We start from the raw sequence: 232,098 nt of genomic DNA, 5'->3' as shown, positions 1-232,098 counted from the left end.
ATTATTATTATTATTATTATTATTATTATTATTATTATTATTATTATTATTATTATTATTATTATTATTATTATTATTATTATTATTATTATTATTATTATTATTATTATTATTATTATTATTATTATTATTATTATTATTATTATTATTATTATTATTATTATTATTATTATTATTATTATTATTATTATTATTATTATTATTATTATTATTATTATTATTATTATTATTATTATTATTATTATTATTATTATTATTATTATTATTATTATTATTATTATTATTATTATTATTATTATTATTATTATTATTATTATTATTATTATTATTATTATTATTATTATTATTATTATTATTATTATTATTATTATTATTATTATTATTATTATTATTATTATTATTATTATTATTATTATTATTATTATTATTATTATTATTATTATTATTATTATTATTATTATTATTATTATTATTATTATTATTATTATTATTATTATTATTATTATTATTATTATTATTATTATTATTATTATTATTATTATTATTATTATTATTATTATTATTATTATTATTATTATTATTATTATTATTATTATTATTATTATTATTATTATTATTATTATTATTATTATTATTATTATTATTATTATTATTATTATTATTATTATTATTATTATTATTATTATTATTATTATTATTATTATTATTATTATTATTATTATTATTATTATTATTATTATTATTATTATTATTATTATTATTATTATTATTATTATTATTATTATTATTATTATTATTATTATTATTATTATTATTATTATTATTATTATTATTATTATTATTATTATTATTATTATTATTATTATTATTATTATTATTATTATTATTATTATTATTATTATTATTATTATTATTATTATTATTATTATTATTATTATTATTATTATTATTATTATTATTATTATTATTATTATTATTATTATTATTATTATTATTATTATTATTATTATTATTATTATTATTATTATTATTATTATTATTATTATTATTATTATTATTATTATTATTATTATTATTATTATTATTATTATTATTATTATTATTATTATTATTATTATTATTATTATTATTATTATTATTATTATTATTATTATTATTATTATTATTATTATTATTATTATTATTATTATTATTATTATTATTATTATTATTATTATTATTATTATTATTATTATTATTATTATTATTATTATTATTATTATTATTATTATTATTATTATTATTATTATTATTATTATTATTATTATTATTATTATTATTATTATTATTATTATTATTATTATTATTATTATTATTATTATTATTATTATTATTATTATTATTATTATTATTATTATTATTATTATTATTATTATTATTATTATTATTATTATTATTATTATTATTATTATTATTATTATTATTATTATTATTATTATTATTATTATTATTATTATTATTATTATTATTATTATTATTATTATTATTATTATTATTATTATTATTATTATTATTATTATTATTATTATTATTATTATTATTATTATTATTATTATTATTATTATTATTATTATTATTATTATTAACTCTACGGATAGTGAAATGGTCAACATAGGTTTCCTTGGTCAAACTCAGCAAATGGGCAGTCAATTTCATTTTCATGCGTTCGAATTAAAGCTTATTTGTTTGTCTCTTCAGTGGTTACTGCGTTTCAAATTCAGAATTCGGACGTTCAATTTCGTTTTTGAGTCGAGTCAAATTCCTTAAGCACTTTGTTCAATTTAGCGTATCGTCATTTTTTTTCGTGATGCATACGCCTCAAGAAGCGTCTGCGAATTTGTATGCTGCTTTGATGAATTGTTAAATTGAATGATTACTTTGTTAAATCGAATGACGCAACATAACCTTTGACTAATCCTAAAACGAAATCGAATGACCTTTTTTAGTAGCATTCGATTTCGCGCGAAATAGAATAGCTTGGTGATTAAATTGCCCGCTAATTTTCCGAAATTGACCGAGAAACCTATAATAATAATGACAAATTCTATTTTTATTAGCGCATTTCACAATAAACCGTATCAATACGCTTTACATTAGTCCCATGGTAATTGGGCCAATAAACATTCCTTTAATCCTTCTCCGTGGCGCTCCGAAGGCTTTTTCATTCACAATATCAACCTTTTTCCTCGCAGCTACCCGTTTATACACTGGACGAAGAGAAGCATCGGGGATAAAAAATATTAATTTTGGTTTTTACCCGTACACCGATGTGTGTCAGCACCACAGACATAAAGAACCTTTATGTCTGTGGTTAGCACTGTATACTCAGTATATTCCCGAGTCCTGTGAAATAGTATGTATCTTGCTCAAGGACACAAGTGTCACAACCGGGATTCGAACCCACACTCTGGTGACATAGCATCAGAACTTGAACTCGGTGCTCTTAACCACTCGGCCACGACAGATGTGAGCTAGACTGGTCCCCTAGCATGTGTAGACTAGTAGTCATATCCAATGTGTTGGTCCTGAAGGTTGACATTAAGTGTTAGTGTTTTATTTCTCTGTTGGTCTTTTACCTTCACCTTTTTTATTTTTGTAGACCGAGCAAGTCGTCTACACCGTACCGTGTGTCATAGTCGCTTTCTATCACTTGATTAGTTCTTTGAGTAAGGAAAAACAACTTTCGCTAGTCACTTTCACTTCGATCCGGTCTCACAGGGAATTCTGTCCATCTGGCCTAAAGGACAGAGTCTCCTAGGGGATTATAAAACACATATTGACTGGCATAATACGGTAACTAGTGGACGTATATATTCCCCCTCGGGCATGTGAGTGACCAGAAGAGGGGCCTATTTCTCTCCGCCTTCGGCCTCGGGAAATAAGTCGCTCTTCAGGTCACTCAAAGTCCCTCGTGGGAATAGACGTATACTAGTTACCTCGTTGCCAGTCAATGTGTATACTAGTTCTTGGAATCAAGTCAGTATTGTTGGGACGGCCGACCGGAAGTCAGTTTTAGTTTTGTACCCTGGCGTCCGCAACTTTCCTGTGTCAAGAAAATATCGTGAAATAATGTTGAAATTAAATATTCTTAAGGTAAAGCTACAACGTTCAATTATTTTACTCATAATTATTAGCATAAAACCTATATTGGTACATGGGGAGAGGTTGATGGTATAAACCATTGTGAGAAACGACTCCCTCTGAAGTGCCATCGTTTTCGAGAAAGAAGTAATTTTCAACGAATTTGCTTTCAATACCTCAGATTTTTAAAATTTGAGGTCTCGAAATCAACCATCTAAACGCACACAACTTCGTGTGACTAGGTTGTTTTCTTCTTTCATTATTATCTCGCAATTTTGATGACCGATTGAGCTCAAATTTTCACAGGCTTGTTATTTTATGCATATACACCAACTGTGGAGGCTAGTCTTTGACAATTACCAACAGTGTCCACTGCCTTTAAAGTGTATTAATGGTAACAACATGTGTGTCAAACCTCGCGAAATGTTATACTGAAACTTTCGTCGTCGGTGGATGTTAACGTCTGGGGACACATTCTCCGTTGGGAGATAAAATCTCCGCTGAGCACACCCGCGGATAGCATAACCACAAGAGACAGTTACCCTGGTCTTGGGTGATGCTGCACCCTGGACAAGCCAGGTAAAGGGGTCCGGGGGACAGACTCACCGGGGGGACAGATCTCCGTCCACGTACACGTGCGTGGCAAGATTACAAATTAGTGTCGTCGTCCCCCCCCCCCCGCACAATTTTACGACGAACTCACGGTCATACAATAACACTCTATCACAACCTGGTATTCTCTGCCAACTTCCAAGGGGAGACTTGTTGATAATTAGGCGTTTAATAAGTTGGCCCTATTAACAAGTGCTTCACCAAAACAGTCAGTACTTTTTTTTTATTATAGTCGGTTTGGGAAAAAGGTCACTTTCGGTGGTGCGTTTTTTTTGGAGGGGGGGGACGAGGGACAACACTAGTCTGTTTGGACAAAAGGTCACTTTCAGGGGTGCGGTGGTTTGTTTGTTTGTTTATTTGGTTGGTGTTTTTTTGTTTTGTTTTTTTTTTTCGTTTTTTTTTTTTTTAGGGGGGGGGGGGCTGTGTGGGGAATCGCTGGCTAAAATTCCTAACGGCTGACCTGGAAAATTGAAAGGAATTCTGAAAATGAATAGTCTGATTCTGGTTTTCAAGCAAGAGGCTGAGATCAGAGACTAACACGATTTGTTGAGTAAATTTGAAATAATTGCGTTTCCTGTGGGACTCAGGGTTTAGTTATCTATACGATTAAAAGCGTAACCCGCGCCATCTTGGATTGAAAATTAGAAGGTCCAGTGGCATGGCATCCTTGTGGAATCCAACACGGTTATGTCGTTACAGACGTCGGGTTGCAAGTCTACAAAACCATGAACCGAACTCCCTCTTACGAGTTGTCTGATTGGCTGGAGTCACGAGCGATATCTCCTTACATGTGGCCGACGCTCTGTTACTCCAAAAAGCGGTGGTCAAAACAGTAGATTAGATGTTGCACAGCATGTTCCGAAAACTCGCTTTATTTGGTGCATGCTCAGACAACTTTGTTGTCCGCAATGGAATTTGACTGCGTATCTATGTGAAATGACCGAGGTCAGAGGTCAAACTACACCCGGTTTTGCAATTTTTTGAGGCCGGTCTCTGGCGTTATTCACGAGCCTCGAAGTATGACGTCAGACGTTCAGGCTAATCTTTCAACCGCTTCATCAGGTCCTAGGAGGGCAGTATAACGGCTGCCGATCGGTCAGTAGAGCGCCTCAGTCACAGCACACACAAAATGGACGACAATAAAATAACCACTTGAAAGACCAAAATGTAATTATTTACAAAACCTGGATTTTATTTGAAACTGGAGAATCTGATGTAGGCCTAATTTTCAAAAAGGAACAAATATTGAAAACCTGTAGGCAGATTTATTCACAGATTGAAACATTTTTAAATGACCATAAAGACAGAGTTCCTATTTATACAGTCCTAATACTAAGCATAGAAAATTCCTGCTTACCCAAAAAAAGTTACTTGTGAATGACATATGCAAGGGTTTCTTGTTGGTTTGGCGGCAAATTGATTTTCTAGAGCACTGCTTTTTGGGGGAAAAAATTGCTATATTTTATAGAGCTGCTTAAACAGGGGAATAAAAGGGTAGCGACGAGTTCGTTAAACGGCCGTTTAAAACCGGCAGGGTAGTTGCCGTGTGATAAAAACCTGAGCCAAAGGCGAGGGCCTTTGATCGCACAGCAACAACCCTGCAAGGTTTAAACGGCCATTTAAGAACAAGTCACTACTCTTTTGTTCCCATTCATAAATGCCTTTTTGGTTGAAAGGCGTTACTTAAGTAAGAAACTCTGTAAAACTTATCTGTTTCCGACGTGCTCAACCCAAATCAACAGTTTCCAAGGGCATGTTGCCACCTACTCCTGGGGCTCAAACGGTGTTGCCCCTTCACAGTCCATAAGGGTGTAGGCGTAGAGCAGAATGCACTACCTTTCCAAATTTTCACAAAGCAATTACTGTAAATTGCCTTGCTCAAGGGAACAAGTGTCATAACCGGGATTCGAAACCCACACTCTGCTGCTGACAACACCAAAGCTTGTGCTCAGCTACGATGCACTCTTTTGAGACGCTCCCTTACTTTCAAAATTATTCTTCGACCAAGACGACACTATGTAGTGGCATTTCGTCCTTTTGTAGGTTTTTCAAAAGTCTGTTTCATTCCTCCTGCAGCGTTGGTCTGGAATTTGCGAGTGATTGCCGTGTCTTGCATCCAGGGTGCGTCAACCTCCGTTGTGTCCTGATCAACGAGATGGGTGTATTTCGTCCGGCCTGATCGACCAAAGTTCTTGACCTATGAAGCAATAATGGATGAAGGAGAAAGGGTCAAATCAATTCATCATTAGGGAGCTGGAATTATCGCAGGCATAACATTTGAAAAAAACCACAACTTAAATTATTTATTCAGGCAAACTAAATTCTGATAAGTCGGTCAATGGCAACAACAGTGTGAAAGTAACCAGGCATGCAACTCTTCAGCGGAAACAAAACGCAGAGAAAAATTTTCCCCATTTTGTCCTCATATTTGGCCCTTAAACATCTGGTTGCAAATTTTAAGGCCAAACAAAACTTGAGTCACAGGTCTTCATTATAAGTTATACGGAAAAATATAGCGCTTCTGCGTCCCATATCCAATAGGTTTTTATCACCACTCCATTCTGCAAATCTGATTGGAGTAGCGCATACTTGAAGATAAGTAGAACTATAACATGATGGCCCCTTCGAAGGTTTCCACCTTTGCCATCTCAACAATGTGTACATTAAGCACACAAGAGCGCAAGCACACACTATGACCGTAGTAAACTGTGAAGACCTTTACCCGCTCGACCATGACACGCCACATAGAGCACACAGGAGCACCAGCACATACTGCGATTATAGTAAACGGTGAAGCTATTTACCTGCATAACTTTGGGCAAGACAGTTTTGTCAAAGTGATCTTCCAGAGTTGGTTTGGCAACATCTCGCTGGAAGACGTCGGCATCTTCGTCCTAGTGGAATGGGGGAGGAAATAAATAATTGTTAAAATAGCAAAGATTTTGATGAGATCCTGTACTGATGGCCAGTCTGGGCCAAATTTCATGGCTCTGCTTACCGTAGCAAAGGACCAAAGAATTCTGCACTTACGTCACCTATTTAACAGGTTAGCGGGGAATTTTGGCTTGTGCGCGTGCATACTCTACGTTACTAGGCATTCTACGCTTACACAGTTATCACAGAAATTTGGCGCTTGCTTGCACGGCGGCAGAGAATGGTGACTATGAGCGCAGAATTTGGCAGTAAGTACTGTACAAATTATGAAATTGGGCCCTGGTAAAAAGCTAGCAAAGGTCCACACTGTTCTTATATAACCTACTCAGTCTACTTGGCCGGACATTAAAGGCAGTAGACACTTTTGGTAATTACTCAGAGCATAAAACCTCACTTGGTAACAAGTAATAGGGAGCTGTTGATAGTATAAAACATTGTGAGAAACGGCTCTCTCTGAAGTAACGCAGCTTTCGAGAAAGAAGTAATTTGATTTCGAGACCTCAGCTTTAGAATTTGAGGTCTCGAAATCAAGCATCTGAAAGCACGCAACTTTGTGTGGCAAGGGTGTTTTTTCATTCATTATTATCTCGCAACTTCGACGACCAATTGAGCTCAAATTTTCACAGGTTTGTTATTTTCTGCGTACGTTGAGATACACCAAGTGAGAAGACTGGTCTTTGACAATTACCAAAGGTGTCCAGTGACTTTAACAATCCATACATTATTCAAATCTACATCACATTGTTCAAACATAGACCTTTTCGCAAATACCCATTTCGCAAGCACTAAGTGTTTTACTGTTGAATGAGGTTGAGTTGCATGCTGGTCTAGCTAGCGATCATATTGCTAGCAAGACCAGCATGCACCTCATTCCTAGCCCAACACGCATATACCGAGAGTGCGTTTTGGCAGCTGTAACCAATAATTGTTTCTGACGTTATAACCAAAACGGTAACCGAGCTCACAGCTCGGTTATCGTTCAGTCTGAACAGCAGAGCCAACGACCAACAACCGAAATAGTTTTTGGTTGGGGTCGCCAAAACGCACTCCGAGTATTTGTGATAAGGTCTATGTTGACACTTAACAGACGCCACCAACTGTCCACATTTGACTAGTTTCTTACCATAAAGAAGGCTCCGCGATGGTAGTATCGCTGTAGGAACTTGTATCGACCTTTGGTCGCTTTGTTGGTGACGATGCGTGGATTGACCCGCAGCTCGTTGCGTCTCTCTTCCTCTGTCATGTTACGTAGTCGTTCTGCTTCGGCTAAATCTTTCTGGATTCTGCACATAGCAAGAACAATAGAATATAGGATTTGAGGCATTGCATGGTGAGGTATCAATATATATTTTGTTTGCGGTAAAACCATGCGTGTATCTATTTGTGACTTGCCAGGTAGAGTTTGTTCTCAGAGAACTGTCTTTCTTTATTCTACTACCGCAGAGTAGATTGTTTGGGTGTTCAGGAGACTTCTAATAGTTCTAAAAAGAACTGTCCTGCTTTTTAACTACAACCCGGGCGGAAAGTACTACCTTTTCAGTGGCCAGTCCAGTGCTTAAGTTCGCTTTTCCGATTCCGAGAGTCCTTGGCTTCACAACCATAACAGATAAAATGAAATAAAACAAAAAACTGATACGTACTGTTCCCGTAGTTCTCTGTCTCGTTTTATCCTCTTGAGTTCTCTAACCTGCCAAGCCTCGTACTCCTCTTCGTCATTTTCATCGTCAGTGTTGACGACGTTGAGGTTGAGTTCCTTAACCGACGATTCTACCTGCAACTCTAACTCCTGCTTGTTTGTCCTCTCAACCAACTACGAGGCAAACAAAGGTCGAATTTAGAATAATTGGCGCAATCTTCGAAGCTGCCCTTTTTTCTAAAGATCACGCTGTGGTTATTGTTTGTGCCAGAGCTATTCTTCGCAAAATTCAAAATCATGCAACGAAACAAAAATTTTGCATCGTCACACAACTTTACACCGTGCAAATCTTAAAAAAGGGACAACTTCTAAGATTGCTGTCATTAACCACACAAAATGACATACAACTAAATATTGACATACAACATATATTTATAAAGCGCCTTTACATTAAGAACCAAGCGCTGAAAAGAGCTTCATCTTTGAGAGGGCGAAGCCATTTTCATTTAATTTCTTACTCTGAGTGTTTCTTTCCGTCTTTCTTCAATCTTGACTTTATTCATTTCCTCGATTTCTTTCTCCTTCTGTGCTGCTAGTTCCTTCTCCTGGACGGTCACTCTGTCTTTCCTGAAGATGAGAAAAAAAAAAAAAAATGATTTTGAGACCAATTAAGAACTCAATTTGTGGATGTGAAGTTATTAACGAAGAGTCACCTAGATCAAATAAAGGAAAAGTAGTAGTCTAGGCCGATTTTCTTCCTTCTGCCTAAAACAGTTCTTTTTCCAGAGGGTGTTCGTCCCCTCACTCATTTTTTAAAATTTTATATTTTTACTAAGGGAATCAATGTGTGGTGAAGTGGTTTTCAACTAGTGGTTTAATCCCAACGAGGTCTGGTTCTTGATAATTTTAGCGAGATATATATACCTTTTCGGTCAAAAACATCATCACTTTTTGGTCAAAAAGTAAAATAAATGCAAAAATTATAATTGTTAAATAATTTCTTTCAAAACAACACCCCTCCTGCTATGAAATGGTAAAGCCTTCCGCCGCCATCGAGTAAACAATCCAAACTATTATTGTTAATGTGCACGTTATATCTTTAGACTTACTTTTACTTTTTGATTTTACTGACTTGTCTCTGTAATTCGGATTACCTTTTGCTGTTTACTTTCCTTTTTGCTTCTGTTTTTAAGGGAAGATACACGTTTGGTAATAACTCAAAACAAATATTAACTTAAAAACTGACTTGGTAACGAGCATTGGAGAGCTGTTGATAGTATAAAACATTGTGGGAAACGACTCCCTCTGAAGTAATGTAGTTTTTGAGATAACTGTAATTTCCCACTAAAATAATAAAAGACTTCTAGCTAGAAGTCTTTTATTCCTCTCTGAAAGCACACAAATTCGTCCAGCAAGGGTGTTTTCTCTTTCATCATTTTCTCGCAACTTAGATGACCAATTGAGCCCAAAATTTCACAGGCTTGTTGTTTTATGGTTATGTTGGGATACACCAAGTGAGAACACTGGTCTTTGACAATTACCAAAGGTGTACCTTCCCTTTAATAACCAGAGTATAAATCTCTGGTTTTGTACAGTGCATTTAAAGCCATTGGACACTTTCGGTAAACATATGTCCAAGGCCCACACTTTGTGTATCACAACTTCTATATAAAATAACAAACCTGTGAAAATTTAGGCCCAATCGGTCATCGGAGTCGGGAGAAAACAACGGCAAAACCCACCCTTATTTCCGCGCGTTCGCCGTGTCATGACATGTGTTTAGAATAAATCCGTAATTCTCGTTAACGAGAATTTATGCTGTTTTGCTGTTTTCTCAAAAAGTAAAGCATTTCATGGAATAATATTTCAAGAGAAGTCTTTCACCATTGCCTTCTGTAAACCCTGTAAGTTATTTGTAAATCTGTGAACTTTTTATTTTTTGTCTGAACCGAAAGGGTCCAATGGCTTTAATCTGTGAAGCGCCTTCAGGCCCTTGAATAAGGTGCTCTATAAATATATTATTAATATTATTAGTATTATTAAAATGAGCTAGTGTTAAAGGTGACACCTGCGGGTCTTTGAGAAATCAGCCCCTGGACTCTGATCTTTCTTACACTGAAACCAACCTTGCAACAAAAACAGGCTTTAAGCTTACCAGAACAGGGTTACCAGCCAAAATACTACCTCACATGTAAAATTTGTGACTGGTATCCTGCCCATTTATGCTAAGCAGAAATATGTTTAGCACATTTTGTGCTTTTAAAAGCAGCTCTATAAAAATTCAAGCCCTGATCTTTCTAACCCTACCAACCTTGCAACAGAGACCGGTTATAACCACAGTCCCGACTCATTCTCTTCCTTATCGTCCTCCTTGACCCCTAGAAGCCCCTCGTCCTCTCCAAACAACCCTTTGAAATCTACTCCAATTTCATGGCTCTGCTGTATCAGGGAATTCCACGCTCACACCAAGCCTATTTCACCGCAGGTCAGCAGGGAATTTTGGGCATGTGCGCTTGTGTACTCCACAACACAACGCATTCTATGATTACAGCTAGCGTAGAAATTTAGCGCTTGCATGCAAGAGAAGAATTCGGTGGTAAGTAAAGCAATGAAATTGGATCTTTCTGAAACTTACCTTGCAACAAAAACCGGTTTTAACCGCGGTCCAGACTCCTCCTCCGAATCTGTATACTCCTCATACTCCGACGACGCTTCCTCGTCATCCTCATCCGCCGCCTCCTTATCAGACTTATCGTCCTCCTCGACCCCTAGCAGCTCCTCGTCCTCTCTAACGACCCTCATCTTCGCCCGGTCACGCATCATCGCTCTCCGTCTCTCGATCTCGTCTTCGTCGAGTTCCTCCTCCTCATCTGAGCTACTCTCCTCCGCCTCCATGCGATGGATGATGTGACGATGGCGACGGGATGGAAAGTCCTCCTCGCTGTCATCGTCCATCTCTTCCTCCGGTTCCATCTCGCCATCGTCGAGGACCTCAGGACCCTCGACGCGACGGTGTCTTGCGATTCTGTTGAGAAGATTTTGTTTCAAATTTCGGGGTATCTGTGCTCCCTTTAAAAAGTTTAATTTAAGACTTTTAAAGACCCTTTTTCAACAATTTTTGACGTGATTTTTACAGGCATAATATTTCTTTGAGGCACTGAACACATTTGATAATTGTCAAAGAACATTATTCTTAATTGGTGTATCCCACCATGTATAAAATAAAAAAAACATGTGAAAATTTTGACTCAATGCTCAATTGGTCATTGAAGTTGCAAGAAAATGATGAAAGAAAAAGCACCCTCGTTGTACAAAATAGTGTGCTTTCAGATAGGATTAAACTAAGGCATCTGGCCAGAATTCTTTTATTATTAATTATTACTTCAGAGGGAGTCGTTTCTGACAATTTTTGTATGCTATCAACAGCTCTCAGTTGCTCGTTACCAAGTAAGGTTTCATGGTAATATAAATTTTGAGTAATTACCAAACCTGTACAGTGCCTTTACATTGGTATGTTTATTGTGAAATGCACTATCAGATAACTAGTTATTTTTGAACCAAAACTATACATGTTAAAGCCATTGGACCCTTTTGGTAAACAGTGTTGTCCAAGGCCCACACTTTGTGTACCACAACTTCTATATCATATAACAAACCTGTGAAAATTTAGGCTCAATCGGTCGTCGGAGTCGGGAGAAAACAATGGAAAACCCCACCCTTGTTTCCGCGCGTTTCGCCGTGTCATGACATGTGTTTCAAATGAATCCGTAATTCTCATTAACGAGAATTTATATTGTTTTGCTTTTTCTCAAAAAATAAAGCATTTCATGGAATAATATTTCAAGAGAAGTCTTTCACCATTGCCTTCTGTAAACCCTGTAAGTTATTTGTAAATCTATGAATTTTTTTATTTTTGTCTGAACCGAAAGGGTCCAATGGCTTTAAGGGTATAGGTACACTTTCATTAGTCAAATTTAAGACTTTCTAAGACACTTTTAATACTACCCTAGCCTGAACATCCGACGCCACACTTCGGGGTTTTCTGAATTAAACCAGAGATTAGCTTGGGCCTACGCCAAGATACTGACAATCAGAAAAGCAAACTGTGATAAAAACTATTACCGATTTTCAGTTAATTCTTTTGACCTTCTACCCAAGAAACAAACCCAAAAAAATGTCAAACATTTGACCATTCAGACTGGGCCATAAATGAGACATGTTTGTGTACCTACCTTTCGACAACATCACCTTCAATTTCTTGCTCGCGCTCACGAAGCCGTCTTAGTCTGGAATCTGCCTCTTCATCTACTGATGCTGTGACTGTGGGAGGTTTGGACTTACGCACGAAGGCAACCTCAACCTCATTGTCTTCCTCATCGCTACTGTCCGGCGCATAGTCTGGCCTACGGAGCAACAATGACAAAAACAGAAAATATAATTAGATGTTGCAAGCTGCTTACCAACCAAAAGGACCTATGGTATGAATAAAAAATTTGTTAAAGTCACCTGGAAATAATTTTTTTTTCTTTCAAACATAAGAGTATATGCTTACGAAAATGAAAACCATTTTTTTAGTAATTGTTTGTCACGATTTTTATGTTAAAAAAATATATAAAGTTGTTTGGGGGCTGAATCCGCCTACCCATTTTGTGACGTCAACCAAGGCAGACTTAGCCTGCAATGCATATAGTAAACACACGTGCAAAGTACATGTACGTCCAAGTCGTGAGTTGGTACATTTCAAACAGTGTTTTTTTGCATTCAACAGCAATACACCTGGTCGGCATTGCCCGAAAAAAACAATTTTTTTTTTTAAACGTACAAACTCACGACTTGGTCCGTACATGTACTTTGCAATTGTGTTTACTCTACCCATTACAGGCAAAGTCTGCCCTGATTGACGTCACAAACAGCGCCCTCTCGGGTCGAGGTCTACTCTTAAATTTGTAAATAACATAGGAACTGATTTTTTAAAACCTTAGTTAACTGTTTATTCACACTCCACTCATCAAAACCCATGGTAGTGACACAAGCTTTATTTTGAAAAAATACCACTTCCAGATGACTTTAATGGTCGGGGCCCAATTTCATGGCTCTGCTTACTGTAAGCAAAGAAGTGGGGCTTGCAGGAGCAATCAAATTTCATGGGTTAACAGGGAAGTTTGGCTTAGTGCGAGTGCGAGTGCGTACTCCACGTTACTAGGCATTCTACCCCTGCACTGCTTGCGCAGAAATGTTGTGCTTTCACTAAAGTGGAGAATGGTGATCTTAGGCGTAGAAAGCTGCGGTAAGCAGAGCCATGAAATTGGGCCCAAATGTTTTGATCCATTGATAGCAAAGTCTTCATCTGGAAAACCTCAATCTTCTTAATCTGAACGTGAACTATATACATTGTAGTCAGCAAAGCATCCTCATGAGAAGACAATTAAGTAATTTAGTTATAAACGTGGGACGACAAACCCCTATTGACCCAACTCACCTGACGTCATCATCAGAATAATCTTGCAGGCACTATTTTGGTGGTCAATGTCAACTTATGTCAGTGAAGTGCGCATTTTATTAACCACCAACATGGTGAGCGTGGCATCAGTCGCCGCATATGACGCGCGTGCAAGGGGTCAGTAGGGAAAATCCATGCAACCAGGTTGGGACTGAAAAACCCAGTCCACATGCTAGGCTCCGGTCCAGGTATTAAACCGGGGTCCAAAGAGGTGAAAGGCATGGAGAGAAAATACTGAGAAACCACAACTCTGGAATGATTTACCTCTTCAAATCCGCAACATTTCTAGTCTTAATACTTTTAAGTTAAAACCACATTGTTTAATCTCCCCGATGTATTACTGGTCTATTTGTCTTATTTTCCTTGCTGTGTGTGGTTCCCCCTCCTGTGCGCCTTGAGCACCTCATTTTGGTGGATTTTGGCGCCCTATCAATATTATTAAGCCAACCTGGCTTACCTTTTTCCCGTGACATATCTTTTGACTTTGACTTTCTGCATGCTCATCTCACCTAGAACGAAAATAAAAGTTGCAGAAATAATAGTAATATAAAGCCAAGTTAACTTAATGCAACCATTTTGATTTTAACATGTAGGCTGGTGAATGAAACTTAGAATTTACTTGCCCCCACCCAAAGGTGGTAAAGAAGGGGTACAAAAAAGATTTGTGATGGTTGTAAGGGTCTGAGAAGTGTATATTGCAAAGAAATGTGAGAACGGGGGTCAATTTTACAATTTAGTCCAAACTTCTGATAAGACTAATCTTAACTCTTTATGAAATCTACCCCTGGGTCATCTGACTGAGCGCATACTCGCCTGTAGGCCTATACTTTGTTTTTGAAAGGGCAAGGGCACCAAGGCATTTTCTCCTCGGTAAGGGCACCCTAAATGTGATGAAATTGTAGGGTTTTTACTGGAGCATTTTAAGGGCACCTAGATAATGAGCAGGGGACATAGAGACATCACCTTCAATGTCTCCATGAAGTGTCAGGCCTGCTCGCAATTTTTGTTCTTCTGCACGTTAAAATTGCCATCCTCACAAATTGTCCTGATGTTTTTAAAAGGAATCATACGTACCCTTCTCATTCATGAAGGGGATGGCACCAGCCGTAGACTGGATGAGTGCATTCTTTGCAGCGGCTATCTCTGATGGAGTAGTCATTGTGTTTGCTCCTGGCTTAACCCTCCTCTAAGCTGTGAAGCAAAACAAAAAATAGTCGTTAAAGGGTTTGGGTACTGTTTTCCCCTTCTAATTCTACAACATGAAGACAAATCTGCATCGTTATTTCTAAAAATATCTGGAGCACTATTTTTAGACAAACCCCAAATACCGGTAATGATTTCTATTTTAGTTTAAGGAGTAGTGTACCCCTGTTATAGGATCTAGCGATTTAGATGTTTTTCTTTTATTAATAATAATTAACAATAATTTTGTGCCGTTGCCATAGACAAAACCAGGCATGCACCGGGCGCACAGGTATTGAGCACCGCGCGCCACTGCAACTCCGAGTATGAACTGGGCTTTACCATGTTTACACTACAGTGCCTCTTTTCCTTTCAAGTTCAATGCCTACATGTAGATTGTGCACAAAAAAGACACCGCAGTTCGCCGTCAACTCGTCGTCAACTCCTCCAATATATATTTAAAATCCACAAAAGAAGCATAGAACTGTAAAGTATCAGCTCAAAGAGAATTCACGTAAGTTTTAGGTCATATTTCAGAATTTTTTTTTTTTTTTTTCGTGAAAAAATTATCTCGAAAGTCCGGTTCATACTTCCTGCAAATTCAAAGCAAATTTTGACATCACACTCACAACATGGATGGACCGTGGACGGCTATTTGATTTATTTTCACAGCGAATGTTTCGCAGGAGTTGACCACAGCTCAACGAACAACTGTTTTAGTGTTTACGCTTTATACGTTGGGTGCCATCAAACCTAGTATAGTATCGCATTCGCAGTAAACCCAGTAACTGTTTGGGGCGCTGTTCAAAATTTTGACATCCGAGAATTGAAATTTTCTCAGAAAGTCAAAATTTCGAAAAAAGGAGTATAGATAGCGCCACAATTACTGGATCTACATTCGCAGGGAGTATCAAATGGGCTTTACCACGTTTACACTACGGTGCCCCTTTTCCCTACCAACAATGCCTTTCGGCCAAAATTAATTCCGGCCGGCGGATTGCTTGACCGTACGATCGATGCAGTTCAGTTTTACTTCAGTAGAAAGTAAAAAGTATAAAATAATCAGATAATATTATTAGGCCTATAATTATAAATTTCCAACCCAAAATTGATAAACAGCATACTCACATATATTTGCCCAACTTTGGGTTAAATTCTCTGTCTGGAAAGATACAGACAATAGGTTTTTGCACAGTGTTTTTACAGCATCTTCAACACCAAGCTGGCAAATTGTGTGCTAAACGATGGACAAGCGTAACTTCGTTTTTTTTGCGCTATTTAGAAAAATGCGCATACTGTTAACGAGATTTTGTGCATACCCTCTCCAGATTTAGCACGCAATATCGAGATCACGAAGAGCACGCGACGACTCTCAGAGCTTAAAAGGGCGCCACCAACGTCAATTGTTCAAGAATATTCAAAATGGCTGCGCCCATGGCATGCATGGCAAAAAGATCGTTTCTGTGGTGATGAACTGAAATCAGCCGTTGTTGTCAGCGATTGTGGTTGTATTTCTCCTTTTTAGTTGTTAACATAAATCCATCTAGAGACGAAGAATCATGGCTGGAAAACCTCTTAAAATGTAAGTAAATCCATAGAGCTATACGCGACGTAGGCCAAGCATTTTTGAAAGATATTAAAATGAAAATTACACATGCTTTGTTTTTGTAGAACACAAAACAGTCGTCAGATAGTTTGTTATACAGCCTCCAACCTAGCTAACAGCTGAAATGGACTTGTTCATGACTGTTTTATGTGTAACTTTAATACGAATGTGCAACTCATTTTGTGTTCCTCTTACTCATTTACTTTAGGAACTTTCCGCATGATATGCCACCACTTTTTCTCTAATTTTTACAAAAAAGGATATCGCATTATGACTGAGCATGGGGGAAGGATTAGAAGGAGCTCGAATGAAGGGACTTCAAAAGTCGAACCTGCGGTACCGCGGTCGTTTAACAACACCTCGTAATCACCGACATACCTTATACAGACAATGGGCGACCTGGCGTATGTGAGTTTGCGTGTGCGCACTTGGTTCTTCACTCAACCATGGTGTCGTATGTTGTATGGGTATAATACAGAAAAACAACTTTTTTGAGACCTGATAAAAATTGTGTACACTTGTGCTCACCAAATCGAAAAAAAAAACAATTGAATACCAACCACCCTCGTGTGCTAATACCCAAATTTTGAACCACCGCTAGTGACCGGAAAGTAAAAAAAAATGAAAAAATATGCCATGATGCTTCAGTGAAACACCATAAACGGTAAATGAAAACGTGTATATTCACAATTCTTGTCTACAATGATTCAACTTTACACGAAGGCAACGGTGCAGAGCGGTGGTACCGCACGTTCTGTACAAAGAAATCTAATCCTGCTCGTTAATCGGCCGTCCAGCTGGAGGTCTCCTATCTTTTTCCACTGGTCAGACAGGGGCATTGTCAGGGTATTCTTTTGTTACTCTGCGGTTTTGCGGGTCGTTCGAGCTCCTTCTATTCCTTCCTCCATGGACTGAGTGAGTGAGTGGGGTAAAGATACGTCTATATAACTTATGAAGTTTGTTTGGCTATCGTCTCCCGGGTTAGCGGAACGAACCTCATTCATAGTTCTAGGACTACGTCTATTATATTTCATTTTCAATCAAATGAAAAAGTGGTGGCGCCACATGGAAACTATTCCGCTCATTATTGTTAAATATTTTGTTCAAGTTTTATGAAATGGCTATTTATGTTGCTGGTGTTTGCAATGAGAGTGGTAATTAATTGTTTAAGTAGAGGTACTTCATTCCCACCCAACAACAAACAAGACAAGATGCAACAATTTGCAGACAGAGAACATCCAGTTTGGATCTGAGAAAAGAAAGACCTGTCCTAACACGAAAACAAGAGAAGAAGAGCAAGAGGGATTTTTTTCTATGAACTATTCTACGATGTTTAAAGACACTGGACACTATAGTATTGGTAATTGTCAAAGATCAGTCTGCTCACTTGGTGTATCTCAACATGGCCTACAATGTATGCATAAAATAAAAAACCTGTGAAAATTTTAGCTCAATTGAATTGGTCTTTTAAGTTGCGAGATATTATAATGAAAGAAAAAAACACACCTGTCACACGCAGTCCACCACACGTAGTTGTGTGCTTTCAGATGCTTGATTTCGAGACCCCAAAAATCTAATTCTTAGGTCTCGAAATCGAATTCAAATATTTTAGTGGAAACATACTTCTTTCTCGAACACTACCGGTACAATACTTCAGAGATAGCCAATTCTCAAAATGTTTTACTATCACCAGCTCTCTTGATACATGTAATTAACATTAAAAACAAGTAAGTTTGTATGCTAACAGTTATAACCAATAGTGTCCAGTGCCTTTAAAATAAAAGATATGTTTTATATTTGCTGATTGATTTGGTACTGCTACTACTCTAGTCACATTGGCAAGCGGGCAAAACAAAATCAGCAAGTGGCAATCAGATGTGAGACCACTCATTTTGGAAAATTTGTTTGTGTGTCACCGTCAGCTTACCTATTTGTAGTAAAACTACATGTATGCAGGAGCTTACAGTTGTTGGTTAAAAACTTTGATGCGGCGTGTTTCGATTTCCAAAATCTTTAAATGGTGTTTTTATGGCCCAGTTTATCATTTCATACAATACATGTAACTTCAAATTTTAAAAGTGGAGTTTCTTGATTGAATTTGTATTTGTTTCCGTGGTTACAGATTGGTCTGTGGCGATGTAGAGGGGAATTTGAGTCAGCTGTTCAAGAGAGTCAACAACGTTAACAAGAAAGCTGGACCATTTGAGGTAAAGATCCTGCAACCGATTTCACGAAACGATAGGATTTTTCCTATCTCGAGTTAGAATGAGAGACCCGTCCTAACTTAGGATGGGTTCCGATAGGATTTATCCTATCTCGAGTTAGAATGAGAGACCCGTCCTAACTTAGGATGGGTTCCGATAGGATTTATCCTATCTCGAGTTAGAATGAGAGACCCGTCCTAACTTAGGATGGGTTCCGATAGGATTTATCCTATCTCGAGTTAGAATGAGAGACCCGTCCTAACTTAGGATGGGTTCCGATAGGATTTATCCTATCTCGAGTTAGAATGAGAGACCCGTCCTAACTTAGGATGGGTTCAATGCGTCCTACGTCTGTGGATACGGAACTGAACTCGTCCTAAGTCCTAAGATTAATCCTAAGTTAGGAAGAGTTTGGTGAAATTGACGGTTGGTGACCAAGCCTCAATAATTAACTTTATTTTCAAGTTTTGTACGATTGGCTTCATGTACATGTAGGACTCTAGAAATAGTAGAATATCGTGCCTACAAATAAAGCCTATAGTTCTGAACACTGGTGCCTAGGGCTTACCCTACTAATGCCTACACTGGGCCTACAGAACACAGTGCAGGGCAATAAAGAAAATTATAACACACCTCTTGTTTGTTTTGTATTCTGGTTGGTTACAGCGTCCTCTCTTGACTTGAACTGTGATGGACAGCACTACAAAACGTCCTTTCTTTGCCAGATTTGTGTTCTTATTTCACATTTAAGACCGAGTGTTACAATTCGGTAACTAGTGTATACATGTATGTACGTCTATTCCCCCTCGGCCATGTGAGTGACCAGAAGAGGGGCCTATTTCCCTCGGCCTATGGCCTCGGGGAATAGGTCCCTCTTCTGGTCACTCAAAGTCCCTCGAGGGACATAGACACATACACTAGTTACCTCATTGCCAGCCAATATGTGTTACTGTTCGATGCCTACAACACTTGTGCATAGAGCTTCCAGAATGCTAGGGCCTACAGAACACTGGTTCCTGCAGTCAGTTTCACCAAATTCCTTCTAACTTGGGATTAATCTTAGGATTTAGGATGAGTTAAATTCCGTGTCCTAAGACGTTAGGAGGCATTGAACCCATCCTAAGTTAGGACGTGTTACTCGTCCTTACGAGTTACTCGTTAGGACGAGTTACTCGTCCTAACTCAAGATAAGATTAGTCCTAGCATTTCTTGAAATCAGCTGCAGAGCCTAGAGAACACCGGTTCATACTAAGCTTGGGCGATATCACGATATTATCGAGTATCGCGATATTAATTTGGACACGATTTCGATATCGGATGGATTTGGTTTTAATCGAAATATCGATATATCGCGATGTATCGCGATATATCGCGATAATCGCGATAATTGCTAGCTGATACCCCATAGATTTGGAGTAAAACCAGAAGAATATGTCATTAGAACACCTCTCTTATACTAGGACTGTCTCTTCTACAACTTTCACTTGGAGTTTTAAGACTGATGATGTCAAATTTCATTAATCGCGATTATATCGAATATCGCGATATATTGTCGGCGATATATCGTGAATAAAGTAAATCGATATCGCCCAAGCTTAGTTCATACTTCCTGTGAATGCGAATGCGAAGCGAATTTTGGTGATGCAACAATCGGTACGCGTTCCATTTGCCTTTGTGGCGCAATGTAATTCACATACCAAAAAGCATTCGCAGGAAGTGTGAACCGGACTTAAGGCCTACCCTAGTGCCTTAGAGGGCCTTTCAAGTGCTGGTTAGCATAGAAGGCCGAATGTTAGCAATGGGGAACTTTAGACTATCTGCCAATCACCAAGAGAGGGCGCTCTTCACCAGGTAATGTCAACAACTTAGGAATAGGAGAAGCATGAGTGACGATCACTGACAGCAAATACCTTGTGTTTTGCGTGTTTTTGATTTTGTATTTTAGATTTAGCCAAACTGTATTTTGTTTTTCATAACACATTGCCAGCATAAACCAAACTGTTCTGGATAAGGACGTACTGGACACGGGTTCCCCAAGGATAACAAGCGGTGTGCATGAGTTTCTTGGAGTGTTTCTTCTAGGGTAATTAGCAAAAATTCCATATTGCTGACCTACCAAAAATTGAGAAGAAATCCGAAGTTTAGTTGTATGACAATGTATCTAATTTAATTTTCAAGAGGCTGAGAGACTTCTAAATATTTTTTGAGTATTTTTGAATTTTTAGCACTTACCATTGTGTTCTATAGGAGTTGTGCACCCTTATCTGGTAGGTCTGCTGCCCTCTAGTGGTAGCGCTTTCAAAAAGTCTCCCATTCATTCAATCATTGTAACGGTCTAAGTAATTTGACCAAATGAAAAAAAAATTGAAAACTTTCCAAAACAATACATCCCATGAATGTAAATGAAATGAAATAAAAAGGAATGGGAGACTTTTGGGACGCTTGGTGGCAGCAGACTTACCAGGTAAAATCCATTGTTCTCTGTTATGTGCGCATGCTCAGAACTATGTCAACGATGGAAATTTACCTGGTAAGTCTGCTGCCACCTAGCGTCCCAAAGTCTCCCATTTAACTTCACTGATTTGCACTTACAGATGCTTTTGTGCGTTGGTGAATTCTTTGGTCCCAATGATGCAGAGTGGAATAAATACAAGACGGGACAAGAAACAGGTTGGTTATCTCTTGTACCTTAATGGTGGCATCGGAGTCCTTCACGGAGATGTGGGCCCAATTTTTAAGACCTGGGCCTACTTTTATAGCGCTGCTTAGCGGCCGATTTTGTGCTTACTGTGCGATTTCCATTTCATAGCGCTGCTAACCGTAAGCACACGAAAAGGCATGCAAACCTGGTGCTTACTGCACGAAAATAAATGACGACACACATCTCTTCCCTGTTTAAGCTTTTCTCTTTTTCTCATGCTTTTCAAACATTGTGTTTGTAGCTTTTTCGATAAGTTTTTGTTGTTTTATTGTGCATTTTCAGTTTTGTAAGCGCTGTGATATAGTTTTCTATGTGGAGCGTTTCTAAATACCTGTTATTATTATTATTATTATTATTAATGCAAATCCATGGCAAACGCGCAATAAGGGCGCCTGATTTTTCTGCTAACATGTGAAATATGCTTGGCATCTTAGCAAATTCTTCTGCTACAGTAAGCGTGAAAATTTGCTTACCGTTAAGCAGCGCTATGAAGTTGGGACCTGCTTTATAGAGCAATTTGTTTAAGAATTTTCTTCTAAGCAGAGAGTAGCGGCGTACAAGCCAAACAAGTTAGTACATGTGGCATTGTGATTTGGCTGTTAATTTGTTGTGCTTAGGTGATGTTTGTGCTCAAACAACTCTGGGAAATGAGATTTTTGAGATGTGGTTTGCAGTACAAAGAAGTTCAAGTTTTTGATGTTGGCATAATTATATAAGAGTTACAGGTACAGGGAAGTTAAAGTTACTGAAATTACTCACTCATTCATTCACTTTGGTTTTAATAGAAATACCCAAAGAGAAACAACAAGGGGATTTTGTTTTCAGTTCATACACGACTGCAGGGGTTTTCATGGATTAATTCTCTGGGGTTATCCTCCCACAGCTAAAACTGAAATTTCATTGTCTTCTCTCTCTTTAATTGGCTCCATTAAGAGCGTTGAGAATACCCAAATCCAGTGAAAACTAAAGAAAAACAAATTCTGCTTTTATTTATTTATTTTGTTCTCTCTCTCTTTCCCTGGACGATAGCACCCATGCCGGTGTTTATACTTGGACCGAATAAACAAGAAAACATGAAGTTCATCCAAGACGTAAGAGGCTGTGAACTTTGTGAAAATATCACATACTTGGGTAAGTATCGCATAGAGTGGTTGGTGGTAACTGAATGTGTGCCGATGGACAATAATTGAAAAAATTTGAGTCTTTAGCTGCCTAACCACTTCACGTTTGTATCCTGTTTTTCTGGACTGTCTTATGGCCTGATGCGTTTTTTCCTGTCTGGATGTCGGCCTGGTGAAGGAAATCAGACAATTTTTTTTCCCCCACAAATAAAGAAATCCTGCTCATTTGTCTACTTCTCTAGTGCTTTGGATACTGTTTCCAAAAGCTCCTTGGAATCTGTAACCCCAGGGGTTACCAAATGGTAGAAATGCCATTATTTCAACATACCTTTGAATTTGTACCAAAGTTTCAGAGGTTTTTGTTAGTAATGACTCTCACCCCTGGATTGTATAACTCAAGTAGTTCAGACTTTTATGGTGGAGCTTAAAGGAACACGTTGCCTTGGATCGGATGAGTTTGTCGTTGAAAAGTGTTTGAAGCCGTTTGTTATGAAATGCATATGATTAGAAAGATATTTTAAAAGTAGAATAAAATGATCCACACAAGTATCACCCGAAATTGTGTGGTTTTCCTTTTACATCATCGACTAACACGGTCGGCCATTTGTGGGAGTCAAATTTTGGACTCCCATAAATGGCCGACCGTTTTAGTTCGTAAAGTAAAAGGAAAACCATGCAATTTCGAGGCAAGTTCGTGTGAATCATTATATTCTACTTTTAAATCATCTTCCTAACCATGCATTTTATAACAAACGGTTACAAACGCTTTTCAAAGACCCACTCGACCGATCCAAGGCAACGTGTTCCTTTAATATTTATAATTGGTCTTTCTTCAAATACACAGCTCTGTAGGGGAAAGGATAACACACACACAAACAATATATGTTTTGATATTTTATTTTAGGCAAAAAGGGTATTTTCAGCGGAGCGTCCGGTTTGCAGATTGCGTATCTGAGCGGCACAGAACAGAAAGACCAGACGATTCAAGAACCCAGCGATTTCAATAAAGCGGATATCGACGCTCTGGCTGTACCTCTCATCTCGGACTCAAAGTTCAAAGGAGTTGACGTCCTCATGACATCACCATGGCCAAGGGGGGTGTTTAAGTATGCCAGCACAGCAGTGAGTTATTTTAGCTTCAGCCATTTTAATATTATTTGTATAGAGTGCCTTTGATGGTGTCAGGGTTGAGTGGTTAAGAGCGTCAAATTTAAGTTCTGGTGGTTAAGTCATCTGAGTATGGGTTCGAGTCCTGGTCGTGACACTTAAAACCTTGAGCTAGATACTTTACCAAAATTGCTTAATAATAACGTTCTTATGAATAAATAAAATAAATAATTTGGGAGGCTAATCATCCTTACTCGCAGCTAAGAGCTGAATTGCGAAAGACGCGGCTACAATGTGTTCGAGAAGCAGGCATGCAAGGGCGCATTCAGCTGCCAGCCACATATCAACCCTTTATGACCACATAGGAGCACAGCCAATATCGAAAGTGTTTGGTTTTTTCCTGAGGGAGGAAAACCGGACGGTGTGGAAAACCCTTGTGGCACAGCAGAGAACCAACGCACAACTCAACTCACAAATGGCCCTGGCCGGGAATCAAACCGGGGTCACCTTGGTGGAGGCGAGCGCTTTACGCACAAGCCAACCGTACCACCCGTAAGTTATATAGCGCATTTCACAACAACGTCTCAATGCGCTTTACATTAATGCCCTGGTCTTTAGGCCAATAACATTTCTTTAATCTTTCTCAGTTCCTTGGGGAGTTGACAACCTGGGCAACCATAGCACTCCAAAGATTTTTTCATACACAATATCAACCTCTTCCCTTCCCCCTCACAGGTACTAATTATACCCCTGGGTTAAGAGAAGCAATTATAGTAAAGTATCTTGCTCAAGGACACAAGTGTCACGACCGGGATTCGAACCAACACTACCTCGACACTACCTGGAATGAACAAATGTGTATGCCTTTTACGTAATAATAGCAAATATGTAAATGAAAACAGTATTTCAGCTTCAATTTTTCTTTTTTTCACACAGGAAGGACTTGACGCAGAAACAACAGGCTCCAGTCTAATTGCTGACTTAGCGCTAGCTCTTAGACCGCGCTATCATTTCTCAGCTCTAGAGGGGGCGTATTACGAGCGTCTCCCGTACAGAAACCACAAGGTCCTTGCCGAATCAGCCAAACACGCAACGCGCTTTCTAGGTCTCGCAAAAGTGGGCAACCCGGCGAAGCAAAAGGTTTGTTTACTTATTGGAGTAGACTATACTCCTAGTTTTTGTAACTACTCTGGGTATGTTGGAACCTTGGCATTGTCTTTGACAATCTTATGTCTATGTCTTCACAAATAACATCATTGTCTAGGTCTGTGTCATACCATCTGCGTAACATTACACGTATAAGAAGGTTTCTAGACGTTGACACATGTAGCAGTGTTACAAGGTCTCTTGTTCTTTCACGATTGGACTATGGCAACGCACTTTTACTTGGAGCGAACACAACTCAAATTAATAGACTTCAACATCTTCAGAATTGAGCTGCCAAACTAATATTTTGTGCGTCTAAACATGATCATGCAACTCCTTTTCTCAAAAAGCTACATTGGCTCCCGGTGAAAGAGCGCTTTCAATTCAAAATATTGGTGCATGTGTATAAATGCTTAAATGGACTTGCACCAGCATATCTTTCATCTTGTTTTTCTTTTCACATTCAAACTAGGGCTGGGCTTCGCTCAGCATCAGACAAAACCCCTCTTGCTGAAAATAAACCGAGCAGCAAATCTCTTCAATCCGCTGCATCTAAATCATTTTCCTTAGCCGCTCCAGGACTGTGGACCCATCTTCCCATCACAATACGCACCTCAATTTCACTGCCTATTTTCAAGAAAGCACTTAAAAAACATCTTTTTCCTTAGTGTCTGTTTATTGCTTTATTATTCATTTGTTGTATTATCTGCATTGCTATTGTTCGTTTAAAGCGCTGTGGTCTAAATGAAATGGCGCTATATAAAAAACCCATTGTATTGTATTGTATATGTTCAGACAGCGTACTAAGTAAGACCCGAACCGGTTTAACTTTCGAGGTGATTGTAAAGAGTTGTTCCCCTTTATCGGACAGCACTGAGTTAAATCCGATAGGGTTTATCTTTCGTTTATAAGAGGTCCTGTTTATTGGTCACAGTGTGCTTACGTATTAAATGATTACGGAGGTCAATGGGTCGTCTGTTGTGAGTTAAACCGGATGTGGTCTTTGTTTTCTCTAGTTTTCTCGCAACTTCGATGACCAATTTAGCTCAAATTTTCACAGGCTTGTTATTTTATGCTTTTACACCAAGTGAGACTGGTCTTAGACAATGCAATTGTGTACCTTCCCTTCAAAGTATAAAGTTACATTACTTCTTACTTGCAGTATTTATACGCCTTCAACATAGTCCCCATGAAGACCATGGAGAGGGAAGAATTGGTGAAACAGCCTCAAGATGTGACGGAATGTCCCTATAGTTGGTCTAGCACCAAACCAGAACAGAAGTCACAGGTAAGTGAAAAGAGAACCAGTTCTAGAACTCAACAACAGGGGACCGGTAAACATACTGTAGACTACTTACAACTCAAAATAACCTCTCTTAAACTTATAATAAATGGTTTATTATTAGCATACCGCTGAATTGCGACATAATTCACAATCGTTAAAAATATTATAATAATTAAAAGCTTAACAATAGAAAATACATAAATGAAAATATGATAAAAATCTCAAAACAAAGGCCAATGTACAAACAGATGAAGACCAGAAAATTTAGCAATACATTAAAATGGTTGTAGGAGTTCAGGAGCTTATTGAGGTAGGGCAAGGGGCTATTTTAGAACCATTTGGTTTTGCAGTTAAACAAACCAAACTTGGCTCTTTGACGCAGTTGCATGGGTGAGTTGTTTTCAGTCACAGGGAACCACAGAATCAAGCGCTTGTCTTCTCTGCAAATTGACGGCAGAGTTTGTTTCTTCGAGACTGGAGGGAGTCTAGTTGAAGAATAGACAAAGCATCATGATATGTTGTATAGTCCTTAGAGAGGAAGTAGTGACATACATGTATACGCTTCTGTATCTTCTCAAGGTGGTTCACCTGCCTCTGGGTAAGGCCAGCATTCCACACAGGAATATATACTTCATGAAGCTCAGGAGCAGACCAGAAACTCAGCAATTTACCATGGGGGCACAGAGACAATTGAGCAGAGTGTGGGTTTGAATCCCCAGCCTTGACACTTGTGTCCTTAAGAAAGACACCTAACAATTGCTTTGTCCTTCAGTTACCACGTAAAGCCGTTGGTCCCATGTGTTGTGTAAACGCATGCAAAACAACCCAGTGCACTTGTCGAAAAGAGAAGGGGTTTGCCCTGGTGTTCCTGGGGTGGATTTCACAAAGAGTTAGGACTAGTCCTATCTCGAGTTAGGACCAGTTACCCTAACCCTAACCCTAACCCTAACCCTAACCCTAACCCTAACCCTAACCCTAACCCTAACCCTAACCCTAACCCTAACCCTAACTTAGGACTAGCCATGCAGTTTGTATATCCCCTAGGACTAGTCCTAACTCTTTGTGAAATCGAGCCCTGGCAGGATTAACAGCATATTGCGCCACAGCACCTTGTAAATCTGTGCTAAGGATTACGTCTTATGTATATCTCAAATTCATCCCACTCCTTGCAGTAATTATACCTGGCGCTTAGCATCCTTTGACGAAAGGCGCGTTGTAAATTATACATACATGTAATTATTATTATTACAATTGCCTATGTTGCCTCCATGAAGTATCAGGCCTGTATCAATAGTGTTTTCACTAAGGTTTTTCAAGTCAAATTTGCATCGGAGATAAAGAATATTAATTTTGGTAAATTTTGATACTCAGTACTTTCCTTTTTTTTCATAGGACTCGGGAAAATACTGAGTATACAGTGCTAACACACATCGGTGTATGGGTAAAAACCAAAATTAATATGTTTTTCAAGTCATTAAGTATACACTTTTTTTTTTTTTTTTTTTACAGACAGACATGTCCAACCAGTACTTCTTCTCACAAAGGGGAGGTCAAAGGGGCAGAGGTCAAAAGAGGTCAAGAGGTCAACACAGCGGGCATGAAGGTCAAAGGAAACCACGTAAGAATAGACATTATTTTATAAAGGATCCAGCTATGGGCATCTTGCGCGGCTTCCCAGGTTGTATCATAAACTTAGGCATGATCCCTGGTATACAGCAGTTACTGGTTGAATGGCTTCTGACTGGCACTCAAACTAAGTTACTGATAAAATTTGGAGATCACCAACATTGGGCTAGATACCTTAGCTGGTAGGATGCCGGCACGTTAATGCAGAGTTCAAATACTTTTGTAGTCAATGTTTCTGTTTTCCACCCCAAATTGGTTTGTATTAATGTAGAAACACGGGGAGAGGCTGGTCCTCTATTAAAAAAGGCTGCGACCCCAAAGCTAAGTTTTAATTGTTAACTGGTTAATATGCTAATCACAAAGTTGGAGTAGAGACTTGAACAATGAGGGCGCAATTTGGTTTCCCAACATGAGTAAAATGCTTAATTTTTCTTGATTCCATTGCAGCTCAACCGAGAGGTCCGTGCTGGTTTTGCTTGGGGAGCCCAGAAGTTGAGAAACACCTTGTAGTCAGCGTTGGAACATCGGTAAGCAGATTTCTCAGTCACAGATTTCATTCTTTCTTTTCAAAAAATATTGTTTTATTTATCTATTTTTTAAATTTATTTATCCCAAAAGAGAGTTAAAGCCAGTTCTTAGTCATGTTAGTAAGGGGCTACTATAAGAAAATATTTCGGATAAAATTTACTCAGGGGAGCTATAGTTAGGAACTGTAGTCCAAAATCTAGGATTGAGGGAAACTTTTACAAGGCAAGGAGCTCCAAAGAGTATGCCCACAAAAACGCAAAAAAACTTTACATCCTTTTCACTGAGTGGTTGAATTTCTTGTGTCAATTTAAATTGGATTTGCAGTTAATCTGCCTGGGACATTCAGTAGCACCAATGTTTTTTTTATCCAATCAAAATATTAGGGTCTGCTGTTTGGAACAGGAATTACATTAAGATACCAGGTGTGAGTTGGTGAAAACAAAAAGGGTGTATTATTCTGAGAAAATTTTCTTGCCCTTCTCTAGAGTAGATATCTCACCACTATGTTAAATTATGCCATCAATTCTAACACAACCTTAATCTGTAATTGTTGTTCTTACACAGACATACATGGCTCTTGCTAAAGGAGGTATGGTACCAGACCACGTACTCATACTACCTATCGGTCACTACAGGTCAATGGTGGATCTCCCTGAGGTAAGAAATTGTCTGCAAAAATAAGTCATCGAGTATCAAATTACTCCAAATCAAATTTAAATATTTGAAAAATGTTAACTCATGAACCATGCACTTGATTTTCACAATCTGTAGCTCATCAGAAAGGTCTTCAAACCGTAACAAATACTACCCTGATTGTGACCACATTTTTGAGTTTGAAGTTGAAAATTTCAAATACATGTACCCATAGCTGAAGAACTACATGTACTTTTTTTATTTGTATTAATTTTTTATTTATTATGCAAGTCGCCTGACACACAAGGCCTGAAGGCCACTTCAAGGTGTGGGCTACAATTATTTTTTTCTAGAGGCCGTTGCCACCTACTCCTAGGGCTGAAACAGGGTTAACCCCTTTACAGTCCATACAGATGTAGGCTTGGGTATCATCAATTCGAAGCCTGGCCGGTAGAGCAGAAAGCACTACCTCCCCAATTTTATGTAGCAAGTGTCAATATTTTGACATAAAGTTGTAGGTCCTTGATCCTGCTCAAACTTTTGCACAAAGATGAAGTTTGACCTTCACCTCCTGTAAAACATGGAAGTCAACAGAATGAAAGTTTACTGTTCATGTTCATGTACAATATGGGTGTGGATGCATTGAACCATGCCCATTCAATGTATAAGCATTCAACCTAATATGGCATTTTCCTTATAAGTCTTTATTTCTGTTCCTTGTTTTAGGATGTCATTTCAGAGCTGGATCAGTACAAGGCAGCGTTAAGGAAATACTTCAAGTCAGTCGGGAAAACATGCGCCATCTTCGAGAGGAATTTCAAAACACAGCACCTCCAGTTACAGGTAAAAACAAAGAACCAAAAATAATCTGTGCCCAACTTCACAGAGCTGCTTAAGCAGAAAATATTCCTTTACAGATCTCTGCTAAGCAGAAAAAAGTGGGATACCAGCCACAAATTGTACATGTGACATGGTAGTTTGGCTGGTAAAATTGTTCTTGTAAGCATAATTTTGTTGTGCTTAGTGGTTTTCTGTGCTTAAGCAGCTCTATACAATTTGGGCCTGCGGACCAGTCCCTTTCTCAACATATCACTTGCATGGTCTAAAAGTAATAGTCTTCTAGGGGATTCCAAGACCGATTTGGAGGTAACTTTATGCCAATTCTTTCTCAAGTTACATGTATCACCCCGACAACATTTCTTCTTTTTTAGCCATAATGATCTTGACTTTGGTCCAAAAACTACACCCTGCTTGTAGAATTCAATGCCATTACACCCAAAAAAATTTGAGTTGATATCCTAAGTCCTTTTTGAGTTATGGTCAATAATTGCATATACAATGTAAACTGCTCACAAAAAGTAAGGAAACTTTTTTCAATCCAGTATATTTGTTAGTATTTTGCAATGATTACATGTTGCTGGACTTGACCACAATAATGAGAATGAGACAAAGTCACAAATCAAATGTGCCAAAAATTAGCAATTTTGTGTTACCGTGTGGACAATCAAATTGACACTGTAATTCAAACAAGCAAGACAACTTACTGATCTTAATCCACTTTATTGAGACAAGAAGTTTGGTATAGAGCAAGACAACTTACTGATCTTAATACACTTTATTGATACAAGAAGTTTAGTAATGAGTGGATGATCCGAAGGCGTTGATGACAGCCTGGCACCTTCTTCTCATGCTGCATAAAAGTCTTGTGATGCGCTGATGATGAGGGATGGCGTTCCATTCTTCATTAAGGAACCTGGTTAGGTCAGCCACAGTTATGTGTTGGTGGTTCTGGCGCGGACAGCGAGGCCAAGCTGGTCCCACAGATGTTCCATGGGATTCAGGTCTGGACTGTTGGCTGGCCAATCCACGGTGCACCCCAACATTGTTCAGTTAGTCAGTCACCAGTCGGGCTCGATGGTGGCGAGCGTTGTCATCTTGAAAGATGGCATTTTGGTCCAAGAGTCTGCAAGTATGGGACTGCAATCTGCTGTAGAATATCGTCTTGCAAATACCCATCAAACAAGGTGTTTTTCAAGAGATGAGGGTTAATTGTGTCGGATGAGCTCACGTGTGCAAATCTTTGTGTAAACCATTAACGGTTCTGAAAATCTTGATCGGTTTGATTATTGAGCATTACCTATTGACCATTTAGCACAGACAACGGTAATTTTGGCACATTTGATTTGTGACTTTGCTTCATTGTTATTCGTGTAGCCAAGTTCAGCAACATGTAATCATTGCAAATGTGGTATCATTTTAAAGAGGAACAGTTCAGCTTTGCATTGACATATACCATATACAAACAGAGTATTGAATAATAACAAATATACCGGATTGAAAAAAGTTTCCTTACTTTTTGTGAGCAGTTTATGTACACACACCCATGCGAACACACACAAAAGGACAGGTCCGAAACGGCCCCTTAAGTGTTCTCGCTTATACAGGAAAGCTTGCTTAAAGCCATTGGACACTTTCTGAACAGAACAAAAATTAGAAGTTCACAGATTTACAAATAACTTACAGGGTTTACAGAAGGTAATGGTGAAAGACTTCCCTTGAAATATTATTCCATGAAATGCTTTACTTTTTGAGAAAACATTAAAACAATTATCAATTCCCGATATCGAGAATAAGGGATTTATTTTAAACACATGTCATGACGCGGAAACAAGGTTGGGTTTTCCCGTTACTTTCTCCCGACTCCGATGACCGATTGAGCCTAAATTTTCACAGGTTTGTTATTTTATAAACAAGTTGTGACACGCGAATTGTGGGCCTTTGGCCAATACTGTTTAACGATGTTGTGCGATTGCTTTAAAGGATTTCCTAGTGTCCCCACAAAAACTTGGAAGGTATACTTGTACATCCTTTTCAGTGAGAAAGTGTGTTTACATCGAATTACTTGGGTTTTTACTGTATTATCAAAAGTAGTATTATTTAGCATTTGTGATAATGGACCGTTCAAGAAGTCTTGTGTTCATTCAAATATTTTTGGTCACTTTGGTCCTATGTTCATTGCTTTCACACATCAAGGAAAGAAACTCACACATAGCGTTCGAATACTTAGCAGACTTGCACAGTCTATTACAAAATAATGAAAGTGTTTTCAAAGACTCTTATTTTGATCTTTTGTTTTACTTATTTAACCGGGTCATAGGTCGTACCAATCGAGCGATCAGTATGTGAGGACATCAAGGAAGTATTCATGGAGAAAGCTGAAGCTCAGAAGCTGGAGTTGTTTGAGATACCGACACGTACAGACCTTAAGCAGGTAGGTAGATTTAGCTTGGGTCCAAATGTTAAAGGCAGTGGACACTATTGCTAATTACTCAAAATAATCATTAGCATAAGGCCTTAGTTGGTAACGAGTAATTGGGAGAGGTTGATAGTATAAAACATTGTGAGAAACGGCTCCCTCTGAAGTATCGTAGTTTTTGAGAAAGAAGTAATTTTCCACAAATTTGATTTCGAGACCTCAGATTTAGAACTTGAGGTCTCGAAATCAAGCATCAGAAAGCACACAACTTTGTATGACAAGGGTGTTTTTTCTTTCATTATTATCTCGCAACTTTGATGACCGATTGAGCTCAAATTTTCACAGGTTTGTTATTTTATGCATATGTTGGGATACAGTTAGTGAGAAGACTCACTTTGACAATCACCAATAGTGTCCAGTGTCTTTAAGGACACAAGTGTCACGGCTGGGGATTCGAACCCACACTCTGCTGATCAGGAACACCAGAGTTTGAATTCGGTGCTCTTAACCGCTCGGCCTTGCGGGTTTCCCTGGGAGACCACCAGCATAAGGCTAAATTGCTCATTTTTGGTACAGCACCGGCACAATAATCTCGAGGTTCAGTGGCTCTGTCAATTTGTCTTTGTTACACCCAAAATAAATGTTTCTTTTAATCTGATGTACATCATTTTGTTTTAATCCGATTTAGGTTATACCTGCGGACGCACCCTATTTTTACCTAGAGTTGGACAACGGAGACAAACTCTTACATCGGATGAAGAAGAGTGTGTTCTTCCCTCTACAGTTTGGAAGGTAAGATAGTAAAGGGTTTTTAGTACGACACAAAACCCCAAAGTCTACAGATTTACGTTCAACTTACAAAGTTAAAAGATAATGATGTTAGAAAGTTTCTGTTAAAGGAACACGTTGCCTTGGATAGGTCAAGTTGGTCTTTGAAAAGCGTTTGTAACCGTTTGTTGTAAAATGCATATGGTTAGAAAGATATTTTAAAAGTAGAATATAATGATCCCAGTATTACTCGAAATTGCATGGTTTTCCTTTTACCTCGTCGACTACGCGCTCCGCCATTTATGGGAGTCAAAATTTTGACTCCCATAATTGGCCGACTGTGTTAGTTCGCAAAGTGAAAGGAAAACCATGCAATTTCGAGCAAATTTGTGTGGATCATTGTATTCTACTTTTAAAACATCTTTCCAACCATATGCATTTTATAACAAACGGTTTCAAACGCTATTCAAAGACCAACTCGACTGATCCAAGACAACGTGTTCCTTTAAACGGTTTGGGTACTTTTTGTACAACACAAAACCCCCAAAGTCTACAGATTTACGTTCAACTTACAAAGTTAAAAGCTAATGATGATAGAAAGCTTCTGTTAAAACATCACTTGATGAGGTGAAGTAGTTTTTTAGAAATAAGTAATGCAATTTCACAAAAATAATTTTCTTCTCATTGAGACGACAATTATTTTATCATGTACAACAGATTTACGTGACTCTGTGATTTTCAAGTTAAAAAAACAAACTTGACGACTAATGAAGCTGAAACTTCACTATGATTAAGTCAATCAATCAATCAATATAACATTTATTTCCACATTCACATGGAGGCATCGTCCTAAAAGCTGAGGCTTGCGGTGGATGTGCCCGTTCCAACAATACAAAACAAAACAGGACCACTATAGACATGAAGATAAACACATAAAGGTTTAACTATGGTTAAACAAGGTATATATAACGCTGGAGCAGAACATGTATGCGAAGTAAACAAAGGGACTAATAATTAAACAAACAATACGAATTAAAAAACATAGATGAGTAAGAGTAATCAAGTAATGGCTAAGCCAAGTACCAGTAAAAAAAAGCAAATCAATCAATTATGTTGGGAATTTAGTAAAAATGTTTTTAGTCAGTATTTAAATGAGGTAATTGAGGGGCAATTAGTAATTGATGGTAGAAGGTAGTTCCAGTTTTTTGGTCCAGTCAAAGAAATAGTGTGTTGGGAAAGATTTGATCTAAATAGGGGAACATGTTATTTAGCTGACGACCTTTTATTATAATCATATCTGGTGCTCTTAAAAAGAAAAAGATTGAGTAATGATTTAGGAAGTTGGTTGTTTACAAACTTATACATAAAAACATCTTGCTGAAATACATTTATATTCATAAGAGACAAGAGCGTATGTTTCTTAAACAAGGGAGTGGTGTGCTCGAGAAAGGGGGCCTTGGGAAAATAGAACGCTCCGGGGATCACCTCGGGAGTCAAAGTTTTAACCATAGCGCTCGAAGCCGTCAATATTTGTATATAATAAAACAGTATTTATATTGCGCAATATGAATAAAACATTCCTCAAAGCGCTTAACAGCAAAATGAAAAGCAATAAGAAAACAAAAATATATAAAATTAGGCGAGACCAGCTGTTACCTGAATGAAACCAATAAAAATATAGCCTTGCTCAAGGCAGTCGAATTATTCACTCCGAAAAAAGACCGCCGCTGTATAAAAACCCACCCGTATTCACTGTGCGTAAAACCAACCCGTATTCACTGTGCGTAACATCACACGACACGATGCCCCCGTACACTATCCGCATCCCATGCGGAGGCCGTCAGGCCGACAGCCTTGTAGGATCTGTGTTTAAGCCACTGACCTCATTACTATAATAAGCGAGGAGTTCCCACGGTCAGCTCATTACCATAATGCCCGCGAAAGATGAGACATGTTTACCTCACACACCACCACCACGGACGCATGATAGGGTCCAAAGGTCGTGATAAGGGAAGTGCGTGATTGGACGTCAAAATGAATAATTCATTTGCCTCACATCCTGTGTTGTCTGATAGGTCTGACGAACGATATACATATTCATGAGCTGCATACTAGCATATCCTAGAGCCCCCCCCAATTTCGTCCACTATTGGAATTTTTTCAATACAACACATTAAAACGGGAAGACACAGATCCGACAAGGCTGTCGGCCTGACGGCCTCCGCATGCGGTTAGTGGTGTACGAGTGCGATGACTTGTGTGAACAGTATTCGTGCGATGTGACAGTGTGTATACGGGTGGGTCATTCGGTGTGATCGCACACACCATCCACAGGGTATACGGCGGGTGGGTTTACAGCTGCGTCTTTTCGGAGCGAATAATGCGACTGCCTTGAGCAAGGCTAATAAAAATACTACAAACAACAAAAAGGAAACTGTTAAATTACTGTAATTATATGTATTACCCTCCATAACCCTTGACCACAATTTTTTTTTTCTCTCGTACAGAGAGGTGATGGCATGCGAGGAGCTCCTCGACATGCCAGAGAGGGCCAACTGGAAAGCTTGTACCATCGAGAAAGATGAAGAAACGAGGCAAGCCGCTGCATTCCGCAAGAAGTTTGAGCCATTTGATTTTAACAAAGACGAATGAAAGACAAAAACACTATGGAAATGGCTCAGTAGCGAGGGTTTATTGAACCTGGGGGCAAAGTAAATAATAATTATAATACAGAATCTTAAAGGCAGTGGACACTATTGGTAATTACTCAAAACAATTATTAGCATAAAACCTTTCTTGGTGATGAGTAATGGGGAGAGGTTGATAGTATAAAACATTGTGAGAAACGGCTCCCTCTGAAGTACCATAGTTTTCGAGGAAGAAGTAATTTTCCATGAATTTGATTTCGAGACCTCCGATTTAGAACTTGAGGTCTCGAAATCAACCATCTGCACGCACACAACTTCGTGTGACAATGGTGTTTTTTTTTTCTTTCATTATTATCTCGCAACTTCGATGACCGATTGAGCTTAAATTTTCACAGGTTTGGTATTTTATGCATATGTTGAGATACACCAACTGTAAAGGCTAGTCTTTGACAAATACCAACAGTGTCTATTGTCTTTAAATACGGCATGTACTGTATCTACCAATAAGGTACTCAATGTGCTTAGTACACCATATACATTTTTTTCAGAAACACGTTATTGAATGTATGTTTGGTTTGCGGTAACACCATGTGTGTTTCTACTTGCCAGGTAGAGTTGTTCTTAGAGAACTGTCTTGCTTTATTCTACTGCCGCGGAGTAGATAATCGGAGGTTCGGGAGACTTCTCAGTTCTGAAAAGAACTGTCCATAGACTGGTCTACTACTTTAGCTTATAGGATCGTAATTAACTGTACTGCCGCGGAGTAAGTTCTCTAAGCAAGACAGTTGTCTAAGAACAACTCTACCTGGCAAGTAGACACACACATGGTGTTACCGCAAACCAAAAAATAACATTGATACCTCACCATGCAAGTTATGAATTTTGAGACCCAATTATGTTGCACCCTATAAGGGTTTACAAGATGCTACGGCGCATTCAGCAGCCACTGCAAGGAACACCGGGCGAATCCCTTCTCTGAGCGATAAGTGTTACTGGGATCTATGTGCATTACACAACACACAGGGTCAATGGATTGTTGATTAAAAAGATATGAAATTTTGTAGGATGAAATTTAAACTTCCGCTTTTAAATATAAAGAGAGTACAGATCTTACTTTGTGTGAAGTTTGACAATTGCTAAACTTCCAGTTTGGATCAGAGGGCGTAGGCTCACTCTTTTTTATTTTTGAAATTCTTTCTGAAGATGTATAGATTGTATAAAACAGTCGTGTGGTTCAGGATTTTTTAAATTTATTTTTTAATCGTTAAAAGTAATTTTGTCGAAGCTCAAACAGAGAAAAGTCAATTTGAAGAACATTGATTTGACTGTCTTTTAATAGAGGACTTTTGGGACGCTTGGTGGCAGCAGACTTACCAGGTGAAATCCATTGTTCTCGGTATTGTGCGCATGTTCATTGCTACGTGAACAATGGAAATTTACCTGGTAAGTCTGCTGCCACCTAGCGTCCCAAAGTCGCCCATTGCCAGTTACCACTTGTGTGTAGCGAAATGTTAATAATATTTTGTCGCTCAGAATTCTTCAGTAAAGACTAATTATTGTGTTTTTTTATGACAAATAAAACAAATATTCTTCAGGTACACTTTGTACAAAAACGTGGACATTTTGCTTGTCGTTTGCTGTTATATAGTCTAAGAATTTGTGAAGGTTTGTATCTCATGCATTATCCTCCATGACCTTTGACCTTTACTCTGTTTTGGCAAGAATCTTTCCATCCCAACATGGGATCACGCACAACTATGGCCTGTCAGTTGGGCAAAATCTTAAATGGTTGGTTGGTGCAAATAAAAAAAAAGTTGAAGTTCAGCTCAAATATTTTGTATAAGGTTACATGTTGTTGCTATTCAAACTTACTACAGGTTTGTTATTTTAGGCATATTTATGTTGAGATATGACTGGTTTTTGACATATACTAAAAGAAGGTGTCCAGTTGATTTAAGAGAGTAAAACAACGGTACACCAGAAAGGAAACTAACTAATTTGACTATTGGTTGAGAGCGCGTCACGTGGGGTTGCTTCGGCTCGGGCCTTTATCACACGGCAATTCGACCCTGTCGGCTTGATACGGCCGTGTAAGAACTCGTCGCTACCCTTTTATTCCCTTATTTAAAGAGAAGTTTGCACTCAAACGCTAGGCCTATTAAAGGCAGTGGACACTATTGGTAATAACTCAAAATAATTATTGGCATAAAACCTTACTTGATAACGAGTTATGGGGAGAGATTGATAGTATAAAACATTGTATGAAACAGCTCCCTCTGAAGTGACCTAGTTTTGGAGAAAGAAATAATTTTCCACGAATTTGATTTCGAGACCTCAAGTTTCATGTGACAAGGGTGTTTTTCTTTCATAGTTATCTCGCAACTCCGACGACCGATCGAGCTCAAATTTTCACAGGTTGGTTATTTTATGCATATGTTGAGATACACCAAGTGAGAAGGCTGCTCTTTGACAATTACCAATAGTGTACACTGTCTTTAAAGGAACACGTTGCCTTGGATCGGACGAGTTGGTCTTTGAAAAGCGTTTGTAACCGTTTGTTATAAAATGCATATGGTTAGAAAGATGTTGTAAAAGTAGAATACAATAATCCACACAAACATGCCTCGAAATTGCACGGTTTTCCTTTTACCTCGTCGACTAACACGGTCGGCCATTTATGGGTGTCAAATTTTTGATTTCCATTTATGGCCGACCGTGTTAGTTCGCAAAGTAAAAGGAAAACCACGCAATTTCGAGGCAAATGTGTGTGGATCATTGTATTGAGCACATAACGGTAAACATCAAAAGCAAATCAAAATCCTTGTGATTTGGATGATCATCTATTGTCATCCCATTATTTGGCATTGATACATTTTGTAAACTTATACAATCCAAAACCGTGCAAAAACAAGGTACAGAGGTTGACAAACTTTTAAAAACCCGGGAAAGACGTGTGGCTTAAACCCTCTAAAACCGAAAAAAAAAGAAAAAAAAAACTGATACCAAAACGTCTGTAGAGCGAGTGTATTTTCGAGTCGCAGGGGAGTTTAAGGGAATTTTCTACCATCATTATCTTATTATGTTTAATGTAAATCTGTGTGGACATTGTGTTTTGTGTGATCGTTATAGTTGGGAACCTTTTGGTCGATCTCTTCACACTAACTTAAACTTTGGAACACGTTGCCTTGGACCGGTCGAGTTGGTCTTTGAAAAGCGTTTGTAACCGTTTGTTATAAAATGCATATGGTTAGAAAGATGTTGTAAAAGTAGAATACAATAATCCACACAAACATGCCTCGAAATTGCACGGTTTTCCTTTTACCTCGTCGACTAACACGGTCGGCCATTTATGGGCGTCAAATTTTTGATTTCCATTAACGGCCGTGCGTGTTAGTTCGCAAAGTAAAAGGAAAACCACGCAATTTCAAGGCAAATGTGTGTGGATCATTGTATTGAGCACATAACGGTAAACATCAAAAGCAAATCAAAATCCTTGTGATTTGGATGATCATCTATTGTCATCCCATTATTTGGCATTGATACATTTTTTAAACTTACACAATCCAAAACCGTGCAAAAACAACACCCGTTAAAACTAGTTACAGAGGTTGACAAACTTTTAAAAACCCGGGAAAGACGTGTGGCTTAAACCCTCTAAAACCGAAAAAAAAAAAAAAAAAATTGATACCAAAACCGTCTGTAGAGCGAGTGTATTTTCGAGTCGCAGGGGAGTTTAAGGGAATTTTCTACCATCATTATCTTATTAAGTTTAATGTAAATCTGTGTGGACATTGTGTTTTGTGTGACCGTTACGATCACACTAACTTAAACTTTAGAACACGTTGCCTTGGACCGGTCGAGTTGGTCTTTGAAAAGCGTTTGTTATAAAATGCATATGTTTGGAATGATGTTTTAAAAAGTAGAAAACAATCATCCACACAAATATGCCTCGAAAATGCGTGGTTTTCCTTTTACCTCGTCGACTAACACGGTCGGCCATATATGGCCGACCGTGTTAGTTCGCAAAGCAAAAGGAAAACCAAGCAATATCGATGCAAAGTTGTGTGGATCATTGTATTCTACTTTTAAAACATCTTTCCAACCATATGCATTTTATAACAAACGGTTTCTAACGCTTTTTTTTTTTAAACCAACTCGTCCGATCCAACGCAACGTGTTTCTTTAAAAAAGAAAAAACTCCAGGGAATTTCCCGTAAATACCTTATTCCCAGTAAATAATAAACCCTGCTCAGGGGGTACGGTTAAAAGAGTTAACCCCGGGGTAAAACGCTTTGTTTCGTGAGACGACCGTGCATATTCCTGGGAAATAGTACTCTCCGCAGTTATAAATTGGGATAGTAAACAACAAAAATTTACAGTTTTTTTTTATGCAAGTCGCCAGACACACAAGGCCGTGTGGGTTACAATTATTTTTTGTCCAGAGGCCGTTGCCACCTACTCCTAGGGTTGAAACAGGGTTACCCCTTTTACAGTCCATACGGATGTAGGCTTGGGTATCATCAAACCGAAACCTGGCCAGTAGAGCAGACAGCACTATCTCCCCCACATGAATTTTACGTAGCAAGTGTCACAAACCGGGATTCGAACCCACACTCTGCTAATCAAACACCAGAGATTGAATCCGGTGCTGTTAACCTTTATGACAGTTTTTCAGTCCTGTAAACTCCTTTTGTTTGTATTTGTATATTGTGTTTATATGGAAATAAATGTTGATTGATTGATTTGATTTGAGATGACCTTCCAGCTTCCCATTATATCCAGGGAACTCGGCAAACTCCCACAGGGGGGATATAAACACCAAGCTGGCAAAAGCTATCTCTCTCAAACAAACGTGTTAACGTCTATGATATCATATTTACAAACCTGGAAGAATTGGCCTTCGCTCTGGTTCAGACAATACACTCTTGGCAGTTCCAAAGGTGTATTCCGCTGCTGGGGATCGTGCTTTTTACGCACATGCTCCGCGCCTTTGGAACCGTCTCCCTCATCAAATTCGGTCTGCGGAGTCACTCGCAGTTTTCAAGAAACATCTCAAAACTTTCCTGTTCAATGACTGATTGCTTTGACTGTTGTAAAGTTTCTTGTAAAAGCGCTGTGGTACCTCGTTGTAAGAGCGCTATATAAATTATTATTATTATTATATTATTAATTGCACAGAAATCAAGAAATTGTGATTCAGTAACTAGACGACAATTATAGTCATTGTAAAATCAGCGATTAGCTGGGGATTCGAACCTACAACCTTGTGACTGCAAGGGTTGCTGGGGTGGTGGAGGTGTGCTTAAACGCTTTTCATTTCACGGGAAATTGCTCTGTAGTGTGAAAATAAAAGGGCATAATGTTGATGAAATCGAGTGGTTGGCAAAAACAAACCACTCGCGGTTTAGGGTGAACAACGCAATGTCTGTGTGATATTGAGTTGGAATGTCAGTTGTTGACCTCCCTATACGATGGAGGTTTATTTTGATCAGTCGCCATGACAGCGGCTAGTATACAAACTTAGACAGCAACAACAACAGCCAGGGAGGTCGAATCTTCAACTTTATTTTCGTTAGACTTGGTTCCAAGCTGTGATTGTGGCTTTTAGTCTGCTCGATATTACTCATTGTGCTTGGCCGATGATGCAAAGAAATAACCGCAGTCTCGACTTGTATTTTCAAGTCTAATTTTAGGTCTGTTGTGGTTCTCTTAGTCCAATGCATCAATCAACTTCCTAAAAGTTCCGATTTTAAAAGAACATTAGATATTTCGTTTTTGCTAACAAAACAGTTGCTGGCAGTGTATTAAGCACTTTATGTCATCCACCTCACTATAATAAACAAACTGACAAACCTGAGTTTGAGACCGTCACACAAGTAGCGAAAAACACGATTACACATTTCGCGCGTGACATCGTTTTTTTTTTTTGTTTTTTTTTAAATAAAACTCCAAACGAAAAATTAGTTTGACATTTCAGACAGAAATATTTCAAGGAAATTTTCTACTATCATCGTCATTTGCGCTGTGTGTTTTCCTATGTAAATCTGTGATCTCAGACGATTTCTTTCATACCATTTCTGTAATGGTTCTTTAATCATACCAGGATCCTAGTCTGTTTCGCGGAATCACAGATTGGGGAAAAAAAAGGGAAATTTAGGGCAACTTGCGATTGTGCCCGATGATTTACTACGAACGTGTGGGCGCACCCACCCGGCCAGAGTGTGTCGTGAGACTAAAATGTTGTTGTAATCTATCGCAGTTTTTATTCCATTGAAAAACCTTCAGCAGAAACAAAACAAGTAGGCCTGGGGCCTGGTTTTATTACCAAAATACTCACTCAAACATTCGAAATGAGTCGCTTGCGTACAGCCCACTTTCAAGTTCAAGCACAGGGCTGCTATGCTGGGAAGGTGAACTCAAAGGAGGTTGTAATTGTCAACTTATTCCAAAATAATTGGACTTGTCTCCCTTTTTTCCTTCCATTATTGGTGCTATTTGTTATTAATATGATTTGTGTGTAATAAGAGAGAATCACTGCGGAAGACACAAACATAGATGCAACTGGCTTAGTATGATTTAGTTACGATTTTCACAGTTGAAATCTGGACAGGTCCTCTATACAGCAGTCCTCACTGACAAGACAATTTATTAAATAAATAAATAAATAAATAAACGAAATGAAAACGAGTTTAAAATTCGAAGAACACAAAACTGGATACAAGTACCTCTTTAAGGTCACCAAGGGTGTAGCAAACTGACACTGTATACCTAGCAACGGGTATTGTTTGGGTGGAAACATCATGAAATTTGATATCACCGCGTGCCCTCCATGTCTACTAAAAAAAGAAACCCATAACCAGTGTGTGCGTGAAAAGGTGCCGAGGTAGGTTGATGTTTTTTTGGGGATCGACAAGTGCTGAACTTAACAAAAGACTGTACTTTGCAGTATTTCATTCAATCTGGCATTTTCTTCAGCTGTTTTGCGACAACTGGACTGGTTTGTATCGCACTATAATTCGCAGTAGTTCGTGAAACGGTCCCAAGATAGGCTGGCATTTGGGCTCGAAAAGTGCTGAACTATACAAAGAACGATACTTAGCAGTATTTCGTTCGATTCCGGCATTTTCTTCGGCTATTTTGTATTCAACAATATAGTGGCTTTTTTGTCCGTGATCATTTATAGTTTTCAACGAGCCAGGGGAAGATTTTCTGCATCTGGTGCTTATAATAATACTACTTTGGACAGAAAAAGAGTGCTGATTGAAACTGTGTTACAGTGAACTTTATAAGTTCACAGTTGAGCTTGTCCGATCGGGCATTTTCATCAGCTGTTTTACGATAGTGACTTTATCGTTGGTAAATTGTTTTCAACGGACCGGGGATAGCTTTTCTGCATCCGGTTCTTTTTAACTTTGGACAGAAAAAGAGCGGTGCAACGTTTTACAGTGAACTTTCGATCGGGCATTTTTCTCTAGCCGTTTTGCTAGTGACTTTATCTTTGACTATTATTTGGTTTAATTCAACGAGCCAGCTAGGGAAATCTTGTCTGCATCCGCTGTTAACTGTACCTTTGAATAGGAAAAAAAAAAGAGTTTTGAATATACAGAGGGGGCCTACAGTGAACTTACTTCGCAGGAGTTCGTTCGTCGGGCATTTTCTTCAGCTATTTTGCAACGATAGTGCTATACTTGGTCTATTTTTTCAACAACCCATGCGTCAGGGCGAAAGCTTTGTCTACCCGGTGCTACATTTTAAGAAGAAAAATACTAGTGGAACTATTGAATGTATCTACGGTAGTGCAGTTGTGCAGACGTGTATAAACAATTGGACATCATTAACACTGAATTCAACATTTCAAATATACGACCACTATGACGAGTACAACAATTTCATATACGACAGGTATTGTGAGTAACACCTTTGATACCACAGCTACCACAGATATGGTAACAAACGGCACGGTAAGCTTAGTTTGGCATTTTATACCATGGTCCAATTTCATAAAGCCTGTATAAGCACACCAATTTTGCTATAGGCATTAAATTTCCTCCTTGGTAAAAACAAGTTAACCAACCAAATTGTCATTTGTTGCATTTATGGAAATATTGACTGCGATGAGGGGCACAGTTAAAATTATAGGCCCTTGGTGATGTCAAAACCAGAAGCGAAGCTGAGTCTTCCAACCGTTGGTTTACATTATTGTTAGTCAAGGGACACGACCATGACGGAGGCATCGTGACAACGGTCTATTCCTCACAATGGGCCGGTGTCATGACAAAAACTGTCCGCTGGCAATAAGTGTCCGCTCATTAGCATATTGCGTTCTGATTGGTCAAGCGTCTATGACGTCACATTGTTTACGGAAGCTTGCTAAATAGTGTCCGCGGTTAGCGTGCATCATCATTGCGTGCATTGCTTCATTTTTAACATTTTAGTTTTACATTTTTGTAATGCTTTCCTGCTTTTTGTTTTTGATTATAAATATTCGTATTATTGATCATTTAGCACTTTCATTCGTATTTTTTTAACTTGGACTTTTTAATTACTTAAAGTAAAATACGAATCTTGACAAAGTTCGTCTATTTTGCAACTTGACTTGTATGCTTGAAAGCATTCTTGGTTGTATTTTATTATAAATAATTCGTAACATTTAGCACAACCTGCACTGTTTTACCATAGTAAAATACTAATCTTTACATACTTTTGATTGCGAGTAAGTGTTCTGTTCGTCTATTTTTTTTACTTGGCTTGTATTTACTTGAACGTATTCTAGGTTGTATTTGATTATAAATAATCAGCACGGCGCCCGGACACTATTTGTTGGGCGGACACTATTTGTCACGTAATCCGTGCCAAATAGTGTCCGGGGTATACTGCGCATGCTCAGCGGACACTTATTGCCAGCGGACAGTTTTTGTCATGACACCGGGTGCATTCGGTAGTTTCCCAGGGTCGATCCCGCGGTGCTCATTCGGGTGATCAACGAGCCCCCGATAAATGCTAATCGAACGATCACTCACCCTCTTTCTGTGACGTCATGCACCTCGGTCATACAGCCCCATTTGACCCGTTCTACAAGCCCGGGTAATTAGCCCCTGGAATGACGTCAAATTCAAACGCACCAGGGTCAGACCGGGGTCGACCCAGGGCAGCTAATCGAACGCACACTATGCCATGCCTCATCACCAAAACCCACATCACAACACTAAACATTTCAAAATCATTGAAGTACTCACCAAATGTCACAGCCATTGCTTATAGGCGGAGAAGCCTTCCCTGTGCTCTTGTCAGTCAATTCCTCTCAAAGATAGACCATAGACTGTGCTGTGCTGGTCAACACAAATGGGAACGTGTACTTCTACCTCCATGGTATAAATGTCTAAAAGCGAAATACCTCCATGAAGCGACCATCCGAAACCCTTGCAGTCCGAGCACGATGACCACTGCATGCAGTGAACTGGAGCGCGAGGAATGTGTTCCTTGCTTCGCACAATGGCCACGAGTGAAAAGAATATGCTGTGCTTTCTCCAAACAAAGCGCCATAGAACTTGCGTTCGATTAGCTTCCCCGGGTCGACCCCGATCTGCCCCCGGTACGTTCGAATAGCTTTGACGTTATTCCAGGGGTTCGCTTGTGGTACGGGTCTTGGGGGTTGGCGCGGAGTGCGTGACGTCACCATGAGGGGGTGAGACGTGTAGCGCTGGTCACGGGCTCACCGGAATGAGCACCCTGGGGTCGACACGGCCGGGGAGCGATTTTTTTCCCCAAACGACATTGCAATATTTTTTCCCCTTTCCGTCAAAACTGGCTCTTTCCGTCAAAATTACGTCATAATGAAATTGGACTGCTCTTTTACCAAAACATTGCAATGTCGTTTGGGGAAACAAAATTAGCGGCCGGGGAAGCTAATCGAATGCACTCATAGAGCTATAGCTCTATGAATGCACCCATACCCAACGTGTAATAATATGAGCTAGTGTTTTCCATCTCAAAATGGCTTTTAAAAATGTAATTTTTTTTTGTTTTTTTACACCATTCAGGAAAGTAATGCGTTCGTTATGCCCTTAGCAGGGTTCATAGGAATAGGTGCGGGTGCAGCGGTCCTTATCATACTGCTCATCATAGTTACAGTGTTCGTTCTGCAAACACGACTGGCTAAACGACGAAGAGTGGCCCAGGCGGGCACCCCAGCACCCCCAGGTGATCAGACTACCAACAGCAACACCAATGACGGCCAACGACTGGTCACTAATGCTTGACGACCTACAGCAAGATGGCATGGTTCCCTGTCTCTCTTACTGCATGCTGGTGCGATAATGTGAGGGTAAAATCATCAACCATGCACTATGTCCCCCCTCCCCCTCCCCCGTACGGCAAACTGTGGGTGCGTTCGTTTAATAGCTTCCCTGGGTCGACCCCGATGTGTGGCATTTTTTTCCCAGGACGAATGTGGGTAATTATTTGCACACGTTCGTCCTGTAAAAAAAAAACCCGCCACACACCGGGGTCGACTCGGGGGAGCTAAACGAACGCACCCATGCTTCTTTTGATAGCGCCCTCTTTTGAATCATTCCCTCGTCAACCTTAGTATGTTAATTTCCCATAATTGTAGGAGACAGAAAATCCGGACAAAATTAACTTCCCTGGTAACCCCCCAACATTAATAGTTCAATAAGGGGGGGGGGGGGGTCATGTAAAAAATATTGCCCAACAATTTTGTGAGCTGGTTGCTGACTACAAACTTACGCTACTTTGAATGGCATAGGACCTAATAAAATAATGGTCTTATTCGCCGAGAGATGTGGGGACAATTATTTTCAAGATTAACTAGGCAGTGGACACTATTGGTAATTACTCAAAATAATTATTAATATTAAACCTTTTATGGTAACGAGTAATTGGGAGAGGTTGATAGTAATATAAAACATTGTGAGAAACGGCTCCCTCGAAAGTAACGAGTTTCCGAGAAAGAAGTAATTTTCCACGAACTTGATTTCGAGACCTCAGATTTAGAATTTGAGGTCTCAAAATCAAGCATCTGAAAGCACACAACTTCGCGTGAATGGTGTTTTTTCTTCCATTATTATCTCGCAACTTCGATGACCGATTGAGCTCAAATTTTCACAGGTTTGTTATTTTGTGCAGTGAGATACACCAACTGTGAAGGCTAGTCTATGACAATTACCAATAGTTTCCCGTGTCTTTAGGCGCGGACGTTACACCGGTGATGTAGAAGTGTTTTGATTTTGGAGAGAGCTAAACTCGACGGGCCCTCTGGGACTCCCTATTTTAACTTGAGCAGAAAGATGGAAGTTCAATTCAAGAGTCAATGAATACTCTGTAAAAAGCTGTGAGACCTTCGCGTTTGTCGTGTTTTTGAATTATTAACATTTTACACAGTAGGCCTATGCTATGGGCGGGTGCATGCAACCATTGTGTACAAATTTCGTCTGATAGCGCCCTCTTGTGAATGTGCTTGTGAAGTTTTATCTTGTTTGCAGTTCTCAATGTTTTCCAGATTTACTGATCATTATGCCTACAATATGCTTTTCAAAAATGGGGTGGTTTTCAAATCAAACTAGGTTTAAAACCGCAGACATCAATTGCCTGGGTCGCCCACGTCTTGGCCTTGATGCCCCTTCAAAATTTCTCTATACACTTTAAAGGCAGTGGACACTATTGGTAATATTGTAAAAGACTAGCCTTCACAGTCGGTGTATCTCAACAAATGCATAAAATAACAAACCTGTGAAAATTTGAGCTCAATCGGTCATCGAACTTGCGAGATAATAATGAAAGAAAAAATACCCTTGTCACACGAAGTTGTGTGCGTTTAGATAGTTGATTTCGAGACTTCAAGTTCTAAACTTGAGGTCTCGAATTCAAATTCGTGGGGAATTACTTCTTTCTCGAAAACTATGTCACTTCAGAGGGAGCCGTTTCTCACAATGTTTTATACCATCAACCTCTCCCCATTACTCGCCACCAAGAAAGGTTTTACGCTAATAATTATTTTTAGTAATTACCAATAGTGTCCACTGCCTTTAAAGATTTCCAATGGAAGTGCCCTTGAGCAAAATGAGCATGGCCCTGCCCTCTCAAAGATTTAATTCCAGGCTTCTGAGACGCCACACAATACATGAAAGAACACTCATTTATCCAGTTGTTTTTGTTTTTTCCACAAATTTATTTTAAAAGTGCGGTAACCTTTTTAGTACTACATACCGTCGGGTGCATATTCGACCCTCGTTTCTCTCAAACAGAGGACAAATCCAAACTGGTAGACGATATGACCTATGTTTACATTCAAACCGCCCTCTGTTGACAAAACACTGCATGTTTCGCATAGACCTTATCGCAAATACCAATGCGCAAGCGCAGACTGTTGAATGAGGTGCATTGTGGGATAGATATGAATCAAATTTTGCTACCAGCTAGACCACAATGCATCTAATTCCAAGCTATACGCGCGCGCCCCAGTATTTGCGAAAAGGTCTATGGCAAAAAGACGCGGTCATTTGTTTTGCCCGGCGGTATGCGCGCGAATCAGGTTATGGTTTTCGAGTGACGTCAGAGGTCACATCGTCTATACAAAATATTTATTTTGAAATTTGGTGTTAAAGCAGTTGTTTATGCTGTGCTTTTTGTTGCCTGAAACACGAATATGTACCCTTTTGGCCATTACTCACACAAACTGCATATTTTCATAGCATGATCTTGAGCTAATGGTAATTGTTAAACATTATGATAAATATGTATTGTTCATTAAAATAATGTAACGTTCAGTTTATGATTGTAATGACCATAGCAAACCCTTTGTCATCAGTCCAACCATATTGCTATAACATAAAAATAGGATGCCAATTTAAATTGCTCAGTAGAGGTGGGAAAGTCATTAAAAAAATTACGAAAAAATATTAATATTAATAATAACGAGAATAAATGTTCTCAAAATATTTTAATAAAGAAATAAAAAAAAATATTAAAAAAGGGAAAGAAAATTGATTTGTAAAAAAGGAAACAAATTAAATGAAAAAAAGTAAAAAATTGTTTGCATTTTAGTTGTCATGGCAATACGGTTGAATCTGATTTATGTCTTCTCCATTAAGTGTACGAGGTTTATCCTGTCAATAAGTGTGACGTAGTTCCAACTGTGAGCCACGCGCATTTTATTCTGCACTACGAACTTGCCACTGTCGTTGTGCTTTTCAATGGGGAATTTGTTCTTCTTATTCGATTAAAAAAGGGAATCTTAGGGAAAAGGGAAAATAAAACCAGGACAATATTTTTGAGGATGGCAACTCATTTTTTTTTTTTAGCCACGCTTACCAGCTAACTCTACTGATGAACAGAAGCCCAACAGGTTTTGTATTGAGTCTGTTTTTATTTGATGATATTTTGTGCAAGAAAACGGTTAAACAATGCGTCTTTGCTTTTACAAAAGACTTCGGTTTTTTGTCGAAGGAAATGGTTTTGGGAGCAGAGTTTTTTGGTCAAAATAACTCACAAATTTATGCAAGCTTTGGCACCAGAAGTAGTGGAAACATGCATGCAGCTAGTTTCTCTTGGAGGATTTTATGCAAGACAAGTAAAATCACTGCTTTTATCCTTTTTTTATACGTTCTTCAAAATACTAAGTTGTTGCCATAAGAAATGGTTTTACCAATGAAATGTGTGATTTTCGGTAAACAAAATATGCAAGCTTTGGAACCGGAAGTTGTGGCATACAGCTGATATGCATGCGTGTGACGTTATGACCTACGGACAGGATAAACCTCCCACTCACATATCACTGTTTGTGTAAAACACATTAATATAACATTACTATATAAATTATATCACATATACTTTGATAAATATATATTAGAAAATCAAAACGTGATCAGTTATTTTAAATAACTTAAATAATATGATGATATTAATAATAGGTTATCCCGGTCAAGACATCAAAACTTTCAGAAACACATTCAAATTCATGCATGTTTCCTATGGGTTTCGTTTTAGCATTCAGTTTCGTTTTTGTGCATACATGATTTCTTTTTGCTTTATATCCGGGTACGTTTTTAGTAATTTTCGTTAATATAAACTCGGTACTACTTTTGTCACAATTTTTCAGTGAACTTTCTAAAACCTAGCGACAATCGGTGAAACAGAATGGTCGACCGGCCTCTGGCTGTTGGCTTTTGGTGAATTTTAATAATTGTGGTCGAATGAATTAGAGTTATCTTATGTGACCAGTGGATGTTAAACTGTTGAATTACTGGACTCTGATGCAACCAAGTTTTAATTTTCAAACAGAAATTAAATAAACCGAATATTATTGAATGAGTTTATGTTGGAATTGGCCGGGAAAACATAATAAAATAGTATATAAACACGAATGATCACTTAAAGGTATTGCTTAAATACACAATTTAAACTATCTATGCATCGTCCCATCTGCAATTACACACATTCGCCCAAGTCAGTGAAAAAATATTAAATATTTTGACATAGTTCCTTTAAGTTTGTTTAAAGGTATGGAATAACATACCTGGTATCTTTAAAAAAAAATTTTTTTGTGTGTTTCACTAAACAAGCTTAATGTTCTTTTTATAACTTTTCTTTAACTTGAAAAAAAGTATTTGTAGTTTGATTTAGAACAGCCATTACATCAAACAGTGATTGCTGATTAGACTGGAGACAAACCTCTTTATCACCGCAGACTAACCTTCCACTAAGGATACAAGACTCAATTGGTTGCAGTTTAAAAAACACTTGACATGGTCGACTGGCAAGATTGCAGTTGGCTCGATACACACTATTTATTTACATCTAAATTAGAAACCCGCTCTAACCGAACATTCATCACATCCTCCAATGTTGTTTACTAAAGAATTGCTTCACGAATACCATCACAGTGCTGTGCCAAAAAGTGCCCGCTCATTTGCATACTGTGATTTGATTGGGTCTTGCGGCTAAGGGTCATGTCACAACATGAGGAAACTTACAGGCAATCAGTTCCAGGCAATCTCTGAGAAAAGATTGTCTTCACATTTCGATGTTCTTAGTTTTCTGGGGGATCGTCAGACACTGTTTGAAGAATGACTCATGTATGCAAAAGTAGTACTTTGTCATGCACTGCAGTTGATTGCAGCCAAGTTGCCTCGTGTGATAAGCCCCTACGATGTCACAGGGTTTCGTAGACTTGCCAAAATAGTTTCGGTGTTAAGCATGCATCCTGTTTCGTGCCATTATTTGGCAGCAGACACTTTTTGGCACAATGGACATTGCATGACAGTATTCGACTGCGGACACTTTTAAGCACACTGGATATTGCATGACAGTATTTGACCGTGGACACTTTTTGGCACACTGTACATTGCATGACAGTATTTGACTGCCGACACTTTTTGGCACAACAAACAATTTGTTTTAAGGTTGGCGGTGAGGTTTAAGGCACAGTTATGCATTACATAAATGAAATAAAAACCTGGGCCCGCTTAGTGGCACAAGAAGGATTTCAGTTGGCGAAATGATTAATCTAAATACAATGTTTTCTGTTTTATGTGTACAGTACATATAGTTTGTGTGATTTTGTGCTTATTTAAATGAAACTACTTTGAGATTTGTGTGTTCATCATTAATGGGTGTATTGTACTAAACACTGTTAATTTATTCTCTACATTTGTTAAATGTCTTGCTTTTAATCGTAATTTAGATATGAATTTCAAAACGTGATAAATTTAGCTGCAGCTTTATTAAGTTTTGGGCAGTAAAAACAAACATTTCAATAAACAAGTTAAAAAAAAAAAGTAAAAAAAAAAAGAAAACAAAAAAGATTTTTTTGGTCAGATTCGTTGGACATTTTTGTTTTGCAAAACACGAAACCTTCTTGCCCAAGATTCCTTTTCATTTCTCTCTTGTTGTACAATGAGTTATTAATTACAACACTTTAAATTGAGACTCTCTGGGTTAAATACAATTATTGACTAAAATACAACATTTTAAAATGAGATACCTAAAGCTAAACGCCTTGTGCATAGCAGTAAAAGTATCTATTTGATAGTAATTATATCGTTCGTCGTCTCCCACAAAAACATCCCTCTTTCAAAACCTTTCAAAACTTAGACTTGTTGTATCATTAAGTATGCGTAAAGTTGGAGACCGGTCCATAAATGATGACAAATTAAAGAATATGAATAAGATTGTGAATCAAACAAAAATATGTATAGATATAAATATTTTGGCAACAAAAAATAAAACAAATTATGTCATAAATATTTCTTAGAAAAATAAATAAATATTTCATAGATCTTTGAATATGATATTGCTATAACGAGAATTTTGTTAAATAATTTGTTTTTATTTGCATAACCGGCTTGAGATAATTTGGTAATGTTTTCACTTTTGTTTGAATAAAACTGTTTGCCTTGTAAAGGCCTGTACAAGTGTGTTGAGCAAACCTGATTGTACTCCCATCATTCAAAGTTTCAAATCCTGCTTTATGAGTGTCTTAAGTCGAAATTAAAATCCACCATTTTTCTTTATGCCCGTTACTAGTCTATTCACGTGCAACTAACTCAGTATAGACCCGTGCATATTAAGTCACAAGCCCAAAACAGTCTCCTAACTGAGGTTAATGAAGAGCTACCATTGGCTGAGAGTCGTGCGCGCACGGTGTTGGTCATCAAAGATGGCGGCCAGTGTAAGGGTGTACTTTACAACCATTGAACCAAGCCCATTGAAGAGCTATTATTAGAAATGTCATTAGCACGTTTCCGTTGCTTGACATTAAAGATGGCCGCCAAAGCAAGGGGTTCTATAGACCTTTCCAATGTTGATAAACAAACCGCATTGGTTGGCATGGATGGTCGAATGTTAGTAAAAACCCAATCGTGTTGGCAGACGTTTTTAACAAAAATTTACATTTCCTGCGACCTTTCAAGTAAATATGAATTATTGCTTGTTTTTTTACCAATTCAAATTTATGTTTGAATACTTGCAATAGAACCGTTGAACCCCCATGGAACCAAAACCACGTAAATAGTCAGGTCCCTTTTAGCATTTAAAGAGCATTAGATATAATGTTGTTCAACACTGGGATCTATACAAAGATGGCTGCATCATGATAGGTTTTCTTACCAACCCTTCCATACCATTGTGTAAAATGTCTACTCTTTATCACACAACTATTTACAATAATTTTAAATTACTTTATTTTTATTTTAACAAAATGTACAAAGTGTGCAAACATATCAAGTGCAGTGCCTTGTGCTTTACAATAACTTTACAATTTGTGACTAAACAAGTCAATTTTGTGAAAAGTTTCTATCAATGTTTTTCTTTAGGCATGTTTTTCTTTTTTGTTTTACTTCAATGTTACTTTCAATATCTAATTCATTGGATTTTGAGAGAGTACACACTTAAAAAATACAATTTTAACAAATTTAAAGGTATGACAAATATTTCAGTACTCTGATAAGCATAAATGGTGGACAAAATTTGACCCCAAACCCTCCAAAACCACAAAACTTGTTTAGGATTGTGTCTTTAAGAAAGGGGAAAAAAGGGGTGACTGGTCGCCACACTCATGTTTCCAAGATGGCAGCTGGCTCAATTCATCTTCAAGAAGAAGGGAAACATTGCCAATGTTGCTTGTCTATAGATTCAGTTGCTTGAGAGGCTTAGGGTAGCAAGGGGGGGGGGGGTGTTTGATGAAGGTCTCCTGTATCATCATGTAAATTGTGACAAAAGATATGGTGTCTTTTTTTTCAGGAGTATATCAGGACTATAGTATTTCATTTATCCATTTCATTTTTTACAAGGAGAACAAAGTTGTTGTATGCGAACTCGCCAGACACACAACAAGGCTGGTGTGGGCTACCATTTTTTTCCACACCTACTCCTGGGGCTGGAACAGGTTAACCCCCTTTACAGGCCAAAACATAGGTTCCAAACTGTCTCCTAGCTATTGAGCAACCTCGGTAGTCTAGTTGGTAAGACACTGCTCTAGAATTGCAAGGGTCGTGGGTTCGAAATCCCACCCGAGCAATATTCCTGTGATTTTTGTTGTACATGACTCAGGAAAGTACTGCGTATACACACATCGGTGTATGGGTAAAAACCGAAATTATACGGATGTGTTGGGTTGGTAGTGGACAGTGGCGATCAAATTTGTTTTTAAAGATTATTCTTCAGAAATGAATTTATGTAGAGTTCGAAAGTTCAATCCCAATGATCCTGTTTCACTTTTTATAGGATTGATAATTTATACAATTACTCGATTGTGAGTTACACTGGAGTAACTCGAGGGAAACTGACTTAGTCATTTGGTAAATTAATTTTCAATGGGGTTAAGTGGTTAAAATTTAGCGGTAACTTGTGATCAAGCAAGTCATGGTACCAGACAAACTAGCTTTGAGGGTTTTCGTAAGTTCTTGTTGCCTTAGACCAAACTCTTGATTTTGGCACTCCATAAATTTCTTTCGATTGATTGATTGATTGATTGGGGAACATTTAGCTTTTTCCATTTGGTAATCATACTATTGTTGAATCCAACAAAAGTGCGAGTGCAGTGCTGTAACATGATAAAAGTGCTCAAAGTTTATAAAGTGCTGTCTGTATTACTAGTGGTGAATTCGGTGAACACAAAAGTCCAAAAACATTTCCTTGTAAACACTTGGTGCAAATTGTGAGGAGAATAAGGCACTTATTCTAGAATTTTTTTAAAATGTATGAAAGTTTTAAATAAAGTCTTCCTTGAAAGGCAGTAAATAATGTGTGGCACGACTGTGAACATGTTTTAAGGTATTAAACAGAATTGGTAGGGATGAACAACTTTATTGTGTAATTTTATTCTGAAAGCTTGCAGATTATGAAATTTATGCTAGAACCTGTGAGGATAGAGTTTGATATTGTGTTTGAAAGATCCTTCTGAGTGACACCTCAGCTTGGGCTGTATACTCCGCAAGGAGCTTAGAAAGCTTGAAGGAATGTTATTGGCTCAATGACTAGGGCAATAATAAGCCCATTGATACGGTTATTGTAAAATGCGAAAGATAAGAACTAGTTAATATTATCATTTTGTGTGTGAAATGTTTCCCTCTAAAAGAAGTAATGTATGAAAAAAACTTAATCCGAAAGCTTAAAAAACAAACATATGATTTAATAATAATAATAATAATAATAATAATAATAATAATAATAATAATAATAATAATAATAATAATAATAATAACAAGACTTGTATTGCGCACATATCCACCCTTCTGGATGTTCAAGGCGCAGATTTGGGTTGTTATGACCAAAATTAAGGACAATTTGTTAACAAGCTGAAAACGGGACATGATTATGTAATTTCATGTGTCTCGTTGACCACACGAAGCATGACCACTGTCTGTGACTTGTTTGTCAGCTCTACCTTCAATATTTTCAAAAATGGGGAGGGGAAAGGGTGAAATGAGTTAATTTTTTTTTCTTTTTTTCTTAATACTTTAGAACTTAGAAATTTAAACAGAGGGGCAGCTTTAATGGTAAATTAAGAAGTTATTGTAAGAACAAAATAAAGTAACTCTTTTAGTCATATTTGTACAAAATTTCAGATGGACGATTGCAAATTTCAGTCGAACTGGTTTTCGTTTTTTTTCCCCCTCGATAAACTGACATTAATTTACAACAAGGCGCAGTACTGCTTGAGATGATTTTTCTAAGTGACTGAAAAAACAAGTTTTTTAAAGAATATAAAAGATAGGCCTTTAAGTTTGTACTGCCTCTTTAAAAAAAAAATTAAAAAAAAATAAATCAGACTTCAAGTGTCTTAGTATAATGTAAAACCCTTGTATTAATTACAGTATTTGATCCTTTTGGCTACATTTAAATGACTTTTCATTTTTTGTAAATTTAAATCATGTATTTTGTTGTTTTATAATTTAGTTTCCCTATTTCCAGAAAGGCAATTTACAACATTCAGAATGATGTACATACAAAAGTTTAACCACTATTTGGTTTTATTGCGTTCTTTGTTCATTGTCTCTTTACATATTGCTTAAACACCAACTCAAAATTCACAGTTTAGTGTGTTTACTTCTGTGAGTTGTGATACTTGTTAAACCAGTTTAGCTAATTGTTTTAGTTCAGTTATAGGATTAGTTAAGCAAGTTAAACTCCAAACAAAATTTACATTTCAATGGGTAAACTCCTATAGATTTTAAAACCCAAATATTATGAATTAACCCATTTAAACTCCTAAGGTTTATTTTACAGAAACAGTTGCAGTTATCAAAGTTAACCAAGTTACACTTTCAAGGTTTAGTTATATTCATAGTTATCATGTGGATTATTAACTCAGTTAAACACTGAATTAATATTCACATTCAGGTGGGTCTGCTTCTGCGGATTGTGATACTCAGTTTATTCTTAACCAGGACTAACTGGTTTCACAGAGGTTAATATGGGTTAACTTACCACAAATCAGTTTTACTTGTGTGGATTGTGATACCATTATTACCCCAGTTCACTAGTTTGAACCAGGTTAACATGGTTTAACTCAACATAACTCGGTCTTACTCTTACGGATTGTGATACCAATATTAACCCAGTTTAGCTAATCATGACTAACTGGTTCAAATTAGGTTAACATGGCTTTAAACTTACCACAAATGGGTCTAACTTGTGTGGATTGTGATACCACTATTAACCCAGTTTACTGGTTTCAAACCAGGTTAACATGGTTTAACTTACCACAACTTGGTTTTACTCTTGTGGATTGACCTTCTTGTTCTTGGACATCTTCATGACCATGAAGACGATGATGATGACGATAACCAGGAGAGCCAAGACACCAATGATGATTCCAATAACTGCTCCTACCGTCAGACCTGAAGAAAAAAACAAACATACCATTTTTTGTTTTAGAGGCGTACATTTATAAATGCCAATCATGTTGGGTCGTTCTGTATCAAATTTGTGTAAGGACCAACGGTCATCTATAGGGTGACATAGCTATGAAGATAAGAGCACCGGATACAAGCTCTGGTGTTTCTGTTCAGCAGAGTGTGGGTTTGAATCCCCGTCGTGACACTAGTGTCCTTGAGCAGGACACTCAACTACATGTATAACTGCTTCTCTCCACCCAGGGGTAAATGGGTACCTGTGAGGGCAGAGATGGTTCTTGTGATTGATTCAACCGAGTAGCGCATATTAATGTTGCACAGGCTGCAGACTCCTGACTCCCCACCAGGGAGCTGAGATGGTTTAAGGAGTGAATTAAGGCCCAGTGACCAGGGGTAATAATGTTGGAAGCGTTTTGAGACGCCCTTCGGGTGTGAAAAGCGCTACATAAAAACTGGTTATTATTATGGTTATTAACTAGTGGTTGTTGATTGACTTACGTAGTGCATGCACACACAAGTTGAAGGGTCATAAAAACTTAAGGTATGTGAATGTCAACCTGACGGGCGACTTTTGTACAATAAAGTCATTGGACACTTTCGGTAAACAGTATTGTCCAAGGCCCACACTTCGTGTACATGTTCCACAACTTATATATAAAATAACAAACCTGTGAAAATTTAGGCTCAATCGGTCATCGGAGTCGGGAGAAAATAACGGGAAAACTCTTGTTTCCCCACGTTTCGCCGTGTCATGACATGTGTTTAAAATAAATCTGTAATTCTCGCTATGGAGTTGTATTAATGTTTTCTCAAAAAGTAAAGCATTTCATGGACTAATATTTCAAGAGAGGTCTTTCACCATTACCTTCTGTAAACCCTGTAAGTTATTTGTAAATCTGTGAACTTTTATTTTTTTTTCTGTTCCGAAAGTGTCTGATGGCTTTTACCTTTTTTAATAAAAAGAAACAGTTTTAAAATGGCTTTTGATCAGCAGTCCATGCATGTAGGCTGGCATAGTCCAATACAACACATTGCAAGGCTCCATTAAAGAAAGAGGCCAGATTAATACATCCTTTTTGTCTTCACCAACTCCCACCTGTTATTGGCATGAAATTCCTTATCTGAATAGTGAACCCTGATCTTTTAATTGGATCATGAACAAGCCAGTACTACTGGGGACTGCCCAGGCAGATTAACTGCTCAACCGTTCAATATAACAATGTGTAAAGCAATCAACAAACAACAAACAAAATATCTTAAAGGAACGTTACAGAATTGGTAAGAAACAAAAATCGTGAAGATCAAAGATTTACATAAAACTTACACGGTCTAATGATGATGATAGTAGAAAACATCCCTTGAAATATTTCTGTCTGAAATGTCATATTTGATGAGAAATAAATAATCTAATTTCGCGTTTGGCGTTTATCGCTCAGTGAGCGTTTTATTCATTTTTGTTTTGGCATCGATGCAATGCAAAAATTTGTAATCGGTTTTTCACTTTTCTCTCGCGACCCAGATGGCCGATCGATCTCAAACTTCTACAGGTTTGTCAGTTAATGTATATGGTGGATTACATAAAGTGCTTACAGTTCCAGCAGCTGTTTTGTTAGCAAAAACCAATTCTGTAATGTTCCTTTAAATTCAACTAGAAAAGACAAATAAACTCACCTGCTATTGGTACTATTCCACCACCTTCAACACAAAAATCGATATAAAAAAAGGGTTAGATAGGATTCGAGGCATTGCATGGTGAGGTATCAATATATATTTGGTTTGCAGTAACACCATGTGTAAATCTTCTTGCCAGGTAGAGTTTGTTCTTAGAGAACTGTCTTGCTTAATTCTACTACCGCGGAGTAGATTGTTCGGGTGTTCAGAAGACTTCTCAGTACTGAAAAGAACTGTCCTGCTGATTAACTTTTACCCGGGCGGATGGTAAAGAAATAGGCTGGGACTACTACTTTCACTTATAGGATCGTAATTAACGGTACTACCGCGGAGTCAGCTCTTGAGTTGGTCTCAACGTTTCGACTAGCTTGCTCTAGTAATCGCCAGGAGACTGGTTAAATAATAATTACGATATACATATATGCTACTGAGTTGTCGATAGAGCCTTCTCGGTATATGGACCGAAACTCTGGAATAAACTTCCCAATCACATCAGGGACACAACATTATTCAAGTCACTTCTGAAAGCCCACTTGTTTCAGGAGGCCTACCTACATGTACACTATACCATCAATGACTTTTTATTTTTTCCATGACTCCGCCCCCAGGAGCAAACCTTTGATTTAGGCACTGTACAAAATATTTTTTTGAAACAATTTTTTTTTTTAGACATTGGACCCTTTCGGTAGACAGTATTATCCAAGGCCCACACTTCGTGCATCACAAGTTATGATAAAATAACAAACCTGTGAAAATTTAGGCTCAATCGGTCATCAGAGTCGGGAATTCTCGCTATTGTTGTCAGGAAAACTACCCAGGCTTTTCGCACTGGACTTAAAGCGGGTAAGTTACCAATTGGCTCAGTTAGTTCACCCAAATTAAGTCCAGTGCGAACACGGCTTTAGAAAATACAAAATTTCACTTACCCAAATCAAACGGGTCAACTGTAATGAAAGAAAAAACAAAACGGATACAAGGTTAAAAATTAAAAACTAATTATTTATAAACAAAAAAAGAAAAATATGTAAAACTAAAGTCACTGGACACGTTTGGTAATAAACGCTCCCTCTGAAGTCACAAAGATTTTTAGAAAGAGGATATCTCGCTCACTAAAATATTTGAATCTGTCAAGCATCTGAAAGCACAGATATTTGTGCAACAATGGTGCTTTCTTAGATATTCTTGCAACTTCGACAACCAATTGAGCACATTTTTTCACAGATTTGTTATTTTATGCATATATGTTGCACCATTGCACTCATTAAAGTCACCTGGAAGTGCTATTTCGTCAAAGTAATACTTGTGCCACTAAAATATGTGTTTTGATGAGTGGAATATGAATAAACAACTAACTAAGGTTAAAAAAAATTAGTTTCCATGTTATTTACAAATTTGAAAAATAAGCCCGACCCGAGAGGGCGCTGTTCGTCAATCGATGAATCGCATGCAGTGCCAACACAAGACAGTGACGCCTGGCGCAAGCTAAAAACATGCCCTCAAAGTTGAAACAACACCTGATTTTTTTCACGTTAGGAAAATGCTCCTTAAGGTTTGTTACGTCTTTCAGTTACATGTACATGTACCTTCTTCGACTTCCCCACTAGTTGGAAAAATTGTTGGGATTACGTCATGTTTTAGAAACAAACTTTTCTCTTCATGTCAAAATGTGCATTGTATTCCGGATTCTTGAAGCACGACGGCTCATAGTATTTGCTGCACAGCGCTGTAATAGACTACTTGCACACTAACCCATCTTTAGTTGTATTGCTGCATCCATCAGCAATACAGCAGCAATACAGCAGCAATACATCTAGTCGACATTGCCGGGAAAATGCAAGAAAAAAACTTTTTTGAATTGGCAACTTGGACTTGAATGAACTTGCATGTACGTGTGTTCGATGTTCGGTCGAGACAAAGTCTTCCTCGATTGACGTCACAAAAGGGGTAGGCGGAGTCACCCAACACAACTTTATTAATTTTTTTAAACCTATAAATCGTTTAAAACAATTACTCAAAAAATTATTTTATTGTTCAGAAACATAAAGTTTGAAGAATCTTTTTTTCTATTTCCAGGTGACTTTAACTTTGTTATTTGTATATATTATAAGTGAACATTACATACCTGAGACTTCCAGGGCAAACTCAGTCAGGTGGTTGGTCTGACATATCACAGGTTCATTCTGTGCTTCATGAATAGTCAGGACACCAGACATGGACCAACTGTCTGTGTTCTCATCCAAGTATTTGCAGATACTTTTCATTTGTGTGGCCGGGAATGTTACGTTTATACGTTCGAGCAAGTTCGCCAAAGGAATTGGTACCCCTGTTTCGAGACAAAGGAAAAGAATGGCATAATAATAAAAACAACGATTATCTTCAAGCAGGCTTGAATCATTGATTCTGATTGGTGGATCCATAACAACAAGGAGTGTTATATTATACAAATATTGACTGCTTCGAGTGCTATGGTTAAAACTACGACTCCCGAGGTGATTCCCGGAGTGTTCTATTTTCCCCGAGGTGCAGCCAAGGGAAAGTGGAATGGTCCAGGGATCACCGAGGGAGTCAGAGTTTTAACCATAGCACAAGTAAATGCAGTCAATATTTGTTTTATAACACCCCAACAGACTATTTATCATGTACGTGTTTTTAGATACACAGATGCACAACTGATTGAGTTTGAGGTGGGTAAAAAGACGTCTGGGCACTGCATGCCGTGTGATAGTCGTCGGACTATCACACAGCAAACGATGCACTATCACACGGCTGCCGTTTCTAGTAAAACTAATACATATCATGTGACGCGCTCTAAACCAATGAAAAGGCAGAACATTTGTAAGGGGTGTTATAAAATCTTTATATCGCACAGCCAATATCACACCATGTGTTTTCTAACTCTGTGTATTGCGCTTTTATAAGCTACATGTACATGTATGCACAAAATGCAATTATTTTTATCCTTGTGTACAAATAAGGCATTGCAACATCAATTTTTACTCTGGTCAAGTTTGCTGGAAAATAAATCTGTTATCACACTCAGGAAAAACCAACAAATTTAGTGTGTCTGCATTTCATATCTAACGCAGAAGCGCCTAGTACAGTCTGTTTCGATTGTTAAGGCTAAGCTTAAGAATTTTCTTTTTAGACAAGCTTTTGGATTTGGTTACTCTTAGCTGTGTTTCTCGATTATGCTGGTTTTTCTTTGTTGTTGTAGATTATTTTGTTGCGCTTTTTAACATTTTTTATGGTGAAATGACACAATAAAACTAGTTTTATTATTATTATTACTCCACTCACGCTTGTGTGATAACTTTTATTTATAAATACCCAAGACAGTTTATCAATTCTAATTGGTCGAGAGGGCATCACGTTGGGGTGTTTATACGGATGATATGCCACCAGTAAAAAGTGTTTAATCATGGGCGTGACCTGCGAGCTTGCACCTGTGCTTATACGACAGTTTATTCATTCCTATTGGTGGAGAGCAACGGCTGGAACACCTGTGCCACATCACGCGATACGCGCAACGCGCACTCCAATCTCCTCATAAGAAGTTTTCACCAGAGGGCCTTACCATTTCATAGCTAGAGGGGTGTTGTGTTGAAAGAAATCATTGAACAATTATAATTTTTGCATTTTAAAAAAAGCTTTTTGATCGAAAAGGTATTTATGAATGGGAATCAAAGTGTGTGAAATCGGTTTTAAACTAGTGGTTTAAACCCGCCGAGGCCTAGTTCTTGTATAATTTTTACCGAGATGAAGTCAAGGTAAATTAAAACCTCTTCACCACCATGACCACACATTGATTCTCATATTATTATATTGGTGTTTTCCTTACCAGAGACGTCGAGGACGGTTATTGACTGGATGTAATCAAAGTCAGCCACTTCTTCGCTCTGGTAATCCTCAATATGAAGTAGAACTTCCCGACCGCCCAATCTGATAATGTTAAAAGGGATGAGAGTCATTGCTCACAAAAAAGGTCTGAAACTACACAATGCGCTACCACTTCACATACATGTACGTAGCGAACAGAAACTCATCTCTTTTAAAGGCAGTGGACACTATTGGTAATTAATCAAAATAATTATTAGCACAAAACCTTACTTGGTGACGAGTAATGGGGAGAGGTTGATGGTATAAAACATTGTAATAAACGGCTCCCTCTGAAGTGCCCATAGTTTTCGAGAAAGAAGTAATTTTCCACAAATTTGATTTCGAGACCTCAAATTTAATACTTGAGGTCTCGAAATCAACCATCTTAACGAACACAAATTCGTGTAACAAGGGTGTTTTTTCTTTCATTATTATCTTGCAAGTTCGATGACCCATTGAGCTCAAATTTTCACAGGTTTGTTATTTTATGCATATGTTGAGAAACACCAACTGTGAAGGCTAGTCTTTGACAATTACCAATAGTGTCCACTGCCTTTAAAAACCTATCTTTTTAAAACCGCTTTTTAGCTTTTTAATGTTTTCTTCAATGGTCACCTTGCCAGTAAGTTAAAAATTTTAGCATAGATAGGGTTAGAGGCGTCTGTCTCCTGCCCCTTCTCTTTTCGATAAGTGCACTGGGTTCTTTTACGTCCCATCCGAAGGACGAAGCAATGGTTATGTGTCTTTCTTAAGGACACAAGTGTCACGGCTGGGGATTTGAACCCACACTCTGCTGATCAGAAACACCAGAGTTTGAATTCAGTGCTCTTAACCGCTCGGCCACGACACTCCCACACTCCCATTCAAGAGTAAATTAAAATTGCATCTGTTCTCTTCTCGCTCATCAACTTACTTTTGCGTAGCTTTCTTTATACCAGCGCATTGTATCTTTGTAAAATGCGCCTTATAAGTTTTATTTATTGTTATTATTATTAGGATACAAATTCTGCTGATGTATGTTGAAATTATGGTAATGTAGATCGCAGAGGGTAGATGGCAATTACACCTGTAAGGTACATGTAACCCCTAGAGTTATAGATTCCACTGAGTTTTTAAGAACAGTTTTCTCAGCACTAGAGAAGTAGATCAAAGAGCAGGATTTTGTTTTCTTATTGAAAAAAAAAAGGAACGGCTGTTTTTCTTCACCAGGCTGACTTAAAAAGTCTGAATTCAGATAAAAGTCTGACAAATCTCGTCCCTGACATTAAAGCAATTGGACACTTTCGATACATAAAAAAAAAAAAAAAAAAATCACAGATTTACAAATAACTTACAGGGTTTACAGAAGGTAATGTTGAAAGACTTCTCTTGAAATATTATTCCATGAAACGCTTTACTTTTTGAGAAAACATTAAAACAATATCAATTCTCGATATCGAGAATTACTGATTTGTTTTAAACACATGTCATGACACGGCAACACGCGTGGATACAAGGGTGGGTTTTCCCGTTAATTTTCTCCCAACTCCGATGACCGATTGAGCAAAAATTTTTCACAGGTTTGTTATTTTATATAGAAGTTGTGATACACAAAGTTTGGACAATACTGTTTACCGAAAGTGTCCAACCGCTTTAAAAGGGGAAGGAAAATGAGAAATGCAATGCAGGGTTCAATTCGGGAAAATAGTTAACAGGACTGCAGGGCATAACTAATACTTACAACTTCTTTTGGCCGGCGTATGAGCCATACACTGGCATACGTCCGAACAAATATTATAGATGTTAAATTTGCATCGGTGATAAAGAATATTTTTTTTTTTTTTTTCAACGAATACACCAATCGATGTGTGTTAGCACTGTATACTCAGTACAGATACTTTCCAGAGTCCTTTGAAAAAATATCACTGGCTTATTACTCGGGTGGGATTTGAACCTACGACCCTTGCAATTCAAGAGCAGTGTCTTACCAACTAGACTATTGAGATTGCCCGGTAGCTAGAGGCAGTCCGTTTGTTTCGGCAGCGGATACCGCAATGATGTAAAAGATTTGCATCGGGGATAAAGAATATTAATTTTGTTTTTTAAACAAATATACAGCCAATATGCAGCAGTTCAGTTATGGAACAGTCTTCCAGAGGTTGTCAAACACGCTGAGACATCAGAACAATTCAAAACCCGATTAAAAACATACTGTACAATTGTTGATATCCTTTTACATGTACAGTGCATAGGGACCTCACGGTGGTATTCGTTATATAAGAATGGTTTATTATTATTATTATTTATATAACATTGATACCTCACCATACAATGTCTCAAATCATATATTTATAAAATTAAAATGAAACTAAATACCTTTCAAAGATCACCGATAAAGGAAAGCTGATGTTGACTCTGTCAAACTGGATGGCCCTCTCGAGTCTACCTCTTCTAATCCTAGAATGTACGAGCTCTGTACGACTGATGCTCTCCTGAAGATTTTGCAGTACGGTTCCAAGATGCCGTGTAAGATTTTGCGCATGGCGTCTACACAAACAAAATAAAAAAATATTTCTTATGAAAATTATTTCTTATTATCATATGACTGAAGCTCGCCTCACGATTTTGCAGTACGGTTCCAAGATGCCGTGTAAGATTTTGCGCATGGCGTCTACACAAACAAAATAAAAAAATATTTCTTATGAAAATTATTTCTTATTATCGTATGACTGAAGCTCGCCTCACGATTTTGCAGAACGGTTCCAAGATGCCGTGTAAGATTTTGCGCATGGCGTCTACACAAACAAAATAAAAAAATATTTCTGATACAAATTATTTCTTATAATCGTGCGACTGTTGCTTGCCTCACGATTTTGCAGTACGGTTCCTTGGTGTTGTGTAAGATTTTGCGCATCGCTATACAAACAAAACCGGAAAGTTTGTTCTTATTAAAGGCAGTGGACACTATTGGTATTTAGTCAAAATAATTATTAGCATAAAACCTTACTTGGTAATGAGTAATGGGGAGAGATTGGTAGTATAAAACATTGTGAGAAACGGCTCCCTCTGAAGTGGAGTAGTTTTCGAGAAAGAAGTAATTTTACACGAATTTGATTTCGAGACTTCAAGTTTTTTAGAATTTGAGGTCCTGAAATCAAGCATCTGAAAGCACACAATTTGGTGTGACAAGGGTGTTTTTTTCTTTCATAGTTATCTCGCAACTCTGACGACCAATCAAGCTCAAATTTTCACAGGTTTGTTATTTTATGCATATGTTGAGATACACCAAGTGAGAAGACTGGTCTTTGACAATTACCAATAATGTCCACTGGCTTTAATGCTTGCACCCTCAACCGCCTCATAATAGAATGTCGACTGCTCAGAACTAAAAGGTCAATTTTTTCCACTGTGGTCAGTTTAACCCCTTTTTACCATTGTAACTTTTAATTGGTGACCGTGTTTTTTTCGTGAGAAAAAAAGGCCAAAGGAATATCCAGATGCAGGGACAATAAAGTTTTAGTGTATTGTATTGTAAAAACAAATTTTCTTTATTGCAGTCTCATATTTGTATTGATCAACAGGTCCTTATTTGAAAAATGCATAAATAAAATTACAACAAATTCACCAAAATAAAAACTTTAATGTTTTACTTCAAAATGCACAAATATGGGCAGGAAAGAGCATGGGGAGCCCATCAAAGCTATAAAAAAAACCTAAAATCCTTCAACTTCAAAGCATGCTGCCCCTTGACCCAACCAGGGGCCTTTAAGCGGACCCGGGTTGTGAGGCGCTACGCTGACCCCGATACACCCACTCTCGACAAAATTAGCCAGCACCCAATTTGCCCTAGCTCCAACCTTGCTTGCCTTCCACCTTTTTTTCCAAAAGGGAGGCACACAACAAGTTATTTGGCCTAAAGGTGAAGAGGATTTTTACCTCTCGCCTGTCCTGAGGAGGCCCCAAGCCAAAATGTGTCAAGCGGCCATTTTGAAAAGAAAAAAAGTCCTCCTTTTTTTTCAAAAAGAGAGGATGCCAAACATGTTTTTATTTATTTGGCCTAAAGGTGAAGAGGATTTTTACCAGAGCTCTCGCCTGTCCTGAGGACGCCCCAAGCCAAAAATGTGTCAAGCGGCCATTTTGAAAAAAAAAATAAAAATAAAAAATCCTCCTTTTTTTCTCAAAAAGAGAGGATGCCAAACATGTTTTTATTTATTTGGCTTAAGGGTGAAGAGGATTTTTACCTCTCGCCTGTCCTGAGGACGCCCCAAGCCAAAAATGTGTCAAGCGGCAATTTTGAAAAAAAAAAGAAAAAAAAAGTCCTCTTTTTTTTTCAAAAAGAGAGGATGCCAAACATGTTTTGTTTTATTTTGCCTACATGTAAGTAATAATAATAAAGGAAACTTGTAATGCGCCATGTCTGTCACAGGTGACACTCCTGGCGCAGGAACTCTAACAAAGCTAACAACTGAAGGAACTAATTAAACAAATAAACAGAAGGAGAAGCAGCTTGTGTGAAGAGGTGGGTCTTGAGTTGGCTCTTGAAAGTGTAAAAAAACCTCCTTCATTTTTTTGAAAAGGGAGGACAATACACACGTTTTTATTTATTTGGCCTAACAAGTAGTATAAAGAGGGTTTTTACCTGAGTTCCCGTCTGTCCGCAGGTAGCGCCAAGCCAGCGTGTGTCTCAGCTATCTGCTCACTCAGTTCCTCAAAAGTTTCTCTTAGATGCTCTGGATCGTCACCAATGTAGGATCTGATCAAATCCTTCAGGTTAGTTAACATCGTCACTGAGGATAGAGAGGAAATTAAAGGAACATTACAGAATTGGTTTGGCTAACAAAGAAGTTGCTGGCAATGTAGGCACTTTATGTAATCCACGAGTGTGATCGTTCCATTAGCTCTTGTTGAGACTAACTAAGAACTGACTATGTGGTAGCACAGTTAATCACGATTCTATAAGCTAAAGTAGTAGTCCCAGCCTATTTTCTTTACCATCCGCCTATGTAATATTTAAAAAGCAGGACAGTTCTTTTCAGAACTGAGAAGCCTGCTGAACACCCGATAAATCTACTCCGCTGTAGTACATGTAGAATAAAGACAGTTCTCTAAAGAACAAACTCTACCTGGAAAGTAGATAAACACATGGTGTTATCGCAAACCCAATATATAATGGGTGCGTTCGATAAGCTTCCCTGGGTCGACCCCGGGGTGAGCCCCTGACAAGAGCTAATCGAACGATCACACTCGGCCTGTCGTGGTGACGGCATGCACCTCAGGTCACCCACAAGTGACCCACTCCACAAGCAGCCCCGTCAAACCTGTTCAAACGTACCGGGGCAGACCGGGGTCGACCCAGGGAAGCTAAACAAACGCCCCCATTGATACATGTACCTCACCATGCAATGCCTCAAATCATATATAACAATAAAATCTGACTCCCACAAGATGTACTCTCCACTAATTGGAATAGCAAAACTTTCTCAAGTGTTTATGAATACTAATACTTAATAGACCTTTATCAAGGTCATCTTGATTTTACTCCATTCCAACTCATTGAAACCAAACTGGGGCTGAACCAAAGAGTTACATGTATATATAAGAACTAGAGGGCGCACTGGTGACCGCTACGGGACCGCAAGATGACAAGCGCCATTATGTACGCGTTTGAGTTTTTTTTTATTGAACGCTCACGCGATGCTGTTTGTTCAACTTACAAAATGGCCACACAAACACACGCTGTGAGATGGCTGTTTTGTTAACTTAGAAAATGGCCGCCTGCGCGCATGCCGGGGCGCATATATAGGCCAGTGCGCCCTCTAGTTCTTATATATAACTCTATAGGCTGGACAAATAGTCTGGTGCCATGTTTGCGCAATGAATGTTAGCATTCATGACTGTTATCGAAACAGGGCACATGACCAAAATGGTGACAGCGTGATAAAGGTCAATAGGGCTTACTGCTCTGATCTTCCGTCTGCACATCTGGAAACGTTTCCAAGTCTAATGATATGGTTGAGCGCTCAGCTGCGCCGATAGAACCGAGTAGACTGGTAGCATCTGTCAAAAGGCTGTAGTGTTCTGCAATCCCATCTGCAGTTGCTCTTCGCCGACGGTTTCCTGATGTTGCGGCCCGTGACTTCATGATTCTGCTATTCTTGTGAAAAGCTTGCACGTAATCACCTAGGAATGAAAAATATATTTGAAGAATCATTTTAATGATGGCTCCCTTTTTGGTATACTGTTGGTACACCATACATGTGGTCGTCTGTCCTTGTTGCCCCTTGTCTTTGCTTGTCCTACAGTTAGACAGTAGGTTTATGTTACCATACCTTACCTGGTTGTCGCCGTACGTACTAGATGTTTATTTTATTTTAATATTGCCTCCAATGGCAATATATTTGTTATTATGCTAACTGTATACTTTATAACATGTAAAAAAAAATTGTAAACTATTTTTTGAGTAAATTGTAATTTTTACTGTAGTTTTGCCATTTTTTTTGTTTAACCCATACACCGATGTGTGTTAGCACTGTACGTGTACATGTATACTGAGTACTTTCCTCAGTCCTGTGAAAATATCACATGCATATAACTCGGGTGGGATTCGAACCCACGACCTTTGCAATTCTAGAGCAGTGTCTTACCAAGATCACCGAGATTGCCCGGTAGCTAGAGGCAGTTCGAATCCTATGTTTATGCAGCGGATACCACACTGATGTACATGTAGATGTTAAATTTGCATCGAGGATAAAGAATGTTAGTTTTGGTTTTTACCCATACACCGATGTGTGTTACAGTAGCACTGTATACTCAGTACTTTCCTGAGTCCTGTGAAAATATCAAAGGCATATTACTTGGGTGGGATTCGAACCCACGAATTTTGCAATTCTAGAGCAGTGTCTTACCAACTAGACTACCGAGGTTGCCCGGTAGCTAGAGGCAGTTCGAATCCTGTGTTTTGGCAGCGGGTACTGCAGCGATGTCAAATTTTCATCAGGGATAAAGAATATTAATTTTGGTTTTTACCCATACACCGATGTGTGTTAGCACTGTATACTCAGTACTTTCCCGAGTCCTGTGAAAAAAATATCACAGGGATAGCAAAAAAAAAAGAAGATTATATTCCTTATCCACGATGCAAATTTAACATCTTTGAAGAGTTTGAGGTTGAGACACACAATGATCAAGAATGACTGTAGCTCAGTTCACACTTCCTGCGAATGCGAATGTTGACGTCACAATATTCATAATGAATAATTCTACACCACATGTTCTAGATCTCAGCTTAGGTCTCTCAGCTTTAAGGCATACGTTTTAATTTTGGTTATTTTACATAATATGTGACCCGCTCTGTGAAAATGAGTCACATGTAGGTAATTTCAAGAATTGAGTTATATGCATGGCTGGAAAGAACACATCAGCAGCAGTAATTTGGTATACATTGTGTCTTAGCTTTGGGGTGTATCGCGTTGCTGAGTTACTCCTGCTTGAAATTAGCCATTACACCAATTTTTTGTGAAAAACGAATTACAAGTAAAATGATATTTTACATGTAAACTACCATTTCGTGCAAAAGGATACAAATTAGACATAAGTATGACCACAAAACTGTTCTATTCATAGCTTTATTGCCTAAAAGTAAGTGTTCTGAAGGTTAACTGTCCCATAACTTAATAGTGCATTGGACGACATGCGACTCATTTTCACAGAGTGGGTCACATATGTATGTTGTTGTTTGTATTTAGCGCCATGAGCACTTTGTTGGATGTGTGCGCTTTATAAGTTTTCCCAGCTTTTTGTCCTCCTCTCTGTCAAAGACATTGTGTCTACATGTAGGTGCCTTTAAAGGTACAGTTACTTGACCAGTTTGGGATCATTGACCGGTTCGGGATCACTTCAACTTTGCAATAACCAAATAGTTATATAACCTCTCATTATTACCACTTTCTGTTGATAAATGTGAAGATTAACACCCATTAAACCAACAAACCAAAAATAAGGTGCCAAACATCACCAGCAAGTAAGTTTTGGCTGTTTTCCTGAAGGTTGTCTGCGAAATTTATCATTTTTTTGTTTAAAAATTTTGGTTGAAAAACACTGTTAAAACTTCTTACCTTCAGAATTCGAGTGCCGGGGCAAAAAATATTTATGTAAAATGATAAGAATGTGTTAAAACAAATGCCTGTAAATACTATGCAGTCATCTTGTTGTTTTGAGGAGACGAAGTTACCAAAATCTTCTTTGGGGGGGCAACTTACCCTTGACCAGTTCGGGATCACTCAACATCTCATTGCGTCAAATGGTGACGCACTAACTTACTAAGCAAGGTAAAATCATACTACTGCAGTAGAAAGTTTATTTAGTTGATTTTGAGAAACATTACTTCAACAAATTCTTGTAGATTTTTTGTTTTGTGAGAAAATTAAACCTGGAGGGGCCAATAATGATTTTTAGGTTCGCTTCACTTTTTCATTTGCCTTTGCTGTTGTTTTGGGGTTTTGTTGTTGGGTTTTAGCGCTGCTATTGAAGACACTTGCATGACATTCACTAAAGAAAGGAAGTCCAAGTCCATGCCAACACACCTCTGAAGTTTCGTGTCCTTGAGAGACAGTTTTATGGATGGGAGTATGGGTTTGCAATAAAGGGCACTCTACTGATACAGAATAGATTCAACTGATCCTGAACTGGTCAAACCGGTGACGATACTTTTCTTAAAGCCTCTTCAAAAGAACTAATCTTTTTTTGTCAGTGAACACTTGGTGAGTTTTATGTCATGTTTAGGTTAACTGATAAACTTTTTTGTTTAAGATATCAAAGAGATTGCAACAAAAAACAATGTGAATTCAAAAAGTGATCCAGAACTGGTCAAACGACTGTACTGGACACTATTGGTAATTACTCAAAATAATTATTAGCATAAAACCTTACTTGGTAGCAAGTAATGGGGAGAGTTCATAGTATAAAACATTGTGATAAACGGCTCCCTCTGAGGTGATGTAGTTTTCGAGAAAGAAGTAATTTTCCGCGAATTTGATTTTGAGACCTCAAGTTTAGAATTTGAGGTCTCGAAATCAAGCGGCTAAAAGCACACAACTTCGTGTGACAAGGGTGTTTTTTCTTTCATTATTATCTCGCAACTTCGATGACCGATTGAGCTCAAATTTCCACATGTTTGATATTTTATGCATATGTTGAGATACACCAAGTGAGAAGACTTGTCTTGGTCAATTACCAATAGTGTCCAGTGTATTTTTTAAGTATTCTTGATTGATAGTACAAGATTTATTTATTTACCAGATTCTTTGTCTTTCTGGATATCGTCAGTGATGGCTTGAATGGCAGCCTCGGTTATCCGCTGCACCTGTCGGATAGATTCTTCAGTGAACTCCTTACATCTTCCTTCCTTGCCACAAACCTGAAAGTCAACAAGAACAAAAATAAGAGATGTTAAATTTGCATCGGGGATAAAGAATATTAATTTTGGTTTTTTTAACCATACACTGATGTGTGTTAGCACTGGATATACTTAGTATGTTCCCGAGTCCTGTGAACAAATATCACAGGCATGTTACTCGGGTGAGATTCGAACTGCCTCTAGCTACCGGGCAACCTCGGCAGTCTAGTTGGTAAGACACTGCTCTAGAATTGCTAGGGTCGTGGGTTCGAATCCCACCCGAGTAACATGCCTGTGATATTTCTTCACAAGACTCGGGAAAGTACTGAGTATACAGTACTAACACACATCGGTGTATGGGTAAAAAACCAAAATTAATAAATAATAATAACAGTGGCCATTTATGATGCGCATGTCCGTCTAAAAGACACTCCTGGCGCAGGAGAGATGCAGAAGCAAGTTGTCAATGAGTTACATAGTTAAAACCATTTGACACTTTCGGTAAACAGTATTGTCGAAAGGCCCACACTTCGTGTATCACAACTTATATACATGTATATAAAATAACTAACCTGTGAAAATTTAGGCTCAATCGGTCATCGGAGTCGGGAGAAAATAACGGGAAAACCTACCCTTTGGTTCCACACGTTTCGCCGTGTCATGACATGTGTTCAAGATAAATCCGTAATCCTCGACAACGAGAATTGATAATTGTTGTAATGTTTTCTCAAAAAGTAAAGCATTTCATGAAATAATATTTCAAGAGAAGTCTTTCACCATTACCTTCTGTAAACCCTGTAAGTTATTTGTAAATCTGTCAACATGTTATTTATTTATTATGTTATTTATTTATTATTTTTATTTGTTTAAATTAATCTTTGCACCACAGGGTTAATAAAGGCACTGGACACGTTTAGTATTTACTAAAAATATATATTAGCATAAAAACTTACTTGGTAACAAGCATGGGAGAGCTGTTGATAGTATAACACATTGTGAGAAACTACTCCCTCTGAAGTGACATAGTTTTTGAGAAAAGAGATAATTTCTCACTAAAATAATAAAATACTTTTGGCCAGAAGCCTTTTATGTCTAGCTGAAAGCACACTATTTTTAACAACAAGGGTGGTTTTTCCCCATATTTTATAAGAACTTCAATGACCAATTGAGTCCAAATTTTATGCACTTGTTTGGGATACATGTACACTAAGTGAGAATACTGGCCTTTGACAATAACCAAACCTATTCAGTGCCTTTAAAGACACTGGACACTATAGGTAATTGAGTTGTGAATTGTTAAAATACATTTAATAAGTATAAATCTGAAGTCTCGAAATAAAATTTGTGGAAAATTACTTCTCTCTCGAAAACTATGTTACTTCAGAGGGAACCGCAACCTCTCCTTATTACTCGTTACCAAGAAAGGTTTTATGCTAATTATTATTTTTAGTAATTACCACTAGTGTCCACTGCCTTTAAAGGGAAGGTACACGTTTGGTAATTACTCAAAACAAATATTAACTTAAAAACTGACTTGGTAAAGAGCATTGGAGAGCTGTTATATACAAGTATTGACTGCTTCTTGCAACTCCAATGACCAATTGAGTCAAAATTTTCACAAGTTTGTTATTTTATGCATGTTCAGATGTTAGCCTTTGACAGTTACCAATAGTGTCCACTGCCTTTAACACTTACCCGTACTATGATGTTAACATACTCGGCACCTTCCACTTCCCAAAAGAACTCAATATTCAGCAAGCTGGAATCCACTGGGACTGTCATCAGGGGGATCTTCTTAGCTGGGGTGTTTGTCGATGCTACGAAGGCCTGGTAGGTCAGTCCGTCGCTGCCAACACAACGGTCTACTTTGATTTGACCCTAAGGAAGAAAAAAAAACAATCAATCAATCTTTAATTTCTTTATTTGTTTGTTGGGGTGTTACTTTGTTTCTTGGGGGTGTTTGGATGTTTGTCTGTTTGTTTGTTGGAGTGTTGGGGTGTTTGTTTGTTTGTTTGTCTGTCTGTTTGTTGGGGTGTTACTTTGTTTTTTGGGGTGTTTGTTTGTTTGTTTGTTTGTTAGGGTAATACATTGTTTGTTGGGGTGTTGGGGTGTTTGTTTATCTGTCTGTCTGTTGTTTGTTGGGGTGTTACTTTGTTTGTCGGGGTGTTTGTTTGTTTGTCTGTCTGTCTGTTTGTTTGTTTGTTTGTTGGGGTGTTTGTTTGTCTGTCTGTTTGTCTGTTAGTTGTGGTGTTGGCATGTATGTTGTTAATTGTTGGTGTTGAGTGTTTGTTTATTTGTTTGCTTTTAGTTGGAGTTTGAAACTAGGGTTTCGGATGTTGTTCTGTTTGTGTATTTCTTACTTACATGTACATGTACATGTTTTTGCTTCAATGTTCGTTATTTGTGTTCGTGTACATGTACTTGTACATTTTATATACTCACAACATGCAACAGCAGTTGACTTTTTTTTTATGGGGAACGCCATCTTGTTTTTGAAGTTCACTGCTCCTACCTTCGACTTGATAACTTTATTTAAGCTTTATTAGGGTCATCAGGAAAACCCTTATTGACTGTCATTATAACTGTGTTCCACCAGGCTTCGCTTCAAGCACTTTGGGATGATTTTAAGCATCATTCAATGCAGTGCTTTCTGTTCTAACGGCCAGGTTTCGGACTGATGAAACCCAAGCCTACATCTGTATGGACTGTAAAAGGGGTAACCGTTTCAGCCCTAGGAGTAGGTGGCAACGGCCTCTGGAAAAAAACAGTTATAGCCCACACCTTGAAGTGGCCTTCAGGCCTTGTGTGTCTGGCGACTTGCATAACAAAAAAGAAAACCAAAAATCATTTATATAATAATAGTGTGCGCTTTATAAATTGTATGTTACAATTATTATTACCGGTGAAAGTGTCAAGTATTCGCTCTGCAGACTGACTCGGCAACCAGAGATCTCTCTGTAGATGGTGATCTTGGTCGCCGCAGACGACAACTCCGTATCCCCGTCGTCAATCATCATGGCCCTAATCTCGTAGTCAGATCCAGCGGTCAAAGTTCCTGAGTTTAAAAAAATAATAATAATCGAAGCGAGTTGAATATTTGTTTCTTTCAATTAATAATTTTTGTATTTTTTTTCAATTTCTTTCTTCTTTTATATTATGTTTTAGTGTGTGTCCCGTATCGCTCAGCTTGGCTTGCACCTTCTCGTCAGAGAGACACTGACTTTGGCGGGACTTTTTTTTAGCTCAATGCTCCGGGCCTGGTCGTGGTTTCCCTCCTAGTTCTGATTTCTTTCCCTATGTTCTGGTTTTAAAATGGTTATTGTTTACTTAGCATTCACTGGATATAGTCACGTATTGTTTTGTTTTCATTGTCTTTGCTGCGCCTTGAACATCTGTGGGAAGCTTTCCACTATCATCTTCTAACCGCGTAAGTTGAATGGAAAATGTGGACATTGTGTTTTGTCATGTTTGTGTCCTACAAAAAGTACCCAAATCCTTTACAATATCAATTCAGAAACTAACCCGCTTTGATGTTTTTAATAAGAGAATAAATATGTGCTTGGCCGGTTTTAAACACTCTGTTTAATACCGGTTGCAGTCTGGATGTGATAATTACCCCAGGTGGAGGCGAGGGTAATTATCAGCATCCACACTGCAACCGGTTTTAATAAATACCTTTTCGGTCAAAAAAATGTTAGTCCTAAAGTTGAAGAAAGCGTAACAAATTATAATTGTCCGATGATTTCTTTCAACAAAACACCCCTCCAGCTATGAAATGGTAAGGCCTTCGGGTAAACAACTCCTTATAAGGGAATGCTGTGCGCGTCGCGCGTATCACGTGATGTGGCACAACTGTCCCGGCCGTTGCTCTCGACCAATAGGAATGAATAAACTGTCTTAAAAGCACAGGTGCAAGCTCGCGTATCAAGCCCATGTTTAAACACTTTTTACTGGTGTTAAATCATCCGTTTAAACACCCCCACGTGATGGCCTCTGGACCAATCAGAATGGATTAACTGTCTTAGGTATTTATGAATGGAAAGTCATTATTTTTTTGGCATGTTTAAATATCAATTCAGAAACTAACTAGCCTGAACACCTTTGACCTACATTCATTTAACATACATGTAGAGATACGCAGTCAAACTCTATTGCGGAAGTGGCAGCAGTGAACTGTTTGGGCATCTATGGAAAGCATATCGCACGTCCAACTCTCGCACCGTATGCATAACACCCTGACACAACAACCCTGGTGAGAAGTCGAAGGGTGGAAGCCTCCGGGTGGAAGCCTCCATCTACATTATGTAGACGACCTCAACGCCATCGGCCTACACAGTACGATCAAGCTGTTCAAGCTGCCCTGGATCGGCCTGGATGGCAGAGACAAATTTCTAACATTGGACAAACCCGTTGTCACAACTTCTCAAGACCAGTTCGGCCGAGTGGTAGCGTCAACTACATATGTAGACGACCTCAACGCCATCAGCCTACAACACGATCAAGCTGTTCAAGCTGCCCTGGATCGGCCTGGATGGCAGAGAAGAATTTCTAACATTGGACAAACCCGTTGTCACAATGTCTCAAGACCAGTTCTGCCCGAGTAGCGCCAACTATATAATACATTCAAATGATATCATTGTATCCAATGGAATCACTGGATCTGAGAAGCAGGTACCTGTCTTTGTCCTAGAGGATAAAGACTTGCGCCCAGTCTAGAAACCAACCTTTAGATGGTCACGATGCCAGTATCGTCAGCATAATTCTTCTCGAACAAGGTCTCGGCTTGACTGTGTACATTTTGCGTCTCACCGCCTTAAGTAATTACCCACTCAACTCTGTCTGTGCTACGTCTCAACTTTTCAAGGTTTTTTGATGTATTTAATTGAATGGTATTTTGTTTGCACGTTAAAATATCAATTAAGAAATTAACCAGCAGGCAGCGTGATGGTCGCAATGCCAGTTTCGTCAGCATTATTCTTCTCGAACAAGGTCTCGGCTTGACTGTGTACATTTTGTGTCTCACCGCCTTTAGTAATTGTCCACTGCACTCTCTCTATGCTACATCTCAACTTTTAAAGGTTTATTGATGTATTTAATGAAAAGGTATAATTTTGTGCATGTTCAGATATCAATTAAGAAACTAACCAGCAGGCAGCGTGATGGTCGCGATGGCAGTATCATCAGCATCATTCTTCTCGAATGAGGTCTCGGCTTGACTGTGTACATCTTGCGTCTCAGCCCCTTTAGTAATCGCCCACAGTACTCTCTTTGTGTCTCCCTTCTTTGCGATCTCAGCCGTCACCACGATCAGCTGCTGCGGTTTGAACATGCCGTTGAACTCCCTCGTTAGGACAGCCTGTATTAAAGTGGGATAGAATAAAGTGCAGTCAGTACATCAGAATTTGGCCAAGTGGTCGACTGGCTAACAGAATCAAATTCCAGTTCTGGTGGTTAAGTCATCAGCAAGATACTTTGCTATAATCGCTTCCAGGCATGCAACTGTAACTTCACCAAAAAAAAGAGGAAGTTCCAAAATGTCAATGTTTTTTAAAGTATTTTTCAATTTCAAATTCTAAATCGAGGTCTAAAAATCAAAAAATTATTTTGAGTAATTACCAATAGTGTCCACTGCCTTAAAGTGATAAATTACTTCTTTCTAAAAAACTATGTTTAGTTCAGAGGGAGCCGGTTCTATACTACCAAGTAAGTTTGTATGCTAACAATATTTTAGGGAGTAATTACCAATAGTGTCCCGAACCTTTTAAAGGCAGTGGACACTATTGGTAATCACTTAAAATAAATATTATCATAAAACCACACAACTTTGCGTGACCATGGTGCGACAAGGGTGTGTTTTCTTTCATTAATATCTCATAGCTTCGACGACCGATTGAGCTCAATTTCAAATTTTCACAGGTTTGTTATTTTTTGCATATGTTGAGATGTAAAAACTGTGGCGACAAGTCTTTGACAATTACCAATAGTGTCCAGCCATCGATTTCACAAAGAGTTGACTCGTCTTATCTCGAGTTAGGAAGAGTAACTCATCCTAACTTAGAATAAATCTGCATGCTACAGTAGTGCAGGGTTGGGACTCGTCCTAAGTCCTAAGATTAATCCTAAGTTAGGAAGAGTTTTGTGAAAATCGAAGGCAGTGTCTTTACACTGAATACACTGCAGCTCGGCTGGTCACTTTGTCCTCCAGGAGAACCCAGTATATTCCAGTTTTGTTAATGCTCTTCACTGGCTCCCTGTTCAATATCGCATTCAATACAAATTACTTCTGCTTGTTTTTCATTCTTTACATGGTTCTGCTCCTCAGTATAATTGTCAATTAATTACCCGTTACAATCCTTCCAGATGTCTTAGATCATCCACTTCGTCATTACTGGTTGTCCCCACACCCACAGCAATTGGGGTGACAGGGCTTTCTCTCATGCTGGTCCTTTACTTTGGAATAATCTGCCTCCTAATATCCGTAACATGTCCTCGATTCATAAGTTCAAAGAGGCCCTCAAATTTTGTGTTTCTTCCTTGCGCCATGAGCACCACTTGCGGTGGATACCGGCGCACTATACGTAAGTGTTCATATTATTATTATTATTATTTTATACAAATAATACCTCAGGTGGGGATCCACTCTGAATGTCCACTTTAACACTGGCCGTTGCCTCGCGATGGTCATTCGTATTGGCTGCATTGAGTTTGGAAACGGTTACGGTAAAGGTGTGCATCCCGTTGGACAAAACTCCAGGACCAACGCTCAATGTCTTACTGGTAACTGAGGCTCCAGCCAGGTAACAAGCCGCATCCTCCTGCTGATCAAATAAATAAGAAGAAAACAATTTAAGTATTATTTGAAACTGCGGCATATGGTGTGGAGCAAATATATATATATTTGGTTTGCGGTAACACCATGTGTGTATCTACTTGCCAGGTACCGTTTGTTCTTAGAGAACTGTCTTGCTTTATTCTACCTGCAGAGTAGATGTTTGGGTGTTAGGGAGACTTCTCAGTTCTGAAAAGAGTTGCCTGCTTTTTTTAACTATTACCCAGGTGGATGGTATAGAAAATAGGCTGGGACTACTTCTTAAACTTCATAGGATTGTAATTAACTGTACTAGCGCGAAGTCAGTTCTTAATTTGGTAACAACATTTTGACAAGCTTGCTTCTTAAATTGGTCACAACGTTTCGACTACAGCTTGCTCTAGTCATTGTCAGGAGGCTGGAACTATAAATGATTATAACACCCCTTGCAAGTATTCTGCCTGCTCATTGGTTTAGAGCGCGTCACATGACATGTCTTAGTTTTGCTAGACGACGGCCGTGTGAAAGTGCGTCGGTTTGCCATGTGCTAGTCCGAAGACTAGCACACGGCATGCAGTGCCCAGACGTCCGTTGCGTGTACGAGGATGATAAATTAATAGTCTGTAACCATTTCCGATTGCACGACACTACATGCAGCACAGTAAAAGTGTTTGCAATCTGTATTCGCGTCGTCCGTGGAGTGTAGCATTCAAGTCTGTAACTTAATAATAATAGTACAGTATTTAGAAATGTTTGGGGTGTTATAAAACAAATATTGACTGCTTTTACTTGTGCAATGGTTAAAAACTATGACTCCCTCGGTGATCCCCGTAGCGTTCTATTTTCCCTCGGCTTCGCCCCGGGGATCACCTCGGGAGTCATAGTTTTAACCATAGCACTCAAAGCAGTCAATATTTGTATAATAGTAAACTTGCGGGTACAACCATGTGTAAATCTCCTATAAGTGAGTGCTGGCTCTGAACAGAGCCGGTGTCGTCTCTTTTTAGAGCCAAAACTCACTCATTTAGAGAATTCCATATGGTTTTACCTGCAAGTTTACTAAGGAAACTAAAGGGTAATGACGAGTTTTTAAACGGCCAGTTAAAACTGGCAGGGTTGTTACCGTATGATAAAGGCCCGAGCTTTTAGCACTGCATTGACCCTTCGCACAAATGTCACATGCGGCGACTGAGCCGTGGTCACCATTTTGGTGGTCAATAGGTTTACATGTAAATGCCACGTCGCCTTAAATGCGCACTTCACTGAATATCATGAATAATCCACAGTGACATTGACCACCAAAATTGGAGCGTCCAAGATTATTCTAATAATGACCTCAGGTGAATTTGGTCAATACTTGAATAGTTCTTTTCCAAGTTCTGTCATGTCTGTGAAAAAAAAATCACACGCATGTTACTCGGGTGGGATTCGAACCCACGACCCTTGCAATTCTAGAGCAGTGTCTTACCAACTAGACTACCGAGGTTGCCCGGTAGCTAGAGGCAGTTCGACTCCTATATTTAGGCAGCGGGTTACATCTCTTATATTTTTGCGGTACATAGGATTTGAACTGCCTCTAGCTACCGGGCAACCTCAGTAGTCTAGTTGGTAAGACACTGCTCTAGAATTGCAAGGTTCATGGGTTCGAATCCCACCCGAGTAACATGCTTGTGATATTTGTTCACAGGACTCGGGAAAGTACTGACTATACAGTGCTAACACACATCGGTGTATGGGTAAAAATCAAAATTAATATTCTTTATCTCCGATCCAAATTTAACAGATCTCTTATTATTATCATTATTAATAAAAACCTGTCTTACTGGTCTACTGCATTCCCATTGGTATTGGAGTTCCCCAGAGGAATATGTCATAGCATCCAGGTCTTTGGAACCCGAGGCATCCAAAGTCAGCCTTGACTCTCGCCCCAACGTGCGCTGACTTCCGCCGGCGATGATCGCAACAAGGGGTGATCTCAACACGGTGAGTTTGATTTCTGAAGTTGCCTTGTTGGCGTCACCCTCGCGCCAAGCCTTCACGATGAACGTCACCTCTTGATTGACTGAGGGGTAAAGAAACAAAAAATTGAAACGATATTAACTTCTCAGATTCTTTTTTTTTCTTAAAGACACTGCCGTCGATTTCACAAAACTCTTCCTACGTAACTTTAGACTAATCTTAGGGCTTAGGACAAGTCCCAACCCTGCACTGTAGCTAAAGACCTTAAGATTAATCCTAACTCGAGATAAGACGAGTCCTAACTCTTTGTGAAATCGACCCCTGAACACTTTTGGTAATCGTCAAAAACCAATCTTCTCACTTGGTGTATCTCAACATTAGCATAAAATAACAAACCTGTGAAAATTAAGCTCAATCGGCCACCAAAGTTGTGAGATAATAATGAAAGAAAAAACACCCTTGTCACACGAAGTTGTGTGCGTTTAGATGCTTGATATCGAGACCTCAAATTCTAAATCTGAGGCATCGAAATCAAAATCGTGGAAAATTACTTCTTTCTCGAAAACTACGTCACTTCAGAGGGAGCTTCAATGTTTTATACTATCAACCTCTCCCCATTACTCGTTACAAAGTAAGGTTTTATGCTGATAATTATTTTGAGTAATTATCAATATTGCCACAGCCATTAAAGGAGCGTTAAAGAGTTGGTAAGAAACAAACATCAGGAAGATCACAGAGCAACAAAAAACTTACACAGTCTTATAATGATGATCCTTGAAATATTTCTGGCTGAAATGTCATATTTGATGAGAAATAAATAATCAAATTTCCAGCTGGGAGTTTATAGATCAGTGAGCGTTTTATTCATTTTTGATTTTGCATCAATGTGAAAGCAAAATGTGTTATTGGTTTTTCAGTATTTTCTTGTGACCCAGATGGCCGATTGCTCTCAAACTTCTACAGGTTTGCCAGTTTATATATGGTGGATTACGAAAAATGCTTACACTGCCAGCAAATGTTTTGTTTGACAAACCAATTTTGTAATGTTACTTTAAAGGATTTAAGTATTTTTTCAAAATGTCCATAGATTTACATTAAACTTGATATTGGAAAGCTTCCCTTCAAATCTTACTTACTGAGGTGCTGTAGTTTTTGAGAAATGAGTAAAAAATTTCATGAAAATACGTTTAAAAATGATTAAAATAATTTTCGTCTCATGAGACGAAAATTATTTTCATGACATTGTTTTACTCATTTCCCCAAAACTACAGCACCTCAGCACGTAATATTTTCAGGGAAGCTTTCTACTATCATTATCTTCACACTGTGTAAGTTTAGTGTAAATCTGTGGACATTGTGTTTTTTGTCCAACAAAAGTTACATAGACCCTTTAAAGAGAAAGTATACGTTTGTCATACTCTCCAAAAGTCTGTCTGTTTGTCTGTCTGTTTGTTTGTTTGGTATTTCATACATGTCCTAATATAAGCTTGTTATGGGCCTTGTCTCCATGCCCTTTCTCGCTATTTCACCACTGCCCATCTACCACTGACACTCACCTGGTACGCGATTGGCCTCTATCTTCTGTTTGGGAGATTGTTCTTGAAACCCGGCCCAGAATGTCTGTCCGTTGCCGTCCGCGACACTCCATTCGTACACTGTTGTCTTAGATGGGATGCAGGAATAGAAGGTGACTTTCGCTTCAAGGTAAAACCTGGATAAAGTTAAGATCAAAGGTCACGATTAGTCCCGTCTCCTGACGATGACTAGAGCAAGTTTGTCGATACGTTGAGACCAATATTTCAAGAACTGGCTCCACGGTAGTGCAGTTAATTAGAAATTACAATACTTTAAGCAAAAGTACATATCCGAGCCAATTTTCTATACCTTCAGCCAGGGAAGTAGTTAAAACGCAGGATAGTTCTTTTCAGAACTGAGAAGTCTCATCCGAACATCCAATAAATCTACTCTGCGGTAGTAGAATAAAGAAAGACAGGTCTCTTAAAGATGCTACGTCACATTTATGGCCCCAAACATTAAAACTAATAGATTTTTTTAAGTGAATGGTATTTCAATGAGTATCACCTGCTCTAACGGAAAAAAGTTTAACTTTTACTTTTAATGGTCAGGAACCATGACAAAAATTTAATAAAACGTTTCTTATAAAATGTAAAACACATAAGAATTGGTCACGTGATATATATTGTCGGGAATCAGACAAAAACTAATTTTGAGCACTTCACATGCTTCATTTCATTACTACTAATAATTGGCGGACCTTTTCGAGCAATGGCTCAAATGAAAGCTTGTAGCTTTCTCGACCCCCATCAAAATACCTATTGAATTTTAAATCAAAATTTTTGGGTCAAATCGCCCAAAAATCTGACATAGCATCTTTAATTTAAGAACAAACTCAACCTGGCAAGTAGATACACACATGGTGTTACTGCAAACCAAAAATATATTAGTCCTGTCTCATTGTTACCGCTGAAGTGATTGACGTAGTGACTATTACGGTGATATCGGGTGCATTCGATTAGCCTCCCAGTGTGGACCCCGCTGTGCTCACCTGGGTGAGCCCCTGACAAGGGCTAATCGAACGATCACACTCGCCCTCTCGTGGTGACGTCATGCACCTCGGGCCGGCCCTAAGTGACCATTCCACAAGCAGGGTACTGGGGGTTGAGCCGGGTGGGCCCCTGGAATGATGTCAAAGCTATTTTAATATACCAGGGGCAGACCGGGTCGACCCGGGGAAGATTGAAAGCACCCATTGTTATGCAATAAACCAGTCGAGCATCAACTATTCGGTTAATCGCCGCCTCGCCTACTACAAAAATAGTTGCTGCTTCATTCTCGGTGAACCAATTAAGGCGCCTTGTCAAAACCTCCAAGCCGTTCCATTCCGCGTGCATTCTGCAGGAGTCCGCGGATTTCTACATGTATAACAAAAGAACCCGTAGCAACCGGGCAGGTCCCTGGCCACTACAGCTCATTTACATCAAAACATGAATATTCCGGCGGCTACGAGAAGCGACCAGTTGGCTATTGTTAGGTCCAGCTTATTCGCTGACCGGCAAAACCGCGGAGGAACATACATAGCCTAGGTGGTTAACAATGGCTTTATCTTTCCCTATAAGAAAGCATTGTGAGGGTGGATTTGTAACTAAAAGCCATTTCCTCAAAGGTGTGATTTTTAAGACTGGGTCTTAGGCCTACATTACCAAAACATGTGAATTCTAGAAATGGTTTTCTTTTATTCCCGACTTCGACTGACAAAAGTTTCATTCAGCCATTAAATCGCACGCTACGTGCAAGCTCCGGTTTAAATAGTTTTAGTGTTGATCCCACCAAGTTGCAAAAGTGGGCGTCAGAGTATAGCAGTGACAGGAGGTTTTGACAAGGCGCCTAAGTCGCCGAGAGACAATTGGTTGTCCACAATTGCAGGCGTATACAAGCTTGTGTGCAAACCTTCAATCCTTTCAGCTTGAATTTTACTATTGCGCCTTTGGCAATAGTTAGCTGCAACTAGTTTTGAAATCGCGACTATTTTAGGCGTGACTAGTTGAGTAGTAAAGCCCGGCTCAAACTTCCTGCGAATGCGAGTGCGAAGAGAATGTGGGCGTCACTAATTCGTAAATAATCATTTTCAGCAGTTGACCTTGTGCACGACTCTCTTGCAAATTCAACGCGAAAACAGAGCTGTGACGTCAAATTCACATTCGCAGGAAGTATGAACCGGGCTTTAATCTCAACACTCCCCACACTGGAAGTGTAGGTCTTTCCGTTTGTGACTCACGTCTGTGAAGCAAGGACCGTGTTTCCAGCACTCAAACCCCTCGCCTCGATAGTCAAGCCTGGCACGAGGGAATCCATCTTACTGATTCCGATGGTTGCATCACGGTTACCCATGTCAGTTTGCAGGGTCAGTGTAACGATGTAATCCACGCCTGAATTCAGCAAGTTACCAGAAAACGATAGCACGTCCATTATGCCATTTTCTGTGGAAGAACAAAGAATCAGGCATACCCCAGGTCAAAATTCTAGTTGAACCTGTAGTTAAACTGTGTTTAACTGGAACTAGTTGAAAACCAGTTGATAAACTAGTTAAACACAGTTATAACCAGTTGGTTAATATGGAAAATGGACGAGTTTGGTCACTTTCCAGTTGAACCAGTTGACCCCAGTTAACTAGGTTCAACTGGAATTTTGACCTGGGACAAAGCCATGACACTTTTGGTAAACACTAATTTGTCCAAGGCTCACACTTCGTGTACCACAACTTATATATAAAAAAACAAACCTGTGAAAATTTAGGCTCAATCTTGTTTCCCCAAGTTTCGCCGTGTCATGACATATGTTTAATGTAAATCCGTAATTCTCACTACATGCACTATCGAGAATTTATATTGTTTTAATGTTTTCTCAAAAAGTAAAGCATTTCATGGAATCATATTTCCTGATACATGTATAAGTCTTTCACCATTACCTTCTGTAAACCCTGTAAATTACTTGTAAATCTGTTAACTTATTTTTGTTTCTGTATAATGGCTTTAAAGGCAGTGGATACTTTTGGTAATTACCCAAAAAATGATTAGCATAAAACCGTACTTGGTAACGAGTAATGGGGAGCTGTTAATGGTATAAAACTTTGTAAAAGCGGCTCCCACAGAAGTAAGGCAGTTTTTTAGAGAGAAGAAATTTTCCACATATTATTTGATTTTGAGACCTCAAAATTAGATTACCGTGTGACAAGGTAGTTTTTTCTTCCATTTTATTTTGCAACTTCTACGACCAATTGAGCTCAATTTTTCACATGTTTGTTATTTTATGCAATAGATACACCCAGTGAGAAGACTGGACGTTGACAATTTACCAACAGTGTCCAGTGTCTTTAAAAGTTTTAAATTGAGGAAGCATCCGAATTGGCGCCAACAGCTCTCGCTACGACTGTTGCTGGGGGTGCCAATTTAGATACGGCCTGACTCGCGTGTTGTTGCCAGTTGTTCTATTTCATCGGACCCATCTGGGCCCAATATCATGAGCTGCTTAAGCCATTGGACCCTTTCGGTACAGACAAAATAAGAGTCACAAATAACTTACAGGGTTTACAGAAGGTAGTGGCGAAGAAGTTTAAATATTATTCAATGAAATGCTTGACCTACTTTTTGAGAAAACAGTAAAATAATATCAATTCTCGTTAGCGAAAGCGAGAATTACGGATTTATTTTAAACACATGTCATGACACGGCGAAACGCGCAGATACAAGGGTGGGTTTTCTCGTTATTTTTTCCCGACTCAGATGACCGAGTGAGCCTAAATTGTCACAGGTTTGTTAATTTATATAGAAGTTGTGATACACGGAGTGTGAGCCTTGAACAATACTGTTTACCGAAAGGGTCCATTGGCTTTAAAGGGTTTAATGTACTTTTTTTCTAACAAAAAACACAATGTCCACAGATTTACATTTTTGCGGGCTTCCTTTTATAAGACGGTTAGACAAAGGCCTTATCACAGCGTTTTTGTGGTGCCAGGTGGTGGAGATAAAATACCCAGGGACACCCAGGTAACAAAGACTGAGTTCCTGACGGTATTGTGGCCCTCTTTGGTGTCATGTCTTCCATCGCTGTAGCAGGAATCATCATGGCCTATGGATTCCTCTTCTTTAATATGAGATACAGAAACCAAAGGTAAAGCAATAACTGGTGTGTCATGGCTGAGCGGTCAAACCTAAGCCCAATATCATGTATCTGCTTCCTGTAAGCAAAGAATGCAGAAGCAGGGATGTCTGTGCAGAAGCAGAGTGTCATGGCCGAGTGGTTAAGAGCATCGAATTCAAGTTCTGGTGCTAATTCACCGGGGTGTGGGTTCAAATCCCGATCGTGACACTTGTGTCCTTGAGCAAGATACTTTACTATAATTGCTTCTCTTCACCCAGGGGTATAAATGGGTACCTGCGAGGGTAGAGGTTGATATTGTGAATGAAAGCTTTCGGAGCGCCACCGCAGCTCGGGGCTGTATACTCCCTAAATGGGAGCTGAGAAAGATTAAAGGGATGTTTATTGGCCCAATGACCAGGGGACTAATGTAAAGCGCATTGATACGGTTTATTGTGAAATGCGCTATATATAAGAACATGTTATTATTATTATTATTATTATAAATCTTCGTCAACAGGTAATGATGTTTGATATTGTTTAATGTCTACCTTTTGCATTGGTACTGTTAAACCAAACCATTTCCATTTAACATCTATTATATCAAACAATTTTCATTATATTCCGTTCATCGTCATTGTCTATATAATAGAAACAAGCCATAACCTGGGTCGACTAACGATTCATCTTTCTCGATCGTAACAAACAACTGATACTAACCATTGATTGAAGCAAACGTCTGATCGAGTGCGTCAGTCGATGGCTCTATAGACCACTGGAATCGCATGCTCGGTAGATTGGTCCCAAGGGCTCGTCCTTCCAGTTTCACGTCACCGCATTCAGGGATACTCGAAGGTCCAGAAATAGCAGCCATGAGATTGAACTCTGTGAAAAGGGCAAAGTGAGATATCAAAATTGGTTTTCAGAAATATTAAAGGCACCCTATAATGAGGAAATTGTAAATTTCTACTGGAGAATTTCAAGAGCACCAAGGCAGTGACCAGGGGTGGATTTCACAAAGGACTAACTTAGGACTAGTCCTAGGCAATGCTAAGAGGTAGGACCGGTCCTAACTAGTCCTAGGCAATGCTAAGAGGTAGGACCGGTCCTAACTAGTCCTAGGCAATGCTAAGAGATAGGACCGGTCCTAACTAGTCCTAGGCAATGCTAAGAGATAGGACCGGTCCTAACTAAGCATTGCCTAGGACTAGTTAGGACCGGTCCTATCTCTTAGCATTGCCTAGGACTAGTTCTAAGTTAGGACTACCTTTGTGAAATCCACCCCAGTGGACAAGGAGGGGACCGCCCTCATTACCTCTATGGAGTATGCCTGGTCATGAAAGGGCAATTGCGAAGAGAAATTTTTACCTTGTGAAAGGGCACCCAATGGGTAAATCGTAAATTTCTACTGGAGAATTTCAAGGGCACCAAGGCAGTGACCAGGGGGCGTGGAGGCGATCGCATTTAATGTCTCTGTGAAATATGCCTCGAATCATGAAAGGGCAATTGCAAAGAGAAATTTTTACCTTGTGAAAGGGCACCCAATGGGTAAATCGTAAATTTCTACTGGAGAATTTCAAGGGCACCGAGGCAGTCACCAGGGGGCATGGAGGCAATCACCTATGTTGCCTTCTTGAAGTATGAGGCCTGCAGTGCTATAAACACACTTATCCCCGATGCAAAAAAGGGACACGTTGCCTTGGATCAGGCGAGCTGGTCTTTGAAAAGCACATTAAACCGTTTGTAACGAAATGCTAGATATAGATAATTTAAAAGTAGAATGTGATGACCCACACAAACATGCCCCGAAGTTGCACGGTTTTCCTTTTATGTTGCGAAGAATCACGGTTGGCCATTTTGTGGAGTCAAAATTTTGACTCCATAGAATGGCCGACCGTGTTAGTTCGCAAAAGGAAAACCGTGCAATTTCGAGTGATACTTGTGTAGATTATTCTACTTTCAAAATATCTCTCTAACCATGCATTTCATAATAGACTGAACGGTTTCAATAGCTTTTTAAAGACCAACTCCTCTACTATCATTATCTTCAAACTGTGTAAGTTGAGTGTAAATCTGTGGACATTGTGTTTTTTTGTTAGGAAAAAGTATAATATAAAAATACAACTATGTACACATACATTGTAGTATTTAGGATTTGAAACTTAGCATGGTGAAAGTATAATATTAATAATAATAATGTACACTTAAAGGAACACGTTGCCTTGGATCGGACGAGTTGGTCTACCAAAAGTGTTTGTAACCGTTTGTTATAAAATGCAGATGGTTGGAAAGATGTTTTAAAAGTAGAATACAATGATCCACACAAACATGCCTCAAAATTGCAAGGTTTTCCTTTTACCTCGTCGACTAACACGGTCGGCCATTTTTATGGGAGTCAAATTTTTGACTCCCATAAATGGCCGACCGTGTTAGCACAGTAAAAGGAAAACCATGCAATTTCGAGGCATGTTTGTGTGGATCATTGTATTCTACTTTTAAAATATCTTTCTAATCGAATGCATTTTACAACAAACAGTTCCAAACGCTTGTCAAAGACCAACTCGACCGATCCAAGGCAACGTGTTCCTTTAATAAAGTGCCGGTATCTATAGGTGAGGTTTATGGTGGTAGTTCCATGTGTGCATCTCTTTTGAATAGTGTTGGTTCTAAATTTGGTTGGGCCACTACAGCAGGAAGTTTCTACGCCAGGTACAACTTCCTTTTCCTGAAAGTTTTGTTGAGAGCTGGATGGCTGAAGTTTGTACCTATCTGGACTCCTCATCATCTGAGTGTGCACTCACACAAAGCGAGACGTGACTAGGGCCCAATTTCATAGAGCTGCTTTGCACGAAAATTTGCTTAGCATGAAATTCCTTCCTAGATAAAAATAGGACTACCAACCAAATTTCCATGTGATACTCGTGATTTAAGCAAACAATAGCTGATTACCAGTAACAAGCAATATGCAACCAATAGAAATTTGGTTGGTAATCTTGGTTTTTTTCGAAGAAGAAATTTCATGCTTTTAAGCAAATTTTTGTGCTTAGCAGCTCTATGAAATTGGGCCCTGGTTCTGGCAAACATGCCTTGTAAAATCCCTTTCCGAGGTACGGATACCCTGGAAAGGGATATGCCAAGGCATGTTTTCCATAACTTGTTGTCCTTCTAATAAATCCATGAGGAAAAGGAAACGTAAGATTGGGATAAAGGCCCGGTTACAAGGTCCCGATAACGAGAACAATAAAAATGAACGCCCACGATTGGTTGAAATGCTCCACGCAGAATTCGCCGAAGCTCATGCAACCAGTGGAGGGCGTGCATTTTTTTGGTTTTCGTTTTTGTTCTTGTAATCAGGCCTTTAATCTTCTATCTCGCACATTAAGACTGGGAACACATGTAAATAACGTTACCTTCAACAACAGGTGTTTCCGTGACCTTGACATTGGTCCCCTTCTCCGTAACGCCCGCAGGACTCTTCGTGATTCTGTCACTGTTATCATTCTCCGTAACGCCCGCAGGACTCACCGTGACTCTGACACTGTCACTATTCTCCGTAACGCCGGCAGGCTCCGTGACCATGGAATTGTCACCCTCCTCTGTTACAATGGCAGGTTTCTCCGTGACACTAACAATGTCACTCTTCTCCGTACTGTCGGCAGAGCTCTCTGTGGCCTTGTCACTCATCTCCGTAACAACGGCAGGCGTCTCCGTGACCCTGGAATTGCCTACCTTCTCCGTTACTTCGGCAGGTTTCTCCGTGACCTTGTTACCCCTCTCCGTACTGCCGGCAGAGCTCTCCGTAACCTTGTCACTTATCTCCGTAAAGTCGGCAGGCGTCTCCGTGACCATGGAATTGCCACCCTTATCGGTTACGTCGGCAGGTGTCTCCGTGACCTTGACATTGCCATCCCTCTCTGTTATGTCTGCAGGGCTCTCCGTGACACTGTCATCTTCACCTTTTTCTGTTGCGCCGACAACATCACCTCCCTCAGTTCCACCGTTATCTGGATCTTTGACGTCCCCATCTGTTGGTTCTACCGCATCTGTTTGAAATTATACACAGTAGAAGTTATTATTATCTACTATACCTCACACATTATTCATGACCAAGAGCCAAGTTCTCACTGACCAGTCCATTCATCATCATGTGCTATTCTTCGATCAAGTTCTATGCTTCCTCCTCATTGAACCCAAGTTATGGGGTGACAGGTCTTTTTCTTCAGCCGCGCCACGCATCTGGAACTCTCTACCACTTAATCTTCGATCTTCTCTTTGTACCGCAAAGTTCAAGTCTCTTCTCAAAACTTATCTTATGTCACAGGTTTTCAATGACTAATTTTGTTGTGTCTGTTTTTCTTTGTGTTTTGTTTTGTTTTTGTTTTTGGTTTTACTGGGCCTTGAACACCCAGCAGGGTGGATATGTTCGCATTACAAGTCTTATTATTATTATTGTTATTATTATTATTATTATTAGGTGCTAATTTTGCTACCAAGCGCACACACGAGTAATCGCGCACATGGTTAATGCGCATGCCCGGGCACTGGAGGTAGTCTTGGTGTTAGACGTTCCCATTCTGTTGGTTGAGTTTTAAGCTAAGTTTTAAAACCATGGATTGCAGAGGTGCTGGTAAAACCCTAATCACTTTACTTAAAACCATAGGGAGCCTCCTATGGGGGGGGGGGGGTTACAATGTCACAGGGAAATGAAAATTATTGTACACAGCTAGAAGTTATTATGGTTACTTCGACCCAGTAACTGGGGCGCTGTACTCCTTTTTTCTTTTTTTTTTGACATTTTCTGTCGTAGAAAATGTCAAAAAAATTGGAAAAAAAGGAGCACAGTGCAGTTACTGGGTCGATCGAAGTAGGCCCAAACCATAATAACTTCTAGCTGTGTACAATAATTTTCATTTCCCATCGTATATGGGACGTTAGTTGCGATGTAACATAACCCTCCTCCCGATAACGAGTCCCTGCACTATCTTTTCATAAATTATTTATTTCCACACTCGACAGCATGTCCTATGTACTTATTTTTTTGGGTTGCATGCGCAAACACAAACAAACAAGCAGTGCAATATATCTCTAAGCTGGGAGATTGATTGCAGTATTGAACCAGATCCAGAGATCCTCGCACATTGCTGTGAGGCTGCATTTCACACTAAGCTTGGGCGATATCGATTTATTTTATTCACGATATATCGCCGACAATATATCGCGATATTCGATATAATCGCGATTAATTAAATTTGACACCATCAGTATTCAAACTCCAAGTGAAAGTTGTAGAAGAGACAGTCATAGCATAGGAGAGGTGTTCTAATGACCTTATATTCTTCTGGTTTTACTCCAAACCTATGGGGTGCGAGATGTCTCAGCTAGCATATATCGCGATATATCGCGATATATCGATATTTCGATTAAAACCAAATCCATCCGATATCGAAATCGTTCCAAATTAATATCGCGATATTCGATAATATCGTGATATCGCCCAAGCTTATTTCACACTATGAAACACAGGAAGGAAGGAACTGTTAAACTATGGAACTCACTCTCGTCGGCTGCTGTGAACAGCACTAGTGCTGGGCGAATAGTGAAATTTTGTTATTCGGATACCGCTGGCCAACTATCCGAAATTATTCGAATAGTTTTTTCGCCACTAAAGGGCGCTATTTAAAAAAAAAAAAAAAAAAATATGTATATATATTTAAAAAAAAATATTTGCCGCTAGAGGGCGCTGTTCGTTTGTGAATGAGATCTTATGGGCGGATTGATATTAGTTTTAGACAGTGTCACTCGGTTCATTCATAAAAATGACCGGATCTAATTTAAAGATGGCGATTTGCTTTTTCTTTTGATCGTGATTGACTCTACGTGAAGGAAAACTTTTGTAATCTTTGAACAAACTACGTCAGAAATGTCATTGTTTTAACTCTTCACGGAGGTGAGCATAGTTAAATACTTAATTTATGCTGTTTTATGCTGTCTTAATAGAAGTTTCATAAGGATTCAGACAAAACATTCATATCAGTTGTCGCCCGACGTCCGCGGATATTCGGATATTAAAGAATATCCGGTTACTCGGTTGTAATTACAGAATTATCCGGTTTGTAAATAGCTATTCGCGCCCTATGCGGATATCCGGTTAAGAAAAACAAGGCATTCACGGTTACGGATAGGAAAACCTATTCGCCATTAACCGGATAATCGAATAATTCGCCCAGGCCTAAACAGCACAACCCTACATGTAGCTAAATTCAAGGGACATAAAATTATATCCTCCCCTTACCAGTTTTCACGCTATTAAACCTTTTTCTTTGAATTGGGAAAAAAATAATGATGCTTTATATCAACCGATGCCCTAATTACCTTCTTTTGTTAATATGAAGTATGCAAACATATATTAAAACTTGATGGACATTGAAATGTTCACACTACACACCGATCTTCGATGACTTCAACTGGCCCCATTTGTTTTGAGTTTTTCCTGTTTTCATGGCAAACAAGAAAGCATGGTTTCCCGGGAAGCCATACATGGAAGAAACATCTACAGTGACTACAAGTGTTCTTTGAGACTCTGTGTATGACTCTATAGCCAGCAGCTGTCTTCATTTTTATTCAAAATATTTTTTAATGAAATTTCAAAATTACCATGGTAATTTGCAAAAAATAACAAAAATAAATAATTTAATAAAAATTGTGAACATAATCATTGGCTTTCAAATCTGATTTTTATTTTGTTGTTTCCCCTTTTTTTTCTCTTAAAATTTATAATAAAGCGTATAAATAAACAGTGATAATTGAATCAACAAGCTGATCGTTTAAATTTTAATATTAATAATAATATTGTTCGGAGGGTTAAAAAAAAAACCTCAAAAAATATTAGAAAATGATATAAGGCACATGGCTTCTTTAAGCCTCTGTATTTTTTTTTCCAGAACGCTCAGCAAAATATTCAGTCACATGATTTGATCATCATGAATTGTGAATTGAAATAGTGTTTTATGAAACTTTTTCGGTGGGCAAATATTTTTATATGGCCTCAACATTATGACATATTTTTGTACCTTGTCCCCTAGTAGAAATGCCTAAAATACCAAACTTTTGGCAATTACAAGTGCAAATATCCAGTGGAGTATTACGTGTTTCTAAGTTTTGGTCAAGGGAGAGGAGACTCTTTGCTTGGCAAATAAAACCACACATTTTTTATCTACTACTAGGGACTGTTTTCATCGCGCACAGACTACAGAGAGGTAAAAGATTTGCCACGATTTTAGGGACACCTCGAAAACAGGACCTCCTACGACTATTAAGCAACAACAAATACATGTAGTAGTCTATTTCCACACACAGTGCGTAAGTTAGCGTAGATGTATCCGGCAGGATATTAATTTGCTGACTGAACCAATGGAAATGGAGATGGAGGTCTAGCATCATAGTCTAGTTCCACTTCAATCAATTAATTCTACATTTAGCTGCACGATCTCGATATTGCGCAGCGCAATGTCGAGATTGAGCAAATTCCGCAACGTGTGTTTGTGCACTTGTTGTGCCAATCAGCGCGTAAACTTTGATGAAATGATCTACTCCCACTACATTAACAGTCGTATTTCGTTACTCAAAATAATGATGTTAAGAATAAAAACACAAACCTTTCAAAGATAATCAAACCGAAATTGTACTCCCCTTTTTGACAGCAGCTACTCAAGTCTAGTTGTCACAACAATGAACATTTAAAGGACTCGCTAGTCGCTACTTAAATTAAAAACACAAGAGAAGAACTGGCGACTTCACACACGCGTTCAAACTTTTGTCACGTAAACATTGTGTACATCGATTATACAACGACTGTTGTCTTAAATTCACAAAGATTTTCGTCAAACTGCCGTCGGATCTCGCTACACGATGTGTAGTCTTTGTGCAAGACGTTCTTGGAGTTAGTATATTAATGTTTTTAAATCGTGTAGATAATAGGGCCAACGAAAATATGTCACAGGGAAATTCAACTTGCACACAGAAAATTAATACGGTATATTTCTGGCTAAGAAAGCAATGAAATCTATACATGGGTTTGTAAAGTTCGGTTTGTTTTAAGTTGGAACTAAAAATAACTAACAGTGCGAGAGGGCGCTATACACGAGTGTTGTCTGTTTTCAGGGATAGCCTGAACGTCTTCTGACGTGCTTATTGATTTAGCATGGTGCTTGCTGGCCGATGGATACTTTTTGTAACACAGCACACAATGTAGTCCACAGATTGACATACACGGGTTGAAGATAATGATGGTAGAAAGCTTCTCCTAAAATATTACTTGCTGAGCAGATGCTTATATTGAGAAAAACACAAGTAGCCTAGAACACAATTATTAATGTATTTCATAAAAGATGTTGCGTTCTGCCTTTTTGAATGCCCCTGTTCCCCTTTCTTTGCCAATGGTTGACCGACACCTGTTTGAAAACAACCTGCTTGGAAATTTGGTTTCGTCTGGGATGGTTAAAGGCAGTGGACACTATTGGTAATTACTCAAAATAATTATTGGCAAAAAACCTTTCTTTGTGACGAGTAATGGGGAGAGGCTGATGGTATAAAACATTGTGAGAAACGGCTCCCTCTAAAGTACCATAGTTTTCGAGAAATAAGTAAATTTCCACGAATTTGATTTCGAGACCTCAGATTTAGAATTTGAGGTCTCGAAATCAACCATCTAAACGCACACAACTTCGTGTGATAAGGGTGTTTTTTTCTTTCATTCTTATCTCGCAATTTCGATGATCGATTGAGCTCAAACCTTCACAGGTTTATCATTGTCTGCACATGTTGAGATTCACTAACTGTAAAGGCTTAGGCTAGTCTTTGACAATTACCAGTAGTGTCCACTGCCTTTAAAATCAAAGTGGGCAGGGACGCTAATTGAAAAATCATTTTGCCTATTTCAAGAAGACCGTCCTATCTAGCGGGTGATTATAATGAAAAGATTTACCGAACTCCAGAGAAAACGCCTTGTGGCCAATATTATTGCCGAGTTTCAGAATATTGCAGTTTTATTGTTCTCGTTCTACTGAGCCACATAACAATAAAAACCAAATTCGGCTCAAAAATACTATAAATTTTCATATACGAACAATTAAGGCACACTTCTATAACCAGTTGTGTGGCATTATGTTGCTAGGCAACCATCGATTGCGCCACAGTGACGTGTTTGCCGGTAAAGCGCCACTAAACGACGGAGAGATTAATGGCAGCCATAAAATGTGTTCCCTTTTTATGAACGAAAACATAAAAAAATTCTCAATATTAAAAAGCACTTCGAGTACATACATCATCATTATAAGGCGCCCTTTCCTAAGGTTACAAAGCGGCTACAAAAGATGCAACAAAGAAGTTCAAACTCAAGATGTCCCAATTTAAAGACAGTGGACACTATTGGTAATTGTCAAAGACTAGCCTTCACAGTTGGTGTATCTCAACATAAATGCATGAAATAACAAACCTCTGAAAACTTGAGCTCAATCGGTAATCAAAGTTGCGAGATAATAATGAAATAAAAATAACCCTTATATCACACGAAGTTGTGTGCGTTTAGATGGTTGATTTCGAGACCTCAAGTTCTAAACTTGAGGTCATGCCAATAATTACCAATAGTGTTGACTGCCTTTAAAGTGAAGTTAAAGAGTCAAGTATTTCTGTATAAATAAGTCTTAAGTATTTATTTTAGTTTCTTGATGAAGTTGCATGCCGAAGATGTGATGGTAATAAGTTCCATAGATTTGGAGCGCTAGCAGAAAATGCACGTGAACCGCTCTCTCGATAGAGACTGCAAAGTAATTACATACGGCCATGAGATTCTCTGAGGAAGAGCGTGGGGGACGCAGCGTGGGGGTTGTCACAATGTGCGTTCGTTTAGCTTCCCTTGGTCGACCCGGGGTGTAGCGGTTTATTTTCCCAGGACGAACGTGGGTAATTATCTGCACACGTTCGTCCTGGTAAAAGAAAACACCACACACCGGGGTCGACCCGGGGAAGCTAATCGAACGCACCCATTGGTGCTCCAAACCAGTTACTTATTCAGTGTTCACAATAACCCAAGTGTCACCAATTAGATCGTGCAAATTAATAGTGAACCACCGTGACGCAATTAATACGAACCAGATACAAATAGTTCAGTATTCACAAGAACCCAAGTGTCACCAATTGGATCGTGCAAATTAGTGAACCACGACGCAATTAAGAACCAGTTACTTGTTCAGTATTCCCAATTAAACACATTAACCCAGGCGTCACTAATTAATTGAGCGTGCGTACTATTAAGCCTTGAAACAATTAAGAGCCAGCAGTTACCTGTTCAGTATTCCCAATTAATCACGGTTATTCCCAAGCGTCAATATTTTGTGCGCGGCAATTTAGTCAACACACAAAAACCGAACCAAATTCAGGCTAAAAAAAAAGGATAAGTTTCCGAACAAAGCACACTTCGATTACCTGTTTTGTAACTATAATATGTTACTATAGGCAACCATCGATTGGACCAAGTGACGTGTTTGCGGGTAAAACGTATCTGTGGGGGTGGGGGCTCCAAAACCGGCTATTTATTTTTCAGATTCCCCGGATCATTAATTTTCGGCAGAGAAACGAACCGCCCATCAACAACTTGATATGTGTTTATATAACCACGTTACATCGAGATGTTTCTGAAAAAAATGATTTATGTCAAACGTAGCTGCATGCTTAGACCGCGTTCCCCACTGGATCCACATTTGCGAGATCGGGATCCCGTTAGATTTTTGATCGCCCATAAATCCACAAGGGCGATCAGATCCCGCTTTAATCCTACTCCTGAGGAGGATCAAAATTGCACGGTCAGATCTTGATCGCCCTCGCGTTCCCACTGGAGCTTATTTCTCTTTGATCGCCCTTTGATCGCCATTTCGGGGTCTTGATCGCCCTTTTCTTGAATTGGGAGATCAATGCGGGGTCAGTATTGTCATTAAATTTCTAAGTGTGAACCAAACGAATGCTTTACCTGTAAATAAAATACAAATAAAGAGCTCGAAGAACCATTTCAGGTCATTAATTTCTTTTGTAATGCCTTCCAAAATGTGTTATTAAAGGCAGTGGATAGTATTGGTAATTACTCAAAATAATTATTAGCATAAAACCTTACTTGGTAGCGAGTAATAGGGAGAGGTTGATAATATAAAACAATGTGAAGTGATGTAGTTTTCGAGAAAGAAGTTATTTTTCACAAATTTGATTTCGAGAACTTAGATTTAGAATTTGAGGTCTCGAAATCAAGCATCTGAAAGCACACAACTTCGTGTGACAGGGGTGATTTTCTTTCATTATTATCACACAACTTCGACGACCAATCGAGCTCAAAATGTCCAAAGGTTTGTTATTTTATGAACATGTTGAGATACACCATTGAGAAGACTGGTCTTTGACAAAAATACCAATAGTGTCCAGTGTCTTTAAATTGACTCTATCTAAACGGAGGTTAGATCGCTGCCGTTGGTCTGCGAAGGGGTTGTGTAAATCAGAGCAAAACTTCACGGCTCTGCTTACCGTTAATATAATAATCGGTGCTTACGGAAGCAAGGAATTCCGCACTTAAGTAAAGCGTGTATTTTTACGGGCCATATATTATTTGAAGTTACGAAAGCCCCAAATTAGCGCCTGCAGCAAAAACTTCATTTACAATATTATTTGGTTACGGATCAAAAAGTCGTTAGGACAGATTCACGAGTCAGTTGGAGTCGCAATCCGTTTATTACTGTGATACACGTCACAATTATCAGGAAATTACTTATTTTCAATTATTTTATAACTACGAATTCACAGTAATGATTCCGTTTTACCGATTCACAATAACGAATCCGTAACAACGGGTTTTAAATATAATATTATTATAATAATATCGCGTTGACAATCTGCAATTCCGCAATATTGGAATATGAACAAGTAATAACGAATTTACAGTTATAAGTTTGCTTATTAAGGCCGTTAAAGGCAGTGGACACTATTGGTAATTACTCAAAATAATTATTAGCATAAAACCTTTCTTGATGACGAGTAATGGGGAGAGTTTGATGGTATAAAGCATTGTGAGAAACGGCTCCCTCTGAAGTGCCATAGTTTTCGAGAAAGAAGTAATTTTCCACGAATTTGATTTCGAGACCTCAGATTTAGAACTTGAGGTCTCGAAATCAACCATCTAAACGCACACAACTTCGTGTGACAAGGGTGTTTTTTTATTTCATTATTATCTCGCAAGTTCAATTGAGCTCAAATTTTCACAGGGGTTTATTTTATGCATATGTTGAGATACACCAACTGTGAAGGCTAGTCTTTGACAATTACCAATAGTGTCCACTGCCAATAAGCAAAGAATCAGTGCTAACGGAAGCAGGCTATTCTGCGCTTACTTCTAGCACGGTCATATTTTGAAGATACGAAATGTTAGCCCTATAACGCCCAGATTCGCATATGACACGGAATGACAACCAGCTATAACGCATGAATGAGTATGGTAGACGGCCTTAGCTTTCGATCCAAAACAAGACCTTCTTCAGAGGCATAAACCAGACAGTACAAACACCCGGAAGTATAAATGATGTTGAATCCATAATAACGAGTATGAATCCGTCAAACGTACATTGAATCCACAATAGTGGTTTACACAGCGGATATTGAATAAAGGCCGAGTTATAGTCGGTCGCGCGACGGTCGGGCGATGGAAATCTTGACGCGCGATCATAAAAAGACACGGTCTTTAGGCCCCAGTCTTAGGATTGCGCGCAAGATTTCCATCGCGCGACCGACTATACACCGGCCTTAACACATTGTGTACTATTCATAGTAACATTATTATCTTGTATTCATTCGTCGTATGGTAGACAAAGTCACGGGGAAAACCTTGCAGTGATTACAAAAACAATAACGATACCGATACGGCCGCTATGTAAAAACATGATTTTAAGTGACCAATATTGTGGGTGACAGGATCAGACCATGAACGGCTCTAATACTGATACCAATTTTCGATTTGAATTTTCAGCTCACCTGTGCTGTTGAACTTCGAATAAGATGTGACACTTTGATTGACCATTAACCCTTGCGTTGTGACCTTTGACTCTGGTGTTGTGACGTTTTCCATACGAATGTCGTCTGTATTATTCGGGTGTGCGGTTGTTGACGGATCAAGCGTGGTTGGTGCTGCGGTTGTGCCACCTTTTGGTGGGCGGTCCGGCCGCTGTTGCCCGCCACCCTTTGTCGCCTGCTTGGTGGTAGTTTCGCTCATGTTGCCGGACTCTTGCCCATTGCCTCCGGAAGGAACTGCCGTCGTTTTGAGTGTCTCGACGGTAGCCTTATCCGGTGTCGCACGGGTAGCTTCATCGGTTTGCACCGATTGGTTTTGGTCGGGTGTTTGGGTCGTGCTGTCGCGTTGGTTAGGAGGTATTTTAGAATCACGTTCTGTTTGTGGAGAAACGGTTCCCGGAGTAGTGGGCTTTTCACGGGTAGCTGTATCTACTAATGGAGACATCGTGCTTTTGCGTTCGTAGTACGGAGAATCGGTCGGCTCGCCATCTTTATTTGAAGAAACAGTTCCCGGCGTACTGGGTTTTTCGCTAGGAGCTTCATCCGTTTGGGCCGGTTTCCCGTTGCCTCCAGAAGGAGCCGCCGTGGATTTGAGGTTATCGACGGTAGATTCATCCGTTGTCGCACGCTGTTCGTCGTCTGGTGATTGGGTCGTGCTATCTTGTTGGTTAGGATTTCGACCGCCGTTTTTGTTTGAGGAAACAGTTGACTGGTCATTTAGCATTGTTGTCGACTCGCCTTTACTACCATCCACCCAACTGCTGTCTTTGACTGCTGTGGTGCCAGATCGCTTGGTGGTTATATCACTCTCTTTTCCAACTATCGAGTCGCGAAATCCTACCGTGGTTGGGTCAGCTTTCTCTGCCGTCACATCGCTGTTTTTCTCGGTGGGTGCCTCTTGGTTGCTACTCGGTGTCGCCCCGAGTGCGGAGTTGTTGTACGTAGACTGTGTTACATCTTTCCCTCCACCAGTGGTTGTAGATTGCCCATCACTCTCTATTGCATCCGTAGAATCGGGAACTTCACCCGCCGAACCGGGAACTAGTGCTGAAGTCGTTGCCTCATTCACATTCGGGTTTTCATCGCGTTGACTCCCTGCGGTTGTCATCAACGCAGCATCTCCGTTTGGTTTTTCCGTGTTAAAAGTTCCATCATTTGTCTGTTGAAAAATCTCTTCTCCCGCTGATGTGGTCGCAACACTGTCACCTTGCGCAATACTCGGTTCAGTTTCATTCCCCGAATTCAAAAACGACCCAACTCCAAGAACTGAACTCACCGTGCAGGTCAAAATCACTACCCCGTAGAAAACGGCCAGCAACCCGCGGAGCGGACTGGCGCTGTGCATGACTACTCCTCGGAGATTCGACTGGTTTTATGATTGTCTCAGCTAATCGATGCCTCGTTTTATGCTGTTGCACGGCTCAAAAATCAATAAAAAGGAGGCCTCGCTGTAAATTGCACTCGTTTTTAATGACATCGACCAAAAAATCTTGAAGGGTAGTGGATATCCCTTGACTTATCAAGGTTCAGGGATTAAGGTAACAGAAAGATTAGAAAATCAAAACCGATCTTGGATTTCGCTCAACCGAAAATGAGGACATAACATAAAAAGGCGCAGAATCATGAGTATGTCAGTCTCTGATTGACAGGGTAACGTGGCCAGAGTGGCTATTGAGCGCGTCGAAACAGCTCCTTTTCATGATTGGCGCAAGACCGGTCACGTGTCATCCTTTATTGTGTCACGTGAACCATGTTATATGCTCCTCCAATAATTTAAAGAACACGGGGGCGGGAGAAGTATTGCGCACTGTACACGCAATCACAGTTGGGTACATTCCATTTTTAAAAGAGGTGACAACCAGTGTTGTAACCAAGTATATTTGCCCAAGGCGAGTCAAGTCACAAGTCAGTGAAATTGGCGAGTCGAGTCTAGACTTGGTTCCAAGTCTGTGATCGTGGATTTTAGTCTACCGGATAGCCAACATATTATTGCCTGAAAAAGCGCCCTCTTTCAGATAAACCTCCGTCACTGGCGAGTTGTGATATCACTGCAAACAAATTCTGCGTGGCTGATGCAGAGAAATAACCGCAGTCTCAGACTTGAATTAAAGTCTAACTTTTCACTATTGTACTAGTAGACGTGCACTAGTGACTGCCATTCCAACTGTGTAATTTATTATATACAAATATTGAGTGGCTCAGAGAGGAATGGGAGGAATATCGCAGGGTAAAGTTTGGACTGTTCCATTTCACGGGGCGAAGCCGAGTGAAATGGAACAGTCACAGTCTTACCGAGCAATAATATTCCTTCCATTCGAAGAATTAAAGCCACTCAATATTTGTTTTAAATATAACTGACATATAGATCCTTGTCATTTGATGTATTTTAAAAGTATAACATTATGAAAATCACACAAATTACTGACAACCAAAAATCATATAGCGCCGCGTAGCGGCAACAATGCACCACTCGGATCACAACCTTTAGCACAGGTGCTCCTTTGTTTTGAGCAGCAGCGCGGCGGCGCTTAGGAACAAGGATGATCCTAACTGTTGAACGGGAAATGCTATCCCCATGGGCGAATAGGTATTTTTGATCGCAGGTGCGGATGGGAGTAATAGTGAATGTCACGTGAAGTAAGTTCCACCAATCAAATGACAGTTATATAATAGGGCCTATACACATTCGGTTATCACTCTTGGAATTAATGGAAAAAACCTGTGTGTAAGACAGTAGTCTATCAAGAGCAGGCAGCTCTCGTCACGTCAGTAAACACTTTTGAGACAAATTTCACTTTGATTATTATTATTATTAACAGATCTGTCAAAAGTTTGAATGTTTTTTGTTAGATGTGTTTTTCTATAAGTTTTCTCGGCCAATATTTCGGAAAAAGAGCAGCCAATTTAACCATCAAGCTGTTCTATTTCGCGCGAAATCGAATGCTACTGAAAATGGTCATTCGATTTCGTTTTGTGATTAGTCAAATGTAATGTTGCGTCATTCGATTTAACAAAATAATCATTCAATTTAACAATTCATCTAAGCAGCAATCAAATTCGCAGACGCTTTTGGAGGCGCGTGTATCTCGAAAAAGAATGACGATACGCTAAATTGAACATAGTGCTAAAGGAATTTGACTCGACTCAAAACGAAATTGAATGGCTAAATTTTGAATTTGAAACGCCACAACTGGAGAGGTAAAACAGCTTTAATTCGAACACATGAAGGTGTAATCGGCTGCTCACTTGCCGAATTTGACCGAGAAAGCCTATATAAGATATTTTTCTTCTTGTGTTGACATTATTCGCTCCGGTGTTTCGGCGATTATATTAAAAAACAAACGCGAACAACTTTTGGAAGTAAAAACGTTCAGATGTTAGTTTTACTTTGCACATGTAGGCCTACATTTATCTTAAATTTAAAGCCATTGGATACTTTCGGTAAACAGTATTGTACAAGGCCCACACTTCGTGTATCACAATTTCTATATAAAATAACAAACCTGTGAAAATTTAGGCTCAATCGGTCATCGGAGTCGGGAGAAAATAACGGGAAAACACACCCTTGTTTCCGCATGTTTGGCCGTGTAATGACACGTGTTTAAATAAATCCGTAATTCTCGACATCGAGAATTGATATTGTTTTAATGTTTTCTCAAAAAGTAAAACATTTCATGGAATAATACTTCAAGATAAGTCTTTCACCATTACCTTCTGTAAATTATTTGTAAATCTGTGAACTTTTAATTTTTTTTTCTGTACCGAAAGTGTATAATGGCTTTAACGTCTATGATTATGAATTACACAAATAAATAAATTGTGATTCAGTAACTAGACGCAATATTTATTCTAGTGATTGTGAGATCAGCGGTTAGCTGGGGGATTCGAACCCACAACCTTATGATGGCAAGTCCTGCAGTCTAGGCACTTAACCACGGTGACTTTGTTTCTATTGCATATATCGCAATGTGTAGAGACCTGTACAAATCACCCGACATATTATTAAAAACATTGTGTCGTATAAATTCTGGTCACATTTGATGCTCGGACAATTTGGAAAATTACACATGTATATTTTTTTTTTATTTGGAGGGAAACGGACTCGAACGGCCTAAAAACTACCCACATCAAAGAGTAACACATCAAGAATCAATGTATAGTTTCTTCTTTACTGTAAAAAGTTGTCATAGAAGTATTTGTGGTTTATTTTTGAAAGCATTTTTTTGCGCTGTATTATGCTATGCGAGTTTATTTGTGTGTTGTACTCCCATGAATGAACAAACATGCGCCCTCTTGCATTTGCCGTTGGCAGCAGAGTTGTAAAAAACAATGCCCATCATTAGACGTAAATGCACTGGACTCTGTCTTCTCACTTGGTGTATCTAAACATATCAGTAAAGGCAGTGGACACTATTGGTAATTACTCAAAATAGTTATCATCATAAAACCTTACTTGGTGACGAGTAATGGGGAGAGGTAGATGGTATAAAACATTGTTAGAAACGGCTCCCTCTGAAGTAACATAGTTGTCGAGAAAGAAGTAATTTTCTACGAATTTGATTTCGAGACCTCAAGTTTAGAATTTGAGGTCTCGAAATCAACCATCTAAATGCACACAACTTCGTGAGACAAGTTTTTTTCTTCCATTCTTATCTTGCAAGTTCGATGACCGATTGAGCTCAAATTTTCACAGGTTTAAAATGTATGTGTTTGATGAGATTCACCAACTGTGAAGGCTAGTCTTTGACAATTACCAAAAGTGTCCACTGCCTTTAAGGATGTTGCCCGACCGACGTTCATTGTGATGGACGCATTTGGGCACGATTTGCTAAATGTGGTTTCGTCAAATTCATCCCAACTCTAAATTTTGATTCGCTGTTAATTGTAACAACAACAACAACTTGTATTATAAATATAATACAAACTGTAATTCTATTTGTAAAAAAAATAATGTTTTTTTATATTTTGTTTTACGAATTTTGTTTGGCTTTAGTAACAGTATCTGATGGGAAAGATTTTATATTTAATGCAGTGGACACAATTGGTAATTACTCAAAAGTCATTGTAAGCATAAAAACATACTTGGTAACGAGCAATGAAGAGCTGTTGAATAGGCCACATAAGAAATTGTGAGAAACGACTCCCTATGAATAAACGTATTATTTCTACAGAAGTAACTTTTCACTCAAATAATAAATTATTTCATCTGATTTTATTATGCATCTGAAATCACACAAAGTTGTGCAACAAGGATTTTTTTCATGCATTAATCTCTTGCAAATTCGATGACCAATCGAGCCCAAACTTTCACAAACTTGTTGTTTAAAGACAGTAGACACTATTGGTAATTGTCAAAGACCAGTCTTCTCACTTGGTGTATATCAACATAATTTATGCATAAAATAACAAACCTGTGAAAATTTGAGCTCAATCGGTCGTCGAGTTTGCGAGATAATAATGAAAGAAAAAACACCCTTGTCACGCGAAGTTGTGTGCTTTCAGATGCTTGATCTCGAGACCTCAAATTCTAAACTTGAGGTCTCGAAATCAAATTCGTGACAAATTACTTCTTTCTCGAAAACTACGTCACTTCAGAGGGAGTTGTTTATCACAATGTTTAATACCATCAACCCCTCCCCATTACTCGTAATCAAGAAAAGTATTTTGAGTGATTTCCAATAGTGTCCAGTGCGTTTAAGACTTTATTCTAAATACCAGAAATTTTTCAGTAAAACTTTCTACAATTAATTGTGTACTTTTCCTGTTTTAAAGCAAATTTCTGTCTTCATTTGTGCCTCGCATTTTGTTTACTTTATTATTATGGTTCCTTTTCTGCATTTTGGACTAGTTTTCCTTTTTTACTTGATGTACAAAACATTGGCAATTCAGCCTTGGAATTAAACATAAAAATAAACCATAAATGAATGAATAAATGAATGAGGCCTATTATGTCGGTGGCTACAGAAAATGGAAAAACATGCACGCCGCGCAAACATCCTCAGTAAATTATTGGCTTAAGTTGCCCCCCAGTGAGGGCACTGCTTGGGCTTTGGCTTGTGACGTCATATGAAAGGTGTCTATAATTGGCAACCTTTGAGACGCTAGGTGGCAGCAGACAAACCATTGCTCTTGGTATTGTACACTTGCTCAGACTGGACTTTTACCTGGTAAGTCTGCTGCCACCTTGCGTTCGAAAGTCTCAAACTGTATCGTGAAAACAAAAATGGCGACTCACCCACTGGGTTCAGAAACATCCGTACTTTGTCGACGCGTTCTTTGAGCATCTCTCGAAGTGACTCCATGATGGAGTTTGTGGTTTCTTCAATGGCCATGACTTTCATTTCTCCATAGTCGTTAACACACACCTCACAATGAGTGTTTTTACGTTTGTCGGTTTGGCATTCGATATTTAAACAACTTGGACTTAGCCCAACGTCTGATGACTGCATGGGATAATAGTTCCCCACAGGGTCCATGCTCTCCTCCTCGCCGAACACGCCGCGCACAGCCGCGAAAACACGGGCAAGGGTGTTACTAAGGTCGACCTCAGCAAACGCCACGGACAATAATTCTTTGACTGTGTCATCGGCCTCGCGGTGTTCCATTTTGGATTTCTCAATCAACTCTGAGATCTCGGTTTCAATGATCGTGTAAATGTATTTATCTGTCATTGTTGGTTGGAAATAGTCGGATTGGAAAGGAGAGAGGAGTCGCAAAAGGGCGGTATTTGAAGGTGGCAGAGTGAAGGAGTAGGTGGTGTTCAGGTACCGTTGAGTTTTAGCTGACGGGAAAAACAGGACCCCGGGCATGCTCAGATTCGCCAGGAGACCATGCTGTCTCGCTTGTTGGTAGTGGAGGGTTTCTGTCTCGGCTACTTCTTCGTAGTACATGCCTCCAGAGTACGGGTTCGTCTCCATGCCAGCTGTCTTGTTCCCTGCCTCCTGAGCAATCTTAAGCATAGCCCCCATCGTTTTTAGCGCACGCATGGTCTCTTCACCGACTCTCCCGGCAAGCATAAGATTAAACACATCTGCAGACTGGAAATACAAGGATGTGTCGAGCAATTTTTTGAACGCACCCTCTCTTCCCAACAGCCGTTGAAGCTCCAAAGACCTCTCGGAATAGGACGCCGTAAAGTTCTCTACCATCTGAAACACCTGGTTGCTCAGCATGTCTTCTCCAGGAACCTCAATGTACCAGCGCGGTGAACCTGTTAACCCTATGCATTGGTTATGGTTAATGGCCTCGTATGGATGCTCATCTCGAGGGGAAGGCGAACCAGTTGCCCCCTCAATGTGGTCACCATACGCTTCTATCGTCTCTTCCAGACCGACAGCAAGTTGCTTCAACTTGTGGTGGTACTCCAAGACCAACACGTCAATAGCATTAAAAGCATTCTCCATTCCACTCCAAATGTCAGGGTTGACACACATGCTGCACAAGTAAGAAGTTTGTGCATCAGCAGAGTCAGCAGACATAGTCGTAATTTCGCACTCAAGAACATTGAAGGGGCCCTTGAAGGAGTATACCTGCTCAAGCTTCAACCTTGACATGACGTCAGTTAGTGCAACATGCACCCCATCTTGGTAGTCTTTGAAAACTTGAGAAATCATAGAATCTTCAAGTGAATGTGTGAAACCCAGTGTCATTTTGTAGACACTTTCAAGCCGGCTGAGTGCACGCTCGGTAAACAGATCGAACGGTTTCGGTTCTTCGGTGTTTGTGCTCCAACGCGAGGTGAGACCCCCGCCTCCTTCTTGGTGGTAGAGAAGGACGGCAGACAAAACAGCTTGCCTGAAACTTGCAAGCAGCATGGTCTCCATGCTGCGTTTGTTGTTCGTCGAAGAGGGCGACATCACACCAAGCATTGGGTCATCGACCCCGGCGATCTCTAACTTCTGCTCCGCGGCGAATTTGAGGGATTGGAAAGTTTGGTCGAGGATGGTACTGTAGGCTTCTAGGAAGACCAACTCACGTGTAGACTGCTGGGCGATACCGCTTAGGAGTCCCTGTGGTGATTGGGTCTCCTTGATGGCTTGCAGAACCTTATCCGCCCAGTTGAGATGGGTTGTCAGGTTCTCTAACTCCAGCTTCAGCTCCCCGGGAATGACCGCCATTAAATCTAGCTCCCAGGTTGGTGAGGTGAGATTGATGTCACGGCATCCTGAAGAGGCATCGGTGAAGGTGTCGAGGAGCTTAACCGGATCTCGGATGTGAATTTCTTCCGGTTCCATTGTTCCATCTTCATCAGTTGGAGTGCCGTCGGTATCGATTCCCGTTCCGTCGTCGACGGTGTGAGTCGGATCGTCAGTATCGACTCCCTCTCCGTCGGTGGTGTGAGTGTCTTCATACGTCATGGTTTCAATGAACATGGAAACCCTTTCTTGAAAGGCTGTTAGTTTCTCGTTAAGTGAGTTGTGGTAATTCATTACAATGACATCGATGGGGTCAGTCGCATCAATCTCCAGATATTCGGGATTGTTGCAAATTCCACATGAGAGCAAACCGCTGGCATCGCTAGTGCAACCATCCGGCACATAAAATGGGTTTATCTGGATGGGAATTTGTAATTCCGAAATTAACCCCAAAACAGCGTTCATACTTTCATCGACCATTTTAAAGAACTCATTAAAGAACCCAGAAACGTCTGAATCACGGGTTGTTGTTGTTGATGTCTGTACGTTCGTCGATGTTAGGAAGTGGTCTTTCACTGTACGAAATGCTTCTTTTGTGAAGGTATCAAGATGGTTGTCAATGACACCGAAGACAGAGGTGGATTCGCCACTGTAAAGAACCAGTGCAATAAGAGCAGCATTTTTGAAGTTTGCCATGACCTGTTCATCCATGTTATAGGCATGTATGCTATACATGTAAACCTCCATATCCAATGCTTTATATACTTTGGCCCTAAGGTCAACAGCAATGCGTAGGGTCCTGATGGTTTGATTCATACAAAGATCAAATGCTTCTAGTTTCAGCAATGGTTTGGCGGATCCCTCTGTAGCCATGGCGAGTACCTCTTTGGGTTGCCCTTGGTGTTCCTGGATTCTGCCGGACCAACCCTGTGTCTCAATTAGACTCGCCAAGTCATGTTTCAACTCTTCTGGGGTAACCGGAGATAAATCTGGGTTGTTTCTTTCGTTGAACTTCAAGGAGCTGCACATCATGTGTTGAAGCAGGTTTGACAATGACTTCGGAAGGGGAAGGATGTCCATGTAGACAGCCGTTCCGGGTGAGGTGCCATCAGGATCGCCACCTATCCCGGTTGTTGTATCGTCACCTGTTCCGGTTGCTGTACCGTCACCTGTTACGGTTGCTGTACCGTCACCTGTTCCGGTTGCTGTACCGTCACCTGTTCCGGTTGCTGTACCGTCACCTGTTCCGGGTGACAAGCCACCGTCGTCGGGTTTTATGCTCGCATCACCACTTGGTGCTGCTGTAGTTTCCTGCATGGTGTTGGTCACGTCTATTAAAGCTAAATACTGAAGTTGTCTACTCATGGCCACCATTGCGTCGTGAAATCCATCAACCCAAGACTTGATCGACTGCTCGTAGATCTCGTAAAACATTGGCCCCTGGCAGATCATACATTCCAGGGTGCTAATACAAAATGGTATGTTGAAGCCAGCTCGAGTCGGTACCGCTTCAAACTGCGAGAGAATTTCTCTCCTGAATAAACCAATCGGGCTGTTGATGGGAAACTGCGGTAATATAGCATTACCCGCAGCGTCGAGAAGGGTTACGTCCTCGCCCTCGAAAATAACCGACACGTGACTGCTAGAGACAATCTTGTTGGCAAAAAGAGTGAAGATTTTCTCGAGATACCCGTCGAAGTTTACGTCTCTGTCCTGTGAGACTCCCCTTATGTTGTTTAACTGTAGCAGGGCTTGGTTTGGATAGAAAAGCATGCCGTACAGACCCAACTTCTCGAATTCTCCAGCGACGTCCAAGTCGATGTTATCTTGGCTGCTGCTGATGGGTGTTAGGAATTGGTCTTGTGTTTGGGCATGGTACTGTACAACGTGCCGGAGAATTGGCGCCAATTGCAGGAGCAGACGTTTCAAAACCCCTACTTTCATCAGATCGGCCCCGGACACATTCACTGCTTTTGAGATGCTGTCTTGCCAACTCGGAACCTCACCTTGACCCCTGAAAATGAAACGCTGTTCCCAAGTTTGATACAACCCAGACAACTCCTTGGTGTTTTCTGTTGGGAGCATAGCGCTCTCTATGTCATGAAGGACGCCCCCATTCGACACAGTCGTATCGCAAAGGTTATTCGTGACTGCCAACACACCGGGTACACTAGGTATCTCCTCAGCCAGTATTGAATGGCAGACAACCAGGTAACAAACGGCTACCAGCCAACCCTGTAGGCCAGCCATGACCACCGATTCACGCCCAAAACTTGCCCCCAAGTAATAGCCAAACAACACTATTCAACCCAACCAAATGAGTAATAATAGGCAACTGGTTCAGAACAACTTTAAAGGGTATAACGGTACAGACCTATCATACGAAATAATATACCAAAACTCCACAACAGTTTACATATCTGCAACAGTAAGAGTGTGATAAGCCTACCTGAGTTACTGCAGTTGTCGGCTCCTCCTCGCCCCACCAACTTCCCTCAATGCTCCCTCACAACTCCCCTCAATTCTCCCTCTTCCGACAACAGATAAACACTATATTTTAGAACAGCGAGTAACACAATTCGAGCAGAAATACACAACTCTTGTTAATAGGAATTCCCTGCATACAACACAGCGGTTTCGTTCCCGGTCGCAAGCGCCTCGTGTAATTGTCCGTGCGTTAAAGATCGACTGAAATTTACACGACTGAGCCACACAGCCTTATGGTATGCCGGTAGCGGTTGAAGACACGCCCACAATTAGAGCCGTCCAATTAGAGGCCGGTATTCCCAGAAGATCGGCCAGTGTGCCGCTACCAATCACAGCTTAGAATCTACTCGCTAAAAAAATTGTTTGGCGCTGCCGTGTGGTGTACGCGTATATATGAACTAATGTATGCAACAGATTCTTAATCAACTGCATTTTTATTTTGGGTTGAAAATTTGTACCAAAAGAGGATAGTAAAGCATCAATATCACGTTCTGCTCCCAACTGTAAAAAAACATGCAAATAAATGAATTAATTTGTTTCCAGTACAAAGTTGTGTAAATGTGGACTCAGTTGGTAATTAAATTTGCAAGAAAATGATGCAAGAAAAAAACCCTTGTTGTACAAAATAATGTGCTCTCGGATATAGGAATAAAAGGCTTCTGGCCAGAAGTCTTTTGTTATTTTATTGAGAAATTACCTCTTTCTCAAAAACTACATTCCTTTAGAGAGAGTTATTTCTCAAAATGTTCTATACTATCAACACCTCTCCGTTGCTCGTTACCAAGTAAGGTTTTATGTTAAAACATTTCGATTAATTATTAGGTTTTTTTTCTCTTCTTCAATTTTATAGCATTAAACTTATATTATATAGTTTGTACCGAAAAAAGGATGATAATAAATTAATTTTATTTACCCAGACTAACATTAAAGCCATTGGACACTTTCGGTAAACAGTATTGTTCAAGGCTCCCACTTCGTGTATCACAACTTATATATAAAATAACAAATCTGTGAAAATTTAGGCTCAATCGGTCATCGGAGTTGGGAGAAAATAATGGGAAAACCCACCCTTGTTTCCGACATGTGATTCTCAAAATCGAGAATTTATACTGTTATAATGTTTTCTCAAACAGTACAGCATTTCACGGAATAATATTTTGAGAGAAGTATTTCACCATTACCGTCTGTAAACCCTATAAGTTATTAGTAAATCTGTGAACTTTTATTTTTTTTTCTGTACCGAAAGGATCCAATGGCTTTAAAAAAGGAGCTCTAACCAAATTGCTACTACAGCAGGGTTCACGCGTATAACTGATGCATTCAATAGGTTCTTAATTAATAACTATTCATTTCATTTCAAGGAACGCGTTGCCTTGGATTGGACAAGTTGGTCTATTAAAAGCGTTTGAAACCGTTTGTTATGAAATGCATATGGTTAGAAAGATGTTTTAAAAGTAGAATATAATGATCCACACAAGTATCACTCGAAATTGCACGGTTTTCCTTTTACGTCGCGAACTATCACGGTCGGCCATTTATGGGAGTCAAAATTTTGACTCCTATTAAATGGCCGACTGTGTTAGTCGACAGGGTAAAAAGAAAACCGTGCAATTTCGAGGCATATTTGTGTATATCATTGTATTCTACTTTTACAATATCTTTCTAACCATATACATTTTACAACAAACGGTTACAGAACGATTTTCAAAGACCAACTCGACAGATCCAAGGCAACGTGTTCCTTTAATGGTTATGTGTTCAAATTGACAGCATAAAATTGTCATTAAAGTCCTAAAGACCAGTATTCTCACTTGGTGTATCCTATCATAGTTTATGCATAAAATAACAACGCTGTGAACATTTTTACTCATTTGGTCGTCGAAATTGCAAAGAATAATTGAAGGGGAAAAAATACTCTTGTTGTATTGATGTGCTTTCAGATGCATACTAAAAGACCTGAGCTGAACGTTTTTAGTCTTTGAGTGAGAAATTACCTCTTTATTAAAAACTACATTACTTCAGATGGAGTCGTTTTTCACAATATTTTATACTGTCAGCAGCTCTCCATTACTCGTTACCAAGTGATCTTTTATGCTTAAATAACATATTTTGAGTAATAACCAATGGTGTCACGTGCCCTACTTTGTCGACTAACACGGTCGGCCAATTATGGGAGTCAATTTTTTGACTCCCATAAAGTTAATGGCCGACATAAAGGAACATTGCAAAATTGGTTTCTGCTAACAAAACAGTTGCTGGCAGTGTAAGCACCTTATGTAATCCACCATAATACATAAACTGATAAACCTGTACAAGTTTGAGATCGATCGGCCATCTGGGTCACGAGAAAATAGTGAAAACCGATTGCATATTTTGCATGACATCGATGCAAAAACAAAAAATAAATAAAACGCTCACTGAGCGATGAACTCCAAAATGCGTAATTAGATTATTTACTTCTCATCATCTGACAATATATATGACAATTCAATATATATGACAATTCAATATGACAATTCAGACAGAAATATGTCAAGGGATGTTTTCTACTATCATCATCATCATTAGACAATGTAAGTTTTATGTAAATCTGTGATCTTCACGATTTTTGTTTCTTACCAATTCTGTAACGTTCCTTTAAAAACACTATATTGTGAGTAATAACCAATGGTGTCACGTGCCTCACCTTGTCGACTGACACGGTCGGATAGGAGTCAATTTTGTGACTCCCATACAACTAATGGTCGACCGTGTTAGTTCGCAAGCAAAAGGAAAACCACGGAATTTCGAGGCAAATTTGTGTGGATGATTGTATTCTACTTTTAAAACATCTTTCCAACCTAATGCATTTTATAACAAACGGTTACAAACGCTAGTCATAGACCAACTCGTCCGATCCAAAAATTGTCATAAAGTTGTAAATTTTGAAGCGCCCACTTGTTTCTTAGAATATTCTGATAGAGGATGACATGCTCTATCGGGTGATTTTCATTTCGTTGATTTTTGGATTATTTCAAAAACTGGGTCAAAGGTCACGGTAACACATTAAAGATAACAGTGACCTACTATTTAGAAAATTTATTTTTGACAAAGGAACTGATTTTAGCATGCAATTCTCATCATTTTAATACCAAAATTTGCATAGATTTGATGAAAATTTACATGGTTTTGACATATTTTTTACCTTAAAGGTGGTATTTTACCCTAAAAATGTCAGATTTTAGTGGTTTCTGCCTTCATCTCACGGTAAGTCCGATCGGGCTAAAAATGGGTGTGCATTCATTGCTCATTAGGACCTACAAGCACAGCAATTTTTATCAAACTCGGAAGACATGATGTAAAAAAGTGTGTTGGTCTGACATGGAATGACCAAGGTTTGTTATTGTATGCATATGTTGAGATACACCAAGTGAGGAGACTGGTCTTTAACAATTACCACTAGTGTATAGTGTCTTTAAGTTGAAGACACACATCAAGCTCCCGATGGACACCACTATAAGCACTTAGATATGTATAACAAAACAGCGCAATGAAAACAGTCGAGTAATCGGACAGAAATTTCCATCAAATTCACATTCTCCATTCCATTTTGTGTGCACACTTTCATTTCGTTGGATTTGATTCTTACTGTGAACCAAGGAATCCCTGAAAATCGAACCAAAAAGAACCAAGAACCAAAACACGAACATCATTTTCAACAGATTTAACTCAGAAAGGCGTCTCTTTAAGACTGAAATCCAAGGTGGCGCTATGAAAATCCCATATGGTGCTATGAAAATCAAAATGGCGCTGTTAAAATCCAAAATGGGCTTACTAAACACACTGGACACCATTGGTAATTGTCAAAGACCAGTCTTCTCCTTAAAATAGGTGTATCTCAACATAATATGCATAACAAAACTGTGAAAATTTGAGCTCAATTGGTTCGAAGTTCGAAATAATAATGAAAGAAAAAACACCATTGTCACACGAAGTTGTGTGCTTTACAGTTGCTTGATTTCGAGACCTCAAAATCTAATTCTGAGTTTTCGAATTCAAATTCGTGGGAAAATTACTTCTTTCTCGAATACTACCTTTAATTTTTTTGATGGAGCCGTTTCTCACAATGTTTTATACTATCAACCTCTCGCCATTACTCGTTACCGAGTAGTTTTTTATGGTAATATTTTTGGGGGAGCAATATTACAAATAGTGTCCATTGACTGTAAAGCACACAAAGTTTCGCAATATTATGGTGTTTAAGCGTTCATTAGGCATTTTCTCCTGCCACATCAAAGACCAATTGAGTCAAAATGTTCATGGCCGAAAACTTGATTTTAAAAAGGGTATAACTAACCAGAACCCTTTGAACTGTTCTGCGAATGGTATAGTTTTTCATAGGTACTCATCAAAAAATGTTTTTTTTTTTTTATGTGGTATTCTAAAATAAATAAAAAGTATGCGTGGTTTACACAAAGACAGCTAAAGCAAAAACACAAACAAACAATTAAAACACACAAACACAAAAAAAAAAATCAACAAAATCATACAATCCTTGTCATTTAAAAAAAAGTTCTATAATTTTTGTTGTTAGATGCAAATCGAGGTAATTATTTCCATGCTGGCATGATGAATAAGTATGTGAATTGAATTGAATTGAATTGAATAAATAGCTTATCCATACATATGTGTGACTTGTCTGATACAGTATATAATACATAATTCATGTTATCGGACAATGCATTTACCACTTTCATGGTCCAGTAATCCATCCTTTCATACTAAACATCCTTTGTCCTCACCACTCTTATTGTTTCTGAAATAGAAACTTTGATTGGCTGTTATTTCCCCGCTTCTTTCTGGATCCTTCCCTTAATCCCTTTCCCCCTCTCTTTTTCTATAAATGGATATGTATTTGTTTGTACTTGTTTTATGCCTCTGAAGAAGGTCCGGATTGGATCGAAAGCTAAGGCCATCTACCCTATCCAATATATACTTTTACTTTTATAAAAAAAGTTAAAGGCATGATATACACATTTTCATAAGCAGTAATATCAAGGATTGTTGTTTTACCTCAGCCAGAAAAAGAAAACAAGACTTGTCACCAGGATCATGTCTGTATTACATTTACCCCAAGGTGACATGTCTTTTACTTTTTTCTACATTTGTTTCTTTATTTCTTGATCCAGTCTCATGAGGCTTTATCAAACCCCACGAGGCCAACACCATCTAGTAGGAAGAAATAGTCGGTACGAGGTTTATTTATTATAATATTAATATCTCTGTTGTTGTATCCCTTAGGGGTGATCCCATTGATTTGTTTGTATTTTGTTTTTAATTGTCATAACCATATCCATTTTATCTCTTCCCACTTCCTACCTGTTCTTTTCAGAACAATTTTGTCCTCGCTACTTCACTCCTATTGGTTCATAGCCACCAATATTGTTTCTGAAATAGAAACTTTGATTGGCTGATATTTTCCCGCTTCTTTCTGGATCCTTCCCTTAATCCCTTTCCCCTCTCTTGTTCTATAAATGGGTATGTATTTGTTTGTACTTGTTTTATGCCTCTGAAGAAGGTCCGGTTCGGATCGAAAGCTAACGCCACCTACCCTATTCATTATATTATTTTAATATTAATAACAGTATATATACATATGTTTTTACATATCGCCTTTTTTACCCCCGAAGGGTGTCACAAAGCGCTTAAAATTATTACCCCTGATCACTGGGTCTTAAAGGCAGTGGACACTATTGGTATAGTACTCAAAATGATTATTAGCATACAAACTTACTAGGTAGCAAGTAATGGGGAGAGGTTGATGGTATAAAACATTGTGAGAAATGGCTCCCTCCGAAGGAACATAGCTTTCGAGAAAAAAAGTAATTTTCCACGAATTTGATTTCGAGACCTAATAATTAGATTTTGATTTCTCGAAATCAAGCATCTGAAAGCACCTTCGTGTTACAAGGGTGTTTTTCTTTCATTATATTTTCTCGCAACTTCGACGACCAATCGAGCTCAAATTTTCACAGGTTTGTTGTTTAATGCATATGTTGAGATACACCAAGTGAGAAATATGGTCTTTGACAATACCAAAAGTGTCCGGTGTCTTTAAATCATTCGTTTGATATTTGTTCGTTTGTTTAAACAAACAAACACACAGCAATAAAATAAACAAAACAAAACAAACCCCAAAACACCAAGACTTTCATAAAAGAGGTTTGCGCATGGTATACACATTTTCACAAAGAGTACTATATCAAAGATTGTTGGTTTTCCTCAACGGATTTTTTTTTTCTCAACAGGATCATGTCTTTGTTGCTTTTACCCCAAAGTGACGTGGCATTTCCCTTCTCTTTTTTTTCCTATTTTGATCAATTAAGTCCCCAAAGGCTTCATCAAGCACGTCTTGCTCTTCAGCGTCTGTCAAAAATAATTCAAAAGCAGCTCGTCACAAGATCGATATTTGAAGGTTTTTCTGACGCGAGTGGTAGAATTATTGCAGGGGGCCCTAATTTTAGAAGGCATTGTTCGGGAACGAAATTGACCTTCATCGAGATTAAACGCCGTGGAGGTAGAGCTTGATACCTGTTGAGTTTTCGTTGAGCGTTTATGAAAGACATGTTTTGTGTGTCGCAAGTGTGCGAAGGGGTACAAAAATATAGGTTTTCCTTGCAAATTTTAGCAAAAAATATTCAATTGTATAAATAGGAAATATTAATAATATTGAACAGTTTCTACATTTGTTTCTATGCCTCATGAAATAGCTTTGTTTATTGGTTATTCCTTTCCAAAGTTTGTTTTTGTACTGTTTTCATAAGATATGGAAATAAATGAATATAGCGCGACATTACATGAAAAAAAAAACAGGACTTTTGAACACGACGATGACAGAAAATATTGAACGAAACAATATAAAGTGCGTACAATAAAATATACAGGTTATTTAACAAAAAAGATGCGTCTTTAAAGGGAAAGTACACGTTTGGTAATTACTCAAAACAAATATTAACTTAAAAACTGACTTGGTAACGAGCATTGGAGAGCTGTTGATAGTATAAAACATTGTGAGAAACGACTCCCTTTGAAGTAATATAGTATTTGAAAACGAGGTAATTTCTCCCTAAAATAATTAAAGTCAAGAGAATAGACTCTAAAGCGTAGATTCGTGAATACAATGTATTCTTCGGCATTCACGAATCTACACTTTATCGTCCATTCTCCTTATAGGCAGTGGACACTATTGGTAATTGTCAAAGACTAGCCTTCACAATTGGTGTATCTCAACCTATGCACAAAATAACAAACCTGTGGAAATTTGAGCTCAATCGGTCATCGAAGTTGCAAGATAATAATGAAAGAAAAAAAAACACCCTTGTCACACGAAGTTGTGTGCGTTTAGATGGGTGATTTCGAGACCTCAAGTTCTAAATCTAAGGTCTCGAAATCAAATTCATGGAAAATTACTTCTTTCTCGAAAACTATGGCACTTCAGAGGGAGCCTTTTCTCACATTGTTTTATACCATCAACCTCTCCCCATTACTGGTCACCAAGAAAGGTTTTATGCTAATATTGATTTTGAGTAATTACCAATAGTGTCCACTGCCTTTAAGGATGACATAGCAAGTTGCTTTGTAATTGAAAAGCCAATATTACACGCAATATTTTGTAAGATTACAAAGACGGATTAACGACTACCAACCGAGCTATCCAGCCCACCTTAGACGTCTCCCTATAGTCAATTATTATTTTTTAAATCACAATAATTACAGTTTCTAAAATACTTGTGAAATTTTTATGGACGCATGTTGTTGGTCTAACAACTAATGTTTGTGCAGTATGATCTTCTCAAAGGGTCTGGGTACTTTTTTTAGGACACAAAACACAATGTCCACAGATTTACATAGATAATTATGGTATTAATTACTGACGTGTTGTACTTTTTGAGAAATGAGCGAAAAGAGTCACGGAAATTATTTTAGCATGTAAAACGTGTTCTCGTGACATTGTTTAATCATTTCTCAAAAACTACAGCACCTCAGCAAGTAATTATTTTCAGGGAAGCCGTCTAACATCATTATCTTCAAACTGTTTAAGTTTAATGTAAATCTGCGGACATTGTGTTTTGTGTTACAAAAAGTAGCCTACCCAAAGCCTATCCCAATTGTATGACGGTTTCTTAAATCCTTGTGCTATATTTTTCTTGGCATGAACACCTATTGTTAGAAATCTCACACAATAATTGTCACGCTTAAGCCTTGCTTCATTGAACACTTTAACACTCAAGGTCTGTTTACAGTTTGTTTGGTCAATTACCATGGCAACCATATCGATGCTGATTATTTTATTTTTAGCTTGGGTTTCATATAACACACGTGAAGAGGGCATGGTAAAACGTGCCTTTAGAAGTTTTTTTCTTCTAAAATTTGCCAGAATTGTTTCAAAACTTTGAACAGCAACTCGGGTTTGTAAGCCAACCTGTTGTGACCAATTTACGCTGCACCCCTTTCCTTTTCGATAAGCGCACTGGGTTATTTTATACGTGCGTTATACAACACACGCGACCAACGAATTTCTTCCCATCCGAACGGATAAACATCATGGTTAAAAAATGTCTTGCTCAATATGACACAAGTGTCACAACTGGGACTCGAACCTACTAATCAGATACACAAGAGTTTGAGTTCCTATAGCTCATAACATCGACACATCGTTATTTATAAATTTCTGTTCTTAAAGAATTTACTTTGAAATTAGTGATTTTTGGTAAAATTAATTACACACACAACTTTACAGCTGAAAGTACTATACCATTAGTGCAGTTCGCTTGGCCCCAAAAGTCCAAGAAGACAATGGTTAAAAAAACCTCGCAACTTTATTGTTTAATTTCAGTCTGAATACTTACTGATTACAAAATGTCTAGGAAAAATATCCCTCTGAAATGACTCGATAAAACTATGTATGACATCCCTGAAAAGGATCTAATAGGTTCACAATTAACTATGATTTTTTATTTTTTGCCTTTTTCGGTAATATAGGTTTTCTCGGTCAATTTCGGAAAAAGAGCAGCCAATTTAACCACCAAGCTATTCTGTTTCGCGCAAAATCGAATGCCAATTAAAAAGGGTCATTCGATTTCGTTTTGGGATGAGTCAAGTGTAATGTTGCGTCATTCGAATTAACACAATAATCATTCAATTTAGCAATTCATCAAAGCAGCATTCAAATTCGCAGACGCTTCTTGAGGCGTGTGTGTCACGAAAAAGAATGACGCTACGAAAAACGAAATTGAACGGCCGAATTCTGAATTTGAAACGCAGTAATAACTGGAAAAGCAAAACAGCTTTAATTCGAACGCATGAAAATTAAATTGACTGCTCATTTGTCGAATTTGACCGAGAAAACCTATATATAGCAAGTTTTCTTGAAGATGTTTTCAAAGTGTTAAAATTATGCTGTTTTTCTCCATACAATTTTTTTTGAGAACAAATTCAGTATCGGGTGCACAAACTTAGCAAGAAAAAGGAGGGATAGATTTGTTTATCCTTTGCTGCTCAAAACCAACCCAAAAAGATGAAGGGGTAGATTGTTGTATCCCTTGAAACTAAAACACGACAACGAGTGTGATATAATGCAACAAATACGTGTGATTTATCCATTTTGAAAAAGTTAGCATAGCAAAATTAGATTGAGTCGTAAAATCTACAGCATATTTTTCACGATTTGGAGGAAATAATGGTAAAACAAAAAAGTGTTGCTTTAAAATCCTGTTTCGAGAGCAATTTACAGACCATAATGACAATTTTAAGCTGTAAATTTGAAAAATAACCAAATCTAAAAAAGTACGGTTAAATATGAACCTGTTATCTATACTTTTTCATGAAAAATATCTACTTTTCTTCAAGCCCTTATTTGTTTCTGTATGAATAAAATGAAGAAAAAAACAACAACTAGAAAATGCAAGTAACAAGGTAGCGCCAGAGCTACCTTGGACACGACAAATAAAGACATGTTTGAAGAAAAGACAATGCTTCAATGAGAGAAATCACTGAATTTTTACAGATTAAAAGACTCCAATTAATGCACAGTGTTTCACGACAGAAACAAAATTTACAAGCTTACAAGACTTCTACACACATTTTGTTTATAATTATGTGGAAGATAAAATAAACCCGTCTGGGTGTTGTTTTAATAAAGCAAGCTATAGAATATATAAGTTGTTAAAGGCAGTGGACACTATTGGTAATTACTCGAAATAATTATTTTCATAAAACCTTACTTGGTAACAAGTAATTGGAGAGATTGATAGCATAAAACATTGTGAGAAACAGCTCCCTCTGAAGTAACGTAGTTTTCGAGAAAGAAGTAATTTTCCACGAATTTGATTTCGAGACCTCAGATTTAGAATTTGAGGTCTCGAAATCAAGCATCTGAAAGCACACAACTTTCATGCATAATATGTTGAGACAGCAAGTGAGAAGACTGGTCTTTGACAATTACCATTAGTGTCCAGTATCTTTAAAGATTTCAGTTTTGTTACAGCAAGATCCACTTCTATTTTGACTATGCAGTTTGGCTGGTAAACTTATTTGGTCTAGCATGATTCTGTATAGCTTAGCATACCTTTGTGACTAGGAACAAGAAGTAAACATATGTTGTCGTCTTGAAAGCCACCATCTCGTTTTCACAGGTTTGTTATTTTATGCATATGTTGAGATACACCAACTGTGAAGATTGGTCTTTGACAATGTTACCAATAATGTCCATGGTCTTTAAGCATTGGTTTCTTCTTCAGCTTCAGCATGACTATGGTATATATAATAACTGCTTAATGGGATTTTACATGCTAAAATAGTTTTCGTCTTACTGAGAAACAAATTATTTTGTGGCTCGTTTTACTCGTTTCTCAAAAACTACACCACCTCAGGTAACTATTGATAATTACTCAAAAATAATTATTAGCATAAAACCTTGCTTGGTGACGAGTAATGGGGAGAGGTTGATGGTATAAAACATTGTGAGGAACGGCTCCCTCTGAAGTGCCATAGTTTTAGAGAAAGAAGTAATTATCAACGAATTTGATTTCGAGACCTCAGATTTAGAACTTGAGGTCTCGAAATCAACCATCTAAAGCACACAACTTCGCGTGACAAGGGTGTTTTTTTCTTTCATAGTTATCTCGCAACTCCGACGACCGATCGAGCTCAAATTTTCACAGGTTTGTTATTTTATGCATATGTTGAGATACACCAAGTGGGAAGACTGGTCTTTGACAATTACCAGTAGTGTACACTGTCTTTAATGGGATTTTACATGCTAAAATAGTTTTCGTCTTACCGAGAAAAACAATTGTTTGTGGCTAGTTTTACTCGTTTCAACCTCAGTTATTAATATTATTTGAGGGAAGCTTCCCACTATCATTATCTTCAAACCCTGTATAAATTTAATGTAAATCTCTGGAGATTTTGAAAAAGGACCCGGCGAATCCTTTAACAGAAACGATTTGCTTGACTTTGGGGAGCCAGATAAATCTACCTAATCAAACTGATGATTTTCATAATAAAACCATTCATGGCTGACCGAGTGACCACGTTTCTGTATTTCTGTGTTTTCAAATTGCAAGGAAGCGTGGGTGAGTGTGCGTAAGTTGACATGAAAAGCATTCGTAGCACAAAGAGAATCTTTTGTTAAGAGCAGTTCAGCCATGACAGATAGCTTGATAGCAGGAAGTATCAATTTATTAGTAATTACTTAAAACAATTGTTATAGCATGAACAATTACTTGGTAACAAGCAATGCAGAGCTGTTGATAGCATTACACATTATTGTGAGAAACATGAACATTGTCTGCGACCATGGTAAATATTACTAAACCCTTTTGTAGATCAAGTATTTGGCCATGACTTGATACCTACCATACTGTAAAGATGTATATCACCTGTACAATTTGCATCTTCTATAGTCGTCAAAATTGTGAAAGAAAAAAAAAATGAACTGCACAGAGCCAGGTTTTCAGGAGAGTCGTGTAAATCCGTTTTACATGCTTTAAAAATATAGGTTTTCTCGGTCAAATTCGGCAAATGAGCAGTCAATTTCATGTTCATGCGTTCGAATTAAAGTTGTTTTGCCTGTCCAGTTGTTACTGCGTTTCAAATTCAGAATTCGGCCATTCAATTTCGTTTTGGGTCGAGTCAAATTCCTTTAGCACTCTGTTCAGTTCAGCGTATCGTCATTCTTTTTCGTGACACACACGCCTAAAGAAGCGTCTGCGAATTTGAATGCTGTTTTGATGAATTGTTAAATCGAATGATTATTTTGTTAATTCGAATGACGCAACATTACATTTGACTAATCCCAAATTGAAATCGAATGACCTTTTTGAGTTGCATTCGATTTTGCGCGAAATAGAATAGCTTGGTGGTTAAATTGGCTGCTCATTTTCCGAAATTGACCGAGAAAATCTATAATTCATCTCACTGAGACGACAATTATTTTGGTGAAATTGTTTTTACTCATTGCTCAAAATGTACAGCACCTCAGCAAACAATATTTTAAGGTAGGCTTTCTATTATCATTATCGTTCAACGTGTAAGTTTAATGTAGATCTGTAGATGTTTATGTTTTATGTCATACAAAAGTACCCGAAACCCTAGACACTAAAACGAAACCGACAAAAAGTTATTTTTTGTTCAATTAATAAGCTTTAGGGTTGAGTTCACACGGAATTCAACTTTATTTTTTAGTTGTGTAAAAACAATCCTTTTTAACATCTTTCTTCAGTACTTTGCAGAAAGATTCGGAAAAGGCCATGTTACATCAGCACTCATATTACTTCATATGGCGGACACAATACTATACAACACTATAAGGTTTTGGGTAATGTCTCTGATGCACCCAACCCAAACAGTGCACTCCTATCACGTCCGCCATACCTCTAAAAGGCTAATGCACAAACTTCCATAGTAGATAGGGCAAAAAGTACTTTTACAGTAAAGGGGAAATTATTCAACTTTAATCTTCTGCTCAGTTTAATTAAGGAAGTCCCAGTGCCCATCGAGTGGTTCAACCTACAAATAAAAATGCCCCTTAACCACTGAAAGTTTCCAAACATCAAAAAAGTCCCTACACCTCCCGCCAAATTTGACCATTTATTTCAGGACCGAGGTCGTCCAAGTAACCTCTAGTTGCAAGTAACTATTGTGCACAGTTTGTACACCGTATCCCGGCTTTAAAAGCTGTCTTAAATGATTATTATACAATATTTTGAGGGCAAACATCAACATAATGAGTTGTAGCACAAGAGCGTCGAGCTTTGTTGCAGCATTGATGTAAAACAAAGCATCATCCCACACATGACAACAACGTATTTTGATTTGGACGCACGCCATCAACGGCAGAACACCACACCCGTCGGGCTCTTTAGCTTATATGATCGTAGTAGTCCAGTCTAATTTCTATACCATCCGCCCTGGTTATAGTTAAAAAGCAGGACAGTTTTTTTCAGAACTGAGAAGTCTCCCGAACCTCCGATTATCTACTCCGCGGCAGTAGAATAAAGCAAGACAGTTCTCTAAGAACAACTCTACCTGGCAAGTAGATACACACATGGTGTTACCGCAAACCAAATTATACAATGTCCAGTATCAAACTATACAAAATGATCGTTTGTTAGAATTCGTTTGATGCGTGGTGACTTGCTATTATTTGGTAGGGTTGATTCAAGCCTCTAACTGGCAGCGTCATCTATCAGGTTGGTTCTAGCTTTGATATATTACAAACCTGTGTGAATGTTCAATGTCCAATATTGAAAAAGCAACATTGATAGTGACCTTTTTTCTATACAGTCCTATTCGAAAGTCCATCGTCCAATATCAAACTAAAAGTCTCGCTATATTTTCGTGGTGACCCACTATTCCCCTCCCCCCAGATTTTGTTGTTGTTATAATTCGTGTGATGCATGGTAGCGAGCTTGATATTGTCATTGTACAACCTTTCTGAATGTCAAATATCCAGCATTAATCAAACAACTTTGATAATCGCTGTACAAAACCGATAGTAATTTAGTTTACTTTTTTTAAATCCTTCAGGGGTGCTGCTTTTTTTTTGTTATTGTATTGTATGTTCTTGTTTTTGTTTTCTTACTGTTCTTATTGTCTGTGCTTGAATTTTTGCCTGTGAAATTAATAAATGAAATGAAAATGAAATGAAATGCCAAAGCGTCCAATATCTAACTCTATACAAAAAGGTTGTTTTATATTTGTGGCTGGTTCATGGTGACCTACTATTTTACTATAGGGTTGATTCAAGCCTTCTACCGGCAGCGAGCTTTATCGATCGCCTCTCCTTAAAACAGTCTCCTTCAAATCGCTTTCAATGGCCGCGAAGGCCATCCTTGTTGAAAACTGGAAGCCGTTACCAACGCAACCGGAGTAAACAGTCAATAACATTGCCCAACCGCCATGCAATATCTTCATGGCGCTTAATTAAGCAATTATTATATTGCGATCGCCGAGGAGATATTATTTTTCAATGATTGGAGGGTTATTGCACGTATTGGGGAAAGAAGTGGGCGGATCAAAGAAACACAATGGGAAGGGGGGGGGGCTCAGAACAAGATAATGGCTTCGAAACAACTAACACAAAACAGTATAATATATGTTAAATTTGCATCGGTACCCGCTGCCAAAACATAGGATTCGAACTGCCTCTATAGCTACCAGGCATTCTCGGTAGTCTAGTTGGTAAGACACTGCTCTAGAATTGCAAGGGTCGTGGGTTCGAATCCCACCCGAGTAACATGCCTGTGATATTCTGTTTTCACATGACTCGGGAAAGTACTTAGTATACAGCGTGACACATCGGTGTATGAGTAAAAAAATAATAATAATTAATATTAAAAACATAGTGTTTAGTTTTTCAACAAATTTTTGTATCTACTTTTATATTCTCATGACAAAAATGTTATAAGCTGTACAGAGTTATGCTTACTCAAATAGGTTACCTGTAAATATACCATCTCAGACGAGATGGTGACTTTCAAATCGACCATATTTTTTAATTTATGTTCTTAAAAAAAAAAACACACATAAAAATATGCTAAGCTAAACAAAATCATTGTATTTATCAAAATAGTATTGATGAGCAGGGATTTTTTTTATAAGCAGAAGAAGAGATGGTGGTTTCAAACAACAATAGGTTTTTTCTTCATGTTCTCAGACAAAAATGTGCTAAGCTATACATAATTGTGCCAACCAAAATAAGGATATGAGTCAACAATACCGTCTAAAACAAGATGGTGGCTTTCAAAACGACAACAGATGTTCCTTTTTTTTTGTTTCCTAGTCACAAAGGTAAGCTAAGCTTTACAGAATCTTGCTAGACATGCAAGTGTAACAGCCAAAAGGCAATGTCACAATTCAATTGAAATCGAAACTCAAAGCTAAAAGCTTTAAAGAACCTGGACACTATTGGTAATTGTCAAAGACAAGTCTTCTAACTTGGTGTATCTGATAATCTGCATAAAATAACAAACCTGTCAAAATTTGAGCTCAATCGGTCGTCGAAGTTGCGAGATAATAATGGAAAAACAAAACACCCTTGTCACACGAAGTTGTGTGCTTTCAAATGCTTGATTTTGAGACCTCAAATTCTATATCCGAGGTCTCAAAATCAAATTACTTCTTTCTCAAAAACGACGTTACTTCAGAGGGAGCCGTTTCTCACAATGTTCTATACTATCAACCTCTCCCCATTACTCGTTACCAAGTAAGTTTTTTTATGCTAATAATTACTTTTGAGTAACTACCAATAGTGTCTACTGCCTTATTAAATAACATGCTGTTTAAGAAACTGTATGTTTTTAAGAAACTGGGAGGATTCCCATGCCGCTGTTACAAAACTTTAAGTTTTAATAATTAGGGCCCTAGAGTAAAGTAAGTGACACTGGGAGAATCTGAGATCTATAACAACGACGCCATCACAAAACTGAGATTTTTCTAAAATCCGCAACAACGGCTGCTAGGCAATGGAATTATGGTTGATACAATTATTATGTTTCTATGGCAACACAACGACGTGCCGGCCTAGAAAATCACATGACACGCTGCCTTGCCGCAAGCGCCGTAAAAGGGACACGTCGCAATAGATTGGGCAACATGGCTAAACAAAAATAAACGTTTGAAATTGTTCGTTATAGGAAATACATTAAAGCCACTGTACACGTTTGGTAATTGTCAAAGACCAGTCTTCTCACTTAGTGTATCCCGACATAAGCATAAAATAACAAGCCTCTGAAAATTTGAGCTCAGTTGGTCATCCAAATTGCGAGAAAATGATGAAAGAAAACACCCTTTTTGGACAAATAAGTGTGCTTTGAGACAGGAATAAAAAAAAGACTTCTGGCTAGAAGTATTCCATTATTTTAGTGAGAAATGACCTCTTTCTCAATATCTACATTACTTTAGAGGGAGCCGTTTCTCACAATGTTTTATATTATCAACCTCTCTCCATTACTCGTTATCAAGTCAGTTTTTAAGTTAATATTTGTTTTGAGTAATTACCAATAGTTTACCTTCCCATTAACTTAAATGCTGCCATGAATAAATACCTTAATAATAGTAGTGAAATATTGAGGTATAACATGAACACAATTATGTCTCAGAAAAGTGTAGTATCAATACACACAATTTACACATTACTGGAGAAGTATGGTCCCTGTCACAAACATAATATTCATCAAACACATCAACGATCCAAAACATGTAGAACCATGGCTAACAATAGATGTTTGAAAGTGGAAATTTAAAGTCACCTAGAAGTGGTATTTTTTCAAAATAAAGCTTTTGTCACTAATATTATGTGTTTTGATGAGTGGAATGTGAATAAACAGTTAACTAAGGTTTTAAAAAATCAGTTCTTATGTTATTTACAAATTTAAGAGTAGACCCCGACCCGAGAGGCCGCTGTTCGTGACGTCAATCGAGGCAGACTTTGCCTGTAATGCGTAGAGTGACCACAATTGCAAAGTACATGTACGGACCAAGTCGTGAGTTTGTACATTCAAAAAAAATATGTTTTTACTATACGCATTGCAGGCAAAGTCTGCCTCGATTGACGTCACAAAAGGGATAGGCGGAGTCAGCCCCCAAACAACTTTATATATTTTTTAAACATATAAATCGTGACAAACAATTACTAAAAAAATTGTTAAATTGTTCGTAAGCATATACTCTTATGTTTGAAAAAAAAAATCTATTTCCAGGTGACTTTAATGATCCGCACAAACATGCCTCGAAAACTGTGTGGTTTTCCTTTTACTTTGTCAACTAACTCGATCGGTCCACCATTTTGCGGAGTCAAAGATGTGGTTGTGCAAAATGGCGGGTCATGGCAGACGCTGCGGCTCATTAATCAATAGGCCCTACTCATCAAACTACAATAAACGGTGGGTATAATTAATAAAACACAATTAAAGGCAGTGGACACTACTGGTAATTACTCAGAAGAATCATTAGCACAACAACTTACTTGGTAACGAGTAATGAGGAGAGGTTGATAGTATAAAACATTGTGAGAAACGGCTCCCTCTGATGTGAAGTAGTTTTCGAGAAAGAAGTAATTTATCCACGAATTTGATTTCGAGCCTCAGATTTAGAATTTGAGGTCTCGAAATCAAGCATCTGAAAACACACAAATTCGTGTATCAAGGGTGTTTTTGAGGTCTCGAAATCAAGCATCTGAAAGCGCACAAATTCGTGTGACAAGGGTGTTTTTACTTTCATTATTGTCTCGCAACTTCGATGACCGATTGAGCTCAAATTTTCTAAGGTTTGTTATTAATTTTATATCATAACGTAGTAAAAGAAGACACATGATTCGAACCCAATTGTTTCGTGAGCCTTTTCACTGGGCCACTGTTCCTAGTACTTATAAATTGCGTTAGTATGAACAACTTTAATGCCATTATACACTTTCGGAACAGAAAAAAAAAAAGATCACAGATTTACAAATAACTTACAGGGTTTACAGAAGGTAATGGTAAAAGACTTCTCTTGAAATAATATTCCATGAAATGCTTTACTTTTTGAGAAAACATTAAAACAATTATCAATTCTCGACAACGAGAATTACGGATTTATAGTAAACACATGTCATGACACGGCGAAACGTGTGGAAACAAGGGTGGGTTTTCCCGTTATTTTCTCCCGACTCCGATGACCGATTCAGCCTAAATGTTCACAGGTTTGTTATTTTATATATAAGTTGTGATACACGAAGACAACACTGTTTACCAAAAGTGTCCACTGGCTTTAAATAAAAGAAGACAACAAAAATGAAATTAACGGAGAATTGAGTACAACTGCGCGGTGAGTCGAGACTTCGCGGCCGGCCACTCAGTGCGCTGCCACCACCGTGGCTCGAACCGGGGACCTTTCGCTTCGGAGTCCGACATCCACCCACTACACCATGGTGGGTGGGTCCCCCAGCATAATTCGCATTTTAGACTTCATGAACCTCCGGTTCATACTTCACAGATGATACTATGGCATGGATATACAGTGCTTTATACTTAAATATTTGCCAGTGGAATACTTCAAACATGATGCTATGGTATGGGAAAGTCAGTGCTTATTGGAGTGACTAAACTACCCTGTAGATTCATAATGTAGGTTATGTATACACCGAAGTGATAGTTCTATAATTGATCTGCAGTTTTTAAGATCAATCTCAGCTCTTTGTAAAATCGGTAACCTGATTTGAATTCACAAGAAGACTGTTTAAAGGGCCGCTATTTCTGACAGCAACTGGCGGCACTGACTGCATTTTTACGAACAAGAGAAAAATGCAACCCCTGCCTTATAATGCCAACAGTAAAATCACAGCCAACGCCCCAAAATAAAGTGAACTGTGGGGGCGCTGTTGAAAGAACTCACGGTAGGTGTGTCAGCAGTAACAACCAGGAGTGCGTTTTGGCGACCCCAACAAAAAAAATGTTTCTGACGTCACAACCAAAACGGTAACCGAGCTCACAACTCGGTTGTCGTTCAGTCTGAACAGCAGAACCAACGACCAACAACCGAAACATTTTTTGGTTGGGGTCGCCAAAACGCACTCCTGTACTGGAGTCTATTCCATGAATATGTAATGAGGGACAGTTTCCTATTGGGGGTGGGAGTTGCGACAGAACATTTGTAGGTGTAAAACTGTCGCATTTTCAGACAAAATTCATTTAACGACTAAAATCCTTGTAACGACTCATATAACGACTCAGTCTTAACGACTTTCCGAGAAAATTTGCCCGCAAAACGCTGTGTACAAACCAATTTCACATTAAAAACCTTTTCAGATATTGTCATTATATTTATGGTTATCACTTTGATGTCACAATAGTGCCCAGATTGCGTGCGATGAAGCGTATAGTTCATACAACGACCCAATCAATAGCAACAGCAATGACAAGATACAACCCCCAAAACATGTTTAATTTCCGCACACGATCACCAAAGCGTTAGATATTTTTTTTATTACAGGTGGGGCAGTGGGGCTAGAGGCTGGGGAGGGGCAAAATATGTAATCGGAGAGGGGGCAAAGATGCAAAGAGATAAAGAAGGGATGCAAAGCTGTAACATGGGGGGGGGGGTGCTGCAAACGCACAATGGGCGCGAGGTGGGATATTGAATGTATCAAAACATTCATGTTGCAATATATTTTAATGTATTTGTCGGGGGGGGGGGTTGGGGTTGGAGGGGCTGCTACACACTATGGTATACGTCAATTATGATGACATAATGATGAACAACATGTCATACGGGTTTGGGTACTTTTTGTAGGAGTACACATAACACAACGTCTACAGATGTACAGCAAACTCACACAGTTTTAAAGATAATGATAATAGAAAGCTTTTCTAAAAATATTATTTACTTTGGTGCTGTAGTTTTTGAGAAATTAGTTAAAACAATTTACAAAAATGATTTTCGTCTCAACTGGGACGATCTTTTTTAGCTTGTCAAACTTATTTGTGTGACATTGTTTCACTCATTTCACAAAACTACAGTACCTCAGCAAGTAATATTTTAAAGGAACACGTTGCCCTGTATCGGTCGAGTTGGTCTTTGAAAAGCGTTTGTTATATTATGCATATGGATAGAAAGATGATGTAAAAGTAGAACACAATGATCCAAACAAACATGCCTCGATATTGCACGGTTTTCCTTTTACCTCGTCGACTAACACGGTCGGCCATTTATGGGAGTCAAATTTTTGACTCCCATAAATGGCCGACCGTGTTAGTTCGCACAGTAAAAGGAAAACCACGCAATTTCGAGGCAAACCTGTGTGGATCATTGTATTCTACTTTTAAATTATCGTTCCAACCATATGCGTTTTATAACAAACGGTTACAAACGCTTTTTTATAGACCAACTCGTCCAATCCAAGGCAACGTGTTCCTTTAAGGGAAGCTTTGTACTATTATTATCTACAAATTGTGTAAGTTAAGGTAAATATGTGGACAGTGTGTTTTGTGTCCTGTAAAAAGTACCTAAATCCTACACCATCCTTCGAAACGCCCATTGTTAAAATACTCCCCTCTCAACGACACACATGGTAACCTGCACATCATTGGAACAAAACCAACGCCAAATCCAAGATAACCGTTATCTGCCTAACTACATGCCCAGTCAACCCACAAACGCTGTTTGTGCCTAACTACGGAAAAACTGTGGATGGACAAGAAGTTCTTGTCTTTCTAATAGATGTAAAATTTGCATCAGGTATAAACAAATATTAATTTTTGTTTTTTACCCATACACCGATATTTGTATTAGCACTGTATACTCAGTATTTTACCGAGTCCTGTGAATAAATAATTATCACAGATCTTTGCGGCACCCGCTGCCAAAACATAGAAGCGAACTGCCTCTAGCCACCGGGCAATCACTGCAGTCTAGTTGGTATGACACTGCTCTAGAATTGCAAAGGTTGTGGGTTCGAATCCAATCGGAATAATATGCCTGTGATATTTGTTAACAGGACTCGGGAAAGTACTGAAGATACAGTGCTAACAGACATCGGTGTTTATGGATACAAAACAAAATAAATATTCTTGTTTTTCGTTTTAATATAATTGCAAGTTCTATTAGAATGTGGAAACAGAACATCAAATAATATCATTTTAAAGTGAAACAGCATGATATTTTGTTCCTGGGAAAAAAAAGTTGAAAATTTTTGTATGAGTACAAGGCGGCAGATCTATGGCAAAACAGATTTAATTTTAAATTTGGGTTTGTAAACAATTATATAAGATCATTTTTGAGGTTTTTTGTAAACATTGATTGTTCTTGCTGAGGCAAGAACATTGCAACCGACCAGTCAGTTAATGTAACAATTAAGGTATTTATAAACGCCTTTAACAAGGAACAAAGCGCTGTACAACAACAGAAAATTACAAAGAAACAAGAACGTAAATATAAATACACTTGATTAATAATGTTTTTCTTGACGAAATGCAGTATAATGCGAATTCCTGAAAATTGTTGGTATTTTGTTCAAATCCTTTTGTCCAGCAACAGAAAAAATAGACTTTGAGCGGCAGACTGAGTAGGTCTTGGTTTGTATACAAACATCTTGTACGCACACGCTTGTGTGGCTATCGATTTGGTGTCAGCGGTGGGATAGGCCTGGAGTTCAACCTTAATTCTCCGCCTGGTGTTCCTTAACAGAGAAGGGATTTACCAGAACAGGGACGCGGACCATGGGGATATAGATAAAAATGCACTTACCCTGTCTCCGCTTTTCGGCCATGAATATTCGGTACCTCTCGCCGATGTCACGCGACACACTCTGCAGCTCCTGGTCAAGAATCGAAAGCGGCATTTGGAGATCAGACTTCAGCATCTCGAGGCTCGCGTTAGCTTCTTGGCTCACGCCTGGGCATGTCTTACAGGTGATGCGGTCCATGATCTGGTTGCAAGTATATGTAAAGAAAGCGGGACTAGCGTTTTTTTCGAAACTGGCCATCAAGGCCTGCACTTTCTCTGTTACTGTCATCAGTCTACCGACGAAGTCTAGACCGTGCGTTAGGTTTGCCTTGAGTTCGTCGAACTTTCTAGTGTCAGCGGTGGGATAGACTGGGAATTGATGGCCTGTGTAATTTTCCGCGTCGTGTCCGAAAGCTGTGGAGAAAAAAAGATACAAATTGGTTTAATACAAAAGGTTGTTTGGCCATCGATTTGGTGTCAGCGGTGGGGATAGACTTGGAGTTCACCCTTTGTTTCATTGTCCACCTGGTGTCCTAATTATGTCGAAGAAAATTTCCAGAAAGGTTTATAAACACAAGCTGGTCTCCCATTGAATTAAATATAAGCAGCTTTTGGTATAACTATATGGAATCTGGGCCCAATTTTATAAAGCTGTTAAGCATACACTTCTGCTCGATGAACTTCATTGCTAAGCAATTTAATAGTGGAAGCACCCCCAGTCTTCGCTACATTCTCCACCTCGTGTCCAAAAGCTGTCGTGAATTAATTAACAATCATTTGTTTATATACAAAAGCTGGTGTGGCCATCGAGTGAAACAACAACTGTACAGCAGCTGCTGGTATAAATGCAGTGAATATTGGTGTCAGTGGTGGGATACACTTGGAATACTTTGTCTTTTTTCCTATTTCCCGCCTGGTGTCCTAATCATGTCGAGGTAAAAAATGAGAGCCATTATGAACACGAGCAGCAGTCATAAAATAAAATACAAGCAGCTTAACGTAGGAAAGTTGGCGATGGAAAAACATTCAAACAGCTTGTGTAAACGCAAGGAATGTGTCAGTAGGCTTGGAATTCAGCCCCTTTCAGTTCCCGCCCGTGTCAAATTGATATAAATGGAAAATATAAGCAAGTTTTAAGTTCATGAGCTGTTAAAGCCTTCGAAGAAAGTTCCAATTGGTATAGTGTCAGCGGTGGGATAGTCTTCACCATTTGACTCTTTTCCCATGTCGTATCCAAATGCTGTTGAGAAAAAAAAAGTTTTTGAACACGATCGCGTCAAGCCTTTGAGGGATGTGTCAACAGGTTGTGAAAGGAACTCATGATATGTTGTCAGCGGTGGGATATGTTAGGTGCTATCTTTTTTTCTCCAGAGGCCGCCCTAAGCAACGCTGGGTAGACAAAACGTGGACTAATAACAGCGTAAGAGAGCTGAGAAGATTAGTGATTGTATTGGACTTAGGTGATGGTGAAGCAAAGCTCTCTGAAGCACATATTCATTATATGAAATGTACGGGCAAAGTTCTTTGGTGAGCAGCGATGAACTTGGACACTTACAGAAATCGAGTTAAATGATAATTTTTTTAAGCTAATCATTCTTAATCGCAGCTAAGAGCTGAATTGCAAAGGACGCGGCTCCTACTACGTGTTCGAGAAGCAGGCATGCTATGGCGCCTTTTGGCAGCCAGCCACATCAACCCACTATGAACACAGAGCAAAGCCAGAGATCGAACATGATTGATATTTCCCGAGGCAGGAAAACCGGATGGTCTGGAAAACTTTCGTGGCACAGCAGAGAACCAACGCACAACTCAACTTGCAGAATGGCTTTGGCCGGGTATCAAATCAGGGTCACCTTGGCGAGAGACCAGCGAGAGGCGAGCGCTATACACACAAACCTACCATGCCCCCCGCAATTGGGGTAAGGGTAAATGCCAAAGTAAACCCTCATACTAGTGTTATTGTTAACATGCAAGACTTACCAAGCGCTCCCTTTAAGGCTTCTGATATTTGCTCTTGCAGCAGGCCGTCAAGAAACTTTTCAAACGGTGGTGGCGCGCCATCCATGGGGCGCGGTTCTTTATAAAAGAACACCACGCCGTACGAAGCGAGTCTCCGGAGATGTTTCACCCGTCTTGGAACGCTTATCTCCCCGGGTGGTGGTAGTGATGGTGGAGGAGGGTAGTTTCGACCTTTTGGTTTCGGCGCCACAGTGGTCGGGTCGAGTTGGTGCATTTCCGTGTCGTTGTCGTGGTTTGTTGTTACGTTCATAATGACTCGTCCCCAGTGTAAGGATGCTTCGGTGACCCGTTCAGCCATCTTAGAAAACACGTCAAGCAGGATCAGGTTCTCCGTGGAGTAGGCGAGAATGTTTTGGAACTTGTCGAGTGTAAAAGAGCTGTTGTCTTTCGTCAACCATTCTTCAACGGACTTGTTGAAGACGGCTTGCAGAGGGACGGGCACATCGGCGTCTGGTGGTTCGGGGCGGCGTGACTCGTGAAGAGTGAGGTTGATGCATTCGCGGAGTAGGATCTCCGAGGATGGGGAATAGGTTGGCGGGTCCTGGAGTGGCTGCCCCTGGGTGGTTTGGCCGTTACAGACGGCAGTAACCAGCCAGGTCGTCACTAGGAATTGAAACATCCCCGTGAGGGTGGCCATCTTGGCGTAAACACACTGAAACAAAAAAGCAAATGTATAACAGGTTAAGAAAGAGTTAAAACAGACTTCAATTCAAGATGAGGTCTCCTACTAAAATTCAAATATTTTAGTGAGAAATTACTTCTTTGTCAACAACTACGTTTCTTCAAAGGAAGCTGTTTCTCACAATGTTTTATACTATCAACAGCGCCCCATTTCTTGTTACCGAGTAAGTTTTTGTGCTAACACTTGTTTCGAGTATTTACCAATAGTGTCCACTGCCTTTAAACGAGCATTGTGTATGCTGGCCATTGGATATTCACATAGGTTTGTATCAATGTTGCTTTTCAATATTGGACATTGGACATCCACCACGAAACAGACCGCGATCACAAGAGCATTTTGTATGACACTAAAGTTATGAGCTCCAAATCTCTGTTTTCTCGACGCTCTGGTTTGGGCCCACCCTGTATTGACCCATTTCACCTGACGTCATCAGCAGAAAAATCTTGAATGCGCCATACTGGTGGGCAATTTCACAGTGCGTTTTTATATATAACTCTTTGCTGCGCGTTATGCAGTAAAGTGAGCATTTTAGGCGATGCGGCGTTAATACACGTAAACCTAACTGCCCACCAACATGGTGAGCGTGGCATTGGTCGCCGCGTGTGACACGCGTGCAAGGGGTCAATAGCCACTTTGTTGCAGCATGGAGGTAAAACAAAGCAAACTCCCACACATCAGTTGAAAAGTAGATAATTAAAATCAAAAAACACCCACACGCCCCTCCTTAAAAACCTTCCTGGAAAAGGGATTGTTTTGCTGTCTGATGATTGACAATGGGAGAATTTAATTCCTTTATTATTAGTATAGGTTTTCTCGGTCAAATTCGGCAAATGAGCAGCCAATTTCATTTTCATGCGTTCGAATTAAAGCTATTTTGCCTCTCCGGTTTTTACTGCGTTTCAAATTCAGAATTCGGCCATTCAATTTCGTTTTGAGTCGAGTCAAATTCCTTAAGCACTCTGTTCAATTTAGCGTAGCGTCATTCTTTTTCGTGACACACACGCCTCAAGAAGCGTCTGCGAATTTGAATGCTGCTTTGATGAATTGTTAAATTGAATGATTATTTTGTTAAATCGAATGACGCAACATTACATTTGACTAATCCCAAAACGAAATCGAATGACCCTTTTCGATTCGAGTAGCATTCGATTTCGCGCGAAATAGAGTAGCTTGGTGGCTAAATTGGCTGCTCATTTTCCGAATTTGACCGAGAAAAGCTATATTAGTACTCTGTATTTTACCGCGGGTTTCTAGACTGACCCGACAACATGTTTCTGAATAAGTTCATACGGACAGACACTGCAACAGGCTGACAACGTCGACAGACAATCATTATGCATCATCTAGTTCTATTATTTGTCTTTCATTAAAGTAAGAGTTTTTGAACCGAGCTTTTAATTTGTTAAAAAAGCAAGTGTCAAAAGGCAAATTTAACAGTGCTGCTGAGACTATAATCCGTTTTAAGCCCTTTTCACATCAGAGCAATTTCCCGGGAAACAGACTCCTGGGAAAATCCCTGGAGTTTTTAACCCCACCGCCACCCCAGCAACCGTTCTCACTGTCCCAATTAGGTAAACCCCGGGAGTATTATTTCCCAGGAATATGTACGGTCGTTTCGTAAGTTAAACCCGTTATTGTTCTCACTAGCCGCTTCCCCCGGAAAAAAACCTCTTAAGGCCCGGTCACACAGGCCCCGATAACGAGACGAAAACGAGAACGATAAAAATGCACGCCCTCGATTGGTTGAATGAGCGTGGGCGTACTCTGCGTGGAGCATTTCAACCAATCGAAGGCGTGCATTTGTATTGTTCTCGTTTTCGTTCTCGTTATCGGGGCCTGTGTGACAGGGCCTTTACCCCTAGTGTAAAAAGGCCTTATAATATCACGCTGGGCAAGATCTTTTCTCAACAATGATGTCATGTTGAAATGGAAATGGACAACAAGATTTTGTGTACGGGAATTGCGAGTTTATAGGGGAACTATCTTAGAGACTCTGGACACCATTGGTAATTGTCAAAGACTAGCCTTCACAGTTGCTGTATCTCAACAAATGCATAAAATAACAAACCTGTAAATAACAAAACACATCGATTGCTATGGCAACCGAGTTGTCATGTGAAGCTAATGCTCAAATAAATAATTTAACAAGTTAATTATCGAAGCAATCACCATGCTGTTACTGCAACATTACTTTTGCTCTTCTGAAACATAGCATTTCCGTATTAATTTGGTTGCTCCTTTTTGCTCAATGCATTAAATGCATTCGGTTCCCTGTTAAGTACACTGGACACCATTGGTAATTATTGTCAAAGACCAGTCTTTTCACTTGGTGTATCTCAACATTATGCATAAAATAACAAACCTGTGAAAATTTGAGCTCAATCAGTCATCGTAGTTGCTATTAGCGAGATAATAATGAAAGAAAAATAACCCACGAAGCTGTGTGCTTTCAGATGCTTGACTTCGAGACCTCAAATTCTAAATCTGAGATCTCGAAATCAAAATCGTGGAAAATTACTTCTTTCTCGTAAACTACGTCAGTTCAGAGGGAGCCATTTCTCACAATGTTTTATACTATCTACCTCTCCCCATTATTCGTTACCAAGTGAGGTTTTATGCTTATAATTATTTTGAATTACCAATAGTGTCCACTGCCTTTAAAAATGGATACTTGAAGTAAACGCCACTTGACTCCTTTGGTATTGTCAAAAATCAATCTTCTTAACATATGCATACAGTAAGAAAACCTGTGAAATTTTGAACTCAATTGGTCGTCGAAGTTGCGCGATGGAAGAAAAACACCATTGTCGCACAAGCTCTGTGCTTTCAGATGCCTTGAATTTAAAACCTCGCAGCTAATGTATCGAATTCAACTGAACTATTTTAGTGAGAACTTACCTCTTTCTCAAAAACTACGTTACTTCAGAGGGAGCCATTTCTCACAATGTTTTATAAATACTACAGCTCTCAATTGCTCGTTACCAAGTAAGTTTTTATGCAAACAATATTATTATTTTGAGTAATTACCAATAGTGTCCAATGCTTTGAAGGGTTTGGTTATCATCTTAAAATACATGACAATAAAAGTATTGGTCCATAGAGTTAGCCTACAGCAGCTTTTGAAGGAAAGCATTTTTCTTTTTGATTGTTTTTGAGCAGGTTTTCTGAGTAATTGCTAATAGTTTCAAATGCCTTTATTCAGTTAAATTCAATTCAACCCAATTCACTTTTAATGTATAGGATATATATTTTTTGTTTAAAGACAGTGAACACTATTGGTAATTACTCAAAATAATTATTAGCATAAAACTGTTATCGGTGACGAGTAATGGGGAAATGTTGATGGTATAAAACATTGTGAGAAACGGCTCCCGCTGAAGGGCCATAGTTTTCGAGAAAGAAGTAATTATCCACGAATTTGATTTCAAGACCTCAGATTTAGAAATTGAGGTCTGGAAATCGAGCATCTGAAAGCACACAACTTCGTGTAACAAGGGTGTCTTTTTCATTATTAGTTATCTTGCAACTTCAACGACCAATTGAGCTCAAATTTTCACAGGTTTGTTATTTTATGCATAGTTGAAATACACCAAGTGAGAAGGCCGGTCTTCGACAATTACCAATAGTGTCTACTGCCTTTAAAATAATATATATATATATATATGTATATATTGTTTTACAAATAAACATGTCTTACCTCTGATATCCGAATAATTCCAGTTGTCCCTTTTTTCAAAAATCACTCAATAATATCCACTGTTCCAGAAAACATCAAAATGCACGAGCCAGAGAATTTTGTCCTAGACTTCCATCCACTACGCAGTTGCAAATTGTTGTGTGGTTGTACAGCCGAGGCAAGGTCAATATGAATAGTTGAAACAGTCCTAATGATATTCATTAAGACCTTTATCTACATAATTATAATAAGTATTGGCTTTGACACAATGTAGGTCGTCATAGGCCCTTATAACGCTAAGCACAGCTCAAATATCGCTTAGCAGACTTAGCCCACCAGTTATAACTCCACGTATGATACCAACCAACACTGGTGCCCCGCGGTTAACACACTAAGCAAATAATCTGCATAATTATAATCAGTATTATACTGTGGTACAAACCTGTAATGAAGATCGCCATAGGTACCTATGCTAAGCACAGTTAAGGTTTCGCTTAGCAGAATTAGGCCACCAGCCTTAGCTGCACGGTACGATTTACGAATCATGGCTGGTATCCCGCGGTTAACGCACTTAGCAATTAAATATCATGTATGCCTAATATTTTTGATGTCGACAATAAGCCCCCTTCGGACAATGGTGTGTGATCACGGATAATCCATAATTGAGGTTTGTTTTTTATCAACAAGCGTCCGTTGCCATGGAGATAAATTGGCGCGCTGTAAGGAGGACACACTTAATGATCGTCCTTTCCGATTCATCGAAGCGCAATGAACAATCACCCATTATGCTGTTACTGTTTTTGTGTGCATGGCTCAGTAATTATGTTAATGACAGGTTTCCAAGCAATTTCAGCAACAGTTGTTTCAAATTTCACATCATGCACTAGACACTATTGGTATCTATAATAGATGTTAAATTTGCATAGGGGATTAAGAATATTAATTTTGGTTTTTACCACATCTATTATATCGTTGCGGTACCCGCTGCCAAAACATAGGATTCGAACTGCCTCTAGCTGCCGGGCAACCTCAGTAGTCTAGTTGGTAAGACACTGCTCTTGAATTGCAAGGGTCGTGGGTTCAAATCCCACCCGAGTAACATGCCTGTGATATTTTTTTCACAGGACTCGGGGAAGTACTGAGTATACAGTGCTAATACACATTGGTGTATGGGTTTAAACCAAAATTAATATACTGATATCTACTCAAAATAATTGTTAGCGTAAAAACTTACTTGGTAGCGAGCAACGGAGAGCTGTTGATAGTAGAAAAACATTGTGAGAAACGGTTCCCTTTGAAGTACCGTAGTTTTTGAGAAAGAAGTAATTTCCCACTAAAATATTTGATTTGAATTCGAGACCTAAAGCTGAGGTCTCGACTTCAAGGCATCTGTAAGCACAAAACCAAGTGCGACATTGATTTGTTCTTCTTCCAGTATTCCCTCGCAACTTCGACGATCAATTGAGTTCAAATTTTCACAGGTTTTGTTATTCTATTTGTATTTTGAGATACACCAAGAGAGAAGACTGGGCCTAATTTCATAGATCTGCTAAGCACACAAATTTGCTTAGCATGACAATTTGGCCTCGATAAAAACAGGAGACCAACCAATTTTTCACATGATTTTCAAGATGAGCAAACAACAGTTAAATACCAGTAACAAGCAGTATGCAACAAATGGAAAATTGGCTGGTAATCCTGTTTTTATCAAGGAAGAAATTTCATGCTAAGCAAATTTGTGTGCTTAGCAGCTCTATGAAATTGGGCCCAGTTCTTTGGCAATTACCATGGGTGTCCTGCAGCCGCTAGGATTAATGCTAACTCAAGTTAGGACGAGTAACCCGTCCTAACTTAGGATGGGTTCAATGCGTCCTACGTCTTCAGATAGGGAACTTAACTCGTCTTTAAGTCCTAAGATTAATCCTATGTTAGGAAGAGTTTGGATAAATCGGCGGCTGTACCCTTTTAAAGACCCTTAATGAAAGGGCTGCAATAAGTTTGAATTTGACTAAGGTATTCTCCAAATGAATCATAAAGGAGTGGTTAGAATCAAATCCAAAACTGTTTTATAGGTTTTTTCGGTCAATTTCGGCAAATGAGCCAATTTAATCACCAAGCTATTCTATTTCGCGTGAAATCGAATGCTGCTGAAAAGGGTCACTCGATTTCGTTTTATGATTAGTCAAATGTAATGCTGCGTCATTCGATTTAACAAATTAATAATCATTCAATTTAACAATTCATCAAAGCAGCATTCAAATTCGCAGACGCTTCTTGAGGCGTGTGTGTCACGAAAAAGAATGACGATACGCTAAATTGAACAGAGTGCTAACGGAATTTGACTAGACTCAAAACTAAATCGAATGGCCGAATTCTGAATTTGAAACGCAGCAACAACTGGAGGGGCAAAACAGCTTTAATTGGAACGCATGAAAATGAAATTGACTGCTCATTTGCCGAATTTGACAGAGAAAACCTATAATTTTAGACAGAAAGCTATACATACACTCCTCGTCGTCTGCCATCGAAACGGGAACTGAGACCGACTGGACAAACATACATTAAACTGTTTTACAATACTTGAACGCAGCCGTCGTTATGTAACAGAACTGTGAACAGATTTTGGGTTGAACAAAGACACATTGAAAAGAGTGAGGATTGAACCAACGACCTCCGGATTAACATGCCAGCGCTCTACCAACTAAGCTATATTGGGTGCGTTCATTTAGCTCCCCTGGGTCTACCCCGGTGTGTGACGTGTTTTTTTTACCAGGACAAACGTGTGCAGATAATTACCCACGTTCGTCCTGGAAAAAAAAACCGCCACACACCGGGGTCGACCCAGGGAAGCTAAACGAACGCACCCATAATAGTCCTATGTTTGCGGTCTCCCTATTTTTGTCAATCGTGTGGGGTGCCAACGGAAGTTATAAAACCGTCATACCTGTCGTGTAGCCAGAGATCACACCGAAATTACGGTACAACCCGGGAAGCGGCAGCAAGGGGGTCACCTTAAAGACAGTGGGCACTATTGGTAATTGTCAAAGACTAGCCTTCACAGTTGGTGTATCTCAACATATGCATAAAATAACAAACCTGTGAAAATTTGAGCTAAATCGGTCGTCGAAGTTGCGAGATAATAATGAAAGAAAAAACACCCTTGTCATACGAAGTTGTGTGCTTTCTGATGCTTGATTTCGAGACCTCAAATTCTAAACTTGAGGTCTCGAAATCAAATTCGTGGAAAATCACTTCTTTCTCGAAAACTACGTCAGTTCAGAGGGAGCCGTTTCTCACAATGTGTTATACATCAACCTCTCCCCGACACTCTCTACCAAGTAAGGTTTTGTGCTAATAATTATTTTGAGTTATTACCAATAGTGTCCAATGCCTTTAATAAGGAGATGCGTTTTATTTCTCACAAATTCCCTTTGGTTTATCATTTAAGAACTAACAAAATGAACACATGATTGCAGGGCTTTCCTTCCCCATTTGCCTCCATTCTAATATTAATATAAAAATGGAGCATTAAAGGAACATTAAAGGAACACGTTGCCTTGGGTCGGACGAGTTGGTCTTTGAAAAGCGTTTGTAACCGTTTTTTATAATATGCATATGGTATAAATATGTTGTAAAAGTAGAATTCAATGATCCACACAAACATGTCTCGAAATTGCATGGTTTTCCTTTGACCTCGTCGACTAACACGGTCGGCCATTTTATGGGAGTCAAATTGTTGACTCCCATAAATGGCCGACCGTGTTAGTTCGCACAGTAAAAGGAAAACCACGCAGTTTCGAGGCAAACTTGTGTGGATCATTGTATTCTACTTTTAAAATATCTTTCCAACAATATGCATTTTATTAAAAACGGTTACAAACGCTATGCATAGACCAACTCGTCCGATCCAAGGCAACGTGTTCCTTTAATTACCTTGACATTGACCCGGTGGTTCCCCTGGCCGAGAGGCAAAGACGGGTCTGGAGACGAGAGCGACCGAGATGTCAAGTGCCGCGGTCGTCGGGAAGGAAGCAGCCCCAGACACGTAGGACGCATTGAACCCATCCTAAGTTAGGACGGGTTACTCGTCCTAACTCGAGTTAGGATTAATCCTAGCGATTCGTGAAATCGGCTGTACTGCTTTGTATAATAACATTAATTATTTGGTACCTTTTGAATTCATATGGCTCTGCAGCATAGCTATAGAAATCAGGAGAGATTTGTTTTTATCTATTCCTAAAAACGTGATTATGTCACATAACTTTTTTCTGTGATTTTTGTTTTCTTCACAGGACTCGGGAAAATACAGTTCTAACATTTATCAGTGTAAGGATAAAAACAGCATAATGTTCTTTATCCCCGATGCAAATTTAAAGACAGTGGACACTATTGGTAATTCAAAATATTTATTAGCACAAAACCTTACTTGGTGACAAGTAATGGGGAGAGGTTGATGGTGTACAACATTGTGAGAAGGGACATAGTTTTCAAGAAAGAAGTAATTTTCCACGAATTTGATTTCGAGACCTCGGACTTAGAATTTTTGGAGGTCTCGAAATCAAACATCTAAACGCACACAAAATACTTTGTGTGACAAGGATGTTTTTTCTTTTATTATTATCTCGCAACTTGGACGACCAATTAAGCTCAAATGTTCACTAGTTTGTTATTTTATGCATAGTTTTATGTTGAGATACACCAAGTGAGAAGCCTAGTCTTTGACAATTACCAATAGTGTCCAGTATCTTTAACAACTTAAATATCGTTGCGGTACCCTCTAGCTACCGGGCAATCTCGGCGTTGTAGTTGGTATGACACTGCTCTAGAATTGAAAAGATCATGGATTTGAATCCAACCAGAGTAATAAACATGACTGCCCCCCCCCACAAAACTCGGTGAAAGTACAGAGTTATTATACAGTGCTAACACACATCGGGTGTACATTGGTTAAACCCAGTAATATTCATTATACCCCTGGTGGAAATGTAACATAATATTCAAATACAAACATCGGTTGTCAATGGTGAACCAATAATTGTTTTCTATATTTGTTTTATCCTCGATGCAAATTTAATGTGTAAAAAACATATCCATATTTTGTATTAATACATACATGAATAATCACAAATGCCTACACTAATAATGCGAATGGCAGCGCATGCATGCATCAATTTTTCAACGTATCCAACCAAAACACGTCGATGCTATGGCAACCAAGTTGTCATGTGAAAATAATGCATTAATGAATAATTTAACAAGTTGATCACCATAAAGCAATCACCACGTTGTTACTGCTAAATTACTTTTGTTTTTCTGAAAGCCTTTCCATTGTTGCTCCTTTTGCTTATGCATAAAATGCGTTCGGTTCACAGTTAAAGGCAGTGGACACTATAGGTAATATTCAAAAACCAGTCTTCTCACTTTGTGTATCTCAACATATGCATAGAATAACAAACCTGTGAAAATTTGAGCTCAATTGGTCGTCAGAGTTGCGAGATAACTATGAAAGAAAAAACACCCTTGTCACACGAAGTTGTGTGCTTTCAGATGCTTGATTTCGAGACCTCAAATTCTAAATCTGAGGTATCGAAATCAAGTTCGTGGAAAATTACTTCTCTCTCGAAAACTACGTCAGTTCAGAGGAGCCGTTTCTCACAATGTTTTATACTATCAACCTCTTCCCATTACTCGTTACCAGGTTAGGTTTTATGCTATTAATAATTTTGAGTAATTACCAATAGTTTCCACTGCCTTTAAGTTTGTATCTCAAGAGCTCACTCTCCTAGTCCCTATTTCATCCAGCACAAATATTTGCTTAAAAGAAGATCCCCGCTTTTGTAAATCAGATTACCGACCAAGACTTCACTCAATATGCTAAAGTAAAGTACAGCTCAATACAAAACACAAGCAATGTCATGGCATGACATTTTTTCCAGCAACATGTGTAAAAATATAAGCAAGCTATTTTCGTGCTTAAAGGAGGACACTATTGGTCATTGTCAAAAACTAGCCTTCACAGTTGGTGTATCTCAACATAATTATGCATAAAATAACAAACCTGTGAAAATTTGAGCTCAATTGGTCGTCGAAGCTGCGAGATACTAACGAAAGAAAATCACCCTTGTCACACGAAGTTGTGTACGTTCAGACGCTTGATTTCGAGACCTCAAATTCTAAATCTGAGGTCTCGAAATCAGATTCTCAGAAAATTACTTATTTCTCGAAAACTACTCCACTTCAGCGGGAGCCGTTTCTCACAATGTTTTATACTACCAACCTCTCCCCATTACTCGTTACCAAGTTAGGTTTTATGCTCATAAATATTTTGAGTAAATACCAATAGTGTCCACTGCCTTTAAGCATTTTTTTTTTTGCTAAAGCAGCTCTATGAAATCAGCCCCTGCTTATTTATCTGAACTTGTTCACCACTATTCCTACTCGAACTTTACTTTCAACTACAAGAGCTTCTTCCACTATGTTGATAATGGTAAAGAAAATTATACGCTGCTCCTCATCTTTCGAATAGTCTTACGGACCTGTGCATAATATTCGCTAGGCTAGTTCTTTAAGGCCCGGTCACACAGGCCCCGATAACGAGAACGAAAACGATAACGATAAAAATGCACGCCCTCGATTGGTTGAATGAGCGTGGGCGTACTCTGCGTGGAGCATTTCAACCAATCGGGAGCGTGCATTTTTATCGTTATCGTTTTCGTTATCGTTATCGGGGCCTGTGTGACCGGGCCTTTGTACACTGTTTTTGACTCGGTTAAAACCATCATTTGAAGCTGATTATTTGTAACCTGCTTATTGTACCGATCTTTCATGCATTGTTCATTGTTCTGTTTATGCGCTTAGTGGCTTTTGCTTTAGGCTTTTTACAAAAGCATTTAAAATTAACCCTGGTAAGTAATATTTTCAAATTGATACTTTTTCTTTTGTGCTTGTTTATGCCTCTGGCGAAAGTCTGGTTTGTATAGGCTGTCATGGCCAAGTGGTCTAGAACATCGAATCCGAGTTCTGGGCACAATTTCACAGAGCAAAAAAACATTGCTTAATAATTGCTTGCTTAGCAGAAACGAGCAGGATACCAGTCACAAATTGTACACGGGACATGGTATTGTGGCTGGTATCCTTATGCTAGTAAGCATAATTTTCTTGTGCTGAGCTTTTTTTGTTGTTGTTGCTAAAGCAGCCCTATGAATTGGACCCTGGTTGATAACTCATTGGAGTGTGGCTTCGAATCCCGGACACGACATTTGTGTCATTGAGCAAGATGCTTTACTATAATTGCTTCTCTTCATCCAGGGGTATAACGTGGGTACCTGCGAGGGTCGAGGTTGATATGATGTATGAAAAAGCCACTGGAGCGCCACGGCAGCTCAAGGCTTTATATTTCCCTAGGGAGCTGAGAAGGATTGAAGGAATCTTATTGGCCCCATGACCAATGGCCAATTTCATAGAGCTGCTTAAGCAAAAATGTCGCTTAAGCACGAGTCTGTCAATTTTAACATCACCCCCACAGTGGTTTCCTTGCATTTCATTTTCTTGCCATAGACCCCGGTTCGAATAATAATAATAATGAACCATTTTTGTAGAGCGCATGTCACAATCACAGAGAAGTCCCTATGCGCTTTGAGAAGAAAACAAAAGAGAAGAAAAAGTTAATAGAGATGTGAAGTAAATACAAAAGCAAAATTAAGTTAATATAGAAAGACGTACTGAAGGTTATTGCAAAAACAAATCCCACCTCAGACCGGAACCTTGCGTGTGATGAAAGGTTTACCTTTGGTAATTACTTAAAAAATAATAATAACAGGTCATAAAAATATGCTTGTTAAGTAGCACTGCTGATGTGCATATTTGAAAGGGTTGTCAGAAACAGTGTTCTCGAACATGACTACACCAACAGCTTTCTAATTCTCATACCTAGTAAGTTTTTATGTTAAGTATTTTGAGTAATTACCAATAGTGTCCAGTACCTTTAAAGACACTGTACACTATTGGTAATTGCCAAGACCAGCTCAACAAAAGCATACAATAACAAACCTGTGGAAATTGAGCTTAATTTATTGGTCATCGAAGTTGCAGTCTCGAAATCAAATTCGTGGGAAATTACTTTTTTTCTCGCAAACTAAGTCACTTCAGAGGGAGCCGTTTCTATTTATTCTATCTATTCTTTTTATTCTATCAACCTCTCCCCATTACTCTTTATCAAGTAAGGTTTTATGCTGATAATTATTTTGAGTTATTACCAATAGTGTCCAGTGCCTTTAAAGCCATTATACACTTTCGGCACAGAAAAACAAGAAAAAGTTCACAGATTTACAAATAACTTACAGGGTTTACAGAAGGTAATGGTGAAAGACTTCTCTTGAAATATTATTCCATGAAATGCTTTACTTTTCGAAAGACATTAAAACAATTATAAATTCTCGTTGTCGATAATTACGGATTTATAGTAAACACATGTCATGACACGGCGAACCGCGCGGAAACAAGGGTGGGTTTTCCCGTTATTTTCTCCCGTCTTCGGTGACCGATTGAGCCTAAATTGTCACAGGTTTGTTATTTTATATTTAATAAGTTGTGATACACGAAGTGTGGGACCTTGGACAATACTGTTGACAGAAAGTGTCCAATGGCTTTATATGACTTTGTAGTTCTGAGCAGACGACATCATACACAGACTACGCGGCATCCCGCGAGGCACCGGTAACTTGCCGTGACCTTGTTTTTGCATTGTGTTTCAGCAATGTATTAATAATGAATTGCTTATGGAGACCGACAACAATAAAAGCAACACTATATCAAGGCCAAGTGGATGTTAAAGGCAGTGGACACTATTGGTAATTACTCGAAATAGTTATTAGCACCAAACCTACTTGGTAATGAGTAACGGGGAGAGATTGGTAGTATAAAACATTGTGAGAAACGGCTCCCTCTGAAGTTGAGTTGTTTTCAAGAAGTAATTTTTCATGAATTTGATTTCGAGACCTCGAGTTTAGAATTTGAGGTCTCGAAATCAAGCATCTGGAAGCACACAACTTCGTGTGACAAGGGTGTTTTTTCTTTCATTATTATCTCGCAGCTTCGATGACCGATTGAGCTCAAATTTTCACAGGTTTGTTATTTTATGTATATTATGTCGAGGTATACCAAGTGAGAAGACTGGTCTTTGACAATTACCAATAGTGTCCACTGTCTTTAAAGGCGTCAAGGACCAGTATTCTCACTTGTTGTTATCCCAACATTATGTTAATTTTGGTTTTTAACCTATACCCCGATGTGTGCTAGCACTCTATACTAATGCAGTGCTTCCCCGAGTCCTGTAAAATATTGTCACAGGCATATTACTCGGGTGGGATTCGAACCCACGACGCAATTCTAACTTACCAACTAGACTATCGAGATTGCCCGATAGCTATGAGGCAGTTCGAATCCTATGTTTTGGCAGCGGGTACCGCAACGATATATAATAAGATGTTAAACTTGCATCGGGGATAAAGAATATTCATTTTGTTTTTTACCCATACACCAACATTATGCGCAATAACAAATCCGTGAAAACGGTTGGCTCAATTCGTTTTCGAAAGCAATGAAGAAGAAAAAACACAATTGTTGAATTGTTTGCTTTCAGATTCCTAAAAAGGCCTAAGGTCTGAAGTCTTTTATTATTTTGAGTGAGAAATTACCTCTTTGTCAAAACTTATGTTACTTCAGAGGGAGCCGTTCTCCCAATATTGGATTGTATCAACAGCTCTCCATTGCTTGTTACCAAGTAGATGTTAATGCTAACAATTATCTTGAGTATATAATTACCAGAAGAGTCCAGTGGACACTATTGGTAATTACTCAAGATAATTTTTAGCATAAAAGCTTACTTGGTAACAAGCAATGGAGAGCTGTTGATACTATCCAATATTGTAAGAAACGGCTCCCTCTGAAGTGACGTAGTTTTCGAGAAAGAAGCAATTTTCCCCGAATTTGATTTCGAGACCTCACATTAGAATTTGAGGTCTCGAAATCAACCATCTAAACGCACACAACTTTGTGTGAGAAGGGTGTTTTTTCTGTCATACCATCTCACAATTTCGACGACCAAATTTTCACAGGTTTGTTATTTTATGCTTATAATATGTTGAGACACACCAAGTGAGAAGACTGGTCTTTGACGATTACCAATAGTGTCTAGTGTCTTTAAACGACCTCAGCAGACGACCGTAAACGGCAACCATCGACCCACCAAGAATAATTAGTCGTGACCTTGTTCCTTCATTGTGTTTCAGCAATGTAATAATAATGACTTGCTTTGAGACCGACAACAATAAAGGAGCAACATCGTATCAAAGGGGAAGGTTACCGTATCAAAGGGGAAGGCTCCATCCCACATCATGTCCATAACCTTCCCATGGGGGATGCTAGAGAGAATGTATAATCTACGATGGAAATCTTTGGGAATAATTGTCAAAGACCAGTCTTCTCAATTGGTGTATCTCAACATATGCACCCACACACACCAAGACTGTGAACATTTGAACTCAATTGGTAGTTTGTTCTTTTACTCATGGAGCCCGACAACAATAAAGGAACACTGTGTTGATGTGGGGAATGCTAGGGATAGAAGCTCCACAAGGCACTGTGTAAAAACACCCATGGGGGATGTTAGAGAGAATGTATACGATGGAAACCTTTGAAATAAATGTCGAAGACCAGTCTTCTCAATTGGTGTATCTCAACATAATGCACAAAAACAAAACCCGTGAAAATTTGAACTCAATTGCCAGTCGAAGTTGTGAGATAATAATGGAAGAAAAAACACCCCACACGATTTTGTGTGCTTTCATATATTGGGACCTCAAATTCTAATATTCGGGTCTCGAGAAAAATGCAAATATTTTAGTGGAAAATTGAATCTGTCTCAAAAACTACGTTACTTCAGAGGGAGCGGTTTCTCACAATGTTTTATACTATCAACCTCTCCTCATTACTCGTCACCAAGTAAGGTTTTATGCTTCTAATAAATATTTAAGTAATTACTAATAAATTTCACTGCCTTTGATAACTGCATTATAACTGCATATAAATGGACATAAAAAACTATTGTTTTAAAACTTATACGCAGCTTTCAATAGTATAAATCATTTTGAGAAATTGTTCACTTCATGAAAAAAAAAAAAAAAAAAATATGGAGCTAAACTCTATCACTTAAGAAAATGACAAAGAACAACATCATAAACAAAGATGATATTATTTGAATTTTCTTATTGAATTCTTTATTTCCTGATGATATCCAAAAATAAAATATCATACATAATTTTCTTGCATAACACAAACTGTTCACAAAATCTGACGAAAATTATTATAACCAAATTCCGGAAAAAAAAAAAAAAATACTTTTGATTATTGAAAATCAAAAGAGACACTTCAAACTGAAAAAAAAAAATCCTCCAGATTGTTTAGATTGTTCCAAGACGGTTGCGCGTATTCCGGTTGTCAGACAACTCGACCGGTGGACAACTCGACTGACAGGTAAGACAACTCGACCGCTTCACTGCAACGTCAGTGAGACAACTCTACATGGTGCCAAGACGTGAGACGGATGAATGACCGACCTACATACAGCATGCCCAGTCTGATCGAAAAGTCGACTTGTCTTACGGTTGGAAACCGTACCAGCCGTCGAGTTGTCTGACAGGTCGAGTTGTCTCTGAATCGTCGAATTGTCAGACTGTCGTGATGTCTGAAGGACGAGTTGTCTTAACTCCCTTATAGGGGAAAATGATTGCATCACAAAACTGCATTTGACCTTGGATTCACTCTTTAAAACTAACACACCAACAAAATTATATATGTTTACTATACCATATTATTTGTTCACCCTTTTTAGCCTAAAACAACACATTGACAATATTTCCCATAATACTGTTTTAACTTGTAGAACAACATTCAAAATATAAATTGTATTTTGTTTTGTTGTCATTATAATTAAACTTATTATACATTTTGTATGGACAATTAAAAGTTTCCCTTTGGTTTTTTGAACAGTTAGATTGTTTTGATCCTAAATGTACAATATTAATTATCTGTGAAAATTTCATTTAAAAACAACGGTATTTTTTTTGAGATATCAACGAAAAATCCAGAGTCCACGCAAGAAGAATAATCCCTAAAAGGAATACACATTCTGAAAAACATATTTGACAAAAGCATTTCAATGATTGAAATTTTGGGTATGGAAACTGATATCTTTTTCAATTTAAAGGAACATTACAGAATTGGTTTTTGCTAACAAAACAGTTGCTGGCAGTGTAAGCACTTTGTGTAATCCTAGATATACATGTAAGATATACATAAACTGACACACCTGTACAAGTTTGAGATTGATTGGCCATCTGGGTCATGAGAGAATAGTAAACAAACGATTACAAATTTTGCATTGTATCGATGCCAAAATAAACATGAATAAAACGCTCACTAAGCGATAAACTCCAAACCCGAAGTTAGATTATTTATTTCTCATCAAATATGACATTTCAGACAGAAATATTTCAAAGGATCTTTTCAACTATCATCATACCGTGTAAGTTTTATGTAAATCTGTGGTCTTCACGATTTTTGTTTCTTACCAATTCTGTAATGTTCCTTTAAACCACATTGCTTCAAAGTAAAATGACTTTCAAAATGATTTATACTATCAAAAGGTTTTTGTTGCCTTTAATTTTAAGAGTTAATTCTCACGCAAATGCAAACCTTCCCTTTAATGGCATTTGACCCGATTGGAAGTTACTCAAAATAATTGCTAGCAGAAAAACTTTCTTGGTAACGAGCAACAGAGAGCTGTTGATAGTACAACACATTAGAAACGACTCCCTCTGAAGTAACACATTTTTTGAGAAAGAGGTAATTTCTCACGCAAACCTTTGAATTAAAAAGCCTGAAGCCCCTTTAAGGCATTCAAAAGCACACAAAATAATTGTACAAGTGTTGTTTTTTCTTCCATTATTCTCTTGCAACTTCGACGACCAATTGAGCTCAAATTTTCACAGGTGTGTTACTGGTGAGAAAACTGGGCCCAACTTCATGGCTCTGCTTACCGCCGAATTCTGCGCTTACAAACACGATTCCCCGCTTACGTGCTAGCCTGGTAAGCGCAGAATGCCTAGTAACGTGGAGTACGTACGCGCAGAAGCCAAAATACGCCGCTAACCCGTGAAATAAGCTTGCCAAAAGCACAGAATTCCCTGCTTCAGTAAGCACCGATTCTGTGCTTACGGTAAGCAGAGCCATGAAATTGGGCCCAGGTCTTTCAAAAGATTCCCCTATGTGTATGCCAGTGTTGTTGATGCGAGTCAGTGACTCAAACACGGGTCAGACTCAAGTCGCCAATTTAACTGACTTGAATTGAGGAAAGAAATGACTACGTTACAACACTGGTGTTTGCCTACCCACACACTGAATGGACAAACCAGACACTACCTATATGCAGTAAAAAAAGAGGTGATTTTACCTCGGAATCTGTATCGTTCTGGGTCATTTTGACCGAGATTTCAGGTCAAGCTGACACAGAAAAGGATCAGACACCATGCGACCCACATCAAACCTGACCCGAATTGAGTATACAAAAATTAATATGGTACAAATTTTAAGCCCTGCTATCAAAACCCTACTAGCATGGCAGCATTCACTGTAATTCCTGAGATAAAAACACTGTACAAAAAGTTAAAAAGTTTTACATTTACATGTTCACCAAAAAATTTACAAAATAGTGACCTTTTTTTTACAAAAAGGTCCGTAAAATACAAACTTTGGTATAATTATAATACATGTACATAATATACAAAATATGAATTATTGTTTTTCACCATTATTGGCCAAAGTTTTCCTGAAAAGTGGAATAAAATTTTGGCCTGAATGAACAAGTTTATCCGACATGAAGATAGAGGTCATGTATAATATGGCGGCTACAGCTACGGCTACGGCTACTACATTGTAAGCCTGAGTGACTAGTGAAGTCTATTACTCGACCAATCGTGCCTCAAAGTAGTCGCGACTTCGTTTTAAAGACACTGGACACTATTGGTAATTGTCAAAGACCAATCTTCTCAGTTGGTGTATCTCAACATATGCATAAAATAACAAATCTCTGAAAATTTGAGCTCAATTGGACGTCAGAGTTGCGAGACAACTATGAAGAAAAAAAAACACCATTGTCACACAAAGTTGTGTGCTTTCAGATGCTTGATTTCGAGACCTCAAATTCTAAACTTGAGGTCACGAAATCAAATTCGTGGAAAATGACTTCTTTCTCGAAAACTGCGTCACTTCAGAGGGAGCCGTTTCTCACAATGTTGTTTACTGTCAACCTCTCCCCATTACTCGTTAGCAAGTAAGGTTTTAAGCTGATAATTATTTTGAGTAATTACCATTAGTGTCCACTGCCTTTAGAGGATTGGAGTACTTTTCATGATAAAAAACACATGTCCACAGATTAACATTCAACTTACACTGTTTTAAGATAATGATAGTAGAAAGTTTACCTTACAATATTACTTGCTGAGGTGCTAAAGTTTATGAGAAATGAGTAAAACAATGTCACGAAAATAGGTTTATACATGCTTAAATAATTTTCGTCATTTGAGAATTTTTTTTTCTCCGTGACTTGTTTTACTCATTTCTAAAAAACTACAGCACCTCGACAAGTAATATTTTAAGACGGTGAAATACTTAAAGGGAAACTTTCTACCATCTTTATTTTCAAACTGTAAGCGTTTAATGTAAATCTGTGGACATTGTGTTTTGTGTCCTGCAAAAAGTACCAAAACCTATTGCGACATATTAGCGCAGTCAATTCAGGTATTATATGAACTTAGACTGAGGAATGGAAGACTTAAGGCGCATTTAAAAACAAAACTGAAACCATCGTCAGGTTAGGCTTGGCTAAAAATTGAGTCATTCATGGGTCCGTTGTTCGATTAGCTTCCTTGGTTCAAAACCCAGTCATTCAACTCGCATGCCCCTGAGCAAGGCATTTAACAATAATTGCTTCATATTAAGTTGGTAAGGCAGTGCATTCTGCTCTACCAGCCAGGCTCCTAGTGGATGACACCCATGCCTACATCCTTATGGACTGTGAATCGGGTAACCCCGTTTCAGCCCCAGGAGTAGGCGGCTCCTAGTGGATGACACCCATGCATGCCTACATCCTTATGGACTGTGAAGGGGGTAACCCCGTTTCAGCCCCAGGAGTAGGTGGCTCCTAGTGGATGACACCCATGCATGCCTACATCCTTATGGACTGTGAAGCGGGTAACCCTGTTTCAGCCCCATGAGTAGGTGGCTCCTAGTGTATGACACCCATGCATGCCTACATCCTTATGGACTGTGAAGGGGGTAACCCTGTTTCAGCCCCAGGAGTAGGTGGCTCCTAGTGTATGACACCCATGCCTACATCCTTATGGACTGTGAAGGGGGTAACCCCGTTTCAGCCCCAGGAGTAGGTGGCTCCTAGTGGATGACACCCATGCATGCCTACATCCTTATGGACTGTGAAGCGGGTAACCCTGTTTCAGCCCCAGGAGTAGGTGGCTCCTAGTGGATGACACCCATGCATGCCTACATCCTTATGGACTGTGAAGCGGGTAACCCTGTTTCAGCCCCATGAGTAGGTGGCTCCTAGTGGATGACACCCATGCATGCCTACATCCTTATGGACTGTGAAGCGGGTAACCCTGTTTCAGCCCCATGAGTAGGTGGCTCCTAGTGTATGACACCCATGCCTACATGTACATCCTTATGGACTGTGAAGCGGGTAACCCTGTTTCAGCCCTATAGACCATGTGACTTTTGTTGGAGTGAAGGAGCCAACCCTGTTTCAGTCCCAGGAGTAGGAAGGGACAGTTGACTTGGGTTGTGAAGCCCAGATCAGTTGAAGATGCTATGTCAGATTTTAGGCCGATTTGTCCACAGTTTTTTTATTTAAAATTCAATAGGTATTTTGATGGGGGTCGAGAAAGTTACATGCTTTCATTTGAGCCATTGCTCGTAAAAGTCTGCCAATTATTAGTAGCAGTGAAATAAAGTGCTCAAAATTAGTTTTTGTCAAGATCCCAACAACATATCACGTGACCAATTCTTATGTGTTTTATAAGAAACGTTTTAAATTTCTGTCATGGTTCCTGACCATTAAAAGTAAAAGTTACCACATTTAATCGTTAGAGTGGCTGATACTCTTTGAAATACCATTCACTCAAAAAAATCTTTCTTTTAATGTTTGGGGCCAAAAATCTGACATAGCATCTTTAAGTATAGCTCTCACCTTGAAGTGGCCGTCCAGCCCTGTGATGTTAGGGTACCCAACCCAATCCAACGAGGCTAATCTTCCGTTCGACAGAGTCCTTTGTTTTCACTCTCAAATTCCTTACAGACTGAAGGGGAAGACCTGATACTTCAGGAGGCAACGAAGGCGATCACCTCCATGCCCCCGGTCATTGCCTTGATGCCCTTGAAATGCTCCAGTAGAAATCTACAATTTCCTCATAGGGTGCCCTTTACCAAAGAAACAAAATGCCTTGGTGCCCTTGCCCTTTCAAAAACGGAAGTACAGTATAGAGGCCTGAGGAGGTAACCCTGTTTCAGCCCAAGGAGCAGGTGGCAACGTTCCCTGGCGACAGTTGATTTGGGTTGATAGTTCAAATCAGTTTAGTGTAGCCCAGACCTTGAAGATGCCGTTCAGCCTTGTGATGTTAGGGGGTCTTGAAATGGAATGCTTTTCTACTGAACCTTAGACCAGTACACACTCTCTCCAACTAACCAAACTGAAAACTCAGTTGTTCAGTCATTTATATAGCCTTAAAGGCAGTGGACACTATTGCTAATTACTCAAAATAATTATCAGCATAAAACCTCACTTGCTAACGAGTAATCGGGAGAGGTTGGTAATATAAAAAGTTGTGAGAAACGGCTCCCTCTGAAGTGACGTGGTTTTTCGAGAACAAAGTAATTTTCCACGAATTTCGAGACCTCAGATTTAGAATTTGAGGTCTCGAAATCAAGCATCTGAAAGCACACAACAACGACTGACAAGGGTGTTTTTTTCGTTCATAGTTATCTCGCAACTCCGACGACCAATCGAGCTCAAATTTTCACAGGTTTGTCATTTTATGCATATGTTGAGATGCATCAAGTGAGAAGACTGGTCTTTGACAATTACCAATAGTGTCCAGTGTCTTTAAGTAGCGTCATTAGCAGAGTTCTGGGTTTTTTCTAAGTTGATTTGGGTTGGTTTGGGTTGATAGTTCAAATCAGTTAAGTGTAGTCCTCCTGTCGAAGTTGCCGTCCGGCCTTGTGAGGCGACTATCAACACCAACTTCTTTCTTCGTTCTTTGTTTACACTCTCAGAGTGTGATTCGTCTTTTTCTGATTACCCTTGACGGAGAGTCAACTTCGTCCGTGGAACTTCGGACCGGCTGGCCAACGTGGGCCACAGTCCTTGTCCGTTTGCTGTAGAATAAAATATACGCCTGGCACTTTGTGACATCATCGACTGCGCACAGCTCAAGGCGAGAGTCGTTGCAATGAACCCAGAAACCTGCAATTGAAAGTAAGGGAATGTCAATGTGTTTTTTTAAATGTATTATGTGCATTGGACATACAGGTAGGTTTGTACAGTGAACATGGTGAATGAATGTCTACATTGTTCACCTACATTGGATATTGGACATTCCAGTAGGTTTGTACAGTGAATGAATGTCTACCTTGTTCCTCTATATTGGATATTGGACATTCCAGTAGGTTTGTACAGTGAATGAATGTCTACCTTGTTCCTCTATATTGGATATTGGACATTCCAGTAGGTTTGTACAGTGAATGAATGTCTACCTTGTTCATCTATATTGGATATTGGACATTCCTGTAGGTTTGTACAGTGAATGAATGTCTACCTTGTTCCTCTATATTGGATATTGGACATTCCAGTAGGTTTGTACAGTGAATGAATGTCTACCTTGTTCCTCTATATTGGATATTGGACATTCCAGTAGGTTTGTACAGTGAATGAATGTCTACCTTGTTCATTTATATTGGATATTGGACATTCCTGTAGGTTTGTACAGTGAATGAATGTCTACCTTGTTCACCTATATTGGATAATGGACATTCCAGTAGGTTTGTACAGTGAATGAATGTCTACCTTGTTCATTTATATTGGATATTGGACATTCCTGTAGGTTTGTACAGTGAATGAATGTCTACCTTGTTCATTTATATTGGATATTGGACATTCCTGTAGGTTTGTACAGTGAATGAATGTCTACCTTGTTCACCTATATTGGATATTGGACATTCCAGTAGGTTTGTACAGTGAATGAATATCTACCTTGTTCACCTATATTGGATATTGGACATTCCTGTAGGTTTGTACAGTAAATGTTACCTTGTACATATTAGATATTGCACATTCAAATAGATTTGTACAATGACTATCAATGTTACTTTGAACTTGGATATTCGACATTCCCGTTTGGGTTTGTACAGTGAATGTTACCTTATACTGTACATCGATATTGGATATTGGACATTCACATAGGTTTGTACAGTGTAATGTACGTCTAGTTTGTAAATCAAAATTGAACGTTGGACATTCACTTAGGTTTGTACAGTGTGTCTACATGTACGATGTGTACCATGTACGTTGATATTGGATAGAGGACATTCCTGTAGGTTTGTACAGTGAATGTTACCTATATTGGATATTTTGACATTCACATAGCTTTGTACAGTGAATGTTACCTTGTACATCGATATTGGATATTAGGGACTTTTCGTTTTTGACGACGGATGGTTCTGCGACGGTTGTTCAGCTAAACGTTGTCGTTTTCAGCACAACGAAGATTCATCCTAAGTACTGTCGTAGAAATTAACGGACGACCGTCCTCAAAGCCGACACATGCGCAGATGACGCCAAATGTCATCTTTACCGTCGCAGAACCATCCGTCGTCGAAAACGAAAAGTCCCTGTTGGACATTCCAGTAGTACATCGATATTGGATATTAGACATTCACGTAGGTTTGCACAGTGAATGTTACCTTATACTTGATACTGGATATTGGACATTCACATAGGTTTGTACAGTGAATGTTTACCTTGTACATCGATATTGGATATTGGACATTCCAGTAGTACATCGATATTGGATATTAGACATTCACATAGGTTTGTACAGTGTGTTTACATGTACATGTACCATGTTTACAATGTACACCGATATTGAATAGTGGGCATTCCTGTAGGTTTGTACAGTGAATGTTACATATATTGGATATTTTGACATTCACATACGTTTGTACAGTGAACGTTACCTTGTACATCGATATTGGATATTAGACATTCACATACGTACATGCACAGTGTATGTCGACCTTGCACAGTGTACATCGATATAGAATATTGGACATTCCAGTAGTACGTCGATATTGGATATTAGACATTCAAATAGGTTTGTACAGTGTATGTTACCTTGTAAATCGATATTGGACATTCCAGTAGTACATCGATATTGGATATTAGACATTCACATAGGTTTGTACAGTGTATGTTACCTTGTAAATCGATATTGGATATTAGACATTCAAATAGGTTTGTACAGTGTGTTTACATGTACATGTACCATGTTTACAATGTACTTCGATATTGGATAGCGGACATTCCTGTAGGTTTGTACAGTGAATGTTATATTGGATATTTTGACATTCACATAGGTTTGTACAGTGAACGTTACCTTGTACATCGATATTGGATATTAGACATTCACATACGTACATGCACAGTGTATGTCGACCTTGCACAGTGTACATCGATATAGAATATTGGACATTCCAGTAGTATGTCGATATTGGATATTAGACATTCAAATAGGTTTGTACAGTGTTTGTCTAGCTTGTACATCGATATTGGATTTGGACAGTCCCGTAGGAACGTACAGTGAATACAGTACCTACACTGTAACATGTACATTGATATTGGATATTTGACATTCCAGTAGTACGTCGATATTGGATGTTAGACATTCAAATAGGTTTGTACAGTGTTTGTCTAGCTTGTACATCGATATTGGATTTGGACAGTCCCGTAGGAACGTACAGTGAATACAGTTCCTACACTGTAACATGTACATTGATATTGGATATTTGACATTCACAAGGGTTTGTAAAGTGAATGCATAGAGCTATACACGTATATATATTGACTAGTGCGCTAACACCCCGCTATACACGCACTAAGGTTTTGAAGCCGAGTGGGCGCATCCATGTTTATGTACAAAACAATACGAAAGCTTGAAACTTTGTACGGCAATTGTACGGATATTTGCATGATAGTGCGTTTGTTCGTCATCAAACCCCAAAATGCAGCAAACGTGAACGCACAATCTGCTGATCAGCATACAAACTGCGAGCGTCATGTGCGTCATGTTTAAAAGGTGCGTATACTTTTTTTAGAACATCAATCGAGTCGAACTTACGCCTTTCGTAGCGCGGACGCACACAAATGTGTATGTGAGCGCACACGGCGAAGTAAAAAATAAATTCGCGGCAATGTGTGTTCTCTTACTGTATAATAAAAATTGTTCCGTAGTCACGCACCACATCAAACATGTCTGCGCCCAGGGTGGCTTCAAAATGCAAAGTTAGCACTCTAGTCAATATTTAATAGGCAACTGAAACAAAAATATAGTATTTCCGTCCACAAAACGGCCTTTTACCAACATTCTGAAAATCTTGCCAAGCAACTATGAGAAAGTTGTTGCTACTGTAGGTACCTTTAGGTGGGTACTTCACATGGATGCTTTAGTTGACATGATGTTTAATTTATGTGCTACAAGCTTAAAGGGCATCTAGCTTATTAGTGCAGTTTAGTGAATTTTCACCCATATACATGTACAGTGTAGCTCTATGAGTGAATGTCTATCTGGGGTCTTTCTCAAACCACGGCTTGGGCTCCGGCTCAGGCTTAGGCTCCGCGCGCTGTGTGCGCAGCTCGGCCTTTAGCCTGCATTTAAAGCGCGTATTGCTGCTTGTACCCGCACGCGGAGCCTGAGCCGGAGCCTAAGCCGAGGTTTGAGAAAGGCCCCTGGTACCTTGATACATGTACCTTGTACTACATTGATATTTGATATTGGACGTTCCCAAGTTCCTAAATTTCTCTAGTTGCCCAGGCTTACTCTGGACAACTCTACACACCTACCTCCTTCAGTATTCCAGCAATACGCCGTGTAATGTCCAGATCCAAATCTAGCAATGGAAGAGAAAAACAAAGAAAAGTAAATGGGTCTGGGTACTTCTTGCACGACACAAAACACAAGGCATGAAACAAACGTTTTACATGCCAAAACAAACTTTTGTGACATTTAACGTTTCAACTACCTCGCTCTAGTCATCGTCAGGTGAACTTTGGGAGTGTCGAATTCAAACTCTGGTGTTTCTGATCAGCAGAGTGTGGGTTCGATTCCCCAGCTGTGACACTTGTGTCCTTAAGCAAGACACATAACCATTGCTTCATCCTTCGGATGGGACGTAAAGCCGTTGGTCCCATGTGTTGTGTAAAACGCATGTAAAAGAACCCAGTGCACTTATCGAAAAGAGAAGGGGTTCGCCCCAGTGTTCCTGGCTGGATTGGCAGCATATTGCGCCACAGCACCTTGTAAACCATTACATGGCGTTTAAGGATTAGGTCTTATATCTCAAAAATTCACCCCACCCCTTGCAGTAATAATACCTGGCGCTTTGTATCCTTTGGTAAAAGGCGCGTTATAAATACGGTTATTATTATTATTAACTTTAACAGCTGATTTGTAGAATATGAAGGAGATTCTTCCTAAGCATTTTGGTACATACATGTAGAGGGTTAAAAAGCACTGTATATTCAGTACCGAGTTCTGTATGTGTAGAAAAAAAACTACGTGCAAATCATTCAGAAAGAAACCAAAAAAAAAAAACGCATTTCCGGTTAAAAACATTGAAATCACATCCCTGCTTACAATGGTTTATGAAGTTGGGCCTTACATTATTTGGTTTGTGGTAACACCATGTGTGTATCTACTTGCCAGGTAGAGTTAGAGAACTGTCTTTCTTTATTCTACTACCGCGGAGTAGATTTATCGGATTGTTTGACAGACTTCTCGGTTCTGAAAAGACAGTCCTGCTTTTTAACTACTACCCGGGCGAGAGGTATAGAAAATTGGCTGGGACTACTACTTTAGCTTATAGGATCGATATTAACTGTACTACCGTTGAGTCTTGAATTGGTGTCAACGTTTTGTTGGTATAAAACATGGAACGAGATTGGATGATAAATGCTTTGTGGTTTGCAAAGATCGTGTTCTTGTGCAAAATAGTTATTATAACAGTGACGAATTGATCCATAGTACACATTCAGAGAAACTTACCCTCTCCCATGGTGTATGACGACAGTCGTCAAGTCATAGATGAAATCTTCATTAGTCAGTCTTCGTTCATCTTCCTTAGCAACGAAGCAATACGGCCGCATGTTCAGCTCTTCATCAAAGTCAACATGAACGTTGATCTTCTCTCTGTGATTCCGTCCGCACCATCTGCGGAAGAAAAACAAAATTGTTGTTTAAAGCCATTGGACCCTTTCGGTTCCGAAAAAAAAATAAAAGTTCACAGATTTACACATAATTTACAGGGTTTACAGAAGGTAATGGTGAAAGACTTCTCTTGAAATATTATTCCATGAAATGCTTTACTTTTTGAGAAAACAGCAAAGCAATATAAATTCTCGTTAACGAGAATTACGGGTTTATTTTAAACACATGTCATGACACGGCGAAACGCGCGGAAACAAGGGTGGGTTTTTCTGTTATTTTCTCCCGACTCCGATGTCCGATTGAGCCTAAATTTCCACAGGATTGTTATTTTATATAAGTTGTGATACACGAAGTGTGGGACTTGGACAATACTGTTTACCGAAAAGGTCCAATGGCTTTAATTCAAATGAACATTACAGAATTGGTAAGAAAGAAATAGTGAAGATCACAGATTTACATGAAACCTACACGTTCTAATGATGATGAACAAGTAGAAAACATCCCTTGAAATATTTCTGTCTGAAATGTCATTATTTGGTGAGCAAAATGAGATGTTTGACAACCCAGGTAATATATATTTTTTTCATTTTAGAAGAGCATCTGTCTATGCTTTAATGCTGTTCAAACCCATGTTGATATACCTTCTTTAGTTAAAAAATGGTTAGAGTACGAGATACGAGAGAAAGAAACTCAGAAAAAAAGAGTTTGTTGCTAGTTTTAAACCCTTTTAATTTTATTTATAAGGAAGGAAGTTAGCAATATAAAACAAGATTCAATTTGGCATTTAAACTAACAATATTTTGTTTGAAAATATCACCCCTTTTTGCCTGTTTTGGCTAGTTTCTCTGACAAACGATTCATATACTACAATCACGCAGTCACAATTAATATGAGGGTTAAAGGCAGTGGACACTATTGGTAATTGTCAAAGACTAGTCTTCATAGTTGGTGTATCTCAACATATATGCATAAAATAAACCTGTGAAAATTTGAGCTCAATCGGTCATCAAAGTTGCAAGATAATAATGAAAGAAGAAAACAACCTAGTCACCCGAAGTTGTGTGCGTTTAGATGGTTGATTTCGAGACCTCAAGTTTTAAATCTGAGGTCTCGAAATCAAATTCATGGAAAATTACTTCTTTCTCGAAAACTATGATACTTCAGAGGGAGTCGTTTCTCACAATGTTTTATACCATCAACCTCTCCCCATTACTCGTCACCAAGAAAGGTTTTATGCCAATATTTATTTTGAGTAATTACCAATAGTGTTCACTGCCTTTAAAGCCATTGGACCCTTTCGGTTCAGAAAAAAAAAAGTTCACAGATTTACAAATAACTTACAGGGTTTACAGAAGGCAATGGTGAAAGACTTCTCTTGAAATATTATTCCATGAAATGCTTTACTTTTTGAGAAAACAGCAAAACAATATAAATTCTCGTTAACGAGAATTACGGATTTATTTTAAACACATGTCATGACACGGCGAATCGCGCGGAAACAAGGGTGGGTTTTTTCGTTGTTTTCTCCCGACTCCGATGACCGATTGAGCCTAAATTTTCACAGGTTTGTTATTTGATATAGAAGTTGTGGTACACAAAGTGTGGGACTTGGACAACACTGTTTACCGAAAGGGTCCAATGGCTTTAAGAGTCATTGCTGACTGCAAAAACTGCAACTAGGATCCAAACTCATGGGATTACATGTAGACTTTGTAGACTTCACAGACACTGCCAGAAAAACAAACCCCTTCTCTAGCGACAAGTGTAACTAGGTTATTGTACGTGCCCTTCACAACACACAGGACCAACGGCTTTACTCCCCATCCAAAGGACGAAGCATCAAGGTTAAAGGAACACGTTGCCTTGGATCGGACGAGTTGGTCTATAACTGAGCGTTTGTAACCGTTTTTTATAAAATGCATATGGTTGGAAAGATGTTTTAAAAGTAGAATACAATTATCCACACAAGTTTGCCTCGAAATTGCGTGGTTTTCCTTTTACTGCGCGAACTAACACGGTCGGCCATTTATGTGAGTCAAAAATGTGACTCCCTTAAATGGCCGACCGTGTTAGTCGACGAGGTAAAAGGAAAACCGTGCAATTTCGACGCATGTTTGTGTATTCTACTTTTACAACATCTTTCTACTCATATGTATTTTATAAAAAACAGTTACAAACGCTTTTCAACGTGTTCCTTTAAGTGTTTTACTTAAGGACACAGGTGTCACGACTGAGACTCAAACCCACACTCTGCAGATCAGAAACACCAAAACATCCCACAAATGATGTCATAGTATTGTAATTTTAATGCGCGCCGTTAGCGTCAGAAGTGTAGCTGGTTTTTCAAAACCCTGAGGCTACTTCTTTACCCTTCATTAATTGCAACAAGGAAAAAACATTTTTTTGCTCACCCGGCGGACAGATATGACTCGCCCGCTGTTTCAAAAGTCAACTTGCCAAAGTTGGAGATCTTAAAATGTCGGAACTGAAAACCAAGGCGTTTTTTCATAGTCGGAATTCCGCCAAACTGTGGAGAAGTCTGTTCCCTGATGGAACCCACCTGATGAACCTCTTTAAGTGAAGACGCAACACCTGGGGCAGCTTAGTGAGGAGCAGTCTCTTTGCTTTGTGGCATTGGTACGAAACTCTGGTTTGACCGAAGCGTTCCATCTCCTACTAATACATCGCTCACACGCGCACACCTTAGCGTACACTTTCCAACGATCGCAGCCACAATAAACCTAGCGGAAATCTTGAATTGTCAAAAAAAACTCTTTACAAACTTTAAAACAATCTCTCTTTCGGATTTTACTACAAATACCCCTCATTTCTTGTGACTAAAAAAAAATTGTTTTGATTCGCCTAGTATGACACACCCACGCTTCAAAAGTCAACTTGCAAAAGTTGGAGATCTCAAAAAGTCCGAACTGAAAACAAAAGAAAGTCGAATTCCACCAAACGGTAGAGAATTCTTTTCGCTGTTGAACCTACCTGAATCTCTTGAGGTGAAGACGCAACACCTGGGGTAGCTTTGTGAGGAGCAGTCTTTTTGTTGCCTCAGTCCGAATCTCTGGTTTGACCGAAGCGTTCCGTCTCCTACTGTTACATCGCTCACACGCATACACTTTGCCGAGATTCTCTCGCTCCGTAAACTTTGCCAGCATTTCCGTCAGAGGGCAGCTGGCTTCAGAGAGGCTGGTTCTCCACTCGCTAAACTGATATCTAAGATTAAGAAGAGATTAAGATTAGATTAGATTAGGTTGAAGCAAGACCAAAGGCGAGCGGATCCACTGTGGGGCTGGGTTACTCAAACTAATTGTGTTAAAAGTTGAATGGCCTCTTGACTGTGTTCTTTCTCTCTGACATTTGATACTTCTTATCATTTAGCTGTGTCTTGGATCAATGCAGACTAGACCATTATTTTGATAAATCCAGGGGAAATCTGTGGGCGGCACAATGGATTTTGCTGGTCAAATGGAGTGCTGGTCATTAATTTGTGAGCCCTGGGCAGGCCCACCCAGCACTGCCCACCGTGGCTACAACACATATTTCAGCCAACTTTTCACCATAATCTTCCAGCATGTTGAAGCGTACACAGTCAATTACTTTATAATTGTATTGAGAAAGTTTAATCCCTCTTTAAAGGTGGTTCCGTGCTTCGCAGTTTGTATCGTAAACTCTGATGTGATCCAAGTAGACCGCCAACATTAGACTAAATTGCTCAGTCGGTAGAGCGCCGGCAAGCAAAGTGTACATGTACATATGTATTCTAAGTGACAGATGCAATGTAAAAATGCTGTGCAGATTAAATCATCAAGACTCTGTGAGAGTCACTGTTATTCAGGACTCAAGTCAGAGTGTGTTTTATTAAGACTCCTGACATGTCTCAAACTATAATGTTTAAAGGCAGTGGACACTATTGGTGATTACTCAAAATAATTATTGAGCATAAAACCTTACTTGGTACTGAGTAATGGGAAGAGGTTGATAGTATAAAACATTGTGAGAAACAGCTCCCTCTGAAGTAATGTAGTTTTCGAGAAAGAAGCAATTTTTTACGAATTGGATTTCGAGACCTCAAGATTTAGAATTTGAGGTCTCGGAATCGAGCATCTGAAAGCGCACAACTTTGTGTGAAAAGGGTGTTTTTTCTTTCATTATTAATATTATCTAGCAACTTCGATGACTGATTGAGCTCAAAGTTTCACAGGTTGTTATTTTATGCTGAGATACACCAAGTGAGAAGACTAGTCTTTGACAATTACCAATAATGTCCAGTCTCTTTAAGCAAAGGGCGCACCTCTTGGCGGTCGTTATACACGGTACATAAGAAGTACTGGGTATGTTACACACCATTTTTATATTTCCACGAAATGACCACCCTTTTATCAAATCCTGGATGAAACCTTGCATATCCTTAATCTGGCAGTTAAATAAGTTTAACATTTCCCCTGGGGGTTTCCCTAGAGTTTAATTAACTCACCTTTCAGGAAACTCTAACGACAAATCTCCGAGCGGCTCAAAGGTATTCGATTTGTTGAGGCAGTTCAGACACGTCACCTGACTGACAATAGCGCCCTCGAAGCTCTCCGTTACGATATCTTTAGTTGGTACTAATGCCCCGCTGGTCATCCGAACGAGGGGCGCCGAGGCGACACACTGGAGCTCAGAGTGGACCTTGTCTAAAAATTCACTGTAACACAAGAACAGAAAATAAAAGTAAAAACAAATAGTAAATGGCATAAAGTTTGGACCCTGGCAGAGTCTTTCTCGACGTCTAAATGACAACACAAAAAACATGTAACATGTAACAGCTACAGTGAGTGTAACATGTTCATGTATTTCCACTTCACTAATTTCCAAAATCTACCCTTAATGAACATAAAATTATGTCATCTTTTCATACTCGTTCTGCAGATTATTAGATTTATTAAATTAAGTATAAACTTCCTAGGTTTTAAGTTGATAATTTATTTCTTTATTAATTTACTTAACCCTGAGATCATTTCCCCTATACCTGAGATTAAAGAGCTTATGTATGCTCTGATCGTCTTCAGCTTTTTTCAGAAGACGATCAGAGCACACAGATTGAAACGTCAAGTTGTAACAACTGGAATGAACCACCCCAATTGAGAGAGTTATTACATGGTGTTATCGCAAACCTTTCAATATTGAATTATTATTTTATGATTATTTTCTTTCTTGTACTTTTAAAGACAGTGATACTATTGGTAATTGTCAAAGACTAGTCTTCACAGTTGGTGTATCTCAACATACGCATAAAATAACAAACCTGTGAAAATTTGAGCTCAATCGTTCGTCGAAGTTGCGAGATAATAATGAAAGAAAAAACACCCTTGTCATACGAAGTTGTGTGCTTTCTGATGCTTGATTTCGAGACCTCAAATTCTAAACTTGAGGTCTCGAAATCAATTACTTCTTTCTCACAAACTATGTCACTTCAGAGGGAGCTGTTTCTCACAATGTTTTATACTATCAACCTTTCCCCATTACTCGTAATCAAGAAAGGTTTTATGATGATAATTATTTTGAGTAATTAACAATAGTGTCCACTGCCTTTACCTCTTTGTAGTTTGACGGTTATTCAGCAAGTCAGGCTGTGATTGTCTTTGTTTTTTAAATAAACCATTTACCAGAGGAATTCTTGGGCGTCTTGCTGTGAGTAGCCTCTAAAGGATGGAATGAGTCGCCAGACACTGCTCAAGATGGCATGGGGAGAAACGATGGCCCACTTTCCTGACCACATCACACGGTATAAGACATGCAACTCATGACACAGCGGACTGCCACAGAACAAAGAAATGTTATTAACAATAATAATAATAGATGTTAAATTTGCATTGGAGATAAAGAATATTAATTTTGGTTTTGACCTATACAGCGATGTGTGTTAGCAATGTATCTCAAAACGACCCTTGTGATTCTAGAGCAGTGTCATACCAACTAGACCACCGAGATTGCCCCGTAGCTACATGTAGAGGCAGTTAGAATCCTATGTTTATGCAGCGGGTACCGCAACGTCATAAAAGATGTTAAATTTTTGCATCGGGGATAAAGAATATTAATTTTGGTTTTTACCCATGCATCGATGTGTGTGAGTCCTGTGAAAAAATATCACAGGCATATTACTCGGGTGGGATTCAACACGACCCTATGCGATTCTAGAGCAGTGTCTTACCAACTAGACTATAGAGAATGCCCGGTAGCTAGAGGCAGTTTGAATCCTATATTTTGGCAGCGGGTACCGCAACGATATATAATAAATGTTAAATAATAATAATAAGAAAGACTTCTAATGCGCACATATCCACCCTGCTGGGTGTTCAAGGCGCAGTTAAAACCAATAAACAAAATGAAAGACAACAGACACACCAAAATTAGTGCCTGAAAATCTGTGGTCCAAGGCAAGTTTTGAGAAGAGATTTGAATTGTGTGGTACAGAAACAAGATCTAAGATGAAGTGGTACATACAGAGTTCAAGATGCGAGATGCAGCTGACGAAAAAGACCTGTCACCCCATGAGTGTCAAGACTTGGGCTCAATGAGGAGAAGCATGGAACTTGATCGACTTGATCCTTGACAGAGTGTAAACTTCAAGTAGTTCTGAGATATCATGGGGAGCATCTGTGCCTTTAAGTGCTTTGTTATAAATCTTTTTAGAAATTACTTATCTATGACCCTTAACCCATTCACCCCCAAGTTCTTTGTGGCATGTTGGCCGAGCGGTTAAGAGCACCGGATTCAAGTTCTGGTGTTTGATCAGCAGAGGGTGGGTTCGAATCCCGGTCGTGACACTTGCTATGTAAAATTGGGGAGGTAGTTCTTTCTGCACTACCGGCCAGGCTTCGGATTGATAATACCCAAGCTTATATCCCTATGGACTGTAAAAGGGGTAACCCTGTTTCAGTCCTAGGAGTAGGGGGCAACGACCTCTGAAAAAAAAAAAAAATTGTAGCCCACACCTTGAAGTGTCCTTCAGGCCTTGTTTGTCTGGCGACTTGCATGACAAAAAAATAAAAAAAAATAAAAAAAACCTCCTAGTGCCCACATTGTTTGTCGACTCAAGCATGGTAAAGTGCACAGTCCACTTTCCTGAAAGGGTTAACCAATTCAAACAAAACTCAACTCACAAATTATTCCTAACGGTTCGAGGATCTTTGTACTTTGATGGGTCGACAGCTTCATCTGAGCCACCACTAAGACCCCCTGAGGAGGGGCCAGGCTGCCGCAGAATACGACCCTTGCTCTTAACGCCACCTTTGGGTTTCTGGACCTCCTGTTGAAAAAAATTTGAAGAGAGGAATTACATCTTACGTGTAAAAATACAATATTGAAAATAGATTAAACTTAATCCAGGACAGGAACTCGATAACAATTCTCTAAGATGTCAAATATTTTGGGGGATTTTTGTAGGAAAGTATGAGAGACATGGTTTTACTCACTGAAAGGCATACAGTTCTTTGATGCACTAAAGACAAGCCCCATGTCAATGCACTGGGTGAGGATTATGTGGTTTTTAAGGTGCTGTGGCACAATACGCTGCCGATCGGACCAGGAACACCGGGCTGGGGCGCACCCCTTCTCTTCGCAATAAGTACATTGGGTTCTTTTACATGTGTTACACAACACACGTGACCTACAGCTTTACTTCCCATCCAAAGGACAAAGCAATGGTTAAGTGTCTTGCTTAAAGGCAGAGGACACTATTGGTAATTGTCAAAGACCAGTCTTTTAACTTGCCTTATCTCAACGTATGCATAAAATAACAAACCTGTGAAAATTTGAGCTCAATCGGTCATCGAAGTTGCGAGATAATAACGAAAGAAAAAAACACCCTTGTCACACGAAGTTGTCATGGTTGTGTGCTATCAGATGCTTGATTTCGAGACCTCAAATTCTAAACTTGAGGTCTTGAAATCAAATTCGTGGAAAATTACTTCTTTCTCGAAAACTACGTCACTTCAGAGGGAGCCGTTTCTCACAATATTTTATACTACCAACCTCTCCCCATTACTCGTCACCAAGTAAGGTTTTATGCTAACAATTATACTGAGTAATAAGGACACGTGTGTCTAGACCGGGACTCGAACCATTGGCTCACTGATCAGAAACACCAGAGTTTGAGTTTGGTGCTCTTAACTGCTCAGCCACGACACTTCCACAAGTACAAGTAGTCTCCTTGAATTCCATAATCTATTCTGCGTCAGTAGAACTCATAACCCATGGATGCATCACAATATACAATTGTTGCACGCTGTGATGGGGTCCATGGCGTTTTGTACACCCGATGGGGTAAATGGACCCCAAATCACAGCGTGCACCAATTGTTTTGTTACAACTTGGTAACATGATTTTTTCCTCTTCTCAAAAGTTCTGTTGCCATTTTCAAACATTATTTACGACGAGCCCGATATAAGAAACAACTATTCAGTGTCCCCTCTAACCCGTGGCCATTTCGTACTTAGCGCTGGAAATCGACCAGCGCTGGAACGATCAAAGTAATGTTCACCGGTAGTAACAAAACTCGTTTACCTGCTGCGCCATTGTACATGCGTTTTTGTTGCCTGCACGTGATTGGTTCTCGACAAATCAAACTTCACACAGTTTGTTTAAAGACAGTGGACACTGTTGGTAATTGTCAAAGACCAGTCTTCTCACTTGCTGTATCTCAACATATGCACAAACTAACAAACCTGTGAAAATTTTAGCTCAACCGGTCTGCGAGATAATAATGAAAGAAAAAAACACCCTTGTGACACGAAGTTGTGTGCTTTCAGATGCTTGATTTCGAGATTTCAAATTCTAAATCTGAGGTCTCGAAATCAAATCCGTGGAAAATTACTTTTTTCTCAAAAACTACATTACTTCAGAGAGAGCCATTTCTCACAATGTTTTATACTATCAACCTCTCCCCATTACTCATTACCAAGAAAGATTTTATGCTAATAATTATTTTGAGTAACTACCAATAGTTTCCACTGCCTTTAAAGGGAAGGTACACGTTTGGTAATTACTCAAACCAAATACTAACTTAAAAACTGACTTGGTAACAAGCATTGGAGAGCTGTTGATAGTATAAAACATTGTGAGAAACGGCTACCTCTGAAGTAGCATAGATTTTGAGAAAGAGGTAATTTCTCACTAAAATAATAAAAGACTTCTAGTTAGAAGTTCCTATCTGAAAGCACACAAATTCGTCCAACAAGGGTGTTTTTTTCCCTTATCAATTTCTCGCAACTTCGATGACCAATTGAGCTCAAATTTTAACAGGTTTGTTATTTTATGCTTATGTTGGGATACACCAAGTGAGAAGACTGGTCTTTGACAATTACCAAACGTGTACCTTCCCTTTAACTGAGGTATAATAATAGGGTTTGATACTTGCCTCAAGACATTCTATCGTGGTCTGCCTCATGTACTCAGTTTGTCTTCTCGTTCCAACTACGTGTGAGTGACTGCTCTCTCTCGGCGGGAGGTTCAGCTCCAAATGTAGAAAGCACTCCCGGAACTGATGTAAATGCCTGTTGAAAAAGCAGGTATAAAAAAAACATCAGGGTTTCAGGGTTTCATGGCTGATCGGTCTCTTATCTCTTAATATTTTACGTGCTGAGGTGCTGTTGCTTTTGAGAATTGGGTTTTCACTTTTTTTTCCCTCAAAAACTTGAAGACTACAGGCATGTGAGTAACTATCCATGAAAAAAAAAGAGGAAAAGAGAAAACTGTGCAAGAAAAAAAGAGGAAAAGATAATTTTCCTGTACTTTAGTACACAGAAAGTGAAGGAACAAAAAAAGAGGAAAATCATAACCAAAAGAGAGGTAATCAGCTGAAAAGAGGAAGTCTGACATAACACTAATGAGGCTAAATTATTACACACATCTTCGTTCATAGTGAGTAGAGATTCATGTCATGTAATGGCTAAAAACTTGATAAACAAAAGGTGTCAATTTTTATTTTTGATTGTTAACTTATTTTTGTGGCAGGGAGGGGGAATGCCAAAAAACAGATTTCCGGTTAAAAACTAAGAAATTACATCCCTGAATACAATACACAAAAAAACAAAAACAAAAACTGACTCACCCCAGCACCTGCAGAATGGAGTTCATATAGCAGGTGTTGCCGAGGTTCCTAAGCCCCGTTACTCCGGGCGTCAGCACCGTCCACTTCCTCTTAATCTCACCTATCCGCAACTCATCCGGCCTCGTGCGTTTCTTGCTGCTCTCACCGCACTCCACGGTAATGTGTTTTGCGGTCTTAGGGAGAGTTCGCTTTTGAGGTAGCTTTGTCGGTTTGGTTTTTTTGCCAGTGATTTTGTCGCCGTGGACGAGGGTCTTCCAGGGAAGGAAGATTTTACTGAGGAGGACGAGACGACGGTGAACGAGGGCGGTGTGACCTTTATCCTCCCATGTTAAACTTTCCTGACGTCTGAAATCATAATAATATTAATACAAGATTTATTTAACGAGACGACAATGAACGAGGGCTGTGTGGCCTTTACCATGTTAACTTTTCCTGACGCCTGGAATCATAACAATAATAATGGTTAGAGATTTATAAAACGAGACGTCAGTGAACGAGGGCTGCATGAGGGGCCTTTATCCTCCCATGTTAAACTTTCCTGACGCCTGAAATCATAAACGTAATAATAGTTAGCGATTTATACAACCAGATGTTGGTGAACAAGGGCTTCATGTATGACTTTTTATGTTAAACTTTCTTGACGCCTGGAACCAGATAATAGTAACAACAAAGATTTGCATAGCACTTGTATCTAGAAATACCTCCACTTTCTTGAGACCGTGGCAGAGTTATTTTTAAAGGAACAAGTTGCCTTGATTGGTCGAGTTGGTCTTTCAAAAGCGTTTGTAACCATTTGTTATAAAATGCATATGATTAGAAAGATATTTTAAAAGTAGAATATAGTGATCCACACAAGTATCACTCGAAATTGCGTGGTTTTCCTTTTTTTCATCGACAAACACCGTCGGCCATTTATGGGAGTCAAAATTTTGACTCCCATAAATGGCCGACCGTGTTAGTTCGCAAAGTAAAAGGAAAGCCACGCAATTTCGAGGCAAATGCGTGTGGATCATTATATTCTAATTTTACAACATCTTTCCAACCATTATACACATTTTATAACAAACGGGTTACAAATGCTTTTTATAGACCAACTCGTCCGATCCAAGGCAACGTGTTCCTTTAAGCCTGGGCTACTAGTGTCATAATTGCGTCTAAGGTGACACATGTGCTGGAAGGGATGTGATAGGCTGAAAACCTGAACTCTGAGCACAAAGCGTGAAACAAGCAAGCTCGAAAAACTTGTGAGCATTAAGCCCAATATTACCACAATGATTGGTTTATCTGGGGCATTATATGGGGCGCTACATAGTTTTACTTACATCATCATTTTTTATGACACATAGGGTGCGTTCGTTTAGCTTTCCTGGGTCAACCCGGTTCGCCACGGTACGTTCGAATAGCTTTGACGTGGCTCACCCGAGTCAGCCCACAGTGCCCTGCTTGTGGAGTGGGTCACTTTGGGGTGACCTGAGGTGCATGCCGTCACCACAAGAGGGCGAGTGTGATCGTTCGATTAGCTCGTCAGGAGTTCGATTAGCTCGTCAGGAGCTCACCCGAGTGAGCACTGCCGGGTAGACCCAGGGAAGCTAAACGAACGCACCGTGTATAAACTTCAAAATAAAACCCGGTATCTTTTTTCTAAGGGCAGAAAAAAAACGAAAATTCAGTTAAAAATCAGAAAAAATCACGTACATGTTAACATGTTTAAATGGGACAGTTGTTCAAAGATTTGAAGTACTTCCCGCTTTTAAATATAAACAGTTAAACACCACTCTGAGGCAACCTATGATAACGTATTTGTTTACCTGTGTTTAATCTGTTCGCCAGTGTCCACAGAGAGCGCCCTCAAGAGTCGACGTCCGCTCCTTGTTTGACTCTCATACAGAGTCTGCTTAGTGATCGCATCGAGGGTTGTACGCAATAACTTGAGATCACCGGGAGCGTTGTCATTCAGAATGTAATCATCGCAATCATAACTGGGAAAAGAAAATAAGGCAATGGTAATAATTCAATTTAGATTTTTTGTTCTATAAGTTTGTCCCTAACAACTTAACAAGACAAGGCTTACACGTATACCCCGTTCACACAGCTCTACGACCTTAAAGGCCGGTTATTAGTCGGTCGCGCGATGGTCTTGCAACACAGTTTATAGTCATCGCTGAGGCCTAAAAACGATGTCTTTTTTTGATCGCGTGTCAAGATTTCCACCGCCAGACCATCGTACGACCGGCCTTAAGAAGACCATGCCGATCCCCTCGATCTCAACAATGTATCAAGTCGGGACACAATCACCATCAAAATCAAGCAATTTGGCATATTAAACACTTCACCCTACTCTTACGCTTCTACGTCAAAAGTGTTACTGTCTCGCTGCTACTACGAATACACCTAGACCAACGTGACCAAGTTATTGTTTCTACTTTGAAATAGATGCCGATTGCTGTGTTTATATTTCGACCACCGAGATCTCTTCGCGATGCTACCACGCTGCTTGTACGATAATGGCGTTCCTGCTAACGACTTTGTCCCGCTTATTGTTGGCTACCACCCGCCTACCCCAGGGGTCGAAATTGCCACTAGCCCGCTAGCCCGGGACTACCAGATTTACAGCCAGGCTACTCATTTATCCAGTTTGATACAAGTAATGTGTTTTACCAAAATCTCATCAGGGCTACTAAAAATACTATACACTTAATTTCGACCCCTGCTACCCTCACGTTAAAGATAAGCATTAGGAGAGAATGCCGCTTCCTAGGAGATCCCACCCCTACTAAACCAAGCTCACGGAGATTCCCCACGCTTGGCCACGCTATTGGTCACTTTTCCATGGTAGTAGAAGCGGCATCTATGTGGAACGAGGCATAAGAGCCAGTCTTTGTAAGGGGCTACAAGAAGAAAGATTTTCAGATTCATTACCAAAAGTATACCCTGCCTTAAAAGACACTGGACACTATTGGTAATCGTCAAATACCAGTCTTCTCACTTGGTGTATCTCAACATATGCATAAAATAACAAACCTGTGAAAATTTGAGCTCGATTGGTCGTCAGAGTTGCGAGATAACTATGAAAGAAAAAACACCCTTGTCACACGAAGTTGTGTGCTTTCTGCTTGATTTTGAGACCTCAAATTCTAAACTTGAGGTCTCGAAATCAAATTCGTGGAAAATAACTTCTTTCTCGAAAACTACGTCACTTCAGAGGGAGCCGTTTCTCACAAAGTTTTATACTACCAACTTCTCCCCAATACTCGTAACCAAGTAAGGTTTTCTGCTAATAATTATTTTGAGTAATTACCAATAATGTCCACTGCCTTTAAGCCTCATTAGTTTCTCTCAACATTTTATACTATCAACCTCTCCCCATTACTCGTTACCAGGTGAGGTTTTATGCTGATAATTATTTTGAGTAATCACCAATAGTGTCCACTGCCTTTAAGGGTTGTCTTACCAGAATACGTATCTATCATTGACTTCGATGGCGAGTGGGTGTTTGGATTCTTTGAAGTGTTTGAGGGCGTGCTCTTCATTGTAACGTCCACACGCCACGTTGGTGCAACTCAGACAAGCCTGTAAGAAACAAAAACCACAACACTGTGTTATAATTAATAACAATAACTAGACAATATGGTTTGAGGGAACAATGTCAACTCACCCAGTATCGTGGCCCAGTGGTGTTTCTGATCAGCCAGAGATGCAACCAGGTGTTGAAAAAAAAATCTGAAAATTTTTGTGGTGACGTTTTGGACACTTAACGCAGTAAACCACCCCACCCTCGCAGCCAGAAATAGGGACAAACCTGGACTGATTTGTTGCGGTCGCCGGAGGTGAACTTACCGAATCTTGTACAAACAAACTTTGGGTCGCAAAATTTTTTGGACGATCTTACCAGCTAATTTCTGCCCTTAATAACACTTTTTCGTCAACAGCAATTTTCATGGGTTTATGATTTAAGGATCGGTTGGTTAAAAAACTTATTTGGCAATAAAAATGTTTGGTCAGAAATGCACACTTGGAAAAAGCGCGGAGGTAGAAAGACATGTACAGATACATGTATTATGTAGATCGGTCGATCCTACCAAAATACTTCCTTGCCGTTAACTCGTCAACTCGCTTGGTGCCGTCAACTCGCCGTAAACTCCTCCAATTTTCTGCTGACATTTATGAGTTATTACCAATAGTGTCCACTGGACTCTTCTCGTAATTACTCAAGATAATTGTTAGGGTAAAAATTACTCATATATGTCAGCAATGGTGAGCTGTTGGGGGTTGGGGGCGATTTACACTCAGTACATGTACTTACCCAGACACTTTCAGTCGTACCGCAAACTTTACACAGCCATTTTTGTGGATTAAAGACGCAATGGTTGTGAGCCAGTCTTAATTTCTTGATGTGGATGCACTTGTCCATAGCTCTTGGTGAATACTTTGTTGCTGTTCTTCATAAAAAATCTTTCATTCAATCTGGAAACACAAATCAAATAACATTATAAATTCATTTATTTATTTCTTACTTACCCGGGGGAAATCTTTCAGTGAAACACTGTTTTTCAGAGGTGCCCAGCAACTACAAACACATTACAATTTTAAAATAATATAAATATTATCTTCGAGCAGGCTTGAAAATGGTGGCGCATTACTGAAAGTTATCCGACTTCGACCGTAGAATTTAGTGGTAAAAAAGGTTGTTTGAGTCAGTAGGAATTTAATAGGCCAGCAGAACGCAGAAGGGGGATGTGAAAAAATGTTTGAGGGGATTTTTTTTTTTTGAAATAAAAGTAGTTTAACAGACATCACATGCAATCTCAACCAAGTCAATGTAATGTTGTATTGTTTGTACTTTTTTGTGTTTATAAACAAAAATGTGAAGTGAAGTTAATTTTGGCAAGGTCAGGGCCCAATTTCATAGAGCTGCTAAGCACAAAAAATTTGCTAAGCATGAAATTGTTGTCTTGATAAAAACAGGATTACCAAACAAATTTCCACATGATCCTCAGAATAAGCAAACAATAGCTGAACACCAGTAATAAGCAATATGCAAGAAATGGAAATTTGGTTGGTAGTCCTGTTTTTTAAAATCAATGAAGAAATTTCATGCTAAGCAAATTTTCATGCTTACATTACAATACAAATGAAATTACAATGTATAGGTTAGTTAAGTTTAGATGAAATTGGGCCCAGGTTTCAAAACTATGCAAAAGAGAATTCTTTCAACTCTTCTTCTGGATATCGTCAGCAATTTCACGAAGGACCAAAATCCTTAAAAATTGATAAAAAAATGATTTTGTTTTTTTGGGTGGATTTGACTTTAGGTGATCGGGATCTAACTATTTACAAAGTTTATGATGAATGACAAAAACCTCAAGAACCTGGAATTATGTTTTCACAAAGAGCCAAAAATCTTTTTGTAAATTTGTTGTATACCTTACCACGTTGATTGCACAGTGCCAATCATGAGAGCGCCAGCTTTTGCGTTTTCACGAAGATCCAAAAACTTTAAAGCCATTGGACACTTTCGGTAAACAGTATTGTCCAAGGCCCACACTTAGTGTATCACAACTTATATATAAAATAACAAACCTGTGAAAATTTAGGCTCAATTGGTCATCAGAGTCGGGAGAAAATAACGGGAAAACCCACCCTTGTTCGGAGTCGGGAGAAAATAACGGGAAAACCCACCCTTGTTTCCGCACATTTTGCAGTGTCATGACATGTGTTTAAAATAAATCTGTAACTCTCGATATTGACAATTGATATTGTTTTAATGTTTTCTCAAAAAATAAAGCATTTCATGGAATAATATTTCAAGAGAAGTCTTTCACCATTACCTTCTGTAAACCCTGTAAGTTATTTGTAAATCTGTGAACTTTTAATTATTTTTCTGTTCCGAAGTGTATTTGTGGCTTTAAAAGGACAAAAAATAAGCACCACCCGGAAATGCGTTTTCACGAAGTGCAGAAAAGTATATTGCTCTACCACGTGGAATTATCCCAAAAAGTGGGTGCTCCGGCTTTTGCGTTTTCACAAACAGCCAAAAAGTTTACACACGACGCGCTGCACGCTGACCATGTTTGATAACGTTTTCACGATGAGAACATTTTGTTAATTGAATAATTACTCATTAATTAAACACATTAGGAAAACAAATTAAACAGATTTGTATGATTTAGGATCTTTTCTTCCCTGACAGACATGTAAAAGATTCCAAAATTACATTTCGAATAGTCTACGAACTAGTACTTAGTAGTTTCAAAATTAGCTAAACTTAAAACGCAGTTTTCTCAAAACAGACATACATAGGCCCCCCCCCCCCCCTATTTGGCTGCAGAGTGCAGACTGCAGCCGCAGGGGACTTTTTGTCCCTTCGTGAAATTGCTGACGATATAATTATTCCTAAATTGGTGGTCGGATGCAGAATCTTCACCCACATGGCCTGTCATGACAGTTCGCCGTTGTTTTGGGGTGTTTTTTTTGGGGGGGGGGGGGGGGGCATAATCTCCTCACACACGACACACGACACACCATGGGGGACACACCGGCACTCTCCAACCACAACCACATTCATTTTAAAATTAAATTTGAGTTTTTAGTTTAAAATTGGGATTTTTAATAATGACAACGGTTTCCTGAAATGTTGGCACTCTTCAATGCTGCGTCCGCTATGACAGCAAAGCAATACTTTATGTTAAATGTTCATGTTCAGTCTTCAATGTGGTCATTTTAAATAAAAAGATATAAACTTACAAAAACACTCTTTTCTTGCTTGGCATCTTTTCTGTGTGTGGCACTAGTCAAACTCGGCCCAAAATAACACTCTGTCGAACTTCGCGGGTTTACGGACGCAGTTTTTATATTGAAAGCATGATACATGATTGGTACCCTACACATGAGCAGTCTGGTTCCCAAATAATGACAAATGCTCACGTCTAAATACCGTTGGTGGCTTCTAGGAGACTGACATTGAGTTCCAACCAGTGCGAGTAGTCGCAAAACAAGCCGTTTATTGACCATGCACTTTGTACACGAATAAGAGGGCGCACTGGTGATACGGCGGTGCAAATTTAATAGAGCTATTAGCGGGATGCCGCGCTTCGCGCGGCACCCCGCTAGATGAGGAGGATTCTAGTATACAAATGTTGTAAAGGGTAATGTGGGGGCAAGGGAGGTATTTTACAGGTAATAATCATTTCGTAGGAAAGGATTAGAAATTGTATTTATAATCGGTATGGAAATTTGTCATTAATGTTGTATTTTGATAAAAATTAATTGTTGAGCGTGCACAACTTAGTTGTGAAACGTCGCGACGCGTCGCCTCCCCTCCTCACCTTCTCTCTTGCGTTCTCCAACTAAAGGAATTGGTGTTTGTTTCTGGAATTGAGCTTTAATATTGGGGATGGGTATATTTGGCAATGATGGATACTTGGCATGATATGTAGGGTATTTCGTAATATTTTAGTGTTGATCGAGCGGGCCAACGCATTATCCGTAATGTGGATTATGTGTCGCCTCTTTCACGCATAGTTTTAATTCAATCGGCTTTTGTCATTGTGTCAATTTTATCCACTGCACTGAGTATTTCCCAGCTAAGATGACTGTAAGGGTAATAATGCTTAGTCGACTAAAAATATAGCACGTACACTGCTCCAATGACACACTTATTTTATTGTGTTGAGCACATTTGGTATAATTCAGTTACACTTGGCAAAATGTACATCCTGAGTCCCGCCCAAATTGCTTTCATTACAGTTACGAACTTTGTGAAACATTTGCCTTGTTATTTTGAGGGTCTGTACGTCCAGTTTGGTTAATTTATATGGAGATGGGCCAATCGGACAACGTATAACACGCTGAATTTGAAATCAGCAGTGGTATTTGATTCCCTTAGCAACAAATCCATAATCACCGATAGCCACGGATTTGAGTGGTCTAAGTCTGGTCTCCCCCTTAACAATTATCACCGCTGCTAATAGCAGAGGAGAAATCCGACTTAAAAGGCTTGTATGAAAGTGGTACCCTCTTTTAAAACAAACTCATAATCACAGCCACTAATAGCCGCGGAGTTTATCTGACTGAAAAGGAAGCTTCGAAGAAGTTCTGGTATACAGCAGATAAAAAAAACGCGCCAGTTGGTATGGACTTTAACGACAAAGTCAATTTCTGCAAAATTGTATTGAAAATAAATATATTTAATGACTGGTTGCTATAACTATTAAAATGATTATTGCTTTGTTTCCAATGACGTGTACACGATTTTAGAGTCCAAGGCCCCATTCATCGTGATTTATTGAGCGTACGTCCAACGACGCATACAAAGTTGTCTGAGCACCAAATAAAGCGAGTTTTCGGAACATGCTGTGCAACATCTAATCTACTGTTTTTACCACCGCTTTTTGGAGTAACAGAGCGTCGGCCTCATTAATTTTTAGTTTATTCTCATATCAATTAATTCTCATGTAAACTTTCTGGCCAACATCTGCCGGGGCGCGCGCCCCGCGAGACGAAGTCCCCTGAAAAAACATCCAATTTTATATGTTATCATAATTATCTGTGGAACCCTTTATACAAACTAAAATAATAGAAACGGTAATTTTATTGGTCTTTAATAACTACTCCTACATTCTCTCACTTAATTCACTTTCAGAAAACATTTGCCTAGTTATTTTGAGGGTTTGTTTGCCAGCTACCCCTACATCCTCTCGCTTAATTCACTTTCAGAAAACATTTGCCTTGTTGTTTTAAGGGTTTGTAGGCCAGTTTGGTTAATTTTGTATGGAGAAATTCGCAAAAAGTACCCGATTCAACTGCACATGAGGGCTCTTTCGATAACAAAACCCGACGGCCGATTGCTTAATACAAAACGGATTTGGCAAAATCTACATCCTGAGTCCTGACCAAACTGCGTTCTAACAATTTTGTTGCTTCAGAACTTTGAATGGAATGTTCGTTTACAGCTTCAAAACAGCCGTTGATGTTTCACAAAGTTCGTAACTATGAAAGCATGCTATTCTTAAACGGTGATTTCATGTACTCTTTTGTAGGTTTAACTGGCAAAACCTATACAATGTATATGAAAAGAATCAGTAATGTATTTACTTTCTTTTGGAAAATGTTTCAACTTTTGTGTGTATACGTTCTGTGTGTGGGGGATGACATATTATGGAATGTACCACTAATGGTGCAGAGTTAAATGGAACAAATAAAGTTTCACAACAATAGGTTGCTGTTTGATGCGTTTAAAACATGCTGGAAAGTTCGGTAGGCCTACATGAGTGACTTAATTGTAATAAACACATATGTAAAAGATGCATACCCCCTGTACAAAATGGTATATACACAATGCCATTTACTCCTCTGCGAAACATCAATGAGTCACTCTGGAATGTTAATGGGGGTCCGAGGTTGCCACCCACGTCAAAACTAAAGAGGTGGCTCTGTGTGCAGCCTACAGCTCCCCCCTTAGACCAACAGGTGGCCCATATCAAAACCAGACAACCACAGAGGTGACTCTAAGTGCAGCCTACGGCTTCCCCCTTCGACCAACAGGTGGTCCATATCAAAACCAGACAACCACACATGTAAGGAGATATCGCTCGTGACTCCAGTCAATCAGACAACTCGTAAGAGGGACTTCGGTTCAGGGTTTTGTAGACTTGCAACCCGACGTCTGTAACGTCATAACCGTGTTGGATTCCACAAGGATGCCATGCCACTGGACCTTCTAATTTTCAATCCAAGATGGCGCGGGTTACGCTTTTAATCGTATAGACTAGCGGGATGCCGCGCTTAGCGCGGCACCCCGCTAGATGAGGCGGATTGTAGTATATACAAATATTGAATATTGTGAAAGGTAATGTGGGGTAAGGGAGGTATTCTTACAGGAAATAATCATTTTGTAGGATTGGATTAGAAATTGTATTTATGACCGGTATGCAATATTTGTCATTTGTTATTGTTGACTTTTGATGTTGAGCGTGCACAACATAGCTGTGAAACATCGCCCCCCCCCCCCCCCTTCACCTTCACCTTCTCTCTTGTGTTCGCCAACTAAATGAATTGGTGTTTGTTTCTGGAATAGAGCTTTAATATGTGGGAAGGGTATACTTGGCAATGATGGTACTTTGGCATGACATGTAGGTTTTTTCGTGATATTTTAGTGTTGATCGAGCGGGCCAACGCATTATCCGTATAAAAATGTTGATTATTTTTCGCCTCTTTGACTGCTTTTGTCATTGTATTAGTTTTATTCACTGCACTGAGTATTTCCCCGCTAAGGAGTACAGTAAGGATAATTACTTAGTCGACTAAAAAATGTAGCACGTACACTGTGCTATAATGACACACTTATTTTGTTGTGTTGAGCACATTGGGTATAGTTCAAATACACGCGGATAATAGTCAAGTGTCGTCACATTACCGATTAGTCAGGTGGTCTTTGTCGAAGAGCCAATCAGACAATTAACATGATGAATTTGGAATCAGCTGTGGTATTTGGTTCCCTACACAACAAATCCATAGTCACCGATAGCCGCGGATTTACTCGACTGAAGGCTCGCAAGACTGTCTCTGGTCTCCCCCTCAACAATAATCACCGTTGCTAATAGCAGAGGAGATGTCCAACTAAAGGCTTCCATGAAAGTGGTGCCCTCCTTTAAAACAAACATGAACTCATAATTACAGCAACTAATTAACAGCCGCGGAGTTTATGTGACTGAAAAGAAAGAAGTTCTGGTAAACAGATAAAACAAATTAACGCGCCAGTTTGTAGGGCGGCTCAGTACACTTTAACAAAGTCAATTTTCTGCAAAATGTTATTGAAAATAAATACATTTAATGATTGGTTGCAATAATAGGTTGAATGATTTGTTGCTTTGTTTCCAATAACGTTGACACGATTTTAGAATCTTAGATTTATCGAGCGTACGTCCAACGACGCATACAAAGTTGTCAGAGCACCAAATAAAGCGAGTTTTCGGAATATGCTGTGCAACAGATATCTGGTCTACTGTTTTTACCACCGCTTTTGGGGAGTAACCGAGCGTCGGCCTCATTAATTTTTAGTTTATTCTCATATCAATTAATTGTCAACATCCGCCGCGGGGGCGCAAGCCCCACGTGACGAAGTTCCCTAATAAAACATCCAATTTTATGTTATCATATCTCTGGAACCCTATACAAACTAAATAGAAACGGTATTTTTAGTGGTCTTTAATAACTACTCCTATCCTCTCACTTATTCCACTTTTAGAACACATTTGCCTTGTTATTTTGAGGGTTTGTACGTCCAATTTTGTAATTTTGTAATGAGAAATTCCTAAAAATGAACCCGATTCAGCCTCACATGAGGGCTTTTTGTTGACGGCCGATTGCTTTATAGTACAAACAGATTTGGCCAAATGTACATCCTGAGTCCTGACCAAACTGCTTTAAAGTCACCTGGAAGTGGTATTTTTTCAAAATAAAGCTTTTGTCACTAATATATGTGTTTTGATGAGTGGAATGTGAATAAACAGTTAACTAAGGTTTAAAAAAATCAGTTCTTATGTTATTTACAAATTTAAGAGTAGACCCGACCCGAGAGGGCGCTGTTCGTGACGTCAATCGAGGCAGACTTTGCCTGTAATGCGTAGAGTAAACACAATTGCAAAGTACATGTACGGACCAAGTCGTGAGTTTGTACGTTTATAAAAAAAGAAAAAAAAGTTTTTTCCGGCAATGCCGACCAGGTGTATTGCTCCTGAATGCAGAAAAACACTTTTTGAAATGTACCAACTCACGACTTGTACGTACATGTACTTTGCACGTGTGTTTACTATACGTATTGAAGGCAAAGTCTGCCTTGATTGACGAAAAGGGGTAGGCGGAGTCAGCCCCCAAACAACTTTATATATTTTTTAAACAAATAAATCGTGACAAACAATTATTAAAAAAATTGTTTTATTGTTCTTAAGCATATACTCTTATGTTTGAAAGAAAAAAAAAATCTATTTCCAGGTGACTTTAAGTTCTAACAATTGTGTTGCCTCAGAACTTTCACCAATGGAATGTTCGTTTACAGCAAAACAGCCGTTGATGTTTTACAAAGTTCGCAACTCTGAAAACATACTATTCATGGTAATTTCATGTGCTCTTTTAAAGGTTTAACGGGCAAAATTATATTTAAAGAATCAGTAATGTATTCACTTTCTTCTTGTGAACAATTTGTTCTAAGATAGTGTCACATAGTTTACAAAATAAGCAAGATACGTTTTGCATCATTGTTAAAAATGTTGCAATTTCTGCGTGTATACATCACGTTCTGCAGTGTGTGTGGGATAATAATAATAATAATAATAATAATAATAATAATAATAATAATAATAATAATAAACATTTTATATAGCGCCAAATCCATTAAAAATGCTCCCAGGCGCTTTACAAGTAAAAAGATGAATTATAATCAATCAAACACATTGAGTAAAAGCCACCGAAATTGTTTGATCCAGTAAAAAACACAAACAATAATTATGATAATAACAATTATAAAAACCGCAACAATGATATGAAGCAGCAGGGCAGTAAGAACATAGAAAAATACTTTAAGTTAAAAATGCTTCCCTAAAAAGATGTGTCTTAAGCCCAGATTTAAAGCTACAGAGGGAGTTTTCCTCCATGAGACAAACATTTAGCTGGTTCCACAGACGAGGTGCTATTGCAGAGAAAGCTCTGTCACCGTAAGTACATAATCTAGTGTTCACAGGTTGCAATCTAGTTTTATCTGAGGATGAACGTGTGGTCCTACGTGAAGTAGAGTTAACCGTAAGCAATAGTTCACAAAGATAGCCTGGAGCTAGACTGTTTATACATTTAAAAACATGGGATGACATGTACATGTACATGTACTGTACCACCAATGGTACAGGGTTAAATGGAACAAAGTTATTAGCACAGTGGGTTGCTGTTTGATGCGTTTAAAAATTGTTGGAAAGTATAGGTTGGCCTACATGAGTGGCTTATTTTGAATAAACACATCTGTCACAGACGCATGTATTTTTATTTCTCATAAAGCCTTAATATTGTTTTTTGATTTGGGTGCTTTTTATAACACAGTCGAACACAATGTCCACAGATTTACATTAAACTTATACCGTTGGAAGATATTAATAGTTGAAAGCTTCCCTTGAAATATTAGTTGCTGAGGTGCTGTAGTTTTCGAGAAATGAGTAAAAAAATGTAAGAAAAATACGTTTTTACATGCTAAAATAATTTTCGTCTCATGCTGAGACGAATGATTATTTTCATGACATTTGTTTTCCCCAAGCACTACCGTACCTCAGGCTCAGCAAGTAAAATTTTCAGGGAAGCTTTCTGCTATCATTATCTTTAAACTGTGTAAGTTTAATGTAAATCTGTGGACATTGTATTTCTTGTCCTACAAAAAGTACCGTTTAGACCCTTTAACACGCGACATTAAACCCCCTGTATACACCATCTTATAGAGTAAGGTACTATTTCGGGGTGCATGCACCCTGCCAATCATCAATGAGTCACTCTCTGGAATGTTAATGGAAATCCGAGGTCGCCACCCCCACTTCATACCAAAAGAGATGGCTGTGTGTGCCGCCTATACGGCCTCCCCATTCAACCAACAGGTGGCCCATATCAAAACCAGACAACCACACATGTAAGGAGATATCGCTCGTGACCAGCCAATCAGACGACTCATAAGACGGAGTTCGGATCAGGGTTTTGTAGACTTGCAACCCGACGTCTGAAACGACACAGTCGTGTTGAATTCCACAAGGATGCCATACCACTGGACCTTCTAATTTTCAATCCAAGATGGCGCGGGTTACGCTTTTAATCGTATAGATAACTAAACCCTGAGTCCCACAGGAAACGCAATTATTTCAAATTTACTCAACAAATTGTGTTAGTCTCTGATCTCAGCCTCTTGCTTGAAAACCAGAATCAGACTAATCATTTTCAGAATTCTTTTCAATTTTCCAGGTCAGCCGTTAGGAATTTTAGCCAGCGATTCCCCACACAGCCCCCCCCCCCCAAAAAAAAAAGAAAAGAAAAAGAAAACACCAACCAAATAAACAAACAAACAAACAAACAAACAAACAAACCACCGCACCCCTGAAAGTGACCTTTTTTCCAAACAGACTAGTGTTGTCCCTCGTCCCCCCCCCCCCAAAAAAAAAAAACAAAAAAAAAACCGCACAATTAGCAGGCAATTTAATCACCAAGCTATTCTATTTCGCGCGAAATCGAATGCTACTAAAAAAGGTCATTCGATTTCGTTTTAGGATTAGTCAAAGGTTATGTTGCGTCATTCGATTTAACAAAGTAATCATTCAATTCAACAATTCATCAAAGCAGCATACAAATTCGCAGACGCTTCTTGAGGCATATGTGTCACGAAAAAGAATGACGATACGCTAAATTGAACAGGTTGCTAAAGGAGTTTGACTTGACTCAAAACGAAATTGAACGGCCGAATTCTGAATTTGAAACGCAGTAACAACCGGAGAGGCAAAACAGCTTCAATTCGAACGCATGAAAATGAAATTGATTGCTCATTATTGCCGAATTTGACCGAGAAAACCTTTATTATGTTTAGACTGGTTCCCTGTCTTCATCTGCGAGGATAAAGGCAGGTACTGGTTTTACAAAATCACTGATATCATTGGATTCAATGTCTTGTTGTACATGTACAATAGGCCCTAAATTTGTTGTTTTATCTGACACGTGTACGTATAATTTGATTGAGAAATGAATGCCAAATCAATACACAATGTACCACGTGACTGTCAGCGGATCTCCATGTAAGCTCAATCCCAAATCTCTGTGAAAATGTACGAGCCTGGAAGTATGACGTCAGATGTTCTGGCTTACATCTTGCTTAATAACTCCATCAGGATCCAAATACCTTCAAGGTATGTGCCCATTTTCATAGAGCTGCTTAAAGGCAGTAGACACTATTGGTAATTGTCAAAGACCAGTCTTCTCACTTGGTGTATCCCAACATATGCATACAATAACAAACCTGTGAAAATTTGAGCTCGATTGGTTGTCGGAGTTGCGAGATAACTATGAAAGAAAAAAACACCCTTGTCACACGCAGTTACCAAGTGAGGTTTTATGCTAGTAATTATTTTGAGTAATTACCAATAGTGTCCACTGCCTTTAAGCAGAAGAACTAGCTGAGCACTACCAAATTGTGCTTACCAGAATATGGTTACCAGCCAAACTTCCTTCCATGTCACAAGTACAATTTGTGACTGGTATCCTGCTTATTTCTGCTAAGCAGAAATTTGTCAAGCTAATGTTTTCTGTTTAACCAGTTCTATGAAGTTGGGCCCAGACTCTACTTAAAGGACTTGTACACGTTTAGTAATTACTCAATTAATATTAACTTAAAAACTGACTCGGTAACAAGCATTGGAGAGCTGTTGATAGTATAACACATTGTGAGAAACGGCTCCCTCTGAAGTAGCGTAATTGATAAGAGGTAATTTCGCCGTAAAGTCTTTTATTCCCATCTGAAAGCACACACATTCGTCTAACAAGGTGTTGTTTCTCTCATCATCTTCTCGCAACTTCGATGACCATATTGAGCTTTTCTTTTTCGCGCAAAATCAAATGTTACTGAAAAGGGCCATTCGACTTCGTTTTATGATTAGTCATATGTAATGTTGCGTCATTCGATTTAACAAATAATCATTCAATTTTAACAATTCATCAAAGCAGCATTCAAGTTCACAGAAACGCTTCTTTAGGCGTGTGTGTCACGAAAAAGAATAAAGATACGCTAAATTGAACAAAGTGCTTAAGGAATTTGACTCGACTCAAAAACGAAATTGAACGTCCGACTTCTGAATTTGAAACGCAGTAACCACTGAAGAGACAAACAAATAAGCTTGAATTCGAACGCATGAAAATGAAATTGACTGCCCATTTGCTGAGTCTGACCAAGGAAACCTATGTTGACCATTTCACTATCCGTAGAGTTAATAATAATAATAATAATAATAATAATAATAAAGGTAACTTGTAATGCGCCATGTCTGTCACAGGTGACACTCCTGGCGCAGGAACCCTAACAAAGCTAACAACTGAAGAAACTAATTAAACAAAATAAACAGAAGGAGAAGCAGCTTGTGTGAAGAGGTGGGTCTTGAGTTGGTTCTTGAGCTTCGCAGACCTACCAAGTCTCACGCATTAGGCGTGAGACTCACGCATTCGGGCTCTGTCTCACGCTCACGTAAAACACGCACAGCAACCATTTTCTCACGAATTGGGGCCAGACCGGGGAAAAAAAAAATTAACTACATGCATTGCCAAATCGCGCTCGTGTGTACAAACGCAATCTACAATGTTTGCACAATCTTCAGATTGCACGCAGTTTATCAGAATCATCATTTTTTGTACAAACTTTGTACAAACAGAGCGCAGATTTGCAGATGGCGCACAATTTTGCTCTCCCAGCAGGTTCAGCTAAAATTTGGCAGAGCGCAAAACGCTTATTGCGCACTAGCCTTGATCAAGGCGCTACAGCCAGCCGCGATCTGCAAAATCCCAGTCCCCATCACTGAATTCCGCCAGCGCACCCCCATACATAACAGTGCATAATGTGTACAGCGTATGTACACATACGTACTGTACATGTACATGTACATGTACATCTGTATACGGTACACTTACGGTACATGGGTACTTTCCCAAGTAGCGCCTTGATGGTTTTGTATCTGCCAAAATTTAGGGCGGAGCTCATTATGGTAATGTTTACCAACAACCCGTTCTCATTGGTTGTTGGTTGACCTATAAACTCTCGCTGCGATGTCAATCACAACGTTGTTCTGCAAGCACTCGCACACACATGTGCTCGTCGACGTATTGTAAACAAGCAGTGGCTGTAGTATAGTTGCAATAATGGCGGCGGGCGAGGGAGAAATCCCTACTAGTAAAACAAAACTGTAAGTCGCTGGAAATCAGTGGTGTATAATTTGCAACACAACTACACAAACTGTCAACAAAATATAACAACCGCGTTTAATGCATCAATCATGGGTTTAGAAATAGAAGGAAGAAAATTAGACTATGTGGAATGTGTTTGAGAAAGGTTAAAAAAGTATCCAGGTGTCATGGGTTTCCGGCAAGATGGCTACTTGGTAAGAATTCTTAGGTGTTGGGCATATGACAGTACAACACACCCCATCCCCTTGAAGCACAAACACAGACCAGATGAGATAAGAAACCCAGCTGTTTATTTTGTCTTAATGTAGACATATATAATTCATTACGTTTCTCGCGGTAAATCAAAGTTGGGGATCGAAAATATGTGTTGTCGACAGACGGTAGAAGATGGCGTGTGGCTGAACAACAACTACAAATAAAGTTCAATTTCATAAACTAACTCTTGCCATAATACTAGTACTACACTACAACGTTACACTTATAGTACAACAGCTTCCAATTCAGGGACAAATCTACCAGCTACGTTGTAATTATGATGCTAGTCCTCGTGTTATAATGAAACGCAAGACAACGGAAGTTGTTCGAAGTTGTTCAACACCATTACCGACCGGGCGAGTCATGTCCGGCTCACCCGTCCGGCAGCGCATTCAGACCCCTTATAATCATAGCTAATATACACTACGCTCCCGACACTGCTATAAAAAGCACGTAGTACAGTACATGTACATATACAGCTAGCGTACAACATACACACACATGGACGTGGCATGATTGCTGGCAGTAATACGTCATTCTCAATCGCGCCTGTGATTGGCCAATGTTTAGAATGACACGCCCACATCATGAATACCCTTTTATCGGAATTCCGATAAAGCTTTACAAACCCATCAAGGCTGTTGTTTGAGCCACGTGTATGAGGTTGAAAATACAAAGACACGACCGTTCTCACGACTACGCTATACTGTTCTCGCTGTACAATGTATGGTAATGTACATTTGTGTATGCACTGCATGCGTGTGCCGCGAACCGGGCCGGGGAACAGTACGTCAACAGCCTTGATCAAGGCTAATTGCGCACAAGTTTTTCCCGATTCGTTTAGCAAATTCGTTAAATGCGCTCCACTAGCGAAGACACAACAGGCAGAAGAAGTGAGCGGAGGATTTTGAACACCATTTTTAGTCGATTTCTTTTTAGGAAATAATCGCACACAATCGTACCTCCACATTAACCATCAACATCTCATGTATACCTCATGTGAGTTTTAATTATTCTAAGAGGTTTTTGATGCATTTTGGAATACCTTTTTGTCCACAATTAAATTCAGATTTTGTTTAATTTTATAAAAAAAAAAAAAAAAAAAAAAAGTTGGGTGGCGATTTCGAAAGGCCTTCTAAAACTGGCAATTTTTTTTTCCGAGGGGGGAGGGAGGGGGAGGGAGGAGAAGGGAGGGGGAGGGAGGAGAAGGGAGGGGGAGGGAGTGGGAGGGAGGGGGAGGGAGGGAGGGGGAGGGAGGGGGGGTTAAGTTTTGAAAAATCTCACGCATAGCTGGCCTCTGGACTTGGCATCTCTGAGCTTGGTTCTTGAAAGTGTTGAAGGAAGTTTCCTTTCTGAGTTTGATGGGGAGTGAGTTCCATAGGGAAGGACCAGACCGAGAGAAAGAGCGGTGAAAAGATACGAACTTTTCGAGACTCTTGCAGTAAAATACTAGAATCGTGGTTCAAATTTTCAAAGATACCTCAAATTTCAAATGATACCCTATACATATATGATATTTACGTAGAGTTATCGTACTTTTCGTGAATGATGCCGTTTGATATTATTATCATCTCCGGTCCAGAATTGATGAGTCATTAGGGAACAATAGGTGCCTCTCGTTAACGGGTACCGGTAATTTTAATGGTGATTGGTTTTTTATTGAACAAAATTAGTTTATGACGGCTTTTACCTGGAATTAAATGAACGAACCGATTAATTGTTAAGTCATTAGTCTTGACAGTATCACGCTATGGCACCAATTCACATCTAAATTATTCTCTCTCCTCTGAACCAAAGAGCAGCCGACTCTGCACTACTGTACACACTATACTTTTTAGGCATACGTGTAAACTCTATAGGACCAATGCATTTGGAAAATACGTAGTTCTTTAGACATGAGTTTTTAAAATGTTCAACTTTAGATTTTAATCGGAAGAAAATGGGGCCATGTCTGTGTAAAAACGCAGTTTTTAATGACCTTTCCGATAATGTATCGGTTGTAATGTATAATAACAGATTAATGGTTAGAAACAAAAATGGTGAACATTTCATAATTACACGAAACTTACACAGTCTATCTAACGATGATGATAGCAGAAAACATCCCTTGAAATATTTCTTTCTGAAATTTCATATTATTTTGATGAGAAACAAATGATGTAATTTTGGGTTTGGAGATTATCGCTCAGTGAGCGTTTTATTCATTTTTGTTTTGGCATCGAGCGCAATGCAAAATTTGTAATCGGCTTTGCACTACTCTCTCGTGACCTAGATGGCTGATCAATCTCGAATTTCTACAGGCTTGTCAATTAATGTATATGGTGGATTACATAAAGTGCTTACACTGCAAGCAACTTTTTTCTAGCAAAACCAATTCTGTAATAAACCTTTAAGATTTTTAGAAGAAAATAAACTTTGAATTTTCATAATTCAAGAGTGGATGACGTCATCATGACGTACATTAAACGGTGTCCTCTCCTAATAAATGTCTAACTATGTGAAGTTGGAAGTTCATACAAGTTTGGGAAAGGTGCTTTTGTTAGCGGACAAGGGACGCTGAGAAGAAGAACTATAAATGTAGTGTTTGTTAAAATAAACACTAGGTGTTCGGGTTGTTTAAATGAAAGTTTAGTAGGTTTATTACCATGATGATGTCATGCAGACATGCATAAGTACGCAAACCATTTCATGTGTGTATTATTGTCAAAAAGCTAAATGTGTTTGAGGAAATATGAACTTATAAAATATTGACGGCTGCAGAAGAGACTAGCTTACCGAAAGGAAATGATGTTAAATTACGCCCTGAACACAGACTACACACGAAGCTACAGAGCGCGCTCTGAGGATGAGCACTCGAGCCTCGTGATTCTACAACGCACCCACTTCACGTTGACACTTAACACATAGTTAGACATTCATTATAAGACAACAACATTTAAAGACACTGGACACTATTGGTAATTGTCAAAGACCAGTATTCTCACTTGGTGTATCTCAACATATATGCATAAAATAACAAACCTGTTAAAATTTGAGCTTGATTGGTTGTCGGAGTTGCGAGATAACTATAAAAGAAAGAAGAAAAAAAACACCCTTGTCTTACGAAGTTGTGTACTTTCAGATGCTTGATTTCGAAACCTCAAATTCTAAATCTGAGGTCTCGAAATCAAATTCGGGGAAAATTACTTCTTTCTCGAAAAGTACGTCACTTCAGAGGGAGCAGTTTCTCACGTTTTATACTATCAACCTCTCCCCATTACTCGTTACCAAGTGAGGTTTTATGCTGATAATTATTTTGAGTAATTACCAACAGTGTCCACTGCCTTTAAGCAACGTCGTGATGACGTCATCATGGAAGTGTCGTGGCCGAGCGGTTAAGAGCACCGAATTCAATCTCCGGTGTTGCTGATCAGCAGAGTGTGGGTTCGAATCCCCAGCCGTGACACTTGTGTCCTTAAGAAAGGCACTTCACCATTGCTTCGTCCTTCGGAAGGGACGTTAAGCCGTTGGTCCCATGTGTTATGTAACGCATGTCAAAGAACGCAGTGCACTTATCGGAAAGAGAAAGGGTTCGCCCCGGTGTTCCTGCTCCGATCGGCAGCAAATTGTGCCGCAACACCTTGTAAAGCATTACATGGTGCTATCAGAATTAGGTCCCATCATTCAAAATGGAGTCCCACATCTGGCAGGAAATACTGTATGTTACAGCGCCAGGAGCGTCACCGAGTGACGGACATGTGCGCTGTATAAGAAGCCCCAAATAATATTGTTATTATTATTATTATCCATTCTTGAAGTCTAAAAATTTAAAAGTTAATGTTTCCAAAAAAATTACAAATTTTGATCTATCATGAGGGATTTTTTTACATCATTAAAACTGCGTGCACGCATCACAGACATGACTTCACAGTTTTTGACTTTGTCTTCCGGTTCAAATCGGAAGTTGAACATTAAAACACTCAAATCTCAAGAAATACGTGTTTCCCCCATTACTGTCATGCATACACAGTTTACACGTACAACGTGTAGTGTGTTCCAGTGCTGAATCGCACTCCAGGACCTAATTTCATAGAGCTGCTAAGCACGAACGTTTGCTAAACATCAAATTTCTTCCTTGTTAAAAACAGGATTATCAACCAAAATTCCATTTGTTGCATATTGCTTGTTACTGGTAATCACCGGTTGTTTGCTTATCCTGAAAATCATGTGGACAATTTTGTTGTAATCCTGATTTCATCGAGGAAGAAATTTCATGCTTAGCAAATTGTTGTGCTAAGCAACTCTATGAAATAGGCCCTGCACGCACCCAAGACTGACTCTGTTATGACCACGTGCGTATTCATCCAATGAAAAGGGCGTGATGCCAATTCATCGTTCTGGTTTACGCGGATATCACCGATGGCGGAACACCACGTAAACGAGTTCCTCTGAATGTTCGGCAGCAAATTGTTGCTCTTTTCCCTTTGAATTATTTGAGACACTGCAATCAGAAAAAGACGATTACAGGTCATTTTTTGATCAAACACCGAGAAGCAGAGACGTGACAACGACCGACCAGTCCCCAGAGAAGGAAGGGTGTTTTGGACCGGAATTATAACGAAAGTGCTGCACGGTGATATAACGGTAAGCTTTATGTGAAAATCAATGCTTTAAAAAACCGAGTATTTATTTAATATGTTATAAATACTACCTGTTATTACCAAGTGGTGAAGGTGGTAATGTTTTTTTTTTATGTTGGTGAACGTTTGGTTTTTATGACCACTGACTGTCGAACGATGAGGTAAAACTGGGCAGTTGGGGATTTGTGTGATCGTTGGTTGTGTCACTTGTCAGAAATGGTCAGACTGTTTTTCGTAAACTATATTATTTTATGACACGCATAATAAAAGGCAGTGTACACTATTGGTAATTGTCAAAGACCAGTCTTCTCACTTGGTTTGTCTCAACATGACTCGGTCTGCAAAAAATGGTATTAAGGGACGCTTTGCTTATTACATTTTAAAGAGGCCTTCGATGTTGAGATCCTGAAAATATTTTAACAACATGATTTTGTCTTTATTTGTTAATTGGCTTCTATTGCATAAATACTTTCATAGTTTATTCACAGAAATATCATGTTTATTTTTTTAGTTGAAAAAAAAAACCCAAAGGTTTTTGTATAAATTTTAAGTTAAGTTCCCTTTAATTTTTCTAGGTTTAAAGGCAGTAGACACTATTGGTAATTGTCAAAGACTAGCCTTCAAAGTTGGTGTATCTCAACATAATATGCATAAAATAACAAACCTGTGAAAATTTGAGCTCAATCGGTCATCGAACTTGCGAGATAATAATTAAAGAAAAAACCACCCTTGTCACACGAAGTTGTGTGCGTTTAGATGGTTGATTTCGATACCTCAAGTTCTAAATCTGAGGTCTCGAAATCAAATTTGTGGAAAATTACTTCTTTCTCGAAAACTATGGCACTTTAGAGGGAGCCGTTTCTCACAATGTTTATACCATCAATATTTATTTTGAGTAATTACCAATAGTGTCCCCTGCCTTTGAGGAGCTGTATCTCTGATGGCACTTTCATTAAATTGTAAAATTTGAATATGCAAATATCAGTATATCTCCAGAATGCAAAATGCCACAGGGTTCAAAACATATACCAAAATAAAGCTTATAATAACACAGATTCAGATGCCCAATTACTTATTTTGTCCCTTAAAGCCATTGGACCCTTTCGGTAAACAGTGTTGTCCAAGGCCCACACTTTGTGTACCACAACTTCTATATCAAATAACAAACCTGTGAAAATTTAGGCTCAATCGGTCATCGGAGTCGGGAGAAAACAACGGAAAAACCCACCCTTGTTTCCGCGCGTTTCGCCGTGTCATGACATGTGTTTGAAATAAATCCGTAATTCTCGTTAACGAGAATTTATATTGTTTTGCTGTCTTCTCAAAAAGTAAAGCATTTCATGGAATAATATTTCAAGAGAAGTCTTTCACCATTGCCTTCTGTAAACCCTGTAAGTTATTTGTAAATCTGTGAATTTTTTTTTTTTTTTTTTTTTTTTCTGAACCGAAAGGGTCCAATGGCTTTAATTCCCCTTTTTGTAGAACCGGTCATGCATAAATAACAAACCTGTGAACATTTGAACTCAATTGGTCGTCGAAGCTGCGAGATAATAATGAAATAAAAAACACGCTTGTCACACAAAGTTGTGTGCTTTCAGATGCTTGATTTCGAGACCTTAAATTCTAAATCTGAGGTCTCGAAATCAAATTCATGGAAAATTACTTAGTTACTTCAGAGGGAGCCGTTTCTCATAGTGTATTATACTATCAATAGCTCCCCAGTACTTGTTACAAAACAAGGTATATGCTAATAATAATTTTGAGTAATTACCAAGTGTCCACTGCCCTTAAATAACGCCCTTTTCAAAACATTTGTGAAGTATTTACAGTCATTTCATATGATGTATAGATTGTTGAAAAAGCTTATTTGAGACCTCAAATTCTAAATCCGAGGTCTCGAAATCAAATTCATGGAAAATAGTTCAGACCAGATTTAAAAAAGACAACAACTTCGAGCGGCATTTTTTAGTAAAAGTTGGTAACATAACTGATTTAACTAATTTGGGGTTGCTGAATCCGAAAATGATGGATACGCAAATTTGTAGTCCTTCACCCTGAAAACCCCCAAATTTAAAACAAAACAATACAGACAACTTAGAAGACGACGGACTTCTCACGTAAGAAAATGGTCAGGTTCTGCTTTAGTTCCTTACAGATGTTGTCAGCATACCATACAGGGCAGGTACCCGGGTACAGGTCAGGTATCCGTAACAAACTTTTGAGTGTACTGGATAGATCTGGCGCAATATAAATGCGCTTGCAGAGGGATCAATAGCTGCTCTCAGTGTCATTTTGAAAGTATTTGAGTTGGTGTATTTTCCTAATGAAGATATATATATTTTTTTTAAATCATGTCTCTGTTGTTAAAAGCACAAACCGTTGATCATTTTCTCTTATAAAGTAGGCATACACTTCTACTGAACACGTAGGCCTACCAGGTGTAGTCTATAGTCAACAATGATACAGTAAATTGTATTGTAAATTGCTCACAAAAAGTAAGGAAACTTTTTTCAATCAAGTATATTTGTATTATGTAGTATTCTCTTTGTTTTCAGATATATATCAATGCAAAGCTGAAGTGTTCCTCTTTAAAATGATACCACATTTGCAATGATGGCATGTTGCTGGACTTAGCCACATGAGTAAGAAAGAGACAGAGTCACAAATCAAATGTGCCAAAATTAGCAATTTTGTGTTGCTGTATGAACGAACAATAACTGACACTGTAATTCAAGCAAGCAAGGCAACTTTTTACTGATCTTAATCCACTTTATTTGAGACAAGAAGTTCAGTAACGAGTCTTGCAAATACCAAAACAAGGCGTTTTTCATGAGACGGGGGTAGTGTTTGTGGTGTTCTCACTGGTGCAAATCTTTGTGTAAACCATTCATGGTTCTGAAGCTTGACCGGTTTGATTATTGATCATTACCTGTTGACTGTTTAGTACAGATAATGGTAATTTTGGCACATTTGATTTGTGACTTTGCCTCATTGTCATCCATGTAGCCAATTTCATCAACATGTCATCATTGCAAATGTGGTATCATTTTAAAGAGGAACACCTCAGCTTTGCATTGATATATAACTTAATACAAACAGAGTAAAAAATGATAAAAATATACTTGATTGATCCCCGTTTTTGGACTTTTTGCCATCAATGAGGTAACTTTTTGCCTCATTGAGGGCACTTTTTGGCCTCAGTGAAGGCTTGTTTTTAGAGTGGATGATAGCGTAATATCTAACTTTTACCTTGCCTGCTGTTTTTATTCCCTTTATGAGACACATGAAGGAAACGAAGAGACATATCAGTAGTTGCCATATAATTTCACCAGTTTCATTCATAGTGTCAGACTCTTGTATTAACAGCTCGTCTGTATCAAACCAAAGAGAAACATATACACACAAATTAATGTTGATCTCAGTTTGTGCATAATGGGGAACCTTAAATTTACTCACAAAGCCAGAAAGCCACTTCAAGGTGGGGCTACACTTTAACTGATTTGGGCTGTCGACCCACATAAACTGTAACCAGGGGCATTGCCACCTACTCCTGGGGCTGAAACAGGATTACCCCCTTCACAATCTGTAAGGATGTTGGCATGGGTATCACCCACTAGGAGCAAGTTGGAAGAACAGAATGCACTATCTAACTTTTTACAAAGCAATTCAAGGGCACCAATTCAAGGGCACAAGTGTCATGATCGAATTTGGAAATTGGAAATTTTGTGTTGAAGGTGCGAAGAGGAAATTATTATGAGTTTTGGTTGTGAGTGTTGAGTTTCAGGAAGTTGTCTTGCATCCATGTTTGGAAGTCACACAGGCAGTTAGTGAATGTATGATGTCGTCATTACCTGTGCAATTAGGATGAAATGTTATATACAATGGTGTGTCGTCAGCATAAAAGTGAGCTTGCAGATTATTCTGGCGTGCGATTTGACCAAGTGGGGATGTGTAGAGGGTGAATAACACAGGGCCAAGTACAGAGCCCTGAGGGACTCCAAATTTAACGAAGCCTCCGATGACAACTCCCCCTGTACTTTGACCATTTGAACTCGATTTTTAAGGTATGAGTGAAACCAGTTTAGAGCTGTTCCCTGAATACCAAAGTTATTACTCAGCCTATAAATTAACTGTTACCCTCCACACATAGATTTTCTTGTGAATAGTAGCTGTGTATGGTTCATGGTTCGCTGAATAATGTGGCGATAACATACTTTTATCCTTTTGATCACCATCAGCCCCATGTATATTAAACTTCAACGGCTGACGATTGCACTTTTTGTATTGTCATTGTTAAACTCCGGTTCCATTGTGTGCTGTCTGTTACCCTCCCCACATAGATTTCCTTGTGAATAGTAGCTGCGTATGCGATAACAAACTTTTATCATTTTGAACTGAATGCTTGATTTATTATCTAGAGGTAAATGCTTGAGGCCAGTAAGAATATTGTGCACGTACACCATGTAGTTTTTGTTGGAAACCGTTTGCTAACAGCCATTGATGTAACCCTTTGAAATAAAATCAGAAAATTTATAAGTTTGCTTGTTGCATAATATTAAATTGAAGATGATGCCTGATTTGATTTTTACAATCAGAGTTGGACTCTAGACTGACGTGCTGGACTCCTTGAACACTCCAAGTGGTTCAATAGGTAGTAGAATTCCAATACTTATGCTGATGTTCTCATGATGTCAGCATCAACAGGAAGTTCGAACAACTTTGTCCCCTTGTAAAATTAAATATGCAAATATGGGTCACGTGGTTAATTAATTACGATGTTTAACACTTTGGGGGTCGGTGGTTTGATGTTTGATCTAGTACGATTTGATTTCACAGAACTCTTAACCACCAAACTCTGCGCTTATGATCACCATTTTCCGCTTACTGTGTTTTTCAAACATCATCGTGTCATGCATGCACACATGTTATGTTGGGCTAACAATTGAGAACAAGAAAAGGCAACACTATCGATATAAAGATAAAAATCTAACTTAAATATTACAAAAATATTGATATCGCACGGAGATTCGAACTCGCAGGTATCAGATAAGTAAGCGCGACTGATGACCACTAGGCTATAAGGGACAATACACAATTCGAGGGTTTCGGGTATGTACAGTATATCAACAGAGGGGATTATGATCCGGCGAAATAATTCTCGTGTAATGATTTTGCGAACATTGTCACTAAATATGAACTTCAACGCCTATAACTATTAAGTAGGGTTGAAATGTAGTATTAGATGCCTTTAGGGGTTTTTGACGACGACGTCGTCGTCGTCAAAAACCCCTATTCAATTACGCACGTTCGTCCACGGACGACGACGCCACCTCGGAGTTGCTGATTAGCAGAGTGTGGGTTCGAATCCCCAGCCGTGACACTTGTGTCCTTAAGAAAGGCACTTCACCATTGCTTCGTCCTTCGGATGGGACGTTAAGCCGTTGGTCCCTCGTGTTTTGTAACGCATGTCAAATAACGCAGTGCACTTATCGGAAAGAGAAATGGTTCGCCCCGGTGTGCCTGTTCCGATCGGCAGCAAATTGTGCCGCAACACCTTGTAAAGCATTACATGGTGCTATCAGAATTAGGTCCCATCATTCAAAATGTAGTCCCACATCTGGCAGGAAATACTGTATGTTACATCGCCAGTAGCGTCACTGAGTGACGGACATGTGCGCTGTATAAGAAGCCACAATTATTATTATTATTATTATTATTGTTATCCATTCTTGAATTCTGAAAATTGAAAAGTTAATGTTTCCAAACAAAATTACAAATTTTGATCTATCATGAGGGATTTTTTTACATCATTAAAACTGCGTGAACGCTTCACAGACATGACTTCACAGTTTTTGACTTTGTCTTCTGGTTCAAATCGGAAGTTGAACATTAAAAAATTCCAATTTTAAGAAATACGTGTTTCCCCCATTACTGTCGTGCATACACAGTTTACACGTACAACGTGTAGTGTGTGCCAGTGCTGAGTCGCACTCCAGGACCTAATTTCACAGAGCTGCTAAGCACGAAAGTTTGCTAAACATGAAATTTCGTCCTTGTTAAAAACAGGATTACCAACCAAATTTCCATTTGTTGCATATTGCTTGTTACTGGTAATCACCGGTTGTTTGCTTACCCTGAAAATCATGTGGACAATTTGTTGTAATCCTGATTTCATCGAGGAAGAAATTTCATGCTTAGCAAATTGTTGTGCTAAGCAGCTCTATGAAATAGGCCCTGCACGCACCCAAGACTGACTCTGTTATGACCACGTGCGTATTCATCCAATGAAAAGGGCGTGATGCCAATTCATCGTTCTGGTTTACGCGGATATCACCGATGGCGGAACACCACGTAAACGAGTTCCTCTGAATGTTCGGCAGCAAATTGTTGCTCTTTTCCCTTTGAATTATTTGAGACACTGCAATCAGAAAAAGACGATTACAGGTCATGTTTTGATCAAACACCGAGAAGCACAGACGTGACAACGACCGACCAGTCCCCAGAAAAGGAAGGGTGTTTTGGACCGGAATTATAACGAAAGTGCTGCACGGTGATATAACGGTAAGCTTTATGTGAAGATCAATGCTTAAAAAAACCGAGTATTTATTTAATATGTTAGAAATACTACCTGTTATTACCAAGTGGTGAAGGTGGTAATGTTTTTTTATGTTGGGGAACGTTTGGTATTTATGACCATTGACTGTCGAACGATGAGGTAAAACTGGGCAGTTGGGGATTTGTGTGATCGTTGGTTGTCTCACTTGTCAGAAATGGTCAGACTGTTTTTCGTAAACTATATTATTTTATGACACGCATAATAAAAGGCAGTGTACACTATTGGTAATTGTCAAAGACCAGTCTTCTCACTTGGTTTGTCTCAACATGACTCGGTCTGCAAAAAATGGTATTAAGGGACGCTTTGCTTATTACATTTTAAAGAGGCCTTCGATGTTGAGATCCTGAAAATATTTTAACAACATGATTTTGTCTTTATTTGTTAATTGGCTTCTATTGCATAAATACTTTCATAGTTTATTCACAGAAATATCATGTTTATTTTTTTAGTTGAAAAAAAAACCCCAAAGGTTTTTGTAAAAATTTTAAGTTAAGTTCCCTTAAATTTTTCTAGGTTTAAAGGCAGTAGACACTATTGGTAATTGTCAAAGACTAGCCTTCAAAGTTGGTGTATCTCAACATAATATGCATAAAATAACAAACCTGTGAAAATTTGAGCTCAATCGGTCATCGAACTTGCGAGATAATAATTAAAGAAAAAACCACCCTTGTCACACGAAGTTGTGTGCGTTTGGATGGTTGATTTCGATACCTCAAGTTCTAAATCTGAGGTCTCGAAATCAAATTTGTGGAAAATTACTTCTTTCTCGAAAACTATGGCACTTTAGAGGGAGCCGTTTCTCACAATGTTTTATACCATCAATATTTATTTTGAGTAATTACCATTAGTGTCCCCTGCCTTTGAGGAGCTGTATCTCTGATGGCACTTCCATTAAATTGTAAAATTTGAATATGCAAATATCAGTATATCTCCAGAATGCAAAATGCCACAGGGTTCAAAACATACACCAAAATAAAGCTTATAATAACACAGATTCAGATGCCCAATTACTTATTTTGTCCCTTAATACCCCTTTTTGTAGAGCCGGTCATGCATAAATAACAAACCTGTGTACATTTGAACTCAGTTGGTCGTCGAAGTTGCGAGATAATGAAATAAAAAACACGCTTGTCACACAAAGTTGTGTGCTTTCAGATGCTTGATTTCGAGACCTTAAATTCTAAATCTGAGGTCTCGAAATCAAATTCATGGAAAATTACTTAGTTACTTCAGAGGGAGCCGTTTCTCATAGTGTATTATACTATCAATAGCTCCCCAGTACTTGTTACAAAACAAGGTATATGCTAATAATAATTTTGAGTAATTACCAAGTGTCCACTGCCCTTAAATAACGCCCTTTTCAAAGCATTTTATAGGCATTTTCGGTTTAGAAAAGGTCAAGAAAAGGTCACACACATTTGTTAAGTATTTACAGTAATTTCATATGATGTATAGATTGTTGAAAAAGCTTATTTGAGACCTCAAATTCTAAATCCGAGGTCTCGAAATCAAATTCAGACCAGATTTAAAAAAACAACAACTTCGAGCGGCATTTTTTAGTAAAAGTTGGTAACATAACTGATTTAACTAATTTGGGGTTGCTGAATCCGAAAATGATGGATACCAACGCAGATTTGTAGTCCTTCACCCTGAAAACCCCCAAATTTAAAACAAAACAATACAGACAACTTAGAAGACGACGGACTTCTCACGTAAGAAAATAGTCAGGTTCTGCTTTAGTTCCTTATAGATGTTGTCAGCATACCATACAGGGCAGGTACCCGGGTACAGGTCAGGTATCCGTAACAAGCTTTTGAGTGTACTGGATAGATCTGGCGCAATATAAATGCGCTTGCAGAGGGATCAATAGCTGCTTTCAGTGTCATTTTGAAAGTATTTGAGTTGGTGTATTTTTCTAATGAAGATATATATATTTTTTTTAAATCATGTCTCTGTTGTTAAAAGCACAAACCGTTGATCATTTTCTCTTATAAAGTAGGCATACACTTCTACTGAACACGTAGGCCTACCAGGTGTAGTCTATAGTCAACAATGATACAGTAAATGGTATTGTAAATTGCTCACAACAAGTAAGGAAACTTTTTTCAATCAAGTATATTTGTATTATGTAGTATTCGCTTTGTTTTCAGATATATATCAATGCAAAGCTGAAGTGTTCCTCTTTAAAATGATACCACATTTGAAATGATGGCATGTTGCTGGATTTAGCCACATGAGTAAGAAAGAGACAGAGTCAAAAATCAAATGTGCCAAAATTAGCAATTTTGTGTTGCTGTATGAACGAACAATAACTGACACTGTAATTCAAGCAAGCAAGGCAACTTTTTACTAATCTTAATCCACTTTATTTGAGACAAGAAGTTCAGTAACGAGTCTTGCAAATACCAAAACAAGGCGTTTTTCATGAGACGGGGGTAGTGTTTGTGGTGTTCTCACTGGTGCAAATCTTTGTGTAAACCATTCATGGTTCTGAAGCTTGACCGGTTTGATTATTGATCATTACCTGTTGACTGTTTAGTACAGATAATGGTAATTTTGGCACATTTGATTTGTGACTTTGCCTCATTGTCATCCATGTAGCCAATTTCATCAACATGTCATCATTGCAAATGTGGTATCATTTTAAAGAGGAACACCTCAGCTTTGCATTGATATATAACTTAATACAAACAGAGTAAAAAATGATAAAATTATACTTGATTGATCCCCGTTTTTGGACTTTTTGCCATCAATGAGGTAACTTTTTGCCTCATTGAGGGCACTTTTTGGCCTCAGTGAAGGCTTGTTTTTAGAGTGGATGATAGCGTAATATCTAACTTTTACCTTGCCTGCTGTTTTTATTCCCTTTATGAGACACATGAAGGAAACGAAGAGACATATCAGTAGTTGCCATATAATTTCACCAGTTTCATTCATAGTGTCAGACTCTTGTATTAACAGCTCGTCTGTATCAAACCAAAGAGAAACATATACACACAAATTAATGTTGATCTCAGTTTGTGCATAATGGGGAACCTTAAATTTACTCACAAAGCCAGAAAGCCACTTCAAGGTGGGGCTACACTTTAACTGATTTGGGCTGTCGACCCACATAAACTGTAACCAGGGGCATTGCCACCTACTCCTGGGGCTGAAACAGGATTACCCCCTTCACAATCTGTAAGGATGTTGGCATGGGTATCACCCACTAGGAGCAAGTTGGAAGAACAGAATGCACTATCTAACTTTTTACAAAGAAATTCAAGGGCACCAATTCAAGGGCACCAGTGTCATGATCGAATTTGATCCAACACACTACTGCTGAACACCAGAGCTTGGGTCCAGTGAACTAGAACTCTCGACCACAACACGCCACGCATTGAAATTTAAATTTGCATACAAGAATGAGACTTTACAATGCCAGTCCTGAGCCCAGTTTCATAAAGCTGCTTAAAGCCATTGGACCCTTTCGGTAAACAGTATTGTCCAAGGCTCACACTTCGTGTATCACAACTTCTATATCAAATAACAAACCTGTGAAAATTTAGGCTCAATCGGTCATCGGAGTCGGGAGAAAATAACGGGAAAACCCACCCTTGTATCCACGCGTTTCGCCGTGTCATGACATGTGTTTAAAATAAATCCGTAATTCTCGTTAACGAGAATTGATATTGTTTTACTGTTTTCTCAAAAAGTAAAGCATTTCATGGAATAATATTTCAAGAGAAGTATTTCACCACTACCTTCTGTAAACCCTGTAAGATATTTGTAAATCTGTGAATTTTTTTTGTTCTGTACCGAAAGGGTCCAATGGCTTTAAGCGCCAAATAATTATGCTTACTAGAATAAGGTTATAACCAAAGTACCATGTCACATGTACAATTTATGACTGGTATCCTGCTCACTATTGCTAAGCATGGATTTTTAAGCAGAAGCAGCTCTATGAAAGTGGACCCTGCTCCTTCTATATGGGTCTTACATCCAATATTCTTCACTTCGTGTCTTACGCATTGCCTTGAAAGGATCAGTATAGTTAGCAAGGCTGAAGTTCCCTAAGCCATCAGTTGTCACGTTCAGGTCCATCATGTCAGGTGGGAGATTCATTATATGACTACATTCATTGTCTTTGGCGATGATACCTCCTGCTTTTAGACAATCTCCAACAATCTCCAACAGTAGAAAACATCCCTCGAAATATTTCTGTCTGAAATGTAATTTTTGATGAGAATTAATCACTTACTCCCTGTTTGGAGTTTCTTGCTCACAGTGAGCGTTTTTTTGTTGTTGTAAGTGCTTACACTCGGCCAGCAACTGTTTAGTTAGCAAAAAAATAATTCTGTAATGGTCTTTTAACGTTCCGCCAGCCATAAATTTAAACAAAATATAAAAATGCAATACATAACAATAATAGGGAGAACACCAATAGGGCCTATAGGGCTAGATTAGGTCCTAGGTTCAAATCCCGCCCTATTCATTTTGCATTTGTTTAACCTCAATCATAATTACAAATTTACCCATCAGTTTCCCTTTAGTCAGTGTATTATTTGATACAATACAATACAATACAATACATTACAACACAATACAATACAAGTATTTTTAATTTTTAGTGTTCACACTCATGGCTTGAAATTATCTTTCCAGAGAAAAAAATTATTTTAAAGGATTTTGAAGCAACTAATTTTTCGTTTACAATTCTCCCCCGTTTTAAAGCCATTGGACCCTTTCGGTAAACAGTATTTTCCAAGGCCCACACTTCGTGTATCACAACTTCTATTTCAAATAACAAACCTGTGGAAATTTAGGCTCAATCGGTCATCGTAGTCAGGAGAAAATAACGGGAACACCCACCCTTGTATCCGCACGTTTCGCCGTGTCATGACATGTGTTTAAAATAAATTCGTAATTCTCGATATCGAGAATTGATATTGTTTTACTGTCTTCTCAAAAAGTAAAGCATTTCATTAAAGGGACACACCGGCCGAATTGGGCTATTTGGGCTACAAAATAGACTAAGATATGACTTCAACGGTCTTCCGGGAATGAAGAAGAACAGTCCTTAAAAAAAACCATCAAATTTAGCCGTTTTTGAGCATTTTAAGACAAAAACGCAGGTCGCGTGATTGTTCTAACCAAAAAGTGGTACAAACAATCACGTGACCTTCCGGGCTAGTTTTACTTCCAGCCGTCTAAAAGTAACTTTTTTTTTTTACAAAATTATTAACGAATAATTGACGAAAAAGATCATGTATTCAAACTATCGCAACAAAATGTAAATAATGGTGAAAAATCCAACGTAAGATTAGCATTCAAAGAGTCCGTGTAACGGAAGCTTGTTATATGGCCCCACGGCGTGGAACAATCAGAACGTAAGCCTCGGGGCATATGCCGTACCGCACATGCCGTGTCTCGTGGGGGGCTGGAGGTGTAATCCCAGGCGCTATGAACTCCAAGCGTGCGGGTCTCGCCGTGAGCTTGGGAGGGGTTGGGAGCCAGACATCAAAGTACACGTTTGTCATCGTGGGTTTTTCAGTCGGTATACCTCGTGTCGATTCCGTTATTTATTATGATCGCATAATGCTCTGTTTTGTTTCATGGCTCCTATTTTCTTTTTGTTAGGAGTTTCAGGTAATTAAAAAAGATTGATTATGTAAAAACGTAGGAATACCGCATTTTGTTATATTGACAGTGTTATTGTGTGAGTAGGTTAAAAAAATGTTTTACAAAGAAGAAAAAAGGATAACAAAAAACGGAGCCCCGATCGCAAAAAAGGACAGGTGAATAAGAATTTTGTACAAGGTTGAAACAAACAAAAATTATAAAACCAAATTCCATCAAAGCATTATTTTGTCAGTTTTTTTTTTAATTCTGTGAATGAAGTGTTATTTTTTAGATTGTTGAGGTATTATTTGGTTCTGTTCCAAGCTACGCAGATAAAATTTGGCTGGTAATAATTTTCAGCTTTGCAATACTATTTTGTGCTAAGCAAATGTTGTGCCACTATGAAGGCATTATGAAATTGGGTCCTGGCACGTCGGGAGCACGTAACGCCACGATCGCATTCCAAACTGCATCATGGCTGTGCGGTAGTAGGCCTAGTTTATTGGGGCCAGGAATGCTTTATTTACTTGTCACTGTCCCATCATATCCTGGGTTAGTTTCTTTGTGTTCTTCGTGACGATCTTTGGATGTACGTCGAAGCACGAAGGTCTACCTCCATCGTCGAATGATTTGGTTTTGCCCGATCCGTATTACATGTATGCGGGTTGTATGGATAGACTGGATCCTTATGCTGCATAATAGTAAAACCTTGCTATAAACAAAGCACCAGTCTACTTACAACATTGTGCGACAATGTCACCAAGATTTAAACAGTTGCAATGGCTGGAAACACGTAAACGCTGACATTTTACCGCTTTGTTTACGTGACATTTTGATGATTTTTTTACAGCAACCATTTATAAAAACATTATTTATGATTCCACACCCCAAAATTGCGTAAACGGTGAGCCGGTGTGTAAAGCCGTTGGACCCTTTCGATACAGAAAACAAAAAAAAGTTCACAGATTTACTAACAACTTACAGGGTTTACAGAAGGTGAAAGACTTCTCTTGAAATATTATTTAAAGGAACACACCGGCTCACCGTTTACGCAATTTATGGGGTGTAGAATCATAAATAATTTTTTTACAGACCTACCAAGTCTCACGCATTAGGCGTGAGACTCACGCATTTGGGCTCTGTCTCACGCTCACACGCACAGCAACAAATTTCTCACGCATTGGGGCCAGACCGGGAAAAAAAATTACCGACAATGCATTGCGAAATTGCGCTCGTGTGTACAAAAAACGCAATCAACAATTTGTGCACAATTAGATTGCACGCAGTTTATCAGAATCATCAACTTGCTGCCGTACAAACAGAGCACAAATTTACAGATTGCGCACGCTTTTGTTAAATGCGCTCCACTAACGAAGACACAACAGGCAGAAGACTTCAAATGCATTTTATGACAACATAACTCACAGTTGTATAAACATGCACCACAGAATTAACAAAGAAAGTTTTTGTATTTTGAACTGTGGATCAGTGTTGCCAGAAACTTCATGCTTTTTTGAAAAAAAAATGTATTTTGCAAATGTCATAATCATATGAAAAAATAATGCTCTTTAATTACTTTTTACATGCTGAACAATGATGTTGATTGAAAAAAACAGGCGCACAATATAGCAAAGCAACTTACAAGTATATAAATATAACTTTCAATTGTATAAACATGCGTCACAAAGACATTCTGTTGTATGTTTGTGGTCATTTACGTTTGGCTATAGTAGCTACAATCATCAACAAAATTTTCAATTTTCTTGACAAAATGGACGTTCGCAGCTCTTCGTTTGAACATCAAAAATGTCTAACACGTCCTTAAAGGGACACACCGGCTCACCGTGTACGCAGTTTAGGGCTGTAGAATCATAAATAATGTTTTTACAGATGGTTGCTGTAAAAAAAAATCATCAAAATGTCACGTAATTAGCGAAAAATGATTAAAAAAACCTAAAGCGGTAAAAGGCCAGCGTAAACGTGTTTCCAGCCGTTGCAACTGTCAAGTCTTCGTGACATCGTCGCACAATATTGCAAGTAGATTGGTGCTTTGTTTATAGCAACGTTTTACTACGACGCAGCATAAGGATCCAGTCTATCCATAAAGTATATAAGACCTTTCTTTTGCAACGTCACAGCCCGAGTTTTTGCCAACCCAGATTGGAAGACTATAGAAAGCCATAAGTGCAAATCAAGAATAGATCGCTATTTTTAGTAACAATGTTTCAAAATTTGTTGATGTTGTTTAAAACAAAGCAACTTATCATAAGAGGTATTTTATTTATATGAAAATTTGCAGAAAATGTTGAACTTTGTGGCAACATCTGTTTTTACGATTGAGTGTTTTACTAACATTCGGCCGACCATGCCAACCAAGCAAGGCGGTTTCTTTATCAACAAAAGAAAGGTCTATACGGATCAGGCAAATCCTTCGACGATGGAGGTAGTCGTGCTTCGACGTACCATAAGCAATAAACTAGTTTATTGCTCCATGGACGTACATCCAAAGATCGTCACGAAGAACACAAAAAACTAACCCAGAATATGATGGGACAGTGACAAGTAAATAAAGCATTCCTGGCACCAACTTCCTGGTGAACTTGTGGCTGGTGGCTGACTACATTTTTGAATAGCAAAGAAATTTTGTGAGCAGTATTTTCTGCTAAACAGATGAAACTGAGGGGCCCTGTTATTCACAGTGAAACATTTTATAATCTCGGGGGGGGGGGGGTTGGGGGTGGGGGTTGGGGGTGGGGGTTGGGGGGTGGGGGGGAGGGAATCGTGAGGGAATCAAAAGCGTCCTTGTGAGAATTTATTTTGAAATGTAAGCGTAGCTGCAAATCTTGAAACGTAAGCCTAGCTTTACTCGGGATTGAAAGCGTAATTTTTGATTTTAGCGTAACAAACCTAAATGATGTATATGGATTGTATGGATATGGAGTAGCTGCGTAGCTTGGAACGTAACCCTATCTTTTGGAACGTAAGCATATCTTGGAACGTAAGCATAGTTGGGTATCTTGGAACGTAAACGTAGCTGCGTATGGATCGTAAGCATAGCTGAGAAGCTGTGTAGCTTAGAACGTAATCATATCTTTAGGAATGTAAGCATATCTTGGAACGTAAGCGAAGCTGGGTATCTTGGAACGTAAACGTAGCTGCCTATGGAACGTAAGCGTAACTTGACTCAGGATTGAAAGCGTACCTTTTGTATATACAGCGTACCTTGAGAAGGAACGTAAGTAAAACTTGGCATGTAAGCGTAGCTTGGAACGTCATATTTTGGAAGGTATAAGCGTAGCTGGATATCTTGGAACGTAAACGTAGCTGCATATGGAACGTAAGCGTAGCTTGACTCGGGCTTGAAAAACGTACCTTTTTATATTAAAGCGTAACTTGAAGGAATATAAGCGTAGCTGAGTAGCTGCGTAGCTCGGAACGTAACCAAATAATACCTCAACAATCTCAAAAATAACACTTCATTCCAGAATTAAAATTTCTTTTTTTTACAAAATTAAAATATTTTTTTTTTACAAAATTTTGAGGGAATTTTTTTTTTCATATTTTTTCAACCTTTTATACAAAATTATTTTTCACCTGTTCTTTTTTCGATCGGGGGGGGGGGGGTCCGGTTTTTTCTTCTTCTTCTTCTTCATAAAACATTTTTTAAGCTACTCACACAATAACACTGTGAATATAACAAAATGCGGTATTCCTACGTTTTGACATCGTCAGTCTTTTTTATTGTTTCCTGAAAACTCCTAGCAAAAAGAAATTAGGAGCCATGAAACAAAACAGAGTATAATATTGGAACGTTGCGATCATAAGAATTAACGGATTTGACACGAGGTGTACCGACTGACAAACCCACGATGACAAACATGTACTCTGATGTCTGGCTCCCAACCCCTACCAAGCTCACGGCGAGACCCGCAAGCTGGGAGTTCATAGCGCCCGGGATTACACCTCCAGCCCCCCACGAGACACGGCATGTGCGGTACGTGATATGCCCCGAGGCTTACGTTCCGATTACTCCACGCTGTAGGGCCATATAATAAGCTTCCGTTACACCATGGAGGAAATATAATTTTTTTCTTTCAAGTATAAGAGTATATGCTTACGAACAATAAAACATTTTTTTTAGTTGTTTGTCACGATTTATATGTTTAAAAAATATATACAGTTGTTTGGGGGGCTGACTCCGCCTACCCCTTTTGTGACGTCAATCGAGGCAGACTTTGCCTGCAATGCGTATAGTAAACACACGTGCAAAGTACATATACGTCAAAGTCGTGAGTTGGTACATTTCAAAAAGTGTTTTTCTGCATTCAGCAGCATTACACCTGGTCGGCATTGCCGGAATTTTGTTTTTGAAACGTACAAACTCACGATTTGGTCCGTACATGTACTTTGCAATTGTGTTTACTCTACGCATTACAGGCAAAGTCTGCCTCGATTGACGTCACGAACAGCGCCCTCTCGGGTTGGAGTCTACTCTTAAATTTGTAAATAACATAAGAACTGATTTTTTAAAACCATAGCTAACTGTTTATTCACATTCCACTCACCAAAACACATATATGAGTGACAACAGCTTTATTTTGAAAAAATACCACTTCCAGGTGACTTTAAATTGGGTTTGGTAAGTTACTTTTAGACGGCTGGAAGTAAAACTAGCCCGGAAGGTCACGTCATTGTTTGTACCACTTTTTGGTTAGAACAATCACGCGACCTTCGTTTTTGTTTTAAAATGCTCAAAAACGGCCAAACTTGATGATTTTTTTTAAGGACTGTTCTTCTTCATTCCTGGAAACCCGTTGAATACATTTCTTAGTCTATTTTGTAGCCCAAATAGCCCAATTCGGCCGGTGTGTCCCTTTAACGCTGCGCACAGGCATCACATTTAACCTCTCCCCATTAATCGTTACCAAGTAAGGTTTTGTGCAATAATTATTTTGAGAGATAACCAATAGTGTCCACTGCCGGATAACACTATACCAGCCGAATTAGCTTGGGGTGAGTCTTCGAACTATACACTCTATACAATTGAGAGTTACACATTTATTTTCAGTTGCTTTGCTTTCTTTTATCCTGTTTTTTTTTCAATCAACATTATTGTTCAGCATTTCAGAAATGCCATTTTAGAGAATTATTTTGTTCTTGTTTTTGCAAATATTACCATATTTGAGACATTGCACTACACAGTTGCCCATTTTGTGCTCCCCAGACATGAAAACACAAATAATCGCCCAATCACAACCGAAAGGGAAATATTGTCTGAAGGAAACTGAAGACACTACAAACTTTCCTACTATTAATGATGTGCATGGGATTTTTTAAAAGGGAATTTCAACAAAGGAGACGCTGTTCACAGCGCTTTGTAATGCATTGTCAACAAAATTTGATATGCTTGGGGGCTGGGCATGGGAGGGGGGGGGGGGTTGGTATAAAATCCAAAACTTACGTCATTCAAAATATTCTTGAGTAGTCCACAAGGCTACAGGGTGCTTATGAAAGGTGCCGGATTGATGGAAAACTAAAAAAATAAAACTATTATTTTATTAATGTTATTATTTCAATCTGAAGAAAACAAATTCAAATTCATTTTTTTTTTGAGGCAGTACTGTTACAACAGGATAGAATTGTTTTTCTCAAAAGTTTTTCACAAAATGGAAGGACCAATGTTGGCCCAAAGTACAACCAAAATTACAAAATTTTGAGACCCCTGGCAAATTGTCATTCAAAGGGCCAACAAAAGGGTAAAAATTCTGATTTTGCAATTTTCTAAAGACATAACGGTAAAAGTTAAAGCATAATTGTTTGTCTCAAGTAAAACAAAGGACGACTTGTTGTATTGATGTGAAAGGTTTTATAAAAATACAAATAAATGCGAATTGGCTGGGTGGAGTTGCAATATGCTAAAATACAGTATTTCAGACACAAAATCGGCCAAAAATTGCCAAAACACAAAATGAGCTGTTACCATTGCAACGGGCTATGTGGTGATTTCAAAGTTTATTTTTTTTCAATGCACCTCAAAGCCCTTCCACCCATAAGGTATTTAAAAAAAAAAAAAAAAAAAAAATTATGTTTACCTAATAATAATGTATAATTGTTGGCCATTTATTGCGTTGTTCCACTGCCAAAGTGCTAACTTTCCGGCAAAACTGTGTTCGCGCACTTAAAATACCAAAAAAATTTATTGCATTTTTATGTAGGTCGGTACCTTATCTTCCAACTATAAAAGTGTCGTAATCCACAAAGTGCCACTTTCGGACTTATGGCCCAACTCAATACCCCTACTTTTCGCTATTAGAGAATATGAAAAAAAAAAAAAAATATTTTAAATAGTGGTTTGATCCAAAGTTGATCGCACACTAAATTTTTAAAAACATTTTCTGGAAGAATAACCATGGTTTTGCAGTATGTGTGAACGAAAAAATTTAACGTTTTCCCCTTTAGACGTACCAGTGGTTTCAGTACCTATATTTGCTGAACATTTGCTGAAAATCTTATTTTGGCCGTAACCATGGTTAGCAATGTCTGATATAACTTTTTTTTTCGATTTTTGTGTTTTGTTAACCCATTCCTACTTATACATGGAGTTTTACCAAAATCCATTTTTTGAAGTCTGCCAACATTTCAAAAATATCTTTGATTTTTACAGCAACCCAGTCTTAAACGTAAGCCTAGCTTGATTTAGGATTAAAAGCGTAACTTTTGATTATAGCGTAACTGGAACCTAAACATATCTTGGATTGTAACAGCGTAGCTGAGTAGCTGCATAGCTTGGAACGTAACCATATTTTTGGGAACGTAAGCATATCTTGGTACGTAAGCGTAGCTTGGTATTTTGGAACGTAAACCTAGCTGCGTATGAAATGAAGCCTAGCTTGACTCAGGATTGAAAGCGTACCTTTTGTTATTATACCGTAACTTGAAAATCGGCGTAACTGGAACCTAAACGTATCTTGGATTGTATAAGCGTAGCTGAGAAGCTGCGTAGCTTAGAACGTAACCATATCTTTTGGAACATAAGCGTATCTTGGAAAGTAAGCGTAGCTGGGTATTTTGGAACGTAAACGTAGCTGCGTATGGAACGTAAGCGTAACTTGACTCAGGATTGAAAGCGTACCTTTTGTTATTATAATGAACTTGAAAATTGGCTGTGAAGCTCTTGAGTTATGGTCCCACTTCCGGTTGAACCGAAAGTAAAGGTCAACTTGGGGCACGGTAAACCAAAGTGGTTTCAGTACTTATATTTCAATGCCCAAGGAGTCTATAACTGAAAAATGTCTAAAAATCTGTGTAGCTCTTGAGGTAATGGGGTCAACATACATTTTATATCGGTTAGTTAGTCTCTTTTGCAGTCGTCAATATTTCATAAGTTCATATTTCCTCAGCAACTGAAGCTTTTTCGAAAATCTATACATCATATGAAAGAACTTCAAGTACATCACAAAATAGACATATGTTTGTGACCTTTTATTGACCTTTTCTAAGCCGGAAGTGCCTGTAAAATGGTTTGAAAGGGAGTTATTTAATGGCCTGAAGGTTGAAATGTATACACTATTAGTTATCCATCACTTGTTGCTGCTGGTATGGTGATGTACCAGGGGTTTCATGGTTGCATCTGCATCTGTGGCCAAGGCATCATCACAGGGCTGGTCCATGGAGGGAAGGGTTGATGCCAAATCATCTGCGGTGGAGTTGTCTCTCTCTCTGGTTCTGGAGCTGTGTCTATGGAGTCAAAAGTGTGTTCACTGGATTGGAGGGCAGGGGTTGGTCTGACTCGTCCATATTTGGTTCATGAACTGGCTCAGGAACGATGGTTGGCTCTGGATCAAGATCATTTACTGCTTGAAGATTATTTACCAGTTCAGGTTCAACGGTCTGTTCCAGAATGATTGCTGGTTTCGGAGGACCACTGGCTCCGCGAGGGGGGCGTCCATGTAGAACCCAGTGGTGTCGGAACGGGTGCAGTTGTATGCGTGTACGACCCTGTGTATGAATTCTTTCCAGCGGGAATTCTCTCTTTCTCTCTTTCTCTTGCAAGCAACGGAGCATGCCCATAAGAGTACGGTTAAGTCTTTCCACTATACCGTTTCCTTGCGGATGTAGGGAGTTGTACCTGTGACGCCAATTAGGTGTTAAGCCTTCTGAATGCTGATTTTGAATATTCCTTCCCTGGTCGTGGTGGAGTTTAAGTGGGAAGCCAAACCTCAAGACAAAGTCATTAAATATCTTCTCGGCTACCGTCTAACCCGATCTACTAGTTGTTGGGGTTTTGCTTGAGCAAATCTTGTAAAATGATCCATAACGACCAAGATACACTCATATCCTCCAACACTCCTCTCAAGATGAAGAAAATCGATGGAGACCATTTTAAATGGGGCTGTCGTGACTGTGCTTCGGAGGGGCTCTCTGGTTGGTCGATTGAGTTTCTTTTGTTGCAAGCACCGGCAGACGTTCGTCACGTAGTGTTCATCTCTCTGCATACGGGACAATAACATCGATCTCGTGCGAGATGGATGACACGTTCAGCCCCTAAGTGGCCAATTTCTTCGTGTAGTTCCCTACTTTTGAGGAAAGACGAATTGGGGACTTCTCACCTGATCTTCGATGTAGTACGCCGTCTTGGTCAAAGCACAATTTTGACCAGTCACGCCGAAGGATGGTGCTATCTTAATGTTGATGTCCTGTTCGTGCTTGTCTATCTGGACACTGTCTCTTGTCAACATATCTGGACACTGTTGGTACCGATGATACCGGCGGGACTTGTTTGTTGTGATTGCTGCTATCCAGAGACAGAAGAAAGATTTTGTCGCAGTAATTGCCCGAGTTGCTGCATTAATGATAAGTGGTGACCTCCCTTGTACACGAAGCCATGTACTCATCAAAATTAAGTGCGATACGAGACAGTACACAGCATCAGCGTTGTTCCGTCCTGGGCAATACTTTATCGTGCAGTTACAAAAGGCAAGTTCTGCTTCCCAGCGGTGTCCTGTTGCGTAGAGTTTGGCTAAAGTGATGAAATAGGTGAGTGGATTATTGTCAGTATACACTGTGAAGCTGGGTGCATCGTACAGATAAACTCGGAACTTTTCGGTGACTGCCCACTTCAAGGCCGAGAATTCAAACTTACTAGAGTGAAGATGGTAGTTCTTCTCGGCAGTACTGAGCGTACGGGACCCATAGCCAATTACTCTATTCTTGCCATCTTGTTCCTGGTAGAGTACTGCTCCCAATCCGTCGTGAGATGCGTCAGTATGCAGGACGAATGGTTGCTCGTGATCTGGGAAAACCCAATACTGGAGCGCACGTATCTACCAAACAAGATACTCAAGGCGCTGAGTATATACACATTTTCAGAAAGATAGGTTATTGAAGTGATGAATTCTGAGACCCAAGTATGTGGCACGTTACAATGGTTTACAAGGTGCTACGGCGAATACAGCAGCCACAGCCAAGAAAATCGGGGCGAACCCCTTCTCTTTTCGATAAGTGCACTGTTTTTTGTTACAGGCGTTGCCACGACACTTCTACGACACTTCTAAACTGACTGGTGGCTGTAAAACCAGGTGATTGGTTGCCGTGATGAGACTTGCCCTGCAGTGTTTTTCTTAGGAATTCACCTGGGTGCTTTCTGGGGTCTCTCTGTGTCAAATTTATCTTCAGTGCCTGGTTTCCTTAGCAGTTCGTACAGCGGCCCCAGAGACCCAGCATTTTCCCCAACTCGCCTGGTCTCTTCTCTCGAAGAAACTCCACGGCCGCAAGACCAGCGGGGTACACCTTGTATCCGTCGTTTGATATGATCCGTCCTAGGTAGCGGACTTCCTTCTGGAAAAGGCTGCACTTACTAGCTTTTTCCTGCAAGCGACGCAAGACTTGTCGAAGATACTCTTAGCTGTTTTTCAAACTTGTAACCAACCAAGCTGTCATCTAACTAATTAACGACAATTCATCAACCTGTCCTTTTATATAAGACTCCAAACAGCGCATGTCATGAAAATACGTTTTTACATGCTTAACATAATTTTCGTCTCATGATCTGTGAGACGAAAATTATATTCATGACATTGTTTTACCCATTTCCAAAAAAAATACATCACCTCAGCACGTAATATTTTCAGGGAAGCTTTCTACTATCATTACTTTCAAGCTTTGTAAGTTTGGTGTAAATCTGTGGACATTGTGTTTTTTGTCCTACAAAAAGTACATAAACCTTTATGCTGTTGCTGCACATATCTCTTCTGCCATAAACCCTCGTTGGTAGGCCTTTCCCTGGTCGAGTGTAGACAATAAAGAGCGGTTAAGAGCACCGAATTCAAACTCTTGTGTTGCTGATCAGCAGAGTGTGGGTTCGTATCTACAGCCGTGATACTACACCATTGCTTCGTCCTTCGGATGGGACGTTAAGCCGTTGGTCCCATGTGTTATGTAACTCGTGTTAAAGAACCTAGTGCACTTATCGAAAAGAGAAGGGGTTCGCCCCGGTGTTTCTGGTCCGATCGGTAGCAAATTGTGCCACAGCATCTTGTTTAGCATTACATGGTGCCATCAGAATTAAGTCTCATAATTCAAACATAGTCCCACATCTGGCAGGAAATACTGTATGTTACAGCGCCAGGAGCGTGACTGGGTGACGGACATATGCGCTATGAAGAAGCCACAATTATTATTATTCTCCGATGCTATCAAGGACACATTTGAAACGGGTAATTGGTTGTCGGTCCGTCACAGTCTTGCGGTTGAGCTCTCGGTATTCGATACACAGACTGAGAGACCATTCCTCTTTTTTACGCACACTGATTTTGCTAGTGTTACTGCAGCTGCTGATAATACTGATATAGCTACTGCCATTGCTGCTGCTTCCATGTTATGTTACTGTTGCTGCAGTTGCTGCTACTACTGTGTTGCTATTTATGCTGCTGCTACTGCTGCTGCTGATGTTGCTGCTGCCACTCACTGCTGCTACAATATTGTTGCTGCTGCTAGTGTTTGATATTGCTGCTATTAGTCTACTATTGTTCCTGCTGCTGCTCTTACTTCGATACTAATGTTGCCGCTGTGACTGCTGCTGATACTACTACATCTACTGCTTCTAATATTGTTGTTGCTAGTGTTACAGCTATTATTACTGCTGCTTCTTCATTGCTATGATACTACTGCTGACGTTGCTGCTACTGTACTTTTAGTTCTGCTGCTGCTGCTGCTGCTGCTGCGGTTGTTGCTGCTACTTCTGCTGCTGAGTATATGCCATGATTTTAAACCAGTCCAAGGGAGCACATAAACACTCCACTGATTTATTTGGTTTACGTGTACAATGATGTCTACTGTTTATGTTACAGCCCAGTGTACCTTTACGCAAATGAGTTTTCCCTGAGTGAAGTTGGACAGCATGGACAGAGCCGCGTCTGTTGTTTGCTTTCTTCTAGCGTGGGGTGCTATTGCACATCTGGCTAAATCTGGTAAGTTATTGTTTTGAATATCAGGTTGTCAACCACAATTGGAGAAAACTGACTTCGGGTAACAATTAAGTGATTGGGGAGAGATTAGAAACATTGAATATCAAGTTATCAACTACAATTAGGGAAACTGACTTCGGGTAAAAACTAAGCGATTGAGTAGATAAAATTACTATTATTTAACCAGAAATGTCTAGTTTACGTGTCAACGCTCTACCAATCAACCCTTTTTTTGCGGTCTCGTGGCTCCAAATTGGATCAGATCCCTGGCTATACTGCGGCTAATGGCTGTACGTCTTACACCCCATACTTGTAGATGTACATTGTTCACCGAGTCGAGTCTTAGTACATTTTAAGTTTCAGTTCCATCCACAGGTTTGTTTATTAGCGCCGTTTAAGCGTGACAATTGAATTGTGAATACCTAATCACTATGAACTCAAAACGCTGCATTTTTGTGTTAATACTGCGTGTTAGGAAATGCTCTGGTTTAGAATTCGTTGAAAAATGTGTCAATGATTTTGTAAATTTGTGTGTTTCATTTTTTTCACGCAGCAAAACTGCGTGAAACTGTCAAACTGGGTTTAAACTGTGTGATTTTAATGAGGAGTATGTCGGTTCTTATCAGTGCGTTAACAGTTGACTGGCAGCATGCATTTGCAAGTTAATGGTATTTTTTAGCCATGGGCAATGGTGGCAGAAAGAGTAGGCTCTGTTTACACTGAGCGTGATAATGGGAATAACTTGTTCATTGGGCAATCTGGGATGCTGGGATTCACACCCGAGTTGCATAAGGAACTGTACTGTTCAACCATGGTTCAACATTGCTATACATAGTCCAATTCGTGAGCGACACAGCCGCCCACATTTATGGCATGGCAACTGTCAATGTACAGCTGGCACAGCTGCAGCCTTTCTCCTCTCCCGGGCGGTGATCAGGCCAGCTCTTCTCTGCTCCTCGAAGATGACAAGGGCCTGACGTGTAAGGGCGCGCCTATCTGTACAATCCTGACCACACTGTTCCAACTCTTTGGGAGGGATACCAGCATGTGTGTTTTTTCTTTCAGCACAGCTCGGGCGGTAATCAGGCCAGCTCTTCTCTGCTCCTCGAGTATGACAAGGGCCTGACGCAATCACGCAATCATTGTACCTCTTGTGAGGTCTTCCTCTATTTCACCTACTAAGAGAGAGAGAGAGTTCTGCATAAAACAGCCTCATTGGGACCCTGGAATCTTCCGTTCGGATGATGTGTCCAGTCCAAGGATTGATCTCAGGCTGTGCATGTGTAATCGTTCCAGCAAGCATTTTCAGGTTTCTCTGTACAAGATCCAAGTTTCACATCCAGCAAACTTGTGAGGACGATTGCCTTTTACACCTTTAAGTTTGTAGGCGTTTTATGCTGTGTTGGTTCAGATTCCGTCCGTGCTCGCAGGCGTCCAAGACTCGGCTTCCCATGCAAATAATGATGCTGATTCCTTTGTCAAGAGAGCCATCATTAGAGATAACACTGCCTAGATACTTGAAGCTTTCCACTATCTTGAGCTTTGTAACTTCAATCGAAATCGAAGGTGGGGGGGGGGGGGCTCCTGCAATCTTGTCAACAATCAGCTGAAGGTCTGATTTCTTTTGCGCCAATAATGCAAAGTCATCGGCAAATATTGCCTCAGTCATGTTCTTCAAAATGAGATCCATCAAGTACACTCCTAGCTCGAGGTCGCGTACAGCATGGTTGAGCATACTGGAGAAGAAAAGGTTGAAGAGACCAGCTGCCAGCAAGCAGCCCTGCTTAACAGAGATTTGGAATGGCTGGGAAATTTCTCCCTTCGAGAGTACAAGACCATCCATGTCATCGTGGAAGAGGCGATTCATTTTGAAAAACTTTCGGGGACACCCAGGTTTTGAACGCTGTGAAAGTTCTCCATCGCCACTGGACCTGCTGCCTCGAGTAACTGTGCAGGAACTTCATCCATTCCAGGAGCCTTGCCAGAACTGGTCCGACTGATGGCTTTTCTAACCTCGTCAAGGGTAGGAGGGAGGTCAAGACTGTCAATTGTGGGGTTTTGAGGGATCTGATCAAGGGCAGCACTGTCGACAGTGGAAGGTATATTGAGCAGATTGTTAAAGTGCTCCATCCATCTCTCACTGGTGCTGTTCTTTTCCTTCAGCAATGTTGTACAGCTGAAGGGAGGGGAGCGTGGTTTGGTATGGACGGTCCATATACTGCCTTGATAGCACTAGAGAACATCCTGGAGCTCTTTGTATCGGCATAGCACTTGACTTCATCTGCTTTCCTATCCCACCGGTCATCGTGCATTCAGTTTGTGCTCGGCTTTGGAGGTGTTGAAAACGACGACGTTTCGATGTAAAAGACACGGCATTCTGCCTAGCAGTAAATAATTTATGATGTTCATTCAGCATTGTCATGATACTTTCGTCGTTTTTATCAAAACAGTCCTGGTGGACTCGTTTCTTTCAGTCCAAGTGTTGTTTAGCCGATTTAGCTCATTATCAAAGTTAGTGGCGAAGCTCTCTCGATGTTCTAAGTGACTCAGCTTATTGCATTAAGAGCTAGGAGTGTACTTGATGGATCTCATCGAAGGCAGGTTGTGTTATATTTGTCAGCTAGCCTGAAGAACGTGTTGGTAGTCGACAGGTTGTTTTCTGCACACAGGCTAAGAAGTGGAAGGCCATATGCACAATTTTCCAAGTGCCATGTCGCACAAGGACCCCTTTCCAATTGCTGTAGTCGATGTCAACTATGGCATTGATTGATATTGCCAAGAAGGAGAAGTTTGTCAGCAGAGGGCGTTGTTTTGTTTATCCGACCAAGGTCCCTGTAGAAGCCTTCTTTTATTTCAGCGCTACTAGCCAGAGTAAGTGTATATGACGAGATGTATTGAGGGGGATGCGGAGTGTAATGAGTCGCTCACTGATGCCCGATGGAAGGTCTTGAAGCGGATGTATGAGGGTAGTTTCAATGGCTGACCCCACTCCATGAATTCTGGCTTCATTTTCACCCTGCCTGTCCTCTCTGTGGACGCACCGTGGACACTCCAACGTCGCAAGAAATACGAAGATAAAGAGGGGAAGCCAAGTGACATGAACCTTTTAACAAGCCAACCAGTCTTTTTTAGGATTACCACTCTCCCAAAGAGGAATAAACCACAACCATTATACATTAAGATACAACGGTAAATGCCCACCACATTGAGAGGCCATTTTAGATTTTGTGTTTTAAGCCTGCTTTACAGTGGTTTGAGTTTGTATAAACTCTTTTGGCCATGAACGTTAGCTAAAAACCCGTAAATTGTTGGAGTAGTAAGAACACCTTTTTTTTTTTTTTTTTTTTTTTGGGGGGGGGGAGGGGGAATGGGGTTTATACAAATCCAGCACATAGTATAGTCTTCCACACCTTGGCACTGTCCGCTGGCCTTCTTGAAGGTCCCATGACCATTAGCGGTCTGTGGTTAAGCCAGCGACTCGCAGCGCGTCGTATTGCATCGCACTCCCATTGGGGATGCCCGTTTGGCTCCTGGATGGTTCCAGGCCCAGATTAAGCCAACGCCGCTTGCTGTGCGTTGTATAGCAATGAAACTCAACTGCGGGCTGTCCGTTTGCTTCTTTGGGGTTCCCAAGGCCATTGAAGTGCTAGAAGAGCGAAAGTTCGTTCCCAGGCAATTCCGCTTTCGGCAACCAAGCTAGGGCTGGGCACTGTTTTTTGTACAGCACGGATCTTTGGGATCTTCTACTGAACGTCATATTATAGCCTAGGCCAAACTATATAAAAAGGGGCGTCTGAACCACTTTTTTTTTTTTTTTTTTTTTTTTTGATGGGGGAGAATAATCAAATGCAGCACAAAGTCCTCCGGGACTTCTTGAACACTGTTGTTCATTATCTACCTTACAGGGGCGACCGAAAAAGTAGCCGCACAGCTCTTTTTGGATTTCTAGAAGCCACCAAAACCAAACAACACAGCTCTTTTTTAGAAGCTACTCGACCCCTAGTTGCTCGAGCGCACGAACCAAACAACACAGTTTTTGGATTTCTAGAAGCCACCTCAAATGGGGTACTTTTAGTTGCTCGAACGGTACAGTACACCTTGTTGCCGAACCAACAGCACAGCTCCTTTTTGGATACCCAAGAAAACCTACACTCTTTAAGCTACCCAAAACAGCTCGAATGGGGCGATCCTAGTTGCTCGAACGCATCTAAGAGCCGAACCAAACAACACAGCTAGAAGAGCTCCAAGAGGCTAGGAGTGGAGTTTGGGCAGGGACACTAAGAATGGGGAGCTGGTATAGTCGCTACAAGGCAGTCCCAAATAGCAGCTAGAAGAGCAAATAGAGGCAAGGAATGGGTTGGACAGGGAAGAAAAAAAATTGGGGTGATGGAGCCCAAAATAGTAGAGGGAAGAGCAAATAATAGCTAGGAACAGGGGAGCGGGCGGAGCAGACGCAACGAGGCAGTCCCACATAGCAGCTGGAAGAGCAAATAGATGCTAGGAACAGGGGAACGAGGAGTAGCTATAGCCGCAACGAGGCAGTCCCAAATAGCAGCTGGAAGAGTAAATATATGCTAGGAACAGGGGAACGAGGAGTAGCTATAGCCGCTACGAGGCAGTCCCAAAATAGCAACTGGAGGAGCAAATAGATTCTAGAAACTGGGGAACGAGGAGTAGCTATAGCCGCTACGAGGCAGTCCCAAAACAGTAGCAGGAAGAGCAAATAGAAGCTAGGAACAGGGGAACGAGGAGCAGCTGTAGCCGCAACGAGGCAGTCCCAAAATAGCAGCTGGAAGAGCAAATAGAAGCTAGGAACAGGGGAACGAGGAGTAGCTATAGCCGCAACGAGGCAGTCCCAAAATAGCAGCTGGAGGAGCAAATAGATGCTAGGAACAGGGGAACGAGGAGTAGCTATAGCCGCAACGAGGCAGTCCCAAATAGGAGCTGGAAGAGCAAATAGATGCTAGGAACAGGGGAACGAGGAGTAGCTATAGCCGCTACGAGGCAGTCCCAAATAGCAGCTGGAAGAGCAAATAGAAGCTAGGAACAGGAGAACGAGGAGTAGCTATAGCCGCTACGAGGCAGTCCCAAAATAGCAGATGAAAGTACAGTGCAAATATAAGCTAGGAACGGAGTTTAGGTAGGGAAGCGAAAAGCTGTACACTATAGCCACTACGAGCTAGCCCCCCAAATAGTTGCTAGAAGCTAGGAGCCGGGTAGCGAAGCGGCGAAGAATGGGGCTTTCCTGCTGGAACAATATAGTACGTCTCGTAGCCGCTATCGAATATCCCTAGCTGCAACCACTGGGGCAGCCGCCAGCAACGGTAGACCAAAACATCTTTGATTTCTATTTAGCAAATGTATATGTACGCTACAACACACAACACTGCTACTAGAGAAAGACAGTCGCAGCAATGGCAGTAGAAGCAATTTTCTGAAGGATCGGGATTCGAAGCGGGAAGAGCGCAACAGCCCACCGCCTTCTCGAGAATGCGTACGAGGACAACCTCCTATCGGATATCTCGGAGGTAGCCTATTTGGCGGACACAAAGGGAAAACAATCCGACAGCCGCCAGAAGGCATGCCCACCTTTGCAGACGGCCTCTACGTCCTTGGATATCTTGAACGACGAGATTGCATTGCAGATGGGGATAGGGTTCTTTACACATCTAGGGACGGAGGAGCTGGCCAAACAATAGTTGGATATCTTGAACGACGAGATTGCATTGCAGATGGGGATAGGGTTCTTTACACATCTGGAGACGGAGGAGCTGGCCAAACAATAGTTGCCAACATTCGTGTTGAGGCACACAAATACTTTGAAAGAGACGAACCCAATCGGTGTCTCAACGTATGTATCGTACTAACCGTTTCTACGAAAAGCACCGACGCAGGGTCGGCATCCGCTCTACTATCGCTGGGTTCGAGCAATAAACAAACAACAAAGCAAAAAAAAAACATGGAATAATCTACCCGAACACTGACGCATACAGGTACTTTGTGCCAAGCTGGTGGTTTCGGAGCTGCCCATCGAAGTGCTCCGCAAAATCATTGCTAATTTCGAAAGATGCCTCGCCCAATTTGGATTTGGGATCTAATGCATCGACTACACTAAAGACTTGTAGGAGTATCTGCAAGAAGAAAATGGGTTTGTGGTGCAAGAAAGTCTAGCAGACGCAATGAGGGCAAACACCCCAGCATCCTCAACAGTACTCGCTCGGTAGGGAACCACGTCTGCACCTGGGTGGACACGAACCACAAAGGCCAAACCGTCCGAACCAAGCTCTACAGCAATTTCGTAGCGGGTAAAGTGCACGAACCGGTTGGAAGCCACCTTGCGGACTATTCCGACTGCCCCCAACGACCATCTCCGTAAAACTGGTTTTCACCAAGACGTCCAGCGTAAAAGGATGCATCAAATGCAGCACATAGTCCTGCGGGACTTCTGGAACACTTATGTTGATTGATTATCTACCTTACTGGGGCGACCGGAAAAGTAACTGCTGCCTCGTTTCGGCTACCTTAACTATCTCTCGAAACCTACTCTCTGGAAGATACCCTACTCTCTAGTGTGAAGAGCAAAGTTTTTGCTATCCAGTTAGGACCCGCTCGGACATTCACAGCAAAACTAGGAGGTGCTCGAACAACTCCGCAAAAGAGGAAAGATATGCATTTTTTTATCGATTACTGCAAACATGGCGAAACACCGTTGACTATTGTAGAAAAAGGTATAGAATCTAGCTCCTGCACAGAATAGGACGAGCGCTTCCTCCCCTAGAACACAGAAAGCATCGGCCTCATTACAAAACTACCAGGCAAGATCCCCATCGTTCCGCTAGATCGAACTCTCTTTGGGCGGTTGCACCAGAAACGTGGCAAAAAATTGTAGGCCCTCTTTATCTTTCTCTATGCGTACGAGACAATACTTCTTTGGACATATCATCTCGATTTTCTAGTTCTGGGTCGTATGCGTTTTGGCTAGATAGCAAAATAAACTTTTCGAAAGGAAAACTAGGCGGTCCTCCTCGCATGTACTCGAGCTGCATCGCTTGTAGTTGCCAGCGATTATATATCTAGTTGGGAAATCGAATCTAGCTTGTGTGGAAAAATAACACTTTTCGTCGCAGAGAAGGCAGACATCCAAATACCTAGGAGCACCTAGAAGAAAGGAGGTAGAACACCCAGCCTGTGGAGTATGTCTAACAACAAGAGATCGAGAGCCATGGAGGTGTCGAAGCTCTCCAGAAAGCCCAGATGCCGCTTCTTTGCAAGCTAGGAGCTATTCGAATTACTCCGAGCAAAACGATAGGGTAGCTTCTATTGAATACCGGCGTACCGTGCATAGGATAGACAGCAACTCCGTGATCGGTGCAGAGCACCCCTCTTCCTAGATACGAAACTGATAGCATACTTCCTTTCTGGCCTCCCGTATTCTCTATATATCTGCATTAGCTCCAGAAATATGTCCCACGATAGTTGAACGGCATATCGGTCCACCCTTCGTCGTACTCGTAGGCTTCCAGGCACGTAGGCACCCAGGTGCAGACGTGGTTCCTTACCGAGCCAGTGTTGTTGAGGATGGTGGAAAGTTGCTTCTACTGCCAAGTCTGCGACTCTCTTTCTCTAGTAGCAGTGTTGTGTGTTCCACCGAAATTGCCTACTACGGCATAGCGTTGCTAGCGGCCACCCCAGTGGTTGCAGCTAGGGATATTCGATAGCGGCTACAAGACGTACTATAGTGTTCGAGCAACTAGGAAAGCCCCATTCTTCGCTTCCCTGCCCGGTTCCTAGCTCCTAGCTACTATTTGGGGCTGGCTCGTAGCGGCTATACTATACAGCTTTTTCGCTTCCCTGCCCAAACTCCATTCCTAGCTTCTATTTGCTCTTCCAGCTGCTATTTGTTGACTGCCTCGTTGCGGCTATAGCTGCTCCCGTTCCCCTGTTCCTAGCTTCTGTTTGCTCTTACGGCTACAATTTTGGGCTCCAACACCCCATTATTGGCTTCCCTGTCCAACCCATTCACAGCCTTTATTCGCTCTTCTAGCTGCTATGTATGACTACCTCGTTGCGGCTAAAGCTGCTCCCCGTTCCCCAGTTCCCCGCTTCTATTTGCTCTTCCTGCTACTATTATGGGCTCCAACTCCCCTTTCATCGCTCCCCTGCCCAAACTCCGTTCTTAGCCTTAGTTCGCTCTTCTAGCTGTGATGTTTGGTTCGGCTATGAGATGCGTTCGAGTAACTAGGATCGCCCCATTCGAACTGTTTTGGGTAGCTTATAAAGTGTAGGTTTCTAGATATTTAAAATGGAACTGTGCTGTTGGTTCGGCTACGAGGTGTACTGTACCGTTCGAACAACTAGAGGTGACCCGTTCGAGGTGGCTTCTAGAAATCCAAACACTGTGTTGTTTAGTTCGTGCGTTCGAGCAACTAGGGGCCGGGTAGCTTCTGAAAAAGGGGCTGTTTGGTTCGGTCGAGAAACTAGGGTCGGTTAGCTTTTAGAAATCAAAAAAGAGCTGTGCGGCTACGAGATGTACTATAGCGTTCGAGCAACTAGGGGTGCCCCATTTGAGTTGTTTTGGGTAGCTTCTAGAGGGTAGGTTTCGAGAGATAGTTTCGGTAGCCTAACGAGGTAGCACTTACTTTTTCGGTCGCCCAAGTGAAGTGCAGATAATGGTCCTGGGACCTGCAAGGAGGCAAACGGACAGCCCCAAGATGTGAAAGACTATGTACTGCATTCGTATAGTTTGTTATGCCCCCCGAAAAAAAAAAAAAAAAAAAAAAAAAAAATAAATAAATAAATAAATAAATAAATAAATAAATAAATAAATAAATAAATAAATAAATAAATAAATAAATAAATAAATAAATATGGTTGGTATTCGGTGGTCGTTTTTCTGTATTATATCCATACGACATTACGACACCATGGTTGAGTGAAGAACCAAGTGCGCACGCGCAAACTCACGAACATATCTTCATTTATTGTACCCACACGTGGGAGGCTTGGATCTTTGTGGAAAGACTGCTCAGAAAATATACTGGTAACAAACACTATTACTTGAATGACTCTAATAGAATTCTTGGTTATAATTTAGAACCAGTTCAGGCTATTGTCGTAGCTAAACTGCTCAGACTGATCTGGAATTTAAGATTGTCTTAAATAATTTCTACCCATTGTTTTTCTCGATCACTGTGATTAAGTCACGCTAAAATGTTTAAAATAAATAAAGCGTTGAGGGCGCAAGACGTGCTTCAACATCGCTCCTGTTTATGTTGGTGAAATTGCGTTTTATCAGCCGTTTTTGGCAACGAGTGACAGTGACAGACGTTTCTCCTAGTAGGGTAGGTGACATACATTACATCTGGAGTGCAGTTTGAACAATATTGGTGGTTCTGAGGCCTGGGGCCTCAGAATTTCGTATTTGAGAAAGGCCGGGAAGACGGCCATTTTGAATCATGGGTCAACTCAATAGGCCCAACACTGTGAGGTTTAACACAAGATCAATGGAAAGCCGCGTCACGCCCGAAGAAATCCATACAGCTGTACAGAAAGAGCTTAAACCGGTCGCAACATTGAAATGCATTGCTGAACTAGAAAATGGCTGGTTTAACGTGTGCTTTGACAACGAGAAAGACTGTGTCCAACTTGCTAACAGAGGTATGATTCTCCAGAAGCAACTTATCCAATGTGAAAGGGCGAATATACAGAACAGTGCAGTAATTTACATCAAGGTACCGTACGAGATTAGCGATCAGATAGTATTAAATGATATTTCACCTTACGGCACAGTGGCCAACATCAGGAGACAACACCACAATTTCAACGAAGATATAGAGACTGGTGTCCGAAAGCGGTACCAAGTTATGTGAAAGTCGGTGGGTTCACTTTACCAGTCCGATACAGAGGGCAGCAAAGAATGTGTAAGATATGTGAAGAACCCGGCCATCTTGCGAGAGACTGCCCAGCAAGAGGGAGATGTTTCGTATGCGGGAGTTATAGCCACCAAGCAAACTGGCATAGAACAAATGACAAGTACAACAATACGACGGATGATTCTGACCAGGAAGACAACCGCGACACAGAAAGCACTCAGGTTATATATGTACCGAGGGAAAGACCAACAAACTCCGACCATAAAGAACAGAACCATGACGACGAGGACACAGCCACTACTGAAACCAAAGAAACTGAACCTGAACCTGAACCCCCAAAGGCTACCGTGAACAAGAAATCCTTCGCTGAAGCTGCCTCCAAATCAGGTCAAACAAAAGAAAATGGAAAGTCAAGTCGTCCTCCATCATTTTGGGATGATGCTGTTGAAACAGGAAGTGTCAAAGTGGCACTCAAGGCAAAACCATCAAAATCGATGAAAAGAAAATCACCAGAAGAGAACCAGAGTACAAGCACAAGCAACAAGATGTCCAGAGATGACATATATGAAGAGGAATCTGACATGGAAGAAGTACATAACCAGCGCTCCGAACAAGAAAACTCATCCGGACCCGAGTTAACATCCCAAGGGAAGCAATTTGAGATAAACAGACCGGAAAGGAAAACTACAACGAAATACAGATCCAGAGACAGTCGTGAAGGAGTCAACGATGACGACGGTAAATCGGACAACTCTCCTATGGACGAGGATGAAACAGACCAAGATTGTTTCGTAGTTTACACTAGAGGAGGAGTACGAAGAAGAAGGAAAAAAAGAACCTCGTGGGTACGGAAAACAACGGACACACATTCTGACTCGCAACCATCTACAAGCAAGAGTAATGACAAGCAAGAACAAACCAGTCGGCCCAGTCAGCCAAGTACTCCAAGAGAAAGGGGACGGGGGAGACCAGTTGAAAAAGTGTAAATACCCTCATCACCAATACGAACATGAACTGGTTTAATATACATTTACTGGTGTTTATGTCTCTATTATCCATTGCTTCACTAAATGTCAATGGATTAAGGAATGATCTGAAAAGAAATGTTATTTTTGATTTTTTATGTCGCCGGAAATTGAGTCTCATTTTCCTGCAAGAGACCCACAGTGAATTAAACGATGAAGTTGTGTGGGACAAGCAGTGGCAAGGCAAAATGTTCTTTAGTCATGGAAATAGACAATCTAGAGGAGTAGCAATTCTAACTTCTCACAAGGTCAGTCTAAATGTTACCAATATTACACGTGACGATGAAGGTAGATTTATTAAAGCTCAAGTTGACTGGAACAAAAATACATTTTGCATTGCTTCTATCTATGCCCCCAACCAGATTAACCAACGTACTCAGTTTTTCGATAATCTTAGCGACCAAATCACTAGTGTAGACGATTGGATTGTAGGAGGGGATTTTAACTGTAACCTTGATAATTAGAGATGGTAATAAAATTGTTTTAACTAACGTACTTTAAGAAAAAGACCTGGTTGATTCCTGGCGTACCATTCATCCAGATAAAGAAGTTTACACTCATTATCATAAAGGATGCAATCAAGCCAGTAGAATTGATTATCTGTTTATTTCGTCAAATCTATTGAATAATGTTAATGAGGTCTCTGTTATTCCCAGTGGTCTGTCTGATCATCAAGTTACAGGTCTTAAAGTCACCTGGAAGTGGTATTTTTTTAAATAAAGCTTTTGTCACTAAAATATGTGCTTTTATGAGAGGAATGTGAATACATAATTAACTAAGGTTTAACAATCTTAGTTTTGATTGTATTTACAAATTTACGAGTAGGCCCCGACCCGAGAGGGTGCTGTTCGTGACATATTTCAAGGCGCGATATTTCGAGAGAAAAGTTGTAGTCAGGCCCCCGTACATTACGTCTGGGAACATGGCACATCAAAACAAGTTTAGACACGATTTTATACACATACGTACATTGAAACTTGAAAATGTTGAACGCCTAGTGGTTTTTACAAAAGCTATTGCTGCTATTTTTATTTAACTATGCGACTTTTTAGTGACCAAATGGGTTGTAAGATGTGGGTCTGCCTACGTATTATTATAGAAATACGGCCACGGAGCAGACTGCACGCATGCACTATGGCTGCTGTATAATGGGCGGACGGTCACATAGGACCTGCACGCACGGTGAATCGCATGCGGTACCAACAAAAAATCGTGTCACTTGGCAAAAGCTAAAAACATACCCTCAAAGTTCAAACTTACCCGATTGTTTTCACGTTTTTCATGCTCCTCTGAGTTCGTCACGTCTTTCAGATACCTTCTTCGACTTCCCACTAGCTAGAAAAATTGTTGGGACGGCGTCGTGTTTAAGAATGGCTCTTCTCGTCATGTCAAATGAGTTGTGTATCCAGGATTCGAAGCACGATGGCTCTAAGTGTTCGCTGCAGCGCTGAAAAAGACGTCGGACCGGACCACTTTGCTCTAATATTTAATAATAATAATATTTATTCAGGCAATCACATTTACAAGCACATATACATACATTAAAAATATTTAAGAAAACAAAGAAAAACAACAGTGGGGTGCCCAGGAGAGCATAAAAGTTAAAAAAATAACTGTCGCCAAAAGGCGTATGTCTCTAGTTAATCTGACTTTCGCAGCCCACAACCGCCTATACTTGGGATCTGCAGGAAACAGATGAAGACTGACCCCATCTTTAGTTGTTTTGGTGCATCCAGCAGCAATACACCTGGTCGGCATGGCCGGAAAAATGCCAGAAAAAAACCTTTTTCGCAGCGTACAAACTCACGTCTTAGAATTACATGTACTTTTGCACGTGTGTTTATCTACGCATCGAGGGGGGTCTATGTTTGATCGAGGCAAAGTCTTCCTTTTCCTACGTCACAAAAGGGGTAGGCGGAGTCAACCCCGCAGTCACTTAATTAATTTTTTTAACATATAAATCGTGACAAACAATTACTCAAAAAATTGTTTTATTGTTAATAAACATATACTCTTATGTTTAAAAGAAAAAAAAATCCTATTTCCAGGTGCCTTTAAATTGTGTAATATTGACACCCCTCACGGCCAAGGCAGATGGATTTGCAATAATAGTCTGCTGAAAGACGAAGATTGCAACTTCAGGGTTGTTACCTTTTGGAGTTATTGGAGATCACAAAAGTATAATTATGACAAGGTGTCTGACTGGTGGGAGAGTGGCAAATTTAGAATAAAGGAAATTATTCGGGACTTTGGAAAAGAAAAAGCCTTTGATAAAAAACGTCACTTCGTTCACTTACAGAAACGCCATGCGTATTTACTGAGTAAGGGCTTAAACTGTGACACTAATGCTATTAATGAAATTGAAACTGAGCTTAAAACCTATGAGACTAATGAGTGGAAAAAGCCCAAATTAGAATCCGCAACACTGTAAAAGATGAAGGCGAAAAAGCTTCTAAATATTTCCTCAACCTGGAAAAGCAGCAAGTAAATAATGGGAAAATCGACAAATTACTCACCAACGATGGTAGTTATGCCAACCAGTCAGACACTATGTTGAACTGTGCCAATGTGTTCTGTAGTAATTTATATAAGGCAGAGGAAATATCTCCTTTCCACCTAGAAGACATTATTTCCAAAATAGAAACCAAACAAATTCCTGAAGAGATTCAGTCTAACCTTGATTGTGAAATTACAGCCGATGAAGTTAGGAAAGCTATTTTGCAGATGAACAAAAATAAGTCCCCAGGGCAGGATGGTCTGACAGTAGAATTCTACCAAACCTATTGGGATGTTATTAGCACAGATTTGATTGATGTTTATAATGATTGTCTTAACAAAGGTACAATGTGTAACTCTATGAATTCCGCTTTGATTAGACTCTTTTATAAAAATGTGGGCGATAGATACGAATTGAAAAACTGGCGTCCCATTAGTCTGCTCAACGTGGATTATAAAATCCTGGCTAAAGTGATCACAAACAGATTGAAACTAATCATGCCCATTATTATCGGCGAAGAGCAAACTTGTGGGGTAACCTCTAGAAATATTCAAGAGAATATTATGCTTTTACGAGATGTTATTGATTTTGCTAACTGGAATAATTTACAAGCTTGTCTTCTAAGTATAGATCAAGAAAAAGCTTTTGATCGTATTAGCTGGGTTTATATGTTTACTGTTATGGACAGAATGGGTATCCCACCGAAATTGATTAAGTGGATTAAAGTTCTTTACAGTAATCCTTATTGTAGTATTATCCTGAACAATTTTATTGGCACTCCCGTTAAGGTTGAACGAGGGATATGACAAGGGTGCCCATTATCTCCTTTGTTGTACTCCATTTGTACGGAGGGGTTAGCCTCCCTAGTCAGATGTAGTTGTAAACTTTAAGGTATTGTTACCCCTAATGGGGAATGCAGTGTTCGTTTAATCCAACATGCTGACGACACTAATATATTTGTTAGTGACAATAAGGAATTCGATGTAATTCAGAACATTCTCAACGTGTATTGTAAAGGTAGTGGTTCTAAACTTAATGTTGATAAATCTAAAGGTCTTTGGTTAGGGAACTGGAGAAGTAGAAAAGATAGCACTGGTAGTTTCAAATTTGTTAAGAAACTTAAAATTCTCGGTATCATATTTGGGACTGACATTACGCCTGAAGACAATTGGGGTCCCAGAATTAACAAAATTAGCTCTACCCTTGACAAATGGTCCAAACGTCACCTCAATTTAAAAGGTAAAGTAGTTATTGTGAACAATTTGATAGGAGCAGGGATTAACTATTTGGAAAACGTGCTTGAATGTCCCAACTACTGGATCAAAAAGATGAATGATCTTATTTGGACATTTTTTTGGAGTTGGAAAATGGAGAAAATCAAGAGAAATACCATCATATGTCCCCCAGAATTGGGGGGAATGGGCCTTTTGGATATTGAGAGTAAATTAATGAGTCTTAAGCTTCAATGGTTAGTTCGGTACCCATCCTGTGAAGGTAAATGGAAACTGTATTTTGATTACTGGTTGAAATGTGCCGGAGCAGACGATCATTTATAATGGTACATATTTGCTAACATTCGTAAGAATCTTCAAATCACCCCGTTTTACCATGAACTTATCGTTGCTTTTAAGTACGCAAGAGGGAAGCTTTTATGCAATTGTACTAGCATTTGGGAAGCCATGGAAGTTCCACTGTGGAACAATGTCAAGGTTACTAGGGATGAATCACTTTTAAAGAGCCCTCTTCTAAAATCTGTGGATTGTTTTACTGTGGGTGATGTTGTCAGACACGGAGAACTGTTCTCCATTCATGATATTGCCAGAGCATGTCAAATCAAACATATTAATGCTGGTAGAATTTTGAAGAGAATTGAAAAACACATAGATTATACGTTAATCAATGAGAAAAGAGTTTGCCGAATTCGACCGAGAAAACCTATTATTGTTGAAATTCTGTCTACGTATTCAAGCATACGTGATGAAATGACAATGGAAAGTTTTATTGAGTTGTTTTTGGTTATGCATGATGGGAGTATGAGATTAACGGTGGTAGCGGCTTGTGTAAAACTCTTACGAGTATAGTAATTGTAAGGGTATTAAATAAGCATAATTATTGTACAGTTGATACAAATTTGAGTTTACTATCACAATAAAGTTTCAGTCAGCTACAACTTCATTCTTTATTATATTATCAAAACATTTCAATTCAATTTCAATTCAAAAATGGTTTCTTAAAACATGACTCGCAGTTAAAAAACTGAATTGCACATGTCAACATCATAATATGTTAAAAAAATTACATCAAGTAGAAGTAAACAAAGAAAAGGACATCAAATGAAAATTATTATTATATACATTGGCAAAAATACATTGGTAAAAAAAAAAAACCAGTAGGCACAATTATTATATATACACACATAACTATATTAAAAGGTATTTAACAGACTGACGATTTGAGGAATTGCACTTTGTTTGTAGCGAACTGTTTTACATCTGGGTGGGTCATATTTGTTGGTGTGTCTTAAATTAATCTGACAGTTTCTATGGGGAGGTAGCCAATTTCTACACATGTGATGAGATTCGATTGAATAAGCAAAATCGCTACACAGTTTGTCTCTACGGTTTTCAAGGGTTTCAAGTTTACACACATTTAAAGCTTCCCTATAAGTAGAATAGTTCTTACCAAAAATTATCCGACACACCCTTTTTTGAATACGTTCCAATTTGTTGACATGCTCTTTAGTTAGATTACCATTGAACAAAGGAACACAGTAGTCTAAAACAGGTCTAACATAACCCTTGTAAATTGCCAATAGAT

At 39.2% G+C, this 232,098-nt stretch overlaps 5 protein-coding genes and 1 non-coding gene across 9 annotated transcripts; 3 read left to right on the top strand and 3 right to left on the bottom strand.

Moving 5' to 3' along the window:
- Positions 1-4,921: 4,921 nt before the first annotated feature.
- Positions 4,922-44,973, bottom strand: LOC139943317 (microfibrillar-associated protein 1-like). 2 transcript variants are annotated; one of them, XM_071940143.1, is made up of 10 exons: positions 44,850-44,973; positions 14,877-14,993; positions 14,260-14,311; positions 12,535-12,705; positions 10,938-11,327; positions 8,821-8,929; positions 8,307-8,476; positions 7,790-7,949; positions 6,537-6,626; positions 4,922-5,929 (listed from the first exon to the last, which is right to left on the bottom strand). In XM_071940143.1, exons 2-10 carry the CDS (start codon positions 14,959-14,961, stop codon positions 5,747-5,749), a joined length of 1,410 nt encoding a protein of 469 aa, XP_071796244.1. In that variant the 5' UTR covers positions 14,962-14,993; positions 44,850-44,973; the 3' UTR covers positions 4,922-5,746. The 2 variants fall into 2 exon arrangements, with proteins under 2 accessions (XP_071796244.1, XP_071796243.1); XM_071940142.1 differs by lacking the exon at positions 44,850-44,973 and adding an exon at positions 16,113-16,233.
- On the top strand, positions 16,412-37,222 carry LOC139943316 (CWF19-like protein 1). Its single transcript, XM_071940141.1, has 14 exons — positions 16,412-16,566; positions 18,713-18,797; positions 21,389-21,464; positions 22,525-22,626; positions 23,521-23,738; positions 24,660-24,863; positions 26,032-26,157; positions 27,664-27,772; positions 28,228-28,307; positions 28,873-28,965; positions 29,668-29,784; positions 32,099-32,212; positions 32,886-32,989; positions 35,473-37,222. The coding sequence occupies exons 1-14, from the start codon at positions 16,544-16,546 to the stop codon at positions 35,615-35,617; spliced, it is 1,596 nt and encodes a 531-aa protein (XP_071796242.1). The 5' UTR covers positions 16,412-16,543; the 3' UTR covers positions 35,618-37,222.
- Positions 42,485-51,432, top strand: LOC139943318 (uncharacterized). The gene is made up of 2 exons (XM_071940144.1): positions 42,485-43,574; positions 45,654-51,432. Exons 1-2 carry the CDS (start codon positions 43,485-43,487, stop codon positions 45,870-45,872), a joined length of 309 nt encoding a protein of 102 aa, XP_071796245.1. The 5' UTR covers positions 42,485-43,484; the 3' UTR covers positions 45,873-51,432.
- A 1,883-nt stretch (positions 51,433-53,315) lies between these two features.
- On the bottom strand, positions 53,316-131,420 carry LOC139943315 (uncharacterized). 3 transcript variants are annotated; one of them, XM_071940139.1, is made up of 19 exons: positions 131,314-131,420; positions 89,239-89,871; positions 86,549-86,713; positions 83,970-84,171; positions 81,730-81,884; positions 80,038-80,276; positions 78,030-78,224; positions 76,552-76,762; positions 74,307-74,461; positions 73,102-73,284; positions 71,307-71,427; positions 67,971-68,192; positions 66,652-66,799; positions 64,389-64,559; positions 61,996-62,096; positions 60,280-60,480; positions 59,084-59,101; positions 58,158-58,181; positions 53,316-56,471 (listed from the first exon to the last, which is right to left on the bottom strand). In XM_071940139.1, exons 1-19 carry the CDS (start codon positions 131,405-131,407, stop codon positions 56,347-56,349), a joined length of 3,363 nt encoding a protein of 1,120 aa, XP_071796240.1. In that variant the 5' UTR covers positions 131,408-131,420; the 3' UTR covers positions 53,316-56,346. The 3 variants fall into 3 exon arrangements, with proteins under 3 accessions (XP_071796240.1, XP_071796239.1, XP_071796241.1); XM_071940138.1 differs by lacking the exon at positions 131,314-131,420 and adding an exon at positions 105,162-105,259; XM_071940140.1 differs by lacking the exon at positions 131,314-131,420 and adding an exon at positions 93,484-93,626.
- Trnas-aga (transfer RNA serine (anticodon AGA)) lies at positions 124,255-124,327 on the top strand. The gene has a single exon. It is a non-coding gene; the product is annotated as a tRNA-Ser (tRNA).
- Positions 131,421-149,023: 17,603 nt separating the features above from the next.
- On the bottom strand, positions 149,024-177,175 carry LOC139943043 (ubiquitin carboxyl-terminal hydrolase 44-B-like). The gene is made up of 13 exons (XM_071939858.1): positions 177,117-177,175; positions 174,676-174,836; positions 173,824-173,942; positions 172,181-172,351; positions 170,373-170,717; positions 169,680-169,815; positions 167,425-167,570; positions 165,928-166,077; positions 164,757-164,966; positions 163,265-163,495; positions 160,112-160,276; positions 158,911-158,957; positions 149,024-155,259 (listed from the first exon to the last, which is right to left on the bottom strand). The coding sequence occupies exons 2-13, from the start codon at positions 174,781-174,783 to the stop codon at positions 155,066-155,068; spliced, it is 2,022 nt and encodes a 673-aa protein (XP_071795959.1). The 5' UTR covers positions 174,784-174,836; positions 177,117-177,175; the 3' UTR covers positions 149,024-155,065.
- Positions 177,176-232,098: the final 54,923 nt, after the last annotated feature.

Source organism: Asterias amurensis, chromosome 10 (genome assembly GCF_032118995.1).
Source record: "Asterias amurensis chromosome 10, ASM3211899v1".
Lineage (NCBI taxonomy): Eukaryota > Metazoa > Echinodermata > Asteroidea > Forcipulatida > Asteriidae > Asterias > Asterias amurensis.
Note: the sequence above shows the minus strand (reverse complement) of the source record. Positions and strands in the feature narration are given on the sequence as shown.

Coding starts and splice junctions, on each gene's coding strand:
- LOC139943317 (XM_071940143.1), bottom strand. CDS start 14,961: ATGACTACTCCATCAGAGATAGCCGCTGCAAAGAATGCACTCATCCAG. Junction 14,312..14,876: donor CCCCTTCATGAATGAGAAGG/GTACGTATGATT, acceptor TTTTCGTTCTAG/GTGAGATGAGCATGCAGAAA. Junction 8,930..10,937: donor AAACCGGTTTTTGTTGCAAG/GTAAGTTTCAGA, acceptor TCTCATCTTCAG/GAAAGACAGAGTGACCGTCC.
- LOC139943316 (XM_071940141.1), top strand. CDS start 16,544: ATGGCTGGAAAACCTCTTAAAAT. Junction 24,864..26,031: donor GCAACCCGGCGAAGCAAAAG/GTTTGTTTACTT, acceptor TCTTACTTGCAG/TATTTATACGCCTTCAACAT. Junction 29,785..32,098: donor CACAGCACCTCCAGTTACAG/GTAAAAACAAAG, acceptor ACCGGGTCATAG/GTCGTACCAATCGAGCGATC.
- LOC139943318 (XM_071940144.1), top strand. CDS start 43,485: ATGACGAGTACAACAATTTCATATACGACAGGTATTGTGAGTAACACC. Junction 43,575..45,653: donor ATATGGTAACAAACGGCACG/GTAAGCTTAGTT, acceptor TACACCATTCAG/GAAAGTAATGCGTTCGTTAT.
- LOC139943315 (XM_071940138.1), bottom strand. CDS start 105,258: ATGGCCATTGAAGAAACCACAAACTCCATCATGGAGTCACTTCGAGAG. Junction 80,277..81,729: donor AGAGGCCAATCGCGTACCAG/GTGAGTGTCAGT, acceptor TTTACCCCTCAG/TCAATCAAGAGGTGACGTTC. Junction 78,225..80,037: donor AATGGGAATGCAGTAGACCA/GTAAGACAGGTT, acceptor TTATTTGATCAG/CAGGAGGATGCGGCTTGTTA.
- LOC139943043 (XM_071939858.1), bottom strand. CDS start 174,783: ATGGACAAGTGCATCCACATCAAGAAATTAAGACTGGCTCACAACCAT. Junction 172,352..173,823: donor AATGATAGATACGTATTCTG/GTAAGACAACCC, acceptor TTCTTTTCCCAG/TTATGATTGCGATGATTACA. Junction 169,816..170,372: donor TCCATTCTGCAGGTGCTGGG/GTGAGTCAGTTT, acceptor CTTTTTCAACAG/GCATTTACATCAGTTCCGGG.